Source organism: Notamacropus eugenii, chromosome 5 (genome assembly GCF_028372415.1).
Source record: "Notamacropus eugenii isolate mMacEug1 chromosome 5, mMacEug1.pri_v2, whole genome shotgun sequence".
Taxonomy (NCBI): Eukaryota; Metazoa; Chordata; class Mammalia; order Diprotodontia; family Macropodidae; genus Notamacropus; species Notamacropus eugenii.
Window position 1 is genome coordinate 29,400,735 of NC_092876.1, and position 282,067 is coordinate 29,682,801.

Genomic DNA, 282,067 nt, shown 5'->3' on the forward strand with positions numbered 1-282,067 from the left:
CATCTCTCTGATGTCATGGTCCTCTTCAAGAATGAAAGACAAACAAACAACAAGCAATATCTATCTAAAATCATTAGGAAGCATCGTCAATAATGGGAATAAGCTAGAAGCCTTTCCAATGTGATCAGGGGTAAAGCAAGGATATCCATTATAATCATTACCATTCCATACTGTTCTGGAAATGCTAGCTATAGCAATAAGAGAAGACAAAAAAATGGAAGGAATTAGAAAAGACTATGAAAAAACAAAATTATCACTCTTTGCTGGTGATATGATGGCAGAATTAGAGAACTCTAACCAATCAACCAAAAAACCTAGTTGAAATAATTAACAACTTCAGCAAAGTTGCAGGATATAAAATAAACCCATATAAATCATCAACATTTCTATATATTATCAACAAAATCCAACAGCAAGAGAAAGAGAAATTTCATGAAAGTCTTAATTATAGACAAACACTTGGAAATTTACTTGCCAAGATACACAGGAACTATATGAACAAAATAACAAAACAGTTTTCACACAAATAAAGTCAGATCTAAATAACTGGAGAAATATTAATTGCTCATGAATAGGCCAATCCAATATAATAAAAATGAAGATTCTACCTAAATTAACTTATTTATTCAATACCATACTAATCACACTACCAAGGAATTATTTTATAGAGCTAGAAAAAAAGAATAAAATTCATCTGGAAGAACGAATATCAAGAATATCAAGGAAATCAATGGAAAAAAATGTGAAGGAAGGTAGCATAGCAGTACCAGATTTCAAACTGTATTACAAAGAGGTAATCATCAATATGATCTGGTATTGGCTAAGAAATAGAATGGTGGATCAGTGGAATAGATTAGGTACATAATACACAGCAGCAAATAACCATAGTAGTCTAGCATTTGATAAACCCAAAAATCTGAGCTTTTGGGACAAGAACTTACTATTTGACAAAAATGGATGGGAAAACTGGAAAATAGTTTGGCAGAAACTAGGTATAGATCAATATTTCACACCATATACTGAGATAAGACCCAGATAGGTACATGTTGTAGACATAAAGGGAGATATTATAAACAAATTAGTAGAGCATGAAATCATTTACCTGTCAGATCTGTGGATAAGAGAAGAATTTATGATGAAACAAGAGACAGAGAGCATTACAGGATATAAAATGAATAATTTTGATTATGTATTAAAAAAGGTTTTGCACAAACAAATCCGAGGCAGACAAGATTAGAAGGAAAGCAGAAAATTGGGGGAGGAAGGGAAATTTTACAGCAAGCTTCTCTGATAAAGGTCTCATTTCTCAAATATACAGACAACTGAATGTATAAGAATACAAGTCATTCCTCAATTGATAAATGATCAAAGGATATGAACATAAAGTTTTCAGAAGAAAAAATCAAAACTACATGAAAAACTGCCCTAAATCACAATTGATTAGAGAAATGCATATTAAAACAACTTTGAGGTGCCACCTCACACTTACCAGATTGACTAAGATGACAGAAAAGGAAAATGATAAATGTTTGAGGGGATGTGGAAAATTAGGAACACTAATGCACTGTTGGTGTAGCTATGACCTGATACAGCCATTCTGGGGAACAATTTGGATATATGCCAACAGGACTATCAAACTGTTTGATCCAGCAATCCCTCCACTCAGTCTGTAACACAGAGAGATAAAAGAAAAATAGAAAAAAAAGATCTATACAAACAAAAATTTTTATAGCAGTTCTTTTTTGTTGTTGTCAAAGAATTGGAAGTTGAGGGGATGCCCATCAATTGGAGAATGGCTGAACAAGTTGTGGAATATTGTTATGATGTAATACTATTGTGTTATGAGAAATGAGGAGCAGGATAGTTTCAGAAAAAAACAACTAGAAAGACTTACATGAACTGCTGCAGGGTGAAGTGAGCAGAACCAGGAGGACGTTGTAAACAGTAACATTAATTTTGTGAATATCTTAGCTAGTCATAGCAGTACAAAGATCTGAAGGATTTATGGATAAAAAATGCTATCCATCTCCATAGAAAGAACTGGTGTGGTCTAGATGAAAACTGAAGCAAATTTTTTTAAACTTTATTATTTTAGGGGGTTTTTGGTTTGTGGTTTTTTATTTTTGTTTTTTTTTGGCAACATGGGTAATGTGGAAATGTTTTGTGTTAATGCACATATATAAAATTGCTTGCCTTCTCAAAAAGGAGGAAGGGGAGGGAGGGAGGAAGAAAATTAGGAACTCAAAATTTTTTTAAAGAATGTTAAAAAAAAATTTTTTATCTGTAACTGAGAAAAAATTAAACAATAAATGTACAAAAAAAGAGAAAAGTTAGATGTGATAGATCTCTAGAGAATATTGAATGGGAATAGCAAAGAGTACCTTTTTCTTAGCTGTATATTGCACCTTCCCAAAAATTTACCGTATATTAGGGCATAAAAACCTCACAAACAAATGCAGAAAAGCAGAAATATTAAATTCATTCTTTTCAGAGTTAATGCAATAAAAATTACACTCAAAAAAGAACTGTGTAAACATAGATTAAAAATTAATTGGAAACTAAAAAAATATAATCCTAAAGAGTGAGTGGGTCAAAGAACAACTCATAGAAACAATCTATAATTTCATTAACCAGAATGACAACAATGAGATAACTTACCAAAACTTATGGTATGTAGTCAAAACAGGTTTTAGGGGAAAATTTATATCTCTAAACATTTACATTAATCAAATAGAGAAAGATTCAAACAATAAATTTGGCATGTAATTTTAAAAAACTGGAAAAAGAGCAAATTAAAAGTTCCCAATGAAACACCAAATTGAAAATCCTGAAAATCAAAGGAGAGATTAATGAAACTGAAAGCAGGAAAACCATTGAACTAATAAATAAGAGCAGGGGCTGGTTTTATGGGGGAGAGGGAAATAATAAATACATAATTGCTTCATTCTTAAATGATCAGATGGTTGCTCTTAGGACTGACCTTGCATCTCTGTGTTGTTGGGAGTTCTTGCAAATCTATAGATGACCAGAACTTTCTCATCTCATCTTTTCTCATCTCCTGTTTCTTATGGCTATAAATTAAATATTTTGAATGGTGATGAAACTGGAGATGGGTTGTCTTGTAAGAAGAACAGTAAGGAGCCGAGCATCTCTTAATCAAGGAGTATTTGGAGGAGAGTAATGTGTAAGAAAACTGGAAAAGTAGGAAGGAGACAGTTATAAAGGACTTTGAAAGCCAATCACAGGATTTTGTAATCAGTGCTGGGGGTAATAGGGAGTTCCTAGAATTTTTTTGAATGGAGTAGGAGATGATATGGTCAGACCTGCACCTTAGGAAGATAAAGTGAATAGCTGGTGGAGGAAGAAGTAGAGTGGGGAAAGAAGACAGGGAGATCAACCACCTGGCTACTCCAGTAGCCCAGATATGAGGTGATGAGGGTCTGTGGCAGGCTAATTTCAGTGTCAGAGGAGAGAAGGATGCATATGGGAGAGATTACAAAGGCAGAATCAAAAGTAGTTGATAACTGATGGGACATTGGGGAGGGGTGGGCCATGGGAGAGTGAAAGTCAAGGATAATACCTAGGTTTTGAATTTAGCTGACTTGGGAGGATGGTGACGTATTCAACAGCAGTAGAAGAGTTGGGAAGTAAGGTAAAGTTTTGGGGGGAGAGTTGATGACTTCAGTTTTGGAAATGTTGAGTTGAAGATGTCTATGGGACATCCAGTTGGAGATGTGTAGTGGAGAGTGGGAGAGGAGTTAGGACTGGATCTGAGTCTCTACAAAGAGAAGAAAATTGAATCCATGTGAGCCAATGAGATCACCAAGTGAAAAGAGAAATGGGTTCTGGAGAGAGAATGGGAGACTTCCCTCCCCGCCCCCCGCCCCCCACCAGTTATCAGTTATGAAGTGGATGAAGATCCAGCAAAGAAGGTAGAGAGGGTATAGTCAGTCAGGTAGGACGACTAGGAGAGAACTGTGTTACAATAACCTAAAGAAGAGTCATAAACATGGTCCGTCAAAGACGAAAAGAAAGGAAAGAGATTCACTGAAACATTTTTAAAATGCACAGAAGGGAACAGAAAGAAGGCTCGAAGGAATCACAGAGGAGCAGGACAACTTTGAAAGTTACATGTTGAATTTATTATATACTTTTTAAAAAGCAAGCTCTATGTAATAAAGATTCACATATAATTTTTCATTCATAGTTCTTTTTCTGTTTTGCTTTGTATGTAAAAATCTTTTAAATGTTTATTAAATTCAAAATAATAAAAAAAAATGGAGTGGTCGACTGAGTGAGGAGCACAGCAGAGAGCTCAAGAAGGCTTTGTAGGATATCCCAACAAACGCATCTATCTCCCTGATTCTTGCGGATCAAATGCCCTCTTGTGGGCTGAGAGGAAATGAAGCCTAGGGAATGGAATCCCTGGGGGCCCCAGTGTCTGTCCCCAACCCTCCCTTTCCTCTGGGGAGGGCTTTCCTTGACTCTAACCTGAATCTTGCACACTGCAGAGGTCACTCAGCCTTGGCTCTGGGGTAGAGCACCCTCCCTGAGCAGCAGTGGATACTCCCTCTCCCTCCCCTAAATGATTCCAGTCCTCCTCTCTGAGCCCCCAGCCCCTCAACTGTTGGCCCTATTCTAGAGAGAAATCAGGTAGGAGCAGGGAGATGGCTGTGCAGCAAGTATATCTTGGAGCCTAATTTTCTTTACCCCTCATCCACGCTTCCCTGGCTCAGAATTCAAAGTCGTAGGGATGGAGGTGGGAGTGGAGGAAATTCAGTGAACAAGATAAGCATTTATGGGGCCCTACTTTGTCTCAGGCACCAAGCTGCATACTGAAGACACAAGACAAAAATACCCTCAAAGACTTTACATTCAGTCTGGAAAAACAATGTGCACATAAATAAGTGTATTTTAAAAAACCTGCACAATAGATACAAGGTAATGGGGCAGGGTCTGTGCGGCTGGAATGATCAAGGCCTTTGAGCTGAGCATTGAGGGGAGCAGGAGGAGCATTCTGAGGGGAGGGAGGTGGGCAGGGGCAGGGGGAAGCTTGGCCAGACTCCAGCATGGGAGAAGGGGTGGGATGGGTAATGAGGATGGAAAGGTGGGCTGGAGTCAGTTGTAAGTGCCAAATTGAGGAACAGAAGTCTCATCCTAGATATAAAGAGGAGGACCACAGGACCAGGGGTGTGTGCATGTGTGACATGATCAGAGGTGTGGCTTAGGAAAACCACTTTGGTGACCATGGGAAGGATGGACTGAAGAGTAGACAGGCAGGAGGGTCAATTGGGAGACTTGCAATAGCCTAGGAGAACTGATGAGGTCTTGAGTCAGGTAATCCAGAGAGCTCTTCTTCCTCGAACAACACCAACATGAGCCTCCAGGAGTGCTAAGAGTAGGTGGGAAGTTTTTATTAGTGGTCCCATCTAATGGGCTGGATGCAGCTAGTGAGATCTAAGTGCAAATAGTTAGACTGGGGTTCGCCTAGTTAGAATGTGGGCATGGCTTCTAGCAAGTGAGTGTTTAGCCAAACTATGGATGTGACCAGGTATGGTTGGGGGGAGGGGGGTTTCTATGGGGGCTTTTATCCTTGAGTATCTATCTTGATCTTTCATACTCCACTTTCCAGTTAGTGAAGGTTATGGGGGCTGCCAAAAGAGGCCCTTAGTCCCTTCCTGATCCTTTTCCTCCTCCTCATTCCCAACCCCCAAAGATGGCATCTCACAGGCAGAATTCCAAACTTTTATGTCAACTTTTGCAGAAATCACAGAGATGGGGATGGAGGGAGGAAGAGACAGAGTGGGGCACAGAAGGAGAGAGAAGACAGATGCAAGAGTCCAGGTAAACCTGGAGCCCTCTCTCCAGTCCCACGCTCTCCCCCTCCCCACTTTAGGGCCATCTGATCCCAGAGATCTTGGGGAGGGGGTTGAAACAAAATCCACAGTAAGAAAATGCAGAAGACCAACAGACATTGAGCCTCCAAAGTTAAAGTTAAAAACAAGACCTCCTCCCCTGAGCCCACCCCCTCAGTGGGCAGGGACATGACAGGGCTGGCTGTCAGATAGCGTTGGTCCCTTCTGGCCCTCTGGTTTTTCCTTGAGGGCAGTTTTCAGGGAGGGAGTGTATATGTGGGAGGGTCTTCTCTGGTTCTCCTCCCTCGGTCCTGCCCTATTCTTGGGCTTCCTTGCCCCCCTTCCACTATTTGATTTAGAGGGGGAGGGGACAGACCTGGAGGGCTCTTGCCCTCCCTCCCTCCCCCTGCAGCGATTCTGTCCCCCCAAATCATGCAGCCCACCCACCCCGCCCCCGACACTATATACACCCCCCCCCCCGCCCCTGCACCCCACCCCCGTTCCCAGCCGGGGCCCAGAGGTAGCAGGAGAAGCAGGGGCCCCTGGAATGTTCGAAGTTGCAGATGCAAAGTGCATTCCAATCCCCAGGTGTCATGGGGCCTGAGTCATCCCTGCCCTGCACTGGCCTGAGTAGGGCAGGGGTCAGATAAGGAGGGTTCCTGCAATCCCCTCTAGGAGAAAAGAGACTGGCCCAGGTCACATACTGAGTCTGAGAGGACTAGAAGCCAGACCTCCTGGTTCTGGGCTTGGGGGCTCTATCTACCCCACCCGGAGAGGCATCCACAGGTTAAGGGAGTGGGAGGAGGGCCAAGGAGTCAGAAGAGGACAGGAGTGGGCAGTCCGAGGAGATGGGGAACTTAAGTTCCCCCAAACCTTGGGACTCTAAGGCTGGTGAGAATGGGGACATGACTCTTTGGAAGGGAGGTCTTTGCGGGGAAAGAGTTTCTGGTCTCTCCAGGAGCCCTTAGATGCACTCTAAGAATGAGAATCCCCAGAAGACTGAGTGGATGGCAGTAGATTCTTGGGAAGAGAGCTGAGCTCCCTGGAGGTGGTATATGGTAGGGGAGCAGGGCCTGGAGGGGGGACTGGAAGCTGTGACTGGCACACAAGTTAGCAGGAGGCAAAGGGCAGGAGGCCTCCGTGGACGGGGTGACCTGAGAGCCCAGGTGTGGCAGTATTCCAAGGACAGGGAGATCTCCCTGAAAGGGGAAGCCCTGGGGAGGGGCAGGGAGGGGAGAGTGTCTCTGGGCAGTGCCCGGCTGCGGCAGTAGCTCTTCTGGTCAGAAAGGCTGGGCAGGCTCCCTGGAGGAGGCTATATTCCTAAGGGGCCAGGAAAAGGTGCTGTCTCTGGAGCTTGGAATGAGCATCCCAGCCTGGAAGAAAAGGATGGAGGATGTGGCAATATCCTTAGGAAAGGAGAAGGGAGAGGGCTCCCTGGAGGAGGCATTTTCCCCAAGGAAGGGCAAGGGCAGAGCATTCCAGAGCTGGGGGAGGGGCCCTAGAAGCCAGAGATGTGGCAGTAGCTACCCAAGCATGAGGGGAGGACTCCCTGGGATTGGATTGTGCCACCCCTCCAGGAGCCCTGGGTGTGGTCATAGATCCTTAGGATGGGCAGGGCAGTAGGGCTGCCCATGGAGGCAGAGGCATCTTCTAGAAGCCCCGGATGTGGCAATAGGCCTCCAGGCTAGCAAAGAGGATGTAGAGCAGCCAGAGGCCCAGGAAGAGGGCTGCAGTGGCCAGCTTGGGCCCTCGGGGTCCCCCCAACTCGCCCCCAATGTGGGGCCGCCGGCGGTAGAGCAGGACCGAGACAGCAACGAAAGCAAAGATGGTGAAGAGAGTGACAGAGAAAGCCAGGGCTCCGGCCTGCACCTCAAAGGCCCGGCCCTGGGCTGCCCAGTAGACAGCAGCCACCGACCATGCTACACCCAGGCCCAGGAAGACGTTCACAGCATTGGATCCGGTCACATTGCCAATGGAAGCGTCAGCGCACTGGTCCTGCAGGGCCGCCACCTTGCTGGCAAATGTGTCTGTCCCAGGAGGGGGGTGGAAAGAGACTGTCAGCCCTTCCAAGGGAGCCCACATCCCTCCTCCAGCTCCCCTCTCATCACTTCCCCAGCCTCTCTTGGTGGGCTTCTGGGTCTCCCATCTCCACTTTTCTCCATCTTTTTCTTTCCCTCTGCCTCAGTCTCCCCATCTCAGACTCTCAGTTGGTCTCTGCTTCTGTTTCTCCCTCTCCATATCTACCCATTCCTCTCTACTTCTCTCTCAGCTTGTCTCCCTGAATCCTTCCCTCCTTTTTGCTGATCTCTTCCTCCTTCATCTCCTCTCTCTCTGTCTCTCAGTCTTTGTCCCCTTTAGTCCCTCCTTTCTCTGTGTGTCTGTTCCTATGGTTTCCTCCTCTCCTCCATCTCCCTCCATCCACGTGTCTCCCCTCTCAACCTCCTTGCCCTTTGCCCTAGTACCTGGGATGGATGTCCCCAGGGCCACAAAGACTACGGCATTGACAGAGTCCTTGAGGCCAACGGTGCAGCCAAAGTGGGAAGCCAGATCTCCGATGAGAGCCGTCAAAAGCCCAATGACCAAGATGGAGACTCCAAAGCAGGCCCAACCATGGCAGTACTCAGTTGGGGGGACACAAGCAAACAGCACCTTCCAGAAAACGGTCAGGAAGTGCATCACGTAGTCAAAGCAGGAGGGCAGCCTCTCTTCCCTGGTCCCGTCCTCCTCCTCTTCCTCATCCCCTACACAACCAGACAAGCCTCATCAGAGGGCAGGAGTGGTGGGCTCCATCTTCTGGGCTTTGAGACCCTCCTCACCTTTTTTTCTCCCAGACATCCTTTCTAAGAACATCTATTAGGCATGCCACAGTTTCATTTCTTCTAGTCTCCATTGTTCTTAATTCCCATTGCCTGGTTTCTACTAGGTCTAGTTACTTTGATTTGGTTTAGACCCCTTTGTCTTTTTTCCCTCATCTCCATATCTCATCTCCTAACCCTAGTTTCTTTCTAATTGGAGATCAGGAATGAGGGTTTAAAGGAGGGGGACATTCAGGAGTCTTGCTACTCTTTGGTCCCCTTGGATAGAGGGGCAACACTGCCATTCTGAAGCCTTCCTGGGGAAGAGGGGGGAGATGTTAGAAGGACAACTCTCCCTGATGCTACTGAGGACATTCTCAAGGTCTCACCCCAATAAACACAGTGGTGCCTGGCCCCCTCCATGTGGTCCTGCCCCTCCCCAAGCTGAAGAAATCTTCATTTCAATCCCTTCCCTCCCCATATAATTGTTGGCCTCTTCCTCCAGTCTGCCTCCCCCAGCATCTGTCTGTAGCCACATAATGTGAGATCCTGGAGGAGTGCACCACCAAGTCCAATCTCCTCAGTTCAGATAGAGAGAAACCAAGGCCTAGACATAAGTCTGGAACAAACCAAGGTCCAAACATATTTGCCCAGCATCCAACAGAGGCACAGCTTTGACTAGGCTTGAGGCATCTCAGATTTTCCTGTCTCTTCTGCCTTCTTCTCCCCTTCTCTCTTTCCTGTCTTTATCTCCTATCTTCTTATTTCTTTATCTGTTTCTCCTTTCTCTCTCTTTCTGTCTTTTGCTGTGTATCTCTCTGTGTCTCTCTCCGTTGATGTCTCTATTTCTGTCTCTGTCTCTGTCTCTCTGTCTCTCTGTCGCTGCTGTTGTCTCTGTCTCTGTCTCTCTCTCCTTCTCTCTACTTTCTAATCTTGGGGCAGGGTGGAGGAAATAGGAGGGGGCAAGTGGTACCTGCACTGACAGTGATGGCTTCTAGAAATTGTTCCCTCCAGGAATGGGTGCCAATTACCAGAGCTAAGTTTGTTTTCTTAATAAGCTTGTCCACTGTGTTCTGAGGGAAAGAAGATAGAATGCTGGTCCCACAGAACTCAAGTCTCCACCCCATTTTCCCTCTCTCCACACCCCCCCCCCCTCCAGCTTCAACCAGAAGGGGAATGACTATGGGTGCTCTCCATGGTACTGACAGTGGGGCAGACACATGGAGGCTTCCTTTCCAGGGCTCCCGGGTCCTTCATCCCCATCCCCATCCCCACCCCCATCCCCAGGACTCCCTGCTCTTCTACCTTGTGTCCCCAAGCTCCGAACCCTGAATCCATCACCTTAAAATCATAAGATTCCTCTATGATGACTTCGAGGCGGCAGTTCTCCCCCAGGACTGGCTTCCCCATTTCTGCAATTCTCCGGGCCTCCTCTTCTTCAGCAGTCAGCTTCCGATCTCCATCCCCTATGGGACAGGTCGTGGGAAGGGATGGAGGATTCGGTTGCAGTGTGAAGGATGAAGGTTAGATTCTGGGAAGGCTTGGCTGCTTCAGGCCCCAAGGAGGGGTGAAGCTGAGCTGGCTTGTAGAGCCACAATAGCTTAGCCCCAGCCTCAATCTTCCAGCTCATTAAACTGCCTTCTTCAACATCCTCCCTCTGCTCCCTCATGATGGTCCCCAAATATTCCAGACTCCATTCTTCCTTCCTCCTCCTCTCCACCTCTCCCCACTTTTTCCATCTTTCAGGGCCTTTAATGGAATCTCTCCTTGCCTCTCCCTAAGGCCTTTGGATCTTCTCTATTCCACTCTGGCTTTCTAGAGTGAGTCCCACACTCAGCTTCTGAGTTCTCACCAGCTTGGAAGGGTTTTGGAAAGTTCGGAAGGGGGAGGCCTCATCTCCCAGTCAGATGGCATCATGTCATATCATATACTAAGATTTCAAACCCTTCCCAGATCCTCACCTGAAGGCTGACTTCAAACTTCCCACAAAATGGTGCATCTTCATCATTAGACCACATTCAACTTGAGTCAGGACCCCTTCCTTAGTCCAGATCAAATCTGAAATCTAACTTTAATACATATCTTAAATCTAAGCCTGAACTGAATGCCATCTTCATATCAGTATCAACCCTAACCCTGATCCTGACTCTAAAATTGATGCATCTTTCAAATCTAATTATCAAAATCCTCTGATCCATGCTCACATTAACTCTGAATATAATCCTTTTTGAGGCCATCGGGGTTAGGTGACTTGCCCAGGGTCACACAGGTAGTAAGTATCTGAGGCCAGATTTGAATGCAGGTCCTCCTGACATCAGGGCTAGTGCTCTATCTACTGCACCACCTAGCTGTCCCTTGAAAATTGTCTTAACCCTAACCATGCAACTGACCTTGATCCCTGAGAGTAGCTGAGACACCAAACCTAACCTTATCCTGAATTTCAAGGCAAATTTTGATCTCAGTTTTAACCTTAAGTCAAATCTTGACCCCAAAGTGGAACCTGGATTCAACCTCCTACTCAATCTTAAATCTGAACCTGAAACTGACCCTAATCTTCAATCAATCATTCTGAGTACAAATCTTCACTAATCCAATACCCAATCCAATCCTGACTACATCCCAATTCTAAATCCAACCCAACCTTACCTTTAAAGGTAGTCTTATCTCCAAGAATCTGAAAAAAAAAACTCAGCCCCATTATTGCCTTCCCCCAGTCTCAGTCTTTTGCCACCTGAGCCTACATACCCTGATTGAGCAGGAGAGCTGGAAGGAAAGACAAAGATACAGAGACAGAGAAAGAAAAGGTGTTAACTGGGTCTCATCTGAGACAATCCTACTTTTTTGGACACCTATCCCCTTTAACCCATTGCTATCCCACCTACTCTACCCAGAAGAGAAGAGCGTTTGGGGAACTGTCCATGGTTCTGATCAGAGGCTAGTGGTCCTACCCTTGCGTCCCTCTTCTTCTTAGATCACCTTTCTCCTAAGGGTCACCTCTATCCCCATTCAGCCTTGATTCTCCATGCCCCTGAAACCTTTGTCCACCCACCCATCTATGCCCCATCTGGTTCTCTGGTTCATCCTCTCAGGTCTGATCCCTCCACATCTTCCTTCATTCAGTTACTAAATTGACCCCTGCCATCTCCTGGTCCAGCCCCTCTGACCCTCCCCAACCCCCAGACCAACTATAGCCACAGGCACCTGAGATCCCTCGCTTCAACCACTGGGGTTGGCCCAGCTCGATGAAGAAGTTGTCCTTTTTCTCATATTCCTCATCATCTACTATCTTCACCTGGAGAGTCTTCCTGGTTGGAAAAAGGAGAGAGACAGATGCCTGTTGCCCATCCATCCTCCATTGTCCTCTCTTGGGGACTCTAGCCAAGCATCTAGTAATTCCTCCTAAGCCCTCATATCCTGATTCTGATCCACTCCTAACAGATTTTGGGTTTCATGGGGGTTAATTGGACACTAATTGGCTTCTTCAGCATTTCTATCCCCATGGGAATTGGACTCAGATTTGTGAAGGGGGAAAACAGAGGAAAAACTGTCTCACAGTCACAGACCCCAACACAAACACTCCAGTCACACAGCAGCATCACACACATACAGAGCCTCAAAATGAGCACAAATGTTGTGTTTGATTGTACATTACAGACACAAGGTCACAAAACACATAAACTAGACACGTGGTGTCAGAAAACACTGACACCTCACTGTATAACACAAACACAACTGATACAACTACACATAACTGACATCCAGTCATATAATACTGGTACCTAATCGTACAACTGTTCAACTCACAATCATATAACAATAAAAGCTACGGAGGAAATAATGATGTCAGCCAACACCTAAAAGTTTTGAATCTTACATCCAAAACTTACTAGGTGTATGACCCCGGGCAACTGTGGTACAATAGAAAGGGATCTGACTGTAGAATCAAAAGACCTTACTTCAAATCCGACCTTGACGAACTGACCATCTTGTGCCCCTGGGCAAATCATTTAACACCTTACTTTCCCATCTGTAAAATGAAGGAGTTGGACCAGATGGCATCTGAGGTCTCTTCTAGCTCTCTGTCTATGATCCTATGAAATTTTCCCTCCCTAAGCCTCAGTTTTTTCATCTTTAAAGTGGGCATAGTACCTGTAGTACCTAACTCCCAGGGTTATTAGAAAGTTCAAAGGGGATAATGTCTAGAAAAGTGCTTTGTAGACTTTAAAGTTGGATAGAAATAGGAGTTGTTGCTATAGTTGTTGTTACTAAGCATAGCCACACACCAACACAACCACACAATAAGAATACTGTAGACAACAGGGGCATGGAGGTAATAGATAGAGCCAAGTATTCACCACGGGATCACAGGGTCACACAAGCACCATAAAACACACAACCAGACCACATACACTCAACAACACTGTGACCAGAAATAGCACCTGCAGAATAACATGGCACAAACTAAACCAGTTTGGTTTAGTTCAATCAAATTCAATTAACATATACTAAATTCCTGCTGTGTCCAGGGTCTTGTGCTGAGGGAGACACAAAGTTCAGATGTGACACAATCCATACAATTGTCACTGATTCATACGAACCATGTACGCGCGCACACACACACACACACACACACACACACACACACACACACACCGCCTCACTCCAATACCCACCTTCCCACTCTCTCTTTTCCCTCCTATGTATTTTAAATTCCTGTAGGTGGGGAAAAAAGCTACCCCCAGAAATCACTCTTAAGGAGGGGGAGGGGCTGTCCAAGGTGCTGAACTCAGATTTCAGTAACAGCTTCGATTCTCAGAGCTGAAGGGGGACTAACCAAATTCAACCCCCTCATTTTACAGAAGAGGAAACTGAGGTCCATAGAAGTAAAGTTGCTTCACCAAAGTCACATAGCTATTAAAGAACACCACATTTATCTAAACCCAGGTCCCTGGACTCCCCTCTTAGACCTCTGACACCTATACTATATACCATGTTGGGTTTATGTTCTCATTCTTATTCTCTCTCTCTCTCTCACACACACACACACATACACACACACACACACACACACACACACAAACTCTCATGCATCCAGGGTGAATGAGGACAGGGAAGGGACAGGGTCATGAAACAGGAGGAAAGTGTGAAGTTTGACAAGATCTGGGCTTCCTGAGAATGACACTCCCTCAGTCTCCTTGTCTCCATGAGATTTTCCCTCTGTCTGAGCATCTATGTCTGTAGCTCTTTCTCGGTGTCTCTCTCCACCTTGTCTTTGACACAGAAGCCCCGGTGCACAGTGATTTTGGTGGGGGAGGATGGGGGATGAAGCTCTGTTGCCCAGATCTGTGAACAGAAGGCTCAGGCAGCAGCTGGGAGGGCTCCAGTTCCATCTCTGTCTTTGGAATGGAGGGTGGAGGGAGGGAAGGCAAGGGCTGGCAGCTTCCTCAGTGGCAGTGCGAGGGTGGAAAGTGATGGATGGAGTCTGTCTCTGTGTGCGTGATCATGTTCATGTTCATGTGTGTGTGTGTGTGTGTGTGTGTGTGTGTGTGAGGGGGAAGAGAAAAAGAGAAAGAAGGAAAAAGAGGGAAGGAAAAAGAGAGGAAGGATAAAGAGGGAAAGAGATGGAAGGAGAAAGAGAGAGAAAGGAAAAAGAGAGCTGGGGAAAAAGAGAGGATGGGGAGAAAGAGGAAAGAGAGAGAAAGGAGAAAGAGGAGATAGGGAGAGAATGGGGAGAGAGGAAAGAGAGAGAAAGAAAAAGAGGGAAATGGAGGGAAAAAAGAGATGAGGGAGAAAGAGAGGGGAAGGGAGAGAGAGAAAGATGAGGGAAAAAGAAAGAGAGGGGGGGATAAAGAGAAAGTTGGGGAAAAGAGGAGAGAGGCTCACACAGGAATTATCCTCACATCTATGAGTCTGTCAGCTGGTCTTTGTCTCCATGGGCATCATCTGCATATTGCCACATATTTCTGATTTTTCTCTCTCAGGGTATCCATCTCCTTTTATCTCTGTCCTCACACATCTTCCTGGGTCTGGGTCTCCCTTTGGCACTTATCTCTGGATATCCCTATGTCTCTCTCCTTGCCATCACCTGTAGACCCTCATGTGTGTCTCTGTGTCTCACTCTATGTCTCTGCCTCTGGATCTCTCTCCAAGTCTGTACATGGAGCTGTACATTTTTGAGAGACACACTGGAATACTGGATACAGGGCTGACCTGAAGTCAGGAAGTCTTGGGTTCAAATGCTATCTTTGACACATTCTGGCTGTCGAGTGATTTAAACTTTCAGTGATCTAGGCAGCTAAGACAAAGTTACAGATGAGCTGCTGGCTTAAATCAATGGAGGGAGTTTCTACACTGGGAATTCCCTCGAGTTGATGAAGCCACAGATTCAGATCAAATCTGTACAAATATAAATATGTTTGGGGGCTTTAGGGTGAGGGGAGAAGGGGCCAGGCTCAGGGAATCTACCTCAGGAAGTCTTTCCATTCCAGCCTCCAAACCACCTGCTGCGCTAACTGTTCTGCAAACATTCTCTGCCCACCCAGGGCTTGGGTTTTTCTCTCCCACCACCCTCCAGCCCTGACCATCTGTATCTTTCTGGGGTCCAATGCTCTCCTCAGTTCCTCCCTGCTCCTTTCTGTTCTCTTCATCTCAATTCCTCTGCCAACCCAGCCTGTAGTGAGTCACTCACTGGCCCCCTGTGGGGCCTATTGGCAAACATAGCTAATTAGGGGAGAGGATACAGGGAGAGGGAAGAGAGATGACATCCCATCCCCAGGCAGAAAACTCTCCCTGCAGGAGAATGGCACTTGGGGGCCTCTTCTCCTCCCCACTGAGGACTCCTGTCCCACCCCTGGACCGAAGTCAGCTGGAATGACATTCTCTCTGGACCTTTCTCTGTTTTGAGTGTCTCTATGAATTCTTTAGTGTCCCCTTCTCCCTAGGGATGTCCCCACTCTCTACGGACACAATTCCTCTGGTCCCCTGGGCGTGAGTTGCTCAGCCCTACCCCTCCCCAAGAGCTCACGGTCCCTCACATGGTCTCGTCGTCTCCAAACTCAAGCTCCCCGCAGGCGTCCTCATAGTGGACGCCCCCACCACGAGCCGTGCCCTCCACCGTCCGATAGGGCAGGCGAACGGTGCCTCGAGCCCCAGAGCTGCGGATCACTCGGACATCCACAGTGCCCATGCACTCGCTAACATGAAGCCGCCGGTCCTGGAAAGTGAAGATGCCCGCGTGGTCGTCGTCCAGGATGGTGACCGTGGCGAGGGCGGGGGACACTAGCCGGCCCTTGGGCCTCCCGCCGCCGTCTGGCTCGAACATGCCCTGGGCATCCCCAACCCGCAGGTTCATCAGTCGCACGAAGAAGTGTTCGTCTTCCTCAAAGATGTCGTCGTCTATGATGCCAATACGCAGCTCCTTCTGGGTCTCGCCAGGCTTGAAAATCAACGTGCCCTCACTTTGGGAGATTCATGGAGGGAAAAAAACCAGGAGTCATCGTACAGCCTGGATCTTAGAATCTTCCTTTTAGAACCTCAGAGACGCCATTCCAAGTCCCTCCTTTTACAAGTGAGGAAACTGGCCCAGAGAAGGGAAGGAATTTGCCCAAAGTCGTGCATCCAGAGTTGAGACAAAGTCAAGAGTCTTAACCTAGCTACCAAACACCCCCCAAAATGCTTAGAAGTCTAGGGGAGACTGTGAAGGAGAACCTCAAGGCCCCACCCTCAGAGAGTCCCCTCCAGTCTAGCTGGGGAGAAGAGGAGACTCACAGCTTCCAGGTGTTAAAACAGAATATAGCTTACTTCTTTCCACCTTTGCATTTTCACTTAGACAGATTCTCCTTCTTGGACTGCCTTCCCAATTCCCTCCCCCAATTCCTCCAATGACTGGCTGGTGGAAGCATCATGCTGGGGTGGTCCTGCGTTGTGTCCTGGCCTAGAGGGTTCTCAGAGGGTTCCTCACAGGAACTGAGAAGAAGCCCCTTCTCCCTAGTTAGATGGGAGGCACCCTCCTTTTCTCCTCATGCCCAGTCTAGGGTTCTCTGTGTTCAGTTACCCCCAAAGCTTGTCTCAGGGCTGGGGATGGGGTGGGGGCCAGCAAAGTCACATGAAATGGGAACTGGGGATCAATGAAGGGCATCCTGCTTTAGTGGAGAAAGAACCAGCCCCTCTGTGACAGAGCTTGTGTTGATCTGCTCCAGAGGAGAAATTTCCCTCATACGGGAGTTCCCAATAAGCAATAAGATCACAGCCCCAGTTCCTATTTCGGTCCCTAATGAAAAGGGGGTGCTTCCTACTGGTGCCTGATCCATAGTAATTAATTGATTTCCATTAGGATAGTGGCTAAAGACCTATTTTCAAAATCAGGGAGAGACGCATTCGAATTCTGTCTCTCACACAACCTGGCTGTGTGGGTCTGAGCAAATGAAGTCACCTCTCAGAGCCCCTACTCAGCCACCCAACAGGAAGTTGAAGAGAAAGTGGTGACTTGTATCAGGGATGGGTGTTTCCTTACAGAGAATTCCCCACTTGGAAGAAAGTCTCTGATTTATGAAATAATCTTATCTTTTCAAGGAAATTGCTCCTCCTTCCCTCCCCTCCCCCCCCAAATTTCTGCATTGGGTCAGGGTCCCTTGGGAACACAGGATCCTAGCCACAAAAATTCCACTTCTACCCTAAAAATATCTCAGTCACCATGACTCTTCTACTTTCCTCAGATAAATTCCTCCTTCCAGTCCCAGCTTCTAAATCACCCACCAAGAGCAAAGTCACAGTATATAGGAGCTGGTTAGTCCCAGTGATGTTTAATAGCAGGACAAAAAAACTTAGGGGATGCTGTGTCTGGGAAGGAAGTAGGCTGGGGTGGAGGTTGGGTGGCTGATGGGAGAGGAGGGGTAATCTCACCTGTATTCATAGTCTGAGCCAGCCTTGGCAGAGCCATCCTCAGTACGGTAGTCAACGTAGAAGGTGCTATTTCCTTCCCCACCCTGGCAGGCGACAGAGAGCAAGACAGAGCCACAGTTCTCGAGACAGTGGTACAGACTGGGCTCAAAGAAGATGTGGCTGGCCCCATCTTCCTCTTCCTCTTCGGGACCGTCAAGTAGGGCTGGCTTCCTGGAGGCATCGGCCACGTGCTTCCGAAGCACGTTGCCGGCACCAGTCATGAGGCGTGTGGCTTGGATGCGGTAGAAGGCCCGGCTCTTTTGCTGGTGGAGAAGGGCATAGTAGTTGGCCATACCCACCAGCTGGTCCAGGCCTTTGTCAGGATGTTTCTGTTTCAGGTCTTTGAGAATCTGAATCACCTCCTTCCGGCTCTCATCCAACTCACGGTCTTCTGGGCTTGGCCCAGGCCCGATCCCAGCCTCTACCCGGTGATGGTCCGGTCCCACAAAGGTGCCGTCCATCTCAATGCCCTTGGGGTAGTCGCCCTCCGCCCCAATAATGACGCCACTTCGGGGGTCTGCCCTGTAACGCTTGTAGACATACTTGTAGAAAAGCAGGCGCTTGTCGGCCATCCAAGCAAAGACCACACATACAGGGAAGAACACCAGAGTAAGCAGGGCTTCCCATACCTGGGGGCAAAGCACGGCAGGGAAGGGGCAGAGCAAGGAAGAGGAAATGGTTAAGAGATAACCTGAGACGCCCCCCCCCTACTCCTGTCCTGTGCTCTCATGAGTCAATGTCTCTGTGTCTCTTTCTCCCCTTCCTTCCTTCTCTCTCCCCCATCTTTCCCTCCAGCTCAGTTTTTTTTTTTTACCACTTCCCATCTCCATCCATCTCTTTCCTCATCTCCTCTTTATCTGTCTCTGTCTCTCTAGTCCTCACTCTTGCTGGTCTGTCTGTCTTCCTCCCTCCCTCCTCTCTGGTCTTATCTTTCTTATCTTATCTTTCCCTCTCTCCACATCTTTCCTTCTATTGCAGAGTCTCACTCACTCTCCTATCTTTCTGTCTCTGTCCATCTTCTTATCCCAGCTCTGAAAGGAACTCCAACCTTAATCTGATGCCTTGCTCTTTTGCCTGGAGGGGAAGGGAAGGGGGAGCTAACAATTTTTCAAAGTCTTATAGCTGTTCTATAAATGTGACCTATTATTTTTATGCCTATAAATGGCAGGCTTGGAATCTGGTGATTTCAGACCTGCAGGTTTGGGGGTAGGAGATAGAAGTGCTTGGGTCAGAAGGGAAGAGGATGGCAGGGTTAGGGTTAGGCAGCAGGTTAAGGGCAAGGACTGAGACAGCAGGTAGATTTAGGGGAGTTTATTTGGACCACACTGAGGGAGATATCAGAATCATAGAGTGTCAGATAGAGTGGCAAGGGGAGGCATTGGGTTCAGATTTGGGGTTAGGCAAAGCAGCCTTGGAGCAGCAAGGCAGGAGGGGCTATCAAGGGGACCAGCTTGGGTTTGGTGAAATGTTGCCTGGGCCACAGGCTTACCTGAACAACACCAGGAGAGATGACAGCCAGGATGAGGTAGAGCCAGATGTAGGCAAAAATGCTCCAGGAGGCTGTGACAAAGAAGACCCTCAGGTGCTTGATGCGCCGGCTCTCTCCAGGTGGGATAACATAGACACAGACGGCAATGACCACAAACATGTTGAAGGCGGCGCTGCCCACTATGGTGCCTGGCCCTAGCTCCCCAGCCTGGAAGTTATGGCCACACACCTCGATGACAGAGAGCAGGATCTCTGGGGCTGAGGAGCCCAGGGCCATGAGAGTCAGGTTGGAGACGGTCTCATTCCAGATGCGTACAGTGCCTACGCTGGTCTCCCCATTGCTCTTGGTGACAGTGACTTCCTTCTCCTTGGATGTAATGACTTCAATGGAGGTCATAAAGCGGTCGGCGATGATGGACACGCCCAGGAACATGTAGACCATGGCCACAAAGTAGACCACAGCTCTGGCAGCTTTGTCGCCCAGCGAGGGATCATCCGGCTCCCACACAGGCAGCAGGACGCCAGGCTGACAGCGTGTAGAACCAGGGCAGCTGCTCTCTTGGCTTGTGTTGGGACTTGATGTTGGTGGTGGGGAGGCTGAGGGAGGAGAGTCCCCAGAGCAAGGGGCCACACCTGCCAGGAGGGCAGCCCCAGCCAGAGCTAATGAGGGTGCCATGAAGAGACAGGGAAAAGGAGCGTGGGATGAGTCTGGTCTGTTGGGTAGAGATGAAAATGGGCAGTCAGGTGAGAAGGTTCTGGGAGGGCTGGGGGTGCTAGCAAAGAGAGGGGAATATTGGCACAGACACACAGAGCAGAAATATGCAGAGATGAAAAAAGACACACTCTCACAGAGAGTCAGAAAAAGGAGATAAATTCTACCCTCTCCTCCCAAGCCCATGGTCCTGAAGGAGGGAGGGGCAAGTGTCTTCCCCGACCTCCTCACATAGGGAATAGGATATGGCTCTGACTCTCCTCACACACTCACTGGGGTTTCAAGTTCAAGGAAAATTCTCAAAAATAGAGGGAGAGCCACACAGAGAAATGAAGCAGAAACAGAATGAGAAAATCAGAAAAACTAGGTGGGGACAGACACACCTTGATGACCAAGGCAAAAAAAACAAAATAGGGAGAGTCAGGGAGAGAGACACCGACACCAGGCAGAGAGAGCAAGGGAGATAGGGAGAGACACAGAGACCAGAAGAGAGGTGGAGAAAGGGAGGACCACAGAGACCAAACAGATGGAGAGACAGACAGGGAGAGACCAGATAGACAGATGGACAGACGCAGAGAAAGGGGGAGACACAGAGGCAAAGTGAGACAGAGAAGAAAAGAGACAGAAACCAGGAAGGGAGAGGAAGACAGAGAGAGGAAGCAGACAAGTGGAGAAATAGGAGACAATTCCTAGCTTGGAACCCCCTTCTCCCTCCCCATGATCCCACGGGATGGTGATCTAGGACCCCCTGGGCTAAGGGAATGGGACGATAACAGGCATGTTACAAGACACAAGAGACAGAAGCAGTTCCCACCTCCTCCCAGCTGTCATGGAAACCAATTTCTGACTATTAAAAGCTGGGGGGTGGGGGAAAGCACAGAGGAGGGAGGCCAGGCCAAGACTAGGTGTCCCCTGAGCACTCAGAGACAGTGCGTCTGCTCCCCCTCCCCTCCACTGATCTCAGCCTCATTACGTCCCACCTTCCTTCTTACTGAGTCATCATCACCCCTGCTCCTGCAGCAGGAGGGAGGGTGGGCAGACTTGTAGGAAGGACTTCCCAAAGGTAAAGTGAGGGGGGGCACCCTCTCCACCCCCATGTCCAGTAACCACCTCTTAGCAGCCACTCAATTTCTAATGCTTTGAGGTATCAGCTTTTCTTTCTCCCTGACATTGACCTGAAACCTGATCAAGGCTTTGAGATCCTGGGCCAGATGAACCTGGTCATATAACCTGAGGGGGCCTGTTCTCTGTCAGTGACATCCTAACTTTCTGGGGGCTGTCGGAAAGGCTTTCCCATAGTCTGACCCCCGTGTTTTGCTGCCGGCTGGGCTGTGGGCCAGGATGGGGCCAGGCAGGAAGTTTCCTCTTCCTTCCAGGTGCCTGTGCCTTTTTGGGCATATGTGTGAGTGTGTGTGTGTGTGTGTGTGTGCTCGTGCGCATGTAACTGGGCAGGCAGCTGTTTGACTATGTGTCCATAGCTTTGTGCAGGGTATCACCCTCATTCCACTGGGTCTTCTAGTTGTGAATGTGAAGAGCACAGCCCCCTCCCATGAATGAACACACACACACACACACACACACACACTCACCAACATAGCCACAGAGCCAGGTGCACAACAACCCCGCCGCTACACACACACACACACACACACACACACTCACAGACATTTCCTAGGTATGAACACACAATCACACAGCTCCATAGATTCAGAATACCAACACAGAATCAGTCACACATATGGATGACCACATGCAACCATAAACTACACCACCAGGAAAACACACTCTCCCAGAACCACCCTCTGAAACAGACAGTTGGTCCCACAGTGCCCCAGCTGAACCACACAGAGACACAGATACCACTTTACAGACACACATGTATACACACTCACGAGGGTCATCTTCCCTCTGCCCCCAGCTTCTTGACCCTCTCTTAATGGACCTAATCTGGAATGAGGCATTCCATTTCAGGAAGGACTGTCTTAAGCAAGCCCCTCAGGAAATCAACACTGGCTTCCAGGGGCAGGGGAGAGGACACGTTAATGAAAAGACTCCCCTCCCCAATAGGGTCCTCAGACTCCTTGTCTCCTATGTGTCTTCTTTGGGCAAACCAGCCCCCAAAGGGTGGGGATGGTGGAGGTCAGAATACAGTTAAGACTCGTAGGGTAGACATGAGTTTAGAGGGAGGGGTTAGCTAGGGGATAAGACAGAGGGACCGAGCTAGGGGTGGAGAGGAGGAAAGGATGGAAAGCCCTTCCATCTGACAATGGTGTGAGTTCAGGTAGCAGGAACAGTCATGGGGCCCCCTCTCATTTCAATCTCCTCCCTCCAGAAACCCGCCTCCGCAAGCGGGGGTGGAGATGAATGTGTGGGCGGGGATTTACCAGGCTCTGGGGGGAAGAAGAGGGGAGAGAGGGGAGAAGGGGATTGAGGGGGAGGGACAGAGAGAGAGAGAGAGAGAGAGAGAGAGAGAGAGAGAGAGAGAGGGAGAGAGAGGGAGAGATGAGGGATGGCAGACGAGAGAAGAGAGGAAGAGGAGAGGGAGGGGGAATCAGGGACAGAGAGAGGAGAGACCTGGAGAATATAGAAACAGGAACTGCACAAAGAAACAGAGATGGATAGGCATGAAGGTAAGGGACACATATACAGAAAAGAGACAAACAGAGAGGACCATAGACAGGTACCATGAGCCAGAGGGGGCAGATAGGTTCTGTGCCTCTGAATCTCAAGAAATCATCCTCCCTCCCTACCCCACCCCCCAGTGTTAGAGGAAAGCTCTGGGAACCCATGTCTTCATCACCCAGCACAGATCATTCACTCAGACCCTCCCTTCCCAGCATGGATCAATTGAGGGCCCCCACTTTCATTGCAGACCACTCTGGAAGATTTTATCTTCTTCAAACAGACCAGTCTGGGGGACTCAACCTCCCATGCATAGACTAGGACTGGACACCACCCCCCTCCACCAGCACATACCAGTCTAGGGACTGGATCCTCTAACAGTGACCAATAATCTCCTTCCCATTCCACTTCTCCATCCCCCATCTCCTTACCCAGCTTGGGGGCTCCTACCTGCTGGTTCTCCGATCACAATGCTCCACCAGAGAGCAAGAGACAGAGATAAGATGCGTGAGATGGGGGCGATTAAAAGAGGGGATGAGACATGAGGAGAGAGAGACAGAGGTAACCAGGACCAGGGAGAGACCAGGGGAGAGGGAAAGAGAGAGAGAGAGAGAGAGAGAGAGAGAGAGAGAGAGAGAGAGAGAGAGAGAGAGAGAGCTGGGGAGAGAGAGAGCTGGGGAGAGGGAAGGGAGGGAAGTGAGAGGGGGGGGAGAGGAGCAGGAAGAAGGACCGGGAAAGGGGAGGAGAGCCAGGGAAGGAGGAGGAAGCTGGGAGGAAGACGGAGGAGGGAGAGGACCAAGCTGAGGGAGGCAGCTGGGAAAGGAGAAAGGAGGGGAAGAGGGGCAGGTGGGAGGGATCAGGGAGAGGGGAAAGAGGAGGGGAAGGCTTGGGGTGGAGAGCCAGGGGAGGAGGAAAGCCGAGTGAGGTGGGTGGCTGGGAGAGGAAGGGAGGGCTTTGAGGGTGCGGTGGGCAGGGAGGGGGAGGACCTCCGAGGTAGGCAGCCCTGAGAGGAGAGAGCAGAGATAAGGGATGGCAGAGGAGGTGTGACAGATCCCAGAGAAAAGGAGGAGGGGAGAGGAGGGAGGAGAAAAGATCAGAGACCCTCCTTTGTCTAGGGTAGGTGAGGTATAGATTCATGTTCAGCACTAGGGAGAGGGACCCAGGGGGCTGAGGGGAGATGGGGAGAATTCAGAGTAGGAGTTCCAGACTCAAACCCAAGCTCACACACACACACACACACACACACACACACACACACACTCACACACACGTAGTTCCAGGGTCACACAAACTCATACACAATGCCACACTCACAAATTCAGACACACAGTTCCAGGTTCACACACTGACAGTCCCAGGGTCATATGATCTCAGAGCAACACACACAGTTCCCCCTCAGATACAATGCAGTCACTTTTCTCACCAGTCCAATTGAACAGTCAGTCTCCCTCCATCCCAAAGGCCCCTCCCCATCAGGCCTTCTTCCTCTGGGTCAGGGAAAACAGGAGAGGCAGGCATGCCAGGGGGGTTGTGCCAGCTCTGGCTCCAGACTACCTCCTGGCACAGGCTGATTACTGCTCCTTCCCACGACCCAAATCTGGCTAGGTCTGTACTCTTGGGGAGAGGGGGGGACTCTGAAAGCATTGTCCCCTCCCCCAGGACCAGGCTCCTCCTAACCATGAGGAGTAGATGGAGGGGAGGAGAGATCATAGTATCCTCCCAGGCTGAGACCACAGAAGCAGGGACACCCTAAACCAAGAAGCGGGGGACTTCCTCCCCTTTCAATGTCACCATCTCATTCACCAGGGCACCCTCTGTTCTGGGCTCCTGCTTCCTTAGGCAGGGACAGCCATCGTGGAAAAAGTGGTGAGAAAAGGGTCATAAGGACCCGGTCTTCCATAGCCTCCCTCCAGTCTGGCCACCAGGAGAGGAACAAGCCCTCCCCCTACCCCAGTCTCTTGTTGGGGTGAGGATGGTCACTGCAAAGCAGGCCCTCCCTCTAAGCTTCAAGGGTGACCTGAGACCCAAGAGTTGGCAGTAAGTCACTATCTCTGGAAGGGGGTAGGGAATATTCCTTGGCTCTCTGTAGCCTCCAGGGTGAACTTCAAACATTTAAAGCCCTCCCTGATAATTTTGGGGTTTGTTTTGCCATCATTAAAGGAGATGTATTGATTAGAAGGATAGTTCCCTTTCTGACACTAACTGCAAAAAACAAACAAACCAAGCCCAGGAGAGATACCCAGGAATCAGCTCCACAGGGACTTCCTTCCACAAAAGCCTGCAATCTCCGCTTCACTGAGAAGAGACTGGTAGCCAACCAGACCCGGGGGATGCTCCGTGTTGGTGAAGGCATTTAAGAAATCACTTTCCTCCTTATAATATGTACTTTTCAGTGCCTTTATGCCAAGGAAGAATTGCAAAGTGGAGTTGTGGGGCTGGCCAGCAATGTTTAGCTTGGAAGTCCCCAGAATAACGGCATCCCACCACCTTGTCAGTGATGGCTCCCAATCCTTCCACATCATGCTAGACTTTGTCCTTCCTGGAGGGAGACGTTCAGAACCCTCCCTAACCTGGCTCTCCTCCCACTCGGGTCATCCAGGACATTCGGCCTCCCATGCAAGAAAAGGCCCTGGGACCTCACCTAAAACTTGGAATCCTGAGCTCCCTCCACACGCCTGTTTCCACTCCCATTCAACCCTTACTGGCTCCCTGAAATGCATTCTTTTGTATTTCCCTAACCTGTGTACTGTGCTTCAGGACTGATGAAGAGGTCTTAAGACATCATCCAAACATCCTTTATTTTGCAGAGTAGAGAAATTGAGGCCCAGAGAGTGTAAGTGGCAGAGCAAGGTCCTCTGACCCTGAAACCAGCATATGTGTTCTGGTGTGGAGAGCTGGTCAGGGAAGGAAGGATGGGGCTGATGTCCAGATGAGGAGCCAGTATGGGTGGGGAGCCCCAACCAGGGATTGAGAGGCGGGTCTTTGTCCCCCTCAGCGTCACTTCTGGGCCCGTCTGAGCTGGTCTCCTCATCACCAGGCTGAAAAGAGGATGGATCCATTCCCTTGCTCCCCCTGGGCATGACCTCCCCCATCCTCCCCTCACCCCCTGGAGCAGAAGGCCAGGTCAAGAGTGACCACACAGGCTGAGATGTGTGTGTGTGTGTGTGTGTGTGTGTGTGTGTCTGTGTGTGTCTGTGTGTGTGTGTCTGTGCTGCACGCTGAGACGGGGAGGTGGGAGGGGCAGACTTCTCAGGTTTATTCCCAGAGTCATCTGACCTCCTCCAAAGCCCCACCCCACCACTATTGCAGGGGCCCCTGGCCATGACCCTTCCCACCCGAGGCCTGATGGGCCAAGGGGGAATCACTGACGGGACTCAGAGAACCAGGCCTTCGGCCTGCCCAGGTCCATCTCCCTCCACCTGGGGCTGTCGTCCCTGCTGCTGGGCCCTCTGTCGAAGCCGGGTCAGGACCAGTCGGGATGCCTGGGTCAGGCTGTGCTGTGGGCAAGACCAGAGCCAGGGGAGCCAGCTGAGACTCAATGGAGAGGACGCCTCAGTGGGAGGGCCCCAGGGTCCAGATACAGGGGAGATCAGAACACAAGGGACTGAGGAGAGGGTAGAGGAGGCCCAGAGGTCTGAGCACACAGGAAGTATGAGGGGAAGGCCAGTCAGGTGGGAGTCAGGAAGGGCAGAGACTCCACCAAAGAAATAGGTAGGAGGAGATCACAGGGTGGGGAGGGGGAAGATAGACTGAGTAGGGTTTGGCCAGCTTACCTGGAGGATGTGCAGACCTTTCAGGGAGACCACAGCCAGCTCCCGAAGGCCGTCCCCAGTCAGATCCACGTGTTCCATGGCCAGCAGAGGGCTGGCAAAACTGCGGTGCCACAGGAGGTGAAAGCTGGCATCAGCCTCAGCCTTGGGGAGGCCTGAAGTCAGGCCCCTGGCCTCGAAGAATTTGTAACAGAGCAGTTCCTGCAGGAGAGTGAGAGGCAGCCTCTGGGAGGCTGACCATGGTGGGTGGGGGAGGAGACGAGAGAGAGATAGAAACAGAGACAGAGAGACACAGAGAGGGAGAGGGAGAGACAGAGAGAGAAAGGGAGAGAGAGAGAGAGAGAGAGAGAGAGAGAGAGAGAGAGAGAGAGAGAGGGTGAGGGAGAGAAAGGAAGGAGAAGGGAGAAAAAGAGACGGACAGAGACAGACAGGGAACGAGGAAGAGAAAAAGAGAGGGGAAAAAGAGATAGAGACAGAGACAGAAAAAAAGTAAAGGAGAGGAGGGAGAGAGAGACGGGGGAGGGGGGAAAGAAAGAGACAGAGGGAGGGAGGAAGAGAGAGACAGAGAGAGCCAGACCCAGGCTGGGGGAATGGGGCTGAGGTGAGTGAGCTCTCTGCAGCCTTGGACACCACAGATGCCCCTCTCCTCCTCAAGCATTCTCTCTCCTGCCCCTCTGGTCACTTCTCCTCCGTCTCCTCTGCTGGATCCTCCTCCAGACACTGCCCTTTGACCCCAAGTGTCCCCCAGGCCTCTCTCCTGGGCCCTCTTCTCCTCTCAGCTCCCATGGATCTAACAGCCATCTCTGCAGTGATGATTCTCACAGCTACCTTCCCTGTCTCACCCTCCCTGCTGACCTCCGACCTCCCTTGTCCAGGTGGAGGTCCAGGAGACATCTGAAAATGGATGCGTTAACCCACCCCTTCCTCTATTACCGCTGAGGACAACAGGCTCCTCCCATTCTCAGGCTTACAACCTAGAAGTCATTTTGGGCTCCTCGCTCCCCTCCTCCCCACATCCAATGTGGAGCCAAGACCAGCTGCTGTCGCCTCTGCAGCATCTCCCCAATGATCTGGCCCCCATCCCCTCACCCCGGATCACTGCAGTAGCTGCTGGGGCCTCTGCGGACCTCAAGTCTCTCCTCACTCCAATCCACCCTCATTCAGCCACCAAAGCACAGGTCTGATCATGTCGCCCTCTACTCCGTAAACTCCAGAGATTCCCTATTGTCTCCAGGATCAAGTACAAAATGCTCAGCTTGGCCTTCAAAGCCCTTCCTCACGTGCCCCCTCTCACCTTTCCAGCCTTCTCACCCCTTGCTCCCTGACACGTCCTCTCTAATCTAGTGACACCAAACACTCATCTCCTGAACCCTGAACCCTGCTCTCCCTGGCTCCACTGTGCTGTGAGCTTCTGGAGAGCACGGATTCTTTGGTATTTGTGGCTTTACATCTTCAACACTTAGCACAGTGCTTGGCACATAGTAGGTGCTTAATAAATGCTTGTTGATCAATCCACAATGCAAAGGATGAAAGTAACAGTGTGTTAAGAAGAGGTCAGACCACAGTGGAGAGGAGGAGTTTAGACCAGAGTGGAGAGTCAAGACAGAGAACGTGAGGTCAGGAACCAAGAGACAGAGATAGGGGAGGCACAGATAGATGGAAGGTGACGAGCAAAGGCAGGGCTTGGCAAGGCCCACCTGGCCGTAGGTGCCCAGCAGAATCTCAGGCTTCCCATCCAGGTCCACGTCAGTGACAAGCCCACACAGGACGCTGTCAAACTGGTCACTCCCTGGCAGCAGCACTTGATTCTGAAGTCCATGGGACAGGACGTTCCTAGGTCCCCATGGGCAGGAGGGAAAGGCTGAGGCTTCAGTCTAGGTAGGTCACCTCTCAACTATCCAAGGGCCGGGCAGATCTAGGCTTGGGGTCTCTCTCATCTCCCACCCAAGACATTCTGGTATACAAACCCAGATGTTAGACTCCTCCCCACCTCCACCACCGGAGGCCTAGATACCCTTTTTCCTAGAGGCCTTAGTCTCCAGGCCTGAAGGCCTTCCCCACCCTCAGAAGAATAAGGACATCTTTCTCCACCAGCCTGGGTCTCAGTCCCTCAAAGTCAAGAGGAGGGAGAGGGTGTCACGGGTGGTCCTCCCCAACCCAGACACACATCAATCCCCAGCCTGGGTCCTCTCACCGATACACCACAGCTGGCTCCATCATACTGGCCACCAGGACGCTGTACTCCTCTGGGGGGGCGGTCAGCTCCTTGACCTCTGGGGGAGGAATGAGAGGGAGCTGGCATTCACATGGAGCATCAGGGCCCTGCACCCACATCTCCTTCTAGTCTCCTACATAATGGGAACATGAGGGTGATAGGCCCCAGTGGCAGGGTTGGGAATTATGAGATCTGGGAAATCCAAAGATCAGGAGATAAGGAGATGTAGACAGGGGGGTGGGGAGCCTGTGGACTAAGGAGCAGAGATAAGACCCCTCACCTTTCCCCCACTCCCTGGGGGCTGAGGGGTCTGCTGCAGAGGGCGAGAGGCTGAAGACCAAAACTCGGGAGATGGGTCCATCCTGTTGGACAGTCCAAGTCTGCAGCACAGCTGGGAAGGGTGGGGTGGGGGTGGGGTGTCATCAGAGATGGCTCTAGTCCCTACCCCCTAGCCTCTCCCCTTCCCCACCCCAGGGGTCTTACTTCTGCTGGTCTGGTCAACATGGGCCACCCGGACATATCCACTCTGGCAGCCAAAGGCTGTGAGCCGCCGGGCCGAACCCGGGATGTTGGACACATGGAGCCACAGAACGCTGGGGAGAGACCACCTGTGACTCCTGGCTGAGGCTGCCTGGCCCACTGATGCCCAACTTCTCCAAGCCCCATCTTGAACCTCCCCCGTACTCCCCACCCCCACACCCCCTGCTGCCCTCCCTGCCAGGATCCTCCCAGTGCTGCTCCTACCTGCTGCTCAGGTCTGTGAGCTCAGGAAAGAGATTATCTACTGGCTGCTCCTCAAACTGATGCAGACCCTCGTTCTAGAGACAAACAGCCTGGGCTGAAGGGCGGCAGCAAGCGGGCAGATGACCTAGGCCCTCCCCCATTCACTCACCAGAGCCACCCCCAACCTCAGGCCTCACCTCCTTATACAGATGAATGGCAGGGTTGTTCCCACTGAGTAGAAACACCGTCTCCAGCTGATCCCCAACCTGGACCCTGGAAAGAGAAGATCCCAAGGAAGGGGCCTTAGAACAGGGAATGTCAGTGCTGGGAGGGGTCTTGGAACAGGGAATGTCAGAGATTATCATTCCAAGACCTCATTATACAAATGAAAAGAGGCCCAGGAAGGGCAATACTCAAGGTCACACATGTTGGAAGGAGCAAAAGCTAGACTGTGAGCCCAGGTGCTGCTGAGACAGGAGGCAGTGGGGGCCCAGGGCTTACTCAGCATGGCCCAGCTGGAAAGGGGTGAACTGCAGCTCCAGGTTCAGGCAACTCTCTGAAAGACAAGGGGTCGGGGGTCAATGGAAGGAGAGGGGTCTAGCTGCCATCCTCCCCATCACGCCCTGCCCTGCCCCATCCCCGTTCCAGCCAGGCCCAGGGGCTCACGGGCAATGGAGTCCAGGTTGTATTCTGATCCAGGCTCATAGTCACAGTAAATGTTGAGAAAGGGGCTGGCTTTGTCCCCAGAGTCCTGGGAGAGAGGGGAGAACCCTTCAGACCACAGACCAAGGGGAAGGCAGAGGCATTTATCAAGCACTTACTGCGCTTAGCCAGGCCCTGGCTAAGCCTTTTGCAGCCATGGTCTCATTTGACCTTGGAATCTTAAACCTTGGTCTTCTGAACCAGGAATCACAGGAAGGTGAGGGAATCTGCACATATTAGGCACCGACTGTGTACCAGGAACTGTGCTAAGCCCTGTACAGATATCATCTCCCTTGGGCCTCAACACAATCCCAGGAAAGATTCTCACTTTACAGGGGAGGACACTGAGGCAGAGAATAAGCCACTTGCCCAGGGTCACATAGTAAGGACCTAAGGTCATATTTGAGCTCAAGCCCTCCTGACTCCAGGCCAAGCACTCTATCCATAGAAGTCTTAGCAGCAGAACTGTCTTGGAGGCCTGGAGTCACCCAGGTCTTGGGGATGGGGGCAAGGGGCATGAAATAGGATGAAATAGAAGGGCATGGAGCCACCACACGCAGTGGGAGGGTGGGATCAGGAAGGAATACCTACACCACCATCGTGCCTACACTGGGGTTCCAGGCTTGCAAAGCGCTTACTTGCTGCCCCCCCACCCCCACTCCTCTGAGCAGAGGAAGAAGCTGATGCTGGGGGAGGGGAGACTGGCACCTTGATGAACGTGATCCCCACTACCAGGCCTTGCTTGGGGGCTGACTTGTTGAACGTATCAATGGACACAATCTCAGCATCCACTGCAGGGGGGAAGGAAAGGGAGGGGGCTTGTGTCACTTCCCCTGTCCCCCAGCCTCCCCTCCCCCACATCCCAGTCTCTCATCCCCCCAGCCTCCCCTCCCCCAGCCTCCCCTCCCCCACGTCCCAGCCTCTCATCCCCCCAGCCTCCCCTCCCCCAGCCTCCCCTCCCCCATGTCCCAGTCTCTCATCCCCCCAGCCTCCCCTCCCCCACGTCCCAGTCTCTCATCCCCCCTCCCTCCCCTCCCCCAGCCTCCCCTCCCCCACGTCCCAGTCTCTCATCCCCCCTCCCTCCCCTCCCCCAGCGTCCCCTCCCCCACGTCCCAGCCTCTCATCCCCCCAGCCTCCCCTCCCCCAGCCTCCCCTCCCCCACGTCCCAGCCTCTCATCCCCGCCCCCCTCGCGCTCCCAGACCTCCCTGCAGCCCATCTGACAGCTGGGGCACTTGAGCCCGGGAGCGGCGGTGGTCGCCCGGGGGCACGTGGGGCACCACTAGCGAGCCCCAGAGGCAGGGTCTGAACTCGGGACCCCCAGGCCCCAGTCCCGGTGTCCCGGCCACCTCCAACCTTTCCTTTGGCGCACCCCGTCCACCCAGTTTGCCCTACGCTCTTCTCTCCCACCCTGACACCCTTCGGCCCCCTTTCCTCCCCAAACCCGCTTGGGGGGGGGCAGGCCTCAATCCCTTCCAGGGTCGCGCACGCCCCCTCCCCAACCCTGCCAGGTACAAACGCCGCAAACCCAGGGAGCGGGGGAGGGAATAGGAGGGAGGGGGAGGCTCAGTCCCTCATGCGCATGCGCGGGGCGGACCCGGGATGTAGTTGAATTGCAGCTCCTTGGCCACCGGGCGGATTTTCTGTCGGAGGTCCTGGTAGCGGAAGCCCAGGACCTTCCCTTTAAGAGTGGCGGCCAGCAGCTCCCCGCGGCCTTGGGCGCCGCGCGCCAGTCCGTACACGTTGCTCTGGGACGAGAAGCGCGTGAAGCTATCCTCGCCCAGAGGGCACGGCCCAGGGCCGCCCGCCGCGCCCGCCAACATCCCCTCCGCGCGGCCCCGGAACCACCAGCCGCCGCCGCTGACCCCGACGGCGGGCCTGGCGCCGGGAGATGAGGTCGGGGAGGCGGCCATGCCGCCCCTAACCAAGATGGCGGACCCCGCCCGGCTATGCTGGCGCACGCTGATGACGCTTGCCTCCCTCCCTCCTCGCTTACGGCCGGAAGGCACAAAGGGGCGTGCCCGGGGAGCGCCCGCCCCCAGGCTCTCGGCTGGCACCCGGGCCTCCCCGACCCCGCACAGCGGGCGCCCCCTCCCTCCCCAGGCCCCCCGGCTAGCTCGACCCACCCCAAGGGGAAAGGCCAGGCCTGCTCATGCAAAAGTGTTTATTTTTGCTCTCCAGTCATCCTCCCGCCGCCCACGTGCAAGGGACCTTCGGAGCCCCGCCCCCAGCAGCGGGAGGGGGCGTGGGAGGGGGAGGGGAGAAGCATCCTGGGCCAAAGGGCCAGACCTGAGAGGTGGGGGGGCCTGGGGGAAAGGATGCATAGAAAGGGGGCAGAGCCTGAGCAGAGGGGCCCCGGGGGGCTGGGGGTTCAAAGGGAGGCAGAGAACCCCGGCCCTCCGTGGTGAGAGGCTGAAGTCCTGGTTCTGTGCAGCTGTGCTGGGGCATGGAGGGGGCGAGCCTCCCTCCCAACCTCTGGCTGGGGGGCTCAGGCCTCCAAGTGGGGTCTCCCCCACACCTCCCTCCTCCCCACCCATCCTACAATCTGTCTATCCCGGAAGGGGGGAGGTCAGGGGGAGCCCAACGATGGAGGTCAAAGGCCCCTTGGGGTGAGGGCTAGCGAAGGTCCTCCTCATCCCCCTGGATGGTCTTCTTGATGCGCAGGAGCATGGTGGTGAGCCACTGGTCCAGCCTGGAGATGGAATCGTATTCCTTTACCTGCATGGGGGAAAAAGGGAGTGGTCATCCCCAGTCCAGGGGGCTGCCCGCAGAGGCTCCTCGTGGGCATCTTGGGGGGCCTGGGAGACAAGGAGCCTCCTCTGGGGATCCGCTCACCAGCTCAGTGTAGCCGTCCACATTCTGTTCTTCATGGGCATCCAGGAGTTTCTGTAGGGAGAGGAGGGAAAAGGAGAATGGGGCTCACGTCCTAGGGCCCCAATTCATAGCCACTGCAGGCCCAGTGTGAACAAGAAAGCCAAGATGGAGCCTGCCTGGGGTGGAGACAGGAGGGAGTGTACAGGCAGGGAGCGGCCTGTCACAGACACCTCTAATGGCCTCCAGGGTGACCAGAGGTCTACTAGGGGTCAGGAAAATCCAAGGTCAGATCCTGCCTCAGAGGCTTGCTGGCTGTGTGACCCTGGCCAAGTCACTTTCTCTGTCTGCGTCCGTTTCCTCATCTGTAAAACAAGGACCATCCCAGCACCTCCCTTGTGAGGGTCACATACATTAGATTTGTGCAGCATGTAGCCCAGTGCCTGGCACATTAAGATAAATGGTAGCAACTATTCCTAGTACATGAGAGGCATAGGGCAGAGGCTTGGTCTGCCCTTCCCTCTCAGGGCCCTGGATGGCTCTCTGAGGTTCTCAGGGGAGAGATGCAGGGAGAAGCCCCATGCCTGGCCCCCCACCACTGCCCACCCTCAGGGTGGGCTGAGGCCTCCACACTCACTTTGACTAGCTTGCACTCTCGGGAATCAGAAAAAGCTGGAAACATCTCCTCATACTTCTGTACGGCCAACTGGGAGAGGAACATGGCCATGGCAGCGCAGGATGGGGGGCAGAGAGGGAGACGAGAGAAATCAATGTGAGATGCGGTGGCCACACCTCTCCTCTCCTTAGCAGAGGGATGGGGACCAGCTTTATGCCGCTGCCAGGGTGCACTGGCTGGAGCTCTGCCCAGGTCAAGCTGGGTTTCAGAGCAGAAGGTGCTGATGGGGGCAGAAGGCGGCATCCCCGCCACCCTCTCCTCTGGAATGAGGTGTAGCCTCCAGGGGGCCTCAGAAATGTGCTGGCATGCGGTTTGGGGTTCCAAGATGGAGGCAGAGGAGTGGAATGTCACATGGGAGGGTGACTCAGTGGGGATATAAAGGGCCTGGAGAATCCCAATGCCCCACTTATCCACAAGTGCCTTGGGCTGGCAGGGCCCAGAGGGAGGAGTGGGGGGGCTCAGGGACTCTCACCTTGGCATTCAGCATGTCAATGCAGAAGTGACATAGGGCAGCCTTGAAGAAATAGTCCTTTGCACTGTATTTCAGCAGGGGACTGTCCATGGCGTTTGTCCCCACCTGCAGATGACAGTAGGAGAGGACTTGCCCAGGGGGCCTGGGCACCCAAGAGGCTCCTGCTAAAAGGCATCCATGGATGCAGGAGTGGGAGGGAGGATGCAGGAGGCAGCCAATACCACAGATCACCATGGGGACCCAGATGGCCACCCCACACAGTGCCTGCTCCGTGACAGGGAGGGGAAGGGCTGGCAGAACAGGGGTACTGAGGGGCAGATGAAAAGATGGTGCCCACCCATCTCTCCCCCACTCCCAGATGCCTAGCTCTTAGACCAGGCTGAACCTACCACATATGGCAGAAATCTCTCCCATCCCACTATAGCCACTAGGAGCCTCACCACTGACATTCTCCCCTTTCCCTTTGTCCTGAGGAATGTCAAAGCTTGGGTGGTTTCTCCACCAACCCCTCCCAACCACACTCAGCCCAAGAGCCTCTGCCATGGCTTCACTTGGGCCCAGGAGCTCAAAATCAAGGGCTTGTGATGTGACCCTAGAGCACGTAACTGTGGCCTTGGTAGGAAGGGAGGGATTGAATAATGACAGCTGTTGGGCCAAACCACTCCATGCTCCTGCAGAAGTGCGGTGATCCTCTACTGAAGATGACCTCCTGAGACATGGCTTCACCCTGGCTTCCACCTCTGCATCCCTGCTCCTGGACCAGGGACCTCTCCATCCCCAAACCCCGGCTCCATGGGTTGGACCCACAGCCAAAAACAAGCCTTGTACTTGGAGCACCATGGACAGGGCACATGATGGCCTCCCACAGCACCAGCGGATTCTTGTGTGGGGTGGGAGGAGACTGGCAGACTGCGAAGTGGCAGACGGCATGACAGTACACACCCCTAGGCCCCTGGGGTGCCAGCTCTGGAATGAAGCCTGCAGTAGTATGTGGGGTGCCCTTCTCCCCAGCCATCAATCTGCCTCCCACCCTGGGGGAGAATGGAAGAATGGAAGATGGAACAGAGAATGGCACAGGGGGGCCTGGGTGTCACCCACCTGCTCATAGATCTCGATGGCCTTCTGGTACTGTTCCAGTTGAGCAGCATAACCAGCCACCTTCAGCAGGCACTTGTTGGCAGAGCTGTGGGGAGAAGGGCACAGTGAGGGCCAGGAAGCGAATCCTGCCAGTCTAGCCATGGGACGCAAGGGCTGGGGAGAAGGAGTTACCTGTTGGACTCTTCCCCCTTGTAATAATCTGCAGACTGCTCATAATGAGCTATGGCCTGTGGAGAGACATATCAGCTGGAGGGATTATCCTGGAGAGGAGAGGGATGGGGGCAGGGAAGCATGGGGGAGAGGGGCTCTGCCCTTCCCCACCCCAGGAGGCAGCTTCTGCCCTGCTGACCTTCTCGATGTCCACCAGCTCCGTCTCATAGATCTCAGCAATGGAGATGTGGTGTTTGGCTGCAATCGTGAAGCGGCCCTGTGGAGGTAGGCTGGGGTCAGCGAGGACCCCAAGATCTGGCACACCCCTGCATGCTGGGGTCCTCGTCACCCTGCACCTCACAGATCTGACAGAGGCCCAGGAAGGGAGGCCCCAGGCTCAGATAGGACGAGAGCAAGGCTGCTGTGCCAGGCCCTGTGCTAAGGACATGCCATGTGTTAACTCGATGCCCACAATGAGTCTAGGAGCTAGGTGCTCTCGTTATCTCCACTTTACAGATGAGGAAACAGGCAAAATGGAGTCGGCATGACTACTTGCTGGGCTGGATTTGCACTTGGGTCTTCCTAAGCCTGAAGTCAGGAGAAACCAGAATTTAAATCCTGCTCTGGCCCAGCAGCTCCCTTCTAAGGACACAGAGCCGGGGTCTCCTCCTGGGAGCTGGCACACAGGACACAGGGGGCTCACAGGTGTTGTCAGTGTCCTTGGACGGCCACCACAAATCACTGCCAACGCACCTCGTCCAAGCTGTCTCTCCTGCCTGCCCGCCCACAGTAGTCCCTCAGGTGGGCAGAGGTTCCAGGGGCTTTGGGACACTGGGCCCCTGCGTGGAAAAGAGCAGAGCTGGAGAAGCACCAGCCTACACAGCTCCTGAGCTGGGAGCCCTGGAGCCAGGCACTTCCATCTCTGGGCCATGGGAATAAGCCCCATGAGGCCACCCCTCCTGCCCTTGAGACTGGGGCTAGGAGGGCCAGGCCCAGGGAAGCAGGTGGTGTTTTCCCTCATCCTCTCCTCCCTCCCCCTGCCTGTTGGGCCCTTTGGCCTCACCTCTCCTGGCTACAACCAATCCCAAACACAGGTGTTTCTGTGACTACCAGCCTCCTCACTGAAGGAGGCAGCAAAGTCCCTTCCTTTCCTGATAAATCCATCGATGTACTGATCACCTAGTGCGTGCGAAGTGTGACCAAGAGGAGCAGGAAGGGGAGAGGGTCCCCAAATCTTACCATGTCTGTGTAGATCTCAATTGCTCTCATCAAACAGTTAATAGCCTCTGGGGAGAAAAAGGGGAGGAGATGAGAACAGAAGGTGTTTTTGTGAGCTGCCCACCCTCCCTCTACTGCCCACTAAGAGACACCTGGGGAGCTGCTGGAGAAAGGCAGGATAAGAAATGCCTCTGTCCTGCCCCAGCCTGCACCTGGGCAGCAGAGGACTGGGGGGGAAGGAGCTGCCCTAAGGAAGTCAGCCCCCTCACCCCCATGGCTGTCAACCGTCCTGGGCTGTCTCTTCCCAAACTGTCCCAACAGCAGGGAGCCCAGGACAGCAGCTGGGGGCATGGAGTGGGCTCCCCTCATTTTACTATCTCTTATAGGAATTACATTTTTTTGTTGGGCCTTTTTTATTTATTTTTGACAAGTTCTCTGGAGGAGAGAAAAAGACAAGTGGGTGGGAAGTATTTTCTCATTTTCTAGCACATAAAGACCTGAGTTCTTGAGGCAGATATTTTTATTTTAATTTTAACATAGCTATGTACCACCAACTCTCAGGAAGGAGACAGGAGTGGAGGAGGAAGCTAGGGAGCCAGGATGCCCTAAGCGTTCATGACAACAACAACAGCTTCTTTACGTAGTACTTTCCTTACAATACCTTGGGAAAATGGAAAATATAATACGGTTTCCATTTTACAGATGAGACAAATGAGGCACAAAAATGAGGAAGCAATCTTTCCCCTCACCCCATCATTGGAGATGAGCCCAGGTCCGAGCGCTCCTTGCAAGCTCTTGCTTCGTGTGCCCCCCTCGTCCCCAAGGCAGATTTTGTGTGTCTTCCTGGAGTGTGGGGATCAACCCCCGCCAGCCACAGCTGGCCCCCAGCCATAACAGGGCTACTTCAAACAAATCAACAAACCTTTCCTTAAGGTGGGGGGTGGTGGTGGTGGAATGGGAAGCAGAACAGAGTGCCTGCCCTCCAGAAGCATCCATTCCAATGCCAAACACTCTACATGATCAAGTGACAGAATCCAGATATGAGAGAATAAGAGAGGAGAGGGCATGTGGGGTGAGGCTCCAGGACAGGGGAAACCAGGGAAAAGCAAAGACAGGATGCAGGGAGGGGAAGGAGGGGAAGTGAGCGGGAAGGGTAAAGGCTACCAGCCCTCCCCCACCCAATCAAGAGGAAGGGCAAGGTGAGCCCTGGCTCAGGGCTCAAGTGGCTGCTCTCATCACAGGTCCAGGATTGCTGTGACCTTGGCCCCTCTGTCTCTTCCTCTATAAATGAGGGACTATGCCAGACACACTGTCCTGTTCCTTCCACATCTGTGATAACGCAGGCAGCAGACCCTGCCTGGTGCCCTCAGGAGTAAGGAGGGCTCCACACCCATGGCTGGGACTCCCATCCGCAATGCCTGCTCTTGGCTCTCCCTGGTGTCTGGAGGACAGAGACCCAGCATGAGTGGCCTTCAGCATGGGCTCACCCTTCTCAGGACACTGGAGGCCTCAGGACCAGAAAGCTTCCTGCTCATTCCTAGAAGGACACTCATCCTGGGAATAGCAAACAGCCCCAGCCAGGGACAGGAGAGAAACAAGCCAGTTCCATGGCCCCATTTTTCCTGAGATTGGTCTCCCCTCCCTCCCGTTCCCTGGGTGGGACTCCTGGACAGGCTCTGGCATCCATCTTAATAGTCACTCCCCTGTGTGAAGGGGACAAGTGTTCTTGTGGGCCCCAGACTGAGTCTGGGGTTCAGCTCAGAACTGACTTGGCAGGCCTCCACCTATTCCATTCCTTGAGGTGCCAGCTGAGACAGACAAGTCCTAGAATCCTTTCTCTTGTTACAACTTGTTGTACAGATCAGCAAACTGAGGCTCAGAGAGGAATCCCAGGACTAGCAGCAGAGCAGGCCCTCCATCTCACACCTCTCCTGAGATGATGCCCAGGCCACCTCCAAACAAGGCTCACTTGGGACGAGGTCCAAGAGGAACCTGACCTCCACAAACATAGCAATCCACCAGATACTGCCTCAAAGTGTTCCTGAAACACCCATGAGGCCCAGACAGTTTCTAGAGGGGAGGACAGGACCAGGAGCTTAGGGGGTGGCAGGTCTGGGGAAGCGGCATCCACAGGTGAAGAGGAGCTAGCTAGCTCTCCCTGACAAGCAGAAGGGCCACTTCCTTGTCAGAAGCCAGGAGAGAGGAGGTCAAGTGCTCCTGAGAGACAGAGGAGAAGACAAGGGCTTTCATCTTCTCTGCAGGGGAGGAGCCAAGCTTCTCAGTTCGGAGAGAGAGGGATGGGAAGGATGGGGAGGCTTGAGGAGAACAGCAAAGCTCTGGAATGGCTTCTGGAAGCCAACAGTGTATAAACGGACCATCCTGCTGCAGGGAGGGCCTGAGTGACAGCCAGGCATTCACAGCCCCATCAGTCAACTAGCGGGCAGAGCAAGGGAGGGAGAGATGGAACAGCAGGAGGGTTACGACCACAAAGAGATCTGGGGCTGACATGCAGCAAAGGAACATTTGATAAGCCCAAGAACAAGGGCTCTTCACCTGGAATCCAAGGACCCCAAGGAGTGAGACATTTTAATTTTCACTCATCTCTTACTTAAATGTAGTCCTTCAGGTCTGGATTTAAAAAACAAAAACTGTGACTCAGCGGAGGAGTCTGTAGGCTTCACCAGGCTGCCATGGAGGCCCAAGACACCAAGTGGGCACCTTGAAAGCTGGTCATCTAGTCAGCATGAGCTGGAAAATGGGCTCCAGGGAAGGTATGATGGAAGAGAGTGCACCCAAGGGGGGCCCTGAAGGGCAGGGAAAACTGGCAGGGCAAAGAGAAAGTGAGTCTGGAACAAAGCCAACCTAGGCAGAGGGAAGTGAAGGAGGGGTGAAGGATCCCCAGAGGCAGCAGGGCCCTGGAAAGAACACTGACAAGCTATCAAGAGATACGAGACAAAAACAAGTGTGAGGTACGACCTCACAGCCACTGGACTGGCCACTGTGACAGATGCTGGAGGGAGTGTGGGGACACTCTTGGGGGAGCTGTGAATCAGTCCGACCATTCTGGAGAAAAATCTGGAACTACGCCCAAGGGTCCCAAAGCTGCGTGTGCCCACTGACCCAGCAATATCACAACCAGGTCTGTATCCCAAAGAGAACAAATAAAAAGGAGCCACATGGACAAAACTATTTCTAGCGGCTCTTATCGTGGTGGCCAAGAACTGGAAACTGAGGGGATGCCTATCACTTGGGGAATGGCTGAACAAGCTGTGCTGTGTGAATGTGATGGAATACCACCGTGCTGGAAGAAATGACAAGGTAGGAGGTTCAGAAACACCTGGGACGACTTACACAAGCTGATGCAAAGCGAAGTGAGCACGAGCGTGTACTTGTGCAGTGAGAACACCACTGTTAACAACAACCAACTGTGAAAGACTTCGCTGCTGTGATCAATACAGTGATCCAAGACAATTCGCAAGGACCCACAATGCAAAACGCCAGCCACCTCCGGAGGGACAAGTGACAGCCTGACTCCAGACTGAAGCAGACATCTTTTTGTTGTTCAGTCATTTCCATTGTGTCTGAGTCTCCATGACCCCACTGGGGGTTTTCTTGGCAGAGATACTGCAGTGGTTTGCCATTTTCTTTCCCAGCTCATTATGCAGATGAAGAAACTGAGGCAAACAGGGTGAAGTGACTTGTCCATTGTCACATAGCTAGTGTCTGAAGCCAGATTTGAGCTGGGGATTTCCTGCTGCTCTACCCACTACATCACCTAGCTGCTCATAGTTTCTTGGTGGCAGAGACTTACTTCTCTTTTCCACCTTACATTAGCATCTCCTAGCATAGCGTCTAGGTTCTAATACAAGGAGGGCAATTTGTAACCATGTGAAACTTTTTTCACTTTCTTTGCTTTTCTTGCTTTAACAAAAAACAAACCAAATCATAGCCAAGAGGGAATCGGGGCTGGGGGGTGCCATACTGCACGGAGTGCTGGGCGAGTCAGGAAGACCCATCTTCCTGAGTTCAATTCCCCTCTCAGACACTTCTAGCTGTGTGACCCTGGGCAAGTCACTTCACTCTGTTTGCCTCAGTTTCCTCATCTGTAAATGAGCTGGAGAAGGAAATGGCAAAGCCCTCCAAAGTCTCCGCCAAGAAAACCCAAGGGTGGTCACAGAGAGTGGGACACGACTGAACAATATGGAATTATGTTTCACGTGACTTCACCTGTGTAACTGCTCTCATGTGACTTGCCTTCTTAATAAGTGGGGGAGAACTAGGAACTGAAAATTTTTAAAAATGAATGTTAAAAAACCAACTCAAGAACACTGAGGAAACTAGAGAGTTGCCTGGGCCAGCCTCTGAGGCTGCTCAAATGGCTGAGATGGGAAGACAGGAAGGCCTGGGCTTGGGGAGAGAAGCGGACCAATGGGACAAACAGGAAAGAGAGGCTGTGGCCCAGACAAGCCGACATCTTTCCCAGCTGGCACAGACCAGGTGTGCTCTACGCTGGACTGTCTGATCCTCTGTAAGCCCCAGGGGGCAGTGGGCCCTCCTCTCCCTCCATGCCAGCCACCACTGTCAGGGGCCCACGGCAGCCAGGCAGACGAGTTTCATTGCGCTCTGGGAAGACAAGAAGCAGCCCCAGGGCTCCAAGCCATCATGTTAAGAGACTCTAGTGTGACAGGCAAGGAGGGCAGCGTTGGTGATCAGGACCACAGAGATCCCTCTCCCCCAACACCAAAGGCCACCACCCTGCTGGGAATAGAAAAGGGTCAGCGGTGTCAGAGGACAGTGATGAAAGGCCAGCAGAGCGGCTCCTGTTGCTGCCTCCTCAAGGGAAGCAGCTTGCCTACAACAGTGGAGCCAAGGATCTCTCAGGCCCATGGGGAGAGAGTGCCGGAAGCTGTGATGGCACCTCGGAGCCCAGGGGGTGACAAGGTTCACTTCTGATGGAGCTGTTCAGCAGAAATTTGACCACAGCCTACAGAGGCACATGCGAAAGCTCCAGGGAAGCCCAGCCAAGCCTGGAAGAGATCCAAGTCGGCAGGGCTCCAGGACACTCAGTGCCTGGTACACAGTAGGTGTCAAATAAGCATTTAGTGACTGACTGCCCTACGACCCCTCAGATGGAGGAATAGCCAAGGGTGAGGAGCTTCCCAAGGGTCGGGCTGCACCTCCCCCGCACTGTGCCATGGCTGCCCTCTGCCCACACTGGGTGAGTAATACAGTTGTCTGGGGTCAGGGGTGGGGGACCCAGTACACCCAGGCTGGGCAAAGGCTGCCAGACTTTCCACTGGCTCATGCACCATGACTTCATCTGGCTGAGTCGACGGCTCCGGAAAGGCCACAGAAAGAGTGGACCTGAGCCAGGCCACACCATGGCCAGGGCAGTCTGACTCCCCCAAGCCTCAGCCCCCTTGCCCTGCCCCACACATAACAAGGGCCTTTTCTGCTCTCCCATGGTCCCCTAGGTTGATCTAGAAGACAAAGAAGCAAAATCCAAAGGCAGCGCTGAGCACAGTCACTCAGGCTGCTTCAAGGAGTGATGGCTCAGGCTGACCAAGGGCCCCCAGGGCCAGCTGGTCTGGCCTCCAGCCCTCAGTGCCCTCAGGCCACCTGTGAAAAGGACAAGCATGAATGGCACTGTTTTCCGATGAGTCAGGTTAAAAAAAAAACCCCAACAAAAAACAAATTAAAACAGCACCATCACCACAAGGAACTCTGAATTGCCTGTGTTGTTCTAATTATCTGGATAATTAGCTCCCTTCTCCATTTTAACTAGCACTGCCAGCCCAGGAGGAGGCTGTCCTTTGTAAACACGGACCCTGCCAGCAGCCGGGTAGAGGTACACGCACTGCCGGGAACCAGACCTTCCTCATCATCCTGGGGACCTGGGCAGATGAGTACAGACCTGTGGCCTGAGCCTGAGGCATGGGAGCGTGACCACCACATGTTCCTCATTACTCCAGGACCTTGGAAAAATCCCTTAGCCTCTGTAGGTTTTGGTTTCCCAATCTATAAAGTGAGAGCTCAATGGCTTCTAAACCCTGAAATCTGCAATCCTCTGCCACCAGTGGCAAACTGGAGGGGACATGCGATATTTCACCCTTCTGGACAGCTCAGAAGCCAGCCCTCTTCAGGGCAGTACCTTGCCTCCCAGCCCTCGGTCCAGCCCCCACTCCTCTCTCATTTCAAGTTCCCTTCCCTCACAGACCGTTCCAACATTGTGATGGACCAGTCTGGCCCTTTCTTTATTTCTGTCCTCTAGCCCCCATATCAGCTCTGAAAAGGGCACAGACCAGCTCTCCATGATTCTGCTCCCAGACTCAGGGAAGAGGGTGGAAAGGAGACAAGGCCCAAATGTACAGTGAACACTGGGGTGAGTAGGTGTGCATCAGTGCTGACCCAGCAGCTGCCCCCTCCCCAGGCGTCCCAGCCCTCCCTGCCCCATGTCTGCTGGACCCCTCACCTTGGGGGTCTGCTTTCTTAAAGGCATTCCCTGCATCCACAAAACTGGTGGCCGCATCATGCTTGCTCTGCAACTGGAGATGCAGCTGGGCTGCCTGGCAGAACGCATTTCCAGCAGCTGGAACAAAGCACAGGGCACTGCTCAGTCACAAAATGCTGTCACCATCTGAGTGTCCCCAGGTACCATGGCCTTCCTCCCTCTCTCCCTCCCTCCTGCAGGCTGCTAATTCCCAGGCCCTTGGAAAGGGAGGAATGGGCTGAAGCTCATTGAAGGGAGCCAGCATGACCCCGGAGGCAGGACCCTCTGGGGTGGCAGCTCCAAGGCCAGCCCAGTCACCCCCAACATCTCGGATCCCTACGTCCAGATGGCCAGAGCCAGAGCGGGGCTCACTCCCTGATGTATCACCGACCCTTCCCTCCATCTAAGGATCCACTCAAAAGGACAGCTGCTGAGGGCTGGCAGAGCCTGGATGATTAGAAACAGAGTTTTCTGAAAGGGCAGAAAGCCCTGCTGGCATTCCCTTCCTCATCTCCATCCACTGACCCCTGTTCAGTTCCCAGCCCACTCCCCATCACAGGCCATTCACACTGTATTCCTCACAAGATCCCACCCTTCCCTGGCTCATTACAGAGAGGGGAATGGGGAGGTCTAACTACCAACCCTTTCACTCTAGTAGGAACTCCAAGTTCCTACTTCCTGAGGGTGTCCACCGTGGTTCTCTTAGAACAGATGCTAGAAGAACTAAGCCATGGCAGGGCTTGAAGCCAGATTCGATTCCTTCTCACCACCTGACCCAAACTCACACTGTATCCACTGTGTCCACCCCTGCTTTTTGGCAGGGGAACATCTACAACCTTCTGGAACCAAGGTCCCTCCACTTCCTGAAAAACCCAGAGACTGAGTCTCAAAGGCACTCAACTTCTCAGAAAGCATGCTGGACAGTTACCCAGAAGCCCCTGCCCCTCCACCACAAAACTTCTCATTCCAAACCCTCATCAATGGCTATGGTCTGCCTGAAGGAAGCCCCTCAGGAGCAGGGACTCTGTCTGGCAGTCCATTCATCAGGATGGCTCAAATGGCAGAGTTAAAGACTACTTTCAACCACATACCCCACCACTCTGGGGACAGAGAGAAAGCAGGCCCAATCCTTCTTCCCCACAACCCTCCCGACTCAGTCTGATCTTCACCAGGCCACATACGCCGAATGTCTCCAGACTATCCGCAGGCCTCAGGCCTGGCCACTCTCTCCTGTCTGAACAACGATCTTCCTCACATGGGGAGCCCAGAATGGGACAGGCTGCGTCAGACAGAGTCTGCCCAGCACAGAGTGAGGATGTCCCTCGTTTTAAACCGAAGGCCTCCCCAAAGCCAAGAATGTAAGAACCTCCCTGGTGGGATCCGCCTCTGATGAGAATGCAAAGAGGCAGTTGGAGGGTAAAGTTTTTTCCTAGACCAGGGGTGGGGAGCCTGTGGCCTTGAGGCCACATGTGGTCCTCTAGGTCCTCAAGTACTGTCCTTTGACTGAATTCAAACTTCACAGAACAAACCCCTTTAATAAAAGGATCTGTTCTGGGAAGTTTGGATTTAGTCAAAGGGTTACACTTAAGGACCTAGAGAGCCATATGTGGCCTCAAGGCCACAGGTTCCTCACCCCTGTCCTAGACCCTAATATCTGAAAGTCATCTCTCCTGCTCCTGCTCCCTCAAAATAGCTTGAAACGTTTAACCTTGATTAAAGGCACCTCTCTATCCCTACCCTCTGTAGAATGACATCTAAATCCTAGAGACCCAAAAGCTACAAAGAACCCATCTTGAACAGCAGGGACTGAACCTGCTCTCAACAAGAAGGCAGTCCAGGCCAGGGGGAGTGGGAGAAATTTGGGCTTCTTGTCCCAAATCAGATGCCAGCTGGGGTAATGCTGCTCCCTGGCCTGAGACTCAGAGGGCTCTCTATCCCTATGGTCCCCTGCAGCTCCACACTCCAGGCAGCCTGAAGAACTCTGGGAATGGTGGAGGAGACCAGGAAAGACCCTAAAAGCAGCAACAAGACAATACAAACCGCTCCAGCTCTTGGCCATCTTGAACATATTCGCGGCTCTTGAATAGATTTCGCACGCCTCCTCGATTTTGGATGAGCCTCTGAGGGAGGAGAAAAAATGATCAACGTTAAGGAGTCTGGTGAGTAAAACTGGCTGGAGGAAATAAGAGAGCAGTGCTGTAGGGAGGGGTGGGCACGGACAGGGCCTCTGCCCCTGCTCCAGGAGACTTTCACTCCTCTCCTGAGCCTATACCCAGTTCCAGGTTCCAATGAGCAGAGCCACCTCCCATCAGACACACCACTAACCTGGTCACCAAGTGCTGTGGGCACTGCCCTCAAGAAGGAGGGGGCGAGGAAGTGTCTCACACATCACACAGAGCTGCTGCAGTTTAATGCATGCTTGGTGATCTGCACTGGGAAAAGTCTGCTTTCTTTGGACTGCTCAGAAGGAACCCCATGTGGGCCAAGCTATGCCCTCTGAATTCCTTCTCCACTCCTCAGTACCTCTCTCACCTGGCGTAGGGCATTGTCTAGTGCCAAAGATGAGCTGGTGTTCAAGGTCACACAGCTCAGGTGAGCAACAGAGTCAGGTCTAGTACTCAAGCATCCAACATAATGCCCTGTACACAGTAGGTGCTCAATGAATATCTGATAATCCAGCAAGGTTTCCTTTCTCGAGTTAGTCTGGGAGCTGGCTCCCTAGGGGCAGAAATCCTGGCTCCAGTGGTCTGCAGCCCTTCGAATGCCAAATACAGTGCCCAGGACACAGCAAATGTTCAGTAAATATTGGCCGGATGACTAATAAAACGTGTTCTCCCAGCAGAGCTGCTGGGACAGCACCTGTTTTCCCCCTAGAACAGGGCTCTTACTGAGTCCTGAAAGACCGCCAGCCCACATGGTTTTGGGGCCAGGACATAGGACCATGTTCTTTCCTGGCACAAGTAGGGATAAAGATTAGGAATCCCTTTCCTAGGGGATGTTGCTGCCTCATGATGACAGCTGCTTTCAGGCCCTCAGTGGAAAAGGGATCAGAGAGTCAATCATCTCAAAGCAAATGTAGAAACAGCTTCAGGTTAAACCAAACCTCCCCCCCTGCCCCCCCAAAAAAGCTCAGCTTCCTGGAAGCACCTGCCTGGGTCCCTAGAGGGACTCACAGACCCCAGGAACTTCGGGACAGAAGAGATCCAGAAAAGCCTGACCTGGTGACTCCACCCCCTCCCCCAGCCCCTGATAGGGCACCAGCCCCTGACTCCAGCTGTTCTCAGACTCAGGACTCACTTTTTTGGGGGGGGTATGTCTTCCTTTGTGTCAAGGTCTTTTCCAAAGGCAGTGTGGCAAAGCATAAAGGACACTGGACCTGTTGGCCCAGTGGCTTCAAAGGGTAGTGCAGTCTTCCTGGCATCAGTTTCCTCATTTGTAAAATATCTCCACAGTCCAGGCAGGCCCTCCAGGGATATTAGAATTCACCACTCTTGCCTCAGTCACAGATCCTGCCCCTTCCCTCCTCCAGGCTCACCTTCCCTCCCATTTTGGCTTTTCCAATAAAAGAACCTGGATATTATCAGATTTTCATAAAATCTTTCTTTCATGGCTAAACAACACATATCTGCATGCAAAAGCAACTCCCACAGGCTTCAATTTCATTTTAAGAGAATCCGTTCAATCTCATATTTGAACCTAGACAATTGGGGGAGTGCTGCCTGCAGTTCTTCCAAAACTTCTGCCTGCTTTCACCAGGGTCCTCTCAGAGAACAATGCAAGGACCACTGGGTGGGTGGTGCAAAGAGGACTTGGAGAACTCCCCACTTGGTGAGACCTGGGCCTCTCTTGTCCAACGAAGGACAGAGATTCCTCCCAGGCCTGGCCACCTCCCCACCCCCCCCAAGTCCCTGCCTGCAAGTCCATAAGCTGTCAGCCACGAGGGGTCGGGGGGGGGGGGCAAAAGGTTGTGAGCACACTCTGATTCAAAGGGGGTCAAGGCAGGGAGAATCATCTCTTCCTGCATCCATCAAAGGTCCAGCTGAGGCCCTGAGCCAGATTACATCTGAAGACCTTCCAATGCTAAGATTCTAAAATTCTGCAATGTCATGGTCTTAAGTGAACAGAGCAAGCACTAGGTGCCTCTGGTCCCTGCAGCCCTCTGCTCCCCCATCTCAGCCCCACTGTGGCTCAGCTTGGGGCTGAGGCTACTATAATGGAGGAGGTATAGCGGGTACGGCATGCGATGATGCCCCTGATTCCATCGGCCCAGATAGTCTTGCCCCTGAGTGACTGCCCTCTGCCAGTAGGCATGCTGTACTCCCAGCATGCACTTCAAGGAGTCAGCTGGAGAGGTCTCCTTGGACCTTCCCTTATCCTCACTTCAGGTCTCCTCTTTAGATGATTTCCCATGACCTTCCGGCCCTAAGTCTGATGGTCTAGCTCAGCCCCCTTTTCTTACAGGTGACTGAGACCCAGGAAAACAAGGGATCTCACACAGAGCATATCCTCAGCACTGACTCCTGGGCCACAGGGCTCTCCCTCTTCCTGTTCTCAGTCATAACCAGGCAATTGGTTGACACAGAGCTCTCTAGAGAGCCAGAAGGGCCTCAGGAGCCACTGAACCCAAGCCTTGACAGAGAGAGGATACCACTGCCCAGAGAGGTAAAGGGGGCAGGGTCCCTGCTGGACCCGGGTCTTTGGATTCCAAGCCTCCCAGGGTGTGGGACACAGTGCTGATGGGTCCTGTGGGAAGCACCCTAGCAAAGGGGACTTTGTGAGAATTGCCTCCCCCGAAGCATCCACACAAAGGCGGGCCGTTCTAATCACAGACCGAAGCACTTGCCTCTCAATAAGATACTGCAGCCTGCCAAGGCATGATTCCTCTGACTAAATTGAGGTAGGCAAGAGAAGAAGGAATCTCCTCTTACAGATAAGGAAACTGAAGCTCAAATCGCTGTGCCAGAGGGTACAGGCTGGACTAAGTGGTATGTCCCACCTTCAATTCCAGTGCTCCAGAGGCACCTAACTGCCTTTTGAAACAGTGATGAAAATGAGGTGAAAGCCTGCTCTGAAGCCCTCCCCAGGAGTCATGATGCGACCCTCCCCCCCCCATCCTGTGCCCACCCTCAATCACAGCAGACCTCAGCTCCCAAGGCTGGTCCTGAACCCTCTGCTCACAGACCAGAAGAGAGTAAACTGGTTCGGACCAGCCTGGAGTTGGGGCATCTATAATTACACTCTCTGCGTCTCTATGGTGAGCAGGAAGGGAGTCTTCTCAGGTCTTGCTGGCACAGGCGCCAGCTGCTAGCGACTGCCAGATGGAAGAGTTTGGCTTTGCCAGGAAGAAGCCTGCCAGGGAAGCAACAGACGCTCGGAAGGGCCGAGAGCCAGCTGAGGCCCCACCAGCGAGAATCTGTGGCCAAACTAGGGGCGGCTGTGTCTTCTTCCACGTTGATCCGGCCTGGGCTGCCTGCCTCAGCTTTCTCCCATCAGACTGGGAGTTCCTTGAAGGCATTTACCAAATGCTGACCAACTATAAAATGAGGATTACAATACCTCTGACCTCTCAAGACTGTTGTGAGGAGCAAATGAGAGCCTGTGCTTTAGCACTCTGCACAGTGTCCCTTCAGTGCTACTTGACCAGACCACAGCTAGAATATCAAATCCAGTTTGAGGAAAAGAGCCTGCTAAGCTGTCCCACGTCCAGGACACAGTAATCAAGATTCAGGGAATCCAACATGAATGAAGCCTTTCCTATCTGCAATGCACCGAGACAAGGTCCAAAATGACAAGTTATCCTGCCCTCAGGAACCTGAGGCTGCATCGACCACCCACTTTATGGAGCCGCAGGTCAGGGAACCCTTCTCTGCACAAGACCCACACTCCGGTGTCATCACACATTGGAGGCAGCAGGCTGGTCCTGCAGTAGCCAGGGCTGGGAAGGCCAGGGAGGCCCCACAGAAGGCTGAACCACAGCAGAAGGCTGGGGAAGCAGCCCCTAACACATCCAAGGCCAGAGGAAAGTCTTACTCTCTCTTTTCCAATATTTCCTAGGAAGGATTAACATTTCTCAGTTGCCTGTTCCTGAACTGGAATGATGCTGGAAAATAGCACTTTGTGTCAAACCTCCTTTATTCAGCCACTCACAGGGCCATGTGGAGCTGGAGGGGCATCAAGGCAAGAATAGGAAAATGAACATGTCCTTCAAGACTTGGGACAATGCCGCTCTGCCTGCTGCCTATAACCTGGTGATCAGTTTGATCACTGTAATAATAAGAAACCTAGAAATATTCTGTACTATAAATGTGTGCTGACTGCCCTGAGCCAGGTAAGAAATGACACCTTTTACGTGATGAATTGAGGGATGTAATATAAACCGAATCAATGACCAGAGAAGATGCATCTCCATTTCTAGAAGAATATAGCAGGAGAATGAATTCTGTGTACAAGAAAGATACTTTGGGGCCTGAGTCTTCGGGTTTCAATACCAAAGGAAGTTTGGAAGCCAAAGGAAGTGTCCATCTTTTTCCAATGCTCAGCTAAGATGGAGGCAATGCTGGATTTGTTTAAAGGAAACCCATCCAACACATGCCACCACAACCAAAACAGGGCTCCTTCCCCAAAGCATGGCAAAGAGCGATGCCACACTGAATGTACACAAAGACGCCCATGGTTTTTTTTTCTTCCCTACTCAAAATCAAGGTCAGTGAGGAGAGGCTAGAGAAGAGGAAGGCATCATGTGGCAGCAAATACATGGAGGGACCCAGTCAGGCCCTCAGGAGAGAGGCCCTCCCCACCAAACAACTTCAGAATGATCACCCTCTAAAAACACTAATTTGGCTGCACAAAAGGGGACAAAGAAATGGCTCTCGCTTTGTGTCATGTTCCCATTCACTACATCAGAAGGCCAGAAAAAAGAAAAAGGAAAGCTAGCATTCTGAATCAAAGACAGCTTGTGCACCACACAAACGCACACTGGTGGGCCCAGAGGCAGCTGATGTAGAGAACATTTCCAGGGTGAGAGCTGGAGGCAAAGTTCCCTCCAGCCGTCTCCTCTGCCGTCTCTGTCCCAAATGGCTCAAAAGGGCCAGCTCGGGCCTGCCTTTCAATGGAGAGGTGCAATCAACGGGCCTACTAGAAAGAATGCCAAGGCCTCCAGAATGAATCAGGAAGAAGTCTGACTTGTTTTGATTGGCCCTACAAGGCAGAACTAGGAACAGTAAGCAGAGGTTAAAGAGCGGCTCAATCTAGAGAAAACAGCCTCCATAACTAGAAATGTTCCAAAGGGCTGCCTCAAAAAAGCAGGACTTTCCATTATGTGATGACTCCATGTGGGGGATGCTGTGGAAGGGATTCCTTTTCAAGATGTTCCCTTCCCAAATCAGACTCTTGAGCCACACAGATTAGAAAGAGCTCTGAACGATGCTCTGCTTCTTGGCTCCTTGACCTAACATCCAATGTGCCCACAAGCCAGCCCTGCACCTAGGCTAGTCTCATTCTTACTTCTGTTCACCCCTTTTCTGACCATTTGCAGGGCCTTATCCCTCTCTGCCCAAGCAACACCCACCTACAAACTTCTGAGGCTCAAGCCAAGCTTCCATTTCTCTAGGATGCTCCTTCTAACCATCACAATCATCCCAAAATGGAATGGGATGCCTTGTAAATCAACATTCAGCTTGCTTCTCTCGATTCTTCCAGTGCTGAGTCACAAAATCACAACTTGCAGCTAGAATAGTTAGCTTATGGGTCATCTAGTCCAAAACCATGGCCAAGTGCAGGCCAAGTTTCTGAGAGAGGTTCTAGAATCCAGGCCACTTGTTAGATTTCACAGTACATTGCCCCTCATATGGGCAGTATTGTCTATGATCTGAAATCCTCATGATCAGCTGGTGTCTCCCTCCCCCCAGTACAGGCTGGCACAAGCAGGGCTGACCACAGGACTGGTATTCAGGCAGGACCTATCAAACTGAGACCTCAAATCACATTTCAGGCTACAAGGCCTCAACACTCCAAGCAAAAGGTAAACGAAATCCTCCAAGGAACTGTCTCACCGTGACCCTCCCCTTAAGTTAAACTTTAACTTTTTCTCTTGGGAATAAGTGGGAAAACAAATCCCTGTCCAATGCAGGGAGTTGGGAATTCCAGACACGTAACTGTCAACACTCACTTCCCCACTCCCCAGCTTCTCTCCACTTCCAGTTCTCGGCTCTCACTGTTTCCCATGTCCAAGTATCTGAATATTCTCCTCCCCACTTTTTCTTCCAGATCTAGTGCCCCCATTCCAGGGTCTTCCAATACTGCAGGCCTTCTTAATACAGCTTTCTATACTTTCTAGCCCCTCTTCCTCAGTTTTTCTTCCAAGTCTTTTTTCTTTGTGCCCGCCAGCAAGCTGTTCCCCAAGGCCACATGTGGCCTTCTCGGTCCTTGGGTATGGCTTTTTGACCTTCTCCAAGTTTTACAGAACAAATCCTTTTAATAAGGGGATTTATTCTATAAAGTTTGGATTGAGCCAAGGGGCTGCACTTGAGGACTCGGAGGTCACATGTGGCCTCGAGGCCACAGTTCTCCATCCCTGCTTTAGACCATATTCCTTACCTCTTTCAAATCAAGGCAACCAAAGTTTATTATGAACAATTGTTCTGGAAGTTCCCTGAACTACAAAGATTAAAAGCGACACATTTCTTGCTTTCAAGGAATTCACGAGGGAGAAAAGAGAAGTGGAAAGAAATTAAAGGCACAAACAATCAAGTTATTTCCCTTCTCAATTCTCCATGCCCACCACACACACCCTCCCCCTCTCTCCCTACTCTCCATCCCTCCACTTCCTTAGTTTTTAGTTGCCTGGTACCCCAATATCCCCTCCTCACATTCTTCAGTCCTACGTTCCCCTCCTTAAACTCTCCAAGGCATCAAATATTTACTGCCCGCAGGATCCTCTCATTTTACAGGTGAGGAAACTGAGGCCCACAGAAGTCACAGGGCCTGCCTACAGTCACACAGCTAGTAAATGGGAGAGCCTGGATGGGAACAGAGACCATCAGGCTCCAAACCCTTTCCCCCCCAGCAGCAGCTGTCTGGCTTCATCCCCGGGGCTGACCCTTTTCCACTAGCCAAAGACTCCCTTCCCCGGGGCCCTCATCACCCTCCCAGGGCCCCTCCTCACACACCCCACTCCCAGTCCCAGGCCGGGTCCCCTCATTCCCCGCCCCCCAGTCCCAGGCCGGGTCCCCTCATTCCCCAACCCCCCCAGTCTCAGGCCGGGTCCCCTCATTCCCCAACCCCCCAAGTCCCAGGCCGGGTCCCCTCATTCCCCAACCCCCCCAGTCCCAGGCCGGGTCCCCTCATTCCCCAACCCCCCCAGTCTCAGGCCGGGTCCCCTCATTCCCCGCCCCCCAGTCCCAGGCCGGGTCCCCTCATTCCCCAACCCCCCCAGTCTCAGGCCGGGTCCCCTCATTCCCCAACCCCCCAAGTCCCAGGCCGGGTCCCCTCATTCCCCAACCCCCCCAGTCCCAGGCCGGGTCCCCTCATTCCCCAACCCCCCCAGTCTCAGGCCGGGTCCCCTCATTCCCCGCCCCCCAGTCCCAGGCCGGGTCCCCTCATTCCCCAACCCCCCCAGTCCCAGGCCGGGTCCCCTCATTCCCCGCCCCCCAGTCCCAGGCCGGGTCCCCTCATTCCCCGCCCCCCAGTCCCAGGCCGGGTCCCCTCATTCCCCGCCCCCCAGTCCCAGGCCGGGTCCCCTCATTCCCCAACCCCCCCAGTCCCAGGCCGGGTCCCCTCATTCCCCAACCCCCCCAGTCTCAGGCCGGGTCCCCTCATTCCCCGCCCCCCAGTCCCAGGCCGGGTCCCCTCATTCCCCAACCCCCCCAGTCCCAGGCCGGGTCCCCTCATTCCCCGCCCCCTCCCTGGCCCGCCCCCCGGCCGGCCGCTCTCACCCGAAGAGGCCGGAGAAGAAGGACTGCGAGTTCTTGACCTTGCGCTCGGCCTCGGCCAGCAGAGCCAGCGCCTCTGCCTCCTTGCCGGAGTTGTCCATGGCGGGGAAGCGGCCGGAGTCTCGGGGGGCACAGGGGCAGGGCAGAGCCGGGAAACCACAACAGAGGAGGGCTAAGACGACCGACGACGACGGAGGACGGCGGCAGACGCGAGGCACGTGATCCGCATTGGCCAATCACCGACCCCTCGAGCCGGTGGGCCCCGCCCCAACGCACACCCCCTTTCTCCACCTCCAGCCTCGTAGAGCCGCGTGACTCCTGTGCGCCAATCCCTGCCCGCCGTCCTCTCGCCAGACCTGCCTCCCGTCGGTCTTGCAGCACGTGACTCAAGATACCTAGCATCAGGTGACAACTTCCTAACTTTCACCCCTCCCATCCCGATGCCTCGCCTCCCGCCCGCCCCCCTTGCCCCGGATGTTGTGGTTACCCGAAGAAAAGGGGTAGGAAGGATTTTCCACCCATTGCGCGTGCGCTAGGGGAGGGTAAGCGTGCGTCTTTGATAGGCGCTGTCATGGCATGTCGAGGTGGGCCGAGGAAACAATGAAATGCGCCTGCGCGGCCGCTGGAACACCACGCAAAGGCGCATGCTCAGGCTGCTGGGCCTGTTTACTGGGTCTTCTCCCTCTGTTGACCAAACCAGGGAATGAAGGTGAAAGACCCAGGTCCCAGGGGGCCACAGGGCGCATGCGGAGAGCCGAGCAGCTGCTTTCTGAGTGCGCCGTCGCCAAGGGCAGAAAGCGACTGCGGAGGACTGGCCCCACGTGGCCCTCTCTGCGCTGGCCGGAGTGTCCCAGGGCACGAAGGCGGGGCTCTCCGGCCGAGCTCCCCACTCCGCTCCGGCGTCACCAGGAAGAAGGGGAGCCCGGCCCCCTCCCGGCCCGCCCCAGGCACGGGGCTCCTGCCCTCCTGGGAACCTGGGCTCCGGAGACGGACCGAGGGACTGCTCCCTCACGTGACGGATCAGGAGACAGAAAGAGCCAGCGACCGCCTCCTCCCGCCTCGGCCCAGGCTGACCTCCTCCTCCGACACTGCCCGGCGCCTCCAGGGAGGCTCTGTGCCCACTGCCTGTCCCAGGCGTCCTCTGCTCAGCGGCTGCCCCGGGCTGCTGAAGGGAGGTGGAGGAAATCCCGCAGCTCCTCTGACGCGAGCTGGGCCCTCGGTGGGTGCTGCCGGCCCGCCCCCCCTCCATCCCTGATGTCTCGGCCCGCCCCAAGCTCGAGAGCCTTACCTCCTCCTCTCCGGGAAGGCTGAAGCTACGGTGAGTTCCCTCTTCCTCACCGGCATCACGCAGGTCCTCCTGCCCCCTCCTCCATCACTGCCCTCCCCACGAGGCTGATCCCATTTCATCCCTTCCTCTCTAGGGGATGATTCCCTGCGCCCACAAACATGCCATCCTGGGGCCCCACTTTGTCCTCTTAGAGCCCGACAGCGCGGCCTCAGACTTGATCATGCCAACACCGCGCTGTCCAAGTTACTGATGATCTCCGATCCAGTGGCCTTTCCTCAGTCCTCATTCTCCTTGACCTCTGCAGCCCTTGGCCCTGCAGAGCACTCTCCTCCTGTCCCTCCCTTTCTTGATCCCTCTTTCTCCTTTGCTGGATCCTCCTTCACATCGTGCCCTCTGACCCCCGCGTTCCTGCCTGGGCTGTCTTCCCTTCTCCCCTTGTGCTACTTCACCTGGTGACCTCATTCCCTCCCATGGATTTAATTACCATCTCTATACTGATAACTTGGGGGGGCACAATGGCTAGAGCACCGCAATCGCAATCGGGAGGACCTGAGTTCATTCAAATCTGGCCTCAGATACTTTCTAGCTGTGTGACCCTGGGCAAGTGACTTGACCCTGTTTATCTGTGGCCATGGGAAAGGAAATAGCAAACTACTCTGGTATCTCTGCCAAGGGTTCAACAAAGAGTTGGACACAATGGACAGCAGCGTTGATAACTCTCAAGTCTCCTGTTCCTGCCCCAGCCTCTCTTGATCTCCAGGCGCCTTTCAGACAGCTCAAACTGGATGTCCAGTAGACTCATACCAGACGTGTCTCAAAGTAAAATCACAAACTTCACCTCCAGTGCTGGCAAGCCCCTCACCCCCAGTCCCTCAGGTTCACACAGCCCAGGACCCATCCTGTACTCATTAGCTCTCCCCTCCCCCCCATTCCGAGCTGTCATATACCCCCTTCTCTCTTCCAGCACTGCCCCTAGCCTGGTACAGGCTCCAGTCACCCCACACCTGGACTACCACAACAGCTGCCTGGGTGGAGGTCCATCCAGGTCTGATCACACCCCACCTCCCCCCAATAAACTCCAGTGGCAAATAGAAAATGCTGCCTGGCCCCCTCCTACCTCCCCACCCTTCTCATGCCACACATCCCATCCAGTGAGCTGTCCCACAAAACCCCCCCATCTCCTGGCACTGAGCACTCTGGTCACTCCCAGGGCCTGGAACACCTTCCCTGCCACCTTTATGGGAAGGCTTCACCAACCTCTCTTCATACTAGTGCCTTCGGTTAATTATTTTCTGTTCTGCAGGAAACATTCATTCCTGTATCTAGCTTGCTTTGGATACATTTGCTTATCTCCCCTATTATACTGTGAGCTCCTTGAAGGCAGGGACTGTTTTTGCCTCTTTTTGTGTGCTAGATGCTTGGCATGCAGTACCTGACACGTAGTAGGTACTTAATAAATGTTCCCAGATTGATTGATGAACCGATCCCTGGTGCCTGTTCTTTGTCCCCTCCTCTTTTGCTTGGTGATTCCCCAGTTGATATCCCACCCACCCCACAATGATCTCCTTTACTTATGGGGGTAAATGTCTTAGTCCTGTTCCTTCTTAAGGCCAGGGGCTATTTCCAGTTCTATTTCCCAGAGGTATCTCCAATGCGCTACATACAGTAGGTGTTTTATAACTGCTCAACTGAACAGGATGAAAAATGGCAGGCCAGAAGACCTCTGATGCATTAAGAAGTCCCAGCAGCACACCAAGAGCCATTCAAAAACCCAATTTAATAAGCTATACAGTAGGCACGTACAAAAAAACCAAACAATGCACAAGTCACCACAGGACCTTGGACTCAACGCAGAAGGATCCTCCTTGCGTGAGGGAGGCCCTGACATGTCATCGCTATGAAGGTATTTTCCCACTGATTCTCTGAAATCGTGGCCTTTTCCAACAAAAATAACAAACCCCAAAACTTAGGCAAAGATTTAAGAGCTACTCGGATCCAACTTTTTGTCTTTTTTCTCTCCCCCAGAGAGATATGATTGGAAAAAGGGGAGAGGTCACCCAACTGAATGGTATAGGGCCTGGACATCCACACCACACAGCCTTAACAATCATGCAATGACTGTTTCCTGCCCCGTTCCTAATTATGACCCAACATAGGATGTGGCTGCCCCATCAGACACCCGAGCTATTTAACGGGACCCCAAAGAGAAATTGTGGTCACATTGGGGCATGCTCCCCATTGGGCCAAGCTCCCAGCAGCTCCTCCAGGCCTGGTCACCGGCTCTTTCCAAGTCGGAGGCCCCGGCCAGGTAGGCCCCCCCAGGATCCTGGCCTTCCCATTACCACCGGAGGGGGCCCCCCTCCGCCCCAGCTTCCTCCTCATCTTCCTCATCTCGTGGCTCGCTCCTAAAGGGCTTCACGGGCCATTTCATTCTGACCAGAGGCTCCACGTGCTCCTGCAGGCGATGGCGCTTCATGTGGGCATTTCGACTCTTAATCTTATCAAACACCCTGAAGAGAGAGTGGTGAGAATGGCATGTCCAAGGGCCTCAGAGGACCAAGTGATGCTGAGCAAGCAGGGCTCTGGAGGGCAAATACCTCTCACATTCTCGGCACGGAAACACGCCCTGGCTCTCAGCACTCCCAGGCGGCTCAGGTGTCCTCTTAGGGCCAGCGGTTGGGCTGGAGGAGACACTGGCCTCTCTCTTGTAACTCTTAGCTTTGATCTTCAGCTCTGGGTTTGGCCGGTGACTGAGCCGGTCTCGAGGGCTGCAGGTCACCTGAGGAGAGGAGATGCTTAGGATCCCACCACTCTGGGGAGTTCAGACGCCAGAGACACAAGACCCCTACCAGAGGAAGTCCTAATGACTGAGGGTTGCAAGAGTGAGGAAAAGTCAGGACGTGGTTTCCTATATGGGCCCTTCCCTTCAGGACCCCCACCCAGAGATAGAGGGGACCCTGGGAACCCCAACCCCTCAGGTTTCCCAGCATCTTTCTACCTTTTCCTCTGTCCTTTCTACCTCATCCTGCTCTCTCTTGACCCTCTTTTCTAGCCCTGGGGCTCGGCCGCAGTCAAACTTGATCATTTTTTTCCAGATATAATAATATTCAACACACTGGGCCACATTCTTTGTCTGAATCTAGTAAAAGAAAATGGAAACGGGTCACAGAACATGCTCACATGGCCTCATGACAGCCTTGACTTTGCCAACCAAACTCTAGACTCCTGCCCTACTAAGCTGCAAATCCACCCGCTTTTCCATGGCCTGAGAGAAAGAACACTGGATTTGCAGCCACAAGCTTTACTGTCGAGTCTGTCTGACTCTCCATGACCCCTGGCAGAGATACCGTTTTCTTATCCAGCTCATTTTACAGATGAAGAAACTGAGGCAAAGAGGGTGAAGTGCTTCGCTCAGGATCACACAGCTGGTGTCTAAGGCCTGATCTGAACTGATTCTAGGTTCAGTGCTCTGTGCACCATGGCTCCTCTAGTGGCCCTGCAGCCCAAAGACTGGGGTTCAAATCCTAGCTCTGAGCCTTCCTCCTGGGGCAACATTGAGTGAGTCACGTGACTGCTGAGCACTTCTGAGAGGTGTTTGGCATTTCTGGGCTCCTCTTACTCCCAGGAAATGATTTCCTATTTATCATAAACAGAGCTTGCTTGTTCTCTTCCACTAGCAGACTGTGAGCCCCTCAGGGACTGTCTTCTGCCCCTTTTTGTGTGCCCAGCGACAGTGCCCGGCAGGCACAATGTACGCACTTATTAAATATCTGCTTATTGACTGTGTCATTTCATTCTGGAATACCCAGAGTTGAATGAAGAGAATGGCTGTTGGCAGTGCAGGGAATAGAGCACTGGGCCTGGCCTCAGACACTCACTAGTTGCATGACCCTGGGCAAGTCACTTTACCTGTCTCACTCAATTTCCACACCTATCTGGCAGGGTTGTTGGGAGGATGAAATGAGATGTTTGTGGTTTCTACAGAAATTGTTGTTACTGTTACCAGGCAGTGACCAAAGGACCGTCGTTCCCTGCCGCCTGTCCTGAGCTGCCCACTGGCCTTTCTGCCAAGCAGCCAATATCACTGCTTAACAAGGGTACTGGGGAGCGCTGAACCCACAAGCTGAGGCCCATGTGAGAATGAATCCTTACCGTCTTGTGTATCAGATAAAAGTCCTTCTTATGGGCGCAGAAAGCCTTCTTAAACAGCCTCTTCTCCACAGGAGTCCAGATGTCTGAACCTGCCAACCGCAGGGAAAAAGTGTGACTCTCCCTTTGGGCCTCCAAGTCCTATTACACTGACCAAAAAAGGAGCCGCCCCATTCCTGAGAAGCTCCAAAGGGAACTGAGTCCTAACCCACGTCTCCCCAGGAAGCGCTCCCTCCTGCCCTCTGCCCTGAGCTGTGGAAAGAGTCTCTCACTCAGGACCACACGACCCTGGGAGGTTGCGGGGCCCAGAAGCCACAGGGAGCTCTTTGGGAATATGGTGGAGATGGCCACGACCGAAGAGCACACACAAAGCTCTGGCGAAACCACCTCCTCTCCTGCAGGGACCCAGCCCCACTAGGATGCCTCCACCTGCCTGTGTATCGATAGTCAGCGAGAGGATGGGATGAAGCCTTCTGGGGTCCTCTGAGTAACAGGGTTTCCAGAGCATCCTAGAACCAAGCCAGTCACCGATGAGGATCCCCTCAGCGGTGGCAGGTCTTATATACTCCTCACCATGTAATATTGGGCATTTTGACTCCTGTACATATATCCTAACCCCCCCCACCCCCACTCACCCCTATTGAGTTCAGCTGCCACCCCAAGCCCTGGCACTCAGCAGTGCTCACTGTCTGTTATCCCAGAAGGACACTTTTCTTTAATTGAACTCAACATGCATTTCTTTAAGCACCTCCTGTGTGCTTTCCAAAGCAAGGCATTCTGCCAGGGACACAGAGGAAAGGGAAAATCTCTGCCCTTAAGGAGTTTTACACTCTACTGAGAGGGAAACCATGTGTATTTTCACTATAAACACAAAGTAGTTTTGGGAGGAAATCAGGGAAGTGCCCAGGGCAGGGAGCAGGCCATGAGCTGAGCCTGTGGTCAGAGACAGGAGGCACAATGTCTGGGGGACAGAGTAGGCCACTGTAGCTGACCAAGAAACAGAGCTTGGAGCCAGCATCCTGCCGCCTCAAGGCACAAGGGAGTGACATGGTCACCCTGGCACAGGTATGTAAAAGATGGGTTGAAAAGGAGAGAGGATGGAGGCAGAGCAACCAGAGAGGAGGTTCCTGGAGCAATCCAGGGGATGGGGGTAAGGGGCCTAGACTAGTGGACTAGCCACAAGAATTGAGAGTAGGGAATGGAGGTGAGCTCCATAAGGTAAAAACCAACAAGACTTGTCAACTAAATGGCTGTGGGGTGAGAGAGAGGAAACAGGGAAGTCCCAGATGACTGGGTAGATGGTGGGGGCCCTCAGCAGAGAAGAGGGGAGCCCTTAGGGGAGGGGATGTAATAAGTTCTGTTTTGGACACAGTGGACTTGAGATCTCCTCAGGACATCCAGGAGATGTCCAACAAGCAGCTGGTAATTGGAGGTGAGCTCAGGAGATAGAAGCACTTCCCTGAGCCTGGGCATTCTTCAGACCATGGTTTATTTTCTATCACTGTCAGAAGACATATAGAAATGGGCCAAATCCCAGTCCAAATGTGCCTACATGTAGGTGCTTTGGGGCTGTTCCTTGAAATCAGGGATAAAAGAGAGAGGCTAAGTACCACAATTTCTCAAAGCTGGGGGTGAGGTTTGGGGGAAGAAGAGGTGGTATATGACACCCCCTCCCACCTTTCCCAGGGCTCTTGCTCCCACAATGGTTAGCCCCTTACCCGGATATCACCCTCAGCTTCATGCAGGCAGTGTAGAGCAAGTTCCAGATTGGTCCCCCCTCCTGGCATCACACTGGAGCAGGCCACATTACATAGTTCAGTCACTATGGTCACAGTGGGGAACAAGAGGAGAGGATTCAAGAAAACCAAAAAAGATCACTATAACAGAACCAAAGAAAACCAGTGCCCCTCTCAACTTGTCCCAGTCTGGTCCCTGGCCACCTCCCTTGGCCAACTCTGGGGAGCCCAGATTAAGAAATGGGAAGGAGACAAGACGGATTAGAGAATCCCTGCTTGCTAGGTACCATGTCTATGTAGAGGTGGGTAAGGTGGTCACACTAATTCCAGAATGGGCTCCCAGTCAGCTAAACATTTAAATGGCCAAAGGGAAAAGTGTGACGTGACCTTAGTCTTGGGGGTAGAGAGATAAATGAGGAGACCCCACAGTCAGCCACCTCTGTCTTGCGTATCTGGGTTGGTCATCACATCTCCCCATGGTTTCCACACCAGCGAAGCGCCATGCTGGTCACCTTCTGCCAAAGAACTCTCTCTGGGCTTTGGGATCTCTGCCTGAAACCGGCTCCCTATATTGATATGTCTAAAAAGGGAACAAAGCAAACAATAACAAAGGTATAAGTGAAAGATAAAGAGCAGTCAGTGAAAGAGTATGAGGCTCTCAGGCCATTGTCTATAACCTTGCCAGGTTACCCATCACTGCTGACAGTGACTATCTCCACAATGGAGGCTCCCTACTGCTGACTCCCAGACCCTCTGGATATTGAGGACAAGACCTCCAACCCTTGTATGTCTGCCTCCACCCCAACCCCCCAGCCTCTTGAGCCATGTCTGCACTCCCCAGCCCACAACTCTCATCTTCCATCATCTAACTCCAACTGACCTTGCTGCCCTCACCTCCCCCGCTTCCTCTATGCAGCCCCTACACACAAGCCAGATGGAAGCACGTCAGAATGTCCTAAATATGCCCCACTCTCCTGCCTCTGAGGCTCTGCTCTGTCTCCCCTGATCCCTCATCCTTCTGTGCAGAAGCCTTCCCCTGCAGACATCATCCTTGAGGCAGTGGCACCTTTATAACAGCATTTATCACATCCTGCCCGTGGGGTTTACACCCTGCTTATAGACTGTAACTGCAAGCTCTTCCCCATCTTGGTATGTGCTGCAGTGGCAGACCTGACCATCCATGTGGTCCTCACCTACATCGACTGGTAGGGGTGAGGGGGCAAAGGGGCTGGCATGTCCCCCAAGATCCCACCATGCTTCTCCCCTCCTTTTCAATCCAGTCGCGACTGCTCAAACCTCCCTCCCAGCTCCCTGAGTGCCCTCTGTAATCTAGCCAGCTGGCCTCACACCTGGCCTAGCATGTCCCTGAGGCCTAGAGTGCAGCCCTTCCTCCATCACCTCCCCTCTAAGGAGCAGCAGCTCAGGCACCACCTTCTCCATAAAGACTTCCCAACTGTGGGTGGATCTCTCCCAAACAACCTTCTTTTCACTATTCCATATTAACTTATTTCTTATATCCTCATTTTCTGCATCTCCAGCAGCACACCCAGAGCAGTCCCTGATGCCTGAGACAAAGTGCTATAAACACTTGTGACTGGCTGACTGACCCTGTGGGTTGTGCCCCCCACCAGCCAGAGGTCACCCGATACTGACTGCTGGACACTCTCCCTGATGAGGGGCAATGGTCTGGGAACGCCCCCCCCCCCCCCCCCGCCTCCTGGGTGGTCTTCTCCCAGAATCCCGCTTGGATGACACAGCCAAGGACAGGGAGAAGGCTTGCTACTCCCTGGGCTTCATCATGCGCCCATCTCCTATCGTTTTTCATTCTCACTCACGGCTCAATGCTGATCTTGGTGTTGTCTTTGACCACAGCGATCCCAGAAGAGCCATCCACTTGGTCTAGACAACAGGAGCAAAGACGTTACACGAGGAAGCCAAGGGATCCCGATAGTCCTTCCTCCCTGTCCTTAGACAGACATTTCTGACTCTGTCTGAACTTGGGGGCAAAACTTCACCTCCTCTTTTATAAAAGAGAGGTTGGCCAGCATCACCTTGAAGGCCCCTTTTCCAGTTCTAACATTACGTGTTCTACAGCGCTGATGTTCTAGGCCCTTGGGTCCCTTCTGACACAAACATTCTGTGTTCCAAGGCCACCTGCAGCTTTGTTAGGCTTCAGCTTCACAAGCAACATGGACCATGAGGGGATGGGACCTCTCTGCCTCACTGGCCCCACCCCGCACTGAACCCAGACTAGGGGCCACAGACACCAAGGGAGGGCTGGGGGTGTCTGGCCCATGAGGGTAGCTCTGCTCCCACCTGCTCATCAATCATGGCACCAGGGAGGTCCTTTGTACTCACCCAGCACAGCCCCGTAGAGCCTATCGGGACCAGAGTGAGCAGATGAGGAGAAGAGAGTGTTGAAATATAATCCTGACCCTTCCCGGATTGGGCTAAGCATTGGAGGTGGTGTATATGGAGAACACTGGAATAAACCCTTCAGGAGATGGTCAACCAGGAACACTGGGGAACGCAGACAGCTCTGATAGCAGCCTCCAGGGCCTGGCTGAATCTCCCCAAAGACTGAAGGTGGAGGAGGGATAAATAAAGCCTTGGGCTGGGGGCGTTTTTTTCTTTTTCTGTGTTGGCTGGTTTCTTTAGTGTCTCTCTCTTCTCGACCAGCCCTCTCATGTCCCTAGAGAATGAAAACATTGGGACCTTCAAATGACTGATAGCAATTAACAGCAATAGCATGTGAGGTCGAAATATCCATTCTGCAGATAAGAAAACAGGTTTAAAAAGGGTGAACACAGTGCCCCATGTCACAGGGCCTGTCAGTGTCAGAGCTGAGATTACAAATCTCTTTGCTCTTTCTGCTACTCCAACCTATCCCTGAATTACTACACTACTAAAAGAAAGTGCAAGCCCCAAAAGGATCCCCTGTTGTGACTGAAAAGAGGCCATGCTCCAGAGGGTACCTCTGGGGTTGAGGGAAGGAAGGAGGGTGGGCCCTTACCTGAGGGCTAGGCTCAGGCTCCAGTCAAGGTGCTGACAGTAACTGGTTATTCAGGACCTGCTTCCTCCCCTCCCAGGGCTGCCTGGGGTGCCAAGGAAAGCATTCTGTGCCCACTCTCAGTGTCATGTGAGTGACAATGTTACTGTTTTTCTTTCCCCTCTGATGAAAGAGAATGCCAAGTCCCTTGATCCTAGGACATTCCTTCAAGAGTGGTGAAGATACCACAAGCCCACCCTCCAGAAGATGCTGCTACTCTGTAGATATGATGCACATCAGGAATGTCTTACAAGAGTGGACCTACCTTAGTCAGGCTCCCTGGAGGTCGGCTCCCAGCTGGCACAGGGGCAGACACAGGGGTCACCAAAGGTGCTGCAGCGAGGTCTTCCAAAGGCCTCTTGGCTCCTGGGGGGCTTTGTCCATCCCCCTCTGGCCTTAGGACCAATCTCTGGGGTTTGCAATATTCTGCACTATATAACTGAATCCAAGAAATAAGATGTCTCTTTATATAGTAGGCATGGCAAGGAAAGAAGGAAAATGCAAATTCATGGCAAAGGTAAGAGCTCTTTCTCCTCTGTTCAATGCTTCACAACCCAACAAAAGATAACTCCTGTTTTCTGAGGGAGTACGTAGACCCAAGGCTTAGGCCCAGCCCAGGGACATGGTTTGTGTTATAAAGTTGGGGCCAAAAGCCCCAAACCCTGGTTCTTGGAGCCCCATCACCACCATCAGCCTCCCCCCTCCACTAACTGCATTATCTGCCAAAATTTCAGATGCTCTGAGGTCAGTTATACCCCTCCGTCCAGGATCTTTCTTGAGCCCTAAGAGTTTGAGGCCAGCCTGCAGATGTACCATGACTAGTAAGAAGTCTCATGTCCCCCTCACCTGCTGTTCCTGTCTCCCTCTTGGTGACGGCCACTGGTCACTGTGAAAACACATGTGGCTGCTCAGCCCCTTCTCAGTGTAAAACATCTGGCTGCAGTTCTTACAGACATAAGTGCTTCTGGGCTCCGTCCAGTCCGGAGAGACACCATTGAGCTGGTTACTAAAGGCAGAAATCACTCAAGAGTCACGGGCAGCCAAGACCTCCAAAGCCTGCTCAGACAGCAAGCTTTGGGGAGGACCCAAAGCCCTATACACTCCTCCCTGTCAGTTCCCTCTCCCTCTCTCCGAATAATTTTGTAGACACAGTGAATTTACTGAGAGCTGCTGTGGCCCTCCAGTGGGATGGACACTCCCTGAAGGCAGGGGTAGCTTCAGCACACAGGATGTGCATGCTTCACAAGTATCTAGACTGACTCCCAGACCTGCCCCCTCCCAAGGAAACACATTCCTAGCACAGGGCATACAAGGCCCTGTGAAGGCACTTCAGCCTGGGGAAGCTTACCAGCCAGTCACCAGGCCCTCTTCCCTCAATGGGTTGGGCAGTCTGTATATATTCCCACCCTGCAGATGAGAAAAGGTATCTCAGTGAGTATGTCAGAAACAGAAGGGAAAGGCTCACCGCAAGAAAGCACATGGTCATGTCAAGAGGAGACACAAAGGATGTGTAGGGAGCTTTATTATTGGGTAACGTGACACCTTTTCAAAGAGTGGTTTATATTTTGTATTAAAACATTGTCCTTAACAATCGTGTGCAGTAGGGGGAGCAAACATTATTATCCCCATTTGCCTAAGACACCAGGGGTCAGGAATGGAATGACCAGAGGGACTAGGAATTGCATCCAGAGATGCAGTTTTCTTTCTCTGTCTCACCACTGGGTTTGAACAAAGAATAAAAAGTGCCTTCATTTTTTCTACCTTTGATTGTGTTTTTAAAAGGCATTATGACTGGGGGGGGGGAGTAGAGTGAAATCAGGAGCCTGTGGCCCTAATCCTGGTTCTGCCACTAACTAAATGAATGATCCTGGGCTGGCTTTCTTTAAATTCCACCTTCTACAGGAAGCCTTCCCTCTGTTAATCATTCCCATTGATCCTGTTCACAGCTTGCTTCCTCCATGTTGGTTTGCATGTGGTCCCTCCCGTACAAGACGGTGAGTTCCTGGAGGACAGAGGCTGTCTGGCCTCTCTCTGTAAGCCTCCTGCTTAGCACAGTGCAGGCCTGCAGAAGGCTTTTAACAGATGTTTACTGAGCCTCAGTTTCCTTTTCTGTAAAAGGAAGATAACACAAGGACTCTAAACCTCCCAGGACCCTGAAGTACTTCAAAAGTGGGGATTATGATAATACTGTTAATAAAGTGTAATATCTGCAGGAAGAGTCAAAAAGAAAAAGGAGGTCAGAAGAGAAGGCAAAGAAATCCTGGGGAATTCTCCATCATGACTTAGAAAGTCTGCGCTGCATCCCCTCCCCACATGCACACAGCCAAAGAGGCGGGAGGGAAAGAAGCGAGTACTTGGATCCTGTTGAAGATGGTCAGCTTGGACTTCATGTCCCGTGAGGGCTCCGCTGAGGCTCCGGCCGACGAGAAGGAAGCCATGGCCACCTGGCTCGGAGATGCTGCACAGCACATGTCCATCTTCACTTTGTCCTTGCGGAACCCAGAGAATCGCTGGGCTCTGGTACTGCCAGAGAAGAGTCGATAGCCCATTTCTCTGGCACAGGTCTGACTCTTGTCGCCTTTGGTGGCCGAGGTGGTGCCGTTCTCTGACTGAGACAGCTTTGACTGGAACTGGCCTCCAGCTGGCTCTTCCACCCCTGATGGAGATGGTCGAGGATGCGCTGGGGAAAAAACATCCCCCAGACCTACACTCCCTTTTGCTGACCGCAACTGCTTCGTCATAGAAGCATCGGGATTCCCACAAGGATCCAGGGAGGATCCAAGGGAAGGCAAAGCAGGGGCCACTTTTGGCCCTCCCTTGGGGTCCCGCCTTGTGCTTCCAGGTGAAGACTCTCTTGGAAACAGGGCCTGGGTCTTTCTCCTGCGGGCTGGTGACCCTTCCTGCTCTGGGTTTCCCGGGAGAGAATGGAATGAATCAGCCCCTGGGGCCAGAGGCTGCTGCCACACTCCTTGCAGTGGTTTCAGCAAAGCCTGTTTGGTCTCTGGGAGTGGGAGCTGAGAGGGAGCTGCTGCTACCTGGGTGTGGGAGAAGATCCGCTGGGATTTGGTGATCATTTGAAACACCTGCATCTGCTCGTGGCTCACCAGGGACTCCTGGGACTTGAGAAAAAGCTGCCTGAAGAGTGGGGTGCTCTCAGGAGGGAGCCCGCTCGGCTTCTGCACATCCTGGAGGCCTAGCTCCCCAGGGTTCTGCCAAGGGAAGGGCTCACAGTCACACTTGTTCCTCTGGGCAGGCCAGGAGCTGTCCTCCCCACCAGCGAACCTGGCATCGCTTAGGGTGTCCCCCGGTGCCTTTAGAAGCGTGGGAGGGAAAGAGTGCACATCCTCTGGACCAGTGCCTGCTGGAGTAGCTAGTGGGTCCAGCAGAGGGGACACAGGCCCTGGCCCAGGACCTGGCTCAGAACTCTCTCGGGCAGCGACCGGAGCTGGCTTGTGGACAACATAGACACTGTTCCCTTTGCTCTTGGGACAGCCAGGCAGGTTCCTGACCCACTGGAAGTTGTGACTAGATGGCTGGGAGCTCGCTGAGACTGCCTGGCCTCGGAAAAGAGGCAAGCAAGGCAAGGTCCCCCCATCGGACCAACTTTCCAGCCCAGCAGATGGGAGTGGGAGAAAAGGCAGTTCTGAATCAGCTGGGTCAGAGGCTCCATTCTCTCCCCCTGGGGCCATGGCTGCCAGATTCCCTGAATGGATAACTGTGAACATGTCAGAGGGGGCTGGATCCTTTCTTGGGGGCCTAGGCTCCTCAGGAGGCTCAATGCCCAGGGCTCCTGTAGGTGCCATGGTATTGGCAGGAGTACTGGATGGACAGGGGCACAGTGGGCCCCTCCCATCAACATCTGGCGCCCCTGCAGTGGCTGGGCCAGGTGAGGGGAGCTTCTGGTGGACAATGCTGCTCACAATGCACCGAAGGAGGTCTCGGTTGGGCAGAAGGGAGCTGGGGGAGCGGGCCTCGGAGGGCACCAGGGTTCGGAGACTGCTGGGCCCAGCCTGGCTGGCTGCCTCATGGGCATGGGGGGAGTCCCCACAGGCTTCCTCTTCTGGAGGGGCCTCCTTCAGGATACACAGACCATGCTGCACCTCATAGTGGCGGCGCAGGGACCGGTAATCACAGTAGCTCTTGCTGCAGCCCTGCTCAATGCACACAAAGGGTTTGGTTTTCTGATGGGTCAGCATGTGTCCAGTCCTGGAGCAAGAAAACAGAAATGAAAATCAGCAAGACAGCTGGGACAAAATTAATTTTGTCCCCTAGAGAAAGGGCTAGATTTCCCAAACTGAAATGCCTGCCTTTAATTATCAGTCAGCAAACTTCACTGCCAAAACAATCCGTACCTAGCCATTTCTGGGCCCCATTCTAGGCAGACTAGCTATTTGACCCTGATTTACCCAGCACAAAAATGGGGGCAGAGCTTTATTAAGGGCTCTTCTGAACAGTCCCACTAAGAGGACATAAAACAGCCACTTTGTGAGGATATAACTCCTCAGTAACACATCAAGTGCCTGTACTCCTACAGAAGATGCAGCAGAATCAAGCCCTGGGCACTGGAAGGACTGAGGAGTAAAATGAATTCATGGCTCTTGAGCCCCCGGGGAAAGGATATGAAGCCTTCAGGCCTTGGCCCAGCTCTGCCTGCCCTTAGGGAGAAAGGAGGCTTCTCTTTCTCTTCAGTGGGCTGGGAAGACATGGCACCATCCAGTCCATCAAGAACAAAAGGGGTGTTTCTGAGATCGATGGAAAAGATTCCCTGGGGAAATCTCACTCTAATCAGGCTTGGTGGGAAGAAGCCCTTGTGACTCAGTGGGGAGGCAAGCAGCCACAACCTGCCAGTCTCTTCCTAACTTCAACCCAGGAGTCTCAGAATGTCTCAGGACTTCCTTGGGGCTGGTAAGCAGACCTGATCTCTCCCTTAGGGTCCAAGTAACTGGGATTTCTGGTACCCCAGGCATCCCCCTGCCCAAATTTCTCATGGCATTTTACCTAGACCTGTCTTTTTACTGTATTTCATTCTCTATCATGTGGTTCTTGGTGTACTTGTCCTCCCCTCAGGGGACTGTAGACTATGTGGCTATAACAAATGCTTAATAAACACTTGCTGAATGACTCAGTATCCCCAGTGCCTATCAGACGGCTCACTATCAGGGAACATTGCCTATATACTTGGTGAACCAAACTTTTGGCCTCAGGAGCCAGATGAAGTGAGAGAGGCTCTGTTCAAAGGCAATATGCATGCTGCCCTCAGACCACCTAGACCCTCAAAATAGTGAGCCTGCTGGGAAGCCTGAGCAACAGCTACACAAGTGATTCAGGCCCAGAGGCCCCCAAGATGCCATTGCCTTGGACAGATCAAACTGGCTCCTGAAGGGGAGGAAATAAGGGGCAGACTCTGGAAGAAGACACTGACCACCCCACTGCCAACCACCCTCCCACCAAAGGGTGCTGGGCCTCGCCAGACTCCCACATACAGGTGGTCCTGGCGCTTAAACGCCTTGCTGCAGATTTTACAGACGTGTTTCCTCTCCTGGCTGTGCGTCAGGTAGTGTTTGCTAAGGGAGCTGGCACTGCTGAACACCTTTCCACAGAGGCTGCAATCCAGGAACGGGTTCTGGGGGGAGCTGTGCTGCCGCTTTCCTTTCCTGGCACTGCCCGAGCTGGCCCTGCCTCCTTCATCCGTCTCTTTAGATGCCTTAAGAACGCCCAGCCCCAGGTCTAAATGGAGGGAGAGCAGGAAGTTACAAACATGGGGGGAGTGAGGGGAACCAGAGCTGGGCCAAAACTCTGCCATGGGGAGAGCCCAGAGGAGAGGGCCCCACAATGGCTCTGCCAATGATTCTTAGGCACCAGTGCCCCAGGCAAGTGAGCCTCAATCTCTCCTCCTTTGGAGTCAAGGGCTCAAATGCCATGGCTTGTGAGGGCTCCCTCTGACCAAGGTTCAAACTCAACAGTTTCTCCCATTCTTCAACCCAATGTGAGGGAAGGCTAACAAAGAGACTACGTTTGGCTGGGCCAGACTTGCACGAGGCCAGCACAGCTGCCTGTTTGGCTTCTGGACACCCACATAACCGTGGGACTATGTACACACCAGTCCAAGATGCCTTATGACACACCCCTCCCCAAAGACGTGCTCACAAGCACAGCAGGCTCATGTACACACACTCTTTCTCTCTTTCTCTCTCTCTCTCCCCTTCTTCCCTCCATCCCTCTACTCCAGCCAGATTCAATTCTGTTGAAGACTCTGTCTTAAGGTAATGACCTACAGAGGGGATGATGAACATGCCAGTTCCCTGACTCAGTTTAGGTAGATTTCTGGAGAAGAGTTCAGATTTTCTGCCTGTGGAAAACCTGCTAGAGAAAGGGAGGCAGAGAGACCGACAAATGCTGTCTAGTCCTCTTTGAACCCAGTTTCCTTCAACTTTCCCCTATGATAAAAACATTCCTCTCTTTTTTGTAAAGGCCTAACTGCTGACAGTGAAATTACAAGTTGGCCAGTCACCTTTCCCTCAAGGGCCTCAGTTTCCTCATCTATAAAATGAATAGATTTCTAAGGACCCTCCCAACTCTAGATTCAGGGTCCTCTGTGTGTCATAGTGGGCAATGAATGAGTCCTGTGAATGATCTCTATTCAAGCAAGGCATCTGAACTTTTCTAGAAACACCTGTTGCAATTAGCATTGGTAATTTTTTTCAAACTGGGTGTATTTAGAAGCAACCTCTTCTGAGAAAAACAGATTAAGTACTTTTTAAACTCCATTCATTCACATTTTCAATTCAATTTCCAAAGAAATCATTAAGAATAGAAAGACGCACCTACTCTACTCCCCCCATAGCCCATAAAATACCTGTAAAAAATGACTCTAAACAAATGCTAGAATAGCAGAAGCCATAAAATGACAGAGTGAAAGAGATTTCCAGCCCAACACTGCCTGGAAGGCGGAGAAGAAGTGCACCGGGCACAGAGCAGAGTGCAGTGGAGCCTTGGCCATGCAGCACCAGCAGACCTCAGGCTGGAATCCCGGGCAGCAGCAGCTGTGGTGCCCAGATTGCTCAACCCACAAATAACAAAGGCAGCTTCAAAGATCCTGGGCAGAAAAGCTGGCAGTATCTACCAGACCAGAGCGCAGGCCAGGAGAGAAGTAAAACTCTCTCCCTTGATTGTGCCACCTTGGAGAAACTGAGAACTTACAGGTCCCCAGAGTATACCCTCCTCTTGACAAAGGACTCAAAAGTCAAGTAATTGGCTAGGAACATGCCCAAAAAAGGGGAAAAAAATAAGACTATAGAAGGCTACATTCTTGGTGAACAGGTATTTTCTTCCATCCTTTCAGATGAGGAAGAACAACACTTACCATCAGAGGAAAACCTAAAAGTTAAGGCTTCTGCATCCCAAACCTCCAAAATGAATATGCAATGGTCTCAGGCCAAGGAACAGCTCAAAAAGGATTTTGAAAATCAAGTAAGAGAGGTGGAGGAAAAATTGGGAAGAGAAATCAGAGTGATGCAAGAAAATCATGAAAAGCAAGTCAACAGCTTGCTAAAGGAGACCCAGAAAAATGCGGAAGAAAATAACACCTTTAAAAATAGGCTAACTCAATTGGCAAAAGAGGTCCAAAAAACCAATGAGGAGAAAAATGCTTTAAAAAGCAGAATTAGCCAAATGGAAAAGGAAGTTCAAAAGCTCACTGAAGAAAATAGTTCTTTAAAAATTAGAATGGAGCAGATGGAAGCCAATGACTTTACGAGAAACCGACAAATTGCAAAACAAAACCAAAAGAATTAAAAAATAGAAGACAATGTGAAATATCTCACTGGAAAAATAACTGACCTGGAAAATAGTTCCAGGAGGACTACCTGAAGGCCATGATCATAAAAAGAGCCTAGACATTATCTTTCATGAAATTATCAAGGAAAACTGCCCTGATATTCTAGAACCAGAGAGTAAAATAAATATTGAAAGAATCCACTGACCACCTCTTGAAAAAGATCAGAAAAGAGAACCTCCTAGGAATATTGTAGCCAAATTCTAGAGTTCCCAGGTCAAGGAGAAAATATTGCAAGCAGCTAGAAAGAAATAATTCGAGTATTGTGGAAATACAATCAAGACAACACAAGATCTAGCAGCTTCTACATTAAGGGATCAAAGGGCTTGGAATATGATATTCCAGAAGTCAAAGGAGCTAGGATTAAAACCAAGAATCATCTACTCAGCAAAACTGAGTATAATACTTCAGGGGGAAAATAGTCATTCAGTGAAATAGAGGACTTTCGAGCATTCTTAATGAAAAAATCAGAGCTGAATAGAAAATTTGACTTTCAAGCACAAGAATCAAGAGAAGCTTGAAAAGATAAACAGGAAAGAGAAATCATAAGGGACTTACTAAAGTTGAACTGTTTACATTCCTACGTGGAAAGATAATATTTGTAATTTCTTGAAACTTTTCTCAGTATTTGGGTAGTTGGAGGGATTTTACACACACACACACACACACACACACACACACACACACACACACACATATAGAAGAGTGCATAGGGTGAGTTGAATAGGAAGGGATGATATCTAAAAAAATAAAATTTAGGGATGAGAGGAATATATTGGGAGGAAAATGGAGAAATGGAATGGGGCAAATTGTCTCTTATAAAAGGGGCAAGAAAAAGCTTTTTCAATGGAAGGGTAAAGGGGGGAGGTGAGGAGAAAAAATGAAGCTTACTCTCATCACATTTGGCTTAAGGAAGGAATAATATGCACACTCAATTTGGTATGAAAATCCATATTACACTACAGGAAAGTAGGGGAGAAGGGGATAAGTGGGGTGAGGGGGATGATAGAAGGGAGGGCAAATGAGAGGAAGGAGTAATTAGAAGTAAACACTTTTGGGGAGGGATAAGGTCAAAAGAGAGAATAGAATAAATGGGGGGCAAGACAGAATGGAGGGAAATATAGTTAGTCTTACACAACATGACTATTATGAAAGTCTTTTGCAAAACTTCACATATATAGCCTTTATTGAATTACTTGCCTTCTCAGTGGAGATAGGTGGGAAGGCAGGAAGGGAGAGAAGTTGGAACTCAAAGTTTTAGGAATGAATGTTGAGAACTGTTTTTGCATGCAACTGGTAATAAGAAATACAGGTAAAGGGGTATAGAAATCTATCTTGCCCTACAAGAAAAGAGAGAAGATGGGGATAAGGGAAGGGAGGGGTGTGATAGAAAGGAGGGCAGATTGGGGGAAGGGGTAATCAGAATGCACAGCGTTTTGGGGTGGGGGGGAGAGATGGGGAGAAAATTTGTGGTAATGAATGTTGAAAACTAAAAAAAATAAATAAGCATTAAAAAAATGAGTTTTCAGCCTCTGATGGAATGGGGAGGATTTTTCACCCCCCAGAAATGACTGGACACCCCACCCCCACCCCACCTGTGGCACTTCCACAGGACCAGCGGTCTCCCTCAATCTGCCTCAGGCTCACCCTGCAAGGAAGGCTGCGAGTCTGAGTCAGCATACTCCTCTAACAGCTTTGCAGAATCTCCTTCTTTCCCCGAATACAAGGAGAGGGCATCGAGATTGTCCTCCAGAGCCTCGCTGGCCATATCTGGTGGTGGGAGGCCAGGGTCCAGGTCTAAGCTGCTCAGGCCAGCGTAGAGCAGGTCTCTTGTGTTGGGGCACAGATCCCGATTGAGGGTGTCACTGCAGTTCAGCCCCTGGCTCTCTGAAAATCCAGGAAGATGCATCTCTGACTGAAGGGCACCATCATCTCCAAGGCTGTACTGGTCCATGGGCTCCACCACCACGACCTGGCCAAAAGCTGCTCTCCAATTTCCAACAAGTTGACAAAGATGAGATTTGAAGATGGGCAGAAAGTAGCCTTGAGGCCCAATGCAAATCCTAAGGATAAACAAGGGGCAGACAAAACTATAAGAAACCCCACAAAGCATCAACTGGCTTGTGTTAACAGCACTATCATCCACCTTGGAGTCATTTTTCACTCATCCCACAAATCCCATCCATGAGGGAGTCCTGTCATTGCTTCCTCTCTAAGCTCTCCTGAATTTTTATTCCAATTTCGGCCCCCCCAACCCCACCATGCACTTTACCTCATTAAATTAAACTACTCCATAACAGCCCTGTCTCATCCTACCCTCTCTCCTTCACCAGGCAGCTGGCTCATGCCCAGTATCTCCAGCTGCACAAATCCCTTCTTTCCTTCACTTCAATCTCTCCCCCAGGAAAGAGGAAATGACAGCAATCCTCCTCTTCCCCAACGTCTCATAGTATTTTGCCTGGACCTCTCTTGTTTGTGAAGCTGTTAGCAGAGTGCCTGACAAATAATAAGTACTTAATAAATACTCATTCCCTCCCTTATCTCCATGGTGCTCCAGCTGTTTGTGCACATCTTTTCTTCTACTAGATTACATTAGAAGACCCTGAAAAACAGGGTCTGGGTCCCATTTATCTTTGCTTCCCTGAAGAACCTCTTTGGTACATGATTAAATGAAAGGATGAGGTCCAGCCCGTTGCCTACACACAGGTCTTGCATTCACAGATAAGAAAACTGAGTCTCCACGATGGAAAATGCTGTCCACATCCAGAGAAAGAACTATGGAGTCCCAATGCAGAGCGAAGCATACTATTTTCTCTTTTTTTTTCCTTTCTCGTGGTTTTCCCGTTTTGTTCTGACACTTCTTTCACAACATAACTAATGTGGAAATATGTTTAATACAATTGTACATGTATAGCCTATATCAGATTGCTTGCTGTCTTGGGGAGGGGTGAGAAGGAGGGAGAAAAAATGTGGAACTCAAAATGTTAGAAAAGAAAATGTTGAAAACTATCTTTGCATGTAATTGGAAAAAATAAAATACTACTAAATAGAGAAAAAAAGACAAGTGAGTTTCACAAAACATTACAGGTAGAAGAGGTCTTAGAGAAAGATGGTCTAGTTCAGTTCCCCTAATTCTATGGAGAAGGGGCTCTATCTATGCCTGAGGTCCAAGAAGCAGTTCATGGCAGGTCTCCCAACCCTGGGCCTGGCACACTTTCCATTGGATCAGGCTTCTTACTTAAGGTCACACACAGATATCAGTCAAACCAGCTTTCTTGCTTCCCAAAGTAAGGAAAAATGAGACCATCCCCCTATCTTCAGGGTACAAAGGCCTCTTCTTCCATTTTAATGGCACACTGTCATCACTCAATCACATTCCCACCATGTTCCATTTTCTTATCTTCCTAAAACCACTTGATGGCCCAAGTCAAGAGTGAGGGCTCTTTTTTCCATCAAGGGTCAATGATAGACAGGAGAAAAAGAAATCAATAAAGGCTTACAGACACATAGCAATCAAATACATTTCAATAAACAAGCATTTATGATACACCCACTAAGGATGAGGCACTGGGAATACAAAACAAACATGGCAAGACAGTCCCTGCCTTCAAAGCTTGTCCATTGTCCTGGAGGACTCAACAAGTAAACTCATGAGCAAACACAAGACAGTCTGACAAGTACAGCCACTTCCCAGAGGAGGCGGCCCCTGACATGCACCTTGAGGACAGGGAAGAGAAACTGGTATACTCAGATTCTTCATCAAGAAAGAAAAGAGTCCCACTCAACTATTTTTCTAAAGTAAGAACAGGAGATAAAAAATATTCAAAAATATAACTCCTACATATATGTATACACGCCTGTAATGCTGTCAAATTTGGAAAATTACAGCAACTCTTCAACGATCCCCAAAACCTATCTTCATCATCAATATTCTCCTGATGATATTACAAAGCAGACAGGCAGGGAACATTGGTCTCTGAAGATCTTTCATCTCACTCAGCAAACTTGCAGGTAGCCCATATGGCAAAGGAAAACCCTTCAGTGTAGGTGACGAGGCACTACCATGTTACTAATGACGATGGGAAAGCTGACCAGGTATGATCAGGAAACAGCATTATAAATAATCACACCTTGGCATCCCTGAAGTAATAAAATAGCCATAACAAGGCTTCTAGCATATTGATTGGCTCTTCTAGAGAGGACTCACAGAAGTACAAGGCTAAGGATTTCATAGAATTAGAAGGTAAAGAGGGCCTACAATTTATACCAGTGGAGAGAGCATGCAATCAATTAAGGATAAAATATTGATGGGGAAGGAATGGAAGGGAGAAGATGTCCCAAAAAACAGAAAACAATTTCCTGATAAGTGAAGGCCCCCAAAGGAGAGAGACAGAATGAGGCTCAGAAGATTGAGGTCTGTGTTGGTCTGAAGTGAACCGCTCCCAACACACACACACAGAGACACTCTCCCTTGAAATAGTAGGCTCATTGACCATCCTGCAGTTTAGAAGACTCCTCTTGTCAGTTGGACTACTTAGCCTTTCAAAGTAGATTTTTGAAAATGAGGGTATAATTAATTTCCTATGAGAATCGGGGAAGGAGGTTGGCTGGGAATGACTGGCTTTTGAAATTCTCAGGTCTCTGGTGTCAGTCGAGTGCCTACTGCACCATACTGCCCAGGCCAATAAGCTCAGAATCACAGAATCAGAGTTGGGAGGGCCCTTGAGGCCATCTAAGTCATAGGTTCTTACCCATGCCCAACCTAAAATCCCCTCTGCAACATTCCCAGCAAGTATGTATCAAGCCTTTGCTGGAAGACTTCTTGGGAGGGGGTGCAGTCCACTTTCAGAATAACTCTAATTGTTAGGAAACCAATCCCTGTATCAAGCCTAAATTTGCTTCACTTTCACTCACTTTCTAAACAAATCTAAACCTTTTTTCTGATATTCCCTTCCCCTAATCATTCCTGGATTAGAGCCACCAGGATTGTTTATTTCATTTAATATATTAAAAAAATTTATTAAACCCCTGTCACATGTAGGACCATGCACTAGTGACACAAAGAGGAAACAACGCAGGATTCTTGTCTTCAAGGTGCTTACAGGCTAGGAGGGATGAGATGGGTACATACACAAATACCAGACAAGTTATATGTATTAATAATTAATTACGTCTATGTGTATACACACACACACACACACACATTAGAGAGATTGGAATCCTTCTGGTTCTAATAAATAAGTGGTGATAGCTCTCAGGTCCTAAGCCTTGCCTTCTGCAGGCTAAAGTCCTCCAGGACACAGCAGGACCTTGATGCCCTTCATCAAGGAAGGAAATGTAGACATTTCCTCACTTATCAGTGCCTTCCCTAAAATGTAGTGCTCTACCCAGAACACAATACTGAAGTTGTAGCTGATCAGGTTGGAGTACGGTGGGACAGGAACATCCTCATTGTAAACTTTATTCCTCTATTAATACAGTTATCGCACTCTTGACTTTTATTAAGGTTTACCATTCACGTGGGCCATGAATTGTTCTATATAGTCATGGCAATCTTATGATCATGAAGTTGATTTTTTAAAACCCAAGTATAAAACTTTATATTTATCCTGATTGATTCCGTCTTATTCCACTCAGCCCAAAATCTGTGTGTGGCAACATCATTTTGGATTCTGCCACCTGGCATGTGTTATTGGCAGATTTAATAAATATTCCAACTAAGCCTCAATTTAAAAAATGACAAATAACATGAGGGCAAACACAGATCCCTGGGGCACTACTCTACTAGAGACTTCCTTTCAGGTTGACACTGACCCATCACAGTCACTCAGACAGTGGGCTCCACTTCACTGTTCTATCATCCAGTCATCTCGTCCTTCTTCTCCACAAGGATGGCAGTAGGGACTTTGCCAAAGGCTTTGCTAACGTCTGGCTAAACAATATCTACAACATTCCCCTCATCTACTAGTTCTGAGACATTATCAAGGAAAATGAGGTTATTCTGACATAAGCCAGTCTTCTGTATCACTGCTCTCCCTTCTACACATTCACTAATCTTCCCTTTAATAAGATGTCCTAGAATTCCTTGAGAAACCTTGGCCCATGGTTTGCAGACTCTTCCACTTTTTCTTTGAAAATCAGTCCATTTAATCCTCCTCTCCTACTTCATTGTCCCCACTTTGTCTTCCCCCTAGGTTGCAGAGCCTGGTAACAGGAACTCATAAAGGACACTGAGATGTGTTTTAATATCTCCCTATCCATTATGGGCTCCAATTATTAGCCATTCTTGGTTTTAGCCTTTAGTAACTTATATCTGGATAGAGTACGAAGGTTTGCAATGTGTCTTCCCCATACTGACCATGCTGTGTTCTGAGGCCTGGACTCCTTTCTAAGATCCTTCTCTGTCAGAGAAGACAGAACCAAAGAGGGAGTAGTTCTGACTCCTGGTCACCACCCCATCCACCCCAGAGTGTCAGTCTTATAACTTTTTTGATCCTCCCCTGTCCCAAAGGAGCTTTCAAAACTTTTTTTTTTGTCCTTACCATTCATTACTAGTCTGAGTTCATTATTCTTGCAGGACCATGCAAAGTTCTCTTCATCCTGTTCCCTAGCGTGGCTTCCATCTGCAAACCTTCTGGAATCCTTCCCTTGCTCCAAAGGCCTCAGATGCTACCTGTCTTCATGAAGATTCTTCTGATCTCTCCACCCGGCACTGTACACCAAGGCAAGGTTCTACATTTCTCAGACATATGCTTCTAACTTGTTTGATGGTTGTGTGTATACTCATCTCATCCCTCCTCCTAGCCTGCAAGCACCTTGAAGGCAAGAATCCTGCTTTGTTTCCTCTTTGTATCACTAGTCCAGGGTCTTAATAAAATGTTTTTTAAAATATATAAAGTGAAATAAACTCAATTCTGGTGGCTCTAATCCAGGCATTCCTGGGGAAGGGAATAAGCATTTATATGGCATCTACCAGGCATTGTGCTAAATACTTTTACAGATTATCTCCTTTGATCTTCACAACAGTCCTGTGAGGTAGATGCTATTATCCTACTCATTTTACAGCTGAGGAAACTGAGGCAAACAGAGGTTAAGTGACTTGCCCAGGGGGACACAAATGAGCATCTAAGGCTGGATTTAAATGCAGGTCTTCATGAGTCCAGGCCCAGGGCGCTATCCACTGTGTTACTTGATGTAAACAGAACCAGGAGATCCATACACATGAAGATAACAATGTGAACAGAAAGAACAGTAAGACTAAGCCGAACGTATGCAGTAATGATGACCAAGCTTGGCCCCAGAGGAAAGATAAGGCAATGCTCCTACCTCCTCCAGATGAAGTGGTCAGAAGGGTCTCCAGGTTTGGAATGTGGCATACATATGCTGTCAGACGCCACTGATATGTTGACTGGTACAGCTTCCAGGAATGAGGAATTAATCATCTCATTCTCCTCTACCCTCACCAGACCTCATCAGGCGCACTGTTTTCACTTCTGGACAACACAATTTAAAAAGGGCTGGAGAGAGTCCAGAGAAAAGGCAAACCGGGACAATAGAGTCCATGTCACGAATGAATGAAGCATTTATTAAAGGCTCACAATGCTAAAAGCTACAAATACAAATAGAAAAGTAAGCAGCTGCTGCCCCCAGGAACTCACATTCTAATGGAGAGACATCACACACAGAAGGATTCAGGAGTGAGTCAGATGGAAAGGTCCCTTAGGTACAGTGACAAAGCAGATGGTCCTGCCTCTTCTTGAATGGCATACTCACTGAGAAAATCCTATCATTTTCTGAAGCCGATCCATTTAGCAGGACCAAGGACTTGGGTGACAAGACCTCTCTTTTCTGGGTCTTCAGGGCAGTGGCCAGGCTGCATCTCCACAGGGAATGCTTCCCCGGGTGATGGCAGAGGCCCTGAGCTGAAAGCTGGCCCATCTCAAAGAGTCTTGGGCTCAGAGTACGAGGGTGAGAGTGTGGCAGTCAGATTTGCCCAGCACATACTTCCTCCCGTCCCTCCTTCAGCTGCCTTGCCCTCTGATAGTAGAAGCAATGGGGGAGCTGCCTCTCAAGATGATGACTCTGAAGTCTGATCTGGAAGCAGGACCAGTGGTCTGGAGAGTGCTGCAACTCCCAGGGTGCATGTGTTTATCATGTGAGGATTGGTTAAAAGAACCCGGCATATTTAACCTAGAGGAGTCTCAGACAGAATAGAAAAAGCTGTAGTCAAATCACATGAAAAAGGGATCAGACTTGTGCTTTGGCCTCAAAAGGCAAAATCAGGTGAACAAACAGATGGAAGAGAAGTCCAAGGAGGTTTGATGTGGGGATAAACTTCCCAATCACCAGCCCCTCCCAGGTAGAATGGCTGCCTCCAGAGGCAGCGGGGGCCCTCTGTCCTGGCCTCTAGCCCTCCTCAGGTCTGTGATTCCTTCCACGGATGGGCTGGCTGCCCGGCTCCCTCCCAGTTCTCCAGGGCTGGGATGCCGTAGTTCAGCTGCACTGCTGTGTTTCTGGTTTGTTTGGGGTTTTTGCCTTTGTTAGGAGGAAAGATTCACAGGGCATGGAACAGTGAAGGGCCTATTCAGAACATAACAGTAAAAACCGAAACACATCAGTAAAACTTCACCTAAAATTTAGACCCATGTCCTCCTCCTTTGTGGTTCTGTCTCTAGGACACGTTCAGCTTTGAATGGACAAGTATATAAGTATACATCTCTATAACTCTAAATGCAATTTCAAACAGTTGAATCATTACCATAGCACACAGGTCTTTAGAAGCTTGTCTGAATTGGTTTCCTAAGACTTACCTGATATTCACTGCCAACTTTAAAGTTCTTTTTAATCACACTAGTGTCTTTAATTTTTTTCTAATGTACAAAGAAGAAAGAAATCCTATTTCTTCCCATCTTCTCTACTTAATTAATGGAAGCCCCTCCACCCCACTCTTACCCCTCATCAACTCAACTGCCTGACAACACTTCCGGAGCTCTAAGGAAAATAAATTAGCTAGCTTATAACAGCAAAGTGTCTGGAGGCCATGGCCGGGGCACAGATCCAACCCCAAAACTGGACTTACTCCCATCTCTTCTTTATAGCTAAAGGAAATAGTCTGAAACACTAAAGCTATGTCCATTGACTGGGTAATGCCTAACAAATTACGGTCCACAAATGCAGTGGAATACAAGCATGTTCTAAGAGATGTGATGAACAAAGAGCCTGGAAGCAAACAGAGTCAAAATAACAACAGAAATGAACAAGAGAATACAAACAATTACAGTGATGGCAAGGGAAAGGCCCCCCACACTCATCCCAGAACTCCAACGTTCACGCTGCAGAATTCTAAACCTCAAACAGGACTGAAGGAGGAGTTAGAAGATGATCCCACTCCAACCCTTCAAGGAGGCCTGAGTGCACAAGTCTTCAGACTTTTTCAATGTACACATCCTTTGTGTGGATTATTCTCCTCTATCGTCTTAAAAAAGTACTATTTGTTACATGGGATAAATATATAGGAGGGGGAGAGGAAGGATACTGGGGAAAATTATGATGATGTAAAAAGCAAAAGACAGCAATAAAAATGTATTTTAAAAAAAGAAATAGTTATCCCTTCCACATTGAGGACATTAAGGGCGTGACACCCCATGATCAGCGTAAACTTTTTGGCCCTCCCTTCATACCAGAGAAGTCAAAACGTTTTATTTTATGGTGTTTACAGAATCTCATTGTAAAATTTGGGTTTAAGTATTTGGTCACAAGTTATGTCTGAATCGTGTGCTGGCCTTTAGGAGTACTCTGCGGCTTCTGCCAAACACCCCCCAAATTCCCATTTAATTTCTTTCGCTGATCCAGGATACACCAAAACCAAGGTGGGGAAAGTCAGAAGTGGAAGAGAAAACTGGAGGCTGAAACAAGGGCTCAGATCAAGGTACCCTCGCCTTAGTCTTTGCCACTAGGTGGCGCCATAGGGCACACAGTGCTGGGCCTAGCCAGGAAAACATCCTTCTGAGTTGAAATTGGGCCTCAGACACTAATCAGGTATATGCCCCTGCACAAGTCACTTCACCCTGTTTGCCTCAGTTTCCTCATCTGTAAAATGACCTGGAGAAGGAAACACAAACCATTCCAGTGTCTCTCCCCAGACACTGCCCAAAACAGGGTCCCAAAGATTCAGAGAGGACTGAAAAATGAATGAATAACAAAAGTTTCAGCCTTGGGGGCTGGCAACCTTGTCAGCCACCACGGTCTCCTGAGCACCCAAGGCCTCCATCAGCAGCGCCTGCCTGCCTGCCCTACGCCTGCCCCTCTCAAGCTCAGCCTCTTCCTCTCTGGGGGGATCCCCTTCACTCCAGCGGCCCAGGCATTAGCCTCAGAATCGTTCTTCCTGCCCTCACCCCCTTGCAGCTCGAGGATTCACCCCCTTCTCTCTAGACTCACGGCCAACACCCTAACACAGGCCTTCCTGACCTCTCACCGGGACCGCAGTCGCCTTCTCTCATTCATCTCCCTGCCTCTGTATCTAATCTACCTTCCAAATTGATGCCAAAACAATGTTTCTGAAGCACACATCTGACCAGGTCACTCCCCTGCTCAAGCATTTCCTATGGCTCCCTATCACCTGTGGGATAAAATGCAAGCCCTTATAGGTTGACTGCAGCTCATCTTTCTAAACATATTTCACAAACTGTCCCTCTTCAGGTCCTTCCTTAACTCTGGCCAAACTGGGTCACTTGCTTTGCTGGAACTCAGCCTTCCGAGTCCATCTCTCTCCACACCTCATCCACACTCTTTCCAGATATCTGTTTCTTAGCATCTGGGGGGTTTTTGAAGGCTTGGCTCATGTGCCAGTCACTGGCCTAAATGGGCTGCTAGTGTGCTTTCCAGAGTCTGCCCATCTCAATTTACTTCTCCAAGTATATGTAGAATCTCACAGGGAAGGTAAGCTCTTTGAAGGTTTGGTCTTTGTCCCTAACATCCAGCACAAGGACCTACTCACAGCGGGTGCTCAGTAATGCTGACTGACTGGACAATGAAGTGCGGAACAGCCAAGGGAAAGTCCTAAGTACAGACTCCCCCCCCCCTTTTTTAAAATAAATTTGTATTAATAGCTTTTACTTTTAGATCACCTAAAATGTCCCTCTTCCTAGAGAGCCATCCCACTTAACAAAGTTGCTTTCTATTTTTAATAAAATAAATTAAAAGTTGAGGGAAAAAAATCAATATAACCAATGAATATATTAAAAAAAAATTTGAAAAGTGTTCTGTGAGGTGGGGGGGCTTCCTGTCTGCAAAGGAATGGAGGGCAGTTCTCTATCTCCTCACTGGGGCTTGAGCATATATTCTTTTATAGGTCTCAGTACCCTTAAATGCTGTTCCAGTGGTTTTAAGAGAGAGAAAGCAATGTAGCGAAATGGAAAAGCCACTGAGTGGGAGGGTCCAGGCTCCATAATACCTAGTGCTACATCCCCAACATCATCACTAGCATTTATTTGGGGCCAGAATGTTTGCAAAGTGCTTTACAAATATTATTCCATATGATCTTCACAACCCTAAAATCTCCTTACTACAGGTGAGGAAACTGAGGCAAAGATTCTCAGTGCCTTGTCCAGGGTCACCCAGCTAGTAAGTGTCCGAAGCTGGATTTGAACTTGGGGATTTCTGACTCCCAGTCCAGTGCTCTGTACCCTTCAGCCCCTAGCAGTCACCATCACATCCTCCCTCTGATTTCCAATCTCCTCAACAGTAAAATGAGGGGACCAGACTGGATGATAAACCCCAAGATCCAGGGGACAGGATAACATTATGTTGATTACATGAGTTGACATTTTTGTAGCATTTTGTTCTGTAGCTTTACATCCTGTTATCTTCTGATCCTCATAATGAGCCTGCGTACTGCCATCTCCATGTTATAGATGAGGAAACTAAGGCTCCTCCAAGTGAAGTATCAAGCATGGGGTTTGAACCCAGGGCTCCCTTGACCCCAAACCCCAAACTCTTTCTACTCCTCCTTGTAGGGTGGAACACATCGGCGCGACTACCAAGTCCAAATTCAACTGTAAATAAACCCCTATTTCCACCAGCCTGTCCTTCCCCCAAACCCCTCAGAGAGGTTTTGTGGCTTAACCCTGACATTCACTGACTGGTAAGACTCACGCCGCCTCCTCTAGCACCACCTTGTGGAGCTCATCCCATACTAACATGCCATCTGTCCCTGCGGGCCTGACCCCACACATCGTGCCACATGCTTGGGATGTTCTTCCTTCCCTGCCCCTCAGCCTGACAAAGCCCTACCCAGCCCCTTCCTCCAGGAAGCCTTCCCAGAGTCCTCCTCAGGAACACTGCTCCTTTGTTCTTCCCCTTGGACACACTCAGCAAGAGTGACTGCGAATGCTGGTTTTCTGGGTGCGTATGTCTCGTCCTCCCTTCCTAGACAGGCAGGAAGGCAAAGGGCCACATCTTTGCTCAGTGTCCCATCTTCCCCAGTTCTATGCATGACAGGCACTAAAGGACTGCTACATAATCACAACTCATAATGATCCTGGAAGGTTACACAATAGTTGCCTAAATGAATGATTTCTTTTCACCGGTCACAAAAAAATCTTAGTTTTAGCGATTGCAAGAGAGCAAACAACAGGCTGGAGTCACTTGGGAAAAATAAATGGGGGCAGGAGTAAAAGTAACCATCTGTATCTTTCCATATCTATATTGTATCCAAGGTATGGGAGGGAATACTAAATGCTTCTCAGCAAACCCAGGAATTACACCCTAACCTACGCTAACCTATCTGTCCAAGAAAAACTTTAGTTTGACAAATCATGGTACTGGGGGAGTCACAAAACCCGGGCACCAATTCTGCTCTTGTCACTTACTAGCTGTCTCTTTCGGTCTCTTTCTTCCACTTTAAAATTGAAAGAATAAATCAGCCCTTTGGGGGTGATAAGCAGCCCCAAAATTAAACCAGAGAGATGGGGTAACAGTAGAGTGGATAGCACACTGAACTTGGAGTCAAGAAGAACTGAGTTCAAATTCTGCTTCACTGTTTCTAGGTGAAGGCCTTGGACACCTCATTTAACCTGTTTCCTCATCCATAGAACTGGAATAGAAGCACCTACCTTCTAGGGGTTGATGGTGAGGACTGGTGGAGAACATTATGTAAAATGATTTGCAAACCCTGAAGCTTATATACATGTCAACTGCTATTCAAGGTGTAAATACTAGGCTTCCTGTCCCTGCTTTTCCAGCATCAGAAACCACTTTTTTTTCCCCACAGTACTTAGGAGTCCACATCCATTCGGTAGGACCCTCACCCTGCTATCTATTACTGTTCTCTGTTTTTTTGCACCCCACTAGTTGGGGGACTCCCTGAGTCTCCCGTCTCCATTCAGATTTACTGAAAGGAAAATTCTCCAGCAGGAAAAGAGGTCGGTTGAGAAGAGGATTGGGCGACAGGGTGGTGTCTTATCTGCATGACGCAGGGAGCATTTACTATGGACTGGATGTGCAAGACCTCGTGCTAGGCACTGAAGAGATGACAACAACCCTCACCCCCAAGGGGCTCACATTTGTTGGTGGGATATACCCGGTAAATGCAGATTGGTCTAAAGAAAGGTGCCTCACTAACAAGGTGGCTCCCAATAGGTGATGGCACCCTGTTTCTGTCACCTACTTACTCTCTGTGTGACCTTCAAAAAGCCACAAAAACCTCTCTGGGCCTCAGTTTCCTCCTCTGTAAAATGAGGTGGTTGGATGAAATGACCTCTAAGGGGCTTTCCAGCTCCAAGTCTATGATCCTATGAGGAAGGATACTCACCAGAAGAGCCAAGCCAAGGCTCTTGGGGGGGGGTCAGTTTTAGGCACCCTTGGGAGGGGGCTCAGAAAGCAGACAAGCCGACCATCAGGGGCTTTCCTCCAGTGTGCTGGGTGCCAATTTCAGACACAAATTCAATTTCTTTGCCCTGCTCAACAGCTTTTCCCTCTGGTCCTGAAAGTGGGTGGCGGAAGGAAGGGGAGGGGAGGGTCAAGATTAGGAAGGGGCAGCTGGGGGGATAGTCAACTGGGGTTTTGGAGGCTTTGTCACTGGGAAGGGTAAGAGAAGCAGAAGCGGGTTTTGCAGAAGGAGAGACTTAATTGAGGAAGAATTGTAATTGGGACTAGAGATGGAATTTTTGCTTGGGGAGGGAGGGTGACCTGGGTGGGGAAAAGGGTTATTTGCTAGGAAAGGTTAAATGGGAGTGACTGAGGTGGAAAGATGGGGATTTCCTGGAGGGGAACCTCCAGGAGAAAAGATTTTTGCTCAAAATGAGGGATCTGAGGTAGGGGAAGAGGGCGATTGCAAGGGGTGGAGATCAGAGCAAGAAAGGGATTTTGCTGAGAGGCTGGGGTCCTGAGAGTGGTTGCTACGCGGGAGGACTGGGTGAGAATGCTTGGCTTGAGAGTGCGCCAACGGGGAGGATTCAAGGGAGAGCGAGGGGGGAGGGTAAGTGGGCAGGGCCTGCGGGGGGCAGCATCTGCTACGAGGGCCCGCTGGGGCCCGACAGGTGCCAGGGGGGGTTGCTACACCAGAGCGGTCTGGCGGGGGGGACATTTGCTAAATGGCGGGCAGAGACAAGTGGGCATTTGCTAGGAAGGGGTGTTAAATGGAGGGGGTGGGGTACGGAAAAGGGGCATTTGTGGGGAGGGGATGCTCGGCAGGGGGCCGCAGGGGTGCTCCGAGGGTGGGGGAGGGGATGCTTGTTTCGGGGAGGGGGCTGGAGGGGAGGAAGGGCTTTTTGCTGGGAGGGGGTGCTCCGAGGGGGCAGGCGGGGGCGGGGCGCTGATTGCAAGGCCTGGGGGTGCAGGTGCGGGGGTAGGGCCTCCTGAGGGAGGGGGGCCAGCCTGAGAAGGTTGGGGGGGAGGGGGCGGGTCTGAGGAGGTCTGGGGGGGGAGAAGTCGGGGGAGAGGGAAGGGGGGAGGGGGCGGGGGCGGGGGCAGGAGCAGCAGCAGCAACCGGGTTTTACCCGCCCCCGGGGGCTCGCGCGCCCGCCTCGCGCTTCGTGCCTGGCGCTCGCCCGCCTGCCTCTCTCTCCCTCCAAGCTGCGCGCGCACACACCCCCCCCCCCTCGCTCCCTCCCTCCCTCCCTCCCTCCCTCCCCGGCCCGGCCCGCCCGGGCCAGGCGCGCGCTACGTGAAGGCGAGCGTGCTGCGCGGCGCGCGCGCGAGTGCGTCGCCTCCAGGCGTCGGCCTCTGCCTCCTAGGCCGCACGCACGCACGCCTCGCCCACTCTTCACATTCGGTTTCTACCCGGATTCCCGCGCGCAGCAGGGGGTGGGCGGAGTTTCGTGGGGGTGGAGCCTGGGCGGGGAAAAGGAGGAGTTTGAACTTCGCCTGGGGCGGGGCGATCACGTGACGGGCGCCCGCTGCCGCCCTCTCGCGTGCCGGAGGGGCGAGGCTGAGAGTAATGACTCACGTGACATGTCGCCGGCAGGCGGGGGTAGCTATGGGGGTGGTCACGTGAACTGGCCCACTGCCTTCCCCAGTAAGGCAAAGCAGAGAAGGAGGGGGGGAAGGGAAAATTACGGGACGAGGCAGGGCCGCCTGCCTAGGCGGAGGAAAGGGAAAGCTCGCTGGTCACGTGACAGGCCCATGCCTCCCACCTGCTGGGGTGGGGGCGGGGCAACGGGCGGGCGGAGAAACCGTTGGGCGCCATTTTGTGGGGGCTCCGGGGACGAGGGGCGCGGCCTAGAGCAGAAGCCCCCTGAGGGACTGGGCCTTGGAGAGGAGGGGGCGGGAAGACTTTGAAGTCTTTCGGTGGAAGACGTGGGGCCTCCGCTGCTTCCGCCAGCATGGCAGCCGGGCCTCAGTTTCCCCATCTGTCAAGTGAGAAGGGTGGCCTCCTATTAACCAACACTGACCGAGCCCCTGCCAAGCGCCCAGCCCCTTGTGCCTACCGCCCAGTGGGGAGTGGGCAGACCTGCGGCGCGGGCCCACATGAGGGCCCCTAGGGCCTCGAGTGCTGCCCTTTGACCGAACCCAAACTTCACACAACAAACCCCCCAATGAAAGGATTTGTTCTGTACGAGGGGCTCAGTCCTCGCCGCACGCGAGGACCTAGAAGGCCCCAGGCGGCCTCGAGGACGCAGGTTCCCTCCTCGCCGGGGAGGGGGGCTGGCGCTGAAGATGGTGGGATCCCCAATTCCCGCTAGGCTCCTGCAAGATTGCCATTTTAACCTGGGCAGTGGGGGGGTGGCATGGTTAGAGGGGGGGTTCAGAGCCCCGGGGAGCTAGGCCCGGTACGTGCTGCGGGGCATTCGTGTGCCCACCTCCCCCTAGCACCCCTCGGATAAAACCCTTGCCTCCCACCTGGGTCGTGTCGCCGCTGTAGCCCCGGGGTCACCTCGGCGTGCCACGGGAGGGTTGGGGGCCAACCCGGGCAGGGCAAGGCCGCGTCCAGCCCCGTTTGTACTGAGGCCGCTGTTGCCCGGCCTCCATCCCAAACTCGGCCCTTCCCATTCTCCTGCCCCAGGACGAAGAACAAGTTCAGCGAAACAACCCAAAACATCCTCCAGCCGGGTCACGGAGGGTGGGCAGTGCCCTCCGGCTTCTGCAGACGGGCAGGAAGGGGCAAAGCGCGTTGGAGAGGGCATGGAGCAGGTCGCCTGGAGAAGGATGACGTAAGGAAAAAGGTGGGATGATTTCCCGGCTGGGATCTCTCAGGTAACATCTTCCTGCTTTCCAGAGAGCGCTTCTTTTATTTTGCTGTGTCTTGGATTTATGTGTCTGTTTTATCTCCTGTGCTAACGTGGAAGCTGGAGGGGCAGGAGAGGAGCTGTCTCATCCATCTGTATCTCCCCTGCTGTGCCTCGTGTGGCAGGCTCTGGGAATGAATGAATGAGTCAGGGGGGGGGCTGACAGAAAGAACGAGAGCCCTCCCTATTAACTGAGAGATCTTGGCTACACCCCCGCCCTGAGAAGCTGGCAAGATGTTCCTTGTGGAGCCCGACCTCTCAAAGAAGAAGAGGGTCCTCCTTGCCCACTGTTCAGCCAGAAATAGATGTTTAGTGGTGAAGATGAAGAGAAAATGGAAACATAGGTATTAAGCCAACTCCCGTGTCTTCCCAAGACTGAACGAGGAAGATCAACCCTGTCGTTTTGTCTTGCATTCAACGGGCAGATGCTTTGGAGTTATCAGGTGATAGGGCGCTCTGGTCTCTGTCTTTAACCTACCTCCACCAAGGTCCTGTACTGCTAAATTAGGAATATAAAAAATGAAGTCAGTCTCTACCCTGGCAAAGTTTACAGTCTTTCTGGCTAGGGAGATAAGGCATTCATTGGTTTAACATTTACAGGATGTCTAATGGGTGCAAGAGTGCGGGGCTAGGTTGGGGATATAAAGATGAAATAAGACAGAGGCCCAACCCTCAGCCTAATTAGGGAGATAAGACAATACATAAATACTTGACAAATATTTGTTAAGTGCCTTCTATGGGTCAGGCATTGTGCTAGTCAATCTGAAAGTTACAAAGATAACTAAGAAATGATCACTTAGACTCAGAAGTCTGGGAAGGAGATAAAACAATCTACAAAGAACCATAATATGCCACAAGAAAGGTAAAGACCATTTCCAGGAAGAATTCAGGGGAGAAAGAGCTCACTTCACAGTGTTATAGAGGAGGGAGCATTTGAGCTGGGACATGAAGGATGGGAAGTGTTTGAATAGGGGAAAAGGAGGAAGGCGTGTACATAGGAAAAGATAACTGTCTATAGTTGTGTGGCTGTCAGAGGAGGGGGAGCAGAGACAGTGGAGAAATGCAGATGATGAGAGAAGAAACAATAGAAATAAAGATAAAAAAAAAATAGTGTAATTAAGTGCCGAAGGAGTGTTATAAACTCTTAGATGCTATAAGAACTCAGGGTGGGGAGGGCTCAATCATTGTGAGCTATCGCAATCCAAGAAGGCTTCCTAAAGAAGGGCTTCTTGACTTGGATTGGAAGAGTAGGTCTGATTTAGATGGACATCCCCAAGCCTCCTTGCACGTTGGCCCCAAGCCGAGCAGATTGTACATACTGGAAGGACTAGGGCTCTATTGGCCATCCCCCATTACATGTATTTTGTGTGTGTGTGTGTGTGTGCGTGTGCGTGCATGTGTGTGTGTGTGAGTATATGACACTGGCTCATTTCTAGAAATAGACCAGCTTCATCATACCCTTCACGGGTCTAGGGGTTTCTTGAGGGGTTGGAGGGTGTTTCTTCTCTACTGTCATCGACTCAAACCTTCACTAGTTGTGTTGTCACCCCTACTGTTAGGAATCAGTTCCATTTAACCACTTGATATTAATTAGTTTTTTTACACAGGGGTATTTCCTTCAAAGGGACTATAACAAAAATACAAACAATTCCCCCAATACCTCAAGGGAACATACTCTCCTTATCCCACCTTGGTCATTAGGGAGGATAGGTTCAAACATAGTTCAGTTGCTATGTAGCATTGGTCCCACTGAGTTCACATTCAAAGGCAGCGTAATTTCTGGATGAGTCCTTGTCTGAGGTGTCCCCAATCTGAGTCTCAAATGTCACTCCTTGGGGCATCAATGCTGAGGTGGCCACAAAATACAGATGCTTGCCTGGCCACATGCTTGTTCTCCTGACTTTTAGAAAACCAAGGACAGAGCCTCTAATCCATTCAACTAGAATGAAAAAGAAAACAGAGATCAAGAACCAAGACCCATCACAGGACCACATTTCAACCTTGTTTGAGAGGGCCCAAAACTTCTCCCCTTTACTGCATTGTCTATTATCAGATACCATTAGCAAAGGATTCCAAGAGATCTACCACGATGGAATCTTTAGAGAAAATGGCCAAGCCTTTGCTTACTTGTCCTTCTAGGAGACCCCCATTGCCCATCCAAGAGCCTCCTATACACCACGAGATTGGCAGACCTGAACCAGCTACAGAATGTCTCTGCACACTCTACCATCTCTCCAGAGCATTTCTGTTATACATTATCACAGTTCTGGCAGCCCCCTAGTCTCTTTCACAGGAGGAGACATCTTCAAAGGCACTCTACACATGTGCTAATCCCCTTATGTATACATGCATGTAGACAAATATTTGCAAACATGTAACAAATATACATTTGTAAATATAACAAATATGTAATATATAAATATATAACAAATATTTATTTGTAAAGAAAACTAAACGATACAAGGTGGCACTAGTGTCTAAGTGCCAAATGAAATATGTAGTTAGTGCTATGGAAATTGAAAAGAAAGATAATTCTAGGTGGGCCTCAGTCAGGGTTAGGAGTTGGGAAGACTTCACAGAAGAAATAGGCCTTAAGTCTGGCCTTGAAGGAGAACATGGGGTGCTAAAAACAAATACGTGACTTCAAGTCCGAGATCAGAGTGGAAGCACCTCTTGAATCACTTTTTACTCAAAGGATTTTGTTCGACTCGGTTAAAGGGGCAGCTGTGTTGACAGAACCCGGAACTGGGAATTGAGGAACCTGGGTTTGTGTTGGCGCTACCTCTGACTTGCTGTGTGAATGTGGTTAAGCCTTTCAGCACCGAGTTCCCTCTTCTGTAAAAGGTGTTCAGGTGGCAATTGCCTGTAATCCCATCTACCAGGGAGACTAAGATCTCTTGAGTGTGAGTTCTAAACTATAGAGGTCTATGCTTATCAGATGTCAGCAAATTTTTGCACCAATATGGTGAGTCCCAGAGTGGGGGACTTCAGGCTGTAAGCCAGGTCAGGTTCAAGTTCCTGTAGAGATCAGTAGTAGGATCACTTAGAAGTAACCACTATACTTCTCAGCCTGCTTTAGACAGGGAGAACCAGTCAAAAAAAAAAAAAAAAGTCAAACTGAATGGTCTCCAATATCCCTTATAGCTTTCTTTCCCTTCTACCATCCCTCCTCTCTTCCTTCCTTCCGTCACAGAGGCACAGTTTGTTGTAAAGGAACTTCTGAACTGTCTAATCCAACTCCCACATGAAAAAGGATCGCTATGGGATATATATTGACTTAGAAAACCATAAATTAACATTATCTGTGTTGTATTTTTATTTTGTTAAACATTCCCCAATTACATTTCAAACTGGTTCAGAGAGCACTCTAAAAGGCTGTGTGATGTATAACCTATGTCAAATTGCTTGTCTTCTCAATGAGGGAGAAAGAGGAGGGAGAGAATTTGGAACTCAAAATTTGAAAAAAAGAATGTTAAAATTTTTTTTTTCCATGTAATTGGGAAAAATAAAATATTAAATTAAATTTTTAAAAAAGATACTAAAAAAATTAAAGCTATGTGTTTGACACACACACACACACACACACACACACACACACACACACACACACACACACACACACACACACACACACCCTACACCCAAAAGGTGATGATACAGCCTTTACTTGGAGATCTCCAAGGAAGAGGAGCTTACTACCTCTCAGAGCAGCTTGAGAGAGCTCTAATTATTAGGTTTTCCCTAACATCAAATCTAAATTCACCCCTTTGCACTACTTATGTCTACCCTATGTGACCAAGAAGAATAAGAATAATCTCTTCAATAAAACAGCTGCTCAAATACCCAAAGATAGCTATAATATTCCTTTTGACTATTTTCTAGGTTCAACCACTCCTCATGCGGGATAATCTTAAGACCTGTCATGATGCCTCTCCTCCCAATATTCCCCAGAGCAGGTCACATCTCTCTAAATTTGCACATTATGTACACAGCATCAGATTATATACGTTTTTGCCTGCCATCCCATTGTTGACTTAGATTGAGTTTGTAGTCCACCAAACTCCAACCCCTCCAACTCAAGTTTTTCAGACAAAATGGGCTGGGAAATCTTTCTCTGGCCCCAGATATCATAGCACCCATGCACACATTCCATAAGAATTACTGTAAAGTACAAGACCAAACCTTCAGAAAGGCTTTCAAAAGATGATGCATTATTATATGTAATGGGAGTAAGCTAGATGCATTTCCAATAAAATCAGGAGTGAAACAAGGATGTCCATTAACACTACTGTTATTCGATATGGTACTAGAAATGTTAGCTTAAGCAATAAGGGAAGAAAAAGAAATTGAAGGAATTAGAATAGGCAAAGAAGAAACTAATTTATCATTCTTTGAAAATGATATGATGATATACTTAGAGAATCCTAGAGAATCAAGTGGAAAAAAAACTGTGAAATAATAAACAACTATGGCACAATTGCAGGATATAAAATAAACCCACATAAATCACCTACATTTCTATATATTACTAACAGAGCCCAACAACAAGAACTATGATAGACATCATAAAATATTTGGGAGTCTACCTGCCAATTCTACATAAATTAATTTACTTATTCAGTTCCATACCAATCAAACTAACAAAAATTATTTTATAGAGCTAGAAAAAATAATAGCAAAATTCATCTGGAAGAACAAAAGGTCCAGAATATCAAGGGAACTAATGAAAAGAAACACTAGGGAAGGTGACCTAGCCATTCCAGATCTTAAATTATAAGGCAGCTATCATCAAAACCACTTGGTACTGGCTAAGAAATAGAGATGCAAATCAGTGGAATAGGTTAGGCACACAAGGCACAGCAGTCAATAATTATAGCAATCTGCTGTTTGATGAACTCAAAGAGCTCAGCTTCTGGGATAAGAACTCATTGTTTGACCAAAACTGCTGGAAAAACTGGAAAATAGTATGGCAGAAACTGAGCATAGAACGATATCTGACACCCTATACCAGAATAAAGTCCAAATGGGAACATGATCTAGGTATAATGGCTGATACTACAAGCAAATTATGAGAGTGAGGAATAGTTTATTTGTCAGATTTATGGAGAATAGAAGAATTTATGACCAAACGAGATAGAGAACATTATGAAGTACATAATGGATAACTGTGATTACATTAAATTGAAAAGTTTTTGTACAAACAAAGACAATGCAATCAATATTAGGAGGGAAGCAGAAAACTAGGAAAGAATTTTTACAACTAGTGTCTCTGATAAAGACCTCATTTCTAAAATATATAGAGAACTAAGTCAAATTTACAAGAATACAAGTCATTTCCCAATTGATAAATGGTCCAAGGATATGAACAGGCAGTTTTCAAAGGAAGAAATTAAAACTCTCTATAATCATATGAAAAAATGCTCTAAATCACTATTGATTAGAGAGATGCAAATCAAAACAACTCTGAGGCACCATGTCACACCTATGAGATTGGCTAACATGATAAAATAGGAAGATGATAAATGTTGGAGAAGATGTGGGAGAGTTGGAACACTAATTCATTGCTGGTGGAGCATGTGAACTGATCCAACCATTCTGGAGAGCAATTTGGAACTATGCCCAAAGGGCTATAAAAATATGCATGCCCTTTGACTCAGCAATGCCACTTCTAAGGCTGTATTCCAAAGGCATCATAAAAATGGGAAAAGGATCCATATGTACAAAATATTTATAGCAGCTCTCTTTGTGGTGGTCAAGAACTAGAAATTGAGGGGATGCCCATCAATTGGGGAATGGCTAAACAAGTTGTGGTATATGAATGTAATGGAATACTATTGTGCTATAAGAAATGATGAACAGCCAGACTTCAGAAAAACCTGGAAAGATTTATACGAACTGATGCTGAGTGAAGTGAGTAGAACCAGGAGAACATTATACTCAGTAACAGCCACATTCTATGATGACTGATTTTGATAGACTTAGCCTTTCTCAGCAATGCAAGGACCTAAAAGAATTCCAAAGGACCCACAATGGAAAATGTCATCCACATTTAGAGAAAGAACTATGGAGTCTGAATGTAGGCAAGGCAGACTATTTTCTTTTTTGTTTTGTTTTACTTTTTCTTACTCATGGTTTCTCCCATTCATTATAATTCTTCTATACCACATGACTAATGTGAAAATTAGTTTAGTAAGAACGTATATGTAGAGCCTATATTGGATCGCAGGTCGTCTTGCTAAGGGAAGAGGAATGGAGGGGGAGAAAATTTAAAATTTATGTAAGTGAATGTTGAAAACTAAAAATAAATAAATTACAAAAAAAGAATGATGCATTGTGACAAATGGTACATTAATCAAGACATAAGGGATGGGAAACCTGCAGCTGGAAACTGACTAAGAAAGGGAAGATACAGGGGTGATGGGATATAATAAGAGGTTTGTTGGGTTTTTTTTCCAGATCTGGTAATAGATACTGTTGCTAAGCCCAAGGGGCTCAAGCACTTGCCCCTCTCTGTTCTCCACCAAGGTGCCCTTCTCACAGGACCCACAAACTTGAAAATCAAATTTCAGTCCTGAAGGAGCCTAGGGGAAGTCTAACTCTTGAGGAGAGAGGATCAGATTTTTGCCTTGGACTCTTTGGTTCATCATTTATCTAATTTATCGACCTGGGAAAAATGACTTGGGTTGTAGCCCATGTTTAGTGCTCTCCAAAGAGAAAAGAAGAAAGGCATTCACTATACTATACAAATCATGTGTGGGACAGGTATTTTCTGTGTAGAAATGAAATGTCAAATACACTCAGAAATGTTCATTGATAGGAAATGGGATTCAGCAACTTAACTTAAAATGACTTATATTGTCTCAACTTATATTCTTCAACTTCATCATAACATAAATTAGTTTTTGGGACTTCTAAATAATTAGTTGTTCATTCCACATTTCACGCTGGCAGTGCACTGTCTCCCTCATAGTAAATGTCTTCTAGCCACTAGGCCAGGGATTGGGGCTTCTGCTCAAGCTGCTGATCACTGTCTCCAAGAGCAGTTCAGCAGCTGCTAGGGAATCCTTTCAAAATGCAGCCAGCGTAGAATCTATACAGAATTGTATGCAGTTGTGGGGAGGGTGGGGGGTAGTGGGGGTAGGTGGGGGGGGATAAAATCGCAATTGTATGGCAGTGATTGTTAAACATTAAAAAATAAAAATAAAAAAAATAAATTATATGGACTATTTTCAAAAAAAAAAAAAAGAATGATAATGCTAAATAAGTCTAATAAAGTATATTGGAAATATAAAAAAAAAAAAAACAACAAAAAACAAAATGCAGCCAGCACTGATTGAGGAGCTAAGATATCTAAACCTCTCCAACTCACAAGGTTACGTACAAACCTGGACTTATCCTGACTCTGTCAAGATTAGTATTTAATCACCCAGTATGAGACAAAGATATACAAAGAAGAAGCAGCCAGAGGCCCAGGCTCAAACTCGCCTAGCTGAGCACCCATGCCCTCTCCCATTCTGGCTGCCACCCCTTCCCACCCTTCTCAGGAAGTCAACACGATACCCTTCTGAAAGATTGAAGGAAGAGATCTAGGGGCAGAATCACTTTCTTAGAAGTCACTGCTACTTTTCACTCAACAGCCAATAAAGGGACTATCTAATCATCTCACATTTTCCAGACCCCCTCAGCCCTAAGTCATATACATGGCTAGCAAGAAGCTGTCCTGTCCAACCTTTGGTCTCATAAGGATGGAGAGATTTGAGTGTGTTTGTAAGAAGGAAAGTAACCAGTAGGGAGGGAGAGAAGGAAGATTAGAAATAGTCCTGGATCTAGTCTACTGGTGAAGATGGACAGCAATGGGATAGAGAGCCTGTGTAGAAATTATGACATGCAATTCTATCAATAGCCTTTAAAGCTTGAATAAAGTAGATAGATTGATTGGTATATATAGATATGGGATGTATATATGTATTATATGCACATATATATGGATATACACACATACATATACATGCATACATGTGCCTATATGTATATATGTATGTGTATATATATATATATATATATATATACATATATATATAATCTACATACACACACATATCCCACATACCCTGGACAGGTGGTACAAATGGACAACGAATTGAGCCCAGAATTAAACAGAGTGGAGAAGGCCAGTTTGCCTTTAAGGTACAACAAAACTCCTTTAATGACCCTAGACTTCTTTCAGAAATAGAGACCCACTTTTTTAATGCCAAAATTCATTCTGAGTTGTATGCCTGAGAAACTTGGAACACAAAGTCCTTGAAGAATTTTTTAATGAATATCCTAAAAGATAATGGAGAGCTACATGGTGGGTATTGTACCCCATCAAAGAAGGCACTGTGATCTATGAGCAAAACAGAATTGCGGTAACTCAAAAGAAATGAGATGTCCAAATTTAGAGCCATCTCCACTCCAAATGTTCATGTGGACTAATTGTGCCTGACCTGTGGTAGACCCTTCCAAGTCTGTATTGGTCTGATGGGCCACAGTCATCAGACACACTGTACCTTGACCCCAACATAGTGATATCATTTTGGTCTTCATCCAGAACAAAGGACAACCACTGAGCAGGCTGTCAACTAAAGTCAATGAGAAATATCAAAGAACAGGAACAAAAGATGTCATCAAAGAAACGTAGGCTAGAGAAAGATGGCATTGTCAAAGGCAAGAGTGAGGGATGATAGGCAAGTGGTCCAAGCGCTCTCTTATTAGCATCCTTGCCATGTCAAGAGAAACTAAGAAAGGCTTTGGGCACATTAGATAGGTCCCTTGTGATGAACTAATGGGATGGCATGGACAGAAGTGGCACCAAATGGGTAGGTATGGATAGTTTGCAATCTGCGTTACTGAAATGAACATCCCACTTAAGTGGGTAAGTCATAGACCCAGTTGAGCATTTTCGAGTAAGGAAAAAGCCTTTTCTTCCTATGCATTTTGTTCAATGGGCATTCTATTTTATAAAAGGCTTTTGTTTCCGCATATATTTATATAATCACATGGTTTTTGTTTGTAGCCTGTGTATCTAGTGCCTCATGCCCTGGACTCACATGGACTGGTTCCAGTATTGGGAACCATATGATAAAAAAGAAACAATCTCTTTAGCTTGTATTGCCCTCTCCCAAAGATTACTTAGAATAGTATAATTCATACCTAGGTCTCCATAGTTCTGGGTACAGATTTTCCACAAGGTCCTAAAGTCCTCCCAACTCATTACCACCCCTGATCTAACTTCCCTTGGAAGAAAAATAAAGTTAGGACTGCCAGACAGATAGCACCTCCTTCCCCTTGGACCCTTACCATCCAAATAACTCACAGTAATAATGTTGGAGGCACCTTAGAGGCCTCTTGGTGGAGCTTTGAAAAGGTCTAACCATTCTGGAAGGCAATTTGGAACCATTCCCAAAAGTCATTAAGTTTTAACGTGGTGATACCACTACCAAGAATGTACCCTAAAGAGATCAAAGATGAAGAAAAGGATACCTACCTGCAAAAGTAGTTATAGCATGTCTTTTCATAGTCACCCCAAACTCAAAACTAAGATGGTACCTATCAGTTGGTAAATGACTAAACAAGTTATGGTATATGATTGTAAGATGCATAGCACAGGAGCTTAATAAATACTACACTATTTTTGTCCCATAAGAAATAATGAAACAGACCATTTCAGAGGAAAGTAGGAAGATCTCTGAAATAATGCAGAATGATGTACTCAGAATTAGGAGAACAATTTATATAATGACAATGTTATAGAGAAAAACCATTTGGAACACCTTGAGAACTCTGATCAATGCAGACAAGCCCTGAGTCCAGAGCACTGATGAGGAAACACAAGGCTTGCCTCTTGCCATCAAGGTGATAAGCTTAGAATACAGGAGACCCAAATTCTTGAATGTGACTGATGTGAGTATTGGTTTTGTGGGACCTGGCATATTTGATACAAGGGTTCAATTTTCATTTTTTAATGGTTCATTTGGGGTGCAGCTGGGAGAGGGAGAGATAAATGCTTGTAAAATTAATTTAAAAATTAAAAATTCACAGTAATAACAGAGTCGGCCTGATATAGAGGATATAACCTGCTTCAGAGTCAAGAACACCTGGATTGAGATTCTGCTTCTAACATATTCTGGCTGTGGATTCCCTACTCAAGTCTCAGCGCCTTAGAAAAGTCTCAAATATTATGAACTACAGAATAGGTTAGACTATGAATGGATGAATGAACATTTATGATATGAAAGACACTCTGCTAAGTACTTAAGATGCAAATAGTAAGACTGCCTTCAAGGAGATTGCAATCTAATGGGGAAACAATGCATAGGAGATTGCTCTGGAGAATCTCAGGGATAGGAGTTGATACTCCTTTTTCCAAAAGCAGTGGGACTGTTGAATTGATTAGTGTGTCCAAAGGAAGAGGTGGAAAGGGGAGCGTGGGGAGGGGGAAGAGGGCAGATGTCAAAGAAGTCTGCATTCATTCAACAAGGCTTAGTCCCTGGTGGGAACTGAGTAGATGAAAGCCCTTAGAGACTGAGGACATGGGTTTGGAGAGATCTTGTGCAGAAGGTAGATAGCAGTCAGTTGGCAGTGGTATAAAAGAATTTGGCAAGGTTGGGGAGGGAGGGCCAGAATAGCTGGAGTGGATAGGAAGCAGGGACTGACCCAGCTTTCTCAGGTGCCTAAAGCAGAGACCTGGTTGGGGGAAGCTGATATTTCTTTTGTGTTTACTCTTTTCTGATTTTAAGTGAATGAGTGTTCCAAAAGGAGTATGCCCAAACTACCTGGGGGTGATAGCAGAGGCCACCAAAGCTGGCAGCAGTCACCACAGGACCTGGGAAGTACCTGAACAGCAACTTGGAGAGGGTTGTGCTGAGGCAGTGACTTTAAGGGAACTGCAAGGTTTGGAGAAATTTGGAGGTGGTAGCCATCCCTCTAGGGAAGATCTGGTGTCCTCCAAACCCAGTGGAGCAAGAAGAAACCTGACTTGACTCAGCAACAAGGGGTCATGAGGACTCTGCTAAGAGGGGAAAGAACAAGGTCCCCCTGGTCACATACATTCTACAAAAGCTAATGGCTTTCAACAGGTGATTGATAATTGGGAACACAAAAGTGGGGGGCTCAGGAATATTGTATTAGAAGCCACAATCCTGTCAATGTTACCCCTAGAGCCCTGAGGGGAAAAGTAATGTAGCAAGCCCTCTGGGCTCATTCTTCCAACCTCAAGGTCCAAAGCACTTCCTAAGACCTAGCCCTGGAAGTCCTTTCTCCCTCTGTGGATCGTCAGATGTATCTCTCTACTAGGATGGTCATCTACTGCTGGGCAGGGCACTCCTGTGCCTGGCCAGACCCTTCTGCTGCAGGTGGGACTCTTGCCCACTTCTGGTCATGTACCAAGGAAGGGAAATAAAAAAAGTATTTCCTGGCTGCTACACTAGCCCTTTGACTTCATCACCTTGTATCTCCTGTAGTTAACAGGTCACCTGGATTTTCCCTTTGCAGAATGGTCATTCACCTAAGTATCGGAAAGAATGGACATCAGATTAACAGAGGTTCCTTGTGTGCTTGTGGACAAATAGGAGAATGTGGTCAGCTGAAAGTATACCAGTGAAATATTTCACATTGTTTTCTGTTTTTTCATTCTTTTAATTTTGTTTTATTGCTTCTTGATTTTTCATAAAGTCATTAGCTTCCATTTGCTCAATTCTAATTTATAAGGAATGACTTTTTTCAGTGAGCTTTTGTACCTCCTTTCCCATTTGGTCAATTCTGCTTTTTAAGGCATTCTTCTCCTCCTTGGCTTTTTGTACCTCTTTTACCATTTGGCCTAGTCTGTTATTTTCTTCAGTATTTTTTGTGTCTTCTTTACCAAGCTGTTGACTCATTTTTCTTTATTTTCTTTTGTTTTCCTCAGCCAGAGTAGTGAGGTTTTATTATACACCAATTGGGCAAGCAAGGTTCTAAGAATCTGCAAAATTTAATGGAGGTAAGACTGGTACTTTTATACAGAAAAAGACTGTGAGAAAATTTGAGTGGAATTAAGGAGTGGCAAGTAAGCTAATTAAGTAACCAAGGTGAGCTGGAGTGGGCCAGATGCCTTGGGTAGAGGCCAGTAATCTGAGCTACTGAAATATATGGGAAAATTCAAGGACTGGGTTGCTTTCAAAGACATAGTCTTTTCCTTTTAGGGGTCCAGGTCCCAATCCCCCATCATTCCCTCCTCAAACAAATGGGATCCAAAATCTTTTGGGGTAAGGGGCAAAGGTGAACATGCTGGCAAGAGCTGTAGAACTGTCCCTGCCTGGAGAGGGTCCCAAGGAGGAGGTTGACTGGAACTGAGCATAGGCTGCATCCAGGGGACAATGGGTGGACATGCACTGGCACCAGTGTTTGTTACCAACTGTAGGTGAATGACCTGGAAGACAAAAATCTTCTGGTCACATATGGAGAAGGGCTCAAGGAGGTCAGGCAATTCCCTGTACACAAACCATCAATATATGATGCAGTTTGGGGAGCTGGGAATCCCCAAATGCCAGGTATGGAATGGGTCTCCCTTGAAAGAATTCGATCACTCAAGTATCATTAGTTTCTTGTATCTCTCTCATTTGTCTTCTTAATTTTTCTTCTACCTCTCTTACTTGATTTTCTTTTCTTTGGTAAATTCTTCATTTTACACTTAAATACAAAATGAGAAAAGAAAACAAAATTGCCATATACACAGCAGACCACAAAAGAGGATTCTATATAAAACAAATTTCCATTTCAAGAAAACCTATATAATAAGTATAATACATTGTTTTCAAAGCTTCCCAGTTTTTCTTTGCTTCTTTGTTGGTTTTCTTTTGTTCTCTGCTGTGCCCTTTTAATTAATTTATTTTATTTTTTCCCCTCTCTCCCCCCTCTCCCCAAGAATGCTACAATTAAGTGTGGGGATACACACACACACACACGTATACATAGCTGTCTATAAACATACACATATATTCTCATACTAACTTGATTTTCAAAATCCTTTTTGAGCTCTCCCATGGCCTGAGACCAATTCATATTTTTCTTGGAGGCTTTGGATGTAGGAGCTTTGACTTTGTTATGTTCTGAGTGCGTGTTTTGATCTTCCTTATCACCATAGGAACTTTCTATGGTCAGAATTTTTTTTTCTGTTGTTTACTCTTTTTCCCAGAATATTTTCTGACTTTTAACTCTTTGTTAAAGAAGGACTCTGCTCTCACTGTGTACTTTCATTGCACTGTCCCAAGCTTCAGGGGTTTTGTGCATCTGTTTTCAGAGATACATCTAGGGATCTATAAGTTTTCAGTTCCTTCAGGATGGTATGATTTAAGGAGATTTAAGTTTACTCCTTTCCTGGCCTGTGTTCTGGGGAATGGCTAAACATTGGCTAAACCACAGGTACTCTTTTTGGCCCTGGGATTTTGGAGATAGCTGAGGTGAGTTACTACCTTCCTCCCACCCCCATCTTGACTCAGCCCCCCATCTGAAAGTACAACCAGCCTCCCATACCCTAAGGGAAGCTGGAGGCTTAGAGATTGGGAGGTTCCACCTTGCACACTCAGGTCTGGGTCAGCCACAGTCTAAGTCATCAGGCCTTGTGACTCTACAGCCAATTATATATAAGATTTCACCATCTTATAGGACCAGTCACTCAGGGCTGGAAGTGAGCTTGAGAAAATTTCCACATGACTTATTGGCTGAGAATGTTGGCACATTCCTCAAGGACTGGGTCCCACTGGCCAAACCTCCCCCTTGCATAAAGGCGGAAGGATGGATTCCTGAATGCAAAGATAGAGAACTGGAAGTGACTGAGGGATCAACAACAGTCTCTTCATTTTATAGATCAGGAAAAGGAGGCCTGGAGAGCTTCACTCAGGCACCCCCAGCCGGTAAGTGTCTGAGGTAGGATTTGAACCCAATCCAACATGCTAGCCACTCCACCACAATGCTTAGAGGTTACTGAAGGCTATTTCTAAAGCTTGTGTTGCCCCCATTTTTCATTAACTAGGAGCTAGGATTCAAGGACAGTACTGAGGAAGAACTCTTCCTAGGCCCTGTGGATAAACACCGGTCTAGTTAATCCACAAAAGAGCCAATAAAGATGCTTGAGGTGAGGAAGCTCCTTTTTCCATCCACTATACTCTCAAATTCTCGCTGGAAGGAAATAAAAAGGAAAAGAAAAGAAAAATCTGTAATGATGACCCTTCTTTAAAAAACAGGCATCTGATTGGTCTTAGTGCAGGAACCGTGCCAGACCTAGAAGACAGGATTGGAATCCTGCTTCACACATTTTCTAGCTGTGTCCACCTTGGACAAGTGACAAACCCTCTCAGTCCCTTAGCACCCACCCCATTATTTCAAAGAGGATCAGATGAAATAATAGATGTTAAGTGCTTTACAAACCTTAATGCTTATAGATGTCATCCATAGTCCCCATCAGTGAAAATACCGTATCAATACATGCGGATGAAAATTATTCCAAACCTCCACCAACACCAGCTTTTGTGTGGCACCTACTATGTGTCAGGTGTGTGGTAAGTGCTTTACAAACGCCATCTCATTTGATCTTCCCAATAACTGTTAGAGGTATGTATTACCATTTCAAAATTCCAATGGTTTTCCTAATTGGAACTATCCATGGATTCCTGATATGCATCTAACTAATTTTTGGGGGGAAGTAGCTCTATAATCTCTTGGTCAGTATAAGGGAGGGGGTTCTCCCCCCCTCCACGCACACACACTCGCATATAGTCACCAAGGGCCAGAATGTAACAAGGTATTAATGAGGTGTTAAAGTGACTCTGGAGATGTTGCTACTCTCTGATCCCTTTATCAGGTGTTAACACCTCTCTGATTGAGCCAGGGAGAGAACAAAGACTGAGAATTAGCTCTGTCTCCGGGGGCTTTAAATAGCTAAACCTGAAGAGCTGACGGCTGTTAAGGCTTAGGGAAAGTGTGTAGTGAGACCCCTGCTCAAGTCACTCTCCCAGGTCTTTGTAAGGAAGGTGTGTGTTCCCTCAGTCATTCTCAGAGTCCCTCTCCCCCATAGAGGTGGACATGTGCCTGGTCATCAACTGTTGGTTGTTGTTGACCAACCTGGTTGGTTCCAGTGACTGGCTACATGAAGGTGATTGACCATCTGGAGCTCAGGAGGAAGGAATCTTGTCATAGCTGTGAGGGAGGGTGACAGACCACCCTTGGTCCTTTTGGGGATTCCCTTTCTTCTTTCTCCTCTTTGGAGGGCAGGACAGAAGGCAACCGATTAGACCAGTATTACCTGAGGGTCTGCAGAACTATGGTGGAGAGAAGGATGTTAAAGGTGGAAGCGGAAAATTTGTGTGACTGCCTTGGTCACACTAGAATTACTCAGGTAAACTTTAAAAACATTTAGTTAACTTTTTGGACAACTTTTGATCTTTATATATGACATCTGTATATATTATATATATTATATTATGTTTTTATATTGCCTTCATGTCCCAAAACATCCTTCCCTCATTCCCCATCCAGAGAGCCAACTTTGTAATAAAGAAGAAAGACAAAAAAGGGCCTGGGCAGGAAAGAGGGGTAGTGGAGTAGGGGTGGGAGGAAACAGTTCAGCAAAACTAACCAACAAACCAATCCAGCATAACAGTATATATAGTATTCCACATCCACAGTCCCCTACCTCTAAACAAAGGGTGAGACAAATTCTTGTATTGTTTTCAAGGTCATCCTTGACCATTATAATGACATTGCATTCACTTTTGGTTTGTTCAGTGGTAGTTCTTCTCATTTACGTTGTTATAGTCATTGTAGAAATTGTTTTTCTTTTCTTTTCATAAGTCTATGCTTCACATGAGTTCATCTAGGTCTTCCTATGCTATACAGTATCCTTCATATTTGGAATATTTCATCATTCCTATCTTCACAATTTGTTTAGGCCAAACTGTTGGCCATAGTTTTCAGAGCATAAATCAGAGACTAGAGGACCGTCCCAGAAAAAATTCCTGCAGAAGCACATGGCAAAAGTCGATGCCTGCTTGCCGTAGTGGGGAAGTCATAGTCATTGTTCCTGATCCCCCAAACCCTTTGTAGAGGAAGGAAGATTTCTGTCTCTTGGGCACCTTGATCCCAGAGTCAGAGCATGGAGATAACTCCAGCAGCCCCAGTTCTGAAGTTTATTTTGAAGGTGATGCCAAATTTGAGAGATCTCAAGTTAGAAAGCTCAACAGCAGGAGAGAGAAAAGACTTTCTGCCCAGTGTTGCTTCTTGGAGAAAGAGGAGGTTCATCCACAGCTAGAGATTAGAGGAGTTCAGTGACTCGGGAAATAAAGAGATCTTTGCTTTGCCTATCACAGTGAATGAAATAAACAGTGTTAGTCCATCAGGAAGGAGCACTGTTTGCTTATCAGCCCTGAGATGTGATTACCTTACAGATGTGAAGTTATGGGCTATTTGTGTTCCTCTGGGATCTTTGTGTGCTCATGTGTTTTCTGATTCTGTTTAGTTCTTTAATTGTCTACATTTTCTGGGGGGTAAAATAAATAGGCTACTCTGAACCCAACTTGCTTTTATTACCCTGAATTCTTATATACGAACTGGGGACCCAGTAACCTATATGTGTGTGTGTGTATATATATATATATATATATATATATATATATATATATATATATATATATATATATATATATATATATAATATATATGTTATATATATTTATAAAATATATATGCACATACACACATATATGTATGTATATACATGTTATTGCTGTTTGTCCTTCATTTTCTTTTTTTTTGTCTTTTCCCTCTTCATTTATTTATTTGTTTATTAAACTTTTAACATTCATTTTCACAAAATTTTGGGTTCCAAATTTTCTCCCCTTTTTTCCCCTCCCCCCACCCCAAAACACCGAGCATTCTGATTGCCCCTATCACCAATCTGCTCTCTCTTCTATCATCCCTCTCTGCCCTTGTCTCCATCTTCTCTTTTGTCCTGTAGGGCCAAATAATTTTCTATACCCCTTTACCTGTATTTCTTATTTCCTAGTGGCAAGAACAGTACTCAACAGTTGTTCCTAAAACTTTGAGTTCCAACTTCTCTTCCTCCCTCCCTCCCCACCCCTTCCCTTTGGAAGGCAAGCAATTCAATATAGGCCAAATCTGTGTAGTTTTGCAAATGACTTCCATAATAGTCGTGTTGTATAAGACTAACTATATTTCCCTCCATCCTATCCTGTCCCCCATTACTTCTATTCTCTCTTTTGATCCTGTCCCTCCCCATGAGTGTCGACCTCAAATTGCTCCCTCCTCCCCATGCCCTACCTTCCATCATCCCCCCCACCCTGCTTATCCCCTTATCCCTCACTTTCCTGTATTGTAAGAAAGGTTTTCATACCAAAATGAGTGTGCATTTTATTCCTTCCTTTAGTGGAATGTGATGAGAGTAAACTTCATATTTTTCTCTCACCTCCCCTCTTTTTCCCTCCACTAATAAGTCTTTTGCTTGCCTCTTTTATGAGAGATAATTTTCCCCATTCCATTTCTCCCTTTCTCCTCCCAATATATTTCTCTCTCACTGCTTGATTTCATTTTTTAAAGATATGATCCCATCCTCTTCAATTCACTCTGTGCACTCTGTCTCTATGTGTGTGTGCGTGTGCGTGTGCATGTGTGTGTGTGTAATCCCACCCAGTACCCAGATACTGAATAGTTTCAAGAGTTACAAATATTGTCTTTCCATGTAGGAATGTAAACAGTTCAACTTTAGTAAGTCCCTTATGACTTCTCTTTGCTGTTTACCTTTTCATGCTTCTCTTCATTCTTGTGTTTGAAAGTCAAATTTTCTTTTCAGCTCTGGTCTTTTCATCAAGAATGCTTGAAAGTCCTCTATTTCATTGAAAGACCATTTTTTCCCCTGAAGTATTATACTCAGTTTTACTGGGTAGGTGATTCTTGGTTTTAGTCCTAGTTCCTTTGACTTATGGAATATCCTATTCCATGCCCTTCGATCCCTTAATGCAGAAGCTGCTAGATCTTGTGTTATCCTGATTGTATTTCCACAATACTTGAATTGTTTCTTTCTAGCTGCTTGCAATATTTTCTCCTTGATCTGGGAACTCTGGAATTTGGCCACAATGTTCCTAGGAGTTTCTCTTTTTGGATCTCTTTCAGGAGGTGATCTGTGGATTCCTTGAATACTTATTTTGCCCTCTGGTTCTAGACTCTCAGGGCAGTTTTCCTTGATAATTTCATGAAAGTTAATGTCTAGGCTTTTTTTTTTTTGATTATGGCTTTCAGGTACTCCCATAATTTTTAAATTGTCTCTCCTGGATCTATTTTCCAGGTCAGTTGTTTTTCCAATGAGATATTTCACATTATCTTCCATTTTTTCATTCTTTTGGTTTTGTTTTGTGATTTCTTGGTTTCTCATGAAGTCATTAGCCTCCATCTGTTCCATTCTAATTTTGAAAGAACTATTTTCTTCAGTGAGCTTTTGAACCTCCTTTTCCATTTGGCTAATTCTGCTTTTGAAAGCATTCTTCTCCTCATTGGCTTTTTGAACCTCTTTTGCCAATTGAGTTAGCCTATTTTTCAAGGTGTTATTTTCTTCAGCATTTTTTTGGGTCTCCTTTAGCAGGGTGTTTACTTGTTTTTCATGCTTTACTTGCATGTCTCTCATTTCTCTTCCCAGTTTTTCCTCCACTTCTCTAACTTGATTTTCAAAATCCTTTTTGAGCTCTTCCATGGCCTGAGCCCATTGACTGGGCTGGGATACAGAAACCTTGACTTCTGTGTCTTTCCCTGATGGTAAGCATTGTTCTTCCTCATCAGAAAGGAAGGGAGGAAATACCTGTTCACCAAGAAAGTAACCTCTATAGTGTTATTTTTTTTCCCTTTTCTGGGCATTTTCTCAGCCAGTGACTTGACTTCTGAATATTCTCTTCACACCCACTTCGCCTCCAGATCCTCCCAGCCAGTGCTTGGGGTCTGAGATTCAAATGCTGCTTCCCAGCCTCAGGGCTTTGGGTGGGGGCAGGGCTGCTATTCAGTGTGAGATTAAGTTCAGGTGCTCAGGTGGGGGCAGGGCCACCTCACAGGCTCAGTTCCCTCAGGGGGTTTATGCAGAGACCTTCAACAATGGATCCAAGCTCCTGCCGCCTCCACTGCTGCCTCCCGAGGGGGCTTGAGTTATGGGGGGACCCCACTCCCCTCTCGGCAAGCCAAGAAGACCCTCTCACCAACCTTTGGGGCCCGTGGGTGGAGGGACCCACACAGCTGCTGGAGATTCTGTCCCTGAAGCCTGCTCGGATCTGCTCCTCTCAGTGCCTCATGGCCAAGGCAGGGCTGGGCTCGGCTCTGGGCCTGCAGTGCGAAGGACCTTTTGCTAGAGGTTTGCAGGGCTCTCTGGAACAGAAATCTCATCTGCTCCGTTGTTCTGTGGCTTCTGCTACTCCAGAATTTGTTGGGAGTTCTTTTTTACAGATATTTTATGGGCTGTGGGTTCGGAGCTAGCCTATGTGTGTCTTTCTACTCTGCCATCTTGGCTCCACCCCTGTCCTTCATTTTCAAAGAGGATTAATGACATGTGATATCTTGACTTGCAAGTGAATTGGATTTAAGTGAGGCAGATTTGTACAAAGTAGTTAGCCTCACTCTTCTCCTCATCAAAGTCCAGTGGCAAGACAAAAGTCAGGATGACTGGCAGTGGCCCAGGATTCAGTGGGTGACCTTGGTTTCTTTGATGTCTGACCAAACTCTAAGTGTTCCACAGAGCCTGTTTCAACCACCTTCATGGCTATTGGCACAGATTGTCATCATCCCCTAATTCCACTGGGGAAAGTCTTCACATGCTTGGGGTAGACATCCCCCTCATTCTCCAACAGGTTTGGGGCCTGTCAGTTACCCTCAACCTGGTTCAGCCCATCTATGAGGGGTTCTGGAGGATTAGCACCTCTGGGGTAAGGGCTGCTCATCTTCCTTTGCTGTCCACCCCATCCACCCATCTAACCCATGGCTCCAAGAAACTGTAGCATGTGCAGTGGCCACATGTATACATATTATTTCTCTCAGCTTCATTTTCCTCACCTGCAAAATCAGAACAATAAGAACACCTCCCTCCCAGCATTATTGTGAAGATCAAATAAAACACATCCATGCTATAGCACTATATAAGTGCTATCTACTGTTATTATCAGATAGGAGCTGTGTACACCTTTGGCCTACAATATCAATCCTATGTCTGGATCCCAAAGAGAGCAAAGAAAGAGGAAAAGGACCATGTGTACAAAAATATTCATAGCAGCTCTTTTTGTGGGGACAAAGACTTGGAAACTGAGGGAAAGTCCATCAATCAGGGCATGGCTTCGTAAGTGATGGTTGTTGTGGGTGTCCTTCATTTTCGAAGAGGACCATGACATCAGAGAAATGATGACATGGCTTGCATCTGACTTTGTTTTGAGTGAGGGAAGGCTGTGCAAGGTCACCAACCTTACTTTCTCTTCCTGAGCCATGTGGGTCCAGTGACCAGATATTCATCAGGATGACTGGAGATGGCCCAAGATGCAATGAGAGACCTTGACCATTTAGGCTAAGGCCTTTTCAGGTACTCACTTAAAGTGAGGTAAAGCCCATTCAGTGAACAGACCTCTTTAAAAAGTAGTCAGGGGATGGTCCCTTTAATAGAAAAGAAAAACATAAATAGATAAATCATGCCCCTCTCAGGGTGATTTATCCAAGTGATAGAATATGAATGTGATGGAACACTGTTGTGCTGTAAGAAATGAGGAAGGGGATGGTTTCTGAAGAACCTGGGAAGACTCATATGAACTGATGCAAAGTGAAGTGAGCAGAACCAGGATAACAACTTGTATAATAATAGAAACATTGTAAAGACAAATAACTTTGAAAGACTGAGGAACACCTCTCAACAAAATGACTGCCCATGATTCTACAGGACCCCTGACAATACCCGCTGCCCCCCCTCCTGGCAGACAGAGGAAGGTGAGCCTCTGTAGCTCAGCTTCAAGGCAAAGCCAGAGGTCTCAAGCCCCCACAGATGGGTTCTTTATAAAGGCAAACAGGGACACACTTTTCAATCAAACATTATAGCCAATTAAGTGACACAAAAATAATTCCCCAAAACATATCAAATGAAAAATATTTCCCTATCTCTTGTTTTTCCACAGTGGATGGCAGAGTAAATATGTGTGATCACATGAAGTGTCAGATGTGCAGGAAACATGCATGGCCAAAGAACATGTCAAGGACACATATGTGGCCAGGTAAACACACACTATGCGGCTTTCTTCTGGGTATACATCCCTCCTCTCTGACAGCCTCTAGCTGGGCTTGACTATGGGTTACTCTGTGCTACTATTTGCTTACCTACAGAAGCTACTTAGCCTCTCTTTTGCTGGGGAGGGCTAACGATGTTGAGTCATTTCTGTCGTATCTGACTCTCTGAGAGCCCATTTGGGGCTTTTTTGACAAAGATACTGGAGTGGTTTGCCATTTCCTTCTCCAGCTCATTTTACAGTTGGGGAAACTAAATCAAACAGGGTGAAATGACTTGCCCAGGATCAGACAGCTAGTGAGTGTTGAGGCTGGATTTGAACTCAGGCAGATTTTTTTTTTTTTAGTTCAGATGCAAACGGTTGCTTATCAAATACTGGAGTACATTTGTTCTCTTAAGTGACAGTAGCAGCTCTCTGGTTCCAGGGGTTTATATACCTTCTCTAGGGGTGGAGAGGCTGTTTGGTAGGACACCCCTAACTGAAAGGCCAACACCTCCAGACCAGCTGATGGACTTACAGCAGCAGCACCAGGTAAGAGGGAGAACCAGGTTTTACTTTATTTTTTTTGGAGGGGGAGGGCAAGGCAATTGGGGTTAAGTGACTTGCCCAAGGTCACACAGCTAGTAAGTGTCAAGTGTCTAAGGCCAGATTTTAATTCAGGTCCTCCTGACTCCAAGCTCAACACTCTCTCTGCTGCACTATGTAGTTGTCCATGAATAGCTGTACTACACAGAGAACAGAGTAATATAATGACCTCAGGAGAAAGGACATTATGGTGCCTGCAGTACCAGAGACACAGTGAGTTGCCTTAGCCATGTGTTTCCTCTATGTCTCTGCCATACCATTTCATGTATGTCCCTATTCTTCCTATCTGGTGTATATAAGGAAAAGTATTCCCCAGACTTAAGGGAGCTAATGGGAATAAGTAACAAAATGATATTTTGTTAAGGTGGTTCTTATGCCATTCTAGTAAATGCCTTAGTTTTAAATTAATTTTGTCTATTGGCTGACTGTTAAGGATGAGTGGGAACTCATAAACTATAGTCTTTGACTGGAGACCCACAGAGCACCCTTTGAACCTGAAATAATTATCATCCTCTTAGGCACCCAACCCACAAATATGAATGCCCAGTTAGGGAGGATGCTCCTGGAGGGGCCATATCTAATCTGATCCTCACAACAATTTTGTGACGGAGGCAGTACAGGTATTATTATCTCTATTTTACAGATGAGGAAACTGAGATTGAGAGAAGGCTGCCCAAGGTCACGTAGATAGAGGCAGAAGTTTCCAGACTCTAAATGCAAGGCTCTTTCTACTGACCCACAACTACCTACATTGCCTGCTGTCTGAATATTGTCTTATGCGATTCCTGGAAAGTGGGTGTTAAGTAAATGTTCCTAGTTCGGCACAAACAGGACCTGTCATAATAAATGAAGAATATGTTTCTTTTTAAGGAAAGGTAGAGACGCCCCACTGCTGTTCCTTAGAGAGCACTGAATGGAGCCATGTGCTGGAGGAAGCGAAGGGGACTTCCTATTAGAAGAATCACTCATGTAAGCAAGACGAGTCTCCCAGAAAACCTCCCTTCCTTACCCAAGCCCATGAAATTTCCTTGCACTTAAGGAGAAAAGAAAAACAGGAAAGACGCATTGGGACTCTGTTTATGGATGACCAGAGCTGGCCTTGCGTGTAGCTGGAGTAGATGGTAACTCATGGTGTGATTCCAGAGCCACCAGGAAGCCCCTGAAAGAAATATGGGCTTTTGGAGCAAAGAGGGACTTCCATCCATCTGACCCAATGCTCTCATTGACAAAGGAAGCTGAGGCTGGAGAAAGAGCCTCTCAGGGGAAGCTACTTGACTACCTTCACTTAGGTAGTAAGTAAGAGAACTAGGATAAAATCCAGGGAAATGTTTGGGGAGTTTCCCGATCAATATGATGAGATGATTGGGTGGAGAGCATGGCTGGGGCTCTGGCTTCATTTTCCCATGCTCACTGATAAATTCACTGAGGTGACCAGGGGACATCTATGGGGACATGCTCAGGACCTCGAGTAGTAGGATGTCTCCAGGGGTGGTCTCTGCTTTGAATCGGGGCTTGATCTGTTCTGTCCTGGTGGTCAGTCTCAGACTTGGACCTAATAGTATGGAGTCCCTGCCGGGCCAAGGGGCCAGAGCACTTCACCTTCTCCCTCTCCCTAAGGGGCCCCTCTGGGCTCTAGACACAAAGTAAAGTTCAGTCCCTAGTGAAGCTGGCCTTTAATGAGAGGGGGACTAAGCTCCCTTTCCTCATCTTCTTTAGACGTTTAAACCTTCCTAGGCCCTGATCCTCCAAGGACAAGCTGCTTAATTATTAGGTAAAAGAAATACTAAACAAAAGATTCCCACCTTTCATTGACAGATTTACTACTTAAAACTACTGTTAAAATCTGCCAGAAGACTGATTCATATGTCAGTCAGACACACTACATTTCACCTTGGTTCTGCACTGTCTCTCTTAGAATCTATACGTCTAACATTCTGGGTCAGCGGCTCTTCACGTTACAGGTCCTCTTCTTTGATAAAGAAACATTTCTTTCTACCTGTTGGCTTCAGGTCTAAGACCTCTGGACTTTTCAAATTCAAATGTCATCTGCTCAGAAGGCAGTGGAGAAGGCAGTGAGGAGACCAGGCCCACGTTCACCCACTCTAGCAGCCGTGTGAGAATAGCTGTCATGATTCTGGGGTAGGGAAGGGCCAGTCCACCCCCACATCCAAATCCTTCCTCTCACTAGAAGTCTCACAGGTACATTTTGCTACCTGCAGGGTTGAAGGAAGAGAGCCAGCTGGAAGCTGTGTCTCTGTCTCCTTTTAACTGTCAAAAAAAGTACCCCACCCCCTGCTATTGTCCTGGGGTAACAGAGGATCAAAGGACCAGGAAGGGTCATTTGCATCATAGGGCCCTGGGCCTGGAGTAAAGAAAACTTGAGTTCAAATCTCCCTCAGACGCTTACTAGCTGTGTGACCCTGGGCAAGTCACTTAACTCTGTTTGCCTCAGTTTCTTCATCCATAAAATGGGGATAATAATAGTACCTACTTCCCAGGGTTGTTTTGAGGATCAAATAAGATAATAAATGTGTAGCACAGTGCCTGACATATATGTAAGTAAGAACTAAGTAAATATTTGTTGTTACCAAAGTTACAAATCCTTTCAGTGTTGGGTCAGAGGCAGCCATGATATTCATTCTCTGCCCTGCACCACCTACCAGGGCCAAGCAGTGAGTCACCATTCCCCTGGAGTTCCCCTGGGCACACCCTTTTGGGGTCTACTTTTGCCTTATTTGTGAGATCTAGGAGAGATGAACACAGACCAAGGACGATCAGATCCATGACTGGACCACAGTAGGTCTCCAACATCCAGGTGAGTTCCTTGTTCACCTCAGAGACCCGTCACAGGCACCCAGCCTTATGGTACTGACTAATTTGGATTCCCACAGAGGTTACTAGATGGTAACCCTGCAACCATCCTGTGAAGACCACCTGTACCAGGGGGAACCTTGTAGATCTCTAGCCATATGGTACCACCCTATGGGTCACTACCTGGAAGGCATTGATTTGGGGTCCCTAGAATGGCGATACCTTTTCTCATTAGGTATGTACTGTCCAAACAATTAACCAGAATTGTGGAGGGCAAAGTCCAGTTCTTTCATCTTCCCCACATCTTAACTGGGGCAGTAGTCATCCTAGGGCCAACTGTAGTAGGCAAGAGGAGCTGGGTTTGAGCCCTGTCTCTGCTATGCACTAGTGTGTGACCCTGGGTGATTTCCTGAATTTCCCAGTGCTCTCTGAGTGTCTCTCTTGTTTTTAGCAAAATTAATCTGAATGAACAAACTCCAAATAAAATGGGCATTTCCATCAACATATCATGGAAGAGGAGGATAGTATGTGGAACTTCAGATCTCTGTCATGCATAACTTGCTTTTCTTTTAAATTTGTAACAAATCTTGGGGGGTGGGGAGAGATGGGGAGAAACTCTGGAATTGAAATTCTTGTGGAAGTGAATGTTGAAAACTGAAAAATAAACAAATCATATATATATTTTTTAAAAACTGTAACAAATCCAACATGGAACTTTCAAAGCCTTCCTGCTTGTCCGTGATTCTTTCTGGCCTTCTGTCTGTCCTCTCTTGTGCATTAAAAGATACTCTAACGAACTCCCCTCCCCCTTTCTCTTGCACTTTTTCCTCCCTCTCTCTTTCGCTCTCTGACTCTCTATCTCTCTCTCTGTGTCTCTCTGCCTCTGTCTATCTGTTCTCTGTCTCTATACATCCCTCTACCTCCCAACCCCCATAGGGATAGGGAAGAAAAATCTTTTTAAAAAATAAGAATGATCTTTTTAAACAAAGTTAAACTAAGTCTCCCTTCCTCTCCCAGGTGATTCCTGCACCCTAGCCCCATCCCATCACAGGGGCTCATTGTATTGATGCCTGACTTACTGAGGACACCTAATGAGGTGTGACCTCACTGTATTTCAGCACTCCAGAGCTCGAGCAGCACCCCTCAGCCTCAAGCTCCCCAGTAACAGGAGTATCCCCCACCTAGCACAAACATGTAGAACAACAAAACAAATTCCCACATTGGCCATATCCAAAATGTATGACTTACTGTACATCATGGGCCCCTTAACCCTCTCCAAGTAGATGGATAGCAGGCTTCATTGTGAGTCCTCTGGAATTGTGGTGGACCTTGGCACTGAGCACCATTCCAAAGTCTTCTCAAGTTGTTATCCTTTAGAATGTTGTATAAGTTGTTTTCCTGGTTCTGCTCACTTTGCTCTGCATCAGTTCATACAAGGCTTCTCTGAAATCATCCATTTTGTCATTTTTTATGGTGTAATAATATTCCATTATGTACACTGACTATAATTTGTTTAACCATTCCTCATTGGTTGGCACTTCTGGGAGTCTCGTTCTTTTCTTCTCACAGAACTGCTATAAATAAATTTGAACATATGGTTCCTTTTCCTTTTTTGTTTTTTTAATCTCTTTGGGGCATAGGCCTAGCAGTGGTATTGCTGAGTCAAAGACCGAGCACAGTTTGGTGACTTGGGGGAGTGGGACCACACTGTTTTCCAGAGCACATGGATCAATTCACAGTTCTTTCTGCAGTCTCTCTAACGATTGTCATGTTCCTTTCTCCTTATGTTTGCCAAGTGAATACACATAAAGTAGGACCTCAGAATTGCTTTCTTTTGTATTTCTTTAATTATTAGTAGATTTGAGCACTTTTTTTTCATAGAGTTGTTGAGAGCTTAGATTTTTTCCCTTGAAAATTGCCTGTTTAAATCCTTTAACCATTTGGGTCAAGGCAACTCTTTTAGACTATAAATGCCTAGCAAATAGTAAGAGCTTAAATGTCTAATCCCTTTCTCTCTATTTGTCTATAAATTGTTGATTTCCATTGGTAGAGAGTTTGCGTATCTGGGAGTTCACAGTATCAATGAAATATAAGTTCAGTCCATACTTTTATATCAAGGCTAACTTTTCTGCTGTTCCTCAAGCTTCAGGAACATGATCAATTCTTTTCTCCCTTCAAGAAGCTAAGGCTGCCCAGAGACTTCTCATCTCTCTCTACAGGACTGAGCCTTAGAACCTTTGAATTAGGGATTGCCTACTTGCGGGCCCCTGAGGCTGGTGCTACCAAGAAAATCCCACTCATTTCTCTTGCGGTGGATTGGATTGTGGGATTGTGCTTCCTACAAACCAGACCCAAGGCTTCCAGCTTCTGTCTTCCCTCCAGGGCGGTCTCCAGTGTTAGAGACCATTCCCAGACAGACCTGCTTCCTGTCAGGACTCCCCCAGGCCTGTTGTGACATGGGCTTTCTGCGCCTGATACGACTCAATATTTCCAGCTAGGAGAACATCGAGGACAGACTGATCATCTATCTCCCCCAGGAGACCTGTTTCTAATTATTGATACTATGCCTGAACTCATTCCTCTGTGTTGAATACACCTCCGACCAGGAGGGTGCTGGAGCCAGCTCAGTCTGGCTCAGGAGAACCCATCGTTAAATTTTCATCGTGAGCATTTACACATCAGAATTCAGTAACTGCTACAAATCACGGTGTGATTTATTGTTTTGTTGATTTAGAGACTTAAGAAAAAGATGGAGAATATGTTAGTAATGAAGATTAAACTTAAAAGTGTGTCCTGCGTACATTTCCATTCTTTCTCCTTGGAACTGGTTGTTAAACATTTACCTACATGCCACTGGTCCTACCCTATTCTGAAATCCCAGCTGTCATTGCCTAATTGACATTCCCTACCTCCCACTGCAGAGACTCTCCCATATACCTGTCTCTCTTAACTAGAACCTTCTCTCCCCTGGTATTGCCACTACCCTGGTTCAGGCCCTCATCCCCTCCTTATGGCAGTAGCTACTGGGGGGAGGTCTGCCTGCCTCAAGTCTTTTCCCATTCAGTTACCAAGTCACAGGTGTGACTGTGTTGCTGACCCCCCTCTCCGCCCCCACTAAATAAACTCTTGTGGCTCTCTATCCCCTCCAGGATTAAATATAAAATACTCTGGTTTTTAAAGCCCTTCACAACCTGGCCCCTCTTACCTCTCCAGCCTTCTTACACCTTATTCCCCTTGGTGTAGTTTAAGATTCAGTGACCCAGTCCAAACAAGAACTCTCATGACTCTGTGCCTTATCTTTGATGGTCTCCCATGATGGAAATACTCTCCCTTTTCATCTCTATCTCCTGCCCTCCCAAGTTTCCTTTAGGTTTCCACTCAAATCCTACCTTTTACAAGAAGCCTTTCTAGGTCATCTTAGGGTTTATGCACTCCTTTTGAGGTTACCTCCAAATTACCCTGAACAGACTCTGGATGGACATGTTAGAATGTGAACTCCTTGAAAGCGGGGACTGTTTTTGCTTTTTTGACTATGGACTAATTCACCACTTCCCATGATTCTTGTCCTCCTACCTTAATCCATCTTAATCCTTAATACAATCTGGAGGCTTTAGGAACTCTTGAAATTCCTCTAGGGAGCTAGGGTTCAGGCATTGCCACCATTTACCCCATATAGCTGGGCTTCAAAGTCCAAGAACTCTTCTCTCCACCCAGTGGGAAAGAACAGGCATATCAGCCCCTGTCTCTGTGCTCCAAGCTTCAAGGTCATTGTTCCTGGGGGAGCTTCACCCATCCAGGTACACTCTTAGCTCTGCTGCTCTTTGGCCCATGGTCTGCTCTTCCAGGATCTCAAACAGAAGGTGAGATGGGTAAAAAGGACAAAAGACCCAAGCGTGAGATTGACAAGATTCTATCCACCCAGCACAAAGGCCTCTGTCCTCACAGTTATCCAAGTCAACTCACTGTTCAATAGCTGGCTGATGGTTCAGTAATGGGGGAAGCAGCTTGGTGCAATGGAAAGAGGGATGAACTTTCTGACTGAACTTTGAGTCCAGGGACCAGGGTTCAAATCCTGCCTCTGCCCCTTATTACTTGTGTGACTTTGGCCCAGTTACCTAATCTCCTGGGCTGAGTTTCTTCCTCTGTAAAATGAAGGCCTCTGAAATCCTCTTCTGGTTCCAGAGCGCGCTGGGAAATGTTATTTTTTTCTTCATCTTTGCAGGACACACTTTTAAGTTTAATCTTCACTGTTAATATTTTCTCCATAACTGTCTTAAATCTAGGCCCTAGACAATTAACAACAACCAAGAATCGGGTACTTATTTATAGAAGTGACTGATTTCTGATACAAATGTTCACACTGAAATTTAACTACCAGTTCTCTAGAGTCTGATCCAGGCTCAATATAGAGATTGTCCCTGATATATACACCTCCTTCTCCGCCTCCTCCCCCCCATCCTTTCCCTCCTCCTCCTCCCCCCTTCAAGATATTTGAGTAAATGCACTCCCCCCTCTCACCTCTACCTCCCTCAGCCATCCTGTCAATGAAGTTGTCTATGGGCATACTCACAAGCTGTCAGTCAGTCCCAAAGTCTTACTATCCTATATGTTCACCAAAGGGATCAGGGAACTTCCTTTATCCAATCCAGTTTACTTTCCACACATGGCTGCTTGGTTAAATCTAGCCCTACCTTCTAAAACAAGCTACTTAACCTGGATCCTGTGAACTTAATTGTCTAACTATTTGAACAACTTCTTTCTTTCTGTTCAGTCATTTCAGTTATGTTTGACTTTTAGTGAGCCCATTTGGGGTTTTCTTGGCAGAGATGCTGGAGTGATTTGCCATTTCCTTCTCCAGCTCATTTTACAGATGAGGAAACTGAGGCAAGGAGAGTTAAGTGACTTGCCCAAGGTCACACAGTTAGTGTGTCTGAGGTAGAATTTGAACTCAGGAAGATGAGTCTTCCTGACTCGGGGCCCATTCCTCTATCCACTGGACCACCTGCCATTTCAATATAACTGATTTTCTTTGTTATCCTATGATATTTATTTTATGCATTTAAAAACATCATTCTGGCCAGGGGTCCATAGGCTTCCACAGACTGCCAGATGGGCCCATGACACCAATGTTTAAGAATTCTTGATCTAACACATTGCTAACAAGTGGTTATTCAGCCTCTGCTCAGATACCTTTATCAATGGGGCATTCATTCATTCAACATGCATTTATTCTGTGCCTACTATCAATCAATCAACAAACATTTATTAAACACCTACTATTTCCCAGACACGGTGCTAAGTGCTGAGGATACAAAAAGAGACTAAAAACAGTCCCTATGCTCCTGGAGTTTACAATCCTGTGGTGGAGATGATGCAAACACATGTGTACAAATAAACCAGTTCATTAGCAAATCATTAACAGAGGGGAGACACTAGAAGTAAGAGGCGTTCCTTGTTGGAGGGGGGATTTTGGTTGGGCCTCGGGAGGTTAGTAGTCTAAGCAGAGGAGGGAGGGGGTTCCCAGGATACAGGACCACCAGAGAAAGTGCCAGACTGGTGAAACATCAGTGCCCAGCCTGGGCTGGGAGGGGGCACGGGTACTAAGGAAAAGGAAGCCATCTGTGGGAATTTACATTGTCCTGGGGACACAATCAGGTACACAGCTGAGTGAAGACAAAGTCCATGCAGAGACAATGCAAAGGGGTAGGTGGGAGGCCAGCCAGGGCCTCCTGCAGGAGGACATGGCTTGGATCTGGGCTCTAAAAGAAGCTGGGCAACCCAGTGGTGGAGAAGGGAGGAAGGGCATTCCAGGCAAGGGGAGCAGCCAATGTCAAGGTCCAGAAGCAGGAGGTGGAATGTTATGTCTAGGGAACAGCAAGTGGTCCACTTCAGCTGGAACATGGAGTGCCTGAGCGGGAGTCATGAGAAATCAGTCTGGCTGGATGGAGGGTGAGTCTCCATCTTTGGACAATTCTAACCAGTGAAAAAGGCTACATTGTACTTAACCTCCCACCAATTTATCATGGGAGCATGGATTTAGGGCTGGAAGGGATATCAGAGTTCACAGAGGCCAACCTTGTCATTTGACAGCTGGGGAAACTGAGGCATAGGAAAGTGAAGTGACTTACCCAGGGTCAGCTAGTCTCTCCTAAGTCTTTCTGATTCCAGGTTCAGCTTCTTATCCAGACCAACATACTGCCAACCTCTACCTGTCAATCCTGATTTTCGCCCTTTGGAGCCAACTTCTCCTTCTGAAAGGCCACAGTTGGCATCCTCCCAGTTACTCTCACTTAAGTCCAGCAGCAACTGCCCAGTTGTCCTCTTAAAATCTTTTCTTTTTGAAGCAAATATTCCTGAATCTTTCAGCCAGTTCCCAAATGGCAGGATTTGGGGGCCCTTCCCAGGCTTGGTCACCTTGGACAAGTTCCAGCGTGCTGAAATTCATCACCCAGAACTGGGGGTGGGGGATGGGGTGGGGAGTGGAGATGGTATAGTCCAGGAGTGATCTGAGCAGGGAAAAGTCATATTCCACCTTTGTCCCCTCCACCAAAAAAAAAACCAACCCAAAACAAACAAACCACACAAACCCACAAACTTAAGACAATGCCTTACGTGTGGTAATTCAACCAATCAATCCACAAGCATTTATTAAATGCTGACTGTATGCCTGGTATGGGGCTAAGTTCTAGAGATACAAAGAAAAAGCAGCCGCCACCCTCAACAAGATTAAATTCCAATGGGGGCAGGAGAGGCCAACATGTACCTAACTTGGTACATACAAGAGATAGATAGATAGATAGATAGATAGGTAGATAGATAGATAGACAGACAGATAGATAGTTGGACAGAAGGATGGAAAGACAGACAGACAGATTTATCTATAGATATATACATATCCAATGGGGAGAGATATGTACCTAATTTGGTACATACAAGATATAGATACATAGATAGAAAGATACATAGATGGGAAGACAGACAGGCAGACAGATAGATAGACAGACAGACAGACAGACAGATAGATAGATAGATAGACAGACAGACAGATAGTTGGACAGGTGGATGGAAAGACAGACACACAGACAGACATATTTATCTACAGATATATACATATCCAATGGGGAGAGACAACATGTACCTAACTTGGTACATATAAGAGATAAATAGCTAGATGCCAGCTAGGTATAGATACAGATAGATATCTAATGAGTACTATCTAACTTGGTACATTCAATATATAGATAGATAAATAGCTAGGTATCTATCTACATCTATATTGTTGTTTAATCATCTTTCAGTCATGTCTGACTTTCTGTGATCCTATCTGGGGTTTTCTTGAAAGAGATACTGGAGTGCTTTGCCATTTCCTTTGCCAGCTCATTTTTACAGATTTGGAAACTGAGGCAAATAGGGTGAAGTGACTTGGCCAGGGTCACACAGCCAGTAAGTGTCTGAGGCTGGATTTGAACTCAAGTCTCCCTGACTCCAGACCTGGTGCTCTAGACATTGGACCACCCAACTACCCCTTTTACTTTAGTGTGAAACCTTGGGTAAATCATTTAGCTCTGTGGGCTTCAGCTTGCCCTTCTGTGAATGGCCAACTTCAGAGACATGATTTCTGAGACCCCTTTTAGCTCTAAGGATCTTTTCATCTTCTTTATATGGGAATCTTTTTTTTTTTTTAACACAGAAGCAGTGTGGGCATCTAGGTAGTGCAGTGGATGAGATGCCACAGAATGCCAGGCCTGAACTTGTCTTCCTGACTTCAAATCTGGGCAAGTCACTTAACCCTGTTCACCTTAGTTTCCTCATCTGATAAATGAGCTGGAGAAGGAAATGGCAAAACCCCTCCAGTATCTCTGCCAAGGTAACCCCAGATGGAGTCAGGTCAGATTTGAACTCATGAAGACAAGTCTTCCCGACTCCAGGCCCTGTACCCTATCCACCTTCCTGCCATTTCCTCTCACTTAGCCCTCAAGGACCAAATCTGTTTCTTTCTCCACCTAGGGGCTGTATACATTTACATCTATATCCATATCTATCTACCTATCCTGAGTAGATAGAAGACAGCTGTCTAGGATTGCCAAGTCTTCCTGCAAATGCAGGAGGTAGAATGTTGTGCCTTGAGCCAAGTCTTGAAGGAAGCCAGGGAATTTAAGAACTGGAGGCAAGGAGGGAGGCCTCCCAAGGATGGGGGACCACTAATGCAAAGATAGAGTGGTATATGTGAGAACCCCCAAGTACGATTGCTTTGCATGGCATTTGTGAAGGAGGGGACTAATGTGTAAGAAGGCTAGAAAGGCAGGAAGTAGCGAGCTTGTGAAGAACTCTTTATCCCCAAGGGGTTGATGTTTGATCCTAGGTATAATTGGCAGCCATTGGGGCTTACTGTATAGGAGGATGACAAGGTCAGACGGACACTTCTGAGATTATTTCATTTCATCCAATCTATATCTTGTTTGTACATAATCATTAACTAGCACATTGCCTCCCCTGTTAAATTGTGAGATCCTTGAGGGTGAGGGCTCTCTTTTACTTTTTTTAGCACGATACTTGGCATACAGTTGGCGCTTAATGAATGCTCTTTGTTTTGACTTGACATTTTAGAAAAATCACTTTGGTAGCTGAGTGAAGGATGGAGTGGAGGGAGTGGTGAGCTAAGGAACCCAGTTAGGAGACTGTGGCTACAGTCTAGGGGAGAGGTGGTGAGGGCCTGGACTAGGCTCAGTGTGAATGAGAGAAGGGGATGAAGGTGAGATTGTGGAGAAAGGAACAAAATTGGGTGACTGATTAGTCACTTGCTAAGTGAGATAGGGGAGTTGAGAGAGAGTGACTGCAAGGGGGTAAACACAGATGACTGGCAGTGATAGAGAAGTCCAAGAGAGGGGGAATTTGGGGGGGGAAATAATTGAGTTCTGCTTTGGACATGTTGCGTTTGAGGGTCTTATGGGACGTCCGAAGGTGTTTGCATCAGGTGTAAGGGCAATCTGTACTCCCACTGGGTGGCTCTGTACTCTTTGGGGCAGCCAGGATGAAGGACTGGGCAGTCAAAGGTCACATGGCCAGAGGAAGGAGAAAAAGAGAAGGGCAAAGTTTCCAAAGACAGGATCTTATTTGCTTTATAATTTTGCCAAAGGCCAGTCCAGCTAAGGACCCAGTGCTATCCAAGAGTACCTGGTTGAGTTAGGATCAAAGGAAATAACAGATCTCAAGCGCACTGCAAAACCTTAAAGGTTAGTTTAATGCCAGTGATGATCACTCTGGTGACATCACTAAAACAGAGAGGAGAAACATTCCTTCAGAAGAGAGGATTTGTAGCCTCTTCTACCTCTGTCTGGCAGGAAGTCTGCGTGATTGCTATGGGGGCTGATAACAAACATCCCTGCTTCCAGGGGCCTCTCAGCACTTTAGGGGACCCCATTCTCAGCCCTGAGGCTTTGAAGTAGTGTCTGCAAGGAAGCAGGGCTGGGAAGCACCAGTGCTTTGGAAAAGTCTGGTTTCTGGCTTAAATCCAAGCCAAGTTTGCTTTTCTGAGAAAGCCAGCCAATAGTAGGATGGGGTAGGGGAGAATCCCCCACCTCCATTTCTCCATCCATCCCAATTTAATGTTCCCAACTTCCTTGGGGGCAGGGGACAGTTTACCATGGGTTATTTAATGAGCTGCAGACTGCTGTGGTGGGAAGACCTCTGTGTCTGCTGGGAGATAGTCTCAGTTTGAAACCAGGCTCCACCACTTAGTCTATGTTGCTGCTCAGTCATGTCCAACTTTCTGTGACCCCATTTGGGGTTGTCTTGGCAGAGATACTGGAGGGTGTTTACCATTTTCTTCTCCAGCTCATTTTTCATATGAGGAAACTCAGGCAAACAGGGTGAAGTGACTTGCCCAGGGTCACACAGCCAGTAAGTGTCTGAGGCTGGATTTGAACTCAGGTCTCCCTGACTCCAGGCCTGGTGCTCTAGACATTGGACCACCCAACTACCCCTTTTACTTTAGTGTGAAACCTTGAGTAAATCATTTAGCTCTGTGGGCTTCAGCTTGTCCATTTGTGAATGACCAACTTGGGAGAGATGATTTCTGAGACCTCTTTTAGCTCTAAGAATCTTTTCATCTTCTTTATATGGAAATCTTTTTTTAAAAACACAGAAGTAGTCTGGGCATCTAGGTAGTACAATGGATGAGGTGCCACAGAATGCCAGGCCTGAAGTCATCCTGACTTCAAATCTGGGTAAGTCACTTAACCCTGTTCACCTTGGCTTCCTCATCTTAGAAATGAACTGGAGAAGGAAATGACAAAACCCCTCCAGTATCTCTGCCAAGGTAACCCCAAATGGAGTCAGGAAGAGTCAGACTACCCCAAGAAGTGTGTGTTACAGGGGACAGGGAAATGGTCTGCAAGCTAAGGTGTCTGGCTTCCAGGCTGGCATCTCACACATATACCCGTGAAGCTCTGGGCTTCCTCGGGCTGGGGTTGGGGGTGTCTTGGCACCTCTCAAAGCCTCTAAGTTGTTGAGGTTTCATTTGGTAGAGGAAGTGGTTCATCCTCATCCTATACCGACGAAACCACGGGTTTAGACAGAGGCTCTATGCTGACGGTTCTCAGATGTATTTATTCAGCCCTGACCTTTCTCCTAACCTCCAGCCTCGACTCTCAGGCTGCCTCTTGAATATCTGGATTTTTCTGTAGGCATCTCAAACCCAACATGTCCAAAACAGAACTCATTATCTCCTCCTTTCCCACAATCCCCCTAATCCCCATTACTGGAGAGGGTACCACCCCTCCTCCTAGTGCCTCACAATCCCAACCCTGGGGTCATCCTGGATCCCTCACTAGCTCTCACTTCCCATATACAATAGGAGGCCAAGGCCTGTTGATTTCACCTGTACTGCATCTCTCAAATTTCCCCTCTTCTCTCCTCTTACACTGCCTCCCTCCCCCTGGTGCAGACCCTCATCACCTTCTGTCTGGATCACTACAATAGCTGCTGAGGGGGTCTGCCTGCCTCTGGTCTCTGCCTGCTCCAACCCATCCTCCCTTCAGCCACTAAAGTGATTTTCCTAAAGCACGGTTCTGACCATGTACCTCTTCACTCGGTAAACTCTGCGGTTCCCTATCCCCTCCAGAATCAAATATAAAATACTGGTTAGTGCTCAAAGTCCTTCATAATCTGCCCCTTCTCTTCTGTCTTCTTACCTTTACCCCAAAGTACCTAAGATCCAGTGCATTTCGTTTCCTCTCTGTTGCTCAAACAAGATGTTATCTTCAGACTTCAGGCATTTCCCCCAGCTGTTCCCCATATCTAGAACGCTCTCCCTCATCATCTCTGGCTCAGATTCTTAGCTAACATGCCACCTTGGGCAGAAAGCCTTTCCTGAACCCCCTTTATTTGAGTGCCTTCCCTCTGTGGATCTCCTCCAATTCCTGCTGTCTACATCCTGTGCCCATATGCCCATACAGAGTGGTTTGAACGTTTCTCCATTAGGACTTTCTTTTTATCTCCAGGGCTCATCACGGTGCCTGGCACATAGTAGGGGCTTCATAAATATTAACCCACTGACAGGCTCATATTCTCCTTTGACATAACCCTTATTTACAAACGTATCCCTCTCCCCCATGAACAGAGGGAAAACAAAACGGTCCGCCCAACTTGACCAAAAGTTAGGTCATATCAGACAGTGCATGCACATGCCTCTCTGCCTTTGCAAAGCAGGGTTCCGGCTCTGCAGCCCGAGGTTCATCATCTGGCTCCTTGAATTTATTTTTAGATACTTTGATAACTGTAGGTTACTTTGTAACCCCACGGACCGTATCTCATGCATTTTAATACACTACGCCAGAGGAGTCAGCATTTACAGAGCTCTTTAAAAGGTACATTTGGGGTCCACAGACTTCACCAGCCCCAGCCCCGGGGGAGATGGGGAAGAGGCTGCGGGGGTCCTGCAATGGCCACTGAAGTTGGAAGCCTCAGCCTGCCCAGCGACCTTGGGCAAATGCTTTTTTTTCTCCTCCCTGGGCCTCAGTTTTCCCTCTCTGTAAAAGGAAGGTTTGGCCTCCAAACTCTTTCCCGGTCTGACACCGTCAGCCTTCCGCTCCCGGACCGCGCCCGCGCCCGTGCCCACGGGGCTGTCAGGAAGGAAGCCTGGGCCCAGCCACCAGCGCGGGCTGTCCCGCAGTCCCCACCCCCAGCAGCACGGCCAATTCAAATCCAGCCAATGGAGGGGTATAAACAAACCGCCAAGCCCTGCCTCTTGATTAAAAATTCTGAGGGCCGGCTCCATCCTATTTAACCCGGGTAATCAGGGCCGGGAGGGGGGAGGGGGAGTGTGAGCCGAGGGAGGGTGGGGCGGGGCCCAGGGCCACGCCCCCTTCCCGGGGAGGCCCCCTGGCCAATGGGAAGCGAGGCTCTCAAGTCTCTTGCCCCAACCCGTTCTTAATTGCGGAGCTGAGGACCCGGCTCTGAGCTGTGCGCTCCGCTGCCTGACTGCAGCTGCGATCCAGCCTGGGCTAGGGGAAGGGGAGGGAGGGAGGGAGGAGCCCAGGGAGGAGGGAGGAGGAGCCAAGGAGACCCGGAGGGAAGGAGGGAGGGAGGGAAGTCAGTCACGAGAACCCAGCCCTGATGAACTGCGGAGCTTGTTTTGTTTGACAAGGCTCAGAAAAGAGCTCAGTGAATTACGCTGCGGACGATCAAACAGCATACCCACCCCCTTGGACCCTGATTTCCCACTGCTAGGCGTCTACCCCAGAAGTTCAAAGACTGGAGGAAAGTCCTCCTTCCCTCCCCCCTCCCAGACGCACACAAGACCCAGACATAAGCAGCCCTGAGCAAGGTAGCCCAAGATTAGCGCCCCTGGACTGGGGAATGGTTGCCCAAATTGGGGCTCACAGACCTATCGAGCAATGAGCGCCTACTGTGTGCCTAGCACAGCTGAGCGCTTAGAGGTACAAAGAAAAGCAAAAAAAAAAAAAAAAGTCCCTGCGCCCCAGGAGCTCAGTCTAATGGGGGAGAGACAGAGTGCCAGCAACTAAGTAAAAACAAGCTATATACAGGATAAATGGGGGTGGTGGTGGGGAATCTACGTAGGAAAGGCGCTAAGAGGGATCGGGAAAGGCTTCCTGGGGCTTGAAGGGAGCCAGGAGGTGGAGACGAGGAGAGAGAGAGGGCCCGTGTACCCTAAGGGAAACGACGACTTTGCAGAATGCGGACCAATATGGGAAGGCTTGCCCGGAAGGGTGCGGGGCGAACGGGGGAACGGCGTGTCCAACGAGGGCAAACAATGTAGCGAACCCGACAGCTGAGCATTCCTAAGGACCAGCCGGGAGTCCAGAGACCGCAGAAAATTCCCCTCTGTCCTTGGCACAGCCCAGGGTCTCCGGTTTACTCGGTTAGACCTGGTGGATGGTTTGGCTGAGCTGTGATCAAAATGTCTAGAATACGTGTATGTGTGTATGTGTGGTGTTTGTGTGTGTCTAGAATACGTGCAGACATACTACACATACATATGTGGTGGACTGAAAGAAGACTTGCTGGGGATGGTACTTTCAGAAATGAATTTAATACAAAACTAATGTATAAATAAGACTTCTTAGAAAAGAGCCTAGTAATAATAGACTGTTCCCTGGAGTTTTTCTGTTTTGAACTCAACCTCAAATGAATCGTGGAAAGATGCCTTTTGTTTAGGGGGAGTTTGGGGAGAATCTGTAATTTTTTTGGGGGGGTGTCTCTCAGTGGGAGTGCCAGAGATGTTAAGTCTGTTCCATGCTTTTCCTCTGCCCACCAGTGAAAACTGTCTCTTCTCCAGGCAGATTCTTCCTTTTTCATTTTGCACAGAAAGTTTGTTCTGGTTGGCCCTAGAAGGCGAGGGTAGGGGTGGGGGTGGCTGTATGGTTCTAGGGAGGAGCTTTTTAAATAGAGCTATTCAGAAGTGGAATGGACCTCTTCATGAAGTAACAAGACTCCCAACCTTGGAGGTCTTCAAGTAGACGCTGGAAGACCACAGGTCAGGGACAATAAAATCTACAGCTACCAGGGATTCTGGAGGTAAGCTAGTCATTTTACAGAGATGGAAGCTGAGACCTAGACAGGTTAAATGACGTGCGAGAGATCACTCAGATAGTATGGACATAGGATTTGAACTCAGGTCTACGGACTTTTGACCTCCAACCTAATGTTGCAAGCAGGTTCGTGCTTTGAGGAAAAGACTAGACTAACTGTCCTGTGAGGTCTCTACCAACTCTGGGATTCTATGCTTGCTGTCTGCTGTGTGTAAAGGAGCTGGTCTCTGAAACTCTGGGATTTAATCAGTGTGTGAGGGGCCCCATAGTAAGGTGTGTTGAACTAAACTCTTTCCAAACATTTATCTAGTTCCTACTGTATGCTTTGCACTTTGCCAGGCACCATACCAAAGGCAACAGGGTATCCGATGTGGTTTCTGCCCTCAGGAAGTCTACAGTCCAGATTAAAAAACAAACAAACAAGGCACTGTCAGGTGAGCAAACATAAAATGACAATGTGTCAAATTAGGGGGCTGGTTCTCATATCGAGTACTGTAATTGAGGAGAGCTGGGGAGGTCCAGAGGCTTCTGGGAAGAGGTGGTACTTAGGCTCTGTAGGATTCAGATTTGGCAGGTGGGAGGCATTGCAGCTAGAGACCCTCACCTGACCCTGTGGCTTTCAGTGTGACCAAAATTCACCTCAACCTGTCTGGCTTTTCTTAGTCCCTTCCTGACCCGGTAATACAGTCCAAGCTTTGGGCCCTTTGGCTTCTTGGTGATAATGAAAACAATTCACTAAAGGCTATGTTATAGGCTCTGAAATTGAAGCTAATGCTGGGAGCAGAGAGCTTTCAGAGGGGACCAGTTTCTGAGGCTAGATGAGATCTGAATGGCTGGGAAGGTTCGGGGCTGCCCTCTTTTCCTGCCTCACAGTAAAGGGTTTATAATTATAATTCCCTGAACAAAGTTGAGTGTGTGGGTGATGCTGAGTGGGGCCAAGAGAGTTTACATACCATCCATTGGACAGTGCCAGGTAGAGGACAGTTCGCCCCACCTCCTTGTCCTCAAAGAGCTTAGAATTTAGTTGGGGAGACAATGATAATAAAATATAATACATATAACTATAAAAGATAATAAAAATAATTAGGATAAAAATAATAAAAATCCCTAGAGAAATATTTCCATGGAGTCCTCCAGAAGTTTTCACATAGGCTCTCTCAGAAATCCTGTAAGAAAATCAGGGTGGGGGTTGCCCATTTTGTAGATGAGGCAACTGAGACTAGAGAAGGACTTACCCTGTTCTCAAATGAGAACAGGGATTGAACCCAGGTTTCCTGATGCCCAAGTCCAGGGGCTCTTTCTGTGACATCTCCCTGGACCTAAATTTGCCCTTTGGAACTGCCTCCTTCCAAGACATGAATTCTGGAAAGGTCAGACAAGCACAGCACCTTTCATGAGCAGGAAGGATGCTGGATGTTCAGTCAAAAGCATATCATCCTTTAGCCTTTCAGAGATGACAGTCCCAGCAGGCAGGAATCATTACAAAATCTTCTTTTGAGGCTAGCCTCCAAGAATGGAAAGGGTAGAAGACCCTCAGGGCTAGAAGGAGGCTTGGAGATAGCCGGGGCTTCAGTGGAAGGGATCTCACAGGCCTGATCTTACACATGAGGAAACTGAGGCCTAGGGAGGGCAAGTGATTTGCCCAAGTCTCCAGAGGTAGTATCCATCAGAGCCAGAATTTGAACATAGGTCCTCTGGTTTCAAATCCAGGACCTTCCCTCCCCTCTCCTTTCCTCCCCATCTATATCACACTGCCCCAAGTCTTGTGTTTTTCAGAGTGTTCCATAGAGCCCTCAAGTAAAAACTATGTAATGTGAATTGAGATTCTAGGAGAAAAGTCTGATGCTTGTGACATTTTCCTCTTAAAGTATTAAATGTGAATCAATGTCCCTCCCTATCTCCATGCCCAGGTGGTTTTTTCTTCCTCTGCCCTCGGATCCACAGATGAGGATTCATGGATTCCATCAGAGTAGCTGAACCCAGGGCAGCCAGGTAGTTCAGTGGATAAAACACCAAGCCTGGAATCAGGAAAATCTGAATTCAAACCTGGCTTCAGACACTGGGTGAGTTACTTCACCCTGTTTGCCTCACCTATAAAATGAACTGGAGAAATATCTATCAAGAAAACTCCCAAAGGGTTCCCAAAGAGTCAGGGCTGAACAACCGCAAATCTGAACCCAAAGTAGTTTAGGAAGCTCTGCCCCTGAAGACAAAGTCCTTCTTTTCACAAATAAGGCAAGAGACCCAGACACAGAAAGGGTAAGGGAAGAGAATAAAGCCTTTATTAAGTACCTACTGTGTGCTAAGTGTTTACAAATATTATCTTATTTGATCCTCACAACAATCTTGGGAGGTAGGCACTATTATTATACTTATTTTACAGTGGGGGAAATTGAGGCAAGGGTTAAGTGACTTGCCCAGAGTAACACAGGTAGTGAGTATCTGAAAGTGAATTTGAACTCAGGACTTCCTCATTGCTCTGTTTACTGACCCCCCAGCTATTTCTGGAGTTCTCCAGTCCTGGGTTTCTCTGGCCCAAACTCCTCTCTGGCTTTGCAGACCTGGGCACCTAGAAGAATCTGTGGTGGATGATGTCAAAGACAGGCAGAAAAAGGGACAAGGGTCTTCTGGAGGACATGTAGGCATGGACAGAGTAGGGCTTTAAAGGTTGGCCAGGATGTTCTAGACTTAGGAACCCATGGGAAACAAGGGCATGAATATTTGTGACAGCATGGCCTGGTCCTGGGCCATAGTGGTCACCTAGCTAACCCCTCTTTATACAGATGAGGAAACCAAGGACAGATCCCCCAGCCACCAGATTGGTCCATCCTGCAGAGGAGGAGATGAGGGGAGCAGTGATGTGAATTGAAGCTAGAGGTGGTCTTCAGGGAACTATTGAGGTGTTCCACGGCCCTTCCAGTGTGTAGCACTCCAAGTCTGGGCACCTAGACTTACAGGATGCAATCTCCATAATTATACCGGACCTCCAAAGCCAGCTGGTCCAACTCTCTCATTTTTTTGCAGAGGCATTTTAAGGAAGTGGTTTAGGATCTCAGCTCTCTAGCTAGAAGGGATCCCAGAGAACATCTAGTCCCAAACCTTTATTTTAGGGAGGGGAAACAGGCCCAGAAAAATGAAGTAACTTTCAAGGTCACACAGGTGGTAATTAATCAGAGGTGGATTTGGACCCCAGCCAACCCTTTCCCCACTGTATCTATCACAATGTATCTTTCACTCTTTTTGCCTGATCCAGTATCTCTGTCCAGTATCTCTGCCAAGAAAACCCCAGATGGGGTCATGAAGAAGCAGAGCTGACTGAAAAGACTGAAAGACTAAGTATCTTTCACTCCTTGACCTTGCTCTCTATTCCTAAATACCTTGTATTTATTTTGTCAGTAATTCACATCTATTAGAATGTAAGCTTCTCCAAGGTAGGAACTGCCTCTCCCTTCCTACTTTTTTTTGCCCTTAATATATCCAGAGCTTAGCACAGGGGTGGGACAACCTGCAGCCCCGAATTTGAGGGACATACAGGGCCTCAAGGTGGCAGGTACCCCATCCCCGCCTTAGCATACTGCAGGGTCTTAATCAAAACTTGATTGCCAGTTCTCAACTAGAAAAGCACTTCTTAAAAGTGCTCTGAGGGGATTCAACCCCCTCTCCCCCGAAAATAAGGGACCCTACCCTTAACGAACTAGGTCAAAAAGCTGGCAGGTCGGTTAGTCAGTAAGTTAGCCTTTATTGGGAGCCAGGGTGCTAACTGCTTGCTAGAGATACAAAAAAAGGCTTAAGTCAAAGCGAAGCCCCACGATCTTTCCTCTCAAGGAGCTTACGCACCTCCCCAAGAAAATACAAAGTAATTTGGTGGGCAGGAGGGGAGAGCACTCCCTGTTAGTTGGTGTCCCTGGGGTGAGAGAGGAATCAGAAAGGGTAAATGGATACAAACATTTATTAAACAATTACTAGCAGGAAAGGGGACACAAGCTGAGCTGGTGGCAGGAGCTGGGGGAAGGGAGGGCATTTCGGGCACGGAGGTCCGTTCGTGCAAAGGCACGGAGGCGGGAGATGGAAGGAAGCGGGGGATGAGGGCAGCCTCGTGCCCGCGGCTGGCCGGGCGGGCTCGGGGGCCGCGCGGGGCGGAGCCAGCTCGGAGCCCGGCCCCCCGCGAGGGCGGAGGGAGGCGGGGGCGTGGGGCGGGGAGGGAGGGGAGGGGAGGGGAGGGGGGGGAGGAGGACGGGCAGCATGCATGGTTTTTTTCTCAGCATTTTAAATTTTCTTTAATTTTCCCCGGGCGGGCGGGGGGCGTCCCCGGCGCGCGCGCGGGGCCCGGGCGGCGGCCGCGGGGCGGCGAGGGGGGCGGCCCGGGGCGGGCGGGCGGCCATGCGATCAGGCACTGCGCTGACCGGCCCGGCGGCTCGGCCTGCTCTGGGTCCTCCCTGTGCAGCCCGTGCGGGGACGTCTCGGAGACCCCGCGCCGACGGCTGCTCAAACATCACGGTGAGTTTGTTACAATGTAGCAATTTCTCTTTAAATCTCTTAACTCTCCCTACCTGCGAGTCGGGGCTGTGACAGGGCGCCCGAGCCAGGGGGGGGCCGGGGGGAGCCCCCCCGCCCCCCCCCCCGCCGGGAGCGGCGCTGCTGCCTTTTCACAGCCTCCCCCACTCCCCCGAGCCAGGGGGGCCCCCCCAAACCCAGCGCCCTCCCGCCCGCCCCCCTCTGCGGCGGCGGCGGCCCCGGCGGCGGGCACACAATGGAGCTTCCGAAAAATGATACATAACGTTCCATCGGGCGGCGGGCGGGCTGGCGGCCCGGGGGGAGGGGAGAGAGAGAAGGGGGGCGCGGGAAAAGGGACTCCCCTCTCCGTGCCCTCCCAAGCCACCCCCCGGAGCCCCCCTTATCTTCCCTTTGACACCCCCCACCCCCGATTTGGGGGCGGAAGAGAAAGAAATGGGGGGGAGGTGGCGCGGGGAAGCTGGGAGTGTGAGTCGGTAGATGGCCGGACCGGGGAAGTGATTTCCCGGTTGGAGGTGGCAAGCCGTCCTCACCTCTCTCCCGCTCTCCTCCCCTCCCCCTTTCCCCCTGCCCCCAAACCAAGAATGCTCGGTGGAACGTGGGGCCCCTAGTGAACATTTTGGGGGAGGTGGAAGGATGAGGAGGGATCCCTTAAAGGATGGATAAACTCCTCCTCCCACCCCAAACAATAAGGCGAGTTGACTTTCTCCTTCCCTCCCCATCTCCAATCTGGCTTGCCAGGGGAGGGAGAAATCTTGAGGGACCTAAGGACCTAGTGTAGAGGAAGGGAAGCCAGGCTGGATCCCCTCCCCCTGCCTTCCCCAGCTTCAGCTTTGTCACCCCCTGAGGGGTTTTTCTAGTGGGGGGAGGGGGGGACTTGAGGGAACCAGCTTCTAGTGTTTTTGTTTGTCCCCGGCCCACCCTGTCACGGCCTTGGGCTCTGGGAGCCGGGAAATGAGTGAGGGGAGATGTCAGGGGGCTTGAGGGGCCAGATCTGCGAGCCTCTGGTGGTGACCTTTGTTTGACAACTCCTCTCTGATGTCTGGGCCTGGAAGCCAGCACTGGCCGCCTCGGTCCTCTTCCCTTGCTCAGCCAGTCGGTGGATTCCTTTTTTGGGCCTCGCCGGCTCTCCCTACCCCTTTCTCAAGCCCCTTTTTTTTAACTGGAGGGGAGTCGGAGAATTCGGGTCAGCAGACGGTGGTGGCCGGAGCCTGAGCCTCTCTGGAGAATGGCCCCACTCTGGGGGAGGGGGAAGGAAGGACTCGCTGAGAAATCCCTGCTGCTACTGGCCTGGGGGCACTGCACCGAGGGACTGGCTTGACCTGGGGGTGGGGGGCGGAGAGGGTTCTCGTCTGGGGCCCCAGCCTCTTGTAGCCCTGCTTAGGTCTTTGTTTTTCTTCTTTGTGGTTTCCACAGCTCCAGTCCCTCGTCAGTTGGGGGGTCGGAAGCTGGGGTGGGTCTCCCAGGCTTGGCAAGCTTATTCTGCTGGCTGGGACAAGAGCACTCCCCTGGAGTGGAGGAGGAGGACAGGTGTCTGTGAGTCTCCCCCCATGTATCCAGAGGCCAGACCTCCGGGCTTGCCCAGCCCCAGCCCCCCTAGCCGGGTGATTTATTATGCCTTTAGCCACAGAACTTCACCGGCTAGTTTGGGGGTAGTGGTTAGTGGTTTTGTCATTACCCTCTTGGTGGCTGGAGCTTTTTTTTTTTTTTTTTTGACTCCAGGGGATTTCTCAGCCAAGGCTCAGGACACCTGTGACTTTCCTGCGTCTTCCCAAACCCTCCCCTCAGCTCTGAATTTATACCCTCACTTTCTCTGCTTCCCGAGTGGGAGAGGCCCACTCTCTGGGTCCTGTAGTCCATGGGTAATGCTGGATGCCACCAGTTGAGGACAGTTCCTCCACTGAGACTGGCCATAGGCACGAGGGGACCCCTTCCCTCTCTCCCCATTCCTCTCCTGCCTGGTTTTCTTATGCCCCCAATTTAGCCTGAAACATTTCATTCCCTTTGCTGGAGTCTGGGGGAGCTGTTTTATCATTTATTAAAATGGAGGTGGCCCACGGAAGGACAAAATTGAAAGTTGTCTGAGTTGTCAGCCCTGTTGAGAATGAGTTTAACCAATCCCTCCCTCAGTGACTGGGGCAGTTAATGTTTATAATCAATCTTCGTGGGGATGCAGAGGCATCAGAAGGAGATGGCAGTTGGTATAGAAAGATCTCTGGACTATGAGAGACCCAAGTTCAAACGCTCCCTTTCCTGTTACCTGACTGTGCTACTGTGGCCAAGTCTGTTCCCCTCTCTAGGCCAATGTCCCATCTCTATAGCATGAAGGGGTTGGATCAGATTCTGCCTTCCACCGATGAGGTCCTGGGTGATTCTGTGGGCTGGGTGGGGAGGGGCAAAGGTTGGTTGAGCCTCTGCACCTGTGACTGCCAGTTCTTCCTGTGATCTCCAGTTCTTCCTGTGACCAGGCAGGTGCTCTCTTGGAAGCCTGGAGGATATGAGGAGTGTCTTGTCCTCCCTCAGTTTCTAGGGTGGGATAAGGAGAACTCCCCACTTAGCACCTTGCAGTACCCCCCAATAGTATATACGAGTAAGCATTGATCTTACAGATAGATACAGGTCCTACCTTCCCCTGTCTGACCCCTCAAGTAAAAAGACAGATACCTGGACTTTGGGAGGATTCAAGTGAGAGATGTCTCTGTGGAGCTGAGAATGTGTGGCACTGTGCCTGACAGTTTGGTCTGGTGTGAGCAGGACCCTGGGTTTGGACTCAGATGCCCCCTCTCCATCCCTGGCTGGACCACCTGAAGTGACAGATACATGGGACTTGGGCAGCATTGAAGGGACTTTTTTACTGGGATCATACCCAGAGCTGGTAGGGACCTTGGAAGGAAACCAGTCAGTCCAAACCTTGCCCCTTTGCACCTCAGTTTACAGAAGAGGAAGTTAAAATCTGGAGAAGCAAAGTGATTTTCCAAAGTCTTGCGGTTGGAGTCCCTTGCTCTCGGCTTTTTCTAACATCCCAAGGCATCCTAGAGTTGGAGAGAGGGCCAGCTGGGCTTGGAGTGCTGCCTTGGGCACTGGTCCTTTTTGACCCTCAGTTTCCTTACCTGTAAAATGGAGATGAAAGTACCTACCTTGCAAGGCTTGTCACCAGGTGTCAGATGGGATAAAGCAAAGCAGAGGGCGCCCTGGAAATCAGATGTGTTCCCATGATTCATTCTGTGTGCAGTGCTCCAAGTTAGGTCATAAAGTGAAGGGGTCTCTGCCCTGGAATAGGTGACCTCATGGAGAGCAATTGGAGGGGGCCTGGCAAGACACCGGTTCAGTTTGTTTCAACAAGCATTTATTAAATGCCTACTGAATATCTAGCACCATCCCCAAAGATACAAGGAGGAATAGTTTGTACCCTAAGAGCTTCTGGGGGAGAGGAAGACTACTGGAGAGGGAGGGGAAAACATATACAGATATTAAGTAAATGCAGAACATAAATAAATTATATGAGAAGACTCATGGGATCATAGATTTCAAGCTAGTAGGGACTTTGGAGGACGTGTTGTCTAACCCTCTAATTTTACAGATGACAAAACTGTGGCACAGAGGTTTGTTTTGTTTTTTTTATTAAATGATTTGAGTCCAGGTCTCCTGGACTCCCAGAGACCAAGGTTCTCTTTTTTATTCTATGTGGCCTCTAAGTTAAAAGAAGCATAAACAACATGGGGAAGGAGGTAGTCAGCACAATCACTCATTCAGAGGGAGCCTTGAAGGGACCTACCTTTCTCTGGGCCTCATTTTCCTTACCTGTAAAATGAGGAAGTTGGATTCAGTGAGTTCTAAGGTCCCTTCCAGATGGAAATCTGTGATCCCTGAGAGAATGTTCCAGGCATGAGGAATACCATGCAAAGGCATGGAGATGGGAGATGGGAGGGCTAATTCAGAGATTGGGGGGGGAGGGGCACCCCACTGAAAGATATTTAGTAGGTGAATGTGGCTGGAATGTGGCATTGGTGAGGGGGAGGAATGTGAGATCAGTCTAAGCCAGATTGTGCTGGGCTTGACCCCCACCCAAATACTTCCCTCACACGCTTGTTCAAGCTTTAATACCCTTTTGAGAGGGGAGACAGAGCCTTACCTTTTGCTGGGAGATCATAGGCTTAAGGCAGGTGAGCTGCTGGGTCCCTTTTCTAATGAACTGTAAGTGATGGAGGTCTCCTGGCAGAGTTGGGGGAAACCCAGGTGGTAGAAAAGGCATCTATTTCTGCGTCTTCCCCTCCAAGGAGTGGCCCTGCTATCGTGGGTGACCTCCTCAGGATCCAGTTTCCTGATCTGTAAAATGGGCATAATAATATTCCTTTCACCCCCTTCCCTTTTGGGGCTTCTGTGAGGAGGACAGCAGCTTCAGAGGGCTCAGTGGCTGGTTCCGAGCCTCTTGGGAGAGACCTGCCCATAGTCCGGAGTGGGGGTGGGGTCACATGCCTCACTTCCAAGGGGATGCTGGAGAGCCCTTTTTTCTTCAGCATTCTCTTTGGCCTGAGACTTCAGAGGATAGCCCCAAGACTGGGAGTTAATTGGAAACATGAAAACATGGCATTTTCTTTCCTGGCAATTGTTAGTGATTCAGGCCCTGGGGGGAGGGAGAGCAGTGTTCCGTGGGATGGATGTAGCTTTCTCCAGTGGCATCTGACCACAGGGCTCTTCCAAGGGGCTGACCCACGGTTTAGCAGAGGTCACACCTGGCTACAACCCTCCTTTGTCCTCAGCCCCCCAAAAACCTCCTCTTCTGCTTCTCATGCCTGAAATTCCACCATTAAGAATTGTTCTTTGTCTCTCATTACAATGCAAGCACCCAGAGATGGGTTGGTTGCCTGTTTAAGTGTAATGAGTCAGTATTTAAGGTCCTTTCCAAATCTCAGTATATGGGCCATAGATCAAAGCATCTTAGATTTAAAAGGACCTTTTTTGTTATTGAATTGTTTTAGTAACGTCCGACTCTTTGTGACCCCATTTGGGGTTTTCTTGGCAGAGACACCAGAGTGGTGTGCCATTTCTTCCTCCAGCTTATTTTACAGATGAGAAAACTGAGATAAACAGGGTTAAGCGGCTTGCCCAGGGTCACAACAGCTAGGAAATGTCTGAGGCCAGATTTGACCTGGGTGTCCCTGACTCTAGAACTGATGCTCTATCCACTGCACCACCCAGCTGCCCTGGAAGGGACGTTAGAGGTCATTAAATTCAAAACCCACCTTTCTCCAATGAGGAAACTGAAGAGGAGTGGTGTGACTTTTCCAGCTAAGTGGCTCAGAGAGGGTTTGGACCCAGGGCTTTTCTGACTCCCAAGTCACCATACCCCATCCCTGATCTTTGTGATAATTTGTGGCAGAAAAGATGATCACATTTTGGTGACTGATCCTTTGGCAGTGAACTCCTTAGAATGTAACTGAGTGCTGGACCAGTATTCAAGAAGACCTGAGTTCAAATCCTGGCCCTGATACTTAACTACCTCTAAGACCCTGGACAGGTTACTTCCCTTCTCCACCTCAGTTTCCTCATCTGTAAAAATGGGGATAATGATACAGCACCCACCTTGAATAATTATTATGAAGTTATCTTCAAATGAGTTTGATATATAATATACGTAAACGAGTTTGCTGTAAACACCAGCTATCACTGTTGCTGGCTCGTCCTCAGGGGCTGTCTTTGGCAGGCTCTTAGGGAACCTGGGGTCATCCAGCTGAGGCTCTGGAAGAAGAGGAGGCAGAGGAAGTCATTTCTATAATCCTTCAGCAGTCACATTTTTATAGCACTTTTGTTGTGGTGGTTGTGTTCAATCATGTCTGACTCTGTGGGTCCATCTGGGATTTTATTGACAGAGGTACTGGAGTGCTTTGCCATTTCCTTCTCCAGCTCATTTTACAGATAAGGAAATTGAGGCAAATAGGGCTAAGTGACTTGCCTAGGGTCACATGGCTAGTCGATGTCAGAAGCTGGATTTGAACTCAGGTCTTCCTGACTCCAGGCTTGGCGCTCTATCTGCTATGCCTTGTGTACAGAGGATTTATTTTCCTTATAGCCACTCTGTGGGATGGGTTATCCTGTTGAGAATTCTTTCTCTAGGAGGAGGAGTGATAACAATAATAAGAACCCTGGCTCTGGGATCCCAGGATCTGGGTTCAAATACTGCCTGTTGGCAAACTTAATAATCACTCCCCAGGCCTCAGTTTCCTCATCTGTAAAAGTGAGGAGGTCAGACTAGATGACTCCTGAGGTCCCTTCCATCTGTGATCCTGTTGTGAGGATAATGAAATTGAGTTTCAGAGACATTCTGGGACTTTCTAATGCCTTTTGTCTCACTGAGACCTTGCCTGACTGCAGGGTTTGACAAAGAGAAAGAAGATGAAGGCCCCTTTGCCCCTACAGCTGTTCTCTTGGGATACCCCTCCCTGCTGGGCCAGCTCAGGCCCTCCTCCCCCAGGAGCCTTCCTCACCCACTAGATGCCAGCTCTCTCTCTCTCTGACTTCTGTCTCTGTTTCTCCTCTCTGTCTCTCCGTTTCTGTCTCTCCTCTCTGTCTCTCCGTTTCTGTCTCTCTCTGTCTCTCTACCTCCCTCTCTCCCTTCTTTCTCTCTTCCTCTCTCCTTTTTTCCCTTTCTCCTCTCTTTCTCTTCCCCCCTTTTCCCCCCTACTCTTTCTCTCTTTCCTTCCACTCTCTCTTTCCCTCTTCCTCTGTCTCTCCTCTTTCCCCTTCCCCCTCCTCTCTTTCTCCTCCCCCCTTCTCTTTCTCTCTTCTCTCCCTTCTCTTTCCCCTTCTCCCCCCCTTTCCTTGAACTCCTGCAGCTTCAGTACTGTCTGTACTCTTTGCTGGATGCTTAGATCACAGATAACAGACACTAGACTTTTGAAGCTGAAAGACATCTCAGAACTCAGGCAGGCCGGCCCATGACTTGGCTGTTGAGGAGAGGACTCCAGTCCTGACTCTGACACCAGCCAGCAAGCAGGGTGACCCTGGGTAAGTCACTTAACTTCGTTGGTAAAGGAGGGGCTCCCTTTCCTCCTCAGATCTGTGACCCAGTGGGTGAAGGTCCCCATGATCCTTTTCCTCCCTGATCACTGCCTTCCAGTTCTCTTAGGTATATGAAAGTGAGACCCAGAGAGAGAAAGTGAGTCAGGGCCTCAAACATGATCCCTTGGCCTGCGGCATCTTTACCTTTCTGGTTTCCCGGCAGCCCTCCGGTGGAAGCCTCAGCCCCATCTGTACATAGTTGAGCTGTCAGCTATTTTCCCCATCCACATTCATGGGCCCTGGTTCTGCACCACTGCTCTAGGTGGTCCTGGTGCCTTATGCTGTTATTCATGAACGCTCATCTCCTCAAGCAGACTGTGATCGCTGTGATCCCTGCCTTCCAGGAGGAAGTTGGGGGGTGTAGGTCCAGCTTGCTCAAGACCATCCTCCTTGTCTTGCTAGAAATGAGATGGCTCCCCTCCCCCTTAGATATGAAGATGGGCCTTGGAGGCAGTGTTGGGTGTTGGGACGAACTCCTCCCAGCTCTGCTTGGTCCTAGCTCAGACCTCAGGTCAGTCACTTTCCTGCCAGCCTCTGTTTTCCTCATCTGTAAAATGGTCTTTCAGAGTCGCTCTAGCTCCAAGGCCCGGTTCGGAGTCACTTTCAGGTGAGGGAGTACTTTGTTAATCCTGCACTTTGCTGTTTTCCTTTTTCAGTTGTTAGAGCTATGGGTAATCTCCCGGAGTTGGTTTTTTATTGGTCATACTCTCAGATCATCCCTGTAGCTACTGCCTTCCTGGTTATGAGCCCAGATGTGCTTGAATTTGATGTCTGGATTTTCTCTCTTGCTTTCCCTTGTCTTTAGGGAGAAATCTCTCTTTTAGGGGCACTCATAGGAGGCTTTTCTCCTCCAACTCTCACCAGCCATGTGAACATGGGGCAAAGTACTTCCTCTCCCTAGGCCCCAACTTCCTGATCTGTAAAATGGGGGTGAGGGGTGGGAAATAGCGCCTGTCCTCTCTTCCTCATGGTCTTGTGAGGAAAGTGCTTTGTAAGCCTTCAAAAGCTTCAGAATGAAGAATCTCTGGGCTGAATCTGGAACTCTGGTGGACAACCTGTCCATGGGGAGGAAATGCTGTGAGTTAATAAGGCAGCTGATAACCTTTTCCTCTCTCCCCCTAGCATGTATTATAATAAGTTAGATGAACCCTTGTGAACTTTTTCAGTTATAGGATTCATGGATTAGGGACCCTGGCTTACAAATAATATCTCACTATCCCCAAAACAATATTATTAGCTCCATTCTATGGATGAGGAAACCGAAGTACACAGAGGTAAAGTGACTTGCCTAAGGTCACACAGTCAAGTGTCTGAGGCTGAATTTGCGCTCAGGTCTTCTTGACTCAAGGTCCAGTGCTGTACTCACTTAGCTTTCTCCTAGTAGAGAGAAGATAGGTGTGGTTGTTGGTATAGGAGGCAGACCTTTCTTTGGAATGCTGATCAAGGGAGGACTGAATAATTCCTGTCTTGAAAGGGTTCAAGGTGAGATTCCGACCTTCACTCTCATCCTCCTTGGGAAGCCTTTCATGACTCCATGGCAGATTCTTGGAGCAGGAAGAGACTTCTACTCCTGCCTGTCAGAGGGGATAGTAGGAATCCCCTCTGTGACACTCGTGATAAAGGCTCATCTAGCCTCTGCTTGGTTGCTGCCAGTGCTTTGACACTCCTGTCATTGGATTTGGAGTTCAGATAGGTCTTAGTCCAGAGAGTGACTTGCCCATGATATCCAGGCTCTCCATGGTCATAGGGCAGGGTTTTTTAAGTCCTTGGATAGTGATAATAATAATAAACAAGTGCTGTTGTACATAAAGGTTTATCTGTTGACTCACTGACTCCTCAGAACAACACTAGGAGGCAGATGCTATTATAATCCCCATTTCATAGATGGGAAAACTGAGGCAGAAAGGTGATGTGACATTCCCAGGGTCACATGGCTCATAAATGTCTGAGACAGAGTTTTGTTCTTCCTGACTGTAAGTCCCACATTGTATATAATATGCTGCTTTACCTAGCTGGATAGATTTCAGGGGGTCCATCAACTTGGATGGGGAAAAAATGGCCTCTTTCTTTCAGTATAATTGGTTTCTCTTATAATCTTTTGTCTTCTATTTTATGAATTTAAGCATATCATTCTGAGGAGGGTTCTCTAGGTTTCACCCAAGTGGGTGGAGTCTGTGACAGCAAGAATGGTTAACGATCTGTCCTGGGCCTTTTAGGATTTGTACCCAGTTTATTATTTGACCAGCCATGTTCTGTCTTGTTCCCCGTAATACAGCCCTCATAGTGTCTTGTATCCCCACCTAAACCAGGAACTTCCTGAGGGCAAGGACGCTGTCTTCTCTCCTGTCCTTCTCAGGTAGGAGTTCCTAGGGTGGGACTGTCAATCCGCACTTGAGGATATGTGGCCTTGAGGTGCAGGTTCCCTGCCCCATCTAGCTACAATAAAATGGATATATTTAGTTCAGCAGATGCTTACTGTTGTGAGAGGCACTGAAAATTAGGAGACAGAATTGAAATAGTGCCTGTTCTCAGGAAGCTTATGGTTTGCTAAGTGGAAACAGCAGGTCCACAGAGAGGTGCTAAATGGGTCTTGAGTAAAGATAGTCATTGAGCCGGAGCATTGACAGAAGCCATCGTACTTCATAACTTTGCATGTCATCTATGAGAAACATTAGCTGTGTTTCCAATGCCCCAGAGCATCCAAAAGGCGTAGGATTGTGAGCCCCCATCACTGGTGGCCAGGTCCTTCTGGGAGGCTTGTCACAACAGGCAGGGTCCCATCGCAAAGCTGAGTTGCTGCCCTAGCTGAAGAGAAATGTCTATTACATCCTGGCCCCCACTTGGCTATCCACTCCTTCCATGATGGGTAACCCACCATGCCTGTTGAACTGCATTTTGGACAGATCTCATTGTTAGAAAGTTACATTCTTTCCATCACATTGAAACTGATGTCTCTGTGACTTCCTCCTCCACTCCCAGCTTGAGTTGTTCTATAGGCCACACAAGACAAATCTGATTCTTTCTCCACATGGGAACCTTTAAAGACTTGGAACATCTCGCTTTCTCCTGCTGTCCCCCTCTTTTCTTTTCTCTCTTTTTCTTCTCTCTTTTCTTCTTCAAGTTAAATTTCTCTGGTTCGCCCTCCCACATGTGGCGAGATCTGGAGATGTACCCATTCTTGTTGCTCTGCTATGGACCCTCACTCCAAAACACTGATGGCCTTCTTATGTGGTGGCCAGAACTGAGCAGATGCTGACTGCAGGGTGTTAGGCCTCTCACCTTCCTCTCTTTCTCTCTCTCTCTCTCTCTGCTTGCTACATCTCTAAAAACGATGCTAGCTTTTTTATCTGTTAGCTCCCACCACTGACTCAGATTACAGTCTGCTCATTGTGTTTCCCCTCACAAATTGTCATCCAACTACGCATCTTCCTGTCATGGCCCTAGACCTCGAGGGTTTTGGGGAGGCCAGATAGAAAGGCACAGAAACTGATCTGAGTGCCCTGGTGTTGCTTGGGGAGATGCCACAAGAACAGATCCTAAAAGGAAGACTTGGCATCACTTCGGAGCCTGCCTGTGCCAGACTCTGGATTACAAAGGCGTGAGACAGGATCTCCCCTTTTAAAGGTCGTAGCTCTAGACCTAGGGGAGACTTCCGAGGCTCCATCAAGTCTAGCCCTCTCGTTTTACAGATGGGGAAACTGAGGTCTAGTGGAACAAATTAATTGCCCAAAGTGATACATATTGGAGGTAGGGTTTGAACCCAGGCCCTCTGAATGTTCTTGTACTGGACATTTTCCTTAGTCTAGTTTGAAAGATAGGACCTGTGCATATCCTTGCCTCCCTCCTATCCCACTCACTGTTGATACATTAGTGCCATGTTAAGCCTTTAAAGTTTACAAAGGGACAACCAGCACTTTATATTAAATGCCCACCATGTGCCAGGTGCTGGGGACACAAAACCCCCTGCTCTCTTCCCTGTATTACTGACCACTGAGTCAAACTGCCTTAGGCTTGGCCTTTCTTCCCATATAGATTGTAATACAACTAAGAGGTCCTGGACGAAGCCTTCTATTTCTTTGTGTTCTCCTTGCCATGAATATAGTAGGAGCTCACTCAGGCTTTTATAAAAGCCTAGTTTTAGAGGTCATCTAGTCCAGCATTTTACACAGGAGGAAACTGAGACTGGGCTTAATGTCAGGTTCTCTGACTCCTTTTCCACTGTACCACACGGCTCCACTAGAGATCATCTACTTCATTCCTCTTTTTTTCCAGATGTGGGAATAATTTAGGCCCAGAGGTGTTCTAGGTCTCTGCCAAGATCTCCATTCTTGACCCTTGTGGGTTTGTAGTTTATAAAGGTTTCAGGTTTACAGAGATCATTTTTTGCAATGTAGAGTGTGTTCCAATATTCCCATTTTACAGATGAAAATGAATGTGACCTGGTACAGAGTGAGCTGGCATTCGAAGCCAGATCTTGTTGATGCACCCTCACCACTCTGGGGCATCCTGGTTCTAGTCCTTTGGTGTGTTGCTTTGCTCAGAAAAGCACCAGGCCCCAGGTGGTCAGTCTTCCAGATAGAGACCAGTGGGGCTGCTCCTCCCAAGAAAGGAATTGGACATTGATGCGTGTTCTGTCCCCCAGCCACAGATGGAGCCCCTGAGCCTAGAGTCAATTGTAATTGCTTGGTCTTGACCCCAGCCTGAGCTGGCTCCATCCAGGTTTCCTTCCTCTGTGGTCAACTAGCCATCCCCACCCCCCTTTTCATGTCTTACCTTCCCAATCCCCCTCCGGCTGCTAGTTCTCTGTGCCCCCAGACTCTGCCTTTACTCGATGGACCAACCTTGAGCCCTCCATACTTAGGACTTCAGTGTGACCTCAGGTAACGGAGGCCCATGAGGTCACTCTGCTCAAAAGCTGCCCGTGCCTTATTTCTTCTCCCTCCCCCGGGGAAGGAACAGAGCACACAGATGAACTTCTAATGAAAGCTTTGACTTAAGAGATTGGAAGGTCCTTCAGAGACACCCTCCATCCCAACATTTGATTTAGTCTGAGAACTTGGCTTGGAATCCCAGCTTGATTTGAACCTTAGCTTGATCAAGAGTTTCTTCTCTCTGAATCTCCATTGTGTCCTCTATAAATGAAGGGGCTGAATTTGGTGACCTCCAAGGGTCCCCTCATTTTATAGATAGGGAAAACTGAGACCCAGAGTTTTCCCAAGGTTGCACAGGCAGTAAGTGACTGAGACAGTTCATCAATCAGTAAACATTAAGCACCTACTGTGCGTCAGGCACTAGGGATACAGTTGTGGGTCTGTTTTATCCTACTCTTCCTGACCCAATTTGGGGTTTTCTTGGCAGAGATACTAGAATGGGTTAGAAAAAAGACCGGTTCCTGCCCTCAGAGACCTTATAGTCTTGATGGGGGAGACGATATGCAAACAGATATATGGAAAGCAAACCACGTACAGGATAAATAGTAAGTCACAGTCAGAACTCACAGCAATGAAGACAGGTTGGGAAAGACTTCCAATAAAGGTTTCTGGTTGAGACTTAAAGGAAGCCAAGGAGGTTCATGATCTAAGGAAAGAGCTGTTCCAGGCTTGGGGGACAGCCAGAACAAAGTACCTCGGGCCAAGAAGCAGCTAGAGAGCGCTCTGGGCTGGAGTCAGGAAGACCTGAGTTCGAATGTAGCCTCAGATACTTTCCAGCTGTGTGACCTTGGGCAAGTCACTTAACTCCTGCCTCAGTTTTCCCCAGTGGTAAAATGAGGATTCTAAAAGCATCTCCCTCCTAGGGCTGTTGTGAGAATCCAATGAAATAATATTTGTGAGGCACTTAGCACGATGCCTAGTGCTTAATAAAGTCTCCTTCTCTTCTTTCCTCATACTGCTTGGTTCTTACAGCACAGACATTGCATTATTCAGGTGCTAGAGTTTGCTTAACCTTTCTCCCATTGTTGGGTATCTGCTTTGTTTCTACCCCTTTATTAGTCAGTCAATTAGCATTTATTAAGCACCTGCTATAAATATTTTGGTGTCTTCGGGAGGCCCTTGGAGTACCTAAGTGAAGTACTTTACCAAACTTTGATTAAGGCCTTTTTGTCTTTGACATCATAGCTATTTCCGGATCTCCCCCCTTCTTCCCCTCCATTGTTTCCTCCTGACCCTGAGAGACTTCAACTCCAGTCTCCCTAGCACTCCAGGCCTGGGCTGCCCTTGCCCACCTCCCCACTGCTGAAGGGCTGCCAGGAAAGGACTTTTGGGGAGGCAAGACCAGTCCAGATTTTAGCTCCCACTGCTCTGGTGTCTACAAAGTGCTTCAAGGCCGATGGGTCTTTGTTTTATTGAAGAGGAAATGAGCTTGGTGTAGCGTGCCTAGGGTCCCAGAGCTGGCCAGTGAGAGGACTTGAGCCCCAAGCTGACTTTTGGGTGGGGGGCTCTTAACACCCTCCAGGACCTGGGAGAGCCCTGGGTGGTGATCCTGGGTTTGGTATGGGAGAAGGACCGGGGATAGGGCTGGGGATGTTGCTGGGACTAGGGATGAGGATGAGAATGAGGATGGGATTGAGGATGAGGATGAGGATGAGTCTAGGGCTCTGAAAGGCTGCTTCTCAGGGCAAATGGCTGTGTCTTAAAGGAAGGACCCTACTTTGACATCCCAGCCCTGCACTTACCACAGTGAATCACAAAAACCTGGGGCTTCGAGGCCATATGTGACCCTCTAGGTCCTCAAGTGTGGCCCTTTGAATCCAAACAGTTCCCCACCGCTGGTCTAGATGGAGCTGGAAAGCACTTGAGATCATCACTTCCCAGAATTAGCATAGTACAGAGAGTGCTTGAATTCAGCCGTCCCATTTTGGAGGTGGCTTACTGGTCATTCAGCCAATAAACATTATTAAGCACCTACTGCATGCCAGGCAGGGTGCTGAGTACAAGGGAAACAAAGGCCAAAGACAAAAACACTTCCTGCCTTCAGGGAGCTCCCTGCCTACTGGGGGAGAGCACATGCAGATAACTAGGTACAAACAAGCCATAGACTTGCAATGGACAAATTGGAGAGAATCAGCCGAGGGTGGGCACTCCAATTAATCTGGATTAGGAAAGGCTTCTGATAGAAGGGACTCGAAGGAAGCCAGGAGGCAGGAATAAGGAAGGAGTGCATCTTGGGCAGTCAGTCTGCAAGCATATCTTAAACATCTACTGTATGCTGTGTGTATTCTGTGTCTCCAAACCTCACTCTGTCTCAGCTTCCTCATCTGTAAAATGGGCATAATCATAGCCCTTACCTCCTAGAGTTGTTGGGAGGATCCAATATGCAAAAAACTTTTCTGATGTTGAAAGTGTCTTATACAAGTTAGCCATTACTGCTGCTGCTACTACTACTGCCACTACTACTATCACCGAAGATGAAGAAACTGGGGCTCATGACTGAGTGACTTGGGATCTTAGCTCTAGATCTAAAAGACAGACCCCTGAGTCTATCTAGTTTAACCCTCCTTATTTTACAGATGAGGAAACTGAGGCCCTGGGACGTTGAATGGCTAGTCCAAGGCTGCATGGGGTGTAAGCATCAGTCTTCCTGAATCCAGGCCCAATGCTCCCTCTTCTGTGATGCCCAGCTGCCACTAGAAATGACCAGAGAACAGTCTGTGTAGACTGTGCAGTGTAGACTTCCAAGTGCCAGATGGAGAGTCACTGGGTTGGAAGGATGGGGAAGGTCAGGAGAGTCAAGGCTGGTCTTGACTAAGGACTCAGGAGTCACCAGGAAGGAAGGAGCCTACTGTGGGTGGAGACCTGAGATCAAGGCCTCTTAGAATAGAGAATCAGAGATTTAAGTCTAGAAAGGACCTTTGGAGCTGTTAAATTGTCCTCTGCAGTTTTAGAAGGGAAACTGTAGGCCCACGGAGGTTATATGACTGGTTGAAGGTCATATAGCTAAGGTTTGATGCTCACAACTGAGCCAGGATTCAGACACGCTTCTTTCATGGAGGAGACTGGCCTGGATGAACCCAGAATCAGGTACAGAAGGGAATGTCAGGACTTAAGATAGGTTGGCAGGGTAACATAGAAGCTCTTGAATTCTAGACCAACAATTTGGTCTCCATGCTGTAGGCAGTGAGGAGCTGCTTCAGGGCATTTCTTGGGTCAGGGGGCAGGGCATGACTTGATTTCCCTTCCAGTTCTTTGGATCTAGGCCACCACAGGATGATGGGTTTGTAATCGGAAGGGTTAGAGGGCATCTGGTCTTCATTTTACAAGTAAGGAAACTAAGGCACTGAGCTATAAGGTGACTTGTCCAAGTCTGTGTCATTATAGCGTTTTAAGATTTGCAGATCTGGATGGCACACTGGATAAAGTGCTGGGCCTAGAGTCAGGAAGACCTGAGTTCAAATCTGGCCTCTTAAACTCATGGACAGTGCGACCTTGGACAAGTCATTTCACCTTGTTTGCCTCAGTTTCCTCATCTGTAGAATGAGCTGGAGAAGGAAATGGCAAATCATTCCAGGATCTCTGCCAAGAAAACCCCTAGTGGGGTCACAGAGAGTCCAACATGACTGAACAGCAGCATAGATTTTGAGCCAGAAGTCTCTGGTTGTCAACCCTCTCGTTTTACAGATGAGGAAACTGAGGCCCAGAGAAGTGACTTGACTGGATTAGCCTGGGTAGTAAATGTTAGAGGTAGGATTTGAACCCAGATCCTCCATGTTTCTGAGACAATGCTCTTGCATTGCTGCCCTCCCCCCTCCCTAGCACCCACTGTTTGATGCCAGGCCTCCCCTCAGAGTGGCCTAATGTACCATTTCCATAACAAGTAGATTCAGGATTCATTTACATTAGAACATCTGTTCCTAGAGATTTTAATTTTAATTTTTTTGGCTTGTTTATTTAACTGATGACTGCTGTCCTCATTAGGGGGACCCTTGCACATCCTTAAAAGAAAAATCAATCATGTTAGCTTAGCAGAAAAACAGGTTTTTATGGGACTTATTACCAGTTTGTCATTGTATCTCTCATGCCTGGCCTATAGTAGGTACTTAATACATGCTTTTGATTGATCAAAATGGAGTTCTTACTTTGCCAGGCTCTCTGAACCCAGCCCAACATACCAACAGCTCTTCTCTCCCTCTTTCCCTCTTCATCCTTGGCTGCTGGATATCTTTGTGGGACTTAGGTGGCAAAGTAGATGGAATACCAGGTCTGGTGTCAGGAAGACCCCAAGTTCAAATTCAACCTCAGACACTAACTGTGTGAACCTTGTTTGCCTCAGTTTCCCCATCTGTAAAATGAGCTGGAGAAGGAAATGACAAATCACTCCAGTAACCAAGGAAACCTCAAATGGAGTCATGAAGAGTTGGATATGACTGAACAACACTGATAATCAACAATTATGATCATTAGGTTCAAAACTTGGAAGGGGCCTTAGGAGTGCTTTAGTTCTACCCCTCTGTATTTACATATAGAGAAACCAACCTTGATCAGATGACTCTACTGGGGATTTGAAACAGGAAAAAGCACTCATTCTGGAGCCTGAGGACCTGAATGTGTGACCCTGGGCAAGCCATTCTCACCTTGGAAGGCCTCCCATTCTACATCTCTAAAATAAGGGCTCTAGACTAGATGCTCCCCACCCCCACCAGGTCTTTCCAGCCCCAAATGGAATCCTGTGATATTGGGGTACCCTATGTGACCTTTCTATCAAGTCTCTGGACTTGGGCCTTTCCAAGATCTCACTGCTTCCATTATCCCAGTGGCTCCAGACCAAGGGCTTGAGTAGGTAGACCCATTGGACAAGCCAGTCCCTCCCCTAAACCTTTCAGTTTCCTCTTCTGTAAAATGGGCATGATAGTACATGGATTCCTTATCTCTCAGGGTTTTCTTAAAAATTCTTAGTAAATTGTCCATTCTTGGAGAGGTGGAAGTTACCAAATCAGCTGCCAGATATGAGAGTACTTTTAGATAGATCCAGTTGCCGCTGGAAGCCCGATGATGGTATAGAGGCCTTCAACAGTCAAGTTTTCACCTGTGGCTGGGGAGGGGGAGGAAGCAAGCTCCAGATACCTGGGGCTGTTGCCTCTTTCGGGGAGGGGCAGAGGCCCCTCTGGGGAGAAGGGGCATCCTGAGCTTTCCCTGAAACTCAAAGCTCCTCTCTAAATTAGTGTCAGTCAAGAGGCCTCTGTTGGGGGCTGAGGTTCTGTATATGGGACAGGATGATATCTAAGGCATTTCTTCTGCCTCCCAGGAGCTCACAGGCGTCTAGAGCTAAGACATGCAAGGTTCTATAGATAAGACTCATACAGGGATCCTAAGGACCATATGAGGGACTGTGGTGGGCAAGTCCTTCTAACTTCTGTGCCAAAGGTCTAGACATCCCGGAGGTCCCATCTAGCCAGGCAAATGGCATAGGATCGTCGATTTAGAGCTAGCTGAGACCTCAGAGACCATAGTCCAGCCCCTCCCAACTTCTGCCCAGGGAGAGTAAGTGACTAATGGAATCATAGATGTAGATCTGGGAGGGACAGGTGTGTTCGTCCTTTGCCAAAGAAGACCATGCCATCAGGGAAATAATGACATGACTTGCACTTGACTTTGTTTTGAGTGAGGGAGGGCTGTGCAGGTCACCTGCCTCTCTTCTCCTCCAGAGCCCTCTGAATCCAGTGACCAGATATTCATCAGGATGACTGGAAATGACCCAGGATGAGGCAGTTGGGGTTAAGTGACTTGCCCAAGGTCACACAGCTAGTGAGTGTCAAGTGTCTGAGGTGATCTTTGAACTCAGGTCCTCCTGACTCCTGTACTGGTGCTCTATCCACTGCACCACCTAGCTGCCCCTGGAGGGACAGGTGAGACCCATTTAGACCACCTGAGAGAGGCTAGTGACCTACTCAAAGCCACAAAAAAGAACCAGAATTGTAGCCCAGGTCTTTTGATTCCAAATGCATCTCTGCCTCTACAGTAGCACTCTCCATGCTCTATTTTAATAGTAACAATGAATCTTCCCTCATCGGACCATTTTTAAAAGAACATTTCAACTTTTCTAAAAGCTTTTACTGTTGTTGTTCAGCTGTGTCCAACATTTTGTGACCCCTCCCCCCTTTTTTTTGCTTTTTTAAAATTTTTTTGGCAAAGATACCGAAGTGGCTTTCTGTTTCCTTCTCATTTTACTGATGAAGCAATAGAGGCAAATAGGGTTAAGTGATTCATGTAGGGTCACACAGCTAGCAAGTGTCTGAGGTTGAATTTGAACTCAGGTCCTCCTGACTCCAGGAGTCTATCCACTGTGCTCTATCCACTATGGTGCCACCTAGCTGCCCCAGGACCAGTCCTTTTCTTTCTTTCTTTCTTTCTTTCTTTCTTTCTTTCTTTCTTTCTTTTTTTTATTAATTTATTTGTTTTCAGTTTTCTACAGTCACTTCCATATATCTTAGATTTTTTCCCCTCTCTCCCCTCTCCCTCCCTGAGACGGCGTGCAATCTTTTATAAGTTCTACACGTACATTCTTATTAAATACATTTTCACCATAGTCATGTTGCATAGAAGAATTTAAATGAATGGGAGGAACCATAAAACAAAACAAAACCTAACACAAGAGAAAATGGTCTGCTTCATTCTGTGATCCAATTCCATAGTTCTTTCTCTGGATGTGGAAGGTGTTTTGTCTCGAGTGCACTGGGAATTTTTAGGTCCTTGCATCGCTGTGAAGGACTAAGTCTGCCAGAAAAATTCCTCACACACTGTGGTTGTTGCTGTGCACAAAGTTCTCCTGGTTCTGCTTCTTTCACTCAGCATCAGTTCATATGTGTCCTTCCAGACCTTTCTGAAGTCTTCCTGTTCTTCATTTCTTATAGCACAATAATATTCCATTACATTCATATACCACAGCTTGGTCAGCCATTCCCCAACTGATGGGCATCCCCTCATTTCCAGTTCTTGGCCACCACAAAGAGAGCTGCTGTAAATATTTTTGTACATGTACATTTTAACGATCTCTTTGGGATACAGTCCTAGAAGCGATATTGTTGGGTTAAAGGGTATGCACATTTTTGTAGCCCTTTGGCACAGTTAGGACCAGTCCTTTTCAAACCCTTTTTTAAAAAAAGCTTTATTGACGCCGAGTCTCTTCCCTGATATGCCCCCAGCCCCAGAATTCTACTCCCACATTCCCTCCTGTCTATACCCCATCGCTATGTCTAGACGCGGACACAGGTGTGTTTCCTCCTCTGGCCTCTGAGACCAGAACTGCTCGTTGCATCTAATCTCAGTACAGCCGTCTTATTGGGTCATATACTTTGACATTATTGTAATCATCTGGCTTCTTGTCTTCCTGGATCTTCTGACTTCCCTCTGCATCAGTTCATACAAGTCTTCCCAGGTTTCTTTTGGTGAGCTAATAATCCCGTTACATCCGAGGGACATAGCTGGTTTCGCCCTTCCCAGTAGATGGATGGGCATCGTCCACTTTGTTTCCAGTTCTTTGCTACCACAGAAAGCACTTCTGTGATCATTCTGTTGTCTATGGAGACTTTCTTTCTATCTCGTGCCTTCTCGGGGTACCTGCCCGTAAATGCTAAATTGAGCTTGCCAGGTTAAAGGTAGACCTTAGGTCTCAAGCACGTGTTATTTATTTTGGGGCTCCCTCAGGCCCTCCCACAGTGCACTTCGCAGAATAGGACAGAGAAAGGGGCTGCACCTTTAATATCATTAGTACAGGGAAGTAAGTCCCAGGTGAGGAAACTCCCCTTACCAATGCAAGTCTACACCATTTCTGTGACTTAGAGTATGAAACAGTGACCTGGAGCACTGAGAGGGTGAGTGACTTCCTAATGGGATACTGTGCTCAGGAGAGTGCCTGGCACATAGTAGGCACTCAGTAAATACTTCTTCCCCTCCCCCAGGGACACAGCCAGGATGTGTCGGAGGAAGGATGTGAACCTAGTTCCCTTTGACTTTGTGGCTGGCTCTCTGAGGTCACATAGTAAATGTTTTTTTGACTGACTGAATGTCTAAAGGTTCATTAACAATTATAATAAATTAATGGTAATGGCTAGCATTCATACGGTGCTTTCAAGTTTTCACACCATTTTACAAATATCTCATTTGATCCTGAAACAATCCTGGGAGGTAGGTGTTACTATTAGCCTCATTTTACAGATATGAGAGATTTTAAGTGATTTGCCCAAGATCACACAACTCGTAAGTGTCTCAGGTTGGATTTGAACTCAGGTCTTCCAGACTTCAGGCCCAGCACTCTCTATCCACTGTGCTATCTGGTTGCTATTAAAATAGGTCCCCTGTCTGCTGCCAACTGGCTGTGTGATCTTAGATAAATCACTTCCTCTTTCTGTAAAATTAAGAGAGTGGTCTGGATGACCTTTATTGTTAGTTTTGGTTCTAAATCCTATGGATGGTATACTTCCTCGGCTTGTGCTAGCCTTGGTCGTGTCCTCACCTCCCCGAAGGCCAGGTCCAAGGCTCAGGTGGAGTGCCCACAGTGCCAGACACAGCCCCTACCTCAGCAAGTTTTGGTCTTTAGTATCTCCAGTGCTTGGCCCATAGTAGGTGTTTGATAAATGCCAAGTGACTGACTGAATTCTGCCAGTAACCTCCTCGGTGACAGATCTCGGTGACAGATCTCAGTAACAGATCTTTGGGGTGCCCCTGGCGATATCTGGGAGTTGTAGACTAGGTCAGTCTGGCCTGCCTGGGGGAGACAAGGTGGTGGTTTGAAGCTGGTGGAAAACAGCGTGAGATAACCTTGCAGGATCTGACTCTGGGCAGAGCAGAGACGGCTGGCTCTCCTGTTTGGGAGGTCAGAGCAAAGAGCTGAGCAGGTGAAGGTGGGGTGTGAATGGAGGAGACGAGGCAATGCCAGGTGGAGAGAGATCAGCCTGGCCTGAGGAAAAGAGGCTCGATCAGCTTGGCAAGTTAGTATTCTATAATGTGAGAGGCAGTGTGGTCCAGTGAGTAGAGAAAACTGGCCCTGGGGCCAGGAGAGCCTAGGCCCAATTCTGACCCTACTGACTGTGCGTGGACTTCAGCGAATCATGCTCCTTCTCAGGGTCCCAGGTAGCTCTCCCAAGTTACAGAGGAAGTAGCTGTCTACATTAATGTCTACAATAATGAATTTCCTTCCCTAAGAATGCTCCTGCTCTTCTAGAGGAGGGGAGATATATTCTCTGAAATTCATTAGCCAAGTTCATTAGCATCATCTTGAAGGATGTGACAGATTCCATCCTCATCTCTAGAGGGGAGTGGTACCCAGTGATCAGAGCCCAGGTTCTAGCATCAGAGCTTTACTGTTAACTGCCTATGGAACCTAGGTAGGGAGCATTGATTTTGAAATAGAAGGGACCTCTAGAGTTCATGTAGTCCATTTTACAAATGGTGAAACTGAGGTGCAGGGAGGGCCAGTGGCCCTCAAGGTGACATCTAAAGTAACAGCATCTAGATCAGAACACAGGTCCTCTGACCTCAAATCTGGGTCATATTTTGGATTTAGGGGAGTTCAGAGAGAAAGCGCCCTGGATGAAGCCAACAATTACCTTACTGTCATTCTTTGATGTTTAATGTTCGTTGCAGACAGTCGCGCAGGTGGATCTGGTGATTGCTTTTTGTAATTGAATAAAAAATGTTGGGATGTGAATTCAGCTGTCTGGAGGCTCACTGACAGCATCCTGGGGAAGGAGCAGACGGGGTGAGGGGATGATCCAGTCTTCATCTCATTCCCACGTGGCTCTGATTTCTTCCAAGGAGTTTGTTGGGGGTAGTTAATCAAATCTTATCTAACTCTTTGCCAATCTCAGGAGATCGTTGGGATAGAGAAGGACCATAGACTCATAGTGGGAAAGGGGCTTCCCCAGAGTCACATAGCTGGGCACGCTCCTAGATGCCCTGCTACTAGCTAAGCTATCCTCGCCACCCCTCCCGGATTCCATCCAGGCTGTATATCGGCTGGAGGTGTGGTTTGATGGCAGCAGGACCGATGATGGACAGCCTCCAGGTCCAGTACTCAGATTTCTGCTAACCTTTCATACCTCTCTCAATGGTATCAGCTTGGTTGGCGCAGTGAATAGACTGCTCTGGGCAGACCTGAGTTTGAATTTGGCCTTGTACCCTTGCCAGCTGTGGGACTCCTTGGGCAAGTAATTTCACGAAACTCTTTGGCCCTCTGTTTCCTTATCTATAAAATGGGAATTCACGACATCACCTGCCTTGCAGAGTATTCATGATGATCCCGTGAGTTAACGTACGTGCGGCAGTTTGCAGACCCTGATGAGCCACAGAAGTGCTAGTGACTATTGAAATCTTCTAAATGTCTTTTGTATTTTAAACCAGTTATTTCCTCATATGCCTCCGTCCTTAATCTTTTAAACTTATTGTTAACATGGAAACAGTTAATGAAAGCCAGTGACAAAGTATCTCCTCTGTAGCGCATGCAGCATTCGGCACCCTTGGTCCCCCGCCTTTCTGCTGAGAGGAGGAGGCAAATGTTACGTCCTCACCAGCTGGGTTACTTTTTAGTGTTCTTTTTTGATTACGTTCTTTTGCTGGTTTTACTTTCTGATTCCTAGGTCCATTCAGACAAGGCTTGTCATGTTTCTCTGAATTCCTCATATTCATTGTTTCTTATGGTACAATAATTTCCTAGCCTCTTAAAAAAAATCAACCTTGTTGGGGGAGCCAAAGGAAATATAGGAGGCAGCCCCTGCCTTCTGGAAGTGCCTGGCTTACCTGAGGGAGACAAGGTGGTGGTTTGAAGCAGGTGGAAAACAACATGAGATAATTTTGCAGGATCTGACTCTGGGCAGAGCAGAGATGGCTGGCTCTACGGTTTGGGAGTTCAGAGCGAGGAGCTGAGCAGGTGGAGGTGGGGTTTGAGTGGAGGAGACAAGAGGGCATTCTAGGTGTATGAAAGCATGGTGGGGAGAGATCAACTCAGCCTGGGGGAAAGAAGATATAGACCAGCTTGGCTAGAATGAAAAGAAATGGAGCACAAGTTTGGATCTGTCTGGTGGGGCCCGATTGTCAAATTCCATAAGGCAGTAGGGAGCCATGGTTGTTTCTTGAGCCAAGGAGTAATATGATTGAAAGATGTATTTGGTGGCCTGTGCAGGATGGGCTGGAATTGATAGAAGCTGAAGGCTGATCGTTTCAACAGAAAGCAGAAGCTAGATGGAAACTAGATTCAAGTACTGACTCTGCTGTTTATTTATTAGCTATGGGACCACAGGCAAGGCATTTCAGGCTTTCTGAGTTTGTCATTAGCTAGTTGCTATTTATCTCACTGGTTGTTATGGGGAAAGCATTTTTAAACCTTGAAGCACTGTAGAGATGTGATTTATTGTTATGATAAAGCTGAATTCTGAATTGGAAGGCAGTTCATCTCCCACCTCCATGCTTTTGCATAGGCTGTGCTTGTAATGCCCTTAACTTCCTTCTCTTTCAGTCCCTGGTTTGTTCCCGACTTGGCTTTGGTGCAACTGTCCAGAGGCTGTCAGATTGCTTTCTTTTTCCTTCTCTATTTTCAAGCTTCCTCCTGAGAATGTTAGTTTCTTGAGGGCCGGTACTCTGCATTTTTTGTTTTTGTATCTCCAGCATTTTAGTGCCAGGCCTGGCAAACACAGTAGGCATTTGATAAATGCTGGTTGAATTAAATGGTGGAACTGACCCAAATTGAATCTCAGCTCTGGTGATTCTAAGCCATTCTAGGCCAAGTCTCCCTCCCCTTTCTGGGCCTCATTTTCTCCAAGTGTGAAATGGGAGTAATAATGGGCATGTCCCTTTTGGAGACCTGTGAGCTTGATCATATGTGTGTGAATTTTCTGGCAGTATGTAAATTGCAGCTATTGTGATTCACTTCAGTTTGGCCTGGCTTTATTGAGAATCATCCTTGTCCCAGGCCACTGAGTCTTAGGCCCCCTGGGGAAGGCACAGCTCCTGGGGGATGGACTAGCTCTATCCACTGAAAATCATCCTGTCTCAGCCCCTACTATGTGTCTGTGTCTGGCTCTGTGTTAGGCCCTGGGGATCCACAGACAGAAATTGAAAGGGTTGTCTGCTGGGTTTTCTTTCAGTTTGGGAGAATTGCATGGACCTGAGAAATAGATGATTGGGCACACATACACAGAGTGTATCTCCAAAGTCTTAGTGAAATTTGGAAACTTAAGACCACACTAAGACTTTTGGGACATGTTTTCCATTCAAAGTAGGTTTAAAAAGTAATTTGGGGGGGAGGATGCTGCCTGAGGGGATCAGTTTTGGGGTGGGGTAAGGGGAGAGGAATCAGGAAAGGAGGTGGTGTCTGACTTGAAGAATCTGGGAATTCTAAATGGGGAGGGGAGGAGAGAGGGCATTCCAAGGGGAGAGACCAGTCTGTGCAAAGGCCCAGCAGCAGGAAAAAGGGGATTGACTAGTAATGGTAGGTGAGGGTTGAGGGGGGAGGTGTCAGCAAAGCCAGAGCCCCCGAGTTACTGAGAGACGGGATGGGGGTCTTTAAATATCCGAAGAGTCTTCTAGTGGAAGAGCATTTGCACTTGAGGGCAGAATTGGGGGTGGGGGCAGGGAGAGAGGGGATTAGGTGGAGAGGCCAAATTAGGCCCGTGTCTGGGGGAGGGGGGCCCCCTTCCTAACGATGCCCAGAAACAGAATGGGGAAATGAGGCTGAATGAACACTGGATCATTGGCCCCTGAGAAAAGGAGAGATGGTTCTCCTTGGAACATGTTTTGTGGAGGGGAGTGGGGGAGGGGATATGGCTGCAGAATGCTGCATACCTTGTCCTAGAGGCACGATGTACCTGCTGGCTTGCTTAGGTCTTTGTGATTTTGTTTTGTTACCAGGGGATGGCTCCTGGGGGTGGGTAACTGAATGGTGGGGTCTGGCCAGAGATCACTGTGATTTAAAACATGGTATCAGCCAAACTTTAACTTACAAGAGGTAAACAAGAAACAGTTAGGTTGTTTTAGGAGGCTGTGGGTTTTTCCACCTTTGGGGTCTTCTGTTGGAGTCTGGATAGTCATAGGCTGGTTAGTTTGGAGCTGAAACGGAACTCAGAGGCCATCTGGTATTTTACAAATGAGGCAACTGAGGCCCAGGACAGTTAATTGAACTAAGTGAATTGTCCAAGGTCACGTTTGAGGGAGGATTTGAACTCCGGCTTCATCGGAGGGGGGAATTCTGTTCAGACCAACTGGTCACTGAGGAGGCCCCTTCTGGCCCCAAGGTTGGCTGATTTTGTAGGAGGAGGCATCCGGAGGTCAGAAGATGAATGGGAGGCCCTCCTGGAAAAGGCAGTGGCTCCCTGGAGAGCCCAGCTCCTGGGGTGACGCCCACTTCTGGGGACTTGGTTGAAAACCTTGCCAGCCAACAGCTGTTTCTCCCAGAGGTTTGCCCATGTCCCCGGATTGTTATTAACATAGGTGTGTTCCCAAGGGCCGATTGCTGGGAGCCCGTATGCTCGCTAGCTTGCTAACTCCTTTGCAGCAAATCAGAATCGACCCTAGCACCGAATCCGAGAACCTGGGCCAGAAACCCAGCAGGAGACTAGGCATGGTTGGCTGTGAGCCATCGAGGAAAGAAATAAAACATCCAGATTCACCCCTAATCCCAGGATCAGATCATCTGCGAGCCCTTGGGATCCAAAGCTTCTCCTTCCCAAACCTGAAAAGCACTTTGCCAGAGTTGGGCTGTTGGGCCAGAATTGAAAAAGATGGCCCTGAGTTTTAGAAAATACAGAGATTCCCCCTTCCCTCCCATGCCCCTCACCTACCTGTCCTCATGTTAATAGAAGGAACCCTGCTCACTGATCTTGGGGCCAGGAGACCTGGGTTAGAATCGGGGCAGGCCAGCCTCTCAGAGCCTTACTTTCCTTCTCCATAAAATGGGGGTAATCACACCTGCCCCATGCCTACAGGATGCTAAGGTCATAGATTATGGTATGGAGGAGAGTTTAGGGGCCATCAAATGAGATATGATAGTAATAGTGAAAATAAATTTGCAAAGTGCTTTCTTTACATGCTGTCTCATTTAATAGATGTACAGTGCTCTATAGACATATGTATCATTATTTATGTCCAGCCTCCTGATTTTACACGGGGGAAACTGAGGCACTGGGCAGCTAAGTGATTTGCACAGAAGCATAAAACAAGTAAGGCAGTGAGGTGGCACAGTGGATAGAGTGACTGCCAGTCAGAAGACCTGAGTTCAAACCCGGCCTCAGACACTTACTAGCTGTGTGACCCTGGGCAAGTCACTTAACCTGTTTGCCTCAGTTTCTCATCTGTAAAATGGTGATTGGACTTGAAGAGCTCTCACTGAAAATTCTGCCTTCTGTAGAGATCCCTACTGGTGAATCAGCTGAATATGAAAAATGCCCTCTTAAATACAGCCCCTTCCCTTCCCTATCTTTACAAAGAGAGTGGAAATTGAGACAGGCACTCTCCAAGGCTGCTCATTAAGCTTTGGTGATCCCCCTACCCCCTTTTTTTCCTAAGTATTTTGTTGATGTTACCATCATTTTCCAAGCCCCACCCCCCTCTGCCCCCAGCTTCTGCCATCTGCCTGCAGGACTGGCTGCTTAAGGTCTTCTCTTAGACTGAGGGTGCTGGCCACTGTGGGCCAGCGCTTAGCAAACAAAGCCCAGGCCATGGGAAGTGAGTACTTGTGGACCCACTGGCTCCTCTTTCCCCAGATATCTGGGAGTCCATCAGTCCTTAACTCTGGGGTGTCTGATAGGGAAGGGCAGACCTACCCGCCCACTTCGAAGCCCCTTGGCACTCATTGGGAACCTAGCTAGTCAGGAAGACTCACAGAGGATGGCACTCATGCCAGTGACTCAGAACATCAAACCAGCCTTGGGGTTGCCCCTCCAACTCCTTCCACTGGAGGACTTTCTGGTCCTGGCACTCCCGCATGTATCTTTTATATTTGCACTTATGAGTGGGCTCCCAAATGAGAATGGACGCTTCTTGAAGGGAGGGACTGCATTGTTCTTTTCTTTCTTGGCATCCTCAGCACTTAGTACAACACCTGGCATGTTTTTGTTTGGACTCCTTGTGACCCCATTTGGGGTTTTCTTGGCAGAGATACTAGCGAGGTTTGTCTTTGCGTCCTGATCATTTTACAGATGAAGAAACTGAGGCAGACAGGGTGAAGTGACTTGCCCAGGGTCACACAGTAGTAAGTGTCTGAGGCTGGATTTGAACTCGGGAAGATGAGTCTCTTTGACTCCAGGCCCAGGGCTCTGTGTATCATGGTGCTGAGTAGCTTCTACTCTCTGGTACATAGTAAGTGCTTAATAAATGCTGGTTGACGGATTGCCTGGGAAAGACCAGAGAAGGCTTCCTCTCGATGATAATTACTGTGTGTGACTGTAGGTAAACCACTTAACCTCTTAGGGATCTAGGCTGCAAGTTGTAGGACAAGAGATAGTCTACCACTGGTACATAAAATCATAGGTCTGACCTCCATCTCCCCTCCCCAAAAAATAATATGTCAGGGGCAGCTGAGGCCAAGGTGCCTGCGGCCTGGGGTCCAACACCCCACACCCCATCGTGAGGAGGCACCTGAAGGCAATTGAAAAGGGGAAAATACATCCCAAACCCATAGCTTGACCAACCCAGTGTAGATGCCAAGGCCAAAGAAAGCAGGGATGGTGGGGAAGGATGGGCACCGCCAGGTCTTGGAGCAGGAGGGCTCTGCCCTCTCACCTCCTCTGATGGCAGCCACGAACCCAGCGGTCCAAGTGGGACTTGGAGTATCCATTTCTGTAACTGTGGAGGGAATGGCATTTGCAGTCATTTCCCTCCTCCCATGTTTTGCCTCCCAAATATTTGGCTTCCCGTTGGCCCCTGTAGGATCAGAGCTGGAAGAGATCTTAGCAGCCCCCCCTCGTCTGACACCCTGGTTTGTTTTTCAAAAATTGAGGACTTCTCCCCTATGCCTTTCGTTTCGATGCTAATGGAAATGCCCATCCTTCCCCCTACGTTGAGTCCTGTGGTAGCCCACATTGTGACCCCAGGCTGACAGCGTGTACACCCTTCGGAGAGGAGAAAGGTGGGCTCTACTGTCTGCTCACCGAAGTTACTCAGAGCGAATGAGCTTGTTATTCAAATGATCAGAGTCATTGTATAGATTGGTTGGGGTTTTTTGGTCCAACCCTTTCATTTTACAGATAAAGAAACTGAGGCGGAGAGTGGTTACCCAAAGTCGCCCACACTCCTGAAGTCGTGACTTTCTCTGTTTAATTCTTCTCTCCTTTCCCCCTTCCTCCCCCAGAATCCTGCCCCCTGCCCTCTCCTTTCCCCCTTCCTCCCCCAGAATCCTGCTCCCTGCCCTCTCCTTTCCCCAGCTGCCCCATCCCCCCATCTTTGTCCTTCTCTCTCGTTCCTCCCTCCCTGCATTCCCCCCTCCCAATGTCTCTCTTGCCAGTCGGCCCCTCCCCCTCTTTCCTTTCCGTGTTCTAATCTTTCTCCACTTCGAGTCTGTTTTTTGCCCTCCATCCCTCAAGCCCCCTCCCCCTTTGCTCTCCTCCTTCCAGCTCAGGCTCAGAGAATGTCTGGAAGTGATTTCCATGAAGCTCCTTGAGACACGGCCCAACAGGGGCCAAGGGGAGAGCGGGAAGGGGGAGCCCCCGGCCTGGCGCATGTTGGGGGAAGACTTCCTCGCCTGGGAGGGTGGAGGAGGAGAGCTCTGCCCCCCACCCCTGGAGGTGACTGAGTCTGTTTGCAGCCCAGATGCAGGGGCAGAGGGAAGAGGGCCTGCAGGCTGGCCTGCCTCTTAGAGGCAGAGCAGGGAAAGAGGCCCCAGGCTTAGGAGGGGGGGCGGCCATTCATCTCTCAGCCCCCTGATGGACTCTCCCCTTTCCTCATAGAGTCTGAGGACTGGAGTTCAAATTCTGCTTCCCGCTTTGGTGTTACCTCGGCCAATCACTGAATCCCCCTCAGCCTCAGTTTCTAGCAATGCAAACTTCCAGCTGTAAGTCACAGCTAGGGGTGCTTTCTTTTTCTGTCTCATTTTTCCCTTCCCCTCCTCATAGCACAGAGCACTGGGCCTGGAGTTGGGAAGACCCGAATTCAGATTGGACCTCTGGCACTTACTGGCTGTGAGACCCTCCTGGGCAGGTCATTCAGAGGTTTACCTCTGACTGCTTCCGTTTGCTCATCTGTAAAATGGGGAGAGTAATAGCATCCCCACTCCAGGGTTGTTAAGATCCAATGAGATATTCATTGGAAAGTGTTCTGCAAACCTGAGATCATTGGGTGCCTGCTGGCTGTTTCCAGGTCTATGGTCTTAGGACCTTTCTCTAATCCATTCTGTGTTTGTGGTTGAGTCATTTCAGTTGTGTCTGACTGTCTGTGACCCCATTTGGGGTTTTCTTGGCAAAAATACTGGAGTGGTTTGTCATTTCCTTCTCCAGCTCATTTTACAGATGAGGAAACTGAGGCAAGCAGGGCGAAGTGACTTGCCAGGGGCACACAGCTAGGAAGTGTCTGAGGTTGGGTTTGAACTCAGGTCTTCCTGATTCCAGGGCTAACACTCTATCCTCTGTGCCACCCAGCTGCCCAATCCGTCCTGTACCTCTTGCTATGTTGTCCATGAATAAAATTGTGGATAGGGATAAAGACTGAACCTATGATTTCATTGGTTTAAAGAACTTCCAGGGGAGGAAACTCCCTCCACCAAGATAGGTTAGTGCACCTTTTTTTTACAACTGAAGAGTCTTAGAGATTTGCTCAGAGCCTTGAGAGGCTGAATCAGTTTCCTAGGGTCACACAGATATGTCAGAGGTGACTTGAACCCAGGACTTCCTAGCTCCAAGATCAGGTCTCCAATCATTACTGCAGGCAACTGGATGATAAGTTCCCAAGATGCCCCTTTTGTCCCTTACTTACCAACGTTCAGTGGTTCTGTTTCACCCTCGTTTCCTCTGCTGTTTCCTTCCCAGTGGAATGCCATTGAGGACACCCTTCATGCTGGCCAGTGAGGACACCCTCCACTCTGGTCAGTGAGGACACCCTCCACTCTGGTCAGTGAGGACACCCTCCACTCTGGCCAGTGAGGACACCCTCCGCTCTGGCCAGTGAGGACACCTTCTGCATCCTCTTCGTCCTGGATGCTTGTTCACCTTTGGTTACTCCTCTATGACTGGGATTTCACTCACAGCCTGGGATCCAAGTTAGGAAAGGACCTTAGAGTTCCTCACATCCAACTTCCCGATTTTACAGGAGAGTAAACTGAGACCCAGAACGATGACGGTACTTGTCCAGAATCCCACGGCGAGTAAGAAGTATGCTTGATAGCACCCAACCAAACCTTAACCCTATGGATGGAATCTTAATTCAGATGACTCCCAAGGACAGACAGTGTTCTAAAAGAGGTTTTAACCTCTATTAACCCCATTAACTATATGACTATAGTGTCTGCCACCACCAAATTCTGCCTAACAGAAATGCTAGGCACAATGGGGGAGGGGAGACAGAAGTAGGAAGCTGGATTTCAGTGGCTGAGGGGGACCCCAGTAATGTTGGGTAGATCAAGTCCACATGTGCATTTCTTGAGTGTACCTATGTGCCAGGCACTGTGCATGGTGCTGAAAGAAACAGCTCCTGCCTGCAAGATGGTTACAGCCTTCCACCCACTGGCCAGCAGTTGCTTAGAGAGGGAGCAAAGGCAAGGATGGAGCCATTTGGGGGGCCTGCCTGGAGGAGGAGGCCTGCCTGGAGCCTGGAACACTAGGGCTTGTTCAGAAGGCCAAGCACCAGGCTCCCTACGGGGCTCAGGGTGTGGGGAGGACCCATTCAGGGGGAGAAGCCATAGGAGCTCCCATGATGAGAGATGTGCTTGTATGGGACAGTTAGGCCAGCAGGTTGGGGCTTGAGGTTTTGTTGGGGTTTTTTTGAGCACCCACCCCCAGTTGTATCGAGTGGACTGAATCTTGATCTTAAGAATGAAGAAGGGGTCGGCTAGGTTGGGCAGTGGATAGAGCACCAGCCTTGGAGTTAGGAGGACCTGAGTACAAATCCAGCCTCAGATACTTGACACTTACTAACTGGGCAAGTCACTTAACCCTGATTGCCTCAGAAACAAACAAATAAATTGCCACATCACTTCAAATTGACATCCCTTGTTTTCTGTGCTACACAAAAACATGTTCATGCATAATTAAAAAAAAAAAAAGAATCAGGAAGCCCTGAGTTCAAACCCTGCTTGGATCACTTCCTCTCTTGAGGATCCTAGGGGTTAGACCCGGTGGTCATTGCAGCAGGGCAGTTCTCTGATTCATCTCTGACTAACTCCCTCTCTCATTCCCCACAGAAGCGATTTTACGCATTGTCTTCCTTCTTCAAGGCCCCTCCCCACCATACCCCCTCTTTCATCCTCTCAGCTAAGGACTTTGACAAGAAGAAAGCCTCCCTCAGGAGCTCCCTCTCTTCCCATTCTCCCCTCCTTTCTCCCAGCATCAGTCAGAGGCCCTTCTCTCTGCCAAGGCCACCTCTTCTCCCCAGACCCCCTTGCCCTCTCCGGGGACTTGGTCCTCCATCTGCCTCCCTGTGACTGGTTTCTTCTCCACCATCCCCATGTCCCCCCAGCCCTTAAACAAAACAAACCTTACCCAAACCTACCTCCTCTTGGGCTAGTTACCATCTCATCTCTGTCCTCCCTTTCTCAGCCAAACGCCTTGGAAAAATGGTCTCCATTCGCTGTTCCCCTTCTGTTTTTACTCATTCCTCCATCCTTTGTAGTATGGATTTTAATATCATCGGTTAACTTAGAACAACCTCCTCAGAAGTCGCCCAGGGTGTCTTATTTACCAGATGGTCTTTTCCCAGTCCTAATCCTTCTTCTGGGCAGCAAGGTGATGCAGTGGATAGAGCGCTAGAACTGGAGTTGGGAAGACTCATCTTCATGAGTTCTAATCTAACCCCAGATACTTACTGGCTATGTGCCTCTGGGCAATTTCACCCTGTTGACCTCAGTTTCCTCATCTGTAAAATGAGCTGGAGAAGGAAATGGCAATCCACTCTGCCAAGAAAACCCCAAATGGGGCCATGACTGAAACACTGATCCTCCACCTCTCTGCTGAGAACCCCTTCTTTCCTGGATGCTCTCTCCTCTCTGGGTTCTCATGACATTGCTTTCTCCTGGTTTTTTTCACTCCCCTTTTCTGTTTGCTCTCTACCTCATTACCTCTTAACAGTGACTGTGCCTCAAGGATCTATCCTGGGTCCTCTCCCCTTCTCCCTCTCTCCTCTTACTCTCTTGGTGACCTCCTCAGCTCCAGTGGATTTAATTACCACTCTCTGCAAATGATTCCCATGTCTACACATTCAGAGCTGGCTTCTCCTGGAGCCTCCATCCATGCTGTGTCATCAATCTTAAACTCAGAGCATATAAAACTGAACTTCTCTTCCTCCACCAAATGTTCCCTGCTTTCAGACTCGCCTACTTCTGTTGAAGGAGCCACCATCCTTCCCGATTATTGGGGTTCCTGAACTCAGTCTCGTCCCTCCACTCCTCACTCCCTCAAACCCACACAGCCAGTCAGGTCTTGCCATTGTCCATCATTTCTCCATGCTCCGTCCTTTCTTCCCTAGGTTATTCCAGCAGGTTGGACTCTGCCTCAAGTCTCACTGCTACCAAAGGAATTAGTCTTAAGTACAGATTAGACTGTGAAACTCCCCTACCCAACCAACTCTGGTAGAGTTGTAAAAATGTAGAGTTCTTTGTTTAGCTTTTTAAATCCTATATGATATGACACCAAATAATTTTTCTAGCCTTTTTGGATTAATGTGCCCCTCTTCTGCCAAACTATCCCTTCTCTCATGACGCTACATCTCCTGCCCCTGGTCCTACAATACACTTTCCTCTTTCCTTCCCTCTTCTTCCTTTAAGAGGCAGCTTAGGCACCATCTACATTCAGTACACATTTATAAAGCACCTACTATATTCCCTGCCAGTATTTTCACACGTCCTTTTCCTCTCAAACCCATTAGAAAGTGAGCTGTTTGGGAGTAGAGATGGCTTCATTCTTTGTACTTAGCCTGGTACCTGGTGATTGATTAATAAACACTTGTTGGTTGGTTGATGGACCTTGAAGGTACTGTCCAGTTCTAAATCTGTGACCTCTAGATTTGTTCTGCTGTGAACTCCCTAAGTTAGGAAGACCAGATGAACTCATATAAAGTCAGTTGGTCCTTCCTGGGTCTCTGGTGTTGGAGTCACTCCCTTCCCTCAAAATTATCCTCCTCTCCAATTTTCTCTCCCATCGCCATTCCCATGGGAAACCGGGACTGGAACAGTCCTCTTTTATGATTTATTGATCATCGATGCCTTTTTGTTTTTGCATCAGATTGATATTTCAGAGATGGCTACACTATCTCCGCTACACTATCCCATTGAGTGAGTCTGTCCTTGGAAGACTGGGGTCATGGGGATCGTAGTTCTCTAGTGGGAAGGAACCTCAGAAGCTATCTGGTCTAACCGTTTTGTTTTACAGAAAAAGAAGCTGAGGCCCAGAGAGTTTCCTTTGCTCTGACGAGCAAATTTATGGGGTCATAGACATAGAGCCAGAAGGGACCTTGGAGGTCTTCTTACAGAGCAGGAAACTGAGGTGCAGGAAAGTTAGTCCAGAGGTAAGACATATTGAACTGAAGTCTTCTGGCCCTTCTTTGGCTTCCCCGGGTAGACACCTTCCCCGTTCCCAGACTTCTCAGCTGTTTTAGGTGTTATTTCCCATCATTAGATTGTAAGCAGGGACTGTTTTTTTTTTTTCTTCCTGTATTTATTATTCCAGTGTTTAGCACAGTGCTGGGAACATAGTAGGCACTTTATAAAAGTTTGAATGCAGTGTTCTTTCAGTCCAAAATCATCCCAGTGGCACGATGATGTCTACAACGTTTTGCACCCATAGTCTCTCACCTCTCCAGACAAAAGAGATTCGTATTTCTTCCATTATAACGATAGCAGCTAGGGTTAATTTTAGCATTCCTCTGGTTTACATTATTAAGACTGTTGTTCTGACTACTCAGCTGTTTCCCCGTTTGGGGTTTTCTTGGCAGAGATACTAGAGTGGTTTGTCATTTCCTTCTCTAGCGTGTCCCCGTTTTACAGAAGAACTGAGACGAACAGGGGTTAAGTGACTTGCCCAGGGTCATACACAGTGTCTGAGGCCAGATTTACACTCAGATCTTTGTGACTCCAGACCGGGCGCTCTATCCACTATGGCGGGCTCTGCCTAACTGCCTCCATTATTGTAGTGATTCCGAATGGCCTTTGGCTTACTACACCCCGTATCATTTCATGCCATTCCTTATACTGGTCATTTCTTCCATCACAACAGTAATCTTTTGCATTCACTTACCAAGGTTTGCTTTTATTCCCCAGTCAGTGGGCACTTACTCTGTTTCTACTTTTTTGCTTCTGCGACTGTTGTGGTCTGTGGGGGACCCCTCTTCCTGTCTTTGCCTTCCTTGGGGGCCATACCCAGAAGCAGGATCTCTGGGTCAGAGACCATGAATAATTTCATCATATTGGCTGTGTCCGTCCCAATTGCTTCCGGGATGGCTGGACCAACTGGCAGGGCAGTCCCTCCATCTTTTACAGTTGGCCAGGTGTGCAGTTACCTTGATTTGCATCTATCTTATTATTAGTGATTCGGAACAGTCTTTCATGTGGTTTTTGGTAGTCTGAGGTTCTTCTTGCGAACTCTCCAAAGTCCAGAGGATGGCAAAGGTGGGGGACCTTAGAACCTAGAATGTTGGGGCTGGAGGGGATCTGAGACCTTCTTGTCAAGATGGATAAATGAGACTTGTTTCTATGCATGTTGGCAGCAGGCTGGGGTTCATTGTTTTCTGTGAGTCAGTCCTTTCTTGCATTACGAGTCAACTGTGTCCCCAGTGTAGTGAACCAAGACCCCTGTGAGGTTCTCCTGTGGCCTCTGGGGAGCTCAGGTACGGTCCTTTGGGAGAGGTTTGGGGAGAGGCAGTGCGTTATAATGAATGGGCTGCTGGATTTGGAGTTAGGATCCTTCAAACACTCACTGGTTTAGCTGGGTGACCTTGGCCAAGTCCCATACCCTCTCTCTGTGCCCAGTAGAAGGTGAGTTAAGGGAGTCCAGAAGGTAGCACAATGACCCGTTAGTAGAAGCCTGGCCTCTTTGAATTCTGGGTGGTTGTTGGTGAGGTCAGGCCTGGATGCGGTTATTCAACCACATTCAGAATTTTCTGGTCCCTTGAGAACTCCCTGCGGGCAGCAGGGAAAGACCAGGGGTTTCCCGGAAGGTGACTGGGATGCAGGTACCTCTGACCTGAGGATGACGGTGTATAATGTACCCATAGATGAGATACACAGAAAGCCAGTGTCTTCCTTCCCCCTCTGAAAATTTTAGAATGATTAATTATATGTTTAAGATGAGGTGCTTGCTAGCCAACTCATTCCCTCAGACTGACTTCCTGGGTCTCTGCAATAGGAAAATCTTGAGGTCACTTTCCCTGAGACAGTAGTCACAGCGTCTGAACCCCAAGTCACTCCCTTTGTCAGGTGGTCCCCAGAAGGCATTGAGGTAGAGTGGACAGAGTCCTGGAGTTGGCATCCCAAGGCCTCGATTCCAGTTCTGACTAGGTGACCTGGAACAATTCACCTGGCTCCTTTGGGACAGAGTTTGCTCACTGGAAAAGGGAGGGGTGGACTCTGACCCCAAGGTCTCTTCCAGGAATAAGGTGGGGCCTTCCAAATGCATCTCCTGGTGCTGGGGCCAAGGACCATGTTTTAGCTCAGTACAGTCCCATGCAGGGAGGCCTGGTGTCCACGCGGGCTTCAGATTGCTCCTGCTTGTGCCCTTAGAACAGGGGATATCAGAGCTGGGAGGGCCTTAGAACAGGGGATGTCAGGGCTGGGAGGGGCCTTAGAACAGGGGATGTCAGGGGTGGGAGGGCCCTTAGGATGAAGGGCAGAGACCCTCCAGCTTGAAGTGCTTCTAGTATCACCTTCTCTGATGCCCCATTTTCTGGAGAGGGAAACTGGATTCTGGAGGGGCAGTCACTTGCCGGACAGAGCCCAGCGTAGAATCCTGGTCTCATGCCTTCCAGTCTGGGGTTCCTCCACACTATCAGGTCCGTAAAGAAGATAGAAGCGAATGAACTGATGCTTCTGGAGGAGCCCTGACCAAGAGAGGGTCTATGAGGAAACATAAAACTGAGCATCCCTTTTTATGGTTCATAAAATACTCGAAATTGGATGCTGTGTGAGACATGGCCCAGTCTAGAGGGTCTGAGCCAAAGGGTTCTCAGGGGCAGCAAGGCCAGCCCTGGTCTGTGCCATGGAGGGGCCCAGCCTCTGCCCCGGAGGTGGCTCCTGCCCCTTCTGGCTTCCAGGGCCCTCCCTCTGGGCTGATCTCCAGTTTATCCTGCTTCTGGCTGGGATGTAAGTGAGCTTCTAGAGGACAGGCTCTGTCTTCTGCCTCTTTGTATCCCTGCATTGTGCCCAGTGCCTAACACACAGTAAATGGTTATTGATTGACTTTACTGCAAACCTTGCAACTTCACACATTGTTCATAATTCTGCCTCTGGGCCAAGCAGAACAAGCCTGCTCCTCTTCTGTGTGACAGAAAGTTCCTCGGATACTTAAAGATGACCTGCATGTTCTTTCTCCTTCCCTCCCCTCCCTTCCCCAGGCCTGACCTGGCTTGGCCAGGGAAGGGGAGAAGGAACAAGCAGTTTCCCCTCTCAGGGCCTCAGTTTCCTCCACTGTAAATTAAACAGGTTAGGCCAGATGGTCTCTGAGGTCTTTTTCAGCTAATAAAGTAACTGAATTTGGTGGCACCGAAGTTATAAGCAGACAGCTTTGGGGTAGAAGGAAGTCTAAGCTGATATTCAGAAAACCTGGACGTGATTTCTGATCTTGCCCTTGAGTCACTGTGTGACCTTGGAAATCCCTTCCCCTCTTTGGGACTCGATTTCCCCAGCTAAAAAATGAGGAAGTGAGATGAGGTAATCTTTATAAATGGACTTCCATTCCCAGTTATTGACAACTCCTGTTCTAAGGCCCCTCCCAGCCCTGACATGCCCTGTTCTAAGGCCCTCCCACCTCTGACATCCCCTGTTCTAAGGCCCTCCCACCTCTGACATCCCCTGTTCTAAGGCCCCTCCCAGCTCTGACATTCCCCCTTATCCTGAATAGAGAACTTTGTTTTTCTGTGGATTTAATCAAAGAAGGGCCCAAGGTCCTGATAATATGGTGCCTTTTTTTTTAATCCTGTCTATAGGGATGGTTTTATCTGTTCAGTTTTCTGCCTTTTTTCACACTGGGCTGAGCCAGGAAATACTTGATTGCTGCATCCTGCAGCTCCAGGGTCTGTCCTCTACCTCCAGATAAAAGACATCTCCACCAAATTCTCTTGTGATGGAGAGGCTGTCTGTCTGTCTGTACGGTGGCCTGGAAAGGACCTTCGACTCAGGGTCAGCAGACCTTGGCTGCTTAGAAGGGGGAATGAAAGGGATATAAAGGACCATTGAGTCATTTCTCTTCCCTATTCTACAGATGAGGAAACTGAGGCACAGGGTGGTCATTCACTCCATGGATACTTTTGCACCCTGGGTGAGTGACTTTGTAATCCACTCCCCAGTGTCCTTCTCAGGCTTGGCCTTCCTTAGACATCTTGTGTCTGCATTTTGTGATGACAGAATGCCCCTAGGCAGGTTTCTGAATCCTTGGAAGCCCTTACAAGCCACTTTGAAGGCTTCCTGTAGCTCTCAGTCCCTTCACCTTTCTGCCCCTCAGTTTCCCCATCTGTAAAACAGGTATAGTGATCATTCATTTATTTTTCCTATCAGATGGGTCCCACTTTGTATTAATAATCAGAATCATAATAGTACCTCCCACATCCACAGTGCATTTGAATTGGTGCCGGGTGGTGTGGTGGCTAGGGAGCTGGCGGATGATGCAGTCAGGCCCGGGTGTGAGTGCTGCCTGTGATTCCGCCTGACATGGTGATCTCAGGTCTCTAGTAAGACTATATCAGTTGCAAGGAAGCTAAACCAGCATTGGTGGAGGGAGTTTTGTCACCTGGGAGGTCCCTTTGTATTCCAGCCCCCCATTCCCCCAAGGGCCAACAGTGTTTTATGCCTTGTCTACTCTCTTTGGAATATAAGCTTCCTGAAGGCAGACACAGTCTTACTTGGGTTAGTGCTGCAAGCTTCTAGCACTGTCTTTGACATCTTATGATAAATGCTTAATAAATATGCCCTCTATCGAGCAGATCTGACCTCCTACACCAGCTAGCCGCGTGACCCTGGGCCAGTCATGTGATCTCTGTGTTTGCTTCAGTTTTCTCATCTGTAAGATGGGCACACTGACAGCACCTGTCTTGCAGGGTTGTTATAAGGATCAAATGAGATGAATACTTATAAAGTACTTACCACAGGTCCTGACACGTAGTAGGTGCTTTTTAAATGTAGCTGGTATTATCTATCTGTATCCTATCTATTATTATTATTATCTATATTCTATCTATCTGTCCCCCCATTCATCCTCGCCTTCCCCTCCCCTCCCCCCACAAATCAGTGCTCTTCAGCCTCTGTTTTCTCACATCTGTCACATGAAAAGATTGACTCGAGGACCCCCCCCCCCCCCCCCCCCCCAGATTTCTTTTCAGAGGCTTTGTTGAGATGGGCAGTCCCCTGTACGGAGTCTCATTCAGAGGCACACTTTGGATTATCCTCCATCGAGAGATGATGGAGCGGCCTCCTCTGGTGCATGTGTATATTCGTCCTTTGTTGCTGAAGAAGACCACGCCATCAGAGAAATAATGACATGACTTTCACTTGACTTTGTTTTGAGTGAGGGAGGGCTGTGCAGGTCACCAGCCTCACTTCTCCTCCAGAGCCATCTGAATCCAGTGACCAGATATTCATCAGGATGACTGGAGATGACCCAGGATGAGGCAATTGGGGTTAAGTGACTTGCCCAAGGTCACACAGCTAGTGAGTGTCAAGTGTCTGAGGTGAGATTGGAATTCAGGTCCTCCTGACTCCTGCACTGGTGCTCTGTCCACTGCACCGTGGTGCATAGAGTACTGAATAAGTCAGGAAGCTTAGGTTTGAATCTTACCTTCACGAGTAACCATTCAACCTCTCTCAGCCTTAGTTTCTTAATCTGAAATGATAACCCTCCCCCTCCATCAGGTATATAAATCTCTTTAAATACTAGCTATAATTATTATAATTGGTCCACCAATAATATTTACTAACATCTGTATAGCACTTGGGTCTGAGAAGCTAATTGATGTGGTGGACAGAACACTCGCCACCTAGACCTGTATTTCAGCTTGGGTACCCAAGTGGCTATGTGACCCTGGATGAGTCATTTCATTTCCAGTGTTCTGGGCTGGAGGCTTGGTGCACAGCATTCCCAGTGCAAAGTAAAATGTGTTTGGGGAACATTGAACAAAATAAATAAATGTCCAGTAGAACACAGATCATGGGAATGTGTGCTTTCTAGGTCAGCGAGTGTGGGCTGGCAGGGATCTCTCTAGCAGCTCGGTGAAGGGCCGAGGGAGCGTCCAGCCTCCAGCCCTGTCCTAGTCCTGCTTGGTTCAGCCCTTTCCGTACGCTAGATCATTTGTTCTCATCTTTACCACAGCCAGGGTCAGGGTCGAGGCGCTCTTGTTATCCCCATTTTACAGCTGAGGAAATAGAAGCGTAGAAAGGTTAAGAGATGTGCCCAGGGTCACTGAGCCGCTGTCAGAGTCAAATGGACGTCTTATCCATTGACACGCCGTCCACTGCGCCACCTAGCGGCCCTGGTGGGCACGGGTCTTGAAAGCTTTTTCTGGCCCACTGTCCCTGCCTTGGACACACCCTCCTTCCTGCCCTTTTCTGGAATCTTCCGTATCCCACGCTTGGGTTTTGGGCTCGTGGGTCTCTCCCCCTGGCCCAGTACTTAGTGTTTCTGCCTGTGACTCCAGAGACAGAAAATCAAGATTGAAAACCTCTACCTTCTTAGTGAACCCCTGACTTGGTAGTGCCCCGGGAGCAGTCTCTTCTGGTTGTGGCAGGAACCCAGACCTCCCACACATCAGTCAGGGGCTTGGCATAGCACTTGGTACAGTCTGCTTAATACAGTGAGGAAGACCTAAATTCAGATCCCATCCAGACCTTAGCTGTGTGAATATGGGCAAGCCAACCTTTCTCTAAGCCTGTTCCATCTTCTGTAAAGATGAGGGATTTGGACCAGATGATCCCTAAGGTTCATTCTGCCTTTAAATTCTATGATCCTGTGGGCTGCCATACCTCAGTTTCCTCCAACTGACGCCCTGAAGGGCTGAGACTGGAGATGTGTTCTTAGCCTACCTGGCAGGGGTAGGGAGCCTGTTGGCCTCCCAGCCCCCCTCTAGGTCCTCCTCACTTCTGCTACATCTTCTCATCCTCGCCATTATGGGGGCCTTCTTCTTAACCATCCCTTGAACATATTCAAGATGAACCCTTGTCAGCAGTTGTCCCCGTATGAGCTGCGGCCCCCTTTCTTCACATTCTTTATGGAACTTTCATGGAACACCCGTCTCCTCACCCCACATCTCTCCTCTGCCCTCAGGGTGGCTGACAACTGTAATGTCTAAAAATTGGCAGCCATCCACCTCAAGAATGTATCAGTGTGGGGGACTCTTTCCCCCAGTGCAAATGAACCCCTGTCTTGGACTTGAAAGATAAGTCCAAGAGGCAGGGTGGTACAATGGACAGAGCCCTGGATTTGGAGTCAGGGGACTTGTATTCGAATCCCAGCTCTCCTGCTTTTGGCCCACAAGTGACTTAACCGCCTTGGGTCTTGGTTTCTTTATCACCAAAGTGAGGGGTTGCTGCTAAATGACCTGAAGTCCCTTCCAGCTCCTAAGTCACTTCACCTCCCCTGGCCTCAGTTTCCCCATATGTAAAATGATGGATTGGACTCTGGCCTCTAGGGTCCTTTTCGATCCTAAATCTGTGATCCTAGGAAGTTGCCTCAGACACGTATAAGTTAAATGAATCAGATCACAGCTAGTGAGTGGTCACCATGGGTCTTGGACGAGCCTGACTTCTGCCAGGATCTTTGAGTTAGAGTGAGCATGGACCTCTTCAAAGTGGCCCAGCCTCTTCATTCCACAGAAGAGGAAACTGAGGGCTAGTGAGTGGAAGGAACTTGGCCAAGGTCACACGACTGGGGAGTGAGCCAGCCAAGTTGCATCTCGTTCCAGCAGGAAGGAGCTGGGCAGGCTTCAGAGCACTGGCTGATGGATTTCCCAAATGCAGCTTGGTCTCCTCTTCTCCTCCCATTCTGTTCTGCCCCTCCCTGCTCCCTCACTGATGACCATGAGTCCTTGAAAGGTGGAGCAAGGGAGAGACCTATAGACCCAATGATCATGGGAAATGGACCGCTGACTCCCAGCCAAGATGGTGACTGCCAATCTGTGGGTGCAGATTCCCTCTTCACAGGCCCAAAGGGAGGGGGAGTGAGATCTGCTCCTTTCTGGAGAGATCTCCAATCACTCCAAAGGTGTTTTACCAACTCAAGTGGCTAAAGAATGAGTAAATGCAAAGGACCATAACAGAAAGTCCCAAGATTAGCAGTGAAGATGTCACCTTCCTCTTGGCAGAGAGGTGGTGGACCATTGGGACAGAATGGGGCATACTCTGTCCTGCAAGGCCAATGCGTTAGCTTGTTTTGCGTAAATATACTGTTTTACAACATGAGATTCAGAGGTGGGAATGGGAAGGGTAGTCACTGGGAAATAATAGCAATGTGAAAGCAGGTTAATAAAATACTTTTTTTAAAAAATAGAGAAAAGAGGAAGTAAAAGAATTTTTCTTGGCCAGGTTATGAAGTTACTATATTAATGTAAAATATTCCTGATATTATTAAGAGTGATAATAAGATTAAAACGAGTGTCAGATTTTAGATTTAATGTACCAGTCATGAGAGGCTGTGTGGGGCAGTGGTTAGTTACCCTTAAAGGCAGAAGGGCCTGGGTTCAAGTTCTTGCCACTGCTACATCCTGGCTTTTGTGGTCTTGGATAAGTCATTCTTCCTCTCAGTGATCTAGGCAGTGTTTAGATTGTGAGCTTCTTGAGGAAGAGAACTGTCTCTTGTCTGTTTTTGTATCTCTGGTGTTTAGCACGGTGCCTAACATGGGTTTATTCACTGACTGACTCTTAAGTTGCTAAGAAGTGCCAACCTGCACGAGTGTAGTGCATTTTCTCACCTGGGAGTTACCAATACAGTCGTACAATTGTAGGGCCAATCTCCATTGCTTTGCCAAAGTTGTAATTCTGTAGGCAAACCAAGTTGTAATGACAGTAACTAGCACACTCCAAATCCAACTGTCTCCCCAGATGTCCTGTGTCTTTGCACATGTGTGTTAGGCTGCTAATGTGGACATACTTTTTATAACACAGACATGCACCTTGGCCAACAGCTAGACTGTCTGCATTCCATTTTCAGTACTCCAGGGGGCTGTGATTTGTCAGTGAAGGTAGACCGTCCACCAGTGCTGGTTGTGGCCTCTGTGTGTGTGAAGAGACAGTCTTTGGGCCACTAGATATGGCCACCCTCAGGTGGGGAGGCTGGCCATGCGTGGCTTGGCTGGTGTCTGCATGGTAGACACAGGGTCCATCCATGATCAGGTCTGTGCTCCCAGCCTGCCCTAGAGGAGAAGAGCCTAAGACCAGAAGTCAAGAGAATGGGCCCTTCCCAGAGAGGGGCCTTGTTTTCCTCAGCAGTAAAATGAAAAGGTTGAACTAGATAATTTTTTGATGCCAGTAGTCTGTGGACCACTTGATGGTCTCAGCAGCTTTCCAGCCCTGACATCTCCTGTTCTAAGGCCCTCCCAGCCGTGACATCCCCTGTTCTAAGGGTCCTCCCAGCCGTGACATTCCCTGTTCTAAGCACCCCTCCTCTCCCAGCCCTGACATCCCCTGTCCCAAGGCCCCTCCCAGCCCTGACATTCCCTGTCCCAAGGGTCCTCCCAGCCCTGACATCCCCTGTCCTAAGGGTCCTCCCAGCCCTGACATCCCCTGTCCCAAGGCCCCTCCCAGCCCTGACATCCCCTGTCCCAAGGCCCCTCCCAGCTCTGGCATTGTCTTTTAAGGGGGTCTTCTAACTCTGCCATTCCGTATACTTAATTGTTTGTTGAATAAAGTTAAAAAAAAGAGAAAAAGGTCCTCATGTGGGGGTGGAAGGTGGGCTGGAGCATAGTAAACAAGAAAACTGAGCTGGGCCTGATTTGTCCTGGGGGAGGGCTGGGCAGAGAAGCTGGGCTGGCTGGATCCACATCTCACTTCCCTTTTTCACTGTCTCTCTCTTTCCCCATAGCTGGCCCCTCCAAGGACACTCCCCAAGTCCCCAGCTGGGGGCTCAGCGTAGGCCTGGAGTGGAGACCCCTCTCCTTCCCTTCATGATTCGATAGTAGCTCAGGTAATTGGGGGACTTGGGGGGTGGGAAGGGGACCAAGGACAAGTCATCCCAATGTTCTCCCTACATCAGCGGTCTCTCCACTGATACAGATTGCAGCCCCTTTGGGCCTTGCCTTCCATTGCTATGGTCACCTGTAGTCTGGTTTGAGACCTCCCTCTGGTCCCTCCATGTCTGTGGGTCCTGCCATTCTCTTGCTGCAGTGGGTGAGGAGGCTTTGGGCATCCCCAGCCACAATGCCTTCCCACAGGGCTCTGTGACAGGGAGGCAGCAACATCAACCCAGGGATTCACGGTTCTTATCAGCCTGGCCATGTACACTTGCAAGGAGTGCAGAGCAGAGCAGCTTCCCAAGAGCCTGGTCTCTCCCTCTGGCATGACTTTGGCCAGTTGTGAGGGTTAAAGACTAGATAGAGGGGTGGGTCAGGCTGAGGGAGGCATCTCCCTCTGAGAGATAGTGCACTGAACTGAACTTGGAGGCAGAAGACCAGGCCACATGGTGGCTTCGGGGTCAGGGGCTCTGGGTTCAGGTTCTGCCTCTGCTGCATTCTACTTGTGTGACCCTAGGCAAGTCACTTGGCCCTTGTGGTCCTCAGTTTACTCATCTGTAAAATGTGAGGGTTGACTCACGCAGCCTCTGGGTTCCTTCCTGGCTCTACACCCAGGGTCCTAGGGCAGCTTTGGGCACTGCTCCAGCCGCTTGAAGGAGGAGCCCTTTGAGCCCAGGAATTTTCAAGGTTCACTCAAGACCTAACTGGAGTGTCAGGGTCATCCTGCCCCTCCCCCGCCTCTCCCAGAAGCTGCTTCCCCCGGCCAGTCCAGCCCAGCCCAACTTCAGGGCCTCTTCTGCTTCTACTTCCTCTTCCCTTTGTCCCCTGTCCTGGTCCGGCAGCACCTGGTGATCCCCCAACACCTCTGGGATGAGGACAGAAGGCACCTGTGTGACAGGGAAAGTGTCTGTCTGTCTGCGTCGGTCTGCTTCTCCTCCTAGGAATGAGGGAGCAAAGCCACAGACTGTGGAGAAGATCCTGGCTGTGGGCAGGCTACTTTGTCCAAGTCCCTCTTTGTTAAGTTGGGGGTGATCATTCCTGTACCCCAGACCTCCCAGTGCTTTAGAAAAGGGAACTACAGCATGGTACCAGGGAGAGAGGGCCACTTTTAGAGTTAGAAACCCAGGCTCAGCCACTTACTACCTGGGTGACCTTGGATGAGTCACTTTGGTGCCTGAGCCTTAGTTTCCTCTTCTGTAAAAGGAGTGGGTTGGATTTGATCACCTCTGAGACGCCTTCCAGAGGTGAGGGGAGAAGAGCTCACAAGAATCTCCAGATTGGAGGATTTGCAAAGCACTTTACGGATATTATCTCCTCTAATCTTCACAGCAACCGGGAGAGGCAGGGGCTGTTATTATTCCCATCACAGAGAAGAGAAAACTGAGGCTGAGAGTTTAAATAACCTCTGGTGTCTGGGGTGGGATCTGAAGTCAGGTCTAACTGCGAGCCCAGCAGTTTATCCACTCAAGCTCCCCTGACAGGAAACTGAGGTGTTCTGGGGATGGTGGGGTGCCTGGGACACACCAGGCCCAGCACTAACCCTCTCTCTTTCTCTCCCCCTCCACTCCCTCTGCCTCTTCTTTTCCCCCTTTTTCCCTCCCCTCTCCCCCTTTCCCCCTCCAGTGGAGATGGATGATGAGGACGGGCGATGCTTGCTAGATGTGATCTGGTGAGTGACCTACACACCTTCCTGTGCCTGTTGGGTGGGTGTCCCCTTTCCCCCATTCTTACTCATCATGTTTTCTCTTTTTTTCCTTGCAGTGACCCTCAAGCCCTCAACGATTTTTTACATGGATCAGAGAAAGTAAGTCATCAGGTTGGGGGCTCCCAGGGGGCTGGTGGGGAGGGGGAAGAGCCAGGCAGAGGGCTAGCTAGACCAGCAGGCTTGTTGTCTCCCTTTCCTGGTGACCTCTTTCTGAAAGGCATGGTGATGAGCTCCCTGTCCTCCCACCCCCCGAATCGATGCCACCCTCTCTCTAGAAGACAGACCTGTGTTGTAACTCAGGGGACCGGCCTCCTTACCAGACCTTTGACCTCTGGCCTGCGATCGGGTGGGTGTCTTTACAGATTGACAGCGATGACCTTTTGGATAACACGGGGGAAGCCACAAGTGCCTTCTTTGAAGGGGCTGGGGTGAGTGGCCTGGGGGGAGGGTGGAAGGAAGGGGTGTGGGGGGTGGGGAGCCCTGGGGAGAAAGCTCTGTCCAAGGAAAGAGGCAGCAGGAAGTCGACCAGAGATAAGGGTGAACATGGGTAGCACGCTGGCGACCAAGGGAAGGATTGGCAGACAGCGCCTGTCAAACCTTAACTCCCTACAGAGTTACTGGCTATTATGATGGCAAATCTTACCCATTTGAGTAGAACTTCGTGGTCATGCTCTTTAATCTGTAGAGTCTTATGTGATGCAGAGGGTAAGGCACCAAACTTGGCAGCGAGGAGGCCTGAGTTTGAATCCTGCCTCAGACACTTACTGTGTGTCCTTGGGCAAGTCAGTCTCTGCAGGCTTCAGTTTCCTCTTCTGTAAAATGAAGGGTTTGGATTCCGTGGCTTCTGACGTCCTCCCAGGCCTAATGTGCAGCCCTCTGACCATATTTCCTACGTCATTTGTGGCCCTGTGACGATACAGCCTGTTGTAGCAAGTTGTCTGGGATGCACTTGTGTGTGTGTGTGTGTGTGTGTGTGTGTGTGCAGCAAGGACACTATTAATGCATAGACACCATTCAGGTTTTACATGGATAAAAAAGAAGGTATATCAATCTGTACCAGGCATTGTTCCAGGTGTTTAGTACATAAGGAGAAAACAAGCTTTCATAAGAACTTGTGTTTTATTGGGGCCGATATTTACATAAATAAATACATTCAAAGTTAATATAAATCTGAGGTAAAAATGAGGTGCTCACTAGTATTTGGGGGAGTGGGAAAAGCCTCTTGTAGAAAAATTAACTTGAGCTGAGTCTTGGGAAGCCAGGAATTCTAAGAGGTGAAGGTGAAAAGGAAGGACATTTTCCAGGCCTGAAAGGCTGGTGCAAATTCATGGTGATTGGAAAGGTAGTAAATGTGAGGAACAGTAGAGATGAGTTTGGCTGGAACTTGGAGTGTAGGAATGGGAGTCATGTATAATAAGTTTAGAAAAGCTGGTTGGAGCCACGTTGTGAAGGGCTTTAAGCACCAAATAGAGGAATTTGTTATTGATCCTAGAAGTAATAGGGAACCATTGCAGTTTATTGAGCAGGAGAATGACTGCTTTTATGAAGGTCACTTTGGTTGCTGTATGTTGGATCGATTGGAGGCCAGGGAGACTTGAAGCAGGAAAATACTTTGAAAAGTGATTTCTGAATGCCTTTAAAACTGTGCTGTCTCTCGAGTGTTTATTCTCTTTCTGTCTCCCTTCCTTCCTTCCTTCCTTCCTTCCTTCCTTCCTTCCTTCCTTCCTTCCTTCCTTCCTTCCTTCTTTCCTTTCTCTCTTTTTTCCCAATATCTATTTGGTTATTAGGTCCAGTAGTTCTTCCCATCTTCTGAAATGCCACCTGTACTTCCTCAGGTAGCACCCTGGGTCCTAGGGTGCTGCAATCCAAATGTGGAGGTCCTGTCATTATTCCTGACAAGAGGAGATTGCTGCAGAAATTTTACTTCCTTGTTGCCCTCAGAGCATCATCTCCAGGTGTTCTCTGCATGATCCAATGGTCAGAGGCTTCCGCTGACTTCACCCATGTTTGGCCCATGAGCTCATACTGTAACATGGTGCAGCCCAAAGTTGAGGTTTCTGAGTTCCTTCTGAGTTCTTGTTGTGGTGATTGTTGGGTATCTCTAAGCTGTGGATGGTAACAGAGTTAATATCTCTACTTTTCCCTTTTTCCGGCATCCATAATTCTGTCCAGTTGATAGGGTTGGAGATTCTGCCATCTCTCAGCATCCTCTTCTCTTTCTTTATACCCTTTTCTAATCTGGCTTGGTTTTGACTTTGTTCTACCCAGTCACTCATCTGATGACACCTACATGGCAACTCATTTTGAGGTGATCTTGGCAGCCTGTCTTTTCCAGCTAGGCACTCTCTCTTTCATTGTATCATGATGTGCAGTCTCCATATCCAGTCCCTTCCAAATTACTGGAGGTTATGCTAGAGGAACATGAAGCTCCCAACCAGTCAGTAGAACCTGTGGTTTTGTCTTGTTTCATGATCCCAGAGGCGCATTTACCTCCCCTCTCTGTAGTCAAAACATTCTGGGGGTGTTGGATATCAGTCACAGTCCCCATTTCTTCCCATTTGCCACAATCAGAAACCCCTCAGGTAGGGGGCATCAAATGCTGGACTTGGAACCAGAAAGACTTACTTTCAGATCTGGCTTCTAGGAACCTGGCAAACCCCTCTGAGCCTCAGTTTCCCCATCTGTAAAAGGAAAATGATAATGCCTCCAGTCTCCACTGTACACATTTGTTGTGCAGTGCTCACATGACGCAGTATGTATCCGAGGCTTTGCTCGATTTACAGCCCTCTATGAAGATTGACTCCCCTCATTAATAATAACTAATGATCATTAATTAATTGTTAATTAGCATCCCCATTTTGTAGAGGAAGAAGTCGAGGCTTAGCTTAGTTAAATGACTTTACCTAATCCCACAGCTCCATTATGTCAGAGCCAGACCTTTGCTATGCCTCTAATGATTTCATAATTCTTGTGCTTAAAAAATTCATTTTTAGTAATCACTTCGTTTTGAGAAAAGATCCCTTCCCCTTTTGTTATTGTCGTGTCTGATTCTTCCTGACCCCATTTCTTGGCCAAGATACTAGAGTGGGTTTGCCATTTACTTCAGCAGCACATTTTACAGATGAGGAAACTGAGGCCAACAGGGTGAAGTGACTTGCCTCGGGTCACACAGCTATTAAGTATCAGAGGTCAGATTTGGACTCAGAAGGTGAGTCTTCCTGACTCCAGCTCCAGCGTTCTATGCACTGTGGCACCACCTGGCTGCCCGTCCCTCTGCCCTACCCATTTGAGCCATTTCTTGTAGCATCGAATGCAAAAGAAACCAGAGTTCAGTAGAACCAACTGGGGCTGATAGTAAAGGCACTCATCATTCCTCATCCGTAGGCCCCCACCTCTGCTTCTACAAAGAAGGGAGGTGGATATCTCTTCTCATCTCCTCCAGGGCCAAGCCTGGCCATTAGAATTACTCAGCATCCCCTTTCTTGATTTTTCTCTTTTCGCCTTTGCCTTACTTCACTCAAGATCAGGTCATGGTTTTCCCCTTTCTATATTTCTTAGCACACAGTTGGTCATTTCCTGTGGCCTTTACGGACCCCAATGGGTTTAACCATTTTTTTCTTCTAATTTTTCTTCTTTTGGTCATTGGCTTCCTCAGAGGAGATACCCAGTGGTAGGATGTCTGACTCCGATGGGATGGAGGTTCTCTCTGCCCACCTGCCCCTTTTTAAAAAGTATTTTGCTTTCTGGAGCACAAGCCTGTGTTCTTTCTGTCTGGGGACCCCCTGGCTCTCATTTCCTGGGTTTTTACCATCCCAGGATGGAGGAAACTCAGGGAAGGCCATGGCCGAGCAGCCAGCCAGGTCTGGGACTGGGGGTGACCAGGCACAGGGACTATGAACCAACTACCACCGAGTTCATGCTGAATTGTGGATCCCCAAGGACAGCAGTGTAGCATGCTGAGGCCCGTGACTGCTGGGGGTGGCCCAAGGCTTCGGTGAATGAGAAGACATCCGTCATCCCCCAACAAAGGCCTTCACAGCAAAACCGAAAGTGTCCCAGAAGTGCTTGCCGGGTTTATTATCAGTCAATTATTTTCTTTCCACCTAGTCTCTCTCTTTCCTCCTGCTCGGGTCCCTGTCATCGAAGGCATCCATCAATCAACAAGCATCTGTTAAGCTCTGACTGGGTGCCAGGGACTGTTCTAAGTACCGGGGAGACAAAGAAAGACCCTTAGAGCTTTTGTCTTTTGTGGAAACAGCAGCTAGCAAAGAATCGTCCTCAGGCTATTTTCATCCCTGGGTCCCCACGGCATAAAGTTAATAATCCAGCAGCAAACCTTTGGGGGGTGGGCTTCTTCACATGTGTAGGAGAACCAGGTTTGATCTGCCTCTCAAGAGAGAGACTTGGGCAGTTCATTAGTGATTAGAGCAGCCCACAGGAGCTGCCTCAGATGGTAGGTAGTGAGCTCCCCTGGCCCAAGGGCTTCAAGTGACAGACAGCTCAATGACCAGTGGTCAGGGCTGTTCAAGTGTGGTCTCTGAGATCCCTGAGATCTGGGTCTGAATCACTCAGCTCCAGAAGTGACCCAGAGCAAGTTACTGCCTGTGTCTGGGCCTCAGTTTCCTCAGCTGTAAAACTAGGGGGTTGGATTGGTTGGTTCTGTGCTGTCCCTTTCAGCTCTGTGGATCTGTGATTCCTAGGAGGCCATGTGATATGGCCAAGAGAGCAAGCTGGATTTCAAATCTCACTCCTTGGGGTAACCGTGGGCAGGTCTCTATTCTCTGGGCCTCGTTTGTCTGTTAGATGAGGGGCTTTAGAGGTCTCTTCCAACTCTAGGCATGTGACCAGTGACTCTCCTCCTATTAAACCGTCTCTTCCCTAAGCTCCTGCTCAGGGCAGATGGTTCACTCGCTACCAGTCGGGCTCCAAAACCTGGTACTGGCACTTGAGGCCCTAGTTGAGGGACAAGACATCAGCCTGGCTGACTCTTAGTATATAACATTTATTATGTGAGAAGTACATTAGTAGAGTCATTCCTCCAAAAATGCCTTGTGGGAAAGATCAGTCCCAACTATGGAAATCAGAGAAGGTTTCATGGAAGAGCTGGCATTTGATCATGGCCCCCCATTCCCTGCCATTCCACCCCGCCCCCCAACCTGGACCTTTCCTTTGTAAGCTGAATAGGAATTTAGCACAGGAGGGAGCATGGGTCCAGAGTGGGGCAAGTACAGGGTGTGTTTAGCAGACTTTTTTTTTTTTTTTGCTAATGACATTATGTTTTACTTAAAAAACATCAGAAGATAAGTTCAAGTCTTCTAATGCTTCTCTGAATTCTTCATAGTCACTGTTTCTTATAGCAATAATGTTATGACAATAGGTTAAGTAGTGGAGTACAAAGTCAGCCCCCTATGGACGTAGCAGTAACACGGTCCAGAGGGAAATGACAGAAGGGGAAGTTTGTCTGAATGTGCACAGTGGGTGGGGGGAGGCTAGGATGGTGGCCTGGTCCGGGTTTTGGAGGAGCCACGGATGCCAGATGGAGGGGCCTGTGGGCATTGGGGAGCTCTCAGTGGATTCAAAGCTGAGGAGTGGTGTGATCAGATCCATGTATGGTCTGCAACCTGGGATGTTGGAAATGCTCATGGTCAACCTGGCCTGACTTGAGAGGGGTAGGGGGTGAATATAGCCCCAGAGCCAGGCTCACATTCTAACCCGACTCCTTCCTCCCCATCTCTGCTGCCTCCTGGCCATCTTCAGCTCCATGTTCAAGAAGCACCAGGCAACCACTTGAACCCAGAGCCCAGCCAGCCTGCGACCAGCGTGGACCTGGACTTCCTGGAGGATGACATCCTGGGCTCCCCATCTGCCGGGGGTGGCGGCGGAGGCGGAGGCTCTGGGGGTGCCGAGCAGCCATGCGATATCCTCCAGCAGAGCCTGCAAGAGGCCAACATCACAGAGCAGACGCTGGAAGCCGAGGCCGAGCTGGACCTGGGCCCCTTCCAGCTGCCTACTCTGCAACCAGCTGACGGAGGTGGGGCAGGTGGGGCTGGGGCCGCCGCAGCTGCCGGAGCCCAGGCTCTGTTCCCTGGTAGTGCCGATCTCCTTGGCCTCCAGCCACCAGCCGTCTTAACACACCAGGCCCTGGTGCAGCCGCCCGATGTGGTGAACGTGAACAAGGCCCTCAGCGTCCAGCCCTTCCTGCAGCCTGTTGGTCTAGGCAACGTGACCCTGCAGCCCATTCCTGGCCTTCAGGGCCTGCCCAATGGCAGCCCTGGGGGCGCTGCAGCTGCTGCCCTGGGCCTGGCGCCCATCCAGGTGGTAGGGCAGTCTGTGATGGCCCTCAACCCACCGGCCCCTCAACTCCTCGCCAAACAAGTGCCCGTGGGGGGCTACCTGACCCCAGCGGCACCAGCCGAGCCTGGCCCTGTGACACTGGCCTCTGCAGGGGTGTCCCCACAAGGGGCTGGCCTGGTCATTCAGAAGAACCTTTCAGCCGCTGTTGCCACCACTTTGAATGGGAACTCAGTGTTTGCCGGGGGTGGGGTGCCTGGGCCAGCAGCTGCAGGTGGAGCTGCGGGCCCGGGGGGCCAGCCGCTGGCGGTGGCCTCGGGCCTTGGAGCCTCCTCCTTGGTGCCGGCGCCCAACGTGATCCTGCACCGTACCCCGACACCCATCCAGCCTAAGCCGGCAGGCGTCCTGCCCCCAAAACTCTACCAGCTCACACCCAAGCCTTTTGGCACCACCGGCGCTACACTGACCATCCAGGGTGAGGCAGGCAGCCTGCCCCAGCCTCCGAAGGCCCCCTCCAATCTGACCTTCATGGCCGCAGGCAAGGCGGGCCAGAACGTGGTGCTGTCTGGCTTCCCGCCCACACTGCCTGCCAACGTCTTCAAGCCACCTCCGGCCACGGTGGGCAGCACACCAGGCACTTCAGCAGCCCCCCCACCTGGCACCCTCAGCAAGCCCATGAGTGTCCACCTCCTTAACCAGGGCAGCAGCATCGTGATTCCCGCCCAGCACATGCTCCAGGGCCAGAACCAGTTCCTCCTGCCTGGAGCTCCCACCGTCCAGCTCCCTCAGCCCATCTCGGCCCTCCCTGCCAACGTGGGAGGGCAGATCTTGGCTGCTGCAGCTGCCGCCCCCCACACTGGAGGCCAACTCATCGCCAATCCGATCCTCACCAACCAGAACCTGGCAGGGCCTCTCAGCCTGGGCTCCGTGTTAGCCCCTCATGCTGGTGGCCACGGGGCCGCCCACATCCTCTCAGCTGCGCCCATCCAGGTGGGCCAGCCCACCCTCTTCCAGATGCCTGTGTCCCTGGCTGCCAGCAGCCTGCCTACCCAGAGCCAGCCAGCCCCTGCCGGCCCCACCGCCACGGCCACCGTCCTTCAGGGAGTCACGCTGCCCCCGAGTGCTGTGGCCATGCTCAATGCAGCTGAGGGCCTGGTCCAGCCTGCGACGGCCCCGGCTGGTAGCGAGGCAGCTCCTGTGCTCACCGTACAGGCAGCCCCCCAGGCTCCTCCCACTGCTGCTACAGTGCCCCCTGTGGCCCCACTGCCTCTGGGCCTGCCACAGCAGCCACCACCCCCAGCCCCACAGGCCCCGGTCCCCACACAGCCCACGACTCCCCAGCCAAGCCCCAGCCTGGCATCAAGCCCTGAGAAGATCGTTCTGGGCCAGCCAGCCACCACCACAGCTGTCATCACTCAGGAGTCCATGCAGATGTTCCTGCCCCAGGTAACTGAAAGGGCGGGGGGGAGGAGTCAGTGGAGGGTGATGGTAAAGATCCTGGGGAGAGGAGGAAGAGATAGACAGAAGAGCTGGGTGAGCTGGGTATGGATAATATGACAGCAGAAGGGAAGGGGGCAGGAGGAGGGGCACCCAAGGGCTGGCTCTTGGTGGCCATGCTAGATGTGTGTGGGGAAGCCCCTCTCCCTTCTCTGGGCCCTAGAGCCAGGGGGCCGGGCTGGTGCCTCTGGGGGTGGGAAAGCCTGTCCACGGGCAGGAATTTCTGACCCTTTGGGGGCTGTTTCAGAAGGAGAGGAGCCAGCAGCCCCCGTACCTCCCGCTGCCCATGGAGGGCGCCCACCTCTCCCTGCCTCTGCCCGCCTACAGCGTCGCTGTCTCGGCCCCCAGCACCTCGAGCAGCGCACCTGCCTCTGTCATAGTCAGCAGCGGTGCGGGTCAGCCGCAGGCCCGTGACCCCGCCCCGGGCACCCCCGACACCAAAGGAGCCGGCCTCATACCTCAGTTCCCCACCAGCCAGACTCCCCCGGCCCTGCCCCCCCAGGTAGACCCCAGCCCCCATTTCAGCTCTCCATTCCCTGTTTCCAGACCAAGGCTTGGGGCTTGGTTTCTTTTGGTTTGTTTGTTTGGGGGAGTGGGTTGTTTGCTACTTTTCCTTTCACTTGAACCTCTGCTCTCTACCTCTGTCACTCGTTCATTCATTCAGCACATTTACGGAGGTCCTACTGTGTGCTCAGTTCTGTGTTAGACACTTGGTATAAGGGGAGAAGGAGGAGACTCACTGAATTCATGAAGTGGATACTACAGTCATTTAAACTGCAGGGATAGAAAGACTTGGTGAAAGTATGGTACAGGTTGTGCTGCTGCTGGATATGAAGTCAGACAACTGGGTTTGAATTCCAGCCCTGCCACTTAATAGTTGTGGGAACTTGGACATGTCCCTTTAACCTTTTTCTGCCTCAGTTTCTTCATCTGTAAAATGAAGGGGTTTTATTAAATGGCTTCCAAAGCCCCTTTCAGCTCTGGTCTAAGGTTCTGAAACATAGCCTCTCTCTGCCTCAGTTTCCTCATCTGTCAAATGAAGGGGATACTTTAAGCTCTGACTCCAGGATCCTGTGGATGACGGAGGGAAGGGGAGGTCATATGGTGTCCTAGAAATACTTGAGCAGGCAGGGAATGAGCTTTCTCAGCTGGAAAGGTCAGGGAAAACTGCCCAGAGGAGGCTAAAGTGTGGATGTGAAGGCCAGAGGGCTCTTCATGTATGGCACACAGGGACTGGGAAGATGGAAGGGATACCTGTGGAGGGTCGTCCAGTTTGGCTGGATGTAGATTGACCAAACAGCTACAAAACTAAGGCACCGCGTTGACCTCGATGATCCTCACTTAGATGGGGAGATGAGACTCATACACCCTCTAAGGTTCAGTTCTGAAGCACCTGTTGTGTACAGAGGCCAGAATGAACGTGGGGAATGAGAGGGCCATAGAATGTTTCAGCTTGGCTGAGTACAAGATTGCTTGTTGAATGAACCGATGAATCAACAAACACATATTAAGCACCTGTTGTATGCCCGGAGCTGTGACTGAAATACAGTGAAGGAAGCAGTGTCTACTCTCAAGGAGCTTACATTTTAAGGGAATATTGAAGAGAATGGGAGGTGAAGGCGGAAAGAGTGGAAGGTATGAGGGCCAGGTGAAGGAGTCTGACTTTTCCCCAAGTCATTCTGTGAACAAAGGTGTAGCCAGTAGGCTTCTCATATTTTTGGGTTTGGGAGATAAATAGCCAGACAGAAGCTTGTTTGAAAAAGATTTGGGGGATTTAGTGCAAATCAGCCTCCTTGAGAAATGTTGAGAGGCATGGCTTCCAGTTCTAAGGATGATGAACTCCCTTGGTCAGTCTACAGCTTGACTGTTACTGTCAGTTCTGAACCCTAGATTTTAGAAAGGACTTTGGCCACCTGGAGCATCCAAAAGAGGCAGGGACGAGGTTGACAAAGAGCTTGTTGCCCAGGCTGTAGGAATATCAGTGGAGGCAACAGGGGATGTTTAGCTTGGGGAGGAATGGGGCATAAAAATCATCTCCAAGTCCTGAAAGACTGTCTTTGGAAGGGAGATCACGCTTGTTCTACTTGTAGAAGGAGCAAAGAGAGGCAGATTTGAGTTAACACTTTGTGCTGTCCAGTTATGGCCTGGGCTGCCCTGGGAGGTGGTGGTGTCCCTGCCATTAGGGGTCCAAGTGTTCCTTCTTGGCTAAGACTTGGATTGGATGGCTAGGCCATATCCAGCAGCACCATTGGTGTCATACTGTCCTCCATGAAGGTATCATTTTCTCCTTTCCTGGTGGGAGACAGTGACACTGGACCCCTTCCAGCTAAGAGATGTGATTCACATAACATTCATAATGTGTGCACAGCACCGTGCTGAGCTCTGGGTGTCCCAAGTAAGGCCAAACAGCCCCTGCCTACATACTTATGGCGGAGATGATGTGTACTTAGGAAATAATGTTACCGTGGCCAGGGTCAGACATCAAAAGGGGCAGCAGGTTTGGAGGGAGGAAGGTAATGATTCAAGTTCGAGATGTGTTCAGTCTAAGATGCTGGCAAATCGTCTAATAGAGTATCCTAGAGATAGAAGAGACCACAGAGCTGAACTCCCAGCTAGCTGTCTCAGAGAGAAACTGAGACCCAGAATGGGGAAGTGACTTAGCCGAAGTTTCATCATCTGGGGATCTGGAGACCTTAGTGGACCACAAGCTTACTACGCAGCTACAGTGTGAAGGGGCAGCCCTCAAAGCTAATGGAATCAGAGGCTACTCCATGGAGAGACTGAGGTGTCCAGAACCGTCACTAAGCATTTATTAAACACCTGCTGTGTTTCAGGCACTGTGCTAAGTGCCTGGGATACAAAGAAAGAAAAAAGACAGTACTTTGCCCTCAAGGAACTCCCAGTCTAATGGGGAAGATGGCACACAAACAGCCATAGACAACCAAGCTATTCTGTCCGGTATAAATTGGAGGTGGTCAGTCAGCAGGGGGCCATTGAATTTGTCTACAAGGAAGTTGTTGGTGATCTTGGTGAAAGGAACCCTGCACATGCCCAGGCACAGGTGTACCTGTTTCCACAAGTGCGCATGTTTGCCTGGTGCTGACTGCATAGTAGGTATACTCCAGTATGTTTACTGGCTGTCATGTGCAGATGTGTTTGGATCCATGAAATAGTACAAACAGATTTATAGATTCATACCCACACATGATCCATTCAGCTAATGATAATAAGATTGGACCATTTTCTCATTTGGTCCTCACTACAATCCCCCAGGGTGGGTACTGTCACCCTCCCCATTTTACAGATTAGAATACTGAGACTCAGTGTTCACTAATCAGGTTAAGTAGTGACTCTAATAAGATTACTTTAATTGGGATCCATGTCAAATCCAATTCTTGGGTTCAAAAAGTCAGGCTCACAAGTACAAGACAGGAGAAGAGTGGTCAGAGAGTGGGAACCTGGAGCAAGGAGCCTTAGTCTTGAGGGGGTAGGCAGTGTGGTGGGACACACTGCCGGGTGAATGAGACCTTGGGCAGCTCCAGTGCCCAAGCCTGCTGAGGTGCTGGTGTCTCTGACCCATGCAGGCCACCCTTCCCTATCCCAGATGGGGCCATAGATTCAGAAGGGTCGGGCTAAGCCCAGGCTGGCGACATGCCATGAGCACAGCCCTCTGCTTCCCAGGTGCATGCCAGCTCATGCGGCTATGAGGGGGAATCACTAGCTCACCCAGTGGACTCTGTCCCAGTGAGTCGCAGCCGCTCAGAGCAGGGACATAGCTTGAGGCCGCAGGTCTGAGTGTTATTGAAATGATGACCTCTGCCCATTGTGGCAGATCTCCATCCATCCCTTGAGAGGGAAGGAGCCTTCTTGGATCGACAAAGCCCAGGGATCCCAGGAACCAAGCCAGGGTGGTGGAGTGGAAAGAGTTGAGCTCTGAACCTGGTTTCAGATCCTGCCTTCACCTCATGTAATTTGGACGAATCACTCCCTTACTCTGGCTCTCTATTTCTTCACCTGCAAGCTAGCAGGGCAGGCATTCTACCTTCTGGTTGTGTGTCAGATGATCCTGTAAGGCTGGGGGATGGTTCTTGGCAGCTGCATTTTGGGTGACAGACAAGGAGTGACTGGTGTAGGGGGTGAGGAGTCCATGGGACGGGCATACAGACACACAGGCTTAGGAGAGGTTGAAGACAGTACACACACAAACACATGAGACACAATGGACAAGGAGGATGAACTCCTTCTCCTAGACCCCTTCCTCCAGGTGGCACTGACCCGCCCAGGTGGCATGGCTCCCCTTGCCTTGACTAGGATGGTAGGAGGAGGGGGCCAACATCTTCACAGTGCTTCCTACTCTCCACCCCCACTTTGCTGCTGTCTGCTGCCCCCTCTCTTCCCTTCACCCCCACCTCCGCTTTTGTTGGGGGGCACAGGAAAGATGGGGCAGGGGGGCAGGCTAAGTCTGTGACTCAAGGTGCTGAGGGGGGCTGGCTTATGGATGGGGTTCTGGAAGGAGAGATGCGGGGAGCTGGTCTGTAGGCTGATGGTGAGGGGAGGAGAGGGGGTACAGGGCTGGACTATGGATAGAGGGGGCAGGTACTGGTGGTAGGTGAGGGCTGTATTTATCACTGGGTGTGTGGGGAAGAGGATTCCAGGACTAACTTGTCTTTTCCTCCTTCTTTGTTCAGATCTCAGCTGCTCAGCAGAAGGTCCCAGGGGCTTCCTCTTCCCCATCGCTACCTCACCCGCCCCCACTGGGCGATAGCCCTCACCTGCCTTCTCCCCACCCTGCTCGGCCTCCCTCCCGACCACCCTCCCGGCCCCACTCCCGTCCGCCCTCCCAGCCCCAGAGTGTATCCCGGCCACCCTCAGAGCCCCCCCTGCACCCCTGCCCACCGCCTCAGCCCCTGCCTGGCCTCTTTGTCATCCAGAACCCCCTGGGCCCTTCCTCCCATGGGGCCCCCGCTCCTGCCACAGCCCCGACTCCTCCTCTACGGCCCCCCTCTCAACCTCCTGAAGGCCCTGCACCTCCCCCCACACACCTGCAAGTGCAGTTAGCGACCACCACCGCTGACGCTGCCTCCAGGCTGCCTGCCTCAGCGCCCCCTGATGCCCCTCACTCAAATTCACCCCACTTTCAGCTCCAGTTTGCCCCAAGCCAAGTGCCCCTCAAGCCCCCTACACCCACACCAGTGGTCCACCTTGCTCCAGAGCCTCCTCCACAGCCTCCAGCCCCCCCACCACCGAGGACCTTCCAAATGGTGCCCAACCCATTCCAGGCCCTGGCCACCCCAGCGGCCCAATCCAAGCCACTCCTGGAGAGATTCCACCAGGTGATGGTGAGGGCATGGGGCTGGGGGAGGGACCCAACAATGTGAGCCCATTGTCCCTTCTTTCATGCCCTGCCTCCTCATGTAGGATCAGAAACCATTTGGGCCAACCCCCTCCTTTTACTAAGGAGGAAGCTGAGGCCAGCAAGGTAGCCTCCCAGGCATAGCATAGACTTGATTCACCTTCTGGAATCCCAAGGCAGCCCACTCTTCTCAGGTGCCCTTCATCAGGGTCCCTTGTCGCCCAAGGGGGTCCTGTGTCCTTTCACCCTCTTCTCTTCTGCATAAGCTAACTCTTCTCCTTTGTGCCCCCAGGTACCATCTGGGCTCATTCTCCAGGGTAAAGCTGCAGGTCCCCCTGCCACCCAACAGACCCCTCCAACTCTGGGCCCCCTTGCCAGCCCGGCCCCCTCCATCCTGGTTAGTGGGCAGGCTCCACCTGGAGCCCAGGCCACCTCCAGTCATCCTCCTGCCTCGGTGGCCAGCACAGGTATGTGGTAGACTTGGGTGGAGGGAGCAGGCAGCGCCCAGGGTGGGCAAGTGGAGAAAATGTCTTTGGTGTCCCTCAGATACTAGGGGAGAGAGGGTAGGAAGAGACAAAGGAGGCCCTGATCTAAGGGGGAAATGTGGCCCCTACCCTTATCAGGAGCCTCAGTCTGAGAGGGGAGCCTTGAGTCAGGGAGCAAGCTGGCCTTTTGTGGAAGTCTCTCCAGAAGCCCATAGTGTATATTGGCAGAAGTAGAACCAATTCCGGGTGCAGAAGGAAGAGGGAGGCCTGTTGTCTGGCAAACGTCCCTGTGTCCCTTCCTCAGCTGTCTCTTCATTGATCTCCACAGACAGCAAAGTGTTTGGCAGCAGCGTTCCAGCCTTGGGTGGGACCAAGGTGGGCACAGGGCAGGGAAAGACGTCCGGCCCGTCTCCAGGGCAGGTAAGAGCTACTGAGAGATCGACCCATTAGCCAGAGCCTTGAGACCAGCGTAGAGTCAGGTGGATATGAAGGAGGCAGAGACAAACTCAGAGACAGGCAGAATGTGGTCACTGATCGAAGAAGGCTGCTTATCTCTAATCTGGGATAGATAAGCCACTGACACATTAGAGAGGAGCGCTGGAATTTAGCCAAATCTAAGAAGTAGAGCCCTTGGGTCTGTCCAGCATGAAGGAGGCCCAGTCAGTTGCAGATCCCGTAGAAAAGGAGCCCAGTTTGCAGCTGGAGGCCTCACTGAATCCCTAACATAGGAGGTGGTATGATCATCCCCTGGACCTTGGCCTTGGCCAGACCACATCTGGAGTTTTAAGGGCAGCAACAGCCAGGGAAGGGTGCCTCCCATGGCGTGAAGCTTGGAGACCTCACCACATTAATTTCTGATGAAGGAACTAGGCATATTTACTGGAGAAGAGGTGGTTTAGTGGCAGCAGGACAGACCTGCCATTGAGTTGCTGAGTTATGTCGGAAATTGCAAAGAAGAAAAGCTAGGCTCAGTGTAAAGGGGAGCTTTCTTAACAATAGCCATCCATCCCAGAGTGAAATGGGCGTCTACCCTGGAGAACGTAGAGCTGGAGACCTTTGCATGTTGAACTGTTGGGGATGTCTGCTTGTGCACCAGTTGGATTAGAGGTTCTGAGACCCTCAGAGACATTCAGAGACAGGCAAAGGTAGAGAGATGAGCAGGCATACAGAGACACATCTAGAAACAGATGGTGCAGGGAGGATGATGTAGGCCCAGCGATCCAGATAGATGCAGAAGTAGAGATACTGATATGGGATGAGCCCCACCTGGCCTGACTGTGCCCTCCTCAGTGCCATCCCCTATCCCCCATCCCACCTCTCCCCAACCTAAGGTTGCCATGAGCTCAGGGCCCAGCCCAGGCCTTCCCAAGGGGCCCCTGCAGATCCAGGTTGTGGGGAAAGGGCTCCCCCAGCTGGGGCCTAGCCCTCCTGCCCAGGTGAGATCATCTTTTCCCCCACTCCCTTCTTCTCCTTGAGAGCCTGAATCTCAAGGCCTATTCAAAGCCCTCTGATCTGCACCCTCTCTTCCCAAGCCAGGAGCTGTCTCTCTCTTGGGGTTCCAGCCTGAGCTGGTAGGGTGTAGTGGGCAGGAATGAAGTGGGGGTAGGGACGGGGAAACAGGGAAACATTCAGAGATGCCCTGGATAGACTTTCATCCTCTCTTTCCCCTCCCCTCGTCCCCCAAGTATGAGAGCAAAGTGAGCAACCTGAAGAAACCAACCACCATACAGCCCAGCAAGGAGGCCTGGTGAGTGGGGGCCAGGGCCAGGGCCGGGGCTGGGGCTGGGGCTGGGGCCGGGGCTGGGGTTGGGGCTGGGGCTGGAGCTGGGGCTGGGGCTGGAGCTGGGGCTGGAGCTGGGGCTGGGGCTGGAGCTGGGGCCGGGACTGGGGCTGGATTGGAGCTGGATGATGTAGGCAGAAGGAATGTCCTTGGCTTCTCTGGGCCTCAGTGTCTCCTGGTCTCTCTTTTCTGGGTCTCCCATCTTTTACGATTTGTTCCCACTAGCATTTTATTTTTCAAATTTTCTTTATCAATGCCTCATATTACCATTGTTATCTCTGAATACATCCCTCACCCTCCCCTCCCCAATGAACCGTGCCATGGGACAAATGTTTAAAATGAAAGAGAAGAGACCGGTCTAGCAAAACCAAGCAGCCATGGCTCTGGGCACTGTGGCCGGTGGCACGTGCATTGCCACACGCCCATCGTCTCCAACCTCTGCAGAAAAGGAAGGGGAGGGCCTTTTCTCATTTCTTCTCATTTCACTGGCATTCAGTTTTGTGGGGTCTTTTTGTTTTGTCCATTTACATCATTTTAGTATTTATCAGTCCCATCGTTAAGCGCCGTGCTGAGCCCTGGGGATCCAAAGGAAGAGGAAAGACTATCCTGCCCCCCAGGGCCTTCCTGAGTCTGCTGGGGGAGACGACACTGGAGCAGCCATGTCCAAACGCTCTGTGTTGGATCTGCTAACTTCACTTTGAATCCGTTGATTTAAGTTTTCCCAGCTTCTCCATATTCTTCATGTTTGTTGTTTCTGAAGAGGCATTAATCGCCCTACGCTCCCATACTACCATCTGCACAGCTGTTTGCCAGTGGATGGGCAGCTCCTTTGTTTTGCTTTTTACCCTCTGACTGTTTTGGTGTGTATGTGGGGGCTGCCTTGTTCCCTGTTTCACTAGTCTCACGTCCTTGCCCCGCAGCTTTCTGGAGCACCTCCATAGGCATCAGGGCTCTGTGTTGCATCCTGACTATAAGACAGCCTTCCCCTCCTTTGAGGATGCCCTACGCCGTCTGCTGCCCTATCATGTCTACCAGGGGGCTTTGCCCTCTCCTCATGACCACCGCAGAGGTGAGGACCTGCCGAGATTGCTCCTGGGTGCCTTCCCAACTGACCGTGTGTGCTAGGGGAGGGACCCACCAGGGTCATCACACCTTCACTCTGTCACATGTAAAAGAGGGGTTTTGTTCTGAGTCCCTTTCAGCTGTAGATTTATGATCGTAGGTCATTTAGTGTCCCTGGCCTTCAGTTTTGCCCTCTGTAAGTTGAAGGAGTTGGATTAAGTAGCCTCTGAGGTCCCTTGTAGCCCTGGAGCTTGTTCTGATTTGAGGTCAGTGTCCACCATGAGGACCCTCAGTAGTGACCCTCCCAGCCCCACCCACAAAAGGGTGAGGCCTGGCAAGGCTGGGAAGGCTTTGAAACAGGGACTTGGGAAACACCATGGGGGAACCCCCCAGAGAGGCGTGATGTAAAGCAGGTCAGGTAGTTAGACTAGGGACCCCGAGTCCAAGGGGCCTACAACCCTGTCCCATGCCTTTGTCTCTCCATGTGGCAATGGAGAAAGCCTGCAGTGGGAGTTCCCAAGGGGAAGAATTTGGAGGTACTATTGTAGGGGTTTAAATGTGTTGATGGTGGTGTTATGTGAAAAGAGGGATGAATTTGGCATCTGAGACCCTAGGTTACAATCCTGGTCATACCACTTTCTTACCTGTGTGACCTTAAGTGAGTCACTTGAGTGCTCTTGACCTCAGTTTTCCTCATCTGTTAAATGGGCCTGTTGGTTTCTGAGGTTGTGACTTGGTGATCACCTTTCCTGACCCTTCTGAGGGTCCCTTTCTCTGATGTGTCTGTGGCATTGCTGAAGGTCACTGGGGGGTGGTGGGAGAAGAGTGGTCTGCTTACTAAGAGACAAGAAGAGACCACCCCCAAGAATTTCTTTCTCCATCACCGTGTATGTGAAAGACACATGGTGAAAAGGAGAGAGAGAGCTTGTTCTTGTGCCTGTCCCCTCTCTCCTGTAGTAGACGAAGAGTTTGAGACTGTTTCCACACAACTGCTGAGACGCACGCAGGCCATGCTGAATAAGTACCGACTGCTTCTCCTGGAGGAGTCCCGGGTAGGCTCCCACCCACCCATCCTCTACCTGGGATCTACCTGCCAGCCCCACAACTGCAGGGACTAGAGGAGGCATCAGCATTCAGAGCCTCGTGAGAGGCAAACATTTTCTGAGGAGGTCCCTACAGGCAGAATGTTGTGGTGGCACATCCCAGTGGTTGTGGGTTCAGATCCCATGTCTGATGCTTACTGCCAGTGTGACCTTTGGCAAATTGTTTACTCTCCTTGGGCCTTAGGTTCCTCTTGAGTACAAGGAGGGGGCTGAACTAGCTGGCCTCTGAGGTGATGGAGGAACCCTGTATCCCACTGTTCCCTTGGGCCCCCTTCTCCCAGTCCTCATCCCCTGGCCTTGTGCCTAACCCAGGCACCTTGGTGCCAACACCATGTGTGCCAATGAGGGGCATGGATTTGGAAGGGTAGGGGAGAGGGAGAGATCCTGAAAAGCCAGACAGGGTAGGGGCCTGGAGTCCCAGCTTTGCTCCTCAGTGCCATTGGACCAGCCCCTTGGCTGTGCAGTGGGGTGGAGGCATTTCAGCTTCAGTGCTCCCCAGGGCTGTGCCACCTCTGATGCTCTGACCTTTATCTCCCCCAGAGGGTGAGTCCTTCTGCAGAGATGGTCATGATCGATAGGATGTTTATCCAAGAGGAGAAAACCACATTGGCCCTGGACAAGCAGCTGGCCAAGGAGAAGCCTGGTAAGAATGGGCCCATGTCCCAGGATCCCTCCTGGCACACTCAGGGCAGACAAGGAAGCAACTGGTGGCCTCCACCTGGGCCCTGGCCTCCACCTGGGCCCTGGCCTCCGAGGCTTCCTGACAGGCCCATCTGTTCCCCACCTTTTCCACTAGGACATGTGGGAAATCACCTCCTCCCTGGAAAAAAGGAAGGGTTTTCCTTCTCTTCCCTCCCCCCCATGGACCCCCACCATCTCCTCAGTCTTTTTCCCTGTGATCTAAAGCTACCCCAATGGCCCAAAAAACCACGGCAGGGAACAAGTTTTTATTCCATTCAGGTCCACAAATATCTAAATGTGCCTTGAACGCTGGAGGAGGCATGAGGTTATGCCTGCTCACTGTGATCTAGGTTTGGTGCCCAGTACACCTAATGGGGGAGTTCCAGGGAGCTATTGGCTCATTTGTTTTTTGAAAAAGGCTGGATTCCTGTGCTGCCCTGAACATCAGAGGGAGGGGCTCTCAGCAAGGAGGGTTGGAAGGGAGACCCTCCTCCTTCCCCTAATGATGTCCATTTTTCTCTTGCAGAGGAGTACGTGTCTTCCTCCAGGCCCCATGGCCTCCCTGTCTTGGGATCAGAGAGCCACAGTGCCCACCGGCTCTCCTGCACCCCAGCCCACCCTCCACTGTCTTCTTCCTCCTCAGGGGCCCCGACCCAGCTGCCCCCACACCCACCCACCAAGTTGGTGATTCGGCATGGTGGGGCAGGTGGCTCTCCCTCCGTGACCTGGGCCCGGGCTTCCTCATCCTCTTCCTCATCTTCTTCCTCCTCTGCGGCTTCTTCACTGGATGCTGATGAGGATACGCCCCTGCCGTCCAGGAGCCGCCCGCCTATCAAAACCTATGAGGCTCGGAGTCGAATTGGCCTCAAGCTGAAAATAAAGCAGGAGGCTGGACTCAGCAAGGTAGTCCACAATACGGCCTTGGACCCTGTCCACCACCCTTCTCCAGGACCCAAAGGGACGGAGCCCCCAGCCCCACTGCCACCTCAGGCCCCGGCCCCAGCCCTGGCCTCTTCAGGCCAGATGAATGGGACAGTGGAGCACCCCCCTGCACCCACGGATCGGAAGCCAGCCCCACCCACTTCTCAGTGCCCCAGGCTACCCCTCCGCAAGACCTACCGGGAGAATGTGGATGCCTTCAGCAGCTGCCGGGCCGGGGCCCCCAGGGCAGCCACAGCGGGGAGCCCAGCCCCAACCCCGGCCCCCCTCATCAAATCGGACGACACCACCAGTGGCCTCATCCGGGAGCTGGCCGAGGTGGAGGATGAGTTGTACCAGCGAGTAATGAAGGCAGCCCCCTTGGAGGTGGTGACCCCTGGGGCTGGGCCCGGAGTCGGGCCTGGAGGGGAGCCTGCCTGGGAAGCGCCTCCCTTGCCACCGCCCAAGAGGCGCAAATCAGAGTCCCCAGATATGGACAATGCCAGCTTCTCCAGTGACAGCCCCCAGGATGACTCTCTGACAGAGCATCTGCAGAGTGCCATCGACAGCATCCTTAACCTCCAGCAGGCGGCCCCTCAACCCTCAGGCCGGACTGCCAGTGGACCCTCGTACCCCCACCCGGCCACCTCCCCACCCCTGCATCGGCCTGATGGCTACCTGGGCCCCAGTCACAATGGGGGTCTGGGGGCCAGGACGTTGAATAGATAACAGCAGAGTATCTCCCCCTGCCCTTCCCTCCATCCCCTCACAACCCATGGTCCCCTGCAGACAACCCTGAGGACACTGGGGGAGATCACTAGCCCACTGCCCCCAGGGAGGGTCAGGTCAGGGTTCACCCCTCTTCCTCCACTCCCCCAAACAACTTGCTGTTTCTTTTCTAAGTTATTCGATTTATCAATACCCCACCCCCCCAACCTGGCTCCAGCCCCAAAACACTAAGAAAGGAGGTGGGGGGGGACCTTGGAGCAAGCAAACAAAGTCCCTGGGTCTCTGGGAGGCCCTGCAGGGTCCCCCAGCACCTACACCCTGTGTTCTTAGTAGGTCCTTGGGTTCTGCTCCATCTCCGGGGGAGGGGGAAGGAGGGGACGCTGATTACTGCCACTGTGTGTACGTCCGTGTGTCTGTGTGTGAGAGAGAAAGAGAGAGAGCAGGAAATGTTAAAGAGTTGGGAGAAGGACCCTAGGGACCATGGAGTCCAGAGAGAGGAAAAAGGATTTATCAAGAGCCTATGTACGTACCAGGCACTGTGCTACGTGCTTTACAAATATTAGTGGATTTAGAGCTGGGAGGGACCTTAGAAGCCATCTGTTCTAGTGCCCTTGGGAAACCGAGGCCCCATCAGAGGGAAGGGATGGGACTTGTCCAAGGTCATGCATCAGGAGTAGCATTGGAGTAGAACCGTCCCCCCGCTTGCCAGATTACTTGCACCACCGTGCCTCCCACTTTGTCTCTTCGTGAAGGGGCTGTCTTTTCTAGCCCTCAGAGGAGCTCCGTGTGTCTGTGTCCATGTGTGTGCGTGTGTGTGCGTGCGTGTGTGCGTGCGTGTGCGCGCTGCTCCCCACCCCACCCCAAATCAGAGAGTCTCCCAAAGCCGCAGCAGACCACTCTATCTTCCCCCCCTTTCAGCCCCCCCCCCCCTTCATCCCACCCCACTGCCGGGCTTTGACATCTCGGAGACAAACTAGTACTGTAACATATTTTGTACTGTATTTATTGTGTATAACGATTTTTTAAGGAATCCTGTACATTTAGTATTCCCCTGTAAATTAAAGCCAGTCCTCTTTTTAAGCCGGGATCTGTGCCCTGCCCTGCCTCCACTCCCTTCTTTCTGGTCTTTCCATGTTGGGGTAGGGATGGGGGAGCAGGGGAGGTCTGGGAGGGGGAGGTCTCTCCTTTGCATCTCTAAAGGAGGAGGGTAGTGACTGATAGGCTGACAGAGACCAGGAGAGATAGAAACATGAGGAAATATAGAGAAAGCCCAGGCAGTCATCAAGGCTGATATTTCCAGAGTGTTCAGAGCTCCCCTCCTGAACAGAGAAGGGGATAATCTCTGTGTGGTCTCTTATCTCCACTTGACAGGGAAGGAAACTGACTTAGGTTAAAATGACTTCCCCAGTCAGACAGCAGTTAAGCAAAAGCCACAGACACACTTGACCTGGGCAGAAAACGTGCAGTATTCAGCCATGGTAGGCCATCCCTTCTCCTGTGAGAAGGGAGAGATGGATTTTTTTGAGAGAGGTGGAGGAAGAAGAGGGGGAGAAGATCCTAAGCTTTCATAAGAAATAAGTATGAGCTAGTGCAGATTTGGGGGGTAGGGGAATTCAGCTACCCTGGAAGCTGAAGGTGGAGCTCTCTGACAAAAGCAAACCGCTTACCTATTTTTGACTGCTCTAAATGACCTTTTCAAGAATAAAAATGGTGGAGAAGATGACAGTGAGGCTGCTTGATTCTAGCCATTAGGGAGGAATGCATTGCAGTAGCAGAACTGTGGGATGCGATGGTATGAGCCTATGACCCCCTGCTTCTGGGGTAGGCTGAGAGACTGCTAGACCCCCAGAGTTTGGGAGTTCTGGGCAACAGTTCTGACGGCCGATCAGGTGGGTGGGTCAAAATGTCTCATGCTGGTCAGCGGGTGGACCAGGCACTGCTAGCCTGGCCAAGATAGGAAAACACTGTCTCCAAAAGTGGAATTGGGGGGAATGAAGAAATTGAGGGAAACCTTTGATAGGGAAATGATCATATGATCTTGAAATTAGAGGCAGAGAAGGAAGGGCAACCAGGCCCTCAAGTTTGGGAGCATGGATGGAGTGAACAGATGATCCTCTGTGGCCCTGAGCAAGTATCTTTGGACCTCACTTTTTTCATTTGAGGTTTGACCTTTAAGGTCCTTCCCAACCCCAATACTGTGATAACGGATTCAGAGAAAAGCTGAGTAAGATTCTGTACCCAAAGATTCTACTGGGGAAGCCAGCATCTGTTGGATGTAATACTGAAGCAGACAAACACAATCCCATTTAGGAAAAAGCCAGGAACTATCTAGAAGAGACCAGTGACTGTTTAGGGAGCCCCCTGACGAAGTAACCAGCCTCCGAGGATTTCAGAGTTCTCATTTGTAAGATGGGGGTAAGAGCTGGATAGCCTACCTCCCAGGGTGGATGTAAGTTTTAAAGGCAATAATGTCTGCGAAGTGTCATCACAACACAAGGAAAGTGCCTATTGTTGTTAATGGTGGAATGAAAGGTTCCCCACCACCCTTGTTTATGAATTTCAGGCCATAGCATAGGTGCAGAACAGTTAGGAAGTTCTGTCATGTTTTGTTTCAGGGAGAGTGGCCCTGGGAAGGGGAAAGGATCATCCCTAAGATCATATTGGTCCTGCTTGGCTTTACCTGAAGACAGTTTTAAAAGGAATAAATCCCTGAGGCTACAGGAATGGAATTCGTTGTTCAAGGTCTTTCTCCATGCATATATACACAGATAGCTCCTGGTGTCCTTTGGAGGCTTGGATGATTATTGAGCAGCCATGTGGCTGACCTGAGTTCAAATCTGAGCGGTACCATTTATTACCTGGGTCAGATTACTTAAATACTATGGATCTCAGTTTCTTCACAATCTGGGTTGTGCTAGATGACTTCTAAGGGCCATCCAGTTCTGAGAGCGTTGGCCCTAGAACGTCAGAAGTAGGGCTTTAGGACTCATGGGGTCAGTCATGTTTTGAACTTGGAAGGGGCCTCAGAAGCCACTGAGTCAAACCCTTGGTTTTACAGATGAGGAAAGTAAGGCCTTATTAAATGACGTCTATAGATAATGGATAAACTGGGATTTAAACCCAGATCTTCCTGACTGAATCTGGTGCTTTACCTGGGCTGAAACTCTAACTGGGACCAGTGCAGATGTAGTAAGGATGGGGCTAGATCTGAGAACTGCATTCCTGGTGAGAAAACTCCCTCCACCAAAGCAGTGCCACCTTCCCTGCAATTTCAGTCAGAGTCACCTAGACAGACTCCCATAGTCACACAGTCAAGCCTGGGTCCAAAGCAAGGCTTGAGCCCTGGCCTTCCTGGTTCAGAAGTCAGCCTTCTATCCATCAGTGGCAGATGTAAAAAGGCCTAGAGGCAAGACTTCAGCCCTGGAGTGTGTGTGGGGTGGTGTCCCCTGAGAAGGGTCTCTAGGAGAATGGTGACCCAGAAGTGACCAGAACAGCAGAGGGTGAGGAAGCCTGGTGGAGTTGAGACCTTCACCCAGAAAGCCACAGAGGGCTCCCCTTCATGAGGATGTCAGCAAAGAAATTTAGCAAGAATGGAGGCCAGTGCTGAGCTCTGGACACTGAAACAAGAGGGAAAGCTCACGCCTTCATGGAGCTCAGGTGATAATGGGGCCCCATGTTCATCCAAGCGGGGGACTACTTGGAAGTTTACAAAGTACTTTGAGTATATGAGTAATACAGATGCTATCAAAAGCTCTGCGTATCTATAGCTATGTATATATATGTATATATACATATAGGGGTGTGTGTGTGTGTGTGTGTGTGCGCGTGTGCACGGGCGCGCGTGTGTGTATAATCTCACTTGGCTCCTTACCTAGCTTTGTGAGATACATAAGTATGGTGGAGCAGGAGCATACATGCATATATATGTATGGGGGGGGCCAAGGAAGAGAAATGGGAGAGAAAGGACAGAGAGAGAAAGAGAAGGGGAGGAGAGAGGGAGACAGAATGAATCACATCACCACTGGCAGAATAAATATGAAGGTGAGATGAGAGTCTCTTGCCTTTCAGCTGGTATAACCAATTTTATCTCCCTTTAATCCTAGAATCGAGGGGTAGTTTAATCTACACAGAATTGCTGTATGAATGCCTCCTTTCCCTTTGGGTCTTTATTTTCATGTAATAATAGATACAATGCCACAGGTAACTTCGCCACTTTTTTTGAGCCAGACCCAAGGTTTAACTGGCATAGGTAGCTCCTAGTGAAGAAACTCACTCTGCCACAGTACCTGACGCAAAGTAAGTTCTGAATTAATCCATCCTTCCTTCTTTCCTTCCCAAATCAGAGGTCAAGGGACTTGCCCAAGGTCACCTAGGCAAGTAACCTAGGTCAGAGGAAGGATTGGAACTTCGGTGTTCCTGACTGCGAGGCTTGCTCTCTAGCCCCACTTTACAGATGAGCAAACTAAGTCTCATAGAGATCACCTGACTCGCGGAGGGGTCACCCAGCGGGTCTGTGTGGGAGGTCTCTCCGGGGGTCCCTCCACTCCCCGTAGCTGTCTCAGAAGACCGGTGCTCAAAGACAGAGAAAGACAACAGGAGAGACACGGGGAAGGGACGCTAAGTAGCGAAGTCGGGAAAGAGACTGAGCCGCTCACCAGGGGGCGGCAGAGGCCGGGGTGGGAGCCTGCTGGGGAGGAGAGGACGGCACAGGGGAGGGGAGGGTGCGGTGACCCTCCCAGCCCCTCCCTCCCTCCCTCCCTCCTTCCCTCCGCCCCGCCCGCCTGGGCTCAGACGGAGACAGGACAGCGAACTGCAGCCGCGCCCAGTGCCCCCTGCCCAGCCTCGTCCAGCCGGGACCCCCATAGGACAAGACAGGACAAGGACAGGTCCTTGCGGCACCCGGCCTGCGCCGCCCGGCTTGGTGGGTACCTCGTCCGCCCTCTCCATCCCACCCCCCCAATCCCTCAATCTCCCCGCTTTCCTCCCAGCCTCTCCCCTTTCCCCCAGTGCCATCTTCCCTCCACCTCCCGCCTCCCTTCTGGTCCCTTCCAATGCCTTCAGCCCCGCCAGGCGCCCGGAGTCCTCTCTGTCCTTCCCCTCAGCTCCCCATCCGCCCTCACCGAGCACTGACCCTGTTCCTAGGACCCAGGACCTTGCTCTGAGCCCCCATCTTCATAGGCTCGCCCAGGGAGGGAGAGAGGGGACCTCAGTAGCCCCTGGGCTCAAGCCTCTCCCTTTACTGATGACGGAACTGTGGCACAGTTATTGGATGAAGTTAACGCGGTTAGGGACTGACTGACACCGGATTTGAATCCAAATCCTCAGGACTTCAAGTAGCCCCTTCCCCATCTCCTCCTCGGGCTCATTCTTCTCCCTAGCCCCTCACTCGTGGAAAGCGCCCCAACTCCGGAGTCAGAGGACCTGATTTAAATCTGGCTTCAGACATACTCCTTGTTAAACCAGATGGGCCCTGAGATCTCTTCCAGCTCGCGGGTCCCCTCTGCGTGTTCCTCTCTCCCCTCCTCCGGGCAGCCTTAGGACCTTCTCTTCTATCATAGGTCCACGTCCGCTGAGTTACCTTCTGTTTAGCCATCACTCCTTTCTCGCCTTGGTTTCCCTTCCTGTCCAGGCAGCTCTTACACGTCCTCTCCTTTCTCCTCCCCTCGTCCTCCTCGTCCTCCTCCTCCTTCTCAGGTAATCCCCCTCCCCCATCAGCTTCCACCTCTCTGTCTTGCCTGGTTGCTCCTGGTCCAATCCCCATCCCCATTTCTCTGAGTCTTGTCAGAGGAGGATTTTTGCAGTACAGTGTAAGCCTTCTCTGTACCTTTCCCTCCAATGGCCTCCTGCCCTCATGTCTGCTCTTTCTGTCCACAGTACCCTCTCCCTCCCTTATGTCGCCTCTATCCTCTCCTGGCCCCACTCGCTTCTCCCAGTGACCCCGGGCAACCTCTCACAGGATTTAGAACCGGACTAGACCTTAGAAAGAATAAGATACACCCCCTGCCCTTTCATCGAACAAATGAGAAAACTGAAGCCCAGTCAGGAGGGGAGAGGGAAAGGGAAACTGGGGAAAAAGTAGGGCAAGAGTCTGACAGAGAAGAAAAGGTTGAGAGAGAAGCAGGTGAAATGAGGAGAGGGTCTGTGGGAAATGCGGGGGAGGAGGGGGAGAATGGGGTCTCAGGCAGAACCTGGTGGCAAGAAGGGAGGCCTGGGGGAAAAGCAGGCAAAGAGTCTACATTCTGCATTGGAAGAAGGCGCTGCTCTGCCTGATGGCTCCTTCCACCAATGAAATCTCAGGTCCAATGCCCACCAGAACTCCTGACTCTAGTCAAGGGAGCGATCTTTGCAGTACTCTATGCTGACTGGCCTGTACCCTCCCAGTCTGTCCCAGTGGCCCTACCTCAGAGGAATTAGTGCATCTGGGGCAAAAAGTGAAGGCCAGAGTAGGATGTTGTGCAAGTGCAGAGGAAACTCGTGGGAGATGCAGTGCCATCAAGTGAGGGGGCAACCCGTTTCCCTTACCCCCAAGGGGGTAGGAATGGAAGTGGGTCCAAGGAGAGAGGTACCGGGATCCATCGCCCTGGAAGCAGAGAAAGTATGACACACACCCCCATCAGACTGTAAGCTGTCTGTTTTTCCTCTGATAGCCAGTCTGAGACAAAAGACTGTTTTTTGCTTTTCTTTGAATCCCTTGCACTTAGCACAGTATCTGGCTCGTAGTAGTTGCTTGATAAATACTTGTTGACTGACTGGCACATTGAGGTAAAAGCCTCCTCACTCTATGCTAGCTCTTTTCCTGACATCAACTCTCTTCCTGATCTACCTCTCCTCCCGGTAGCCCTTCAGCTCTCTGTTCCCAATACCCCTTCTCTTTCTCCAATCCAGTCTCATTCCTCCATGCATCTTCTCCTTGGCACCCTCCTCTTCCTTTGGCCATCCCTCCATCTATCCATTTATCCATCCATCCATCTATCCATCCATCCATCCATCCATCCATCCATCCATCCATCCATCCATAAACTTCCTATCCCTTTCCCTCAGGCAGCCTTCTATCCATCCTCTGACTCTCAGTTTCTGTTTCTGTGTCTCTGTCTCTGTCTCTGTCTCTCTCTCTCTTTCTGTCCTCCTCTTCCAGAAGACCTCCACCTACTCACTCATCTATACATCCCTCCATCCACTTTCCCCTCTGACTCTCACTTGCTTTTCTAGTCACAGATTTTTCAGCTTCTCAGAACTGTGAGGGTCTTCAAAGACAATCCAGCCCAACTTACACAGGAATGAGAAACCCCTTTGCAAATAGTGAAATAGAAATAATGACCCACCCCAAAGCCTCTTACTTAATTCTTTTTTATTGTTTTCAGTTTTCCACAATCACTTCCATAAGTCTTAGATTTTCTCCCCCTCTCTCCCTGCTCCCTCCCCGAGACAGCCTGCAATCTTATGTGGGTTCTACCCATACATTCTTCTTAAATACAAGACTCTTACTTGGTTACAAATGGTAGGCATTTTAGCCACTCACCCAAGAGACTGAAGAGCAGTCGGTACCAAAAATCATTTCTTTTGAACCCCATTCAAATATCTAATGAGAATAATGAGATAACAGCAGTAATAGCCATAACTTTAACAACAGTCATAATAATGCAAACCTAGCTAGTGCTTTAGGGTTTTCAGGACATTTGGTTCATGAGACCCAGGTGAGGCAAGCAGCACCAATAGTAATATCCCCATTTTTCTGATGAGGAAACTGATGCTGGGAGAAGTGATTTTAAGTGAAGTGACTTTAGCCTTAGTCCCATTAAACTTCCACTGGGGTGGTGTGTTCCCTCAGCTCTAACCACTATCATGTTTTTCCCCTGATATCCAGCCTGAATTGGCCTCTCCAGAGCTTCCACCCATAGCAACTAGTTTTGCCAATTGGGGCCAAGCAGGACAAACTTGGGCCCTCAGCCACAGGACTCTCCAAGATATGTTTCCCCTAAGTCTCCTGTTCTAACCATTCCAAGTTCTTCTATTCGGTTTCCATGAGGGATGCATGAGCTCCAGTCCCTTTGCCATCCTCGCTACCCTCTCCTGGTTGCTCTCCAGATTAGCTGTGGCACCCACAGTCCTTCTGATGTGATCTGACCAAGGCAGAGGACTGTGGGCTCCATCCCCTTCCTCCTGCTCCTGGGTGCTATGGTCTTCTTAATGCAGACCAAGATCCCCCTAATTTTTTGATTCAGAGCAGAGGGACTGGTGTCTTTTATTCATTAATTCAGGGACTCTTCTAATCAATTTATTATAATAATTGATAATAACAATAGCCAGCATTTATAAAGCACTTTAAAGTTTGTAAGCACTTTACACATACTTGATCTTAACCACAACCCTAGGAAGTAGATGTGGAGAGAGCTCCATTTTTCAGATGTTAGGAAGGGTGAGGGATCTGCTCAGATCACTCAACTGGGAAGTGTGAAGCCAGGTCGATCCTGATTCAATGTTCCATCCACCACATCTCCAAGCAGCCTGTAAATAAATGCATTCATCCTGATTTCATCTTCCTCCAGGTAGTCCTCCATCTGTCCAACTGTGGGCCTAGCCTTGAATTTGTGGTTCCAACCTTCATCCCTCCAGTGGGAGCTCACACCATGTTTAGCTGGCTGAAGCGTGGGGGAGGTGGAGCAGCCCGGGGCCAGCGGGCCGAGGCCATCCGCACGGTGACTACAGCGCTCAAGGAGTTGTACCAAGCCAAGCTGTTGCCACTGGAGGAACATTACCGCTTCGGGTCCTTCCACTCACCAGCCCTGGAGGATGCTGATTTTGAGGGCAAGCCCATGGTGCTTGTGGCTGGCCAGTACAGCACAGGCAAGACCAGCTTCATTCAGTACCTGCTGGAGCAGGAGGTCCCGGGCTCTCGAGTGGGGCCTGAGCCCACGACTGACTGCTTCGTGGCTGTCATGCATGGTGAGACCGAGGGCACTGTGCCTGGCAACGCCCTCGTGGTTGATCCGGACAAACCCTTCCGCAAACTCAACCCCTTCGGGAACACTTTCCTCAACAGGTACTCCTCTTCTCCCTTTCCCTATCCTCACCCCACTTCTCTCCCATATTCTTTCTTTTCCTGCTTCCCCCCCTCCCCTGCCAATGACTTCCCTCGTCCTCTCCTCTGTCCACAGGTTCTCACCATTAGTTAGCCCTTCCTTCCTTGGTCTCTCCCACAGATCCTCTCCTCCTTTGTCCCTTCCTTCCCCCACATTCTTCCCCCCTTCCTGATTCTCTCCTTTTTCTGCTTTCTCTCTGACTTCCTCTCTTCTCCCTTTCAGTTCTGCCCCATCCCACTGATCCTCCCTCCACGGAATCCCCTTTCTTGCCAGATCCTTCCTTTTCTTTGCCTGACTCCCTCCCCTTGACCCTGGACCGACTCTGGTTCTTATCCCCAGGTTCATGTGCGCTCATCTCCCCAACCAAGTCCTGGAGAGCATTAGCATCATTGACACCCCGGGCATTCTTTCTGGGGCAAAGCAGAGGGTGAGCCGAGGTAAGGCCTGGAGGATGAGGTGGGGAGGGTGAACATGGGCTGGTGAAGGCAGAGCTGGAAGCCCAGAGACCTGGGTCTGGGTTGAGGGGGAGGCCCCCAGACCTAGACACTGCTTTAGTCCCTGGGGGAGGGCTGAGCCCTGGACACTTGTAGTGTCCTCTAAGTGGGGCCATGCTGACAGCCCAGACTCTCAGGTTCTCAGGGAGTTACTGTTGCCTGGGGCACATTGTGGGTCTAGGACTGGTCTTCTAGCAGCCCAGGGCAGAGTGAGTTGGAGGACAGACAGGCAAGCAGGAACTGGGAGCAGCGCAGGGGAGGATGGGATGCCATGTTGGGGCATGTTGATGCTGGGGGGTGGAACTGAACACGTGTGAGCAGTCAAGGCCCAAATAGCGTGTCCAGGCCTAGGCAGAGAGAGCAAGAGAGAGAGGTAGAGGTAGAGGGGGTTGGGGAGACAAGGACAGACAGACAGTCAGATATAGAAGAGAGAGAAGTAGAGACAGAAAGAAGGATCAGGCAAAGGAGAAAATGATGTTAGAACAGAGACAGAAACTGATAAAAGACCAAAGAACGACCCAGAGAGAGAAACGAGTGAGAGACACAGAGATGGAGAGCTATGGAAAGAGTGGAAGAGACTGAGAGAGAGCTGAGAGATAGAGGAAAAAACGAGAGAAAGACAGAGAGAGACAGAGACATAAAGACATAGAGACACACACAGAGAGAGAGAGAGAGAGAGAGAGAGAGAGAGAGAGAGAGAGAGAGAGAGAGAGAGAGAGAGAGAACGAGGGAGGGAGGGAGAGAAGGGAGGGAGCCAGAGCAGAGGCTGGTGGGAGGTTGGGGCGGGGAAGGGGAAGGGGGGGAGGAGAGGTTGGTTCCCTCTGGGGCCCAGATGTGGGGGTGGAGCTCCCCTCTCCCTTGGCTGGGCGGGACAGACTTGGGTCCTGGGTGGGGGCCAGGCCCTTGGTGGAATTTATAAACAGCTGGGGGGGGGGGGGGGAGGTGAATTCCTGCAAAGGCCTCTCAGACCATAAGAGGAGCCAGGCCCTGGGCTGAGCCAGGGCAGGCGGGGCTGGAATGTGGGAACATCCATGGGCCAGCCCCTCTTTCCTTCACCCCTGCCGGGTCTCCCCCAGTGCTGTGATTTCTTCATTAGGTCTCCCTTTCACCACGTTCTCCTTAGTCTCCATCACACATTATCAGACTGTGTCTGAACTTTGAGGAGAAGCAGGGTGAAGAGACCTACCACAGCTGGATAGCGTGGTGGTCTCAATACCTCAATTCCTGAGTCCCTGTTCCTCTGTGTATTCTGAGATCCTGGTCTCAGGATGGTTAGCGGGAAGTGGGGAGCATAGGTGTCTGGGACAGAGGAAACAGAGAAGGAGGGACACATTTTCTGGCTGTTAGCCTAAAGATGGAAGGGGGGTGCTGAGGGCAAGGGAGGGTTAATGTGTCCATGGCCCTGAGCCCGGGCTGTCCCAGGAGGGAGGGAAGCAAAGGCTGGAGGCATCTGGAGAAGAAATCAGGAAGAGTTTGCCAGGTGGGGTGAGGAGGGAAGGAATTCCTTTTCTATCCTCCCCCAGCATCCCCCGGGGTTTGGGATCAGGTGGGCCCTGAGCAGGGAGAAGATAGAGGGATCAGAAAAGGGCAGGGAACTAGCAGGGCTGCTGGTTGTGTGCTGTGTGTCTGGTGTCCCTGGGTGTGTTTATGTGTTCGACTCGGTGTGTCTCCAGCAGTCTCCATCTCCTTGGTTCTTTGGTCAGTCAGTGGTACGGTCTGACTCAGTCCTCAGTGTTCCCTCCACCTTCCCTTCCCCTCTGTGAGGCATATTTTCCAGGACTCTGTGTGTTACTGTGCTGGGGGTGTGTACATATGTTCAGAGGGGAGGAAGGGCTGGGGAAAAGTGGGGGTGGGTCTTTGATGACTTGATCCCTTCCTTCTCCCCAGAAAAATGGCTTCCACATACTGCCCCCTCCTATCCTCACCCCCTAGACCTGGGAAGGAGTGAGGGGAGGTCTCCCTGGAGGAGGGAGCAAGCTGGGCCTGGCACCAATGGGCAGGACCCATCCAGGAATTTTCTGTGCCTCAGGAGAGGCCTTCCCGAAGTCTGCCTTCAGAACCCTGGGCTCCCTTCTGTGTCCGGGGATTGTGTATTAAGAATGAGAATAGAGAAGGGGGGGTGGGTGTCTGATGGGTCCTTCCAAACTCTAGACTCACTCCCTGCAGAAGGAAACATTAACAGCTACCAGAGGGAACAATGAAGATTCCTGTCCTAAAGCTCTGGCAGGCTCCTGAGGGGAGGGGACAGGGGCTGCTAAAAGAGAGTGGTGGTGGATATTCCCACAATCCCTCCAGGCCTCCTGGGGTCAGTCCATGAGGTCAGGGCTAGAGATGCTTCTCCAATCCAGGAGGGCTCCCTAGAAGAAGGGACTCTCCCATCCAAGTAGGCTCCCTGGAGGGAGCCAGAGATCATGAGACTTGTCTCCTCCCAGGCTATGACTTCCCTGCTGTCCTGCGCTGGTTTGCTGAGCGAGTGGATCTGATCATTCTCCTCTTTGATGCCCACAAGCTGGAGATCTCTGATGAGTTCTCTGAGGCCATTGAGGCACTGAGAGGCCACGAGGACAAGATCCGGGTGGTCCTCAACAAGGCAGACCTGGTGGAGACACAGCAGCTGATGCGTGTCTACGGGGCGCTCATGTGGGCACTGGGCCGCGTGGTGGGGGCCCCAGAGGTCCTGCGGGTCTACATCGGCAGCTTCTGGGCCCAACCCCTGCTTGTACCTGACAACCGGCGCCTTTTCGAGCTGGAGGAGCAAGACCTTTTCAGGGACATCCAGGCCCTGCCTCGCCATGCGGCTCTGCGCCGGCTCAATGACCTGGTCAAGAGGGCCCGCCTTGTTAGAGTGAGCCCTGGGCCTTTGTTATGGGAATTGGGGGGTGCAAAGAGGAGAGGCCAGGGGGCTGCCTGGAGGAGGAGAGTCCTGAGGTGGGGAGTCAAGAGGGTGGGGAAGAAAGTGGGGGGCTGCTTGGAGGAAAGAGTGATGGAGACCAAAGACCAAGAGGAACCAACAGATATTCTCTTCCCTCAGTGTGCAGGAAGGCTCCCTCCTCCACTACCACCGGTTCTGTCCAGATGGATGCATAGACTGAGTTCTAAAGAGATTTAGGCTTAGGGTACCCTCTGTGTGCCTCTCTGTCTCAGTCTGCTTCTGCCTCATAGGGTGGAGGTGGCTGGAGGCGTTCTGGACACCTGGGTCTCCTCCCCTCTCAGGAGGCAGCTCCGGAAACCCCGGAGTCCGGGCGCCAGCTCCCCCTCCCCCCTTATCTCTTCCCGGCACCTTTCCCTCCTTCCTGCCTGTGAAAGCCATCAGTCCCCCTCTGCCCCCCCTCACGAGCTCCCTGCCAGATTTCTCTGCCTTTCCCTTATTACAGGAGAAGGCTTGCTTGACCTCATTCCCTCCTCCCCACTGCCCCCCCAAATTCTGTCTCCCCGTATCATTGCCTTCCCTAGAGCCTTGGTCCCCAGCCTCAGGAAGGTCCCCACACCTTCTTGGGCACCCTCTCCCTCCCTGGACTACAAAGTGATCCCTGGGCCACTTCCTAGAGGGACCCTGGAGGCTTCTCACTGGTTCCTGGGGGTAGGAGGTGAAGGTGGGAAGTTCATCTCCCTGCCTAGGTGAGGAGGCATTGTAACAGAGACAGATAGAAAGGCTGGAAGGAGCCTGAATTTGACATCAGTTCAGGTTCCAGCATTACCTTTGGCTGGTCCCTTCCCCTCTGTTAGCCTCATTCTCTCTACCTGTAAAATGAAGGTGCTATACCAGATGATAAGGTCCCATCTGACTCTGAATCCAGTGATCAGATAAGATAATGTAAAGTTCTTTGTAGGACAGCTAGGTTGCACAGGAGTCAGGAAAACCAGAGTTTAAATTTACCCTCAGACACTCACTAGCTGTGTGACCTTGGGCAAGTCATTTCACCCTGTTTGCCTCAGTTTCCTCATCGGTAAAATGACCTGGAGAAGTAAATGGAAAACCAGTATCTTTATCAAGAAACCCACCCCCCAAAAAGGAGTCAGATGTGACTGAAACAACCAAGCAACAAAACGTTCTTTGTAAATCAGTACATTCTTGTACTATGAATATTCTTACATTGGCTCAAATCATATCACTTTAAGATGTTTATCAAAAGCTTTGTTGTTTATGATCACAAATATGACATTGTTATTCTGTATTAAGGAAGGAGCAGTGTGCTGTCATGGATAGAGCAGGCTTAGAAGCCAGAAAGATCTGGGTGGAAATTCTACCTTTGGTAGATCCTGGCTGGTGACTGGGTAGCTCTGGGCAGCTCTGGGCACAACTCTCTGAAACCAGGAGTTTCACCAAAAGGGCTGCTTGTATCAGTAGAGGCAGTATCCCCACCTGGAAATTCCTTCTATCACTGAAATCAGATGTCCAGTCTCTATACTCTTAGTAAGATCCTGCCAATGACTTTGTTGATGTAAGAAACTCCCAGGTGAGGAAAGTCCATCTGCCAATTCAGCTGTGGGTCCTTTCTCTGCAACTCATGGTCCTACAGAGTTTCCTGGAGCCCTGAGTGGGTCACACAGGGTCACACAGATGGTGTCTTCCTGATTCCATGGGCAGCTCTCAGGTGTACCACGCCTCTGCATTCCTGGTGCTCTTATTATTATAGAGAGGGAGACAGAGACACAAACCCCTGCCCCCTCTTTTCCTGAAGATGAGGAGGCTGCTCCCTTTCCATCCTGCTCCATGGGCTCTGGACCAGTTTCAGTGAGGGGTGGTCTCTGGAAGAGAGCAGTACCTATTAAGCGCCTATTGTATATTAGGTGCTTTACAAATATGATCCCATTTGATTTCCTGGAGCGGCATCTGGAGTTGGGGCTGGGTGGGTGAGCCTACTGCCTGCTTACCCCCAGGTGCATGCCTACATCATCAGCTACCTGAAGAAGGAGATGCCTTCTGTGTTTGGGAAGGAGAATAAGAAGAAACAGCTCATTACTAACCTGCCTGTCATCTTTGCCAAGATCCAGTTAGAGCATCACATCTCCCCAGGAGATTTCCCCGACTGTGAGAAGATGCAGGTCAGTGGGGAAAAGCGATGGATAAGGCAAAGCAAGGGAGGTCCTTGGGTGGGAGGATGGGGGAGGGGGAGTCCAGGAGGACTTCTTGGAGGAAGAGGAGGAGTGATCTGGGGGAGCTTCGTGGAGAAGGAGGCAGGATACCAGCTGGAGGAGGAACTGGTAAAGTGGCTTAGTGATCCCTGAATTAGAAAATTTGAGCGTTGGACAAGACCTCCATGGCTATCCAGTCCACCCCAAACACCAAAGGAACATCCAGGATAATGTACCTGAAGGGAGATCATCCAGCCTCTGAAGACTGCCATGGAGGGAGAACCCACTTCCTCTAGGGGTAGCCCCTTTGGGGCAGTGCTTGTTGTTAGAAAGCCTTTTCTGATATCGAGATTCAGTTGGCTTCTTTGTAGCCCATTGTTTCTGGTTCCGCCCTTTGGAGCCAAACTAAACAAGCCGCATTCCTCCCCTAAGCAAGGAGGCCCTTCAAACACTTGCAGACATCTCTCATGTTTTCTCTGACCCTTCTCTCTTTAAACTAAACAGCCTTAGTACCTTCAGCTGATCCTCCCATGTCATGAACTCAAGGCCCTTTGCCATAGATTGCCCATTCCTTGACACCTTCCAGCTTTTCAATATCCATCTTAAAACATTAGCACCCAGGACTCCAGGTGAGGTGTGAGAAGGGCAGAGTACCAGGGCACCATCACCTCCTTATTCCTGCAAGCTCTGCCCCTTTTCCTTTCACCCTGGATTTGCCTTCACTTTCTTGGCTGTCATATCATGGGACTGACTTGTACTGAGCTTGTGAGCCGCTAAAACTCCCAGATTCTTTTCGGGACTATTGCTGTCTTTCCACACTTCCTTCATCTTAAGCTTGTGAAGATGATTTCTGTTATCTAAGTACAACACTTTTCTCCCCGTTGAATTTCATCTTATCAGATTCAGCCCTGTCCTCTTGTAGCTTTTCAAGATCCCTTTGGATAATGATTGTTACCCAGTGTTAGATCTCCTTTTCAGGTCACTGTCATCTTCATAACTGATGAGTGTTCCTAACACTAACCTTCTGTCCCTTTAAGTCATTGATAAAAATGTTAGGCGTCCAGAACACTCCACTGGAAAATTCCAGATACATTGACATGGAACCATTAACAACCTTTTCCTACCCTACCCATATTATTTTCTAAGCCATATCTTTTGTGCAAGAATGGCATGAGATGCTTTATCAAAAGCTTTTCTAAAACCCAGATAAACTGTAGCTACAGTGTTCCCCTCGTCTACTAGTTTATTCATTCTGTCACAAAAAAAATAGCCTTAGTCTGACCCAGCTTGCCCACAATGAAGCCATATTGTCTCTTGGTGATCGTTGCTTCACTTTTTGGACATTTGTCCACCATCTTTCTTTTTTTCCTTAATAGTATTTTTCTCCAATTACATGTAAAGATAGTTTTCAACATTCCTTTTTTATGATAATCGTCTTTTATTTTAAATGATTTATTCTTAGTTTTCAACAGTTTTATTTTTCTAAATTTCCCCTTCCCAAAGAGAGCAAGCAATCTGATATAGTTTATACGTGTACAATAGTTCCGTATTAGTCATGCTCTGAAAGAAGAATCAGAACAAAAGGGAAAAGCCATGAGAAAGAAAAAACAAAAAACAACAAAAAAGGTGAAAATCGTCTGCTTTAATCTGCATTCAGATTCCACAGTTCTTTCTCTGGATGTGGTTAGCATTTTGTATCCCGATTCTTTTGGAATTTGTTTTGGATCATGGCATTGCTGAGAAAAGCTAAGTCTATCACAGTTGATCATCTCACAATGTTGTTGTTACTGTATGCAATGTTCTCCTGGTTCTGCTCACGTCACTTGGTATCAGTTCATGTAAGTTTTTTCAGGTTTTTCTGAAATCTGCCTGTTCATCATTTCTTATAGCACAATAGTGTTCCATTACCTTCATATACCACAACTTGTTCAGCCATTCCCCACTGGATGGGTATCCCCTCAATTTCCAATTCTTGGCCACCACAAAAAAAGTTGCTATAAATGGTTTTGTACATGTGGGTCCTTTTCCTTTTCCTTTTTTTTTTTAATGAGCTCTTTGGGATACAGACCTAGCAGTGATACCTCTGAATCCAAGGGTTTACAAAGTTTTATAGCCCTTGGGCATAGTTCCAAATTGCACTCCAGAATGGATGGATCAGTTCACAACTCCACCAACAATGCATTAGTGTTCCAACTTTCCCACATCTTCTCCAACATTTATCATTTTCCTTTTCTGTCCTGTTAGCCAATCTGATAAGTGTGAGGGGGTACCTCAGAGTTGCTTCAATTTACTTTTTCTTTAATCAATAGTGATTTAGAGCATTTTTATTGTAGTTTTATCTATATTTTTTCCTCTGAATAATAATATATTATATATATAATATGTGAAAATATTATATATACTATATTTATTTCTTCCTCTGAAAACTGCCTAGTCATATCCTTTGACTATTTACCAACTGGGGAATCCACCATCTCTTCTATGATTTTCATAGGATTCCATAGTCTTGTCTCTTCCCTTTGCTGAAAACTGGTTCACTCTTCTCTGGCCTTTTGCTACATCTTCTTTTTCAAACATTCAGTTCTTCAAATGTTCCTGAAGGGCTTGGCTCTTCTAGATGCTGGGACCTGAGGAAGGAGTTCATCTGGGTGTGGGGATTTGAATTCATCAAGGGCAGTGAGAGACTCTCCTTCTATGTCATTAATGATCTTGGGTATCAGTGCCATCTTAGTCATATTTGATTCTCTCATTTCTGCTGTAAAAGTCACTGTTTTTGCAGAGGAAACCAGAGAAAATGAAGGGAGGATGCCACTTAGCTTTTTCTCTGTCGTTGGTTGTCATTATCCCATCCATCCAAGCAAAACCTCTGTCACTTCTTTTTCTCCCAATATAACAAAAACAGACCAACTCCAACCCCAATCCCAACCCTCTTCTGTTGTCCTTCCCTTTTCTCACCACCCTCAGCTCCTCCTGAACATTCTCATTCCTGCCCATATTTTTACAAGATCACACCGTGACCCTATACTTTCTTCCATTCCTTGGCCTTGCTTCCATTTTCTATTATGTTTCCTTCAAAATCTAAATTAACTGGAAATTTCCCTGAGCATCCCCACTGGTCATTTCAGACAAATCCCATTTTTCTTTGATGGATTTGTTTTCCCTTTGTGGCTTCCGAATACCATCCTTGAGCATCTCCCATCTCTCTTGGGTGATCTTTCCCTGACGCATTTTAGGTCATGGGATCTCACCTATCTTTCCTCTGAACCCTTTGGAACCCACTTTCCCCTCAATCGAGGAGGTATGTCAGACTATTTCCTCTGCTCTATCACAAACTCTAGGAGGGAGTGGTCATTTCCCCCCAGGGGTCCCTTCATTTCCACTCCCCATTAGGGAGAATCGGACCCAGAATAGAATTTCCCCTTGTTGATTCCTACGCCCTTTGAAAGCTGAAATAATCATTAAAGGCATTTCAGCAAGTTATTTAGCTGTCCTGCTTTTGGTGGAGGAAGGGAGGCAGAAGCAGCCTATGTCCCGGGGTCCTCATCTATTTCCCCTTGCTGTCCGTGTGGTCTGTAGTCCACTTGAATGACAAAATCACTGCTATTTCTGCCTCCCCTGACCTTCACCCAGATACTTTTCTTTATGTTTCCCCATCTTGCCCTCTGAGTCCTGGGTCCTTTCACATAACTATACTTCCTTAATATCAATGATACTTTCACCTTTCGTGTATCCTGTTCCTTTGGAATGAGGTATCCCCATACAGAACCATGGCCCAGTAATGGGTTCTGTCCCACCAAGTCTTAGTGATACCTGCCTGAGGGAGTCCAGTTTTCTTCCTTGGGTTGGAACTTCTAGATCATCTGACTTGTTGCCTGAACTTTGGGCATTTGTGGATAGACATGGGAGTCTACTGGCTTTATTCCTGGGTCCTTCCTTGGATTTTGTATTTAGAGAGTTTTGGAGGACCTTAGACTTCTCCTTCCTTTGTACTTTGTAGTCTCTATTCTGTCTATGTTGGGAGATCTCCCCTGGCAGGCTTTCCCATCCCCATTCTTTTTCATTAAAGATCAGTGAAGAAAGTCTGGAGGAGGAGGAGCTGAGGGTCAGGGAAGACAACCATGGGAATTTTCATAGGAATGTGGGACATAGTTTGGGATGGGTGCAGTGACAACCTCTCCACGCTTGAGGCTTCTGGGATTGGGGCCAGGCTCTGTAAGTATTTGGGGGGAGAGGAGGTACAGAGGTCAGAGTCCAGGGGGAGAATGTCTGGAGACAGGGACACAGCCCAGGCTCCAAGGCCAGACAGTCCAGTGTGCCCAGCCAGGTGCTTCCTCCACCAGTCTCTGCTCTCCTTTGTCCTTCCCTTCCCCTTTTCCTGTCCCTCTTCTATCTTTCCTCAGTCTTCCCTGATCCCTCCTTACCTGCCCCTATTCTTCCCCAGTGAATTCTCTCCTTCTTCCTTTGGCCTCTCCCCACACCCCTCCCCATTGCTCTCCTATTCCAGGTCCATTCTTTCCTTAGTCCTCTACCCTTCATCCCTTCTTTTCCTGAGTCCTCCCCATCCCTTCTCCCTTCCCTCCTCTGCCTTTGCCATGCCCCCTGTCTTTCACCTCTCCCTCTCCTGCCCGTGGGCCCCTCACTCTCTCTGACCCTCCTCGTCTCTTTGGGCAGGAACTCCTCATGGTTCATGATTTCACCAAGTTCCACTCTCTGAAACCAAAACTGTTGGAGGCCTTGGATGAAATGCTGACCCAGGACATCGCCAAGCTGATGCCCCTGCTTCGCCAGGAAGAGCTAGAAAGCCCTGAGGTGGGCGTGCAGGGAGGTGCCTTCGAGGGTACCCACATGGGTCCCTTTGTGGAGCTGGGTCCCGGAGAGGCCCTGGGCGAAGGGGGGGAAGATGGAGATGACGAAACGGAGTGGGTGGTGACCAAGGACAAATCCAAATACGATGAAATCTTCTATAACCTGGCTCCGGCCGATGGTAAGCTCAGCGGCTCCAAGGCCAAGACATGGATGGTGGGCACCAAGCTGCCCAACTCGGTCCTGGGCCGTATTTGGAAGCTGAGTGATGTGGACCGTGATGGCATGCTGGATGATGAGGAGTTTGCCCTGGCCAGTCACCTCATCGAAGCCAAACTGGAGGGCCACGGGCTGCCTGCTGACCTGCCCCGGCACCTGGTGCCACCCTCCAAACGCCGCCAAAAGGGATCTGCCGAGTGAGGGCCTCAAAGAGGGCCCACCTCTGGCTGTTTCCCCTGCACCAAACGCTCCCCAACTCTGTGCCTCTCAGAGCCCACTTTCAGCTTGTGTCCCCCACAGCTCCATTCTCTGAATTCCTGACTGGCATCCTTATGTCTGGATCTTTCTGAACCCCCATCTCTGTCTTCTCCTAATCTCCAATTTCACCATTTCTGGAGATCCCTTCTCATTTCTCTCTCTGAGACATCTCTGTATTCGGTGAATCCCCATGATTGGCTTGTTCCCCTCTGAACCCCAAAATCTGAACTCTCATCTATCTCTCTAAGCCTCCCTTTATTTTTCTCCAAGCTTCTGATCTATGTTACTATGTCTGCCTTCCCTTGAGTTTTCAGGATCTCTCTCTTAACCCCTAACTGGCTTCCCTGTTGTCCTACTGAGTCTCCAGTTCTATTGCTGCCTAGTCCCCTGACCTGTACTGCCATTCTCTGCCCTCTGCACCCCTCTGGCCCTTTTCTTTCTAAACTCCCAATATGCTTCCCCTTCCTTCTTCCTCTCTGAGCCCCCATCTTGGTCCCCTTTGACTGCTGGTTTCTCCCTTGGAGAGCCCCCAAATCTCCCATGCTCTGAGATCCAATCTTTGTCCCACTCAGAGACCCCCATCTTTCTCCCACTTCCTCACCAGCCTTCCCACTTGTGGCCCATCACATCCTTCACTTTCCCTCATCAAACAAACTCTACCTTGCTCACACCTACCCCAAATGTGAATTATTATGTTTTTTCTCCTGCCTTGCCCTGGGGATATCCCTCCAAAGGCTCAAGGGAATTGCTTGTATTTTAGCACTTTGGACTAAAATATATCCTCTCCCCTCTTCCATTTCCACCCCAATCCTCAGCCTGGGATGGGTCTTTGGATTTAATACAATGTTGGGTGGGAGAAGAGAGGATTCCCTTCCATATATCCCACCCCCAACACACAGACACATAGTCAATGTAGTATAAGGACCAAGGTGAGGGGAATAAGTCCAAGGTTTTAAGTGTATGTGACACTGTATATGTTAAGTAGATGCAAGTGATTGATCCCTTGGTTGTGTGACCCACAGAAGAAATGCTTCTGGCTCCATCTTGTTGACTGCCCATGAGTCCATATAGAATGGACCTATAAGGGGACCAAGGAGGACCTAGATTGACAGAATCAGTCCTAGATCCTCCCTTCTCTCCATTTATTCCTCTTAGGTGACCAGTTCAGGTCTGGGATTGAAGAGGCAAGGGTAAGGGCAAAGGTAGACCAGGAGGGATGCGATTGCCCCAAAGCTAAGCTGGGGGAGGCTGATTTAGAGATGAAAAAGAATGAAGTTTCTTCAGAGTGCTGATCCTTGACTCTGCCCTTCTGAGGTGGGTGGTATGAAGACTGCCCAGGGATTGTTTGGAAAAGGGTTGGTGTGGTCAGATCCCCAGCAGGAGCTGTCCAGTTAGGAGGCCAGGGATTTGCCTCCTTCCTGTCTATATTTAAATACTTTACCTGGCCCATCTGATTAGTCTGTTCATAGAATTTAAGTGAAGAAAAGCCAGTAGTCCAAACAAGCTCAGTGGCCCATGTTTGGCATATGAAACTTTTTTGGGGGGTGGGGTTCTTTATTTTTGTTGTATACTTTCCCCCATCAGTTGACAGGCCTAGGAAATCCATCACCAAGTCCATGAGTCCATATTTAAGATATCCAGATTTCTGGGGTGGATGAGTCTGTATTTTACAGCAGCCATTTTTCTACTCTTCCTCCCTGACTCTGGTCCAGCTCTTATGGAAACTTGGGATCATAGATGGAGAGATGGAAGGGACCTTGGATGGTATCACATCCAACTCCTTTGTTTTACAGATGAGAAAACTGAGGCTGAGAGATTAAGTGACATGCCCAGGGTTAAAGTGCTAGAAAGTGGTTGAGGCAAGATTAGAACCCAGGCCTTCCTGACTTGAAGTCTGATACTCTTTAGTCTGCTGCCTCTCCTGGAGTAGGGACCAAGGTCCATAGAGATTAATCGCCTGGTGTATTCCCCAGGAAGGGCAGGGATCCAGATCCAGCTTCCTGTCCCTTCCTGGAGGACCCTGAGATGGGAGTAAGTGAATATATATGCCTTCCTTCCACCAAAATGCAGTCACATCTGATCACCTCAGGGCCCAAAGTGGGACACCCCATCCTTATACATACACATACACACACACACACACACACACACACACACACACACACACACACACACACGCTTAGAGATCCCCAGTGGACATTCTGTTCCTTATCCAGGCCGCTAGGGTAGGTATGGCAAGGGTCACCCCTGAAGTGAAGCCTAACCCCCCAGGGGTGTGGGTGGATGAGGGGTAGGGGGTTTATATACCTCTCCATGGGGTATACTCCCATGTTTCTGGTAAGGGAAGGGCAGTTGCTTGGTTTCTTTGCTGGGCTTCTGAACAGTTGGGAGAAAAGACGTAATTCCCAGGCCCAGAGACCAGCAAGGGAGAAGGACAGTGGGCAGCCTGTGGCCCTGATATCAGCTTAGGAGAGAGGATGGTGCCCTGGCCTACCCCTCTGGCCATGAGACCTCCTGGGGAGTTCCCTAGCCTCTGTGACATGTAATAGTACAGTGTGATGTTCAATAATAAAAATGCTTCTCACAGTTTGGCGGGCCTGGCCCTCCCTGTGTGGGGGGAGGGGGTGACTCAGAGGGGCCGCCTGGCCTTAATGACTCAGGCCTGGGCGTACTGCCAGCTGGGACATATTTTCCAAAGAAAAGTTAACATTCTCTTCCCGCCCTCCACCCTCCTGTGGGACCCTCTGGCTCCACCCCAGCCCAGCCCCTTTCCCCTCCCTGGGCCTGGGAACAGAGCCTGGTGGGGCCAACTGGCCCCAGTCCAGCTTTGGGTGAGTGGGCAAAGCTGATGCGTGTATGTACGTGAGTGTATGTGTGTATGGAAGGGCACATGTGTCCCAGCCTGGCCAGGACTTCATTTTTCACACAAAACTCACATGTGTGTAATATGCAGTAAATTGAATTGGGGCCTAGACACACACACACGTGCATGCGCACACACACACACACACACACATACATATGCCCCTCACATGGAAACCAGATGCCAAGAGCAGGTACAGGCACTCACTGGGAAGAGGGGGCTACGTGAGACATTCAGTGAGACAGCATAGATATGTCTGCCTTCCAGGTAGATGAGACAGGGACAGACACCCAAGATGGACAGACTGCACCCCCAGGCTCTGGGGAGCACCCCATCCAGGACTGTCCCTCAACCCAAGGCACAGCATTCGGGATCCCCACAACTCAGGAACAAAACAAGGACACTCTCAGACATCATGACTCACAATGTCAAGTCAACAAGCATTGATTGAGCACCTACTGTGTGAGAGACAAAAGACTGTCCCTAGGAGCTCAGTCTAATGGGGGAGACCATGTGCAAACCAGCTATGGCCAAGATAAATGGGGGGCACTCTGGGAGATGGAAGATAATGGGAAGGCTTCTGGCCCAGGGTAGGACTTTAGGAGAGACCGAAGGGCACCAGGGACACTAGCATGAAATTGCCAATTTCAAGCAAGAGCCTTCGGGCTCCAAGGCCCCTGGCAGCCTCTGGCCCTGGCTCTGCCCTTCTTCAAGCTCCCTTCCTTGCTTAGCCCAGCCCAGTATCTCCTCCCATCCTTCCCTGGAGGCGGGAGCCCCCTGGCGTTCAGAAATGCCAGCGCAGGCCTCCACCACCACACTCGGTACCAGGAGGGTCCTTGGAAACTCAGTGGTTGCCTCCACTCTAAGTCCAAGGAGGGATGAAAGCTTAGTCCAAAGCCCCACAGCAAAACTGCCTTCATTGTATATCATTGATATGTCCCCTACCCGTGGAAGCTTAACCAACAGCCCTGCAAGATTAGCCGCCAAGTATAGGAAATAAGAAACGGAAACATTTCTGTTAGGAAGGAAACAAGCATTTGTTAATGGCACCTACTATGTGCCATGTGCTGAGCACTTTACAAAAACAACCCTGGGAGGGAGGTGCTGTCATTGTCCCCATTTTACAGCTGAGGAAACTGAGGCAGGGATTAAATGACTTGCCCAGGATCACACAGCTAGTGTTGGAGGTAAGATTTCAGACAATCAATAAACATTGATAAGCACCTACTATGTGCCAAGGACTGTGCTAAGCACTGCAGATACAAAGAAAGGCAAAAGACAGACACTGCCCTCAAGGAGCTCACAACCATCAAAAGGCACAGTGGTGCCTGGAGGGTGCAGCCTGGTCTGCAACGAATGATGCCAGGCCCAGTGCTCTATCCACTGTGCCACCTTGATGAGTGGTGAAGAGACTGACCTAAGGTCCCCCAGCTGTTAAGTGTCAGGGCAGGCACTCCATCAGAGTTAGGGCTCAAACTCTGGGTAGCCGATGGCTCAGAGGATGGCTATGTGGCACAATGAATAGAGTGCAGGGCCTGAAGTGAGGAAGACTTGTTCCTGAGTTCAAATCTGACCTCAGACATTTGCTAGCTGTGTGACCCTGAGGAAGTCACTTCATCCTGTTTGCCTCAGTTTCCTCATATGTAAAATGAGCTGCAGAAGAAAAGGGCAAACCACTCCAGTATCTCTGCCAAGAAAAGCCCAAATGGGGTCAAGAAGACTCAAACTAGCACAAGAAATGGCTCAAAGAGCCATTCTGTTCTCTGTGCGACTCATTTGTTTCTTCACTGATGGATTAGTCATTTGCTGGATAATTCTCTCACATTCCTCCCATTTGTTTGCTCATTTATTCATTCAGCCATTAATCATTTGTTAAAGTATAATCATCAAGTATGTCATTCATTTACTCCCTAATTTACACACTAATTCATCCATTGCATCTTCATTCATTCTTTCTTTTCTCATTCACTCATCCATTCCACTCACTTATCCATTCACTCATTTATTCATTCACAATAATTTATCAAGCAGGTATTATCCCCAGACCCTGTGCATACATAGACATACACAGAACAAAAAGCCCCCAAAAGTCCCGCCCTTGAACAGCTTATATTCTATCTGGAAGAAAACAAAATATAGAGAGATAAGTAAGAAACGAATAGAAAGGAATTTATTTGGACGATTCGGGGGTTTTATATTCTGTATTAAATTGTCTACAAAGATGGTTATGACCTTAATGAACAGTAATGATGGGTGTTTTTTTCCACTAAATATATAAATTTACTTGATAGAGATATTAAATGAGGATTATCTAGCACATGAACTAACAGGAAAATTCCCAGGTCAGTGAAAAGATACAAATGCAGCAAAAGTCACAGTATCATAAATTGGTAGCTGGGAGTGACTTTGAGAGGCCAATTTGGCCATTTTAAAGATATAGGTCTTAAACTTATTGAGGTCACACAGTCCCAAGGTCTCTATAGGTAGTAAGCAGCCAATATGGGATTTTAAACTAGGCTAACTTCAAATCTAGTGTCTTCCAACATCTACAGTATTCCAATTTTTCCACTTATGTGTAAAGACAATTTTTAACATTCATTTTTTAAGATTTTGAGTTCCAAATTCTCTCCCTCTCTCCTCCCCAAGATGACAAGCAGTCTGACATAGGTTATACTTGCACAAATATGTCAAACGTATTTCCACGTTAGTCATGGTGTGAAAGAAGAAACAGAACAAAAGGGGGGGGGAAATTATTTAAAAAAACAAAGAAAGAAAACAATATGCTTCAATCTGCATTCAGACTCCATCAGTTCTTTCGCTGGATGACGATAGCATTTTTCATCGTGAGTCTTTTGGAATCGTCTTAGATCACTGCATTGCTGAGAAGAGGTAAATTGTTCTTGGTTGATCATTATACGATGTTGCTGTTACTGTGTATGATGTTTTCCTGGTTCTGTTCACCTCACTCAGCATCAGTTCATATAAATCTTTCCACTTTAATTTCTTCCTTTCTTCTTGAATTTGCTTAGGATGTCACCATTTATATCAAGGTTACATAGGTTACATTTGGAGTTTATCCTGGCAGAGTAATGTAATATGATGTAGTTTGAAACCCACTTCTGATACCTACTGCCTCTGTGACCTTGGGCACGTTACTTCGCTTCTCTGAAATCTCCCTGCTCATCATTTCTCATAGCACAATAGTATTCCATTGCAACCATGTACCACATCTTGTTCAGTTATTCTCATACTCTCAATTTCCAAATCTTTGCTACCACAAAAAGGGCTGCTAGAAATATTTGTATACATGATGATGGTTTTTTTTTTTAATTGGATTTTATCCTTTTGCGAATTCCTGGTGAAGAACTCACTCAAACAGTCCAAATAACCAGTCCCGTTCTGGTACAACTAATAGTCTTAGCTATGGAGGTGGGGGGGGGGGGCACTAAGAAGTTTAGCAGCCTTCTAAGTCCTCAAGGATGGCCCTCTGACTTCAAGGTTTACAGAACAAATTCTTTTATTAAGAGGATCTGTTCTGTGAAGTTTGGAATCAGTCAAAGGGCTGCACTTGAGGACCAAGAGGGCCACATGTGGCCTCGAGATCGTAGGTTTCCCACCACTGGTTAGTAATTTGAATACTGATCTTCCCAACACTTATAGTTAGTGTGATTTCCTTCCTTCTGAGGTAATGATAACAATCAATAATCACAGTGAATATTTATATATAATAGCTCTTCATCTTTTGCAAAGTACTTTCCATCTATTAACTCACTATAATGTTGTAACATTTTACAGATGAGGAAACCGAGGTTAAATGAGTTGCCTACTATATCACACAACTAGTCTAAGTAGATTCTGAGGCTGAATTGGAAATCAAGCCTAGGACTCTAACCCCTGTGCTTCCTGGCCATAATGTCTTCATGGTGGCTAGCAGTAAATATAGTAAATAGAATGCTGGCCTACTCAGAAAGGCATAGGTTCAAATCCTCCCTCTTTACATGGCTGTGTAGCTGCACAAATTCCTTAACCCCTCAGCATCCCAGGCAACTCTCTGGACAATGAGATTGCTAATCTCTAGTGGGAGACCCCACCTGGGAGAAGCCCACTGGCAATGGGGTAATGGTGCTTCCTGCAGTCAAGTTCTGGCCTTCCTTGGTGAAGAGAGAGCAATGTCTCCAGGTTCCACTGGCTTTTTCACAAAATCTTGGCTCAGCCTGTGCTTTCCCCCTCCCTGAGTTAAGTAAGTGGTGGGTGGTGCCTGCCCACTTCTTCAAGTGACCTTCACCCTGCATTTCTCCTCCAGCATGTCTCTGATCAGTAGAGGTCCAGGCCCGGCTTAGGGAGAAGGGCATCCTCCCCATGAGAGGCCCCCATGGTCCACCACAGAAAGTGGTTCTGGGGTCTCAGCATCAGGTAGAATGAAGATGTCACTTTGGCTTGGAAGGTCAAGTTCAGGAGAGGCCAAGTACCCATTCCTCCGGAGTTCAAGCTTTGGTGCCAGAGACTTTCTGGCACCATTCTCCCTAGACTACTTGAAGCACTGCCTAATGGAGCCACTCTCCTGGGCAGCTGCCCTGAGTCAAGGCCTGGTGAGTTGAACCTAAGAGGGCAGAGACTCTTAAGGCAATGGTTTTCAATGTGGAGCCAGGGCCACTGGGAGGGCTTCTGGCTTGACTCCAGAGGGTGTGATTAACCAATCAGAGGCTGAGAAAATGGGTCACATTGAACTCTCCCTTCCAGTTACAACCAACCATAGTACCTTTATCCCTCTCCCCTCAATTCTCCCCTTCTCAGGGTAAGCCTGGCCCTCAGGGCAGTTATGACCTGACCACTTCTGGTCACAGCACCTACAGCAACTACTATGCAGATATCACTGGGGAATTTCACCTACCCCACTGGCCCACCTCAGAATGCCTACTCACTTTCTCCCCACCCCTCACCCCTCACCTTGTGGCTATGGCAGAAGCCTTTTGGAGAGTAGATTCTGTGCTCTGGGGCAATGACTGGTAAGTCTCCAACACCCCCCCATTTTTTGTTTTGGGTAGTACAGGATGAGCGAATAAGGATGGCATGGGCACTGGGTTCAAATCCTGCCTCAAATACTAGCTATGTGATCCTGGGCAGGGCATTAACCCCTCTGGGGGATCCTTTAATACAATTTGGAACAACAAATGTGAGGATATGTCTCAAAAGTCTTTTAATGGCTCTCTATGGCCTCAAGGTTCAGTTTCCATTCCTGTGCAGCAGACCCGAGGGCTGATCCTAGCTGGGATCTTTATCTTGACTCCCATTCATCCTGACAAGTTAGTCCTTAATAGGGCAACTAGATACCTTTACTGTGCTAGAATTCTAGGGGTATCCCTGAAGGGCAGCAGGGTCTCCCCTAATGCTATTGGCCCAAGCCCCATTCCAATGTGTTCTCCCCAATATCACTCTACAGGTATTTCTTCAATATCAACTGATTGTCTTAGGGATCAGAAACTCAATATCACTTTAACTAACAGCAATTAGCCTTTTCTTTTTCTTTCTTTCTTTTTAGTTTTCAACATTCCCTTTTACAAGATTTTGAGTTCTAAATTTTCTCCCACTTTTCCTTTCCTCCCTCCCCAAGAGAGCTTGCAATCTGATATAGGCTTTACGTATACATTCATATTAAACATGTTTTCATATTAGTCATGTTGTAAAGAAGAATTAGGGAGAAACCATGAGAAAGAAGAAACAAAAAAGAGAGCAAGAGTAAATAAATAGTCTGCTTCGTTCTGTGTTCGACTCCAAAGTTCTTTCTCTGGATGTGGACACATTTTCCATCACGAGTCTTAGATCCTTGAATTGCTGAGAAGAGTTAAGTCATCATACAGCATGGCGGTTACTGTGTACAGTGTTCTCCTGGTTCTGCTCACTTCCCTCAGCATCCGTTCATATAAATCTTTCCAGGTCTCTCTGAAGTCCACCTGCTCATCATTTCTTATAGCACAGGAGAATTCCATCACAATCATATGCCACAACTTGTTCAGTCATTCCCCGCCAGATGGGCATCCCCTCTACGTCCAATTCTTGGCCACCACAAAAAGAGCTGCTAGAAATATTTTTGTACGTGTGGGTCCTTTTCCCATTTTTATGATCTCTTTGAGATAACAAGTAGCTTTTATAAAGAGAAATTATTGACAAGATACAGCAAGAACAGAAGTAAAAATATCCCCCTGGAGTTGGGACAGAGTTGGGCTCTTCCTTCTGGCTACTTACTGCCCTGGGGAGAATGGGTGGAAAGGTAAAGTGGTTTCCAACAGGCAAAGGAAGGCAACAAGAGGTTATTAAATGCTTACCGTATGCTAGGCACTGTGCTTAGTGCTTGGGGATACAAATACAAGGAAACAAAAGAGTTCCAACCTTCAGTGAACTTATACTCTAATGGGGGAACACGACCCATAAAGTAGATGAAAGAGAGAGTTGGGGGTGGGGGCATGATTGTCTTCTCTATGGGTCCTGCTCTTCCACCAAGGTCCCAAAGTCGTTCTGCTTGACTCTCTATGGTCTGGAATCTGATGAAAAATAAATTGACCTTGCAGTTATCAGTAGATCCTGACATTCTCTCCCCTAGTGTCCTACACTGTGTTCTCCAGATTCACTGAGTTACCTTGTGGTCTGGACTTCCCCCAGATGGAGAACAGATAACTCTTTCCCATCAGACCTGTGCCACTGAAACCCCTCACTGTAATAGCAGGGAGCAAAGTACAGGTCTTCTGCTTCCCCATGCTGTGGCTTTAGTCCCTCGCCAGTCCCCTAGCTGCAGGTACCTCCCGAGTGATCTTCTTCTTTCTCCAAGAGACAGACTACTCAGGAACACTCCCTCTTTCTCTAGAAGGCCTATAAAAGGCCAGACTTCCAAACACTCAAACTTAAGGTAACCCCCCCAAGAGCTAATACTCCCCAAGAAAGCTTCCTTTTCTGGCTAGGGATCATACTGCTTTGAATAGACTTCCTCCTCTAACTAGGAGACAGGGGACTAAGAACTATACTTACTGTCCCTGTCCAGTGAAAGAAATTAATTCCCCCTCCTGCCAAGGCAGCACATATCATCTCTTTTTTCTACTCCACCACAGCCTTGGCTGTTGTCTTCTCTTTGACTAGGAACATGGACAAGGCAGCCAGGAACTCTCCTCCTGGGCCTTGGGTAAGCAAACGCAGATACCATGTGCTTGTGCTCCAAGGTGCATAGGAATGCATCCCAGTGCTCTAAGCGGGCTCCTAGCTCTGCTACCTTTCTGTATCTCTCCAAAGAGAGGAAAGGTCAAAAGAAGCAAATAGGACCAGCTCAAAGGGGTGGCTTCTGCCATTCTCCCATAGTCCTCACTTTGGTTTCAAACTACTTTGAATCTTTCGTTGAGCCCAGAATGATTCAGAGGCAGCTAAATGGAGCAGATTCTGGGACCTCCACTGCTAATGAGATAGTTCCTGGGGTTTCATTAATTTCTTAAACAGAGAGGAAGAAGAATGAGATACAGGCTATGTTTATGATCTCCCTTCCGGAGTCAAGGTTGAGCAGACTGGGGTGGGGTGGGCCCAAAGACACAGGCAGCTGACTGGAGGAGTGGTCATCCTAGCCTGGAGAGGCTTGGGCAGTAGAGGGACCAATCTGGGATTCAGCAAGAAGGTTGTCTCCACCCAGAGTCGGAGAGGGCTGCCAGCTACTGGGAGCCTGTTGGCCACTGGACTGGTGATCCAGGGCCGGCGGCTTCCTGCATTTTGTTGTTTCTGAGAGACATATCCTTCCCTTATGCCTTGATGAGCCACTGGGCAGATGTGCTTGGGACCTTCTCCTGTCCACTCAAAAGAGGGAGGGAAGCCAGGCATGATGGGAGATAAAATTGATGGGATCTCAGGAGCACAGATTTAAAGCTGAAAGGGACTTTACAGTCTACACACACCCCCTTCCCACTTTACAAATGAGGAAACTGAGGCCCAGAAGTGTTAAGTGACTTGGTTAAGTTTGCAAGCCTTAGGACTGAACCCACCCAACCAAGCCTTGTTAGAAGAGTATCTCCAACCAGGGCGGGAGGACCCTGTAAATAAAGGATGATGGATTATTACATGCTGAGCATGTGGATCCATGGGTAGTGAGGGGAGATACTGAGAGAAGCAGCCATTTCAAGGAACAGGGGAAGAATCAAAATACAATTATAATCTATATTTTAATATTTCATCCCCACACTGGGACCTTGAAAAACAAGGGGTTGTTTATTTAGACGGTAACGGGCCAAAGCAGTTTGCAGGATTTGAGCACCCTCCTGTGGTCAAAGAGAATATTGCAGCTAGTTGAAAGGAATCCAAGCAGGGTCGTATAGACTTACCTGGTTTCGGATCAGTCAGAATGATAGACATTCTTCATCTTAGTTTTTCTTGTGTGGATTATCAGGTCGAACTCTTCCTGGGTGACTGTGAATCACATTTAGGAGGCTCTACAATGTTCTGGGAGCATATGGAGAAAAGCCTTGAGACTGAGGATGGCAGCCCGGGGAGAAGACTGGGGGTTGAGGGGGAAGGGAGACATCTGGCTGACTGGCTTGTATGAGTAAGTGGGTCATCCACAGGAATGGGTTATCCCAATCCTTTCCAGATTTTTCTGACTGGCTCCAAGTTGAGATACTCTTGGACAGTTTAGAAGGTATATGAACTTCAGAATCCTGATATAAATGACCAGATGGAACCCAATGTCAGTGGGCATGGGGTGTGCCAATGTGATTGGATGGATCTGTGTCTTTTAGATGATGAGTTTGGGTGAAATATTATGACTAGGGTAGGTTAAAGCTAGCTTTCATTCTGGATTTTCATCCTTAAGTAGTTTTTCTTTCCCACACAAGGATGGCATACAAATTCATGAAGTGTAATACATATATTTTTGCATTCTTATGTCAAAAAAATTTCGTTTCTTTCTAGTAGGCACTTGATAAATGTTTACTGATTGATTCAGAGGTAGCAGGAAGTCTCCCGTGTAGTCTGTCTATACCTTGTGTGTACAAAACGCTTACTTACATGTCATCTTCCCCAGTAGATTGTGAGTTCCTTGAAGACAGTGCTTTTGCCTTTCTCTTAGCACACTCAGCACAATGCCTGGCACACAGTAGGCATTTAATCCATGCTTCTTGACTTGACTTGATGGCTGTCTTCAAGTATCTGCAGGACTGTCCTGTGGAGGAGGGATCCCTTGTTCTGTTGGGCTCCATGAGGCAGAACTGAAAGCAATGGGTGGAAGCTGCAAATATGTCTAATTAAGCTTGATGTCAGAAAAATCCTTTCTACCAATCACAGCTGTCCATCCATGGAAGAAGCCATCACAAGAGTCAGCTGCTTCCCCCTCACTGGCAAGCTTCATGCACAGAGTAGCAGACTGGTCAGGGAGGTACGTTACTGCGGAGATTGCTTTGGGGAGTGGCTTTTATTAGTTTCGGTTCTTTAATCTCCACTGTAGTAAGGCAAGTCTAATGATGATGATGATGATGACCATAACAGAATTTACATAGTACTTCAGGGCCACTAGATGGTACAGTGGATAGAGTGCTGGACCTGGAGTAAGGAAGACTCATCTTCCTGAGTTCAAATCTTGCCTCAGACACTTACTAGCCATGTGACCCAGGGCAAGGCACTTCACCCTATTTGCCTCAGTTTCCTCATCTGTAAAATGAACTGGAGAAGGAAATGGCGAACCCCTGCAGTATCTCTGCCAAGAAAACCCCAAATGGGGTCATGGAGAGTCAGACATGACTGAGCAACGATAAAGTGCCCACAGGTTTACAAAGTACTCCATGAATATTATCTTACTGGTCCTCACAACCCTGGGAGGTAGGTGTGAGGAAACTGAGGCAGACAGAACCTTTGAGGGTCACACAGCTGTTAAGTGTCTAAAGCAAGATCTGAACTCGGGTTTTCCTGATGCTGGTCTGGCTCTATCCACTGAGCCATCGAATTTCATTCTTCCTTAATTGATTATCCCACTCACCCCAACAGTTGTTCCAAACTCTTCTCTCCTTAAGCCTTTCTTAGCACCCCTTTCCTCACTCCAGCTGAGGACTTCTCCCCATGCTTTTCTCTCCCCTCCATCACCCACCACTCTCTCCTCCTTTACTCTCTGATGAAGAAGTGACCCTTCTCACCAAGGTCATCCCCTCTGCACATGTCCTTGCTTCCTTCCCCTCCCATCCTCCCTAGCAAACTGCCTCCAAAATCATTACCTTCTCTAATCTTCAATCTCTCCCTGTCATTTTATTCCCTGCTGCCTAGAAACCATGCCAAGTGTCTACCATGTTTTAAAAAACCCCAGGCCCACTAAAACACCAAGTGCTAAAATAGCACCCTAAGGTGGGCAAATATTACATCATTTTATCCTCATGACAATCCTGGAAGGTAGGTGCTATTATTCTTCTCATTTTCCAGATGGGGAAACTGAGGCAGAGAGAGGTCAAGTGGCTTGCCCAGGGTCATGCAGCTGTTGTTTCCAAGGTTGGATCTGAATTCAGATCTTCCTGTGTCCAGGTCCAGAGGGCTATCTGCTGCACCACCTAGCTGCCTTTTCTACCCCACTAGCTATCATCCTACATCTCTCCTCCCTGTCACAGGCAAACTCATTGAAAAAAGCCATCCATAAAAAACAAAAAAACAAAAAAACTGCTTATTGGTTGACTTAACTGTTTTACTTTCTCATGGACTGGGGAAAATCTGTAAATTTTTGTAATGTCAAAACAAAAAGCATTGATAAAACTTGAAAACAATGAAATAAATGCTAATTGACGGTCAAAAAAAGAAAAGAAAAGAAAAAAGCCACCCATTTGTGTTGCCTTCTAACCCTTTTCAGACTGGCTTCCAACCTCATCGTTCCACTGAGGCTGCCCTCTGCTAAGTTACCAGTGACCACTTAGTCACCAAATCCAATGGCCTTTCTCAAGGCTCATTCTTCTTGACGTTTCAGTAGCCTTTGCTCTGGCTGATTATCTCCTGGATATTGCACTGGTTCATCGGGTCAGACGCGGCTCACTGATCCTTCTTCCTCTCCATGCCATGTTCTCTAAGAAGAGACACCTCCCTCCCCTCAAGGGATCTCCCCTGGCCTCATCCTCTTCTCTCTCTATACTCTCTCATCTGGCCATATCTTCAGCTCCTATGAACTCACGTAGCTTTCCCTACACAGACACAGCTGAGGCTCTCTCCTGGTTCTCCTTGATTTCTCTGGTCCTAGTCTCTCTCCTGACCTCCAGTCCTGAATCCCAGACCTACTGGATATTTCAATCTGGATGTCCCAAATATGGCCCAAAGAGAATTTGCTGTACTTCTCTCTCAAATTTACCACCCTTTCAATGGCACCACCCTCCCGATCATCAAGACTGGCAGCTTTGGGGTCATCTTCTTTTCCTGACATACGCAGCAATCACTGCCTTTAAAAACAGAACAGAACTGTCTCAGCCACCCACCCTCTTCTTGACTCATACAGGCACCACCCTAGTTCAGACCCTTATCACCTGTCCCTTGGACAATGTATGGATTCAATAGCCTGGCAGTTGATCCCCCCCATGTTTCTTCTTTTTAATCCATTCTCCACAGGTGCCCAAGTGATTTTCCTGCAGCCCAGGGCTGACCATGTCCCCCCTCTCAGAAACATTCAGAGGCTTTCATAACCCTAAGATCAAATGGAAACTCCCATGTTTGGATTTGAAGCCCCTCCCAACCTTCCTCCCTTCCTCTCTTCCGGGTCTCTCCATACCCCTTCATACCCTCCAGTCCTCATACACGCCAGCCCCCTGCACACAGTCTATGGCCCAATCTGACCTGGGTGTTTCTCAGCCAGGACCCTTCATCTTCTATCCCCACACTTTGCACTGGCTGCTCCCCAAGCCAGGGACTCAAGTTCCCCTACCTCTGCCATTTAAAATCCCTGCTTTTCTACAAGCCTCCTCTCAAGTGTCACCTTCAGCGGGAGACTTTTCCTGTTACCCCTCCACCTCACATCCCATCCCAAATCCTGGCCTGCTGCTACTACCTTCTCCTACAAAGTTCCCTAGTGTGTCCTCTATCATAAAGAAGATGCTGGAAGCAGGGAAGTCCTAGGCTGTTCTTGCTTGCCACAGAAATGAAGAAAGAAGAGAGAAGGGGAGGCTGAGTTTTGGCATTCAGCTGCCTGTGGCTCTCCCAGAGGAGTGATGAAGGACCATGGGAGCCTACTGCATGGGGAGCTCTCCCCTTCTTAGTCAGCTAGAGATAAGGGTTCGCTTTTGCTGCTGCTGACAAAAGCTGGTTCTCAGATGGGCTTCTGGCCACTGATTTTGGGAGTTGAGATTGTGCCTTGAAGTTCAAGGAAGACTTTCTCACTGTCGCTCTGGTGGGGGAAAGGGAACACTTTGTGGGAATTCCCACTGGCCTTGCAGCTGCTGGGATGGACCTGTGTTCTCTCTGCAGTGCCCCCTCCCTGCCCAAAGGGCCAGGATGAAGAGCAGCTCAAGGCAGCAGAGCTTGGAACAGGGAAAAAGTCAGAGGAATTCCCCAAATTCCGAGGCTGGTGGGAAGTCAGGAGCCTCAATCTGTACCCCTGGGTCTGAGGCCAGATTTGAACTCAGGTCCTTGACTCCACATCTGGGACTCTAACCACTCTATCCACCTAGCCGCCCCTTTGGGGAAGTCAGTCTGTCTTTCCTAGTTGGAGCTGAGATATTAGTGCCTGGAACATAGTAGGTATTTAATAAATGTTGACAGATTATCTCATTCCCAGCTGAAGAGCTCATTCACTCATGTGTTTTCTGGTACATTCTATTCCATAGAACTTGGCCAATTTGTTATTTCACTAGAATAAATAGATTTCCTTTCTATCTGCTATTTGTGAGGGTCTTTTGTGCAACCAGTATCTGGTAGGAACTAAGCTGGTGAGCAAAAGCTTACCCACCCCCTTAAGAGCAGTTATGGAGGGGAGCAGCCCTCTTTCTGAATCCATATCTGCGTCCCTAGAATGGAGAAATCTGAGAAGAACAGAGAGATAATTCTGTCCCCCAAACCTTCTCAGAGATGGAGCACTCAGCCTCAGTGGTCCTTCTGGGGCCACCCCAAGCTAGGGTGCTGATGGTTTGGGCACTACCCTTGGCTCTCCTGCCCTCTGCAGAGGGCCAGGTTTCAGATCCACCCCCATGCTGGGTCTATCCATGTAGATGACTCATGGACACATCTATCTTACATTAAGAAGAGACAGTACAGTGTAATGGTTAGGACACCTGACCTCAGGAGGAAAAACTTCCAGACACAATCAGCTCTGTGACCCCAAGTGACTCACTCGATCTCTATTTTCCCTGGGGCAGCTGGTAGACACCAGACCTCACCCCTTCGGTTTCCTCATCTGCAAAGGGGCAGGGGTGGGGGGAGAAGGTGGATTTAATGGCCAGTAAGGTACCCTCCAGCTTGAAATTTATGATTCTTTAATACAAAGAAAAGGCATCACCAACTCCTGATCTAAATGCCCCCTCTCTCATAAGTACACAAGCTTTCTGCAAGTCACAGATGGGAATTAAAGGTGTCTCAAGAGAAGGCTTTCCCAAACAGTATTCTACTGTGGACCACGTGTCTCCCATTTCACAACTGGCTGAAGGAGGTAGAGACTATAAAATCTCACTGTGCTTATATTGTTTATTGATTATAAAAAAGTAAAGCAAAACACCATATTTTCCATTTTCCTTTCAGAAAAGCAAAACACCAATTTAAAGACTCTTGAATGCAAAGTCATCAGATCATCAAAATCACTGAATTTCCTTGAAAGCCTTAACAAGAAAAATAATCCTAATCCATGCTCTCTGACCATAAATATCAGGTGAGGCCTAAATTAGGGAGGTGTATATTCACCACAGTGATGAAAGAGATTCAAGTTGAAGAGATTCTCTGGGGATAGTGAGGTTCTCCTGTTTGTGGATGACAATGGGTTGGCTACAAGCCCGCAGAGTGTCTTGGAAGAGAACAGAACTTTTTAAAAGAGTCTGAGCTGACTATCCATATAGGAGAGACCAAGTGGATGAAAAGCGTCTATTACCTAGATTATGACATGCATTTGGATAAAAACTCTAGGGTTTGTCCATCATCGGCATGTCTAGCTGGCACAAAGAGCACACACAGAACAGATGCACAATAAGCTGGGCCAAGGGTTGACCATGAGGACGTTGGGTTGAATTGCTTTTGAAAAACTGCATAGCTCCAGTAACAATCCCACGCTTTCCACAGAAACAAAGGCCTGTTGTTTAATGCCTGAATTCCGCTGGTGTTACTATTTGGCAGGGAGACAGGAAACATAAGAAGGAACTAAATATACATATTGCATGGAGGGAGGGGCAAAGGAAAGGAGCATGGTGGGTGGTTGGGAACAGGCTGTAACCTACCACCAATGAGGAACTCTGATAATACTAAGAGCTAGCACTTCTATAGCACTTTCAGGTCTGCAAAACTCTTTGCATATGAGAACTAATTTGATATCAAACACAGCCTTGGGAGGGAAATGTTCCAATTATCCCCCATTTTATAGGGGAGGAAACTGAAACACGAAGTGACAAAAGTGACTTGCCCAGGGTCCCACAGCTGTAAGCTTTGGAGGTAGGATTTTAACTTGGGTCTTCCTGAACCTGATTTGGCTAGTTTTATCTACCATGATAGTGGCCTGAGAACAGAGCTAAAAGATGTCACCTATCGCTACACCTAAGGTCACTAGGTGGTGCCATAGTGCACAGAACATCAGACCTGGAGTCAGGAAGGCTCATCTTCATGAGTTCAAATCCAGCCTCTGACACTTATTAGCTGTGGGACCCTGGGTAAGTCACTCCACTCTGTTTGCCTCAGTTTCCTCATCTGTAAAATGTTCTAGAGAAGAAAATGGCAAACCACTCCAGTATCTCTGCCAATAAAACCCCCATGGGGTTGTAAAGAAGGCTCAGACATGAGCGAAACAACAGACGACCACCGATCCCTGGGAAACAGTCGTTTCTCTTGTATATTCCCCATCTGCCGGTGCCCCCGGCCGTCTCATGCCATGCTTTGCAGTACTATCCAACATCTTCTCCCCACCCTGGCCCCATACACTCCCTCTTTCTATCTTTCTACCTTTCTCAGTGCCCCTGGAAAGGCGCCAATCAACTCTACTCCTCTATGGCTCCACTCACTATAACTTTCCCAATCAAAATTCCCCTCCCTTGCCACCATCCCCCAACATGTGTGGTCTCCCACTATTTCTATAATAATGATGATAATGACCAGAGCTAACATTTATATAGCATTCAAGCTTCAAAAAGTGCTTTACAAATGTCATCTCCCTCTAATCTTCATAACACTCATGAGAGTGTTCGGTGCTCTTACTGCCTCCTTTTTACAGATAAGGAGGCTAAGGAAGACAGAGGATAAGTCACTTGTCTAGGGTCACACAGCCAGGAAGTGGCTGAGGTCAGATTTGAACTCTAGGCTTTCTGATCACAAGTCTAGTTCTTTATAAAAGCTTTTCCACCTAAGCTTCCTGAAGGCAAGACTTTTCTGTGCGTATCTTTGGGACTTAGCACAGTCCTAGGCACACAGTAAGGGCTTAACAAATGTTGAAGTTTTTAAAAATTACTTTATTTATTAAGATAAGCTGGTCACACAGCGGGTATCCTGGCACATGGGGAAGTGAGGAGATGCCAGACGCTGGCAGGATGGGTGGGTGTACTGGGGCTGCAATCTGCACTGTTGGCAGGAACTTCCCAAATCAATGGAGATCCACTGGAGGGTTTGAAAGTCAGGAAAAGTTTCCCAACAATTAGAGCTGATCTTTGGTGGAAGGGACAGTAACCACCCCATTCCTGGAATGCAGCATCTGGAGGACCAGTCAATTGGTAATAATCCTAGTGGCCATATATATAGCCCTTTCGAGTTCGCCAAGTGCTTTGCAAACATGATCTCATTTGAGCCTCTTAAGGACCTGGGATGTAGGTGCTATTATTAATCCTGTTTTACAGATGAGGAAACTGAGGCAGATATAAGTTAAGTGACTTGCCTGGTGGTCTTCCTGCTCCAGGCCTGGCAGTTCCCTACACTGCACTCTGGAGAGGCCTTGCCATTTACTACATGACCAACCTTTCCCTGGCAGGCCATGTGCTGGGGGACACTGAACAGGTAGAGGTTGGCCTGTTCTCTTCACTCCCAGAACCGCTTCCTTGAGAGAGCCTCTTGGGCTGGAGGATGGAGCAGAAAGCCCTGACACTCTGGCCTCTCTGGGCTTTCCACTGGTTCTCCTTGTCCATATCTGACCGCTCCTGCTCCACCTCGTTTGGGCAGCATGTGACCGGGGGTGTAGCCATGGCTGTCCTGGGCCCCCTTCTCTTATCCTGTTATACTACCTCACTTGGGGATCTCTGGGGTTCCCTGTTCCAAGGAGCCTCAGATCTATTTGTCTAGCCCTCACCTCTCTCTAACCTCCAAACTTCCCTCTCCATCTGCCTATTAGATATCTCAAACACATGTCCAACTCGGCACAAATGGAACTCATTATTTTTCCCAACAAATGCTCTCCTCTTTCTAAATTTCTATTCACTGTAGAGGGCAACAGCATCCTCCCAGTTCCCCAGACTCACAACCAAGGCCCTCACCATCTCTCACTCCTGTATCCAATCTGGAGCCAAGGTCTATTGAGACAGCATCTCCCCAATGTCTCTTCTGACACTGGGCCCATGCCCTCATCTCCTCAGGCCTGGACTATGGCAGTAGTTGCTGGGGAAAGTAGGGGGTGGCTGCCTGTCTTAAGTGGGTCTCTCCACTCCAGGCCACCCTTCACTCAGATGCCAAAGTGATCTTCCTACATCTGACCACGTCACCACCCCCCTCCTAATCACCTCCAGGAATCTTGGGTCAATGGCCTTGTCTTTCCTGGAATGAGATGCTCCATCTCTCAGTTCTAGATGCTTCCAATGGCTGTCCCCCACACCTGGAGGACTCTCCCTCCTCCCCTCCCCATCCTGGCTTCCTTCAATTGCTAGTGCACATTCCACGTTCTAGGGGAAGTCTCTTCGGATCTCCCACTGCTGATCATCTCCAGGTCTGCTGTCTATGGCTTGTCTGTACATGGCTGTTTGCCATTTCTCCTCAATCGGATCACGAGCAGGGACTGAGGCTTAAGGATCTGATTTGGTTTTTTGCCTTTTTTGTATCCCAAGTACACGGTGTAGTGGCTGACATATAGTAGGTACTTCACAAATGCTTGTTAACTTGACTGTTTGTTTTCCTTGGTAGCTGGGCAGTGCAGGAAGAGAACCCAGAGCCGGGAATCAGGAAGAGCTGAGTTCAAATCCCTCATCAAACACTTGTTAGCTGGGCAAGTCATTTAACCTGGGAGCCTCAGTTCCCTTATATACAGTTGTTGTGAGACTAAAATGAGATATTTGTAAAAGGATTAACATCTATAAAGAGTGAGTGAATGGTTAGGTGGAGCCCTAAGAATAAAAGGTCACCAGTGGGTCATCTTGTAAAAGAATACAGGAGAAACCTCCAAAACTTGAAAAGGGGGCATAAACAGCACACTTCTGTTAACTACTGAGGCCACCAGTACTACAGAAGACAGAGCCCTGGGCCTGGAATCATTAGGACCCGAGTTCAAAATAATAACTAGTTGGGATCCTGGGCAAGCCCACTTAACTTCTTTTTGTCTCAGTTTTTTCATCAGTAAAATGAGGAAAATAGTCACCAGGTATGGGACCTGGACTCCAAAAAACAAACAAACAAAACCCTCTAAAACCCAGCTTCTGAACCTTCTCACACTAGATACGCACTAATCCTTTCAACTGTCTTTTTATGGTGGCTCTGACCCAGCTCAGCCTTCAATTCTCTGTTACCTCGGACCCAGCCCAGTCCTTCATTGTTTTTTACCTACGGACCTTGAGAGAGAGAGAGAGACCTTGAGAGCATCCTTGTATCACTTCTTCTGACCACTATGTGATCATTTGCCCTATGTGAGTTCTCCATGAAATAGTCTTTTTGGCAAGTGTACATTTTGCATTCAAACAAATGTGGCCAGCCCATCAGAGTTGCGCTGTCTGAAACATAGTTTGAATGGTTGGCAGTTCAGCTCCAGCAAGGACTTCAGAACTCAAGAACTTTGGATTTGACTGTGCAACATGGGAGACACAGGCACAGGACCGCTCAGCATGGCGTGCCCACATCAGAAAGGGTGCTGTGCTCTATGAGCAAAGCAGAATTGAAACAGCACAAAGTAAATATAGGATGCACAAATTTGGAGTATCCACCCCAAATATTCACACAGATTATCTGTGCCCAATCTGTGGTAGAGCATTCTGAGCTCATATTGGTCTGATCAGCCACAGTTGTACACACCGAAATTTTACTTTATCATGGTGATGTCATTTTGGTCCTCTTCGAGAATGAAAGACAACCACCAGCCTATGGACCACCCCAGCCTACTGGCCACTCCTTGACCTATCCAAATCTTCCCACAATCTTTTTCTCTATAAAACATCAGTCTTGTCCCTGCCAAATGCTCAGATTCTTAAAATCCCACAAGCTTCTACTGGTGATACAATAAGCCTGGCCCCTGACTGAAAGAAGGCTCAGGTGGCCACATTCTTTCCAGGCAGACCTGTGCCCTTTGCCCGGTAATTTTGGAGTTCTTAGCACTCCTACAGTGCAACAAGAGTATCTACCTCCTGAGGCTGCTGTGAGGATTAAATGAGATAACTGTAAAATGATTAATATAGTATACATTATTAATTGGCACAATATAGTAATATATTATAGTATTATAGTACAGCATATAAATATAACTATATAGATGGTACATAGTATATAAATATGACCATATAAATGCTTATTCCCTTTCCTGCTATGGAAAATTCATATTTCCAAATTTACGTTTGTATACTACAGCATGCTGTACAAATGTATGGATACAATTTGTATAACATGTAACAAGCATGAATCAGCAAATGTAAAGCCAATTCGTATAGTCTAGCATGCCATACAAATACGAACATACAAATGTAAACAGGAACTTCTGTTTCTGTGGCTCCTCTTCCTGACCCCAAGTGGGGTTTTCTTGGCAGAGATGCTGGCCCGGTTGGCCATTTCCTTCTCCAGCTCACTTTACAGAAGAGGAAACTGAGGCAGACAGGGTGAGTGACTTGCCCAGGGTCACACAGCTACTAAACAGCCAAGGCTGGATTTGAAATCAGGAACGTGAGTCTTGCTGACTCCAAGAGTATATAAAGCAACTATGCAAATATGTAACAAATACGAACATAAAATGTAAGTTCGAATTCTCATCTGTAGATCTGTAGTACAGCACAGTCACGGCGGTGACCAAGACTGTGAAATTTAAATTATAAAGCGATAATTTATGTTAACAAGTTACTACATTCTAAAACCCGAGGACACACAGGTTCGGACTAAGGGAGGAGCAAATAGCGTCCTCCTTTACCAAGATGGCGGCGGCAGCCGGAAGTGCAGGGATCGGAAGAGGCGCTTGCCGGATATCCGGGGTCGCAAGTGCGAGTCTCTTTCCTTTTGCAAGATGGCGGGTGGGGACGCCGGTAAGTGTGTTACAGGCGACTCGGGGTTCCTGGGGTTCCGGTCCGCTTCGGTGGACCCCGGAGCCGTAAGGCGGCGACGACGCGGGCCACGGAACAAGAAGCGGGGCTGGCGGCGTCTGGCGGAGGAGCCGCTGGGGCAGGAGGTGGACACGTTTCTGGAGGACGTGCGGCTGCAGGAGCGCGCGACCGGGTAGGCCCGCGAGGGGGGCGGGGCTCCCCGGGGGGCGGGGCTGGGAAGGTACCCCGGGTCGGAGACGCTCGGCGGGGGAGCGTCCGACGGGTACTTCCGCCCGGAGCCCGGGAGCCACCGAGCCGGGCCTTTCCCTGCTCTTCCGGTGCGTGGTCAGGAGGCGGGGGGCTCTTCGGGTGGTCCCTGCGGGGCCCTGGGGGCGCCGGCCTCGGGGAGCGGGACCCGGACCCCTGGGTGACCGATAGTCCGGCTGCGCCCCGGCACGAGTGTCCGGGGGTGAGATCCAGCACCCCACCTTCACCCACGCTCTCTTCCCCCAGGGGCCTGATCTCAGAGACTCCGAATGAAAACCTCTTCTTTGTGGACACGGGGCACAAGGAGAAGGGTGAGGATGGGGGGCAGAGGGGAGGGAAGGAGCCAGGAGTGGGCAGGCTGGGGGCCAGCCTGAAGGGGCTAGGGAAGAAGTGGGCAAGCCCGAGGCATCTCTAGTAGATAACCAATAAGTAAACATCGATTATGCACTTCCCACGTGCTAGGCAGATCTGCTAGGGATACAGAAAGAGGCAAAAGTCCGCAAGCATGTTGTTCGCAGAGGCTTGAGGCCACTGTGATGGCTTTTGTGAAAAGAAAGGCACCAAACAGAAAACCTGCTTCCCCAAGAGATGGATGTTGTGCTGCAATGGGAATGGGGAGCCCGTCTGTGCTGTGTTACTTTGTATCCACGCTGCTCTTCGCCCATCCTATCAATGTTCTACAAACGCTCTGAGAAAGTGATTACTTTGTAGCAGACACGGGTTCTAGGGAGTGGAAGGAAAAAGCAAAAACTGTCACTGCCTACAGGAAGCTTACATTGTAACACGGGCTGAGGAGTATAATCGGGAGAGAATTATGGGATGGGATTGGGTGGTTTCTCAAGGCCTCTTTTAGGTCTGATGTTTTGTGAATTTAAAAAGACGGTGCCCTAGAGAAGCTTGAGGCATAAAGGAAGAAATTGTAGATCTAGTAGCGACATTTGGAAAAAGTATTCTATCAGCACTCTTGAGTATTGAAGTCAGTTAATTTAAAAGCAAGAGCTGGTTGAATAAACGTAATTGTTTTTACTGACATTTAATGTTAAATTTCTAGTAAAGTATTTTGTGTTAAGGTAAAAGAGACAGGAAGAGTGTGGAGTGTTGCATTTAATGTCTAACTTGGTTGATGTGTTGGTTAGATTTGCTGAACTTTACTTATTCTTGGTCATAAAGGATGATTTGGGGGGGCATAGTAGGAAATGAAATTATAGGTAAAAGAGAGTAATAAAATACAGTTTAATAGGGGAAAAGGCAGTTCTGTATCTGTGCATGGGGAAAATTTCCTCTGTCTGGGGAGATGAAGGGGCCTTCTCCTTCCCCACCAGGAACTCCCCAGATTGGGGGAGCACTGAGGCCTAGGAAATGGGAGCTCACTGCCAGATCCTGGGGGCTAGGGAGGTCCTATGGGCTGGGGCAGGAAGAGGGAGAGATTGAGTTCCCCTTGCCTGGCCTGATGAGTTCAGATTGTTGTAGCTTCTCCTTGGGCAAAGGGCAGGGGAATTGTGATGTAGGAAGTTAGAGTGCAGAGTGATCTTGGAGTCCATCTGCTTCAGACCACAAGTGTTTCTCTGTTTGACTCTTCTTTCCCTCCAGACTTGAAGATAAATCAGAACCTGAAGAAGCCTTTTTGGACTGACCGGGTTTTGGAATCACATTCCAAAGTACCTTCCCCAAAGAAGTGAGTGCCTTTTTCTCCCCTTCCTCTGGCTCCATTCTCCTTGGGATTTCTTTGCTGGGAATGCTGAAAAAAGGAAGCTTCCTGGTCTTCCCTGCTCAGGGGAAATGTTTCCCCATGACCTGATACACAGACACAGGATACCCTTTTCTTTTCTAAACCACATTTTGTTATCCTATTTATACACCTTTATTTCCTACCACAGATGGCTTTCTGGCTAAGGGAACAGGCTGCACTAGACCTTGCAGAATGGGCAAGAGCTGGGAGAGGAAAAGGAGGAGAGAGGGGGTGAGGGCAGGGGACAGTTTCTGAGAGATATTGAGGGAGAAAGCAAATTTTCTTGAGAATAATGGTGGCATGTGCAGCATCCTTGGGAAAAGAAGGCCAGCACCAGCCTGGGGCATCCTGATCGTCAGGCTGAAAAGTGTAGATGAGATAGTGTGGGCCATGGAGAGTCCTGGCAGGTTCCCAAGCAGGACGTGGGACAAGAGCAGTAGCTCAGAAGAGAGTAGACGGTACCAGATGGGCAGCCTGCTGGAGTGAGAGACTCTGGGCGGAGTCATCAGAAGTCAGGGAACCAAGGCCATGGTCTGGGCCAAAAGGCATGAGGAAAATGGGTTTCCGGTTTTTCTTATACTTTTTCAGTCCCCTTCCCTCATCTCTCCTCTCATTGTCCCCTTCTTGGCAGCATCCTTGCCCACCAGATCCCCAATGGGAAGAAGCTGAAACGCAAGCAGCGCTTGTGGGAGCACTTGGCCCAGCAAGGAAAGCTGCCCCGGGATGTGCGAAAGGCCCAGGCCCGGCTGCTTCAGCCCCCAGAGCCAAAGACCAAGCCCTCTGACCCAGAGGAAACAACTGACCGACCTTTCTATGACCTCTGGGCTGAGGACAGTAAGTGAAGGAGGGATGGCTTGGTCCATGGACTTGACAGAAGCTCTTGGTTGAGATACAAAAAACCCTGGTTTCTGATTCCAGTGACTGGGTGGGCCCCCACAGCTCTTTGCCTCTGTCCCTACAGCTGGAGCTTTGGTTCACTCTGGGCCTTTACAGCTGAGTTGGAAGTCATTCTGGGGATGAGTTTGGAGGGAGGCTCCTCTCCCTTCTCTTCCCTTAATCCCTTGTCCCCACGATTCTCTGACACCTGGTTTTTAATCCCGTGCCCCCACTTCGTCCTTTCTAGATCCTCTGGACCGCCCCTTGGTTGGACAGGACACCTTTTTTTTGGAACAGACAAAGAAGAAGGGAGTGAAGGTGAGCAGTGTGTGTGTAATCATTGGCTGGGAGTGTGGGGGGAAGGGACCAGGAGGGTGGGGGAGGGGGCAGTTGGTGAGAAAGTGGTTGGGGAGTTGCTGTTACTGCTCTTGGTCCTTCATTCTCTAAGAAGACTGTGACATTTAAGTGAGGGAGGACTGTGCAGAGTCATCAGCCTCACTTTCTCCAGGGGTCAGAAATGGATCAGGACAACTGGAGATGACCTCTGGTTGGGGAGTGAGGATCATGGGGAAGAAGCAGCTGTGAGCAGCCAGGCAGGGAGAAAGACTTGGGTGCCTTTAGATCCTAGACCATGAGAGCTAAGGGGCCTTCTGGCCATCTGGGCCCCACGTCCTGTTGAAAATGCCTTTGTTTGCTACAGAGAGCCCGGGGTCAGGCACTTTTGCCCTTGGGTAGATCACTTCCCTTCTGAGCCTTGGTTTTCTCATTTGTAAATGTAGATTTGTAGAGGCTTTGGTTTAGATGATTTCTGCCACCTCCAGTGTTGTGAATCTCATTGCAAGCTTAGAGAAGGGAAGAGGTTTTGGCAGGGCCACACAGCGCATCAGCCAGATTAGACTCCAGCCCCTGGCTTCTTCCCCTGTGTTCTGGCGGCTGGCCTGCAGGAGGGATTAGGTGGTGTTGCAGTGAGCTCGCATCTGCATGTTCTGTCATCCCTTCTCCCCATCTCTCTCCTTCTCCTATCTCAGCGACCTCAGCGCCTACAGACCAAGCCCTCTCGGGCCCCAGCTGTGGAAGTGATCTCTTCTGGAGGCTCTTACAATCCTTCATTTCAGGCCCACCAGGTACCACCTCCCTTCTTGCCCTGGACCCCATAGGCTGGTCTTTGACCTAGAGCATGCTGGGGGCTGGCACATCCTCCTCCTCCTCACTGGGGATATCTGTTTATCTCTGCCAGGCCTTGCTTCTGGAAGCCCACAAAGTGGAACTGCAGAGGCAGAAGGTAGAAGAGAAACTCAGCCGTCAGCTGGCCTTCCCCACTGTGGATGAGGCCCCCACCAAGGTACCTGTTGGGGCTCCTAGCCAGCCAGCTGGCTGCTGTATCTGCAGTTAGGGACTCTGGCCCAGCAACCCTGTCCTCTCCTCACCTTCAACTGAGTCCAGTGCTCGACACTGTTAAGTATTTGACACACAGAGAAATCCCCCAGATATCATCCTTTCTGTCAGTGAGTTGGCTTAACTAGAGGGGTCTGCACCTTTCCAATTGATAAGTACATAGGGGATAATTTGGGACAGAGGGAGAGGGTGCTGACAGCTGAGGGGCTAGCGAGAGTGTCACTGGATGGGTGGAGAGCCAGCCTGGGGTCAGAACCAAGTCTGAATTTAGGGCTTCCCAACCCCCAACAGTTTTGTAAGACTGGATGTGCAGGTTTGGTGTGTGTGTGCATGTGTGCATGCGTGTGTAGATAGAAATTGAGATACAAAGAGATGTAGAGTGGCCTTGCTTACTGGGCATTCCCTATCCCAGAGAAACCTCAAATCTGGAACTCAAAAAGATAACTGAAATAAAAACAAGATGAAGGTGACCAGGAAAGCAGTGCTGTAGGAGGAGCTGGTGCGTGAATGGAGTTTTGAAGGAAGCTGGGAATTCTGGGAGGAGGGCAGGCGTGCAAGACCTGAGCTGGCCTGGGGTGGGTCACTTGGTTGGAATGTGGTGTGTGTCATGCATAGAGATGTAGCAGGTCTGGGGGTTAGGCTGGAACCATGTTGGGAAGCCTTTAAATTCCAAGCTGAGTAGTTGGTATTTTATTCCAGAGGCAGGAGGGCAGGGGAGTAGAGGCGTCAGACTCGTGAGTTGAGGAGACTTGGAGAGAGGAGAGCCTGGAAAGCAGGACCCCGTGGTGGAGACTCCAGTGGTCTGGGCCAGAAGCACTTGAGTGGTGGCGGGTGTGCATGTGCTTAAGCAGCCCCTGTGCTTCCTCCCAGGAGTCGGCATTCAAGGAGCTGTGTGAGGGGCTCCTCGAGGAGTCGGATGGGGAGGCTCCCGCAGAGCCAGAAAGAGAGGGGGATGTGGATTCCCAGGTGCTCAGACCCTCAGGCCCTGAGAAGAAGACGGAGCAGCAGAGGAAGCGGGAGAAGGAGGCCAGGAAGCTGGTGAGGGGCGGAGTGGGGTGACAAGTGTCTGCTTCTTCTCAGTCAATTCCACCTCGTCTCACTTGGTGGCTCAGGTACCCAGGTGGCTTGTGCAGGCCTAGGCAGGTCAGACAGGCTCTACCTTCTGACCCTTGGGCTTGGGGTCGGGGTTTCTTCTAGAGAGTCCAGCAGGCGGCAGAGCGGGCGGCGAGGAAGAGGCACCAGGAGGTGTTCCAGCTCCGAGGCATCAGGCTGCAGGTGGCCCAGCGGCTGGCAGAGCTGGCCCGGCGGAGAGAGAGACGGAGACTAAAGCGCCTGGCAAAGGACGAGAAACCCCGACGGCTGGGGCGGCTTAAGTGAGGAACTGGGGGTGGGGGTGGGGGGGTGTGCTGATTCATTTGCCCCAGTATTTCCTTGTTCAGAAACCTTTTCATACCTTCCACAGCCTGGCATTCAAGACCCTTCTGGCTTCCCATGACTCCTAACACATCTTCTGGTTCTGGTGGGAAGGGAAGAGTGAGAGATTTCTATTTCTCCATCTCTGCCACCACCAGCCCTGGTCATCCCCGGTGACCTTCAGACCCACCTGCCCCATGGTGCCCTGGGTGATGAGTCCCACCTAGCCCTGGGTCCTTTCTTGGCTAGTACGTTCAGGAGTCAGGGGGGAAGGAAAGGAGGTATGGGTCACTGGCCAGGAGAAAGTTTCCCTCCTTTTCTTAGCATTCTGAGGCAGTCCTGTGGGTCATGGAGAATGTTCTCTGTCTCTAATAAGATTCACAGAATTTCAGAGCTGGGGGGATATGAACAAGGGGACCCCCAGGGAAACATGCAGCTTATATCCCTTTCCTTCCTTCCTGCCAGATATCAGTCTCCAGACATTGATGTGCAACTCAGCAGTGAGCTGGCAGATTCCTTGAGGAAGCTAAAGGTATTGGGCCTAGGGGCAGGAGGGAGGAGGGCGAAGGATCCTATGCCCAATGATGAAACTCATCCTTGCACGCCTGAGGTCCTGCCCTGATAGTGGTTTGGTGAAATGGGCGACACTATGGGTCCCCTAGGCAGGCCGGGTTTGGCCTTGGCCTGGGGGCTGAGGGCACGAGGAGACTGGGCTGGGGATTACAGGACTCTTGGGTCCCCCTGACCCCTCTCTCTTTCCTAGCCTGAGGGGAGCATACTTCGTGACCGATTTAAGAGCTTCCAGCGAAGAAACATGATTGAGCCTAGGGAAAGAGCCAGGTGAGGGGTCCAGGTGGATGGGCTACACAGGGAGGGAGAGGGTCTGAGGAAGGTGCCTGATCTCTGAGCCTTCTCTGTCCATGCCCAGGTTTAAACGGAAGTACAAGGTCAAGCTTGTGGAGAAGCGGTCCTTCCGGGAATTCCAGTGAGTGTTCTCAAGCCCCTTTGCCCCCCCAGCCCAGTCTGTGGTTCCATGTCTAGTCTAACCATTTCATGGTTTCTTCTACCCACAGATTATAGCAGCAACTCTTTTGGATTCCTGCTCTGCTTGGCCTCTGAGGCGCCATTAAAAGCCCTTTGACCAATCCTCTACATACATCTCAGTCATCCTTGAGTCTGTCTTATCTCTCCTATAGGCTCTGGTTCCTGAGAGCCTCTGGACATAGGTTTTGTTCCCCTGGGAACTGCCGGTCCTTCCCATAAAAACCTTATCTTCTGAAGGTTGTGCTCAGCCGAGAGCCAGCCAAATGCTAAAACATCATCAAAAATCCCAATGAACGTATAGAAAAGAAAGCAGTGTTTGGGATAATTACCCAGAGGTCCAGGTCATGTCAGTCAAACAAGGGGAAGACTAGATGTAGGGGGCTACCTCAGTTTAGCAAGTGTTTGCCAGAATCTCAGTGGATACCCTTAGGTGGCTGGATGAGAGAAGTCTGGTCAGGTAGACTGACAGCTGCTAGAAGACTGGGAGTTCTAGCATCTGAGGCATTGGAGGTGACCATTGGAGGAGAGATGCCATGGTGTCCCTCTCTGAGATCTTCCTCACTGCATTGGCTTCCCTTCTAAGACCACTTTGTATTTGCTCTGAGTGGATCTTTTATGTGCCTGAATAATAGGGAAGGAAACCTTTTCTTTATCCTAATATCTCCAGCATTCACTACAGCATGTGTCACTGATCTGCCTGATAAATATTTCTGAGGGATTGATCCCAGTTTAGCACACAGGGAGATGGCTTAGTTGAAGCCTATGGGCACCACTGAGTCCTGTTTCTGCCTCTGAGGTCATACACACATTGATCTGGGGCCACTGTGGAGTTGACTTTTTATCACACCTATCTCCTTGCCAGTCCTTTGGCTTTTTGTTGAGTTGGAGTCCCCATGTATTTTGAGGGTGCAGATAGATTTGGTGATTTAAAACAATTTACTGAGTCCATGTAAGGTGGTTGGCTTTTATGAGGAACATCTGGGCAGCACCAGGAGAGGTGGTATAGAAGATAAACACTCAGCCTGAGTCTTCCTCAGGTGCCTTTTACTGGCTGGGTATTTGTCTGGGCAGATAACTCCTCATGCCCTGCAAAGGACTGGAGCCCCTCTTGTCAGGGAAAGGCATTTCAGTCACTGCACCCCAGCAGATGCCCCCCTGAGGAGAGGAGAGACCCTGTGCCTGGCGGACCAGATGACTTCTGGAGATATCCCTATAGGTCACCAGTGGCAGCAGGTGAGAGTTCACCTGACTGTGAGTGTCCTCCAGGCAGCTTCCCAAGTGTACTGATGTGCTTTCTGGCATATTTGCCTTGCATGTGGAGTCTCTGCATGTCTGCCCTCTCCATGGGTGTTGGGATAACCTATGGGAGGTGTACCCACCTGTGAATGGGATGGGGACTTCTGAACTGAGTGGTTGGATGCTGGGCAGAAAGGCCTACATGGGAAATGATAAGGAACCCCATGCAGGCTGCATACTGATGGGAATGTTTAAGGCCCAAAGAGAAGAAAGGACCTGTCCAAGGTCATGCAGTGAGGTAGAGGAGCATCCGGAGCCTGAGCTCTGGTAAACAGTAGAGTCAGCATTTCCTTCAGGGGCCTGTTTCCCCAGGCTCATTGGGTGTACAGTCCCCTCAGCGACTCCTAGGGCCCTTTACCTGCAAAAATCACTTTCCTTTAGGGACTATTTACATTTTCTTGCCTTTTTGTAAAAAAATAATTTATTTTTAACAATGATTTAAAGTTTTTTAAGTTATGAATTCTTCCCCTCCAGCCCCTCCTGTCCCCATTGAAAAGGTAACTGGTACGATATAATTACACATGTGAAGTTATGCAAAACATTTCCATATCAGCCACGTTGCAAAAAATAAGAAGCATTTTAAAAGTGAAAAGAGTATTTCAGTCTGCATTCTCAGTCCATCAGTTCTCTGGAGGCAGATTTCACTTTTTGTCATGAGTCCTTTGGAAATCGTGTTGATCATAGTAGCAGGTCATTCATTGTCGTCACACACGGCTGCTACTTGTATTATGTTCTGGTTCTGCTCACTTCACTTTGTATCAGTTCATGTAAGTCTGGGTTTTTCTGAAACCATCCTGCTCATCATTTCTTACAGCACAGGAGTATTCCATCACAACCATGTACCACAGCTTGTTCAGCCATTCCCCCGTTGATGGGCATCACCTCAATTTCCAATTCTTGGCCACAAAGAGAGCTGCTGTAGATATTTTTGTACAGATAGGTCCACATCTTTTTTCTTTGATCTCTTTGGGATACAAACCTAGTAGTGGTGTTGCTGGGTCAAAGGGTATGCACAGTTTTATAATCCTTTGGGCATAGTTCCAAATTGTTCTCCAGAATGGTAGGATCAGTTCACAACTCTAGCAATAATGCATTAGTGTTCCAGTTTTCCCACATCTCTAACATTTATTATTTTCCTTTTTTTTGTCTTAGTAGCCAATCTGATAAGTGTGAGGTGGTACCCCAGAGTTGTTTTTAATGTCCGTTTCCCTAATTATTAGTGATTTAAGGCATTTTTTTAATGTGTCTTTTGATAGCTTTTATCTCTCCTTTGATCATTTATCAATTGAGGAATAGCCTGTATTTTTATGAATTTGTTTTAGTTTCATCTATATTTGAGAAATGAAGCCTTTATCAAAGAATCTGTAAAAAAAAAATCTGTTTCCTGTTTTTTTGTGATGAACTTTACATTTTCTATCCTATTTGATTATTCAGTGTTTATTAATCAACCACTACTGTGTTCTGTGGGGCAACTAGATAGTGCAGTGGATAGAGTGGGCAGTGGGCCTGGAGTCTGGAAGACCTGGGTTCGGATCTGGCCTCAGACACTGTTGTGTGATCCTGGGCAAGTCATTTCACCATTTCCTCATCTGCAAAATTATTTAAATCAGGTGAAGGAAAAGGCAAACCTCTCTAGTATCTTTGACAAAACCCCAAGTGGGGTCACAAAGACTTGGGCATGACTGAACAAGACTGTTCGGGACACTGAGAGTACAGAGACAAAATTGTTTCAAAGGGCTTAGGTTCTCACGGAGGATGATAAGCACGATATAGCTACTAAAATGGAGATACAAGGTATAACCTTAGCTAGGAGGAAGGCACTAGTGAGTGGGGAAATTGGAAAGATCTGTGGAAAGTAGTGGGGGCTCACTGAGTGTTCCCCTTGCTAGGCACTGGTGTAAGTCTACTGGCATTGGCTGGAGTAGAGGTGCCAGAAGTTCTTCCTGTTAGACAATGGTCAGCCAAAAAGCCTGTAAAGACTTACTTGCTACACTTCTCTTCAAATCTGAGCTGGAAGCAGAGGAGGCCGGGTCAGGATTCACTTGTGTAATGTGAAGGTTCTAACTGCCTCACGTTTGCTGGTTACCAAGACAGACTATTTAGTGCTGTGCTTTGGTCATCAAAAGCAGGCCTCCAGAGGAAACCAAATGGATGGGGTTGCAGAAGTTGTGGTTTATTTCTGAGGATACATTTTCTAGGAGCCATCATAACCACATTATACATGTCAACAAAGCCAAGATGGCATTTGAGGTGATAAAGCAACAGACAGTTCCTTAGGGTGATAATCATTGTAGCCATACTCTACCCCCTCCTAGTAGGTGGGTAGGTGTTGGCATGATAGAGAGGAAAACTTAGCAATGCAGTGCCCTTAAGAATGAAATGAACTGGACTGAGAGGCAGGGAGTTTTCTGTCCATGGAGGTCAAGATTAATCTTCACCAATTGGGGGAGGGAGCTTGCTGCATAGGGAAAGTAGGAACTTGGCACTCTGTTAGGTTCCTTCTAGCCCTAACATTGTTTTGCAAAGCTCCACCCTGATCCAACGATCTGCATTCTAGTATCCCTTCCAATCTGCAGAGTGCTGAATGTAATATTAGGGAAATCTGGATTCAAGTGCTACCTCAGATACTTAGTAACTGTGTGATCTTTGGATAGGTCACTGACTTTCTCAGTCTATTTCTTCATCTCTAAAATGGAGATACTATCACCTTCACAGGGTTGTTGTGAGAACCAAATGAGGCAATTTATGTAATTTTAGCTTTAAAAATCCTAAAGCACTCTGTATACATAGAAACTATTTTCTGTTCCAAGGTGCATCCCAGCATCCAGTAAGGCATTGGTTCTCAAACCTTTTGGTCTCAGGACCCCTTTACACTCTTAAATATTATTGAGAGGGCAGGTAGGTGGTGCAGTAGATAGAGCATTGGCCCTGGAGTCAGGAGAACCTGAGTTCAAATGTGGCCTCAGACACTTGACACTAGTTGTGACCATGGGCAAGTCACTTAACCCGAGTTGTCTCATAAAAAAAGCCCAACAACGTTGACCCCCAAAATTGTTATTTGTGCATATGGTGATACCATATTAGAAACTGAAATACTTCAGGATTTGGAAAATTGTTTTGACCTTGCAGACCCCCAAAAGGGTCTCAGTGATATCTCCAGATTATGCTTTGAGAACCACTGCCCTAAGGTCTCTCCAAGTTCTGTTTCTCCCTGCTCTTTTTAAAAAATCAGTTTTAAAAATAATTTAGCAAACACTGAAAAAAAAACCCAACTTAAAAACCACTGACAGGAAATAGTAGTGTTAAGGCAGCATCATGTAGGAAGGCATTCCCAGTACTGTGCTTCTAGTGTTCCCGTGCTGAGTTCCATCAGGAAAATCCTTTCCCTTCTCTGAGCCTTAGCTGTAAAGGGGGAACATAATTCATGTCTCACCAACCTCTCATGAATGCTAAGAGAACACGTAGTGAGATCTAAGAGGCTACAGGAATAGGAGCTACTGTTCCTACTACAAGCACCAAGAGAGGGGTCCAGTAGGAGCTGAGAGCAAGGAGAGATGCTTGGGGGCTGGCCTGGGCATGGAGGGCTTCCTAGAAGTATATGGGACCTGAACTGGGTGCAGAAGGAGGGGGGAGAAATGGGAAGGGTGGAGCAATCCTGATGAATACAGGGGAGGGAGGATGCAATGAAGAGGGGATAGTTAGAGGAAGGAGGCCTTGAATGCCAGGGTAAATTAGGATTTCATTCTGATTGTCTTTTCACACTAAGCTGAGCCCTGGATTTCATTGGCTACTTTCCCCCATCCTGCTGCTAAGGTGGAGTTGGCTTCAGGCAGGACATTGAGGAAGCTGATACTGAAGCTAGCCCAGTCCCCCAGGGTCTTGCCCAGGGTCTGCCTGATCCCAGAGTTGAGGCTGTGAGGCAGGGCTCACCCATTCTTGCTCATCCTCTTTACATACTTCTTTGTTGGTATCAGGAATGCCTAGCGTGCTGGCATTCTGCTCCAGCTATGGGAGGAGAATGGTCAGGGATTAGGGGGTGACCTATTTTTGGCCCTAAATACAAGCTCACTTGTCCCCAATCCCAGCTCTGCAAAGGGGAGGGATGAGGGTGGCAAAGAAAAGAAGTGCTGGGAAGGGAAAGAAAGAGTGATAAGAGGAGACAGCAGACCCCCCACCTTCCACCTCCCTGCTCCTTACTGCTTGGCACACTTGTGGACATCTTCAGCAAGGACAACGGGAAGAATCAGTGACACCTGGCAGCTTGCATCAGCATCCAGCTGCCCTGGATCAGCTCCAGGGATGTGGCCAGATTGGTCATGCTTCCCCAGTAATCTAGGGTCTTCTGCACAGTGAATCTGAACTCTTTGTGTAGAAAATGGGGCATTTGGAAGCTCTCGGTCCCTGTCTAGCTCCATCACTTTCCTGCCTTCCTCCTTGACCCTGTTCAGCTCAGCAATTGCCTTGACAAATACCTATTCCAGGCTATTCACCAGCTTGATGGTATCTTGGGCTTCAGGACAACAGGGTCTGATGGTATTGCCCTTCTTAGGGCTCTATTGGGCCCCTACACTAGGCTTCTGCTTGTGCTGCTGGACTCTGCATCATTCTGTCCTAACCAACCCCTTATATCTCCCTCTACTGCTGGTCATCTGTACACTGGAGCAGTCAGCTCAACCAACATGGCCGCTCATTGGCCACAACCCAGGTGATCATGGCCTCCTCACTGGGCAGTTTATCCTTCACTTTATGACCACTGAGCTTTGAGCTTTGGAGCTGATCCAACTGGTGTAAATTTATAATTCCACATGGGACTTGTCTGGGAGATAGTTCTCAATCTTCTCTTGCTGGAGATTGTCAGTGATATTTTGGGAGTTCACTGGTGACTGTCCCACAGACCTTTCTTGTACTTTGTCACATTTTCAAGGTCTCCATTGTGGTTTCCAGGCTGTTGGATCCTTTTCTCCCCCAATGTTGTTCTTGTTCTGCCTTGATAATCCATCTTGGGAGACTCTTTTTAGCCTTCTTTTCCATGTGGGGCACAGTGTGATGAGTTGATTGAGGTGCTGGTAGTCACTGCCTGGCAGGCTGCCCTCCTTCCCATACCTCTCCATGCTCTCAGCAATAACCTTGGAATCAGCAATTAGGATGGAGTCTGGGAGGAGAATGTGGAGGGCTTCCAGAGCCCGCATCACCTTTCTGGGAGTGGGGGCAGGGCAGGCATCCAGATGGCTGATCTGAAGCACCATCTTGATCCACCACTTCTTGTGGATGCCCTAGAACTTGGTGAAGATCTCGACCTTCTCCTTCACAGAATGCATGAAGTTGAGCTGGTCAGAGAACTGGATCTTGTCCATGAGCTTGTTGATTTTTGCCCTGGAGTCATGCTCAAAATTACATATCCCTTTTCTAGTATTCCACAGAGTGCCTGTGGCTAATGAGAACTCAAGGATCAAGACACTCAAAAGACACTCAAATCAAGGAACCAGGCAAGAAAGCCAAAGCTAATGAGTGAAATCACAAGGGAAATAAACAATAGATGCCACAAGTCACGTTTAATCAGGCACTTTGTCTTTTCTTTTCCATCCTGGGCAGGGATCCCAAAGAGCTTGTAAAAGATAAGTAGCCACCTATGCCTCTCCTCGATGCAACCACAGAGGATGGCAACTAGGCCAGCACAGAGGAAGTCACTGCCAACAAACTCCCAGGCCTGGAAGGGAGCAAAGATGTAGTGGATCCTGGTCTTGTGTGCTGGGACCTTAAGCTCACGTATGGCAGTATACCATAGAAGAATCACCAGATGAGACAGTCAATGCCAGCACTGAAGCAGACAGCTCTGACTGTCCCATTGGGAGCTGCATTCTGCCTCTCTTTGCCCTACTTCATCTAGGACTTGCTCTGTAGGGACAAAAAATTACCAGGCAGCAAGTATTAAGTGCCTACTGTGTGCTAGGCACTATGGTAGATGCTGGCAATATAGGATAAAAACAAGATAATAGCTACCATTAAGGAGCTTACATTGTATTTGGGAAGAAACAGGCATATGGATAAATAGCAGATATATACAAGATATATAACAAAATAATATGGGGGATCCTAACATTTGGGGAGAATAGGAAAGATCTTGGGTAGGAGACAGAATTTGAATAGAGCTTCAAAGTGGAGTGGGGGTGACTGGGAGACACCCCTCATCAGAATGATGCAGTGACAAGATATGGAGGGACTTCCCCTGTATTTGCCATGTCCACTGGGTTCTCATTGAGGCCACAGGCTGGACTGGGCTCAAACTTAGCCCATGTGACAAAGGGGCAACAGTTCCTGAATTAAAGGAAGAACTTTTCTCCATCTGTGGAAACTCCCCCTAGATGTAGTTTCTTCCTTGGAGGATCCTGAAGTTTTCTTTTCTTGGTGTTCATTATTTATCTTCAGTTCATGATGTAGAGGCTGATGTTGACCACTGTTATACATCATCGCTCTCTGGTTCCTTATTGTGGCTTTCCAAACAGACCTTTAGTCACCCAAAAGGAAATCAAATATTAAAAATTTCCATCACGATCTTCTCCATGGCCTTGGGAGGCAGGTGCCATTGTTATCCCATTTTACAGATGAGGAAACTAAGTAGTGCCTGGGGTGACAGGTCTGAGGCTGGATTTAAACTCAGGTCTTCCTGACTCTGAATTTAGTGTTCTTTACTCTTGAGAAAAGAAAAAGAACCTTCCAAAGATAAAAAGGAAAAGCTGCATATGTTCTAAAATATTTAGAGCAGCACCTTTTGTGGAGCCATTAAAAGAAAATGCTCAAGTACTAGGAGTGGTTTGTCAGGAGTGGACGTAATTAAGTGCTTTTTATTCTCTGGTCACCGTCTTGCTAAACGTTCCCTTAGCAGGGGCTGGAGCATCAAGTTAACAAGCAGGCTCCCTTTGGTATCTTTCTCCCTCCAGGGATAGCATAAAGGTCATACTTTGCAGAAGATGATTCAGAAAGCCCCAAAGAAGAAGGCTGCATGGATGTGATGGAATATTATTATGTTGTCAAGAAAGGATAAATCCAGAGTAATCAAGTGAGCTGGTGCCGAGTGATGGACTGTATGGAACCAGTTTGCACAACCGTGTCACTAGAAACAACCACCACAAAATTGGAAGTGAAAGTCATCTCCTTATCGTGACCAAGTTTAGCCCCAACAGAGATCTATTACAATGCATGTCCCTCCCTTCTCTGTATAGGTGGGGGCCCATGGGTGCAGAACATCACATCTACGGTTGTGTGCTAGCAACTTTTGCTGACTCATTTTTCTTTGTTCTTCTTTGTTGTAAGGAATGGTTCTCTGGGTGGAGGGATAATTGTGGAGAAAAGAAAAGATGAGGTTAAAAAAGAAAGATCTGGCTTCCTGTCTTCCTTTAACTCTCAACAAACATCCCACTTTGTATAGGAAGCCTTTCCTTATGCCCCACATCCCAGCACTGTGCTTCTGCTGACTATTTCCCATTTAGTCTGTCTATAGCTTTTTCTGAACATAATTGTTTGCATTTTGTCTCCCCCATTAGACTGTGAGTCCTTTAAGGTCGGGGACTGTCTTTTGTCTTATTATTATCATCACTTGTATTTTGGGCACTCACCACAGTGCCTGGCACTTAAAAATGTTCAAAACAAATGAAAAAGAGTCTTCTGAGGCCAACCCATGTTACCTTCAAGGAACCTCTAGTTAAATTGACTTGTGGGTGGAGAAGTAAAACAGGCATCATGCAGACCCAGAACAGAGGAAAAGCCATTAAACAATGCCTTTGTCTATGCTAATGGATATGTATTATTGCTGTCATAAACCAGTTCTTGGAAAAAGGAGTGTCCTCACTGTCCCCAAACACTCAGTGCCTCCACACTTTCCTGAGAAGTCCTCATGCTGGGGACATCTTGGAGTCTAATGATGACTGTCAGAGCCCTAGCTTGGCCAGTCTGGTCTACATACTGAATTCTTAGCAAGTGCCTGGTAACTAGCTGAACAAGGGTTCCACCCTCCCCAGGCCAAATTTTCCTTATTTATCACTGTCAAATAGTACTATCAGTGGGGTAGGCATTTTTACCGGGGGAGTGAGTTAAAACCCATCAATCCCACTTCCAGGAGCAATGGCAGAGTGAATTCTAGTCCTGGAAGTGGAGGGGGCCATAGTATCAAGAGTGTTTGCAAGATGGGATAGGAAGTAAATGAGCAAAAAGACTTTTTGTCTTTCTTTTGTCTTCAGCCTACCACAGTGCCTGGCATATAGTAAATGTTTGTGGTCTGAGATCTACCCCAAATGGATAAAACTGGCCTCAATCTAAATAAAGATTGCTAGTGAGGGATAGGTGGGAGTGCTGGATCTGGAGCTAGGAAGACTTGAATTTAAGTCCCATCTTAGACACTAACTAGATATGTGACTTGGTTCAAGACATATAACCTCTGACTTCCTCAGTTTCCTCAATTGTATAATGGAGAGGACAATAGTACCTACTTCCCAGGGTTGTTGTGAGGATCAGTGAGATACTATCTGTATTAGCACTTACTGAATGATGGTTTCCTTTCTTTCCTTCCAAGTGGTACTCATGGAAAGACCTATTATGAGATCCAGCACCCCCACTTTTACCTCTTTTATATGCAACGCTTCATGGGACTGATGGTGCACTGAATTTTTGCTACACATGGATGAAATGTATTAAAACCTTCCATTCTTATTCTAGAGGCAATGCCAACAGCTCTCAGTGGACCACGGCACTCCCTGCAGCCTGGATATTGGCTTCACATGAAAATCCATCAGTAGAAGACTTGTAGAACCCCACTAGAAGAGACTCTATCAGTGCTGTTAACTATGAACACAGTTATGTGGTGCTGCTATTTATGCCTACTGAATCCGGACTTCCTTTGTGAGTAACCACCCCCACTCCATGTCATCTCACCCTTACTGACCTTTCATCCCCCATTGAGTGGGAAGGATGGTCAGAGCATCAAATTATATCAGAATTAATGAGATAACTAACTGGCTTTGGTGGAGAAAGGAGGACCACAAGGAGAACAGTGTAGAGGGAATAGCTGATAATGTGGGATCCATTACTACCTATGTGTCACATCTTTATTTTAATACTGTCCATCAAGTTTTCTTGGCAAAGATCCTGGAGAGGTTTGCCATTTCCTTCTCCAGTGGATCACCTTTTCCCAGAACTATCCACTTTGACTTGTCCATCTTGGGTAACCCTGCATGATATAGCTCATAATTTCATTAAGCTATGCAAGACCCTCCACAATGACATGACAGTGATCCCAGAGGAGCACAAAAGAATACTGAAGAAATTATCACCTTAAAAGAAAATATCACTGTGCTAAAAAAAAAAAATAATTGGTCAAATGTTAAAAGAGGCACAGAAATTCCCTGATGAGAACTCTTTAAACATCAGAATTAGCCAAACTGAAAATATACAAATGGAAAATGTACAAAAGCTCACTGAAGAAAATAATTCCTTAAAATTTATGATTGGACAAGTGGAATTTAATGACTCCATGAGGCACTAAAAAACATTAAAATGAAGTCAAAAGAAGAAAGAAAATAAAAGAAAATGTGAAATATCTCATCAGAAAAACAACTGGACCTGGAAAATTGATTAAGGAGGAGATAATCTGAAATTATTTGACTGCCTGAAAGCCATGAAAAAAGATCCTAGACAGCATCTTTCAAGAAATTATCAAGGAAAACTGCCTGATATCCTAGTACAAGAAGGTAAAATAGAAATGGAAAGAAATCACCCATCAACTGCTGCAAGAGACCCTAAAATGAAAACTTTCAGGAATATTATAGCCAAATTCTAGAGCACCTAGGTCAAGAAGAAAATATTGTAAGCAGCCAAAAAGAAAGAATTCATGAATCATAGAGCCAAAGTCAATATTGCACAACATTTAGCAGCTTCCACATTAAAGGAGTGAAGGGCTTGGAATATGATTTTTTTTTTGGAAGGTAAAGGATCCAGGATTACCATCAAAATCACCTACCAGCAAAACCAAGCATAATCCTTTGGTTGGGAGTGGGGGGAAATGGATATATAATGAAATAGAGGACGTTCAAGCATTCCTGATGAAAAGGCAAGAGCTGAATACAAAATCTAACTTTTATGTACAAGGCTCAAAAGAATCATACAAAGATAAATATGAAAAAAATCGTAAGGGACTCAATAAGTTTACATTCCTACACAGGAACATGATGCTTGTAACTCCTAATAACTTTCTCATTATTAAGGCAGTTAGGAGGAGTATAGATAGAGGGCAGGGGTGTGAGCTGACCATGACAAGATGATCTCAGAAAAAAAATTAAGAGGTAAGACAGAGAGATGCATTGGGAATAGGCAGAAGGGAGAGGAAAAATGGAGGGAGACTGTCTCATATGAAAGAGGCATGCACTGAAGAGCTTTTACAGTGAAGGATGGTGGGCAACACTTGAACCTCACTCTTATTGGAATCAGTTCAAAGAGGGAATTACATACACACTCAGTTGGGTATATTACATAACAGGGAAATAAGAAGAGAATGGAATAAGAGGAAAAGGGTAGGACTGATAGAAGGTTGGGTAGATTAAAGGAGGCAGAAATGAAATAGACTTTTGAAAGGGGACAGGAAAGGCAGTGACAGAGAGAGACAAAGACAGACAGAGAGACAGAGAGAGAGACACAGAGAGAAGATGGAGGGAAATACAGAGTTAGTAATCATAACTATGAGTGTAAATGGGATAAACTCACCTACAGAAGTAGATAGATTACTACATTAGAAATCAAATTCCAAAAATGCGTTTACAAGAAACACACTTGAAACAGAAAGACACACACAGAGTAAAAATAAGGGAGTGAAGCATATTATATTTTAGCTGAGGTTAGAAAAAAAGGCAGGGGTGGTAATCATGGTCTCAGACAAAGCAATAGGTAAACTACATTTTGCTAAAGATACCATGGACAGTGATACTAAACTATATGCACCAAATGGCATAGCATACAAATTCTTAAAGAAAAAGTGAAATGAGTTACAGGAGGAAACAGATACTTATGCTGTCTTAGTGGGGGACTTCAACTTTCCCTCTCAGAACTAAATAACTCTAACCATAAAATTAATAAGAAAGAAGTAAAGGAGATGAATAGAATTTTAGAAAAGTTAGATATGATAGAACTCTGGAGAAAATTGAATGAGAATAGAAAATTACTCAGCTATACATGACACTTTCACAAAAATTAACTATGTGTTAAAGCACAAAAACCTCACAAACAAACACAGAAAAACAGAAATACCAAATGCATCCTTTTCAGACCACAACGCAATAAAAATTTCTTTCAACGAATGGCCATGAAACATGAACGAAAATTTTACTGGAAACTAAGTAATATAATCCTAAAGAATGAGTGGGTTACTGCTGCTCCCTTGTGGAGGGCAGGCAACTAGGGCAGAGCCAGTGCTACTATGACCATGAGTTCTAACATCTTGCTCTTGATCAGGGGTTGAAAAGACCACACTAGTCCTACCAAATTCTTTTTATGATACAAATATGGTTCTGATACCTAAACTAGGAAGAGCTAAAACATAGAAAGAAAATTATAGATCAATTTCTCTAATGAATATAGATGCAAAAATTTTAAATAAGATATTAGCAAAAAGAATACAACAATTTACCACAAGAATAATACATTATGATCAGGTAAGATTTATAAGAGGAATGCAGGACTGGTTCAATATTAGGAAAACTTGATCAGTATTATTGATCATATCAACAATAAAACTAACAGAAATCATATGATTATCTCAATAGACGCAGAAAAAGCTTTTGACAAAATACAACACCAAATCCTATTGAAAACACTGGAGAGCATCAGAATAAATGGAGCCTTTCTTATCTACCTAAAACTATCAACAAACATTATATGCAATGAGGAGAAGCTAAATGCATTTCTAATAAGATCAAGGGTGAAACAAGGATGTCCATTATCACTATTGTTATTCAATATGATACTAGCAATAAAATAAGAAAAGGAAATTGAAGGAATTGGAATAGGAAAAGAAGAAACTAAGCTATCACTCTTTGCAAATGATATGATGATATACTTAGAGAATCCTAGAGAATCAAATAAAAAACTTCTTGAAATAATAAACAACTTTGGCAAAATTGCAGATTACAAAATAAACCCACATAAATCATCTCCATTTCTATATATTACTAGTGAAGCCCAACAGCAAGAGATAGAAAGAGAAATCCCATTTAAAGCTACGATAGACATTGTAAAATATCTGGGAATCTACCTGTCAAAACAAACCCTGGGACTATATGAACACACAAAGCACTTTTTACACAAATAAAGTCAGATCTAAGTAATTGGAAAAACATCAGTTGTTCATGAATAGGCCTAGCTAATAGAATAAAAATGACAATTCTATCTTGGGAAGCTCCAAAGAAAAGTTTGGGAGAGAAGAGGTATTAGACTGACCATCAAAATGAAAGTCTACAGAGCCATCGTGTTGACCTCATTGATGTATGCCTGTGAAACATGGACAGTCGACCAGCACTATGCCAAGAAAATGAATCTCTTCCATTTGAACTGTTTTAGAAAGATTCTGAGGATCACCTGGCAGGATAGGATACCAGACACTGAAGTCCTTGCTCGAGCTGAATTGCCAATCATTCAAACTATGCTTCAGAGAGTGCAACTCTGATGGGCTGACCATGTTGTTTGAATGCAAAATATATGCTTGCCCAAAAGACTATTTTATGGAGAACTCACATGGGGCAGATGATCATATAGTGGTCAGAAGAAGCGATACAAGGACACTCTCAAGGTCCATCTCAAGAACTTTTGATTTGACTGTGCAACATGGGACACACTGGCACAGGACCACTCAGCATGGCATGCCCACATCAGAAAGGGTGCTGTGAGCAAAGCAGAATTGAGACAGCACAAAGCAAACATAGGATGCCCAAATATTCACACACATTTTCTGTGCCTAACCTGTGGTAGAGCATTCCGAGCTCATATTGGTCTGATCAGCCACAGTCAGACACACTGAAATTTCACTTTATCATGGTGATGTCATTTTGGTCCTCTGAGAACGTAGGACAACAACCAACCAACCAATTAACTTATTTAGTGCCATACCAATCAAACTCCCAGAAAATTATTTTCTAGAGCTTGAAAAAATAATATCAAAATTCATCTGGCAGAACAAAAGGTCCAGAATATCAAGGGAATTAATGAAAAGAAATGCTAGGGAAGATGGCCTATCCCTACCAGATCTCAAATTGTATTATGAAGCAGCAATCATCAAAACCACTTGGTACTGGCTAAAAATAGAAGGGTAGACCAGAGGAATAGGTTAGGTACTCAAGACACAGTAGTCAATGAATGTAGCAGTCTACTGTCTGATAAACCCAAGAACCCCAGCTTCTGGGTTAAGATCTTCCCGTTTGACAAAAACTTCTGGGAAAACTGGATAACAGTGTGGCATAAACTGGGCATAGACCAATGCCTGACACTGTACACAAGAATAATGTCCAAATGGATACATGACCTAGGCAGATACTATAATCAAATTAGTGGAGCAAGGAATAGTGTATTTGCCAGATTTATGAAGAATGGTGAAATTTATGACCAAACAAGAGATAGAAAACTTTATGAAGTGCAAAATGGATAATTTTGATTACATTAAATGGAAATGTTTTTGCACAAATAACCCCAATGCAGCCAAGATTAGGAGGGAAGCAGAAAACTTGGAAAGAATTTTTGCAACTAGTGTCTGTGATAAAGTCCTCATTTCTAAAATATAGAGAGAACTGAGTCCAAGAATACAAGTCATTTCCCAACTGAAATATGGTCAAAGGATTTGAACAGGCAGTTTTCAGAGGAAGAAGTTAAAGCTATCCATAGTCATATGAAAAAATGCTCTAAATCACTATTGATTAGAGAGATGCGAATCAAAGCAATTCTGAGGTACCACATCAGTTTGGCTAACATGACAGAACAGGAAGATTATAAATGTTGGAGAAGATGTGGGAGAGTTGGAACACTAATTCATTGTTGGTGGAGCTGTGAATTAATCCAACCATTCTGGAGAGCAATTTGGAACTATGCCCAAAGGGCAACAAAAATGTGCATACCCTTTGACACAGCAATATTGCTTCTAGGACCGTATCTCAAAGAGATCATGAAAATGGGAAAAGGTCCCACATGTACAAAAATATTTATAGAAGCTCTCTTTGTGGTGGTCAAGAACTGGTAATCGAGGGGAATGCCCATCAATTGGGGAATGGCTGAACAAGTTGTTCAGTTGTGGTATATGAATGTGATGGAATACTATTGTGCTATAAGAAATGATGAACAGAAAGACTTCAGAGAGGCCTGGAAGGACTTATGTGAACTGATACTGAGTGAAAGGAGGAGACCCAGGAGAACACTGTACACAGTAACAGTCATAGTGTGCAAGGAATTTTTCTGGTAGACTTAGCCCTTCGCAACAATGCAAGGACCTAAAACATTCCCAAAGGACTCTTGAGGCAAAATGCCATCCACATCCAGAGAAAGAACTATGGAATTGGAATGCAGAATGAAGCAAAATAATTTTTCTCATGTTATGTTTAGTTTTGGTTTGTTTTTTTCTCATGGTTTCCCCCATTCATTTTAATTCCTCTGTGCAACATGACTAATGTGAAAATGTGCTTAATAAGGATGTATGTATAGAAACCATTTAAGATTGCCTGCTGTCTTGGGGAGGGAAGGGGAAGAAAGGAGGATAAAATCTAAGACTTATGGAAGTGATTGTGAAAACTGAAACCAATAAATTAACAATAATAAAAAGACCACACTAGGTAAAGGATTTGAATTAAGAACAGGGCTGACATGTTAATGTGGGCAATTTAGCCAAGAAGGATAGTTATATGATGGCTTTGATGAAGAATATGAATGTCCCATTTTGGATGAAGACAGAGTAGATGATGAGTTAGAAAATAAAATGAAAGAAGGTGGAGTTATTATTGATTACCATAGATGTGACTTCTTCCCTGAATGATGGTTGCATACTGTTTTTGTGCTTCAGATAATTCTGTATTATAAGATTTGAAAGGACTGGATACAGTATAAAGAGACTATAGGACAATATTCAGTGTGAAATTCTCCAAAGTCTTTATGAAGAAACCATGGCCTCCTACAACCATGAAATAATACACTGACTCCCTACAATGTACCAGAAGAACTAGAGAATAATTTAGATCAGATAATGAAATTGATTAAGCAATGGATAAAAGGTAATAATTGAACCTTGAGTACAAAGCATGAACTTTCAAGATTTTCCACGTGATGGTTAAAGATTTTCTTGATGATTTCTCCTTCCCCATGCAGCAGAAATTGAGACAACATACACCAAATTTCACCATCCAGGATTGTGTTGTAGAAGTAGCAGGTGGGCAATATATAAAGTTGAGTTATGACTAAATTAATTATTTTTCTCTGTGAGAAAACTGAAAACTCCCAAATACAGTGAACAAGAAATTAACAATTTTTTAAGTTTAAGGAATACTCAGCATTCTTGGTTATTTTGGCTAACTACTAAAGAATAAGAAACTTTGAGAATATAAGTGGAAATCTTTAATACTTGAAAAGAAAAAGAAAATGAAGGCTAGAAAGAACTGCTGACGTAAATAAAAGAGTCTAAGGATAAAACGATAAACATTAAAAAAATAATGAGTGGGTCAAAGAATAAGTCATAGAAACAATCAATAAGTTCATCAACAAGAATGATGACAATGAGACAAGATGACAAAATTTATGGGATGCAGCTAGGGGAAATTTTCTTTCTCTAAACATGTACCTCAGTAAAATATAAAAGAACCTGAACAATGAGGTAAATAAATCATCCTTTATTGCTGAAGACCATGCCATCAGAGAAATAAGGACATGACTTGCACTTGACTTTGTTTTGAGTGAGGGAGGGCTGTGCAGGTCACCAGCCTCACTTCTCCTCCAGAGCCATCTGAATCCAGTGACCAGATATTCATCAGGATGACTGGAGATGACCCAGGATGAGGCAACTGGAGTTAAGTGGCTTGCTCAAGGTCATACAGCTAGTGAGCGTCAAGTGTCTGAGGTGAGATTTGAACTCAGGTCCTCCTGACTCTTGCACTGGTGCACTATCCACTGTACCACCTAGCTGAGTTAAATATGCAACTAAAAAATCTAGAAAAAGAACAAGGTAAAAATCTGTAAAGACCAAGTTGGAAATCCTAAAAATCAAAGAAAAGAAATTGGAAGTGAGAAAACCATTGAAGTAATAAATAAAAGTAGGAGCTGGTTTATGAAAAAGTCAATAAAATAGATAAATCATTGGTTTAATTAGGCAATCCTACTATGCAGTTCACTCTCCCAGGCTCCACAGCAGCTCTTCCAAATCCTTTCATCCCTCCTTAAACTTCTCTGGCTTCCCTCTCCCACCCTTGCAACTGAGATCTTGGCCTCATATATTACAGAAAAAATTGAAGTTATTGACTGAGCTTTCTTATTCTCTCCTCTTCATCTCCTGTCACTCAGGTGTCATGGTCACTTTCTCCTTCTTCCCTCCCCACCCCTGGTCTCACACAATAAAGTGGCTTTACCCCTCAATTAGGTTAACTCCTCTTTTAGTTGAACTGATCTCATTCCATCCCATCATCTCCAGTAGCTTGTCCTTCTCTCATCTCCACTCTTTCACTTCTTTTCAGTCTCTCTTTACTGGCTCATTTTTATCTCTTTGGAGTACAGACCTAGTAGTGGTATTGCTGGGTGAAAGTGTATGCATAGTTATAGCCTTTGGAGTATAGTTCCATCTATCGTTTTCTTTTTCTTTTAATGTTAGCTAATCTGATGGGGCATGAGGTGGTACTTTAGAGTTGTTTTAATTTGCATCTCTCTAATTATTAGTAATTGAGAGCACTTTTATGTGACTCTTGATAGCTATGATTTCTTCTTCTCAGAACTGCTTGTTCATATACTATGACCATCTTTCAAATGATGAATGACTTTTATTCTTAAAATTTTCCTTAATTTCCTCTATTTGAGAAATAGACTTTTATCAAAGGAACTTGCTATAAGTTTTTTTCATAGTTTCCTTCTTTTCTTCTAATTTTGGCTGCATTGGTTTTCTTTTGCAAAACATTTTTTTAATTTAATTTAATCAAAATTACCCATTTTATCTCCTGTGATCTTCTCTAGCTCTTATTTGGTCCCTAAACAAAATTCCTTATCCATAAATCTGCTAAGTATATTTTTTGTCCTGATATGTCTACGATATTACCTTATGTCTAAATCATGAAGTTATTTTGGTGTACAGTGTGAGATGCTGGTCTATACCTACTTTTTTCCAGAGTGCTTTCCAGTTTTGCCAGCAGTTTTGTCAAATAGTTAGTTTTTGCCCCAATTGCTGGGATCTTTGGGTTTATCAAACATTAAGTTATTGTGATCCTTTACGTTTATATAATGTGTACCTCATTTATTCCAGTGATCAACTGCTCTATATCTTATCCAGTAGCAACCTGATTTCATGATTTCCACTTTGTAACAGACTTAGAGATCAGGCACTGCTATGCTGTCTACCTTTACTTTTAAAAAAATTGATTCTCTTAATATTCTTCCTTTCTTTCCTCCAGATGACTTTTGTTATTATTTTTTCTAGCTCAATAAAATAATTCTTTGGTAGTTTGATTAGTATGGCACTTAACAAGTAAATTGCTTTAGGTATTATTATCATATTAAATTTGTCTACTAATGAACAATTAATTAGTATTTCTCCAATTGATTAGATCTGTTTTTGCGTGGAGTGTTTTGTAATTTTGTTCATATAATTCCTGTGTGTGCTTGGTAGGTAGGCTTTCATATATTTTATACTGTCTTCAATTATTTTAAATGGAATTTCTCTGTCTCTTCCTTCTAGGTTTTGTTGGCAATATAAATAAATACTGATGGCTTTAGTCAATTTATTTTATATCCTGCAATGTTACCAAAGTTTTTTAGTTGATTCTCTAGGGCTCTCTAAGTATACCATCATGGCATCTGCAAAAAATGATAGTTTTATTTCCTCCTATTTTTATTCTTTCAATTTCTTTTTATTGTCTTATTGTTATAGATAGCATTTCTAGTATGATATTGAATAATAATGGCGATGACATTCTTACTTTACCCCAATCTTATTGGAAAGGCTTCTAGTTTATACTTATTACAAATAAGGCTTGCTTTTCATTTTAGATAGATACTACTTAACATTTTCAGAAAAGCTTCATTTATTTCTATGACTTCTAGTGTTTTGTAACAGGAATGGATGTTATATTTTGTCAAAAGTCATATGATTGTTTTGCTTTTGTTATTGATATGGTTGCTTGTACTTATAACTTTCCTAATATTGCATCAGCCCTGCCTTCCTGGTATAAGTCTCATCTGTTCAGTGTATGATCTTTGTGATATATTGCTGTTATCTCCTTGCTAGGAATTTATTTAAATTTTTTTTTACACAAGTATTCATTAGGGAGATTGGTCAATAATTTTGTTCTCTTTTTTTGGTCTCCCTGATTTAGGAATAAAAATTTGTGTCATAGAAGGGATTTGGTAGAACTCTTTTTGTCTTTTTTTTTCCCAAACATTTTGCATAGTTAATTGTTCTTTAAATACTTGGTAGAATTCACTTGTAATTCCCTCTTGTCCTGGGTTTTTTTTCTTATTTCTTATTCTAAGATAGGGCTATTTAAGAAGTCTATTTCCCCTTCTGTTAATCTGGATAACAGACAACATTTTAATGTATATTTTTGTAAATATACACTTATTATATTTAGATACGCAGTTTTTTTTGGCATATAATTGGGCAAAATAGCTTCTAGTACTTGCTTTAATTTCATCTTCATTGGTTCTACATTCTCCCTTTTCATTTTTAAGACTGGTTATTTGGGCATCCAGTTCATATAGTAGATAAAGTGCTGGGCCTGGAATGAGGAAAGCTTATCTTTTTGAGTTCAAATCTGTCCTCAGTCACTTACTAGCTGTGTGACCCTATGCAAGTCACTTAACCCTGTTTGCCTCAGTTTCCTTCTATGTAAAATGAGCTGGAGAAGGAAATGGCAAAACCACTCCAAGTATCTCTGCCAAGAAAACCACAAATGAGGTCATGAAGAGTCAAACATGACTGACAAACAATTGACCAGCAAATTTGGTTTTCCTCCTTTAAAAAAAATTATGTTAGCCAGTGGTTTATCTGTTTTGTTATTTTTTCATAAAACTAGCTCCTAGTTTTTATTAGTTCAATTTTTTTTACTTTTGATTTTATTAATCTTTCTCTTGATTTTAAAGATTTGAATTTTGGTGTTTAATTGAGAATTTTTATTTTTTCTAGGTTTTTCAAAGTTGCATATCTAATTTGTTTATCTAGTTTTCCCCCTTATTTATTGATGTAAGCATTTAAAGATATAAATTTTCCCCATAAGTACTATTTTTGCTGCATCTCAAAAATTTTGATATATTATCAGTCTCATGGGTGTAATTCTCTTTAATGAAATTATTGATTGTATCTATAATTTGTTAGTTGACCCCCTCATTCTTTAGCATTAGATTATTGTTACCAATTAATTTTTAGTCTACACTTCAAAGGACCATTATTGAATGCAGGTTTTTTTCTATTATGATCTGAAAAGGGTGCATTTAATATCTGCTTTTTTTCCTCCATTTGTTTATGAGGTTTTTATGCCTTAATGCAAGGTAGATTTTTTTGAAGATGCCAAGTACAGCTGATGCAAATGTAAGCTCCTTTCTGTTCCCATTTAATATTCTCTGGCAATCCACCATCACTAACTTTTCTAAATTCTATTCATCTTGGCTTCCTTCTTATTTGTTTTATGGTTAGATTTATTTAGATCAGAGAGGTATAAATTGAGGTCCCCTACCAGTATAGTTTCGCTGTCTATTTCCTTCTATAATTCACTCACTTTTATTTCAAGAATGCTAAGCCATTTGGTGCACATATGTTCAGTATTAATATTGTTTATCAATCAATATCTCAATCTGGATATCTAGTAGACATCTTAAATTCAATATGCCCAAAATGGAACTCATTATCTTTTTCCCTAAACCCTCTCCCCTTCCTACCTTCCCTAATACTGAATAGAGGAATACTACCTTCCCAGTCCCTCCCACACAAAACCTAAGAGTCTCCCCCAACCCTAGCCAATTTGATTGATTGTTGGATTATTTTAGTTGTATCTGACTCTCTGTGACCCCATTTGCTGTTTTCTTGGCAAAGGAAGTGGTTTGAAGTGGTTTGCATTTTCTTCTCCAGATCATTTGACAGATGAGGAAGCCAAGACAGAGTTAAATGATTTGCCCAGAGTCACACAGCTAAGAAGCTTCTGAGGCTGGATTTGATATTATGATGTTATGATATTATCCTTATTTTGTTTTATTGTTTAATAAATGCTTACATTTAAGATCTAAAAGCATCATATAAGTGAAGGACTAGTGTATAATTATGTGCATGTGTGTGTGTGTGTGTGAGTGTAAATAAAATGCATGGTTTGAGACTCGGGAGTCATAGTGGTAGGTAGGGAGAATATTTACACTTAACTGAATTCTGAGATAATTTGAGTGTAATCTCCAATTACCTCTACTATTGAATTTACTCCTCCTCCTTCTCCTTCTTCTCTCCTCTTCTTCCTCCCCCTTTCATCTTCAAAAAGAGATTACCCCTTCAATCAATCATTTTTCCATTTTTATCAATATTGTCAATTTGATGTACCTGAGAATTATTTTAGTAACTATAGATACAGTATCTATGAGTAGATTCTATGAGACTGCATTTTTCTAATAGTGATTTAGAGTTTTTTTCATATGGTTATTGATGTTTTGGATTTCTTCCTCTGAAAACTTCCTATTCCTAGCTTTTGTCTACTTTTCATTCGGTGAGTGGCTCTCATTCTTATACATTTGAATCAGTTCCCCATGCGTCTTAGAAATGAGATGTTTGTCAAAGGAACTTACTGCAAAGATCTCCCCCAAAATTTCCTGCTTCTTTTCTAATTTTAATTACATTGGTTTTGTTTGTGCAAACACTTTTTAATTTCCTGTAAGCAAAAGCATCTCTTATACATCCTCTGAACTTCTCTACCTCTTGTTTTGTCATGAAGTCTTTCCCTTTCCATAGACAGATCTCTTCCATACTCCTCTAATTTGTTTATGACATCACTCTAAATCATGTATTCAGTTGGAGCTTATCTTGATATACAGAGTGAGATGTTGGTTATAACTAGGTTCCTATGAACTGCTTTCCAGTTTTCCTATTAGGTTTTGTTAAATACTGAATTCTTGTCCCAATATCTGGTATCTTTGAGGTTTATCAAATGCTAAGCTACTGTATTTATCTTATCTTCTTCTGTATATTGTGTGCTTAACCTGTTCCACTGATAAACTTCTCTTTTTCTTACCCAGTAACAAGCTGTTTTGGTGATTATAGTTTTGTAGCAGAGTCTAAGATCTGGTACTACTAACCCACTACCTTGTTTCCCATTTTTTTCATTGATTCCCTTGATATTTTTACCTTGTTCCTCCTGATGAATTTTGTTATTATTTTTCTAACTCTATCAAATAATCCTTTAGTAGTTTGCTTGGTATTGCATTGAATAAATAAGCCAATTTAGTGAGCTTTGTCATTTTTATTATATTGGCTCTGCCTACTCATAAGCAATTATATTTCTCCAACTATTTAGATCAATCTTTATTTGCGTAAAGTATTTTATAATTATGTTCATGTAGTTCCTATGTGTATCTTGGCCAGTAGACTCCAAAGTATTTAATATTATTTGCAGCTGTTTTAAATGGAATTTTTCTTTTAGGCTCTTCTTGCTGGGTTTTGTTGGTAATGTATAGAATTGCTGATGATCTTTGTAGCTTTATCTTATATCCTGTAACTTCAGTGAAACTGTTAATTTTGTCAGTTAATTTTTAGCTGACTCTTCAGAGTACTGAAAGCAAAACTTGACCAACAAGTATAGCTTGTATCAATTTAGCCTAGCAATAGAAAAATCTAACTGTCACAAAAGTTAAATTTTCCAGGGATTGTAAAGAGAGCTTCATAAGAACAGCTCCAGAGACGGAAAGAAGACATGTCTGTTGACAGTTCTAGGGTAGTGAATCAACTTGAATACATGGATTTTCCTCACTCATGTGCCTCCTGAGTAGGTTCCTTTGCATCCCACTCCACCCTGCCCCCTGCCCAGATTTTGAGTGCATTGGTGAAAAGATGCAACCCAGATTTAGGTGTGGATTATGAGGAATGTAAAGGAGAGTGTAATAGCTGGCTTGAAGTTTAACATAATGTGAGAGACCTCAAAGAGTTAAGTCTCCTCAAAAGCTGCCAGTCTCTGAAGTCATTAAGAATAAGTCAGATAATAAGAAAGCTGGCAGACTGCAGGTGGGCTCAACCAATCAGGAGACAGACAATGGCCTTCAGAAAATCACAAAATTTTTGATAAGAAGGTCCAGGCCTGAAACCGGCCTGAACCAGTTGGGGAATATGATCAGGAACAACCGGGAGAAAGCTTTTCTTCTTTGTGTTTGCTTAATAAGCTACTTGCATATTAACTTCTCCACCCATAGGGGAGAGATAGCACAAAATTAGGCACAATTCATATGTTAAGTTGAAAAACATATCAAAGACATATGTGGTAGGCATGTAGAGAAGATGGTGACCTAATGGAGGCAGCATCTTATTTTATATTCTTGGTCTCAAAGATCTCTGCAGACAGTGACTGTAGTCATGAAATTAAAAGATGCTTCCTCCTTGGAAGGAAAACTGTGGCAGATCTGGAGAGCATACTAAAAAGCAGAAACACACTATCTTGCAGATGAAGATCCATATAATCAAAGCTATGGTTTCTTCAGTAGTAATGTATGACTGTGAGAACTGGGCTACAAGGAAAGCTGAACACTGCAGAATCAATGCCTTTGAATTGTGGGATTGGAGAAGACTTAGAGTTCCTTGGACAGAAAGGAGATCAAATAAGTCAGTATTTAAATAGTTAATTCTGATGACTCACTCATCATCAAAAGGACAAATACTGAAGCTGAAGCTTAAATGCTTTGACTACATAATAAGAAAATAGAACTCATTAGAAAAGACCCTGATGTTGGGAAAGAGTGAAGGCAAAAGGAGAAGGGGACAGCAAAAGATGAGATGGATAGATAGTGTCATGGAAGTAATGAACATGAGCCTGGACAGATTTCAGGAGATGATGGAGGATAGAAGGTGTGGTATGCTATGTGTGTACTATGTTCCATGTGAACATGAAAAGTTGGACATGACTGAATGAATAATAACAAATGTTTCTCTTAGTGTCTGTGTTTGAGCTTCAAAGTTTCTCCATAGCCCTGATCTCTTCATCAGTAATGTCTGGAAATCTTCTATTTCACTAAGGTACTGTATTATTCCAGGATCTCAGAGATCTGGGGACCTGCAAACACTTAGTGCTCCCCAGATGGTCTAATTCAGGGCAAAGTCTAATTGCTATCCCTCTGGTGTGAGCTCTTCATTTTTCTGATTTGGGTTTTGTTCAGAGAAACACTAGAATACTGCTGTACCCAGCCTGTATCTACCAACTAGGAAGTTTTACTGACAGAATTCTAGTGACAGAATTACAGACTCCCCTTTGCTGTGGGATTTTCTGCCCTGGTTACGGCCACCGTCAGAAGTTATGACTTTTCTATCCCTGAAGGTCTTCATGGCTTCTTTTTCAGGGAAATTGTGTTAGAAATTGCTACTAGACTGGATGCCCTTGTTGAGGGCTAGGATGGAGTGCAGTGGCAAGTCCAGTCCAGAACTTTGGGAAAGCCTGTTCTCTGAGACTGTGCTCATTATCATCAGGTTTTGCTCTCCAGGCTCCCTGGATATTGCTGTCTCTGTGAGATAAACAAGAGAATTACACAGTACAAGGGATATGTAAAATAGATGGATGCCCTCTAGGCTAACAATAAGACAGGCCAAATTACTAGGATGGGAGAAAAGTAAATTATCACGTAGACTTTCAGATTTTGTCTTAAAAACCCAGACCCTCAGATCAATAAATGGAGTTGTCCTATCTTCTCCCACCTGCCCATGTCTTTTTTTTCACCACTTCATTGAGCCATGTGGGGACACGGCTGTCTGCCACGTGCCCTCTAGCTCTACCATCTTGTGTTCCAAGGTTTTACCCAAATCTAATCATTCATGTCCTAAGGTCCTTTCTAGTGTTGGTAGATAGAATGCCGGATATAGCACCAGGAATATGGGTTCAAATGCAGCCTCAGACAAGTACTAGCTTTGTGACCCATGGTAACTCATTTAACTTCCCTCAGACTCAGTTTCATTTTCCTTAAGATGATGGTAGAATTACCTACCTTACAGGGTTATTGTGAGGACCAAGTGAGATAACTAATGTAATTGGATTTGCAAACTCTAAAACATATTTATTCTCTGCTCTAAGGTGCCTCCCAGGAGGTTCTGAGTTGTCAAACTTTTTGGAGTCAGGACTCTTTTACACTCTTAGAAATGTTGAGAACCTTAAAAAGATTATATTTTGTGGGTTATATCTATTCATGCCATGTTCGAAATTAAAATGTCTTAGTATTATGAAAACAGTTTTGTACCTGAAAGGGTCTCCAAAATGTCATCCCTTATTATCCCTATGTCATCTCTTGAGAACCACTACTCCTAGTGGATTCAAGATGATGGAATAAGAACTCATATCTTTACCATAACTCAACTAAAACTTCTTCTACAATGACCAACAGAAAATGTGACAAACTGTATTCTGAAGGAGGACAAAAAAAAGTCACAGTGAGTCATTGTTACAGCACAAAGCATCTCAGGAAGATAGGCCAAGAGCTGTATTGACACTAGACTTGGGGCAGTAGCAGAAGTGGCATTATACAAATGATAGTGGCAGCCACAATGGCAGGGAGCCCCAAGGATATAAGGAGTCTTAGAGAAGCAGAGTAACAGCCATTCTCCAATTGATAAATGGCCAAAGAATATAAAGAGACAGTTTTTAGAGGAAGAAATCAGTTACAAATAGTCATAAAAAGAAAAAGGTCTAAACACTATTGATTAGAGAAATGCGAATTTTATTGTTAATTTAACAAACTCTCAAAAGAAAAGAATATTGACAATAGGTAAGTTATGCTAAGTAAAGGCAGCATCACCTAGTAGAAAGTGTCCTAGACCAAGAGTCCAGTGCTTCTAGTCTCCTTTTCTTGCTGTGTGACCTCAGGAAAGTCCTTCACCTCTCTGAGTAAAAGGGGGACTTAATGCACACACCACCTACATCTCATGAATGCTGAGAGGAGAGTGCTTGGTGAGCTGTAAAAAGTTGTAAGTGGGAATTATTATTGCTATTTTAAGCACCCAGAAAGGGACCCAGATGGGGAAAGCTAAAGAAGATCAGCAAGCAGGGAAGTTTGGAGGCTGACCTGGACAGGGAGGGCTTTCTAGAAGGATATGGGACCTGAGATGGGTGCTGAAGGAAGGGGAGAAATGAGAAGGGTGGAGAGGGCAGAGATAGGACTGTAGAATAGAGCAGGGGAGAGGGGATGGCCTGAGCAAAAGTGGCAATAATATTGGTGAGTACAGAGGGCAGGGAGGATTCCACACTAACTTAAGCGGGAGGGACAGATAGAGGAAGGGGGCCTTGAATGCCAGGATAAATTGGAACTTCAGTGTAATTGGTCTTCCAATTTCAGTTGATCGCCTGCTCCCAAGATGGCACTGCCTACTTTCCCCCTCAAAGCTCTACTATCTCAAGGTAGCTGCTAAGGTGGAGTTGGTCTCAGGCAGAACATTGAGGAAGCTGATACTGAAGCTGATCCAGTCCCCCAGAGTCATGCCCAGAGTCTTCTTGATCTCAGAGTTGAGGCTGTAAACCAGGGCCCTTCCACTCAGGTTCTCCTTGCGAATCTTCTCTATGTACTGCTTCATGTTGGTATCAGAGATGCCCAGTGCTCTGGCATTCTGCTCCAGCTATGGGAGAAAGAGAATGTCCAAGAATTAGGGAGTGACCTGTTCTCTGGCCCTAAATAGAAGCTCAATTCTTCTCAATCCTAGTTCTGCAAAGGAGAGAAATGAAGGTGACTGCTATCCTTTGTGCTCAAAGAGGACCAAAATGACATCACTAGGTCAGAGTCTGAGTGACTGATCAGGCCAATCAGAGCTTGGAAGGCTCTACCATAGGTTGGGCACAAATAGTCCACATGAACATTTGCAGTGGAGATGGCTCTAAATCTGTGCAGCACACATTTTTGCAATTCTGCTTTGCTCAGGCACTACAGTGCCTTCTTTGGCAAGGGAAGGAAGAGGGAGGAGAGAAGAGCTGGGAAGGGAAAGGAAGAGTGTGATGAAGGGAGGAGACAGAGCAGACCCCCACCTCCCACCTCCCTGCTCCTTACCACCTGGCACACGTCTTCTGTGGACATCTTCAGCAGGGACAGTGGGAGGAACCGCTGACACCTGGCAGCTTGCTTCAGTGTCCTGCTGCCCCGGATCAGCTCCATGTGTCGCTTCAGGGACCCATCCAGGTTGGTTGTGATGTCCCAATAGTCGAGGGCCTTCTGCACAGTGAATCTGAACTCCTCATCTAGGAAATGGAGCATTTTCAAGAAGATCTCAGGGTCCCCATCCAGTTCCATTAATTTTGTTACTTCTTCCTTGATACTGTCCAACTCAGCCACAGCCTTGACAAATGCCTTTCCCAGGCTATCCTCCAGCTTGATGGAGTCATGGGCTTCAGGAACATAGGGTATGTTGGCATTTGTAAGATTCCTTTGGGTCCCCACTGTGGGCTGCTGCTTGGTGCCACTGGGCTGTGGGTCATTCTGTCCCTTGCTATGCTCACGTATCTCCCTCCACTGCTGGTCATCTTGAGCACACTGGAGCATCCAGCTCACTCGACAAGGCCACTCATTGGCCAAGATGACCCAGGCAATCACTTCCCTGTGGACCTCTCTGTTCTGGTCCCACCTCTCATTATTAGGCTCCCAATTTGTCTTCTGCAGCTGTTGTTTCTGTCCTTCCTTTATGGGCCATACTTCTTCTTCCATGGACAGTGTTTGCTTTTGTGCCAATCTTGGTTTATCATTGAATTTCTGTTCTCTAAGGTTCAGGGTGATCCAGCTTGTGTAAACCACTCTTTCCATGTGGGCTTGGTTATTTGGGAGAAACTTAGCAATCTTCTTTTCTTTAAGATGGGTGATGATGGTCTGGAATTGGTCAGTGACACTGGTCTCCAGATCCCTGTTGCCCTTTCTCCCATCTTCAAAGTCTCCATTGTGGTTTCCAAACTGCCATCTCCTCTTCTTTATCTGGTAGTTCTGTTTGTCTGTCATTTCTGAATGTTTAATCTCATCTAAGAGATTCTTCTTGGCTTCCTTGTTCATGTGGGGCACAGAAAAGGGAAGAGTGATGAACTGATTCAGGTACTGGTAGCCACTCCCAGTAAGGCTGCCCACCCTCCTGGACCTCTCCACACTCTCAGCAACAACCTTGGAGTCAGCAGCCAAGATGGAGATAAATGGGGCTTCAGGGTCTGAGTGGAGGATGTGGAGGGCTTCCAGGGCCCCCATCACCTTCTCAGGGGAGCAGGCATCCAGATGGCTGATCTGAAGCACCACCTTGATCTGCTGTTTGTTGTATGCCCCCAAGACACAGAGGAACTTGGTGAGGACCTGGACCTTCTCCTTCACAGAATGCATGAAGCCAAGCTGGTTAGACACCTTGCTACTGTTCATGAGTTTGTTGATGCTTTCTTTAGAGTTCTGGAGAAATGCATATATCCCACGAACAAAATTCCACAGAGTCATCATACTTATTATAGCTCCAGGAATCAAGAGTCCCTCCATGGTGTTAGAGGTGTCCAAATCAAAAATATAGGAACACAAGCCAATAAGAATGAGAATCATCACCAAGAAAGTAAGAAAAATTCGTATAAGCCAACGCTTCATTCGCTTTTTGGGGGCTTCTGAGGGATCCTGGACAGGAATCCCAAAAAGCTTGTAAAAAATCAGTGGCAGCCAATACTTCTCCTCGATGCAGCCACAGAGGGTAGTGACCAGGCCAGCCCAGAGGAAGTCACTGCCAGCAAACTCCCAGGCCTGGAAGGGGACAAAGATGTAGTGGGTCTTGGTCTCATCTGTTGAGATTTCGGGCACGTACATGGCAATTTTCCATAGAAGGAGAATCTGATGATAAAACTGAATCAAACACTGAATAACACACTGGGAGTTGGGACTCTCTTCACTTCTCTCTGCTTCAACCAGGATATATTCTGTAGAGGGAAGAATTTAATTGTTCAGCAGATGTTAAATGCCTACTATGTACCAGGTGCTGTGGTAGAAGCTGGGAATATGGGGGGGGGGGGGGGGGAAACCAAATTAATAACTATCCTCAAGGAAGCTTACATTCTATTTGGGGAAAAACAGGCATATGGATAAACAAAATTCCAGCTATATAAAATGTATATGCACAGTAACATTGGATATACCAGTAATTAGAGAGAAGAAGAAAGGCTCTGGTAGAAGGAAGGTCTTGAACAGAGCTTTGAAGTATAGTGGGGATGCTGAGGAAGAGCCTTGCTCCATTTACTGAGCCCTCTCTACTCAACTGATGAAATCACAGTGTTTGTACTTTTGCCAGTAGGAAGGCCCTCCCAATCATCTGGATGTGCCCACTGGCTGCTCATTAAGGCCATGGAACTTTTCAAGGAGTTTGAGGATATAGATGCCATGTATAGGAGCTTCCTCCTCATGTCTGGTTGTCTGTGGCCCAAAGGGAAGGAGAATCTGACTGCTCTTTGGTCTCTAAGTGTGGCTTCATATATTCTGGTCTATTGCCCTTTCCTCAAGATGTCTCTCCCTTGGAATAACATGCACACTCAATTTGGTATGAAAATCTATCTTACACTATAGGAAAGTAGGGGAGAAGGAGATAAGTGGGGTGTGGGGGGGATGATAGAAGGGAGGACAATAGGAGGATGGAGTAATTAGAAGTAAACACTTTTGGGGAAGGACAAGGTCAAAAGAGAGAATAGAATAAATGGGGGGCAGGACAGGGTGAAGGGAAATATAGTTAGCCTTTCACAACATGAGTGTTATGGAAATCTTTTGCATAACTACACATGTATATAGCCTATATTGAATTGCTTGCCTTCTCAGTGGGGATGGGTGGGGACGGAGGAAGAGAGAGAAGTTGGAACTCAAAATTTTAGGAACGAATGTTGAGAATTATTTTTGCATGCAAAATAGGAAATACAGATAATGAGGTATAGAAATCTATTTTGCCCTACAAGAAAAGATAGAAGATGGGGATTAGGGAAGGGAGGTGTGGGATAAAAGGGATGGCAGATTGGGAGGAAGGAGTAATCAGAATTCATGGTGTCTTGGGGTGGGGGAGGGGAGGGATGGGGAGAAAATTTGGAACTCAAAATCTTGTGGAAATGAATGTTGAAAACTAAAAATAGATTAATTTTTTTAAAAAAATTTTAAGGAGATTTCTCTCCCTTGGACCTCCAATAAATTTAGGGAGGCCATTACTTCCCCTTATTCCTCCTCATGCTGCAAACATCTAGCTAACAGCTGAAACATATGGAAATTGGAGACATAGGCTTGCCCAGAGAAGTCTCAGACTGAAATTTCTAGATCTCCAAATTTCTGGATTCTGTTTTCTGCCTTCCTCATTTCTTTTGTGAGCCCAGGTCAGAGATGAGTCATTCTCCAAAAAAAGAAAGAAAGAAAGAAAGAAAGAAAGAAAGAAAGAAAGAAAGAAAGAAAGAAAGAAAGAAAGAAAGAAAGAAAGAAAGAAAGAAAGAAAGAAAGAAAGAAAGAAAAAGAAAGAAAGAAAGAAAGAAAAAGAAAGAAAGAGAGAGAAAGAAAGAAAGAGAGAGAGAAAGAAAGAGAGAAAGAAAGGAAGAAAGGAAGAAAGAAAGAAAGAAAGAAAGAAAAGAGCTTTTTGGTCTCTACCACCTGCAACCTATGAAACAAGAATTTACGTATCATCCACTAGGTGTTTAAAAACAAAAGTGAGCCAGTCCCTCCACTGAAGTAGTTTCCTTTCTGCTTCTGGTCTTAATGTTTGATGTTTCTGCCTTCATAAAATCCTTTGACACTCATTGCATTGTGGAGATGACCCTGGGTTTGCAAAGGCTATGCAAGTGGAATGAAATCTCTTGTAGGGTCTCCCATGCTCGAAAGGTTGTGCATGGAATCCTGACTACAGTTTGAGTCTACTCTCTGAAAAGCAGCCTAGTTAAGTATGGCAAGGGACTCCTTCTCAGTAGACTGACCACTCTGAATTATTTGGCCATGGCAATAAATGAAACCATAAAAAATAGTAAGTGACCCTCATCCTATGAGGCCCCTTCCAATTGTTCAGTGATCAAGGCAAAATGGCAGAAACAGCTCAGAGTGTGCTAAGAATCACACAGATGTTATAGAACAGGTTCTTAACCATTCCTGTATCCTGGAGCCCCTTGGCAGTCTGATGAAGCCTAGGACCCCTTTCTCTGGATCATGATTTGAAATGCATCAAATAAAATACATTAGTTTAAAAGGAAACAACATAGTGAAATAATTACCAAAAATTTTCCAAAATGTGTTCATGGGTCCTACATTAAGACCTTCTAAAAGCATGAACTCATCTGAATACTATAGATGTGAAAATTTGCCCACTGAAAAATAAATGGAAGAAATCAATTATATTAATCTTAACTCTCTCATTATAAGTAAAAGTCAGAATAAAAGAGGGAAATTACAGTTCAATGGATGACTGGTTTACAAGTTCTCCTTGGATGATCAAGTAAGAGTATTCAGACTGGGCAAGATGGTAGAGTAAAGGCACGGACTCCTCTGACCTCTTCCAAATCCCTGACAAAAAATTTTAAAATAATGCTTTAAAATGAATTCTGGAGCAGCAGAAACAACAAAAGGATGGAATGAAACATTTTCCAGCACAAGGAAACTTAAAAGGTTTAAACTTAAAAGCATAGGCATTGAGAGTGATCTAATCCACAGCAGCTTTGGGAGCTCTCAGCTCACAGATGGTAATGGGGTCAGACAAATAATCAGAAGGAAATTACAAAGCACTCTTTATTGGCACCGGGTACAGGACTTGGTTGCATTGCCCATACATAGCTCCAAGTTTCAGCCCCATGGCAAGAAGAAGCATTAACACACTAGAGTGTGCAGCCGTAGGAGAGTGAGGACCCTGGTTCCAGGGCACAGAAAACTTCCTGGAATATGATAGCCAAATTCCAGAATTACCATGACAAGGAGAAAATATTACAAGAATCCAGAAAGAAACAATTCAAGTATGGTGGAGACACAATCAGGATAACACAGATTTAGCAGCTTTTAAATGAAGGGATCAGAAGTCTTAGAATATGATATTCCAGATATCAAAGGAACTAGGAATAAAACAAAGATTCACTTACCCAGCAAAATTGAGTGTAATCAGTGGGGAGAAAATTGACATTCAATGACATTGAGGAATTTAATGCATTCTGAAGAAGCCAGAGCTAAAGAGAAAATTTGACTTTCAAATACAAGACTCAAGAGATGCATGAAAAGGTAAACAGAAAAGAGAAATCATAAGGGACTTATTAAAATTGAACTGTTTATGTTCCTACATGGAAAGATGATATTTGTAACTCATGAAGCCTTTCTCATTATTAGGGAAGTTGGAGGGAATATATATAGACAGAGGGCACAGCGTGAGTTGAATATGAAGGGATGATAACTAAAAAAATAAAATTAAGCTAGAGAGGAATGTACTAGGAGAAGGAGAAAAGGAGAGGTAAATTATCTCACAAAAAAGAGGCAAGAAAAAACTTTTACAGTGGAGGGGAAGAGGGGGAAGGTGAGAGGGAATGAGTGAACGTTACTCATGGGGATTTGAGTTCCAGATTCTTTCTGTCCCTCTAGCCTCTCCCGAGCCCATTGAGAAAACAAGTAATATGATACCAATTGTACATGTGAAGTTATGCAAAACATATTTCCCTATTAGCTATGTTTCAAAGCAAAACAAAACTATAAAGAGCAAGAAGCATAAAGAAAGTGGAAAAAGTCTTCTTCAGTCTGCACTTGGGATATCATTTTTCATCACAATTATTATTAAGTTGTTTTCAGTCATGTCTGGCTCTTCATGATCTCATCTGAAGTTTTCTTAGCAAAGATACTAGAGTGGTTTGCCATTTTCTTTTCTAGCTTATTTTACAGACGAGGAAAGTGAGGCAAACAAGGTGAAGTGACTTCTAAGTGTCACAGAACTAGTAAGTGTCTGAGCCCAGATTTGAACTCAGGTCCTCCTGCTGCCCATTTTCATCATGCATCTTTTGGAATTGTTTCAGATCATCATCTTAATCAGAGTATCTAAGTCTTTCACCATTGACTGTCATTACAATATCGCCATTACTCTATACATTGTCCTCCTGGTTCTGTTCTGTTCTGATTCTGTTCTGTTCTGGTTTCACTTTGCATGAGTTCATGTAAGTCTTCCTAGATTTTTCTGAAACTAACTTCCTCATCATTTGTTATAGCACAATAAAATACCATGAAAATCACATAGCACAATTTGTTCAGTTATTCCCCAATTGTTGGGCATCCTCTCAATTTCCATTTCTTTACCATACAAAAAAGAGATGTCATAAATATTTTTATACAAATAGGTCCTTTTTTCTTTTTCTTTGATCTCTTTGAGTTATAGACCTAGTAGTGCTATTACTAGGTCAAAGGGCATACACAATTTTCCAACCCTTTGGGCACCATTCCAAATTGTTTCCAGAGTAATTGGACTAGTTCACAGTTCCACCAACAGTACATCAATAGTGCACTGATATTTTTCTACATCCCAGGAGGGATTATTCTTTATGGATATTTAGAATAGGGCCAAATAGAGTAGAGTGAATAAGCTTGCAAGGGGTTGGAACAACTCAGGAACTGGAGACAGAAATGAGTCTGATGTGGGAGGGCTGAAGGGCTGGAGGCATAGTTGAAGAGAAGGACCTGCCTGTGGCAGGGAAGGCAGAGGACATGGTTCATCACCCAAGAGAGGTGCAGGCTCATATACCTACTTTTAATTCTCTCCATGAAGCGACTCAGATGATGCCTACATGGCCCATAAAGGCCCACAGTCACAGGTGTCTTCACATGATGCAGAATCTTCCCCAGTGTCTCACAGTACAGGTCCTCAGGCAATCGTTCTGGGGAAACAGGATTCAGGAAGAAACAGAAGCTTTTGACTCTCCTTTCTACCACTGACTTGTGTGATTTTGAGAATGCTAAAGACCCAGGGGATCTCTTAGTTAATATTTGAGATTCCCCTGTGAGAGGGTAATTTAAAGAAATATATATTGGCCCTCTTGTGAATCCAAACTGTTTATCAAGCCTTTTAAAATATTTTTATCACCACCAATATTCATCTTACCATCACACATAATATTATAAGGTGTCACATCATATCTGAGGGCTACAAACTCTATCTCTCCCCTTGGACAGAATTCTTGTTTTCCTGTAGTAAATTAATAATCCTATGTGATCCAACCTAATTGACTCCCTTTGAGGAAAGCCCCAGTCAGGGGCTTGGCAAGAGCTTCTCCATTGCATTCTCATTCTAATGCTGGATTCCAAATTCACATTCTAATCATCCAAACCACACAGGGCATCACCAGATCCCTTTGTCCTTCCCCAATATACTTCCTGTACAACATCTTTTCATTTTGTCCAAAGGCTTCCAAATTTTCTGAGGACTTTTCACACCTAGGTTATAACTTGGACTGAATGACTGATTCAACAGAGGTGTCCAGGAATTTTTCACACCTCATTCCTTCATTTGATTGTCATGTGATAAACATTTATTAACCATCCACTAGTTGTCAAACATTGTGCTAAGCAAGCACTGGGGATACAAAAAGAGGTAAATGATAGTCCCTGCCCCCAAGGACTTTATAATCTGATGGGGGAAGGGCAAGACAATGTGCAAACAAACATATACAAAGCAAAAGATACATAGAATAAATAAAAACAATTAACAGAGAGAAGACAGTAGAGGGATTAGGGTAGGCTTCCTGTAGAAGATGGGATTTTAGTTGGGACTTAAAGAAAGCCAGGAAATCCAGTAGCTGAAGGTGAAAATGTAGAGCATTCCAGGCATGAAGGATAGCCAGAGAAAATGCTCAGAGCCCAGCAATGGAGTGTCTTGCTTGTGGGACCTTGTATGCCACGGTCACTGGATCAAAGAGTAAGCTGGGAAGTAAAGTGTTAGAGGACTGGAAATGTTGAGGTGAGTGGGTGAGGAGAGGCTAGATTATGAATGGCTTTGAATGTCAAGCAGAAGATGTTGTCTTTGATCCTCTGAATAATAGGGAACCATGGGAGTTTACTGAGTAGAGAGGGTGACATCAGACCTGTATTTTAGGAAAATCACACTGAAAGGAGAATGGACTGGAGTGGGGAGAGGATTGAGGTAGGCAGTTCCACCAACAGGTTGTTACAATAGTCCAGGTGTGACATGATAAAGTCCTATAACAGGGTGGCAATGTCAGAGGAGAAAAGAGGACAATGGAAAAATTAACAAGCCCTGGCAACAGACTGAATATGAAAGGTGAGAGATAGTGAGAAACCACTCCAGTATCTCTGCCAAGAAAACCCCAGATGTATTCAGGACGAGTCAGTCATGGCTGAAAAATGACTGAACAACAAATTGCCAGAGAGGGGCATGATCAGCCACACCTTAAGGCCAACCCACTTTTCCCAGTTGCAGACTCATCGTATCACCTATTACTCCTGTCTCCCAGTGAGGAAGTAGCAGGAGTAGTAGTAGGAGTAGGAGTAGGAGTAGGAGTAGGAAATGAGGTAACTCTTAACTTATCTCCTTTCAAAAATGTTTACCAGTCAGGATTGTCTTACCTTTGCCAGGGGAGGTCCAAATGATGTACTGCTGGCCAATCAGAAGGAAGACATACCTGGGTTTAAAAGACCCTATCTGCCCTCACTCCTGGTCTTTGCTCATTGACCCAATTTATTGGTTATTGCTAGCCTAACTGACAAATTGGTCATTCTGAGGGTCCTGGCTTTTTGGCTGAAATGTCTAATGTGATCCATTTTCCTAACAGTATACTCATCACTATTAATTAAATGTTATCTTACCCTGGAAAAAACTCTGTCTCAGCATGCTTTTCTTGTAATTTTACTCATCACATAGAGGTTACACAGGAAATAAACATTGGAAGTGAGACTGCCAGGTTTCCTGGCAGAAACCCTAGTATTCTCTCCACTACATCCTCCTGCTTTCACTCTGCCCCTTCCTCCCCAATCTCACCCCCCTCACACGTCAGAGATAACTAGGAATATGCATTCCTTGAGAGTACTGATACTTTGAGGACTGGGCTCCTCTGACCCAAGTAAGGGTCACATACACAAGCTCCAGAATGGAAGAACCAGTTGTCTATCTTCTTTGGATTGGTTCCAGATACCCCACTTTTTAACTGGGATTGGATGAAACAAGAGATAATGACATACACAAAAAGCCAACCTGACCCTATGAGAACAACTCACTCTTTTTCTTTGTGGTGTTGAAGCAGGCTTCTGAAATGGGGGATGTTGGCTCTGACCCTGAACCTATAAAAGAAAAGGCCTCTGTCAGAGAGATGATCCAACACTTACAGACTTAGGAAACCTCAGGGCTGTAAGGAACATCATAAGGCACCAACTCTAAACCTTACTGGTGTAGAAATATCCAATAGCAGAGGTTTGTCACCACTTT

General features: G+C 48.2%; 9 protein-coding genes and 2 long non-coding RNA genes across 37 annotated transcripts in view; 6 read left to right on the forward strand and 5 right to left on the reverse strand.

Annotated features, from left to right (window-relative positions):
• Positions 1-4,119: 4,119 nt before the first annotated feature.
• Positions 4,120-23,355, reverse strand: SLC8A2 (solute carrier family 8 member A2). 6 transcript variants are annotated; one of them, XM_072608136.1, is made up of 11 exons: positions 22,863-23,355; positions 19,080-19,791; positions 17,552-18,219; positions 15,685-16,107; positions 11,852-11,955; positions 11,396-11,413; positions 9,992-10,116; positions 9,624-9,723; positions 8,318-8,596; positions 7,771-7,882; positions 4,120-5,392 (listed from the first exon to the last, which is right to left on the reverse strand). In XM_072608136.1, exons 2-11 carry the CDS (start codon positions 19,752-19,754, stop codon positions 5,212-5,214), a joined length of 2,685 nt encoding a protein of 894 aa, XP_072464237.1. In that variant the 5' UTR covers positions 19,755-19,791; positions 22,863-23,355; the 3' UTR covers positions 4,120-5,211. The 6 variants fall into 6 exon arrangements, with proteins under 6 accessions (XP_072464237.1, XP_072464239.1, XP_072464238.1 ...); XM_072608138.1 differs by having other exon boundaries at positions 7,725-7,882; positions 22,863-23,354; XM_072608137.1 differs by lacking the exon at positions 4,120-5,392 and adding an exon at positions 6,357-7,228 and having other exon boundaries at positions 7,725-7,882; positions 22,863-23,353.
• A 1,795-nt stretch (positions 23,356-25,150) lies between these two features.
• Positions 25,151-31,748, reverse strand: KPTN (kaptin, actin binding protein). 4 transcript variants are annotated; one of them, XM_072608145.1, is made up of 13 exons: positions 31,418-31,748; positions 30,531-30,613; positions 29,787-29,871; positions 29,622-29,676; positions 29,318-29,393; positions 29,142-29,215; positions 28,881-28,990; positions 28,678-28,788; positions 28,377-28,455; positions 27,880-28,015; positions 26,186-26,383; positions 25,832-25,909; positions 25,151-25,450 (listed from the first exon to the last, which is right to left on the reverse strand). In XM_072608145.1, exons 1-13 carry the CDS (start codon positions 31,731-31,733, stop codon positions 25,166-25,168), a joined length of 1,686 nt encoding a protein of 561 aa, XP_072464246.1. In that variant the 5' UTR covers positions 31,734-31,748; the 3' UTR covers positions 25,151-25,165. The 4 variants fall into 4 exon arrangements, with proteins under 4 accessions (XP_072464246.1, XP_072464249.1, XP_072464247.1 ...); XM_072608148.1 differs by having other exon boundaries at positions 25,192-25,450; positions 25,832-25,904; XM_072608146.1 differs by having other exon boundaries at positions 25,192-25,904.
• Positions 31,749-31,970: 222 nt separating this feature from the next.
• On the reverse strand, positions 31,971-52,986 carry NAPA (NSF attachment protein alpha). Of its 2 annotated transcripts, XM_072608149.1 has the most exons (11): positions 52,668-52,986; positions 44,776-44,855; positions 42,718-42,834; positions 36,267-36,313; positions 35,227-35,304; positions 35,049-35,104; positions 34,878-34,962; positions 33,780-33,884; positions 33,269-33,337; positions 32,656-32,706; positions 31,971-32,538 (listed from the first exon to the last, which is right to left on the reverse strand). In XM_072608149.1, the coding sequence occupies exons 1-11, from the start codon at positions 52,763-52,765 to the stop codon at positions 32,437-32,439; spliced, it is 888 nt and encodes a 295-aa protein (XP_072464250.1). In that variant the 5' UTR covers positions 52,766-52,986; the 3' UTR covers positions 31,971-32,436. The 2 variants fall into 2 exon arrangements, with proteins under 2 accessions (XP_072464250.1, XP_072464251.1); XM_072608150.1 differs by lacking the exon at positions 33,269-33,337.
• Positions 52,987-53,163: 177 nt separating this feature from the next.
• LOC140503825 (uncharacterized) lies at positions 53,164-58,263 on the forward strand. 4 transcript variants are annotated; one of them, XM_072608151.1, is made up of 2 exons: positions 53,164-53,982; positions 58,176-58,263. In XM_072608151.1, exon 1 carries the CDS (start codon positions 53,241-53,243, stop codon positions 53,973-53,975), a length of 735 nt encoding a protein of 244 aa, XP_072464252.1. In that variant the 5' UTR covers positions 53,164-53,240; the 3' UTR covers positions 53,976-53,982; positions 58,176-58,263. The 4 variants fall into 4 exon arrangements, with proteins under 4 accessions (XP_072464252.1, XP_072464255.1, XP_072464253.1 ...); XM_072608154.1 differs by lacking the exon at positions 58,176-58,263 and adding an exon at positions 57,959-58,081; XM_072608152.1 differs by lacking the exon at positions 58,176-58,263 and adding an exon at positions 54,917-55,432.
• On the reverse strand, positions 55,711-85,115 carry ZNF541 (zinc finger protein 541). 4 transcript variants are annotated; one of them, XM_072608141.1, is made up of 16 exons: positions 84,531-85,115; positions 72,368-72,783; positions 68,370-68,613; positions 65,241-67,092; positions 64,235-64,293; positions 63,733-63,892; positions 63,152-63,325; positions 62,196-62,529; positions 61,673-61,736; positions 60,275-60,417; positions 59,820-59,923; positions 58,535-58,610; positions 58,105-58,193; positions 56,972-57,091; positions 56,550-56,731; positions 55,711-56,462 (listed from the first exon to the last, which is right to left on the reverse strand). In XM_072608141.1, exons 2-16 carry the CDS (start codon positions 72,672-72,674, stop codon positions 56,291-56,293), a joined length of 4,080 nt encoding a protein of 1,359 aa, XP_072464242.1. In that variant the 5' UTR covers positions 72,675-72,783; positions 84,531-85,115; the 3' UTR covers positions 55,711-56,290. The 4 variants fall into 4 exon arrangements, with proteins under 4 accessions (XP_072464242.1, XP_072464241.1, XP_072464244.1 ...); XM_072608140.1 differs by having other exon boundaries at positions 56,951-57,091; XM_072608143.1 differs by lacking the exon at positions 56,972-57,091.
• Positions 85,116-86,270: 1,155 nt separating this feature from the next.
• LOC140503826 (uncharacterized) lies at positions 86,271-87,979 on the forward strand. The gene is made up of 2 exons (XR_011966886.1): positions 86,271-86,575; positions 87,222-87,979. It is a non-coding gene; the product is annotated as an uncharacterized lncRNA (long non-coding RNA).
• Positions 87,980-117,686: 29,707 nt separating this feature from the next.
• Positions 117,687-130,356, forward strand: LOC140503827 (uncharacterized). Its single transcript, XR_011966887.1, has 3 exons — positions 117,687-118,109; positions 126,551-126,645; positions 128,122-130,356. It is a non-coding gene; the product is annotated as an uncharacterized lncRNA (long non-coding RNA).
• A 222-nt stretch (positions 130,357-130,578) lies between these two features.
• On the forward strand, positions 130,579-196,953 carry BICRA (BRD4 interacting chromatin remodeling complex associated protein). 10 transcript variants are annotated; one of them, XM_072608156.1, is made up of 16 exons: positions 130,579-130,708; positions 174,117-174,218; positions 175,888-175,933; positions 176,026-176,068; positions 176,332-176,397; positions 181,727-183,706; positions 184,005-184,259; positions 188,446-189,096; positions 189,403-189,577; positions 189,924-190,015; positions 190,927-191,031; positions 191,281-191,342; positions 192,296-192,444; positions 193,395-193,489; positions 194,081-194,183; positions 194,748-196,953. In XM_072608156.1, the coding sequence occupies exons 3-16, from the start codon at positions 175,893-175,895 to the stop codon at positions 195,866-195,868; spliced, it is 4,938 nt and encodes a 1,645-aa protein (XP_072464257.1). In that variant the 5' UTR covers positions 130,579-130,708; positions 174,117-174,218; positions 175,888-175,892; the 3' UTR covers positions 195,869-196,953. The 10 variants fall into 10 exon arrangements, with proteins under 10 accessions (XP_072464257.1, XP_072464260.1, XP_072464261.1 ...); XM_072608159.1 differs by having other exon boundaries at positions 193,398-193,489; XM_072608160.1 differs by having other exon boundaries at positions 188,446-189,090.
• Positions 196,954-200,632: 3,679 nt separating this feature from the next.
• Positions 200,633-218,387, forward strand: EHD2 (EH domain containing 2). Of its 2 annotated transcripts, none has more exons than XM_072608166.1 (6): positions 200,633-200,789; positions 204,415-204,908; positions 205,288-205,385; positions 207,875-208,287; positions 210,324-210,488; positions 215,190-218,387. In XM_072608166.1, exons 2-6 carry the CDS (start codon positions 204,496-204,498, stop codon positions 215,739-215,741), a joined length of 1,641 nt encoding a protein of 546 aa, XP_072464267.1. In that variant the 5' UTR covers positions 200,633-200,789; positions 204,415-204,495; the 3' UTR covers positions 215,742-218,387. The 2 variants fall into 2 exon arrangements, with proteins under 2 accessions (XP_072464267.1, XP_072464268.1); XM_072608167.1 differs by having other exon boundaries at positions 200,636-200,789; positions 204,419-204,908.
• A 19,029-nt stretch (positions 218,388-237,416) lies between these two features.
• NOP53 (NOP53 ribosome biogenesis factor) lies at positions 237,417-245,061 on the forward strand. 2 transcript variants are annotated; one of them, XR_011966889.1, is made up of 14 exons: positions 237,417-238,422; positions 238,743-238,807; positions 240,087-240,171; positions 240,857-241,059; positions 241,349-241,419; positions 242,130-242,225; positions 242,339-242,443; positions 243,367-243,534; positions 243,694-243,869; positions 243,959-244,157; positions 244,375-244,441; positions 244,673-244,749; positions 244,838-244,894; positions 244,983-245,061. XR_011966889.1 is itself a non-coding variant. In XM_072608168.1 (13 exons), the coding sequence occupies exons 1-13, from the start codon at positions 238,040-238,042 to the stop codon at positions 244,987-244,989; spliced, it is 1,560 nt and encodes a 519-aa protein (XP_072464269.1). In that variant the 5' UTR covers positions 237,417-238,039; the 3' UTR covers positions 244,990-245,061. The 2 variants fall into 2 exon arrangements, 1 of the variants encoding a protein (XP_072464269.1); XM_072608168.1 differs by lacking the exon at positions 243,959-244,157.
• Positions 245,062-271,437: 26,376 nt separating this feature from the next.
• LOC140503831 (NTPase KAP family P-loop domain-containing protein 1-like) overlaps positions 271,438-282,067 on the reverse strand; it is a 12,116-nt gene continuing 1,486 nt past the window's right edge. The window contains exons 2-5 of the mRNA XM_072608170.1: positions 281,860-281,922; positions 279,378-279,506; positions 272,707-274,580; positions 271,438-272,281 (exon numbers count right to left, since the gene is read on the reverse strand). Of these exons, the coding sequence (XP_072464271.1) occupies positions 272,057-272,281; positions 272,707-274,580; positions 279,378-279,506; positions 281,860-281,922 (2,291 nt within the window). The 3' untranslated portion in view covers positions 271,438-272,056. The remainder of the gene's footprint in view (positions 272,282-272,706; positions 274,581-279,377; positions 279,507-281,859; positions 281,923-282,067) is intronic.

What these genes read in the sequence shown, in the direction of transcription:
- SLC8A2 (XM_072608134.1), bottom strand. Translation starts at nt 19,754, where the DNA reads ATGGCACCCTCATTAGCTCTGGCTGGGGCTGCCCTCCTGGCAGGTGTG. An exon ending in AGCCATCACTGTCAGTGCAG is followed by an intron (nt 8,597 to 9,623) that starts GTACCACTTGCC and finishes CTGGTTGTGTAG; the next exon opens with GGGATGAGGAAGAGGAGGAG. An exon ending in CCTGGGGACATCCATCCCAG is followed by an intron (nt 7,883 to 8,317) that starts GTACTAGGGCAA and finishes CTCCTGGGACAG; the next exon opens with ACACATTTGCCAGCAAGGTG.
- KPTN (XM_072608145.1), bottom strand. Translation starts at nt 31,733, where the DNA reads ATGGCCGCCTCCCCGACCTCATCTCCCGGCGCCAGGCCCGCCGTCGGG. An exon ending in TTCCAGCTGGGCCATGCTGA is followed by an intron (nt 29,394 to 29,621) that starts GTAAGCCCTGGG and finishes TTCTCTTTCCAG; the next exon opens with GGTCCAGGTTGGGGATCAGC. An exon ending in CCATTCATCTGTATAAGGAG is followed by an intron (nt 29,216 to 29,317) that starts GTGAGGCCTGAG and finishes GTTTGTCTCTAG; the next exon opens with AACGAGGGTCTGCATCAGTT.
- NAPA (XM_072608149.1), bottom strand. Translation starts at nt 52,765, where the DNA reads ATGGACAACTCCGGCAAGGAGGCAGAGGCGCTGGCTCTGCTGGCCGAG. An exon ending in CCATCGAGATCTATGAGCAG is followed by an intron (nt 33,885 to 34,877) that starts GTGGGTGACACC and finishes TGTCATCTGCAG; the next exon opens with GTGGGGACAAACGCCATGGA. An exon ending in GAGAGTGCAAGCTAGTCAAA is followed by an intron (nt 32,707 to 33,268) that starts GTGAGTGTGGAG and finishes CTCTCCCTACAG; the next exon opens with AAACTCCTGGATGCCCATGA.
- LOC140503825 (XM_072608151.1), top strand. Translation starts at nt 53,241, where the DNA reads ATGTCGAGGTGGGCCGAGGAAACAATGAAATGCGCCTGCGCGGCCGCT.
- ZNF541 (XM_072608140.1), bottom strand. Translation starts at nt 72,674, where the DNA reads ATGGACCAGTACAGCCTTGGAGATGATGGTGCCCTTCAGTCAGAGATG. An exon ending in GCTCTACGGGGCTGTGCTGG is followed by an intron (nt 61,737 to 62,195) that starts GTGAGTACAAAG and finishes CCTGTTGTCTAG; the next exon opens with ACCAAGTGGATGGCTCTTCT. An exon ending in TAGAAAGGACAGAGGAAAAG is followed by an intron (nt 56,732 to 56,950) that starts GTAGAAAGATGC and finishes TCCTCTCCTCAG; the next exon opens with GTGACCTGCAGCCCTCGAGA.
- BICRA (XM_072608156.1), top strand. Translation starts at nt 175,893, where the DNA reads ATGGATGATGAGGACGGGCGATGCTTGCTAGATGTGATCTG. An exon ending in TGCTTGCTAGATGTGATCTG is followed by an intron (nt 175,934 to 176,025) that starts GTGAGTGACCTA and finishes TTTTCCTTGCAG; the next exon opens with TGACCCTCAAGCCCTCAACG. An exon ending in GCTGGCCAAGGAGAAGCCTG is followed by an intron (nt 194,184 to 194,747) that starts GTAAGAATGGGC and finishes TTTCTCTTGCAG; the next exon opens with AGGAGTACGTGTCTTCCTCC.
- EHD2 (XM_072608166.1), top strand. Translation starts at nt 204,496, where the DNA reads ATGTTTAGCTGGCTGAAGCGTGGGGGAGGTGGAGCAGCCCGGGGCCAG. An exon ending in GGGAACACTTTCCTCAACAG is followed by an intron (nt 204,909 to 205,287) that starts GTACTCCTCTTC and finishes TCTTATCCCCAG; the next exon opens with GTTCATGTGCGCTCATCTCC. An exon ending in CCGACTGTGAGAAGATGCAG is followed by an intron (nt 210,489 to 215,189) that starts GTCAGTGGGGAA and finishes CTCTTTGGGCAG; the next exon opens with GAACTCCTCATGGTTCATGA.
- NOP53 (XM_072608168.1), top strand. Translation starts at nt 238,040, where the DNA reads ATGTTAACAAGTTACTACATTCTAAAACCCGAGGACACACAGGTTCGG. An exon ending in AAAGTACCTTCCCCAAAGAA is followed by an intron (nt 240,172 to 240,856) that starts GTGAGTGCCTTT and finishes CCTTCTTGGCAG; the next exon opens with CATCCTTGCCCACCAGATCC. An exon ending in GAGCCTAGGGAAAGAGCCAG is followed by an intron (nt 244,750 to 244,837) that starts GTGAGGGGTCCA and finishes GTCCATGCCCAG; the next exon opens with GTTTAAACGGAAGTACAAGG.